At 32.4% G+C, this 274351-nt stretch overlaps 10 protein-coding genes across 22 annotated transcripts; 3 read left to right on the top strand and 7 right to left on the bottom strand.

The window, feature by feature from the left end:
• Window positions 1–4720: 4720 nt before the first annotated feature.
• On the top strand, window positions 4721–47237 carry LOC143080689 (uncharacterized). 4 transcript variants are annotated; one of them, XM_076256678.1, is made up of 13 exons: window positions 4721–4948; window positions 9018–10256; window positions 15854–17005; window positions 17779–18075; window positions 18286–18453; window positions 22239–22361; window positions 23277–23452; window positions 24335–24425; window positions 25949–26196; window positions 26939–27066; window positions 27853–27976; window positions 28687–28719; window positions 29030–30473. In XM_076256678.1, exons 2-13 carry the CDS (start codon window positions 9086–9088, stop codon window positions 29039–29041), a joined length of 3723 nt encoding a protein of 1240 aa, XP_076112793.1. In that variant the 5' UTR covers window positions 4721–4948; window positions 9018–9085; the 3' UTR covers window positions 29042–30473. The 4 variants fall into 4 exon arrangements, with proteins under 4 accessions (XP_076112793.1, XP_076112791.1, XP_076112792.1 ...); XM_076256676.1 differs by lacking the exons at window positions 28687–28719; window positions 29030–30473 and adding an exon at window positions 46885–47237; XM_076256677.1 differs by having other exon boundaries at window positions 25955–26196; window positions 28687–30473.
• Window positions 47238–47822: 585 nt separating this feature from the next.
• On the bottom strand, window positions 47823–51107 carry LOC143081070 (uncharacterized). The gene has a single exon (XM_076257304.1). It carries the CDS (start codon window positions 51105–51107, stop codon window positions 47823–47825), a length of 3285 nt encoding a protein of 1094 aa, XP_076113419.1.
• Window positions 51108–51837: 730 nt separating this feature from the next.
• LOC143081068 (uncharacterized) lies at window positions 51838–52290 on the bottom strand. The gene has a single exon (XM_076257303.1). The coding sequence runs from the start codon at window positions 52288–52290 to the stop codon at window positions 51838–51840; it is 453 nt and encodes a 150-aa protein (XP_076113418.1).
• A 10744-nt stretch (window positions 52291–63034) lies between these two features.
• Window positions 63035–121353, bottom strand: LOC143080687 (E3 SUMO-protein ligase RanBP2-like). 2 transcript variants are annotated; one of them, XM_076256670.1, is made up of 34 exons: window positions 121255–121353; window positions 115553–115620; window positions 114449–114562; window positions 114051–114094; window positions 113676–113725; window positions 112935–112994; window positions 112555–112614; window positions 111814–111975; window positions 94738–94868; window positions 94251–94380; window positions 93341–93515; window positions 92829–93053; window positions 92283–92372; window positions 90845–90933; window positions 90106–90405; window positions 89176–89291; window positions 88062–88263; window positions 86767–86898; window positions 86389–86464; window positions 85239–85480; window positions 84250–84393; window positions 81790–82126; window positions 80912–81319; window positions 79149–80243; window positions 74363–76300; window positions 73356–73652; window positions 72976–73143; window positions 70747–70869; window positions 69948–70123; window positions 68978–69068; window positions 67307–67554; window positions 66440–66567; window positions 65301–65424; window positions 63035–64505 (listed from the first exon to the last, which is right to left on the bottom strand). In XM_076256670.1, exons 1-34 carry the CDS (start codon window positions 121312–121314, stop codon window positions 64404–64406), a joined length of 7905 nt encoding a protein of 2634 aa, XP_076112785.1. In that variant the 5' UTR covers window positions 121315–121353; the 3' UTR covers window positions 63035–64403. The 2 variants fall into 2 exon arrangements, with proteins under 2 accessions (XP_076112785.1, XP_076112786.1); XM_076256671.1 differs by having other exon boundaries at window positions 73356–73646.
• A 9836-nt stretch (window positions 121354–131189) lies between these two features.
• Window positions 131190–175264, bottom strand: LOC143080685 (SID1 transmembrane family member 1-like). Its single transcript, XM_076256668.1, has 23 exons — window positions 174966–175264; window positions 172084–172110; window positions 170100–170224; window positions 169180–169338; window positions 165866–166010; window positions 163170–163253; window positions 162315–162459; window positions 161757–161850; window positions 158802–158845; window positions 157860–157931; window positions 156607–156746; window positions 151626–151699; window positions 150204–150270; window positions 148248–148396; window positions 145131–145179; window positions 143681–143798; window positions 142308–142444; window positions 141304–141480; window positions 137084–137130; window positions 135903–136008; window positions 133364–133474; window positions 133011–133124; window positions 131190–132364 (listed from the first exon to the last, which is right to left on the bottom strand). Exons 1-23 carry the CDS (start codon window positions 175179–175181, stop codon window positions 132302–132304), a joined length of 2463 nt encoding a protein of 820 aa, XP_076112783.1. The 5' UTR covers window positions 175182–175264; the 3' UTR covers window positions 131190–132301.
• Window positions 175265–181032: 5768 nt separating this feature from the next.
• On the top strand, window positions 181033–202538 carry LOC143080683 (uncharacterized). 7 transcript variants are annotated; one of them, XM_076256667.1, is made up of 9 exons: window positions 181059–181189; window positions 182629–182646; window positions 183488–183561; window positions 184622–187202; window positions 189962–189988; window positions 194268–194627; window positions 195501–195644; window positions 196207–196272; window positions 200933–202538. In XM_076256667.1, exons 3-9 carry the CDS (start codon window positions 183536–183538, stop codon window positions 201182–201184), a joined length of 3456 nt encoding a protein of 1151 aa, XP_076112782.1. In that variant the 5' UTR covers window positions 181059–181189; window positions 182629–182646; window positions 183488–183535; the 3' UTR covers window positions 201185–202538. The 7 variants fall into 7 exon arrangements, with proteins under 7 accessions (XP_076112781.1, XP_076112780.1, XP_076112776.1 ...); XM_076256666.1 differs by lacking the exon at window positions 182629–182646 and having other exon boundaries at window positions 181033–181189; XM_076256665.1 differs by lacking the exon at window positions 182629–182646 and having other exon boundaries at window positions 181033–181189; window positions 183488–183676.
• A 7894-nt stretch (window positions 202539–210432) lies between these two features.
• Window positions 210433–213439, bottom strand: LOC143080682 (uncharacterized). Of its 2 annotated transcripts, none has more exons than XM_076256659.1 (2): window positions 213288–213439; window positions 210433–212313 (listed from the first exon to the last, which is right to left on the bottom strand). In XM_076256659.1, the coding sequence occupies exon 2, from the start codon at window positions 212307–212309 to the stop codon at window positions 210606–210608; it is 1704 nt and encodes a 567-aa protein (XP_076112774.1). In that variant the 5' UTR covers window positions 212310–212313; window positions 213288–213439; the 3' UTR covers window positions 210433–210605. The 2 variants fall into 2 exon arrangements, with proteins under 2 accessions (XP_076112774.1, XP_076112775.1); XM_076256660.1 differs by lacking the exon at window positions 213288–213439 and adding an exon at window positions 213019–213269.
• Window positions 213440–215505: 2066 nt separating this feature from the next.
• LOC143080681 (NEDD8-activating enzyme E1 regulatory subunit-like) lies at window positions 215506–242962 on the bottom strand. 2 transcript variants are annotated; one of them, XM_076256656.1, is made up of 20 exons: window positions 242856–242962; window positions 240035–240138; window positions 239696–239756; window positions 238223–238253; window positions 237395–237466; window positions 235599–235678; window positions 234783–234892; window positions 233888–233997; window positions 230871–230933; window positions 230192–230255; window positions 229452–229543; window positions 228053–228112; window positions 227611–227671; window positions 227146–227294; window positions 226626–226667; window positions 221944–221980; window positions 220978–221064; window positions 218523–218665; window positions 217943–218016; window positions 215506–217311 (listed from the first exon to the last, which is right to left on the bottom strand). In XM_076256656.1, exons 1-20 carry the CDS (start codon window positions 242912–242914, stop codon window positions 217152–217154), a joined length of 1659 nt encoding a protein of 552 aa, XP_076112771.1. In that variant the 5' UTR covers window positions 242915–242962; the 3' UTR covers window positions 215506–217151. The 2 variants fall into 2 exon arrangements, with proteins under 2 accessions (XP_076112771.1, XP_076112772.1); XM_076256657.1 differs by lacking the exon at window positions 226626–226667.
• Window positions 242963–244304: 1342 nt separating this feature from the next.
• LOC143080680 (uncharacterized) lies at window positions 244305–252936 on the top strand. Its single transcript, XM_076256655.1, has 4 exons — window positions 244305–244412; window positions 247289–248048; window positions 250084–250810; window positions 251894–252936. The coding sequence occupies exons 2-4, from the start codon at window positions 247298–247300 to the stop codon at window positions 252588–252590; spliced, it is 2175 nt and encodes a 724-aa protein (XP_076112770.1). The 5' UTR covers window positions 244305–244412; window positions 247289–247297; the 3' UTR covers window positions 252591–252936.
• A 5032-nt stretch (window positions 252937–257968) lies between these two features.
• Window positions 257969–268880, bottom strand: LOC143080678 (uncharacterized). Its single transcript, XM_076256654.1, has 6 exons — window positions 268371–268880; window positions 266840–267001; window positions 262717–262861; window positions 261784–262086; window positions 260187–260402; window positions 257969–258351 (listed from the first exon to the last, which is right to left on the bottom strand). The coding sequence occupies exons 1-5, from the start codon at window positions 268829–268831 to the stop codon at window positions 260208–260210; spliced, it is 1266 nt and encodes a 421-aa protein (XP_076112769.1). The 5' UTR covers window positions 268832–268880; the 3' UTR covers window positions 257969–258351; window positions 260187–260207.
• Between the last annotated feature and the right edge of the window lie 5471 nt (window positions 268881–274351).

Raw genomic sequence — 274351 nt, 5'->3', positions numbered from 1 at the left:
CAACTATGTAATAACAATTTGCGTACCATTTTCCAGTCTCGTTAGTTGAAGGATTTATAGTCATTCGTTGCTATATCAAAATACAAACATGGAAATTTTTCATACTGACTCTTATTTATATAGAGTCTTCATTATGGATGCAGACCGTCTAATTTTGTTTTTTTTACCAAAAGACATTAAACCTTGAACAAAAGGCACGTCTTTTTTTTTTAATTGTACCCTAAAATGTCCATAAAAATAATAAATTAAACCGAAAACCTTTATAAAATCTGCAATGAGTTAACAAACAGTGCCACAAATAACAAAAATATAAATATATGGCAATTACTGACGAATGAGGTTAAGGTTCATGTGGACCCTTTGGCTAAAATGGCCGTATTCACCATATCAAGGGAAACTCAAGTGTTTGTTATCTTCTGCAGGGACGACAAAAAGTGCATGGTAACATCCATTTAAGTTATGAATTTTCTAAATCATACAATGCAATTGAATTCTATTTATCTAGGGCATGCTATGCTCTAAACAATTTCCAGATGCACAGGTTTGTCTGTACTGAGAGTAAATTTTGAGGTGAATACGGCCAATTTAGCTAAAGAGTCCACATGAACCTCAACATGGCAAGAACATAATTTTGTGTTTTTGTCGAGCCTTCGACTTTAGTCGAAAAAGCGAGACTAAGCGATCCTACATTCCGTCGGCGTCGGTGTCGTCGGCGGCGTCCACAAATATTCACTCTGTGGTTAAAGTTTTTGAAATTTTAATAACTTTCTTAAACCATACTGGATTTCTACCAAACTTGGACAGAAGCTTGTTTATGATCATAAGATAGTATCCAGAAGTAAATTTTGTGAAAATAAAATTCAATTTTTTCCGTATTTTACTTATAAATGGACTTAGTTTTTCTGCGGGAAAACATTACATACACTCTGTGGTTAAAGTTTTTAAAATTTGAGACTATTTGGTAATTCAAAAATTTCATTTCAAAATAAATCATTGTTTTTTTCTTCCTTTCTAAAAAGTAACATAAAATATATCAAAGACATATGGAACGAAGAAACCAAAACATTTTACAGTTGTTGTTCTATATTTGAAAAACATGTAGATAAAAGAAACTGTATATCGGAATTTTCAAGAGTTAAAAGTTCAATACCAATTGACTTCTTACAAATTTTAAAAATTGATAATGAAATTAATGAAAAAACAAACATAGAATTGAAACTTTCTAATGAAATGGTTATATTAGACAGATATGGGGAAAAAAATCAAACCTAAAGAATTAAAACTCAAATATATTCGAGACATGTATCCAAAATGTCAACTAAAATGGCAAGAATTTTATGGCCACGAAATTAATTGGAAAATAGTATGGGGCAATTTGAAAAAAGTTAATGTCACTAATAAAATGAAAGAATTTCAATGGAAATGCATACACAATATCATATATACGGAAAGTAGACTTAAAAAAATGCAATTGTCAAACGGAAAATGTCATATTTGCCAAACTGCTAATAATACTGAAAATCTGCAACATTTATTTTTCGATTGCAATACAACAAAATTAATCATTAGTAAAATCAAAGATATGTTTACATTATGGAATGTTCAATTAGATGATGAAAATTTAAAACATTTTATGCTTTTGGGAGAAAGTAGTGGTCAATCGAACCAAACTTTACATGTAAATCTCTTTTTTATTTTGACAAAATAGTCCTTGTGGAAAATAAGAAACAAAATCAAATATGATGGGATAAAAATGTCCTCTTCATATATTTTGAATCTTTGGAAATCATACATGATAACACATCTGAAATCTGTACCCTGTTACTTATCGAATAATACATTAGACAAAGAGAAAATAAACACATTAATTAATTTTATACTATAAGTACATACCTCGCAGGAGATAACAGTCACGATGTTATGTGGTCTGTTTTTTTATATCTCTTTAATTTATATTGATTACGGTAATCCATGGTTTAAAGATGCACTCGATTATGTTATAATGTTATGTGAATCTGGTTTATAGGTGCACTCCTTTATGTTATAATGTTATATTATTTATAACTAGTATAACATTCTAGAAAGATATTTCTTTTTTCACTCATTGTCATATAAAAGAATATAAGTATTATTACATGTATACTATTTTTTTCTGATAATACAGTGCACTTTTTCAGCCTTCTGCTTCCCGGACAGTTGGTTTAAATGTAAACGGGAATCCACAGTTTGCATCCTGGGCAACTGAGGAAATTGTAAACAGGAAATATTTGGAATAAACAAGTATCAATTTAAAAAAAAAGAAATAAGTTTTTAAAATTTTAATAACTTTCTTAAACTATCCTAGATTTCTACCAAATTTGGACAGAAGCTTATTTATGATCATAAGATAGTATCCAGAAGTAAATTTTGTGAAAATAAAATTCCATTTTTTCCGTATTTTACTTATAAATGCACTTAGTTTTTCTGCGGGAAAACATTACATCATTCTGTGGTTGTATTTTTTTTTATTTTAATAACTTTCTTAAACTATCCTTGGTTTGTACCAAACTTGGACAGAAGCTTGTTTATGATCATAAGATAGTATCCAGAAGTAAATTTTGTAAAATGACAAATCCATTTTTTCCACATTTTACTTTAAATGGACTTTTTTTCTGCCAGGAAACAACACATTTACTCTGTGGTTAAATTTAAAAAAAAATGATAACTTTCTTATACTAATTTTTATTTGTACCAAACTAAGACAGAAGCTTGTTTATGATCTAAAGCTAGTATCTAGAAGGAAATTTTGTTAATATTTTGTACCTGTGTATCTGTATTTTACTTATAAATGGACTTAGTTTTTCTTCCAGTTAACATTACATCCTGTCTGCAGTTAAAGTTTTTAAAACATTTATTTGATTCATAAACTATCCAGGATTTTTTTACCAAACTTGGACAGAAGCTTCCTACAATCCAAGCCTGGTATCAAGCGGAATATGTTTATTGATTTTTCCCTCATTTTTGTTGATCCTGCAATTTACAGCAAAAGTAGACGAGACACTGGGTTCCGTGGAACCCTTACAAATTTTTAATTTCAACCCTTATGCTATAAAAATCAGTACAATGTCTATTGAATCTTATTAAAATTTGCACGAGAAAAATATCTTCACAATTAGTTAATAAAAATATCAAGGTTATAAAAACAACATCGGCTACTATCAATAGTTGGCTTAGTTATAATGAGTTTGTGTTAAATTAGAGGTAGGTTAACTTTGTTAGCTTATAGAATTGACATATAAAACTTTTCCAAGTCTTATTAAAATTTGAATTTTAGGAGTAAAACATTTACAAACAGTTTCGCATATTTCCATAAATCCAAAATGATTTTCACATCTTGATGTATGTATCTTTCGAACATGTAAAATTTTCATCGAAGACATGCATTATTAAAATGAATCAATAAGTGTTCTAAAAAAATACAAAATTTCTAACTTAATTTTGATTTTACATAATGATGTCAAACTCATACATCGAAAATAAACTGACAATGCCATGGCTAAAAATAAAAAGACAAACAGACAAATAATAGTACAGCCTGAAAACACAACATAGAACACTAAATACTAAGCAACACGAAACCCACCAAAAATTGTGGTTGATCTTGGGTGCTCCGAGAGGGTAATCAGATCCTGCTCCACATGTGGCACCCGTCGTGTTGCTTCTGTTATCACAAATCCGGTAGATTGTCTAATCTGGTAGGTCACATTCGTGAAAAGAGAATGGTATTGTAGTTTCGACTTAAGGAACATATCCGATATCATTTGTTAAACGGTTATTCCATGACGGTCAACCAACTCGTGATGGCGTCCGTAAAATTTACCAAGGGATGATTTCAACTTCACCATTTGGATCTTTTTGTGTAATTACATCCTTGTGAGGAGCAGTCATCTATCAAGGAAATCATGATAGGAAATGCAAGCCCGGGAATACTGTATCAATTGGGAGAAATATGCTCCGTATATATGCAGGTGCTGCTGAAATTTTGCTATTTAGAAATGGAAAGTTCACAATTTGGAAGTTGAAGTCTTCTCTTTTGACGTAAAGTTTTGCTTTCAACCGACCCTAACTGTCAATTTCTAGATGTAAGGCAAGATATGAGGCAGACTTAAACTGTATCTGTAGTATCCTTTATTTCTAATTCCACGGGATAGATTCATTCAACGTAGTCACCAAATTTTGTATTATTTAGTCTGAGAACATCATTTATATATATATATATAGCGGAACGTAAAGTTAAAGGATATTGCTAAATTCTTGACTTTCATCCTCAAATTGCTCAACAAAATGAAAATGTTCTATCATTCAGGACATAAATACTCAGTCGGTGTCTTTGTGGTGTTCAGCATCAGCTTTCTACTCAATTTTTGTTAAAGCATGTTCATTTACAATTTTATAGTCAGTAGAATTTGAAGGTATCATAACAAGCCGTCCATATTCATGATATTTTTTTTATTTATAAATATTTCAAGATTATGCTTCAAAGACGATATTAGCTGCTTTGTTAGAGCAAATTTTAAAATTGTAACGATCAAGGTAATTATCAGAATGCAGATGTTGTACTACTTTTAAACCGAATTGTAAAATAAAACATCAGATACTTTGCGGACAAAAATATTTCTCGACACGATACAAGAAAGACAACTCGAGTATAAATATAATTTGGCAAACCTACATGTAATGTCGACTACCGAAATCAGCTTCTGACAGTTTTTACGTATTTGTTATTGTTTATAGTTCTATTCATCTTAGGATATCAAAACTTGATTAACAAACCTACGCTGCTTTTTCGTTTGGATAATACTACAAAAACAATCAGCGATAGCATAGTATCACTTTCATCAAGTGCAAACTATTTAAAAGTGAAAGTGAAAGTGAAAGAGTCATTTTCCATAAAGACATTAGTTAAAATGTAAGTTAGCATGGTAATGATTTCATGTTTTTATTATTTTCTGAAGGTTTATGTAGTCAAAGTTATATTTCCTTTTAAACTACAGTGTCTATATTTAAACATTTAAGGTCAGAGAATGTGATATGTGGTTCTATTCATGTCGTTCCGACCCTAAATCAATCCGGCCTAAATTACCTAAGTGTAATCACGTGATTTTAAAGTCATGTGAAACCTCAAATTAAAAAAAAATATATATGCATAAGTTTTTTTTTATACCTAAATGGATAGTTTTCATTATATTACTTATGTGCATATACTTTTTTCCGAAGAAAATTCTTTAATTTGTCCACATTTAGAAGGAGTTTACTTTTATCAATTGCTTGCTTCCAGGAATCAATTCGCCGTATTTTCCGTATGCATAGTGAGCTTAGCGTGACCCTCCTCGTAAAAATCCGGTAATCGCAATACGCATAGATCATTAAAATAAACAATTATCTGATTGTACATGTTAAACACGTGCTCAAGACATATTTGTTAAAACTTAACAGACAGAGAGAGAAAAAATGACGATTAAACGATATATTTGCGTAAAAAATGATAAATCGTGCACAGGAGACTAATTTTATTATATATACATGCAATGGTACAAGAATTGGATAAACATTATTTTTCACCAGTCACTCGTTTCATATGACTTTAAAGGGACCCTAGCTACCAAATTCATGGTCACTGATTTGACTAAAATTCTCTTATTTTATTTATAACAATGTAAAATATTTTTCAAAACTATCAAAAGTATAAAATAAACAATTTACAGGACTTGGTCTCAATAAGATGATGCTTCGTTTCGTATATTTTTTAGCCAAGACACCATCTAACTAACTATTGAGTTGACCTTATATGACCATAGAAGCGATGTAAACATAAACATGGATATAAATAAATTAAGCAAACCGTGCAATTGGATTTTTATGGGTCTGTTAAATTTTGTATTATAGATTAAAAATTTATGTTTATCGTCGTTTTTACGAGAATGGTTTTGTGTGGATCGAATCAGTTAATCAAATAATTTACCTTTGTTTCACTTTCAATGTTGACATTCTTTTCCTTTAAATACCAGTACACCGAAAATGCATGCGTTATTCTTTCTCTTATTACGGGGTTAGATTGGAGTTCACATGAATACGGATTTAATGAGGTCGAATTATTGACTTGCAAGTGTATAATTCATTATCAATGTTTATGAGCTTAATTTGACAAAATTGAACCATTTTAGCTGATAAAAGCAAATTATTATTTCACTATTTCTCTTTCATTAATGATTGAACAAAAAAAATCATACTTTTGATTTTTTTATATATCTCGTAGCTGGTGCCCCTTTAATATATCATAGATTTAAGTGAATCTTTCTTACAACTTTTTACGTTGAACTATAAAGGTCTTTGTCTCCAACAATATTTCGCCTGCTAGTGAAATTTATCGTAAATATATTATAGATATAATAATAGCAAAATATCATCAATTAAGATCAATTTAAATCAATTTCTAATAACATGATGGCCCTGTCACTTTTCATTATACGTTAGCAGTTTTTTACCTTAAATATTTTTAGCAGGGACTCTGTTTGACATATTTTTTGAAACAAATTAAGGGTTACCATACGTTGAATTTCATACCATAGACTTGGACTTCCAATCCCCTCATAGACTAGGGGAAAAACGGATTACAGGAATAATATTGATTTTAACAATCAGAAAGACGTTTTGAAAATAAACCATGAACAATAAGTAGTTCTTTGTTCATCTGTGACATCTGTAGTGAAGGAAAAAACTATTTACACATTAACACTGGGTTAGAAACAGTCGCTCTCGTCGAATAGAAAGTAAAAGGATCATAGAATCATCTTTGTATTACTAGAAACTACAAAATCAAAGTGAACAAAAGTGAAGTTGTCTGATCTTTGTTTACATTTTTTCGACACAAAAAAAAAATTTAAAAGAAAATAGATATTCATCAACATATCAATGAGACAACTATACGACAAAGTTCAAATGAAGTGGATATATAAAATCATATACGGCCTTCAACAAACAGAAAAACGCATACCAAATAATCGGTTAAAAATGGCCCAGATATGATTCAACTGAGAAAACTAACTGTCTAACTTATAAGATACATTTGACAAAAAAATATATATATAAAAGACATTAACAAATGGCAACCACTAAACTTTATTTTTTGATAGCCTGTTTTGTGCTAAAGCGGCGTAAAGCAATGTAACCAATCAATCAATCAATGGACAAAATGATTCAATTGATGTGTTTGAGCTTTTGATTTTGCCATTTAATTAGGGACTTTCCGTATTGAATTTTTATCGAAGTTCATCGTTTTTTATTTTTATTTTACTTTATACAAATTATGAACTAAACTAAATTCCAAAATGAAAACTGAAAATAAAACAATGCATTTTTATTTAGTTTGTTTAAAATTTCAATCAGAGTGAAGTTTACGTCATACAGGTTATAATTCGAATATTTATATACTTGAGTTCGGAGAGTTTTTGTCATAATACTCATCACTTTTGTTTTAATGACGACATTGTCTGCCTGTTACTTTTCTTTCATCTTTGGTTCTATGTTTTCATTTCCATCATCTCTTCTGGATACACCAGGTCAAGAATAGAATATATGGAAGGTACTATATAATCTCACAATTAGATCCGTGTTGATAAACATACATAACCACAGTGTCTTTGATCTTTGGTGAACATAGTTTTAAATTTAATTCTTATTTTTCTTCTTCATTGACCAAACTTAGAAGGGTTGATCCAATGCAGTCTTTCTACCAATAAACATCATTTGGTCCTAGGACAAAAATTGTGTAAAAGACGGGACTCTGCATTCGATCGCCTGGAAAATTTGACCACCACAAAAAGAATAATTTAATAATTCTGATCGGCAAACACTTCTAGGCATAGTGGTAAACACTCGAGGGGAATAGTAGTTTGAGGATTCTTTACAAACAAATACTCCCTAAACGCGGATCAAGTGGCAAACAAAACAGTCTTGTATGCACATAAACAGTCCATTGAAACACTTTAGAAAGACAATTTTTTATCATCGTGTATAGAACTTTTTGACAATATTGATAACTGAAGTTCCTCTGTGAATTTTCTGTTTTTTCTTCCAATGGGGTGAATTTAGTAAAAACCTATGATCACGATATGTCAGTTTTTGACAGGGTTGAAAGAGGGACAAAAAGGATGGGCAGGGAAAAGAAGATAACTATTTTTTAGAAAAAAAACTTTTAACCCTGAATCCAGAAACTTCACAAATAAATGTGTTAGATGAGGACACTTAAAAATTACAAGATAATTTTGAGTACATACAATCTATATATATTTCCTCTTGTGATAGTATAACAACATTTTGACTTTTTTTACCTGTACACGTGTATAATACACCAATTCAAACTAACAGACAAATTGAAAGAATAAGTTTTAAAAAAAAGTGACTAAAAAGAAACTAATACTCTGTTTTTAGAAAAACGATAATCATAAAAGCCCTCTCTGCTACCAAAACAAAATCTCTGAAACTGATTATCAAGATGTTTGATTTCTAGATTTCTTAGTTGACAACAAGATTATGTGTTACGTTAGGATGACTTGTTTTAGCACACAATCGTCAATCTCATGGGAACCATATGTGCTTCACTTCTGGCCGACTTATTATTTTTTTCTATGAGGACAACTTAATACAGGAGCTTCTCATGAAGAAGAAGCTGTCATTGAATGCCTGAAATTTACGTTCCCCTGTATACATGATTTCATTTAACCTAATGATACAAATGTGACAATGTTGAATAGATCTATCCTTCCAATTTAAAACAAATGGTTAAACAGATGCTGTTAAGGCAGCCTCATATTGTGTATACATTTAGAAATTGATAATGGGGTCGGGTGAGAACAAAACTTCACATTTCCACATGTGAACTTATTTTAATATGACCTTATATTAAATTGTCAATTAATTTGTAAAAAATTCAAAAACAATCTATAAATGAATGGCAATGCTAGTACTTTCTTTTTCAGATTCTTTCATCAATAAAAATCAAATACATTAACTATCATAGCTGAAGGCAAAATTAGAATTTTACAAGATGGCAGAATGTGCTGAGTCGCAAACAACAAAAGATATTATGAATTGTCCAATTTGTCTAGAAAGATACACAAAACCAAAATATCTTCCATGCTTACATACTTTCTGTGAGGATTGTATTTTGACGTACGTTACTTCAATACTGGAAAAATTGGACGGGAAGGATCATCTTAACTGTCCAGTCTGCCGAACAACAGTTCAGCTACCAAAAAAAGAGTGCACACCAAAGGAATTTGTAGATGAGATACCTGCAAATTTCCTTATAATCGGTTTATTAGAAAAAGAAAAGATCTCAAGACAGGAAAAGCCATGCATGTCATGTGAGAGACTCGATATCACATCAAATGCCTCAGTTATCTGCATTGACTGCTCGGATACTCTTTGTGATACCTGCCAAAAATATCATAGAGCAAATAAAGCTACATATGATCATCACATCATACCAGTATCACAACTACCAGATGACAACATTCTACCCAAGGCATTCAAAAATATTTGCACAAAACATTCAAAAAAATTTAAACTATTCTGCAGTACCCATAGTGTTCCATGTTGCTTACTGTGTCTTATAAATGATCACAGAACGTGTGCCGGGAATAACATTATTCCAGTGGAGGAGGCCGCTAAAATTTATTGCTCTTCAGTAAAATTTGATTGCCTTCAAATTGATCTGAAAAATGTTTCAGATGATATTGATACACTATCACATCACTTTTCACAATGTTTTAAAGATATAGAAACTCAATATAAATGTAAGCTTAAGTCTATAGAGAATACGTGTAGCAGTCTTATTGCAAAAGTAAAAGACTTAGAAATCACAAGGAAAACTCAACTCGCAAAAATATTTGACGAAAGAAAGGATACCGTCGAAACACAGATGATTGCATGTGAAAATCATAGAAAATCCATTGACAATCAAAAACAAGTCATTGATACCAGTATTGGAAAAGCAACAAACGTACAAGTGATGATTGAAGCAGAAAAGATTATTTCTCAAGTCGAGCATCACAAAAGATTTTTAGCAGATAGTTCATCTAAACATAATTTTAAATATACTATAACTGTAGATGATGGAAATGATTTAGCGAAATCTGTGGAACAGTTTGTTGACAGTATGTGTTCACTTTCTTGTGATTGTGTGAAAGTGCCTCTTAACTTAGTTACTAACTTGAGTAAGTATACAGCAATTATAGATAAAAAGTAAAATCACAAAAATACTGAACTTATAGGAAAATCAATTCGGAAAGTCCATAATCACATGGCAAAATCAATTCGGAAAGTCCATAATCACATGGCAAAATCAAATAACAAAACGCATCAAAAACGAATGGACAAGAACTGTCATATTCCTGACTTGGTACAGGCATTTTCAAATGTAGAAAATGGTGGATTAAACCTGTAGTTTGTATACAAACCTTTAGAAAGAATGATAGTCATATTTATTTCTGGTTCTTTCTTTTTTCATTCCTTTTCCTTTCCCCAACTTCATTATAATGACTTTATCGGTTGAATAGTGCCTTGTTAGTTGGTTATCGTATCTATCGGATTATAGAACTTTTTTTGTTAATATAAATAGCTGTTTCCCTGTATGGTAGAGATGACCAGTTGGGTAGATTTGCATAATGATTTCATGGAGTGATATTCACTGAATTCTGATCAAATACAAAACACGGTTCAGCTAAAAGCAATCTTTGAATTGTTTTATTTTTTCTTCTTGACTCAAATATGATCAGACCAAAAACAGATGATTCTCATTATTCACTTAAGGAAAAATCTCAAACTACAAGGGAAATAAAAAATATATATATATATATATATATATTATATATATATATATATATATATATTATATATATTATATACTATTTAGTATGTAAATATAAGAATGTTTAAAATATTTACAAAATGATGAAAATAAACGCAATATTTCGCTAGACCAACTAGCTTTATCAAGCGTGCATCTATCCAGGTGAAATCGGATGTAGATGATAAGAAACTTTTGCAGCTCAACGTCTGTGTTGCACTGAACTGCCTTCAAAATAAGAAAATTTTGCAGCTCAATGTATATGACCTCTTGCATTTAGCTGCTTTGAAAATAAGAAAATTTTGCAGCTCAATGTACATGTTGCACTTGGATTTAGCTACCTTAAAAATACATAATTGGTAGTTGAAGTTAGCAACGTCCATTGGCCAATATTACGGGATAAAAAGGACGATGCTTTGTTTTAAATTATTCTTTATCTTTCCTGTATCTTTTTTCGTCTTTTTCGTTAAGACCATCAGGTTCTAAAGTGTGGAGTTGGTGGATCCAAAAGTTTTCTCTTCTCCTTCTCGCCGTGGTGTCCCATTCGGTGTTGACTTCTATAATTTGGAAAGAGAAATTATCAAAAGGATGTTTCGTTGAACGAAGATGTCTTGTGAGAGGACAGTTTTTGTTGGTTTTGTACGATGAACGATGGTTATTGAGCCGAATATTAAATTTGTCCATTGTTTCTCCCACATACTGAATGCCACAAGTGTCACATGTTAATATATAAATTGAGTTCTCCGTTTTACAGTTGGAATTAGAGTAGATGGTATAATTTTGTTTAGTAACGGAGCTGATGAAAGAACTGCTTGTATTGGCAGCTTTACAACACAAACAATTCCTTCGACCACATTGTTTGTAGCAACCGGGCGATGGATTAGGCTGCTTGGTTAATACAGATGTCACTAATTTGTCACGGATGTTTTTAGGTCTTCTGAAGGCCATGACTGGTGGTGAAGAAAATACTTTTTTTAGATTTAAATCATTTTCTATAATTTTCCAATGCTTCTGAACAATGAATGACACATTTTTAAAATCAGGATGGTAAGTGAGTACAAGGGGTGTTCTGTTAGCTGCTTTATTCTTATCTTTGTACTCAAGAAGTTCTTGGCGACTAGTTTTAGAAGAGAAAACTTTTGGATCCACCAACTCCACACTTTAGAACCTGATGGTCTTAACGAAAAAGACGAAAAAAGATACAGGAAAGATAAAGAATAATTTAAAACAAAGCATCGTCCTTTTTATCCCGTAATATTGGCCAATGGACGTTGCTAACTTCAACTACCAATTATGTATTTTTAAGGTAGCTAAATCCAAGTGCAACATGTACATTGAGCTGCAAAATTTTCTTATTTTCAAAGCAGCTAAATGCAAGAGGTCATATACATTGAGCTGCAAAATTTTCTTATTTTGAAGGCAGTTCAGTGCAACACAGACGTTGAGCTGCAAAAGTTTCTTATCATCTACATCCGATTTCACCTGGATAGATGCACGCTTGATAAAGCTAGTTGGTCTAGCGAAATATTGCGTTTATTTTCATCATTTTGTAAATATTTTAAACATTCTTATATTTACATACTAAATAGTGTGTTAAAATTACATTGTTAGGCAATCTATAATTTTATTTGTGTAATTGAATTAATCTCTGTACTGATTAATCCACACTCCCATAGATTTATATGTCATGTGCTGCTATTTATAGGCACTTATATATATTATATATATATATATATATTTATATAGAAAGCAAACCCATGCAATTAGATTTTTTTTAGGTGTGTTAAATTTCATATTATAGATTAAACATAATAGATATTAATAATGGCTTTTTTAAGACTGATTTTTTTTGGTGGATCGAATCAGTCAATCATATTACATCCCAGCTCTTTTGTTCTAACAGGGGTGATCTGAGCCGGATCACCCCTACCAGATCACCCCAATTTGAGTTTCTTTGTTATGCATGCTTTCCTTTGTTATGTAACATTTTGGATTGTCATTTTTGGAATGTCAATTCCACTATAAAACTTATAATTAATTATACGGAAAAGACTATCTATCAAAATTCACGTAGAAAAAATCCAGTGTATATGCTGGGATTCGAACTCGAGACCTTTAGAATATCAAGCCATGACACATACCACTACACCAGGACGACTAAATACGAATTAATAGTAATTTGACATACATAAAGGAAGCAAGATCTTTTTATAAGTGGGGCAAGTTGTCAAACCTTTATTCAGTGGGGTTTAAACCTTTTCCGTTAATAACACGAATAAGTGAGTTTTCAGACTGATTGTTCAATTTGATTTTACACTTTTTCAAAAGTGGGGCGAGTCGGTAAACAAGAGTGGGTTGATTTTTTTATAAAGTGGCGATATAGTGTGGGCCGATTGGAAAGTGGGGCGAGTTGACATCATTTGATATCTACTCATCGTGTTTGAGGGTCATTAAGGGTATACATAAAATAGTAATATATAAAGTATATTATAATGGTTGTGTGGCATTCTAAACTAGATTTTATGAATTGTAAATGTTTTTCCGTCTAATCTAAAACAGCTGGGTTGAAAAATAGTTATCCCTTTCGGACTTGGTGTGTCAGTGTAAGATTACCCTCTGGCCTCCGGCCATCGGGGTGATCTTACACTGACACACCGCGTCCTTGTGGGATAACTATGTGTCGGTTATTGTATAGAAAGGTATATACTATGAAAATTAGAGCGAGGGGCTTGCCCCAAGCTCTTATTTTCATAGTATATACCTTTCTATACAATATCCAATTTAGCACATATTTACAACTTGAGTAATCCTGTAATTAGTCTATTGAAATGTTTTGCCTGACTATGTGTCGCTCATTTACATAGTTTTGTAAATCTACTCACTATCATCATTGTAAGATATTGACCCCAGAATGAAAAGATTGTAGTCGTGGTCAAAATGGTGGTGTAAGTATGTTTTATGGGTATAAAGCTGTGTTTACTATACATGATAATTTTTAAAACATATATATAGTTTGCAGTGGCAGATCCAAAAAGAGGGTGATGGAAAACGCTTATTTCTTTGGGATGATCAATGCTTTGAATAAGAACATACAGTTGGACCTCCTCCCCTTTTATTTTAGGTTGGAACCCCTTTTAAAAATGAATAGACCTGCCCCTGGTATGTACCCCGTACCCATAGGTAGTCTAGTGGATAGTTTACATGCATGAAATATCTGTCACTGGACATTAAGCAATCAATAATCAATCAATTCATGACGAAATAGATCAAATTGCTTTAATTTCCCTTCACAAGGTTTCATGGTTCACTCTATTTTTGGGTACAAAGTAATTACATGGAAGATAAATGATTACAATTTTAGATGGCATTGTACTCTAATCAAGTTATAAATAACTATATATGTGTTACTTTTTATTTAATTGAAGGCAACTTTTATTGTCAAAAACATTGTTAGATCCAAAGATTAAACAGTGGGGTGTTTAAAAATTAATTTGAAAACTAATTACAAACTATTTAGTTTAATTTGGAACACAACATTTTTTCAAAGTAGCCAGTAGCAATTTTTATTTCAATATCTTGATTACGATACAATGAAATCTTACCCTTGTGGTCATTCATGCGCAGTTACTTAGTACACGAAAAAATTATGTACTATGAAAGTTAGAAGGCTAATTCAAGCAATTTTTAATTGGACGAAAAGTTGTAAGTATGTGCTAATAATGATTTACGTTTATTTCACTCTCAATGTTGACATTCTTTACCTTTGAATAACCTTATACACACAATTCATGTGTTATCCATCTCTAGCTTAGTTCACATGAATACGAATTCAAGGAAGTCGAATTATTCACTTGCACGTGATTAATTCACCATCAGTGTTTCTTAGCTTATTTTGACAAAATTGAACAATACTGGCTGCTAAAAGCGAATTATTATTTCGCTCATTTATTTTCATTAATCATTGAAATAAAAATCATACTTAACATGTTTTATATATGACTTGGCAATCGTCCCGTTAAGTACCAACACAAAAATAAGAAGATAGTACAATTAGTTCAGCACAAAACATAAATCATGAATGCTAGAAATTCAATTAGTTATGCAGAAAATATAATTATATAGTACAAATAGTCTTCCAGTAAACATAAACATTTAGTACAATAAGTTTTGCAGGAAATTTATTAAATATAGTACCATTTGCATTGCAGATTTAATATAAATATAATACCATAAGCATAAGTAAAGCAGAAAACATAGTCGCTTAAGACAATTTCTGTAAAATCTCCATCAACAGATCTTACAGCTCAATATTGAGATTACCCATAATTTTTTGGAGTAAAATGACAATTTCCTAGACAGATCATTTCAGTTAGAAATCGAAAAGTTTATGATGACAACCGCATAGAGGGTTATATTCGAGGGTATAAAATTAGGCGATTTTCATTCAATAAGGTAAACGAAATATTTTGGCAGTTATTATCTTGGCGGATTTATCAATACTTTTGCATGTCCACTCTTTAATTGGCGGAATTGGCGGGATGTTTTTTTGGCGATTTTTTTCTAACCGCGAAAATAAGCGGACAGTTACATCCAGCGAAACTAACCCACTATATGGTAATTACTTAAAATAATTCGGTGAACAAAATTCATCCAGTTCCTTATTGATTGATCATTGATATTTAAACTGCAAGTGTTTTGGCCATCGGTTAATCCATTTATACATAATTGCCTTACACTATTACTCAGTTTCTGTATTATGCAATGATTGATATTTCGTCTTGCACTAGTGCTGTGGAAATGTACTGTTTAGGTGTTGTTTTTTTTTTTTAATATTTCAGACAGTACTTTCATGTTTAAACACTTTAACCACACTTACAATAACTGTTAAACCCGATGAGCATAAAACATTTTGTCCATGTGTACTTACGAAAAAATCCTTTCTTGGTGATTTTTTTAAACCTAAAGAGGGTGCCTGGAAATGTGATGGATGCCTTGTTTCAAATAATGGTGATGTTCTCAAATGTCCTGCCTGTGGTACATTGAAGCCAGGGGTTAAAAAAGAAAACTTACCAAAAGAAACAGAAAAGTCTTCAGCTTTTGGGAGTACAGGGGGTGGATTTAGTTTTGGTGGAAAAGGAGGCTTCAATTTTGGAACAGCTGGCAAATCTGATACAAAAGCTGCTTCTGGATTCACATTCCCTACGCCTGATTCAACAAAGGAAAAATCTGAATCCAAACCAGCTGGTTTTACCTTCACGCCAACAAAATCTGACGCAGAGAAAAATAAACCAGATGTTGCAGCCAAAGGTTTCAATTTTACATTACAACCATCTGCTACACCAGAAAAGGGCAGCAGTGGATTCAATTTTACATTGTCACCATCAAAAGATGCGGGTCCAAAGTCACCACCCACCGATGCTGAGGGTATGTACATGAATAAAGACGGCGATGATGATCATATTCATTTTGAACCGATTATTGAACTGCCGAGTGTCGTTGATGTTGTCACTGGAGAAGAAGATGAAGAAGTATTATTTCAGCATCGGTCTAAACTGTTTTCTAGATTTGTTGATGGTGAATGGAAAGAACGTGGACTTGGTGACATTAAAATCTCCAAACATAAAGAAAGTGGAAAAGTTAGACTTCTGATGCGCAGAGCACAAATTCATAAAATATGTTTGAATCAATATCTAACCCAGGAATTAGAGTTAAAACCTATGCCAAAAACTGATGGGAAAGCATGGATCTGGTTTGCCTTGGATTTCTCTGATGGCGAACCTGCAATGCAACAATTAGCTGTAAAATTCAAAAAACAAGAAATAGCAAAGGGTTTCAAAAAGGCATTTGACGATGCCAAGGCAAAACTTGACTCCTCTGTCGCTACCCAGGAATCACCAGTAAGGAGAGTTGATGATTCTGATATTAGAACTGATGGTGTTGAATTTGTAAAAGAAGAGAAGGCAAAAAAAGAACAAATAACAATGGCAAGAAAATTCTTCTTACCCGACCACTTCTATTTGTATGAGAATAAACCATCCTGTCCAGGCTGTATTGGTTGTGAGGATTATGAACCTGGAAAAAAAATCTCACCTGCAAAATCTAAAATTCCAGTTAAAGGTATGTTGAACTTTTATTATTGAAGATATTATGTGTATTCACTTTTTATGCCCCATTTATGGGCATTATGTTTTCTGGTCTGTGCGTCCATCCGTTCGTTCGTTTGTCCATTTGTTTGTGCGTCCCGCTTCATGTTAAAGATTTTGGTCGAGGTAGTTTTTGATGAAGTTGAAGTCCAATCAACTTGAAACTTATCACACATGTTCCCTATGATATGATCTTTCTAGTTTTAATGCCAAATTAGAGATTTCCCCCATTTTCACAGTCCACTAAACATAGAAAATGATAGTGCGGATGGGGAATCCATGTACTGGGGACACATTCTTGTTTTTGTATAATGGAATATGGGATATACTTTGTGTGATAAGGAGTTCAGTGCCATCAATCAGCAGATAATTGCAGAAAGCATTAGAATATAGTATCATTATTTCAATTCTAAGGAAAAAATAAGAGTATGGTACAATTATTAAGAAATACAGTATGATTAGTTCGACTGAAAACATAAAAATATTGTACAATTTGGTCAGCAGAAAACATAAGAATGTGGCACAATTAGTATTTATGAACACTAACTATTTACTCAGAAAATATAATACCATCAGTTTAGCTAAAAACATAAAATATAATACAGCTCATTCAGAATAGCAGAAAACATAAGAATTAAAAACCATTACCAGAGTAGTTTCATGGGCAGTATGAAAACATTAACATTTTAATAACATACAGCTATAATGTTTTAACAACATGTTTATAATTGGATTTAATTATTTCAGTTGTAGCGGATACAAACTCATCAAATGCAAAAACAAATGTATTTGGACAAAGCAGAACATCTGAATTACCTAAACCTAAATCTGAATCCAGTGTAATTGGATCAACAACGGTCAGTTCTTCTTCAGACACGAAAGGAGGAATGTTTGGTGCAGGAGCTACAGAATTCTCTTTTTCATCAATAGTTAAAGAATCTGAGACATCCTCAAGAGGGGTATTTGGTGGAGGAGGGGCTTTCTCCTTTTCTGACCTGGCAAAGCAAGCAGATAGTTCAACCTCACCAGGATTTAAAGTTCAAGGTAAGATTTCTATATCAAATCTCAGACAACCTCAGGTAGGTATTCGATGGAGGAGGTGCAAGCAGATAGCAAGTTTTTGTGATAGATTTCTGTGATTCTTGTTAAACAAAAATCAGACTTTCAATATAAACTAAATCATGACCTGTGAAGTAGATGAGACATTGCACCTTTTGAAATCTCGTTTTAGCTACTTCTATGTTTTTATTCTAGATCACACTAAACCGTTCAGCTGGACAGGAACAGGACAGCAGTTATTTTCTACTAGTGCAGGTGATGGCAATGAAGAATGGACAGAAGAGGCAGGTGATAGTGGCTACACCTATGATCCTCAATATGAACCAATTATAGATCTACCTGATCTGGTTGATACTAAAACAGGTACAAATTTTAATACAACAAACTACTTGGGTTATTACTGGGACACAATTTTCTTATCATTTCATTAATATGCCTTGATGTCGCTACTTGTATTGTAATAAACGAATAAAACTCGATACTTTGCGTTGTGTTACTTTTTATGCTCAAACTCTATATCGAAGGCGCCCATACAAAGGTACAAAAGTAACGTCATAAACATACGACGTAAATACGGGAAACATAACGTTAACATTTGCATTATATTCTCAACATACTGGGGGGCCGCAAAAGTATATCTTTGTATAAAATTCAACGAAAAAATATGATTTAAAATATGATTGGCAGTTACTGTCACTATGATAAAATTAAAAATTAACAGTCTCTATAACGATTTGAAAATCGGACACACAATTAATGTCTTCTAAGAATTTGTCCAAGATTTAATGTTCTCCTTTGCACGCATAGCTGCCTTTCGCAGAGGCACAGTTCTTCTGGTATCAACTTCATTCGTCTAATCTGCTGTATTTGGTAGTTCCTCTTCGTTGATCTCTAGCGGATAAAGTTTGTCGATCCGGGAAAATTGCTTTTTTCCATCGAGTTCGTGGTTTTTCTTCACGAACTTGCCCAATAACTCCGAAACGGATGTTGATTGTGTTGTCTCTACCCTTTTTATGTAACTCTCTAACGTTATCAGTTCTCTGTTTTGTAATTACTTTTGTTGGTAAGGTATCGTGATCATGTTTCCAGGGCAACTTTGGTACGTATCTATTTTCATGAAATTCTACTGAAGTGTTTTGGTACATATTTTCTTCATCATGTTGTGTATCGACTTCTCCTAGTGACTCTACTTTAAACTCTTTCGGTTTCTGATTTGCCAAAATGCTGGCCATTCCTACTGCTCCCGATTTACGATTCACATCTGGTGATGTCGGACCAGACAATAGGTAACCAAGTTTAGATTTAACAGCTGTCGGACCTTTTCCTCTAATAACGGTATCTTCTATAAAATCCCAGTAAAAATCAGCACCTATCAGTAAAGATATACTACTAAAATTGTTGTCGTTCGTGATCGGGTGTGCTAATCTTAATCCTTCTAGATGTTTGCAATCTGTTTTATTTGCACTATAATTTGTGATCGGACTTGCTATAGTAGGAACTACTAAAACTTCAATGGGTATTTTCTCTCCTTCTATTGGTTCAACATATATAATTGCTTTCGGTAAGTGTTGAACTTTAGTGCTTGTATTTCCAAATGTCGAAAGATTAATTACTTCGGTACCTTCTGTCTTAATATCTAGTGTTGAAGCTAATTCCTCGGTAACGAAAGAACGCTGTGCTCCTTCATCGAACAATATATTCATATTCATTCCTTAATGTTCACTCCAAACGGGTGCTATGGCGGTTTTCAGTAATACGCTAGAACGGGATTGCATCGTGGACGAATAAAAACTTGTGGCAGTGGCAACAATTTCATTGTTGACTACGGCGTTAACTGACGTATCATATCTACTTACATTAGCGGTTTTATCAAAGTACGATCTGCCGGTATTTTGGGTACATATACTAGTATGGTGATTCTTGTTACAGAATCTGCAACGAAATTGAGATCTACATTCACATGCGCGGTGCGATCCCAAGCAATTAAAGCATAAGTGCTTGTGTTTAATAATTGTTATCCGGTGTTCATAATCTGGAAGTTTTAAGCATTTTGCGGGGTCGTGCATATCGTTGCAATAAATACAAGGTTTCTGACGAATGTTTGTGCTTTGGCAGTAATCTAATCTATCTTGTGTTCGCGGGTGATCTCTCGTATCGGCGCATGTCAATAATGACGCTATAGACGGTAAATGTTCATTTACTTCATCGGTTTCAAATCAAACTTGTATTTGCGTGTAGTCTCTATTATTGGCGATAGTCAAAAATGACGCTGTAGACGGTAAGGTGTCAATAAATACATCGGTGCGTTTCTCTCCGGCTTCTAAAATTGTGATTTCTTTCAATATTCCATATCTTAATCCTTTTACTTCCCAATTATCGGTTCCGTTTTCTCTAGCTAAGTTTTGTCTTACAGCTGACGGTAGCTTATTCAAGATGATTGGGATGAGCAGTGCCCCATATGAATCTCCCGATCTGCCTAACGATTCTAGTCCTCTTATATATGCTTCTTGTTTGTCGTAATAATTACGGAGGCTGATAAGGTTGTTTTGCGGTGCGGGAATGTCTAACAGGGCTTGCATGTAGGCATTTGTGATTTTGTGTGGCTGACCAAAACGTTCTCTTAACAATTTTATAGCTTCCGTATACTTATTATTTGTGAGCGGTAGTCCATCAATACATCGAGCGGCTTCAAATGTGTGAATTTCTGTATGTCGGTAAGTGTGGGATTATAGTGTACAGATGATTCGAACGAGTCCCAAAAAGTTTGCCACATGAGTGTTTCTCCTGTAAATGTAGGTAAGGTGAGTTTCGGAAGTTGTTGATTTTGCGTAACGTTGGGCGGAACATGGTACATTTGTTGTTGAACAGAGCTATATGTGTTTTCTACTGAACTATGCTGATTCGTGTTTTCCGTTGATTGATTGGGCCAGTTGGTAATATTCGAAGTTGGTGAATTTGAGTATTTTTTACGTATGTGTCTAATTTTAGTATTCAGAAAGAATTTATACTCATCTGTCTGTAGAATTTCATCCTCAACATCCTCATCCTTTGTTAAATTAAGAATTTCTTCATTCAAAGCACTAATAATCTTCTGTTTTTGCGAAAGTGTTTCTAATAATTCTGTACTTTCTTTTATCTCCAAATCCTGCTCTTCTTCCGTTTTTCTCAAAAGTCTTGTTACAGCACTTTTATGGCCTGCTCTCACCGCTTTCAGTTTACTTTCCATGGCGTCACGGCACCAAAATGTATTGTAATAAACGAATAAAACTCGATACTTTGCGTTGTGTTACTTTTTATGCTCAAACTCTATATCGACGACGCCCATACAAAGGTACAAAAGTAACGTCATAAACATACGACGTAAATACGGGAAACATAACGTTAACATTTGCATTATATTCTCAACACTACTAGTGTCCCAATCTCCGTACAGCGCTCGTTTCCTTTCCGTATACTTAGTACACTACAATACATATTTAGTGTAGTGATACGAAGTAAGAACGGAACGGATGTGAGCTCTGCGCCGGAGATTGCTAGTGTCCCAGCAGTAGAAATTGACAGTGGGCAAGATGTTGTCTCTGATTGTTGTTTCTGTTTCATACATATTCCTCTGCCAGCTGGTGAATGCTAACCATTGTTCTGAATCAGATCCTGCGGCTTTTAGGTCAATTTAGGTGTGTCAAACTGTAACATGTGCAATACTGGTTGAGCCAGACTTGGATGGAAGGTTCTGTCATGAATCTGAAGAGCTTTGGTTAGGTCTGCTTCAAATGGTTTAAGGTAGTTTTCTGTCGCATCAAAGTGAAACTTTATACACATTTTTATTATGAATTGAACTGTTTAATAAATACATGTATGGCATATTTAGTTTTTTATCCAGTTTTCATGGTTTGCTTAACATGGAAATGAAGTAGGTTTAACATGCCTGGAGCATTGCTGATGAGTCATTTATAGTTGAGATGCACTTCTAGTGCACAATAATTGGAACTTTAATTTTATTAGTTATTGTTTCAGTTGATTTGTTGTGACATCAACTTAAAACCTGGTACCCATATTTAATGCCAAGTGAACTATTAAATATATATTCCAAATTAGTGTTTTCAACTTTATAATGAATTAACTCAACATTTCATGATTTTTCTCAACAGGGGAAGAAGACTTTGAAGAGATGTTCCGTCAAAGAGCTAAGCTGTTCAGATTTGATAAAGAGGCCAATCAATGGAAGGAAAAGGGACTTGGAAAAATGAAAATCTTAAGACATCTGGTCAACAGTGAGTATTTTAATTTGTATTGTAATCTTTCTATTAACAAACAATAATTTTGGTTTTGTTAAGACTAGTACTTAATACTAGTCTAAACAAAACCAAAATTATTGTTTGCATTTATTATTGGGATGTTTAAAGAATGAGCAAAAATGTGTGATTAATTAATGCAATATCAGTAAAATCTGCATACAGGTATATGAAGCAGATATCAGAATGAAAGTTCTTATTAATGCAATATTCACCCAGTATATATTTACATGAATAAAAACTTCTCACTAATTTCTGAATTACAGTAAAATTTGTTCAAAATATAATCTGAAAATATTTTTAATTTGGCTTGTATACTGTGGATTCATTTTTTTTTTCATTGTTATACATTTTTGTGGATTGCTGCATCCTCATTGATATTTGATTTCCTGGTTTTGCCAATCTCTGTGTACACAGATCTACATAGCCTACTGAAAATATATTATTCTTTGAACATTGGACTTTGTGGTTCAACTGTACCCACTAAACCCACGAAAATTTGTATCCAACAAATAATAACAAATCCACAGTAATTGTTTTAACATGAGGTTTATGTTTCAGACATACAATCATTACATACTACTATTGTTTGTTTCAGACGTACAATCATTACATACTACTATTGTTTGTTTCAGACGTACAATCATTACATACTACTATTGTTTGTTTCAGACGTACAATCATTACATACTACTATTGTTTGTTTCAGACGTACAATCATTACATACTACTATTGTTTGTTTCAGACGTACAATCATTACATACTACTATTGTTTGTTTCAGACGTACAATCATTACATACTACTATTGTTTGTTTCAGACGTACAATCATTACATACTTCTATTGTTTGTTTCAGATATACAATCATTACATACTACTATTATTTGTTAAAGGTCGATACAGACTTATACTTAGAAGAGAACAAGTTTTAAAGTTAGCATGTAACCAATGGTTGACAGCAGAGATATCATTCAAACCTTTACCAACATCAGAAACATCATGGTGCTGGGTTGGACAAGATTTTAGTGACAATGAACTAGTCATTGAACAATTAGCAATTAAATTTAAGGTTAGAAATCATTGTAAATTTAATATGTTTTTTTCTGTATACTATTAAAGTGGTACAAAGACATTACATACAAAATATAGAAAGGAATAGCTTGACATATCAATTCAGATAACACACATGCAACTGTCGAAACTGATAAGCAAATTTGTATATTGTGCATTCACTGCTTTCCATTGCTATTCTAGATTATAAGCCGACTCTGTGGGACCCTCATCGGTAAACAAGGTTGTTTAAAAAAACTCTCTTGTTGTCCTTAATATGTTTCTAGATTTCATTTAATTTTATAAAATGATTTGAATATAATTTTACAATTATCATAAGGATGATGCAATATTTATTGATTCATGTTAGTTGCTTAACATCCAGTGGCATATATTTAATGCATGTTCAGGACGAGAACAAATTCACAATAAATACAAAAGGAAGGTCCTTGAATAGAAGCCCTTTGGGATATAGGTCAGAGAAATTTTAGACTGCCACTGGAAAATGAGGGTATATTGGATAGGGACAGAAATTTCACCTTGCAAAAGGCCACCTACCAACCCCTCAAAGAGTTGTTGTAAGGGTTCTTTACATGCAAAGAGCATACAACTCACTATAAATAAGGCATTGGATTTAATGTCCATTTCTAACGTGTCTGCAACTTATACATCCAGGACAGCCAAATTGACCTCCCTTTTTGGCAAGAGTTTTGCTGTCAGTCAGAAGACCTAATTGATCATATTCATATTCCCTAATCATCCTTGGGGAGATTAATTCATCCTTAAACCTTGGATGGATTTAAGGAACAAAAGGATGTAATTTTAGAGCAAATACTAAAATAATTATTGGGAAATATTTAAAAGTAAACAGTATATTAGTCATTTGTTAATGATTTTTCAGACAATAGAGCTGGCTCAACAGTTTAAACAAGTCATTGATACTTGTCAGAACGAAATCAGAAAGCAGAATTCAACAGCTACAGAGAAGGGAGGTAAATATTGAAATAAAGTATCAAAACTCATGGACAAATCTATTTTTAGTTATACCATTAGAATAACCACTAATTCAGACAAATGTTGAAATGTTTTCCCTGAATGATTGTTTAAATGACGAGACAAACAAATCATGTACAAGTTAGAAAGGGATTTGTATTGCGGATAAACACTGTGTATCAGTGTATAGCGGATATAGGTACTAACCAAGCGGAAGTGAGCGATTTTGATCTTACACGGTAACGAAAATCTTTGTTTTGTTCACAAAAATCAATGTGTACTTCAATATTAACATAATTGCTGTTTTCAGAAATGATTTGGTCGTAGGTTGATGATTAGAGATGTCTCCTCATTTTCCCAAAACAAGAACGATAACTAAAAACATGTGCAAATACTTGTCAAAGAAGTTGGGCCTCGTCTCATCCGATATAATTCTATATTCATTGCAACTCTTTTTCTGATAGAAGGCCACTGTGTGTGTGTAATAAGTATAGCTGTTTCAATAATTGGCATTGCAATCTTTCATACATATGTTATTTTTCGATATTTTATCCCGAAAGAAGCGTTGTATACAGTGTTTAGCTGACCACATAAATCCTTATGTACGGTGCATAGTTAAGCTGTTGTGCACCGTACACAAAAACTTTATTTTCATACTCGTTTATTACCCAAAAAGTTTCAAGTAATGAGTAATCACAGGTAGGTTTATGATTGGTAACTATTACTTTTGCCCTGTACTAGCTTTCTTTCAGATAAAACATGTAAATGTTTTAACAACTTTATCAAAATTGAAAGTTGGTGTTGACATTCACAACTATTTGCGCATGTACAATTTATTTGTTCTTATTAGAATATCAAAGTTGTTTTATGAATAGGAAGAAAGTCAATGCGAAAATTATTTGGGAGCAGGAATTTCAAATTTTGAGAAATGTACATTAAATATTGATAAAGCAAAACAAAGATTTTCGTTACCATGTAAGGTCAAAATCTATCATGCCCGCTTGGTTAGTACCTATATCCAGTGTACTGATGATACACGGTGATAAAGAGCTGTACAGTTCATAGTTTGTAGATGGAAGGTTGTTTATGCCACACCGTCTGTAGTAGTGCTGCATATTGTTTTTGTATCTCTCTGTTTTTCCTTCCCATATTAGATTAAAGATGATCATTAGGTAGTTTTGCATGAGGTAGTGGCTACATTAACCTTAGAGTTAGTACACATGCATATTATGATTTGAAGTAAGAATCAATGCCTAGCTAGGGTTTTGATTAAAAAAAAATATTCGCTAAACATTATTTAAGCTGGTCGTGGTGGGCTGTGATATTTACAAATATTCTTGTCTTTTATAAATCAGGTTTATGTCTGACCTTTTCCGTAATGAATTCAGAAATCATGTGAACCCTCAAAAAGAAGTATATACAATCTCAACATGATTTGATGTATTCCTTATGAATCACTTTACCTGAGACTTCATTTCCATGGTTCAGTGATTCTTATAACTTATATTTATTACATGTACAGATGCAGATATAAAAACCCCAACAGTGGTGGCACGGCCAGAAGAGTCGAGAACTGTAGTAGCACAACCGGAAGAGTCCAGAAACGTGGTTACACAGCCAGAAGATGCAATGAAGAATGTTATTGAAGAACAAGCTAAAGTAGAAGAAGATGAAGAAGAAGACGATGATGATTATACAACGGATGAAGACGAAGAAGAAATACTTTTTGACAAAAGAATAAAATTCTTCAGCAAAGAAGAAGATTGGAAGGTAAATTACAGTGATAATATCTCGGAATTATTTTCCATAAACTCATTAAAATTAAAGGGAACTGTGAATTACTTTGGTGTCCATGTTTTTGTAGGTGTCCACAACTGTTTCTAAGGTACTGAATGACCTATATCAGGGTTATTTTGTCTGCAAGTTGACCTTGGAAGAAGCTGGCCAGACCCACATTTTGCAGTTCATTGGCTTCTTATTTTTGAGTCGATCAGTTTGATATAAAAAGAGATTTTCAATAATGTTTGGGTTTAAAGATGAATCTAACAACTTACCATTACAGATATTTAGTCTTCCTGCTCACTGTTTCTCTTGGTTTCTATTTATATCACTTTAACATGTTTTATTCCTGAAATGCATATACGATTTTTGAATGGCTTTCATCAGTCAATCCATCCTTGATAGAAACTGTTGATATGGGAATTTTAAGGGGGTAGACCTTGGTTCAGGGAGATATCTCTTTAAATCAGTTATGAATTTGAAAAAGTCGGGTTTCATCAATGTATTTTAAGCATTTACATGCAAGATTGAAAATAATCTATGTATTCTAGAAGTTTATAGAATATATTTATGAAAACAGTTGACACAAACATACTGGTGATCTTAAGAGTTATTTTCCTTTACCTATAGTAGGTCTACCTCCTTAAAACTTTGTAGTTAGCTGTATTATTGTCTTCATTATTTTGTTCTACTATAAATGTTGTAAGATGATTTTCATTTTATATATTTGTAGGCTGTCGGACTAGGAACAATAAAGGTTATTTATGATGAAGATGTCAATGGTAACAGGATAATGGTAGAATTAGACAACAAAAACGTCGTTTGTAATCATTTAGTAAGCAAGGAACTAAATATGTCTATGTAAGTACGCTTCTGTAACTTGAATAGTTTGAATGAAGGCAATTTTTCACATATCATGCAATAACTTCAGTATTAAATTGAGAATGGAAATGGTGAATGTGTCAAAGAGACAACAACCTGGCCAAAGAGCAGAAACAGACGATTCCCTTTAAGCTTCATTTTATTGTTCGGATTGTTTTCTTTCAATGTATTAGTTTTCTCTTTCACTATTTCAGAGACTTAAATTGTCAGAATTATAATATAAGTGGTTCACATTTATACCATAATTTAAGTTAGTTGAGATTAACTGACAACTTTACATAATTGCTGGAATTGGTGATCGTAACACTACTTTTTATTTATTTTTTCCTTTTGATATGCCATTAAAGAGTTATATAACTTTTTCTTTCATTTAAAGAAAAGGCCTTTTTAATGTTTGAACTAGCTAAATAGAAATAAGAAAATGTGGTATGAGTACCAATGAGACAACTCTCCAGTTTGTATAAAGTAAACCATTATAGGTAAAGTATGGCCTTCATCACAGAACCTTCTTGGCTCACACCTAAGAGCAAGCTTTAAAGTATGTTTTGTTCAAATTACTACAAAGTTAACCCTTTTCTAAGGATTTGTGAATTAAGATTCCTGATTTCCATAATCCTGGTTTGTCATTCCATACTTAACACTGTTGTTAGATGTGTGAATTCAGACTCCTGATTTTAAAAATTCTGTTTTGTCATTTCAGAATTGTAGGACTTTTAAAAGTCACTATTGACCTATGCCTAAGTTTATGTTTGTTTTTCATTACAGAGATAAAAAGGACTGTTATTGGTCTCCAATAGATTTCTCCACAGATGAACCTGTAAGAAGACACTTCAGATCTCAGTTTAGTTCAGAGCAGGCTGCTCAAGAATTCCAAAAAGTATTTGAGGAGGTCAGTTACTTCATTTCTTCATCACATTTTTCTCTGGTTCAAGTAAACAGAGCACCATCTTATTTAGTCAGCAGTTTGACAGTTATGAGATGTAAATTTTGCACATTTTGTGGATCTGTCAAACACCTTCTTTCTGTTTGCCAATATTTTGATTTTAAAAAATGGGAACGAAACAAATGCTTTTGTTAGGAACTTTAGAACAGAATAATTGAATTACTTCAAATTTGGCCAAGAGATGGATAGTGTAACTTATGAGTGCTTTCCAGATATGTCAGACAAATACTTCCTGCTTTTTGATACTTTGAATTACAACATGTACAAATGTAGGCTTAGAATGACAACATGTGCAATGTTGCTTATACATATATAGAGCTTGTACTTAATTAAATTTAATGAAAATCTCAATTTGAAGGCAAAACACATTTCTGCTGTTCTACTCTCTAGGTTAAAATAGCAGAACTAGGATTAAATAGAATTGTGTGTATCTGAATGTCGATTTGTAAAATGTTATTGAAGTGAGAAATCATGAACCCATACCATTAACCTCCCATATAAAAAAAATGACAATAAAAAAAAACAAAGAAAAACAACATATAAGGTCACACAAGGATCACACAATTTTTGTATATATTTATTTGTGTCAATCATTTTGATATCCTTGTCTTTTCAATTTGTATTATTTGTATCATTTATATTTTATTTTTTCCCAGGGACGCCAGTTAGCACAGGAATCAGAAATTTCAGAAAGAGATATAGCGACTTTCCCACATGAGATAAAGTTTTCACATGCTCATGGTGGCTCTAGTCAATGAAGATTACAATAGACAATAACTTTCTCACATCAGATAACATTTCCACATGCTCATGGTGGCTCCAGTCAATGAGGATTACAATAGACAATAACTTTCCCACATGAGATAAAATTTCCACATGCTCACGGTGGCTCTAGTCAATGAAGATTACAATAGACAATAACTTTCTCACATCAGATAACATTTCCACATGCTCATGGTGGCTCCAGTCAATGAGGATTACAATAGACAATAACTTTCCCACATGAGATAACATTTCCACATGCTCATGGTGGCTCCAGTCAATGAGGATTACAATAGACAATAACTTTCCCACATGAGATAACATTTCCACATGCTCATGGTGGCTCCAGTCAATGAGGATTACAATAGACAATAACTTTCCCACATGAGATAACATTTCCACATGCTCATGGTGGCTCTAGTCAATGAGGATTACAATAGACAATGACTTTGTTATGGATAAATGTAGCTTTCTGTAATTCTGATATTAAATGTGAAATGCTAGTTCTGTTTAATGTATTGATTAATTAATGTAATGATAATTCTGTTAAGAATGACAGGCATATAAATGTAATGATGATTATCTAAAAATGTCAGGAATTTGTGTAACTGTTAAATTATGTTATTGTTTCAAAATTTAAATTATGATATGATTTCTTCTTACCTAATGGTATAAGGGTAATGTTTATGAATTCAAACTGCATGTAGTGTAGAGTATTTATCAAGTCAATGTTAAGTCTTCAATATCATTAGTTTTACTTTGATCACAAGGACAACAGCAAATTATATAAGGATTTTTATTAACATTTGTCTAATGTTCAAAATAGTATTGGTTCTTTTTGCTGTAAATGTTTGTTTGTCAAAAGAATAGCATCAATAGAAATACAAATATTATGGTCCTACTTTACAATCTTATTAGAAAAACCCTTTAATTTCCCTTTAATACGCCCCTACCTTTCAGTCCTCTTCATTCAAAAATATTCAAAGGAAAACACTATTGAGATGGTTTATTTACAGGGAACCTGAGACAGATAGTCATTTATATGTGTTGTCTATATTTAAAGTGCTGTATTCATTAAGATTTTAACACATTTGAATTACAAAAGTTGTAGCTTCATTCCCAATATTAAATTCTATATTGTCCAAAAGTTTTTTACTTGGGGCCCATTTAATCTATAAAAAAAATCAATCAACAGTTTAGACAATGGTACTATTTGTATTTACAGAACTTAATGAGAACAATATTGTAAACACTTAATCTAGTTTTGTAGTTATTTACATGTTAATGTTGTCAAACACAATTATTACAGATGACATTGTCAGTGTCAGATGTCTGAAAAAGAGAGGCTTAAAATGATGCATAATGACAACCTTTATAACGTTGAAAATAAAACTGCAGTTATTTAAATTCTTGGTTAAAAAATATAAAAGGCTAAAAACAAGACACATGAAAATGTTAAATTTTTGTTTTTTAAACAAAAGTTTGAAGTTAATATCTTCTTTCATTTCAATTTCTCTTTTCTTTCTAATATCTTTATCATCATGATCATATTGTATACTTTTGCTATTTCTTTAATATCAGGAACTTGAGGAAATCTTAACTGCTCATGGAGAGAAGTAATCATGGATTGTTAAACTTAATCTATAAACAATTAGTGCTGTATTAAATTATTTCACAGTGATGGTGTTATATTTTATTGAGTTGTAATGCCACTACTTTAGCTGAATGATGTTTACACTGTAATAATCTAAAAAGAGAGCATGACTTGCTGATGTTCTGTTAATCAAATTTTAGCTAAACTGTACCAAAATGTCCTTGCGAACATTTCTCAATTTTTGGCAACCATTTTGTTCCTGAAAATCCTTGTATGTATTTTTTTGCCTTAATTGACGATTTTAAAACTTATTTTCTAGTTTTCCCGTATCATCTCAAAACCTTCAATACTTAAATTCATCGCTATTTTAGATATCTTCCTTTGATCTTACGGACTGATATTCCTTTCTCAGCACAGTAGAATGATTTGGAAAATTATCACTGGAAACTAAAGGGCGCTCTTGCCGTTGTCAATTGTCATAGGTAAAATAGCAATAAATTATCATTGGTCATCTCAACTCAATTGCTGTTTTCAATTTTGCCAGACAGACTTAAGCGAGAAAATGGATCTTGTTAAGATGACCAACAATAATCTATAATTACTGTGATTTTAGGAAAAGATACATACAGATATATATTAATCAGAAATCTGAATTTGAGGTCTTATTGGGATACTTACAAAGTACAGTAGATATGGTTTTGACAGGTGAACAAGTCAAACTCTTCAAAGTCTCTTGTTGTTTCACTGATCAGGGAATTTTCAGTAACATAATGTAGTTGTGAATGATTTTGATACTTCAACCAGGTACAAAGTTATGTTGAGCTTTGCATTAATATTTGTCAGGGAATTATTTTAGATCAGTCCTGATGCAGTGCATATTTGGAAATAATTTGGACTTACCCAGTACCTACTAAGTTAGAAACTTTTCTGTTGCGTAATTTTCATTTTTTTGTCTTAATATAAAGGCATTGAAAACAGAATGATTTTATATTTAACATGGCCTCAATCTTTACCATCTCCTTTCACTCACTGAATAACAATTGTCTCCGCAGTTGACAGATTTCTTAAATATGCTCATGGTATTCTAGTTTTAAGATGGTAAAATAATTTCTTCAAATGATAGGCAAGATTTTGTTTTATCACTAAACAATTATTGTCTCGCTTGACGGAGTCAAAAAGCATGAAAGAGTTATGCTGTTCCCTGCGGCGTCAACAATGTAAAAGTTTGTCATTAGGTCTAATGTATGGTGAACATCAAGTTGCAGGTCAATGATATTTGGTATGCAGTTGTATTAGCCTTGGCACATCTCATTGCCATGGAGATACTTTGGCCCTGCTCCCTCAGTCATGGTCTATTGACTTTGAAGCTATGGTCTATTTTACATGTATCAGTTTGTGATTAGGTCAGTTTATGGGGAACCATTAGTGGTAGGTGAATGATATTTGTGTGAGCAAGTCACTTATGATTCCGGAATTTATTCATGTGTAACCGGTAATTTTCTATTTTTATTGTAACCGGAACCACCGTTTTGATGACGTATTAATATGCACTTATGATAACGCTGGAATGAATGAAAGAAACATCTTAAAATAAGCCTTTTTATACCATCTACAGGTAAATTATTATTGTATTAATTATTTCCTGGCCTTTATATTATTATAAATTGCTTTTATTGTTTGTGTAAAGTCTTCAACACATATATAAACATGATAAACACATCAAAACAAACAATATTCATACGGCAAACCATTGCCGACGTATTTCCATATTTTTGTATCATTATCGGTGTATACAGCAGCACTATGAATTAATAATACTGACAAACATATCATATTATATCTTCTGTAATTATGTGACACATAATTTATGTCACTTAGAATACTATAATTTAGGTTAGTTGTTTTTGTTGCATAAACATTGTATTTTTCATTGTTAAATAATTGTTTTGGTATATTAATCACATGCATCTATAATGATGGAACAATAACCATCCGTGTTCACTTCTGTAAAGTTTAATTAACATTTATTTTGTACACAAACGAGAGCTATTTGCTATAAAAACTATGGAAAGCCTGTTTAACATTAATGTGTCTTGTTATGGAACGCAGGTTTAACAATATTTTGTAATTCTATTTAAATGAGTGTTTTGATTAAGTAAACTTCATTTTGAATATGAAAGAGAGTTAATGAAATGATTTAAGTACTATTTACTGCATATAAACCATACTTTGTCATATTAAATGTATACAAGAGTTATTGGTATTAATACTGAGTAATATTGGCTAAGGCAAGCAAATTATTGTACCTATGTATTTTGCTGATATCATTTACATTATAGTGTACATTATAACTGAAGTTGTGTTCTACATGTAGACAATTGTATTATAAAAACCTTCTTTTTGTGTATTTGCAGGACTACCTGCCACCTTTGTTAACTAGTAAAACAATAAAGATCTTATCATCAAATATGTCACTTTCTATCAGCCTCACTATACACCTGGCTACATTTGGTATGCAGCTGTATTAGCATTGGCATATCTCATTTCCATGGAGATTATTTTGCTCTGCACCCTTAGTCATGGTCTTAACTTTGAAACTTTTGCTTAGTTAACATGTATTAGTTTGTGATTAGGTTGATACTTCAACCAGGTACCAAGTTATGTTGAGCTTTGCATTAATATTTGTCAGGGAATTATTTTAGATCAATCCTGATGCACTGCATATTTAGAAATAATTTGGACTTACCCAGTATCTACTAAGTTTGAAACTTTTCTGTTGCGTAATTTTCATTTTGTTTTTGTCTTAATATAAAGGCATTGAAAACAGAATAACTTTATAATTAACCTTGACTCAATCTTTACCATCTCCTATCACTCACTGAATAACAATTGTCTTCCTAATTGACAGATTTCTTGAATATTCTCATGGTATTCTAGTTTTAAGATGGTAAAATAATTTCTTCAAATAATAGGCAAGATTTTGTTTTATCACTAAACACCTAATTATTGTCTCGCTTGACGGAGTCAAAAAGCGTGACAGAGGTATGCTGCGTCAACAATGTAAAAGTTTGTCCTTAGGTCTAGTGTATGGTGAACATCAAGTTGTAGGTCAATCATATTTGGTATGCAGTTGTATTAGCCTTGGCTCATGTCATTGCCATGTAGATTTTTTGACCCTGCTCCCTCAGTCATGGTCTATTGACTTTGAAACTTTTGTCTATTTTACATGTATCAGTTTGTGATTAGGTCAGTTTATGGGGAACCATTAGTGGTAGGTGAATGATATTTGGTATGCAGCTGTATTAGCATTGGCATATCTCATTTCCATGGAGATTATTTTGCTCTGCACCCTTAGTCATGGTCTTAACTTTGAAACTTTTGCTTAGTTAACATGTATTAGTCTGTGATTAGGTCACTTCAAGGGAAACCATTAGTGGTAGGCAAATGTTAATTGGTATTCAGTTGTACAAGCATTAGTACATTTTAATTACCATGGAGATTATTTGGCCCCATCCCCTCAGTTATGGTCTCGCAACTTTGAAACTTTTGCTTAGTTAACATGTATTAGTCTGTGATTAGGTCACTTCAAGGGAAACCATTAGTGGTAGACAAATGTTAATTGGTATTCAGTTGTACAAGCATTAGTACATTTTTATTACCATGGAGATTATTTGGCCCCATCCCCTCAGTTATGGTCTCGCAACTTTGAAACTTTTGCTTAGTTTACATGTTTTAGTTTGTGATTAGATCAGTTTAAGATGAACTGCTAATTTTTAAGCAAATTTATTGGCATTTGTAGGTATCGTTTCCATTTAGATTATATAGCTCCACTCCTCGTCATGGTTCATTGATTTTGAAACTTTTACATAATTTAAAAATTAATGTTTGTGTTTAGGTGTTTTTAAAGGGGAAAGTCTTATAATAAGTCAATGATATTTGGTATGCAGGTTTATTAGCATTGGCACATCTCATGGAGATTGTTAAGCCATGTTATGGCTCATTGACTGAATATTTGCCTAACTTATGTAACATGTTAAGTATGCTATTTTAATGTCAACATTTAGATAATCAAAATTACAAAAAAGCGAGACATATCTCCATGATAACAGATTATTTCATTTGCCAACAAGAAGTGGAAGTTAATATATGAAGAGAAGTTTAACACAAGTTTTGTTATGATTGGCTCACTCTTGACCATATTACAGCTTTGTGGCCTATTAAACATTATAATTACTATTTTTAAGCTATTTTTGTCCCATGTCAGTAGTTGTATTTAGTCGAATGAAATTTGGGGTTGATGTCACATTTGTAGTTGTCTCAATTGAATTTGTTTCTACTTGGCGACTTTTAACACTTGTCATATATTTATAAGACTTGTTTTGATGTGAAAGATAGCACAATGACCTGTAGTTTATATTTTAGGTTTACTTCTGTTTTTTAGGCTAGTCTCCCTTTGACATTATAAATCTTGTATTGCATTCACAGTGACACTTCATTTTGTGTTTGAGATGCAATAGATACGACTAAGTATATTAAAAAATATGTTGCATGTATGTCCAGGGAATTATACCTTATAGTTACACCACTAAATTGGGCCCAGTCAGAAAGTAGTACAAGAGAGGCGAACGATATCAAAGGGGTATTCAAACATGTAGTAGAAACATAAACTGACAACGCCATGGATAAAAACACAAAAATACAAACAACTGTAGATATCAGTTATCGCAGGTGCTCAGGAAGCGTAAACAGATTCTGCTTCACATGTTGACTCATCGTGTTGCTCCTGTAAGTACTAAATCAGTAATAAGTCTAATTTGTTGGGTCACTTTCAGGAAAAAGGGGACAATATAACAGTCTGCCATTTGGCACATATCCATTGTCATCTGTAAATGAAGGCAGCAGTAGTATACCGCTGTTCGAAAGTCATAAATCGATAGAGAGAAAACAAATCCGAGTTACTAACTGAACATGAGGAAAACACATCAAATATAAGAGGAAAAGAACGAAACAACAAACATTAGAGTGCAACAAAAAAAACAAAAGACGATTCAACACACATGGAAACGAACTATAAGATAACAATTGCCATTTTCCGGACTTTTTAAGAAAAAAAATGGTGGATTGAACCTGGTTTTGTGGCTAACCAAACCTGCCGCTTTTATGGTAATGTTGAATATGATAAATGATAACATTACATGACAGGACTACAATTCAAATAAATGGAAGAACATTCAGAGAGTACACACATAAACCACGGCCGACACTCGGCTAACCGAGAGATTGGTCGGTTAATCGAGTCGAGTATGCGGCTATATCGGCGGTTGGTCTGTTAATCGGGTTGGTTATACGTCTGTTAAGAGTAAAACGCACAATTTAATGTTAAACTCTATTAAATATAAAGATTTTTGGCATATTATAAGAACCAAATCAAAAAAAGAAAACTGTCTGACAAAATGATATCTATCATAGAACATTTTCCACTTGTAAAAACATTTCACAGTCTACGCAGTTTTCAGTAAAATCAAAAGGCGTCGCGCAAGTATGTAGTATTTATGCTTATACGCATAGCATTTTTTTAAATAAAAGTCGGAACAAACAATTTTAGATATCATTTAAAGGACACAAAATAGTACTTTGGTTCTAAAACATAAATTTACATTGGTAAATATTTCATAATTGTAATAAAAAGTGAATATTACCACGTTTTAGTGAAAATTAGTGGAATAAATTCTGTTAATGGGTTGGACAATTGAAATGGTGTCAGTTAAGAGTAATTTAGCCACAGTTATTTTTGCTACCTTTATATTTTCCTATAGAAAAAGTTAAGAATGAGATGTTCCTGAGTAAAAAAAAAATGATAATACGGTGCAACAGTATCCTACGGAAGCGAATTAGCGCAACACATTTTTAAAAAAATTTGTCGTCCTATATTTGCGTTACAACGCAACCCTTTTGCGTTATAATGCAAACCTTTGCGATAAAACGCAGACCTTTGCGTTGTACATAACGCAATGCAAACCTTTGCGTTATAACGCAAACCTTTGCGAAATAACGCAAACCTCAAATATCGTGATTTCAGTTGTTCATTAAGTTTTGTAAAGAATGTCCGTCTGTCATTCATTTCGGTTGTGATTTACTAGTAAGAGCATTTTTATTTTGACTTTCTTTGCATTTCATTGAAGGGTGTGTCACGTCAATATAGTGTGATATGAATTGGCCGCTGGAATACGCATGAATTTATTATTAACGTTTTCAATCAGCCTCAATTTTTGTGTCTGTTCAAAGTAGCACGTTCTCAAATCCGACTGAAAGTGTCTTTCTAATACAACAGGGTACATATAACGTGTTGTCATTCTCATATGCACATGATATTTGTCACTGGACGTTTAACCCTAATTCGTAAGCATCGTCCAATTGGTTCTTTATTTCTATTACTTAATCATATGTTGTTTACAAATCATTCTCAAGTAGTAAATGGAAATGAGCGAATGCAGCTACATTTGGTCATCTTGAGTTTTAATACATTTTATTCCGTTTAGTTCCTTTCTTCATAAGTGTAGAGGAGAACGGCAGTTGTCCGCATGTAAACTTCTAGCATTTGTCACCAATTAGAGTACATCGAAATCTGTTACTGTTTCAACACCCAGGGATGTTTCTTAAACAATTATTATTTTTTCTCTCTTTTTTAGCAATGCATCACTTTCTACTGTCCTTATTTATTATTCTATATTCTGCTACTCCATCCAGATTATCGTGTATACCATGAGGGTTCGGATTTTTTTTTTGGGGGGGGGAGGGGGGGGTTATTTCTGTATTCTTTAAATTGTTATGTCACGTTTCCTCCGTGACTTTTTTTCCTTTTACCTTTTATTTATCTTACTCATTATTCTTTCTCTATTCTTTATATTTTAGCATCCCAATATATTTTACTTACTGATGTTTAGTTACATTACGATGTTTATCTCTGATCTATATACTGGTTACCAATGTAGATGACAAATTGGTGTCGTTCATGACAATTAAACAAAATCCACATGACATATGCGACCATTCTTGGATGAAATTAACATTACTTTAATATTACACTTTTTGAAACCGTTTTTATCAATTTTCAATTTCCATTGTTTAAATTGTTCATTGTTCATATGTTGTTTCCGTATATTTTATGTTTCATTGCTCATGTGTTGTTTCCGTATATTTTAGCCGCTCGTCTTGAGCCTACCCGATTGATCCGATAACACCCCATATAGCAATAAAATTATACTTTTATTGCCATTCATAACTCTTAACAGACCAATTAACAGACTGGGTTTTATACATCCGACCCATTAACAGACCAGGTTTTAAATAAAGATTGATTTATGTCACCAAAATACAGATTTTCGTGAAGAATTTTCACACAATGATTTCATTATGTCTTTTCTCGATGTTCAAAATATTGCATGCACGTAAATTCAACCAACGTGTTATTTTGTGTACAGTTTGTGTGTGTAAAATGTGTATAAATTTATTGATGAGTAACCCGCCTTTTCATTTTATAGATCGTACATTGAAGCTAGAAAAATAATAATTACACCACTGGATTCAGTACATTGAATTGTTTTGTTAGACATGAATATTTTTTATGATAAAAATATATTTAAAAAGTTATACAATGAAACATGCTGAACTTTCAATGATTTTCTCGATAACACCTGATTAACAGACTTTAGCCAACCCGATTAACAGACCAACCGCCGATATAGCCGCATACTCAATATAGATTAACCGACCAATCTCTCGGTTAGCCGAGTGTCGGCCGTGTAAACAATACAATAGAATATTACGACATGCTAATAGTTATTAAAGATACCAGGCTTATAACTTACTACACCAGACGTGTTTCGTCTACACAAGACTCACCAGCGACGCTCAGGTAAAAAAAAGTAGAGAAAGCCAAATAAATATAAAGAGCATTGATGACCGAAAATTCCTAAAAGTTGTTCCAAATACGCTAAGGTTATCTGCCTGGGATAAGAAAATTCCTTAGTATTTAGAATAATTCCTACTTTTGTAAACAGTAAATTTATAAAAATGACCATATAATTGATAAACATGTCCAACACCGAAGTGGTGACTAACTACAGAATAAAAACGAATACGTATAACAACCTAGGTCAGCACAGCCGAACCACGCATTGTTTGTCACCCTAGATCGACTGGTTGGACAATCATGAGAGCACTGCGCTTGATACGTTGTCAAAACTACGATACGAATTGACAGTCGTTCCCGTTAAGCCCTGGTCACAACGAACCCACGACACATCTATGCAGCGCCACGACATGAAAATTGGTCAAATTGTGGGTCAATTGTGATTATCGTACGACAGTCGCACGATATTTTGAGCATCGTGGCGCTGTCGTGTGTCGTGGGACGAAAATTAAACATGCACTTTTTTTGCTCTACGATATTTTATCGTGTCACTGTCTTGTGGCTGTCGTGATAGTGTCTTACCACTGTCGTGCGATAAACACATTGTCGTGGGTACCAACATAAACCATTTTAATCAAGAAAAATCGTACAACTGTTGCAAGACTGTCGTACGACAATCATACGACTGTCGCAAGGCACTCGTGATACAGTCACCCCACAGTCTCACGAATACCAAATTTCGTACGATGCTCGCACAACATTGATTGTCTGTCGAACGACAGTGGTACGTTCGTCGTGCATCATATTTTTGTTTTATTCAGAAGAATACAATTCGGCGGGAATGAATGTTTTGAAAAACATACCGTCTGTCGTTTAAAGGGGGTGACTGTTCCACTAGAACGATTACGCTCGGTCCTGCTGAATAGACGCTTTGCCGGACTCCAACAAGAGCAAAAATATGGTCCTGTTAGCGTTAATTCGAGCCCGTGAACAGTATAGGAACCAGCAAAACGCCCGACGTTGGTGGGTTAGGCCATTGATCGAACGGCGCCTTATGATTGGGCAGAATAGTATACACTGATGCAAGAGTTGGAGCGGGAATCTACCGGTGATTTCGTTAGATTCATGAGGATGGAGCCTGTGATGTTTCAAGACAGTGACATGACAGTCGTACGACAGTGGTACGACAATAACACGCGCATCCCATGACATGAAAACAAACCTGAAAAATAGCCCCAAACAACTCACGACTGTCGTACGACTATCGCACGACCGACTTGCGACTTACCTACGACAGTACACTTACAATTCTTTTTTATCTGTCGTGTACCCATCGTGGAGATGTCGTAGCTGATGTGACCACTGGAAATGTTTTTTGGACATTTTTCACAACAGTGCCACGACAACCCTTTTTTATAGATCTTCCACGACAAAAAATCGTATGATATGTTGTGACCGGGGCTTTAATGATAGTGAGATCATACTTCATGATAATAGACCCATTGTTCCAAAGGATTTGCAGAAGCATGTTATCGACTTTGCATACGAAGGGCACCAGGGGAAAGTCCGTTAAAACAAGTTGTTCGTGAAAAAGTATACTTCCCTGGAGTAGACAAACGTGCCTGTCACTAGAATCCGTTATACCGCTACTAGATAAAACTTTCAACGGACCGCCATTTTTTCACAAGAACTTCCGAAATTTCGTGGATAACACGGGTTTCAAGCACCAAAAAATCACATCGTTCTATCCCGCGATAACGCTTACTTTACTGTTTAATATTGTTGATAAAAATTCAAGAATGCATTAAGAAAAAGAATTTTTAAATGTTTGATTCATCTTCGTAGACATATAGACACATGTGTCTATATGTGTCTGGTACTTGTTATTCTCAATGTGTGGAAGAGTTGAAGAGCTAACGTTCGTATACGTAGTAACACTGATAGACAGTTCAACTCTCGTTTTTTGCCTGTCTTTTTTTATGATTTTTATTTTTGCACACAGAATGGGTCAATAGTTGTATTTATTTGAATTTACTTAAAAATATAAAGCATTAAGAACCCAGGTTTTCAAATTCCTCAGTCAAAGTCAAAGATGGATTTAACTACTATTTTTCTTTTGCCTTTTAAGGTTATATGTAGCTCTTCAAATCTTTACGTTCTCTACATCCTTGGCTTTATATATATTCTACCTTCGGCGTTCCTCGCGAAGGTAAAATCAGAGAAGCCCTTCAGACTCATACAATTTATGAAGTGTTATTTTCAGGTTTATTTTTGAATATGTCGTGTTTAAAAAAGAGAAGAAACTAGAACATCAATAATTTGATGTTTATGGCATAATCAATAATCAATAATTTGATGTTTATGTCATTTTCGTCTTTTTCAGAACATAAATTTACGTATTTGTAAAATATGACTGCAAATCGACAAATATTGCGGTCATTTAAAGAAAACCTGTAATATTCAAATTAAATATTAAAAAAAAGCCAATCGTACCAATTTTTTCAATTTGATTCACAAATTTGAGATTTTATCCTGGTTTTATGTTTTCAAACATATTTTTCTTCACAAAAGCAATATGTCAATAACAGGTTTCGCCGAGCACAGACTGATAAGACCACAGATGTCGAACCCTGAACAGTTGGGGCAAGTTTGGACAAAATATGAAAGCTGAATACTGTTTGAATTTAGATTGTGTTCAAATTTTTGACATAATATAGGTTTCTAACACAAAATTCAGGTGGTTTAAGATCTTAAAAATTAGAAATGGGCCATTTGATTCACCTAGTATGGTCTATAATCCAAAAATTCAGGTTTAAAAATTTGTTATAATTTTCTTGCTATTGCACAATACTCAGTTAATCTTATGTGTAGGATAATTTACTCACCCTGTTAGGTGTGAATCTCCTATCAGTATATGAGGCTTTTAAATATAAATCAGAAATAATCAATAATCAAATATATCCCTAGAATTTTTTTTTTGAAAAAACCCAACCCCCTTAAAAACGAATTTTAATTAACTGTAATTTTGAAGTCTATTTTCTTTTCAGGGAAAGTGTAATTTACAGAGATTTCCTTAAACTGTAACACACGTTATTGTCTGGAAACTAGAAAATGCTTGTTTTGGCCCCTAATTCTTGAACGTTTAGCAAATACTGTACATCCAACCAATCCCAACCGTCCCTTGTGATATGGAACAATTTTAAATAGATCCCTACATTTATACACAAGTTATTGTCTGGAAACTACATTTTTTCCCTATTTCCCTAACTGTTGATACCATATGATACATGTAACCTCCAAAATCATTCCAAACCTTCATTTTTGGGGTCTTAAACCTTCTGGTAAAATTTCATAGAGATCCATTCGCAACTTAAGTTATTGTCCGCAAACCAAGTGTATCTTCGAACGACGACGACTACAACTTCTTTTATGATAAAATTATATGAACGCAAATTGTTTGTGGTTGTATTACAACCATCTTAAGCTACATGTGAACTATGGATATTTATTTCCCAAGGCTGAATATCTATTTTCTAGACTAATTTACCAATTTAAATTACAACATGAAGTTGTATTTGTACTGGTACAGGTGTTACAAAACATAAAACTATTGTTATTTCCTTCACTTCGTTTTTTCTTTTGAAAATTAGTTTGAATACAAATACAAATATTTTATTGACACAAACACAATTACAATAATTGGCAAAGGCCCATATTTCAGTGCATTACAACAATAAATACAGTATACTTGTAGTTAAATATGTTATAATTAAGAAGCTTAAATCTCGTTTCCATACACCAGACATTTATATATATACGAACTAGTCACTTTCAGGACTTTTGAAGCATTACTATTAATGCAACTATTAATATTTAGCTGATTTTCACTACAACATGTAGGAAATAAACTCATCATAGATACCAGGACTAAATTTAGTATATACGCCAGACGCGCGTTTTGTCTACAAAAGACTCGTCAGTGACGCTCGAATCCAAACAAGTTGAAGTATATTTAATATAATATTTTTAAATTCACATTTCAGTAAAAAGTGATTTTCATCTTCTACCTCACCTAATTTACATACATTACAAACTCGTTCATCGGTGGATAAACCTAAATATTGCCCTTTTTCAATAGCAAGATTGTGTACACTCAATCTTATTTTACACAGAGATGACCTTTCTAATTTATTACTTAGAACATCAACATAAGGACTACGCTGATTTGGATTATGAAATTGTTGGTAAAATTTTAATTTTGATGAATCATGAATTTTTGATGATTGATTCTGTGTGCACTGATCAATCACTCGTTGTTTAATACTAGGTAGATATTGTTTAACAGAAAGTCCCCCCCCCCCCTCCCCCAGCTAGGTTTGAAAATCGAGATTGTTTAAAATAAAATAAAGTTTCTTTGTCCAGGGGTTCTTTTTTTCAGTTGCCAGAAAAACTTTGGATACAAGTGAGTTTTCAGACCTTCAAATATGATAAAAAAAACTTAATACAAAAATGATATTTTTGACCACAACGGTAGCCTGCAAAGTTCAGCTCTACAAGCAGCATTAACTGCTTTACTTTGAATGTGTTATATTTTGTCAGTAACCTATTATTTATACAGGTAGTTCAATCGATATTGTATTAATTTTGTATACAAATTAAATTCATCAACCTGACTGTATTTTTCTAATGAATAGTATTCAAGAGATTTAAATGGCAATGTAAGCTCGCTTATAAAGAAGGCACACCATTATTTCTTATCATCATTGTTTTTTATGCTAAATTCCTCAATTGGAAGCATTCATAGCTCTTCTGTCTTAAGCTTAAGTAAAGGGACAGCCATTTCATATCAAACAACTTCATGCACCTGATTTGGGATTTACAAAACAGGAAGTGTAGATCTGAGAAACAGGCAAAAAGTAAAATAACCAAAATACCGAACTCCGAGGAAAATTAAAAACTGGAGGTGCCTAATCAAATGGAAAATTTCAAAGCCTCAAACACATGAAAAGAATAGATAAAACTGTCATATTCCTAACTTGGTACAGGTATTTTATTATGTAGATAATAGTGGATTAAACCTGGTTTTATAGAAAAATTTACCCTTTTTAAATTTCGTGCATGTTTGTTTTAATAAAAATCAATTTTTTAGTAAAAAAGTGGTTTTAATACAAACAAACAAAAACAACCCAAATTATTTCACAAATTTTTGAAAGCTGGACTCATGAGAAGAAGCAATTGATTTGTTTTTAATATGTATACGCACAAGGAAGCTATATAACCTAATGATGATATTACCCTTCTTAAATTGCGAATAATTGACCGTCATGGAATATCTGTTGTAAAAATGACAATGGATATGTGTAATCCGTCCTCTATTTCCCGAAAGTGACTTATCGGATTAGACTTATCACCGGGTTTGTACTTAAATAAGGAACACGACGGGTGACACAGATGGAGCAAACTATCATCTATCATTGTCAAATAACATATATATGTCGAGTATGTAAACCTAAACTCGTTTATCATCTGAAAACTTTTATTTACCATCCAAAAAAAACCACAAGATCTAAGAAATCTGTAAATTAGGGAGATTATCGCTATTCAGTGAGCAAATGAGACGGTAAAGTTAGGACCCAGGTCAAATTAAAAATATATTCGGTACGATGCCTTTACAATTAGGCAATAATTGAAAATAATGCAATAGAAAAATTCTAAACTTAGTAGGTATAACAAAACCCAACTTATTTTCAAACAGGCAGTGACACCCTACTGATACAAAATAAATCTTTGTTAAGGCATAGCTCAAAATAAATTATTACCTGTTCAAATTATAGAATAATTCACAACTGCCATGGTCAGTGGGAACAACAAAAAGCTTCTTAGTGCTTGAATTAATCAACTGTTTCGAAACATGTCTACTTTAAGGTCAGAAATTATTGAGGGTTTAACGCAAATCATGCACCTGGATAAGAATGGTAATACGAACTCAAATTCTGATTCTGATTGAAATATATCTGTATGCAACTTTTTTCATACAATTATTTTCAGGTACACAATGGAAGACAGTTGCCAAATAATGAGAAAATAAGGGCGAGAGATGCCAAAGAGACAGTCAAACTCATAGATCGGAAATAAACTGACAACGCAATGGCTATAAAAAAGACAAACAGACAAAAATAGTACGCAAGACACCACATAGAAAACTAAAGTTCATTTAGGCAATTTGGTACAATTCGACTTCAGTTTGATTCACAGAACAAAACCAAGTCATTCTCTTTCCTCAGATCATTTCCGTATTTACATTACTCGGCTAATGTATTGGGATTACAATTCAATAAAACCATCACTGTAAAGCATTTTAACACAGCACCAATAGTTTATAAATATTGTTTTCCAAGTCCGGAAAATGGTCATTGTTATATTATAATACTGTAATTATAGCTTGCTGTTAGGTGTGAGCAAAGGCGCCTTGTTTAAGGACATACTTTACATATAATGGTTTACTTTATACAAATTGTTACTCGGATGGAGAGTTATCTTAATGGCACTCATACCACATCTTTTTATATCTTTTTATATCTACTAAGCTAATTTAAATCAAACACACCAAACGAATGGATAACAGCTGTCATATTCATGACTTGGTACAAGCATTTTCTTCTGAGAAACATTCATCCAAATTATAAAACGTCTAAATAAACAATTTACTAGGCATGGGATCGATAATATGTAGCTTCGTTTCGTGTGTCTCTAAGTCTAGACGCCATTTAATTAACTATCGAGTTAACCATCGAGCACCTCCAATTGCAATATAAGCGATATAAACATAGATAAAGATATAATATATATATCACCTTTATGCAATTGGATTTTTCAAGGTCTGTTTAATTTCATACTATAAATTTAAAATATATGTTAATTATCGTTTTTGCCAGTATAAGAATGATTTGCTTTTGTTTTATTCTCCATGTTGACATTCTTTTCCTTTAAATAATTGAACACACACAATGCATTCGGTATCCATCACTAGCTAAGGAGTGAAACTGAAGGTCACATGATTACGAATTCAATGAGGTTGAATTACTCACTTGCAATTGAATAATTCACAATCGTTGTTTTTAAGCTTATTTTGACAAAATTGAACCATACTGGCTGCTTGATATTAAGGTGATATAGTATTTCACTATTTCACTTTCATTAATGATTGAAGAAAAAAATCATATTTCATATTCATATTTATTTTATATAGTGTAGATAGATAGTGCTTAAAGAAAATTTAATGAAAATTCATTGCATATGATTTTTGTCATTTATCATTTTAATTCAACATTTTAAGTAGAATCCATGCATTAAAAGATATCGATCTTGATATTTAAACTTGTGTACAAAAAGATGATATTGCATATATTTAACCCGCCAATATTTATCGACAGAGTTATCGGTCCTGAAAAGGACTGATATCGTTGGGTATGCTGGCCACAGACCACAATCATTTTTCATAATCTTTCTCTCATTAGAAAAAAGCACCTATTGTCAAATCTTTTGTGAGTGTAAAGTACAGAACTAGTAAAAAAAAAAATATTAAAAAAATCAGATATATTGTACTCCAGCAACTTAGAAATCTAACCAAACACATCCATACCCCTATTGACGAGTGAAGAGATGTTCCAAATACTGTAAATATTATCTTTTTACATCTTGCCAAATCACTCTTTCGATATCAAAATCATTTATAATAGAACATCCAAAATTTATTTCACCTCTCTTCTTTCATTTCCACCCCATTAAAAATAAGATATAAATGAGTAAAGGAAAGAAAAGAGAAAAGGGAAAAAATCACTTTGAATAAGAGAAACTATATTGGACAACGAAAGCGGGGCCTGGAGCCTGCTGATTCTTATTAACAAAATTCCATCATATTTAGTCAGCAGTTTGACAGTGTTCAGATGTAAATATTGCTCACTTTGTGAATCTGTAAGATACCTTCTTCCTGTTTATCAATATTTGGAATTTGTTTTTAAATGTGAATGAAAACAAATACTTTTGGTTTTTTTTAGGAAAGAATTACTTTATATTTGGCCAAGAAATGGATAGTGTAACTTATGAGCGCTTTTCAGATCTGTCGCACCTCTTTTTGTTTTTCCTTCTTTGAATTACCAATAGAACGCCAACATGTGCATTATGTTTAATTCATTTATTCTGATCAAACATAATGGTTTCTATTGATAGAAAAACACATTTCTGATGTTCTACTCTCTAGGTTAAAATAGCAGAACTAGAAAGAAATAGAATTATATGCATCTGAATTGCTCATTTGTTAGAAAAATTGTTATTTTCAAAAGTGACAAATACATATCACATCAATACACACCATAACCCCAACCCCCCCCACCCCCCACCCCACCACACCACACCCTCACTTTTCCTCCATCCAATCTCATTAGAAAAAAAACACTTTTAAAACAACAAAATATTAGGTCACCCCAAAGGTTACACAATTTCTGTCTACAAATTTGTGTCAATTTTTTTGATATCGTTAGTGTCTTTTTCATTTTTGAATTTTTATTAATATTCTTTTTTTTTCAGGGACGCCAGTTAGCACAGGAATCAGAAATTTCAGAAAGAGACATAGCGACTTACCGACATGAGATAACATTTCCACATGGTCATGATGGCTCCAGTTAATGAGGATTACAATAAAACAATAACTTTGTTATGGATTAATCGAGCTTCCTGTAATTCTGAAATCAAATGTGACATACAAGTTCAGTTTAATCTAATGATTAATTAATGTAATTTAAGTTATAGAGGCTTTCATTATACATCCTTCAAGCCTCTCCTTATCAGACGTCTAAATGATTTTGGTTTACTACTTTATGCAAATTACTAGAAAATAAAGTGTTCAAATAATAGCTCTAATAAAACTCTATAAACACAAATATATAGTACTATACTACCAATGTCTAAACTGTTGGGATTTTAAAGAAACAAAGTAAGAATTATTAGACAAAATAGAATTCAATACTGTGAATGAAGCTACAATTTTGGTTTTTAACCCGTGTTAAAATCTTATGAATATAGCACTTTTAAAGTTTCAAGTCATGATCAACATAAATGCATGGAGACCGTGCCTAAACCTTCTAGAGATAACTCTGAATCATGAGTTGTATAAATAAAGGCAACAGTAGTATACCGCTGTTCGAAATTCATAAATCGACAGAGAAAAAAGAAACACGACATTAAAATGTAACACACACAGAAACAAACTATTACCTTGTAAACATCAAAGGAATGGTGATCCAATTCCATCATCAGGTGGAGTCCTCCTTCCTTGGCTGTTTCGGCGCTATTCCACAACAACCTCCAGAGGTGCGCCGGCTCAGGTGATCAATCTGAACCTGGAACTGGATGGCCTACACGGCTCCGATGTCTCAGCTGATGTCATTGCTGTTCTTCTGTAACTGAATGTTGTTCTGTATATCTATATCTGTCCATTATTTACACAATAACTGTTCATTGTTCTATCACTTTGCACTTTTCCACACTTCGTCTCTTTTCCTCCAAATCCACTGTGATGCCACTTCTGCTTCTCTACACACTTCTGTAATCAGTTTCATCCTCTCTGCTCCTACCACTCCCAAGGTCCTAAGTGCCCGCCACATTGACTGTCCTGCAAAGCCCCTGCATCCGACTTCTATTGCCATACACCACGTCCTCCATCCCCGCTGTTTGCAATCCTCTATTAGCTGCTGGTATTTTGCCATCTTTCTTTCATAAGCTTCCTCTATTCTGTCTTCCCATGGGACTGTTAGTTCCAGCAATACCACCTGCCTAGTTCCCTGTGACCAAATGACTATATCTTGTCTTAGCGATGTTGCTGCTATTTCTGCTGGGAAACTCATGCGTTGATGTATGTCTGCTGTCATCTGCCAGTCTGATGCTGTTCCAAGTATCCCTAAACCTTCTGCCTGGTTGTCTTTCTTTTCTCCAGCCCTCACAAAATTTACAAATGTGATGTTCTTCTGCATCTTTCTCTTTTTTCTCCTGGTGGTATCCAACTTTGCTGCTATTGTTTTCAATACACTGTCATGCCTCCATGTATATCTTTCATCTTTCAGTGCGACTGGACATGCTGACAACACATGCTGTAGAGATGCTGGTTTGTCTTTACATAAGGTGCATGTTGGGTCTTCTATCAACCCCCAGGTATAGAGGTTTGATGGGCTTGGTAAAACATCATACACTGATCTTAGGAGAAAACTCAATCTGTATCCCTCCATACTCCAAATCTCGCTCCAGGTCAAAGCCCTGCTTCTAGCTCCTTGCCAATTCAACCAACTACCCTGCTGTTTCATTCCTACTGCCTTAACATTCCTACTCTCTTCTTCCATTTGTCGTATTTGCTGTTGCACCAGTTCCCTCCGTCCCTTCTCATTTGCTGTATCCCACCTTGGTTTTGTTGTCATACCAAATCCCTGTCTACCAACTGCTGTTACACCAACGATGCCACTGTGCTTTAGTCTGGTCTCAGCTTCCTTAACTGCTTCCTCTGCTTTCCGTTTTCTTCCTGTCCTGATCTTTACTTTGGCTCCTCTCACTTTAGCATCTTTGCTGTCTCTCAACGTCATAACCTGTCTTGTCTTTGTAACTTTATACTCTTCTGTCAATGCCTTCATTGGTAATTGTAGCTTTGTTCCTGTGCTGTACAATCCAATGCTGCTGAAACTTCTTGGCACACCCAACCATCTTCTTAGGCATGCACTGATCTTTCTCTCTAAGGCCTCCACTTTGGACAATGGGAACTCGTAAACTAGTAATGGCCACAGTATCCTTGGTAAGACCCCATGTTGATATATCCAGGCCTTATATCTTCCTGGGAGCCCACTTTTGTCTATCTTCGTCAGCCATTCTACCAATTGCACTTGAACTTCATCCATGTTTACCATATCTGCTAGTGTTGCATCAAACTTTTTACCTAGGCATTTCACTGGTTTCTCTCCAACTGTTGGTATCTTTTCACCTGCTAACTCAAATGTATCATCTTGCACTTTGCCTTTCCTCACTATCAAACTTCTAGATTTACTTGGTTTGAACTTCATTCTGGCCCACTTAATCATCCTTTCCAATTCCTCTAAAGTCCATCTTCCCTCTATGACTGTTTTTGCTGTCACTGTCATATCATCCATAAAAGCTCTTACTGGTGGTTGCCTGACCCCTGATGACAATAATGGTCCTCTACTTGGTTTTTCTACCGATTTTACAATTAAGTTCATTGCTGCTGCAAACAGGACTACTGATATTGTACACCCCGTTAATATTCCAACTTCAAGTCTCTGCCAAGCTGTGGTGAAGTCTCCAGCTGTGAACCTCATTTCAATCTTGTCAAAATACTCTCGCAGCATAGTTCTGATAGTTGGTGGAACATGATACCTCTCCAATGTCAGGTCTACTAGTTTGTGAGGTATGGACCCATAAGCATTAGCCAGATCTAGCCAAAACACTGCTAAGTCACTTTTCTTCTCCTTTGCTTCTCTTAAAATCTGTGTAATAACGCTGGTGTGTTCGATGCAACCAGATACTTCAGGCATGCCTCCTTTCTGGACTGCGATGTCTATATATTCGTTGCCAAGCAGGTACCTCGTCGTTCTCCTTGCTAAATCTGCCAGGAATATCTTCCCCTCAATGTTCAATAGGGAGATGGTTCTAAACTGTTCAACTTTCCAGGAGTTCTCTTCTTTTGGTATAAAACATCCTTCTGCCTTGTACCATAACTCTGTCATCTTTCTCCTTCTCCAAATTACTTTTAATAGCTTCCACAACCTTCTGATCAGTCTGGGACAGTTCTTATATACCCTATATGAAATACCATTTGGTCCTGGTGCTGACCCTGCTCTTGCCTTTCTCACTACGTCCTGCACTTCTTGGAACTTCAGGTCTGACTCATCAAACTGTTCTTTCGGCTCCTCTGGTGTTAACAATTTCTCACATTCTTCCAGGTCTTCTCCGCGTCTCTCATCACTGTGGGTCTTACTGAGATGTTCTTCCACTTCTTCCCTCGAGTTTTCCAGTTTACCAGATCCTCTCGCTCCAAATAATAGCTTCATATACTGAAATGGGTTTGCTGTAAATGTTGCTCTCTCATTTGCCTTTTTCTTTCTATCTCTTCTTTGAGTTTCTGCTCTTGTAAGTGTCTTAAGTTTCTCCCTAGTTTCCTTTCTTAACTGCTGTAATGGTAACCTTTCCTTCTCATTGGCGACTTTGTACCTCTTCTTTAACCTTCTCAAGTCTCCTCTCAATTCCTTGATCTTCTTCTGTCTCTTGTTACTATGGCCTTGTTTTGTTGGTTGTTTCCCTTGTGGTACCACTCCAAATCTGTCCTTTCCTATGCTGTAAATAATGGACGTCATTGCTGTTATCTTTCTGTCTACACTGCCTGCTAATGTTGCCTCTAAGATGTTTTCCAAATCTTCGTCAAGAGCTTTCCAAGCTGCTTTGTCTGCATTCGTTGGCCATTTGATCTTCTCTTTGCGTGGCTCATTCTCTTCTCTACGGGTTGTTGGTTCTATCCTGTCTTCTCTACGGACTGTTGTTTCTATCCCGTCTTCTCTATGGACTGTTGGTTCTATCCTCTCTATCTCTTCTGCCTCGTCAAGTTGTTCTACCTCTGTAGGCTGTTCCTCGTGCTCATCCTCATCCTGGGTCACAGGGAGGCTATCATCACTGTGGTTTGCTTCCTGGATGGTCTCCTCCTCCGTCTGACCAGATCTCTCTGTGCGTTGATTGCCAGAATGGGGTTGCACACATTTCATTCTGCTTTGATGGATCTTCAAACCTCTAGAATTCTTACAGACTTTACCACAAAAACATTTACATCCGTTGTTCTGGTTCGTTGTCCTTGTCGGTTCCATAGTCGTTTCCTGATCCTGTCCTATGGGCTGTTCATCCTCCCTCGCTCTCGCACAGCCCCGAGGGTGTCTTAGTATATATCGTTCCATAGCGTGTAAAATGGGTTCCCCTTCACAGGAGATGCACTTTGACTTGCCAAGCCTAATGCCCCGGTTACCAGTCTCTCCTGGCTGCCTCCTGTCTCTCCAGGTTGACACTGTTCTCTTCACAGTCGTCAACCAGACTTTCCTGGTGGTCACTGGGTTTCCAGAAGTTGATTACCTTGTAAACATCAAAGGAATGCTGATCCAATTCCATCATCAGGTGGAGTCCTCCTTCCTTGGCTGTTTCGGCGCTATTCCACAACAACCTCCAGAGGTGCGCCGGCTCAGGTGATCAATCTGAACCTGGAACTGGATGGCCTACACGGCTCCGATGTCTCAGCTGATGTCATTGCTGTTCTTCTGTAACTGAATGCTGTTCTGTATATCTATATCTGTCCATTATTTACACAATAACTGTTCATTGTTCTATCACTTTGCACGTTTCCACACTTCGTCTCTTTTCCTCCAAATCCACTGTGATGCCACTTCTGCTTCTCTACACACTTCTGTAATCAGTTTCTTCCTCTCTGCTCCTACCACTCCCAAGGTCCTAAGTGCCCGCCACATTGACTGTCCTGCAAAGCCCCTGCATCCGACTTCTATTGCCATACACCACGTCCTCCATCCCGCGCTGTTTGCAATCCTCTATTAGCTGCTGGTATTTTGCCATCTTTCTTTCATAAGCTTCCTCTATTCTGTCTTCCCATGGGACTGTTAGTTCCAGCGATACCGCCTGCCTAGTTCCCTGTGACCAAATGACTATATCTGGTCTTGGCGATGTTGCTGCTATTTCTGCTGGGAAACTCATGCGTTGATGTATGTCTGCTGTCATCTGCCAGTCTGATGATGTTCCAAGTATCCCTAAACCTTCTGCCTGGTTGTCTTTCTTTTCTCCAGCCCTCACAAAATTTACAAATGTGATGTTCTTCTGCATCTTTCTCTTTTTTCTCCTGGTGGTATTCAACTTTGCTGCTATTGTTTTCAATACACTGTCATGCCTCATGGTATATCTTCCATCTTTCAGTGCGACTGGACATGCTGACAACACATGCTGTAGAGATGCTGTATAATATAACAATGACCATTTTCCTGACTTGGAAAACTTAATCTATAAACTATTGGTGATGTGTTAAATTGTTTTACAGTGATGGTTTTATTGAATTGTAATCCCAATACATTAGCCGAGTAATGTAAATACGGAAATGATCTGAGAAAAGAGAATGACTTGGTTTTGTTCTGTGAATCAAACTGAAGTCGAATTGTACCAAATTGCCTAAATGAACTTTAGTTTTCTATGTGGTGTCTTGTGTGCTATTTTTGTCTGTTTGTCTTTTTTATAGCCATTGCGTTGTCAGTTTATTTCCGATCTATGAGTTTTACTTTCTCTTTGGTATCTCTCGCCCTTCTTTTCTCATTATTTGGCAACTGTCTTCATTGTGTACCTGAAAATCATTGTATGAAAAAAGTTGCATACAGATATATTTTAATCAGAATCAGAATTTGAGTTCGTAATACAATACTTATCCAGGTGCATGATTTGCGTTAAACCCTCAATAATTTCTGACCTTAAAGTAGACATGTTTCGAAACAGTTGATCAATTCAAGCACTAAGAAGCTTTTTGTTGTTCCCACTGACCATGGCAGTTGTGAATTATTCTATAATTTGAACAGGTAATAATTTATTTTGAGCTATGCCTTAACAAAGATTTATTTTCTATCAGCAGGGTGTCACTGCCTGTTTGAAAATAAGTTGGTTTTGTTATACCTACTAAGTTTAGCATTTTTCTATTGCATTATTTTCAATTATTGCCTAATTGTAAAGGCCGTACCGAATATATTTTTAATTTGACCTTGGCCCTAACTTTACCGTCTCATTTGCTCACTGAATAGCGATAATCTCCCTAATTTACAGATTTCTTAGATCTTGTGGTTTTTTTTGGATGGTAAATAAAAGTTTTCAGATGATGAACGAGTTTAGGTTTACATACTCGACATATATATGTTATTTGACAATGATAGATGATAGTTTGCTCCATCTGTGTCACCCGTCGTGTTCCTTATTTAAGTACAAACCCGGTGATAAGTCTAATCCGATAAGTCACTTTCGGGAAATAGAGGACGGATTACACATATCCATTGTCATTTTTACAACAGATATTCCATGACGGTCAATTATTCGCAATTTAAGAAGGGTAATATCATCACTAGGTTATATAGCTTCCTTGTGCGTATACACATTAAAAACAAATCAATTGCTTCTTCTCATGAGTACAGCTTTCATAATTTGTGAAATAATTTGGGTTGTTTTTGTTTGTTTGTATTAAAACCACTTTTTTACTAAAAATTTGATTTGTATTAAAACAAACATACACGAAATTTAAAAAGGGTAAATTTTTCTATAAAACCAGGTTTAATCCACTATTATCTACATAATAAAATACCTGTACCAAGTTAGGAATATGACAGGTTTATCTATTCTTTTCATGTGTTTGAGGCTTTGAAATTTTCCATTTGATTAGGCACCTCCAGTTTTTAATTTTCCTCGGAGTTCGGTATTTTGGTTATTTTACTTTTTGCCTGTTTCTCAGATCTACACTTCCTGTTTTGTAAATCCCAAATCAGGTGCATGAAGTTGTTTGATATGAAATGGCTGTCCCTTTACTTAAACTTAAGACAGAAGAGCTATGAATGCTTCCAATTGAAGAATTTAGCATAGAAAACAATGATGATAAGAAATAATGGTGTGCCTTCTTTATAAGCGAGCTTACATTGCCATATAAATCTCTTGAATACTATTCATTAGAAAAATACAGTCAGGTTGATGAATTTAATTTGTATACAAAAATAATACAATATCGAATGAACTACCTGTATAAATAATAGCTTACTGACAAAATATAACACATGCAAAGTAAAGCAGTTAATGCTGCTTGTAGAGCTGAACTTTACAGGCTACCGTTGTGGTCAAAAATATCATTTTTATCATATTTGAAGGTCTGAAAACTCACTTGTATATCAAAAGTTTTTCTAGCAACTGAAAAAAAGAACCCCTGGACAAAGAAACTTTATTCTATTTTAAACAATCTAGGATTTTCAAACCTAGCTGGGGGAACTTTCTGTTAAACAATATCTACCTAGTATTAAACAACGAGTGATTGATCAGTGCACACAGAATCAATCATCAAAAATTCATGATTCATCAAAACTAAAATTTGACCAACAATTTCATAATCCAAATCAGCGTAGTCCTTATGTTGATGTTCTAAGTAATAGATTAGAAAGGTCATCTCGTTGTAAAATAAGATTGAGTGCACACAATCTTGCTATGAAAAAAGGGCGATATTTAGGTTTACCCACCTATGAACGAGTTTGTAATGTATGTAAATCAGGTGAGGTAGAAGATGAAAATCACTTTTTACTGAAATGTGAATTTAAAAATATTATATTAAGGTAGCACAATACAAAGATTTTTCATCCCCAATCAGACATCCTTAAACTGATGTAATTCCACTCATCTTTCTTTAAATTTTATAAATGAGGTACCAAAAGAAAGAAGAAGGATTAATCTTTCAAATTGTGATAATTTCATAATGACATAATTATTACATCATTAATTGTTATGTAATTAGTTGCCATTCTGTGATGTCCACACTTGAATGAATTTAGCTCCTTTGTTCTTCATAGCATCCCAAAATTTTTTATAGATTCTTGTACAACACAGTTTGACCTCTGTGTCTCAGATTTTTCCTACTGTATTTCATTCTCTCATAAATCTTCAATGAAGTTTGCAACATCAATTCATTAGAGACCACGTAATTCAATTGGGTATAAAATTTGTTTTATTAATGTTTTTTGAAATCTGAGACACAGTTTTGGAGGTCAAGCTGTGTTGTACAAGAATCTATAAAATATTTTGGGATGCTATGAAGAACAAAGACGCTAAATTCATTCAAGTGTGGACATCACAATATAGCAACTAATAACATAATAATTAGTTATGTAATAATTATGCAATAATGAAATTATCAATATTTGAAAGATTAATCTTTCTTCTTTCTTTTGGTACCTCATTTATAAAATATAAAGAAGGATGAAATGAATTACATCAGTTTAAAGTTGTCTGATTGGGAGTGAAAAAATCTTTGTATTGTGCTACCTTAAATATACTTCAACTTGTTTGGATTCGAGCGTCACTGATGAGTCTTTTGTAGACGAAACGCGCGTCTGGCGTATATACTAAATTTAGTCCTGGTATCTATGATGAGTTTATTTCCTACATGTTGTAGTGAAAATCAGCTAAATATTAATAGTTGCATTAATAGTAATGCTTCAAAAGTCCTGAAAGTGGCTAGTTCTTATATATATAAATGTATGGTGTATGGAAATGAGATTTAAGCTTCTTAATTATAACATATTTAACTACAAGTATGCTGTATTTATTGTTGTAATGCACTGAAATATGGGTCTTTGCCAATTATTGTAATTGTGTTTGTGCCAATAAAATATTTGTATTTGTATTCTAATATACAAACTAATTTTCAAAAGAAAAAACGAAGTGAAGGAAATAAAAATAGTTTTATGTTTTGTAACACCTGTACCAGTACAAATACAACTTCATGTTGTAATTTAAATTGGTAAATTAGTCTAGAAAATAGATATTCAGCCTTGGGAAATAAATATCCATAGTTCACATGTAGCTTAAGATGGTTGTAATACAAACACAAACAATTTGCGTTCATATAATTCTATCATAAAAGAAGTTGTAGTCGTCGTTGTTCGAAGATACACTTGGTTTGCGGACAATAACTTAAGTTGCGAATGGATCTCTATGAAATTTTACCAGAAGGTTTAAGACCCCAAAAATGAAAGTTTGGAATGATTTTGGAGGTTACATGTATCATATGGTATCAACAGTTAGGGAAATAGGGAAAAAATGTAGTTTCCAGACAATAACTTGTGTATAAATGTAGGGATCTCTTTAAAACTGTTCCATATCACAAAGGGACGGTTGGGATTGGTTGGATGTACAGTATTTGCTAAACGTTCAAGAATTAGGGGCCAAAACAAGCATTTTCTAGTTTCCAGACAATAACGTGTGTTACAGTTTAAGGAAATCTCTGTAAATTACACTTTCCCTGAAAGAAAATAGACTTCAAAATTACAGTTAATTAAAATTCGTTTTTAAGGGGGTTGGGTTTTTTCAAAAAAAAATTCTAGGGATATATTTGATTATTGATTATTTCTGATTTATATTTAAAAGCCTCATATACTGATAGGAGATTCACACCTAACAGGGTGGGTAAATTATCCTACATATAAGATTAACTGAGTATTGTGCAATAGCAAGAAAATTATAACAAATTTTTAAACCTGAATTTTTGGATTATAGACCATACTAGGTGAATCAAATGGCCCATTTCTAATTTTTAAGATCTTAAACCACCTTAATTTTGTGTTCGAAACCTATATTATGTCAAAAATTTGAACACAATCTAAATTCAAACAGTATTCAGCTTTCATATTTTGTCCAAACTTGCCCCAACTGTTCAGGGTTCGACATCTGTGGTCTTATCAGGCTGCGCTCGGCGAAACCTGTTATTGACATATTGCTTTTGTGAAGAAAAATATGTTTGAAAACATAAAACCAGGATAAAATCTAAAATTTGTGAAATAAAATGGAAAAATTGGTACGATTGTTTTTTTTTTTTTAATATTTAATTTGAATATTACAGGTTTTCTTTAAATGACCGAAATATTTGTCGATTTGCAGTCATATTTTACAAATACGTAAATATGTTCTGAAAAAGACGAAAATGACATAAACATCAAATTATTGATTATTGATTATGCCATAAACATCAAATTATTGATGTTCTAGTTTCTTCTCTTTTTTAAACACGACATATGCAAAAATAAAACTGAAAATAACACTTCATAAATTGTATGAGTCTGAAGGGCTTCTCTGAATTTACCTTCGCGAGGAACGCCGAAGGTAGAATATATATAAAGCCAAGGATGTAGAGAACCTAAAGATTTGAAGAGCTACAGGTGTAATACCACCAAATCATGGTACGTCACATCCGGTTGCATACGAAAGTAGGCCTAAAAAAATATTCCCTTGAATTTGACAGTTGTAGAAAATTAACCCTGCATTTCAATGCACTTAAATTTTTCTACGTCGTAAATATGTATATTGGATGTCTGAAAGCATCATTCTTTTTTATTTGATGGTCTTATAAAATATTTTGGAACGTTAAGGTTAAATAGTTACCAAAACAGGTAACCAGTAAATAACAGTGTAAAAATTGGGTTGTTTACTTCCGGCGGTGGTTACTTTCTTATATGCAATGAAATGTAGTGTGAAATTTTCACTGTTACAGTATCACTGGAAAGGATTGAACTTTACACATGCAAAGTATTTTTTTGGTTGAAATAAAGGTAAATACTGTACAATTTTTTTAAAAGTGCCAATTTAACAAAGACTAATAGGGAAAAATCAATGGTGGTATTACACCTACATATAACCTTAAAAGGCAAAAGAAAAATAGTAGTTAAATCCATCTTTGACTTTGACTGAGGAAATTGAAAACCTGGGTTCTTAATGCTTTATATTTTTAAGTAAATTCAAATAAATACAACTATTGACCCATTCTGTGTGCAAAAATAAAAATCATAAAAAAAGACAGGCAAAAAACGAGAGTTGAACTGTCTATCAGTGTTACTACGTATACGAACGTTAGCTCTTCAACTCGTCCACACCTTGAGAATAACAAATACCAGACACATATAGACACATGTGTCTATATGTCTACGAAGATGAATCAAACATTTAAAAATTCTTTTTCTTAATGCATTTTTGAATTTCTATCAACAATATTAAACAGTAAAGTAAGCGTTAGCGCGGGATAGAACGATGTGATGTGATTTTCCGGTGCTTGAAACCCGTGTTATCCCCGAAATTTCGGAAGTTCTTGTGAAAAAATGGCGGTCCGTTTAAAGTTTTATCTAGTAGCGGTATAACATATTCTGCTGTCAGGCACGTTTGTCTACTCCAGGGAAGTATACTTTTTCACGAACAACTTGTTTTAACGGACTTTCCCCTGGTGCCCTTCGTATGCAAAGTCAATAACATGCTTCTAAAATCCTTTGGAACAATGGGTCTATTATCATGAAGTATGATCTCACTATCATTAAAACCCGGTCACAACATATCATACGATTTTTTGTCGTGGAAGATCTATAAAAAAGAGTTGTCGTGGCACTGTCGTGAAAAATGTCCCAAAAACATTTCCAGTGGTCACATCAGCTACGACATCTCCACGATGGGTACACAACAGATAAAAAAGAATTGTAAGTGTACTGTCGTAGGTAAGTCGCAAGTCGGTCGTGAGTTGTTTAGGGCTATTTTTCAGGTTGGTTTTCATGTCATGGGATGCGCGTGTTATTGTCGTGCCACTGTCGTACGACTGTCATGTCACTGTCTTGAAACATGCCAGGCTCCATCCTCATGAATCTAACGAAATCACCGGTAGATTCCCGCTCCAACTCTTGCATCAGTGAATACTATTCTGCCCAATCATAAGGCGCCGTTCGATCCATGGCCTAACCCACCAACGTCGGCCGTTTTGCTGGTTCCTATACTGTTCACGGGCTTTTTGCTCTTGTTGGAGTCCGGCAAAGCGTCTACTTAGCAGGACCGAGCGTAATCATTTTGGTGGAACAGTCACCCCCTTTAAACGACAGACGGTATGTTTTTCCAAACATTCATTCCCGCTGAATTGTGTTCTTCTGAATAAAACAAAAATATGATGCACGACGAACGTACCACTGTCGTTCGACAGACAATCAATGTTGTGCGAGCATCGTACGAAATTTGGTATTCTTGAGACAGTCGGTTGACTGTATCACGAGTGCCTTGCGACAGTCGTAGGATTGTCGTACGACAGTCTTGCAACAGTTGTACGATTTTTCTTGATTAAAATGGTTTAGTTTAGTTTAGTTTAGTTTAAACATATTTATTTATAGTGGATTGGGAAACAAGTTTTGCAACTTATATTAATTCCTTTCCACTTTGCGGGTGCGAGTGCTGCCTTGTAGCGGCATTAGCCTACTCTTTTTCGAAATCTACAAGGGTGTCTTTAACGTGCAAGAGATATGGCTCTCTCTTAACACGGGTCAGCCATTTATTGTCCCCTTCCGACGGACTATCATCGTTTCCTCAAGACCATACTCGCAGATGGTGTCAAGGGAGGGCCGAAAATTGAGTTCCTGAAATTTTCATCCCAAACGGGAATCGAACCAGGAACCTTTGTGTTAGTAGTCCATTAAAATGGTTTATGTTGGTACCCACGACAATGTGTTTATCGCACGACAGTGATAAGACACTATCACGACAGCCACAAGACAGTGATACGATAAAATATTGTAGAGCAAAAAAAGTGCATGTTTAATTTTCGTCCCACGACACACGACAGCGCCACGATGCTCAAAATATTGTGCGACTGTCGTACGATGATCACAATTGACCCACAATTTGACCAATTTTCATGTCGTGGGTTCGTTGTGACCAGGGCCTAACGGGAACGACTGTCAATTCGTATCGTAGTTTTGACAACGTATCAAGCGCAGTGCTCTCATGATTGTCCCACCAGTCGATCTAGTCAGGTGACAAACAATGAGTGGTTCGGCTGTGCTGACCTAGGTTGTTATAAGTATTCGTTTTTATTCTGTAGTTAGTCACCACTTCGGTGTTGACATGTTTATCAATTATATGGTCATTTTTATAAATTTACTGTTTACAAAAGTAGGAACTATTCTAAATACTTAGGAATTTTCTTATCCCAGGCAGATAACCTTAGTGTATTTGGAACAACTTTTAGGAATTTTCGGTCATCAATGCTCTTTATATTTATTTGGCTTTCTCTACTTTTTTTTACCTGAGCGTCACTGGTGAGTCTTGTGTAGACGAAACACGTCTGGTGTAGTAAGTTATAAGCCTGGTATCTTTAATAACTATTAGCATGTCGTAATATTCTATTGTATTGTTTATGTGTGTACTCTCTGAATGTTCTTCCATTTATTTGAATTGTAGTCCTGTCATGTAATGTTATCATTTATCATATTCAACATTACCATAAAAGCGGCAGGTTTGGCTAGCCAAAAAACCAGGTTCAATCCACCATTTTTTTTTCTTAAAAAGTCCGGAAAATGGCAATTGTTATCTTATAGTTCGTTTCCATGTGTGTTGAATTGTCTTTTGTTTTTTGTTGCACTTTAATGTTTGATGTTTCGTTGTTTTCCTCTTATATTTGATGTGTTTTCCTCATGTTCAGTTAGTAACTCGGATTTGTTTTCTCTCTATCGATTTATGACTTTCGAACAGCGGTATACTACTGCTGCCTTCATTTACAGATGACAATGGATATGTGCCAAATGGCAGACTGTTATATTGTCCCTTTTTTCCTAAAAATGACCCAACAAATTAGACTTATTACTGATTTAGTACTTATAGGAGCAACACGACGAGTCAACATATGAAGCAGAATCTGTTTACCCTTCCTGAGCACCTGCGATAACTGATATCTACAGTTGTTTGTATTTTTGTGTTTTTATCCATGGCGTTGTCAGTTTATGTTTCTACTACATGTTTGAATACCCCTTTGATATCTTTCGCCTCTCTTGTACTACTTTCTGACTGGGTCCAATTTAGTGGTGTAACTATAATAAGGTATAATTCCCTGGACATACATGCAACATATTTTTTAATATACTTAGTCGTATCTATTGCATCTCAAACACAAAATGAAGTGTCACTGTGAATGCAATACAAGATTTTAAATGTAAAAGGGAGACTAGCCTAAAAAACAGACGTAAACCTAAAATATAAACTATCATTGTGCTATCTTTCACATCAAAACAAGTCTTATAAATATGACAAGTGTTAAAGTCGCCAAGTAGAAACAAATTCAATTGAGACTACAAATGTGACATCAACCCCAAATTTCATTCGACTAAATACAACTACTGACATGGGACAATAGCTTAAAAACAGTAATTATAATGTTTAATAGGCCACAAAGCTGTAATATGGTCAAGAGTAAGCCAATCATAACAAAACTTGCGTTAATCTTCTCTTCATATATTAAATTCCACTGCTTTTTGGCAAATGAAATAATCTGTTATCATGGAGGTATGTCTTGCTTTTTTTTGGAATTTTGATTATCTAAATGTTGACATTAAAATAGCATACTTAACATGTCACATAAGTTAGGCAAATATTCAAAGTCAATGAACTATGACTGAGTTACATGGCTTAACAATCTCCATGAGATGTGCCAATGCATACCAAATATCATGGACTTATTATAAGACTTTCCCCTTTAAACACACCTAAAACTTAAACTGATCTAATCACAAACTAATACATGTAAACTAAGCAAAAGTTTCAAAATTGAAAGACCATAACTGAGGGGATGGGGCCAAATAATCTCCATGGTAATAAAAATGTGCTAATGCTTGTTCAACTGAATACCAATTAACAGTTGACTACCACTAATGGTTTCCCTTGAACTGACCTTATCACAAACTAATGCATGTTAACTAAGCAAAAGTTTCAAAGTTAAGACCATGACTAAGGGTGCAGAGCCAAATAATCTCCATGGAAATGAGATATGCCAATGCTAATACAACTGCATACCAACTATCATTCACCTACCACAAATGGTTCCCCATAAACTAACCTAATCACAAACTGATACATGTAAAATAGACAAAAGCTTCAAAGTCAATAGACCATGAATGAGGGAGCAGGGCCAAAGTATCTCCATGGCAATGAGATGTGCCAAGGCTAATACAACTGCATACCAAATATGATTGACCTACAACTTGATGTTCACCATACACTAGACCTAATGACAAACTTTTACATTGTTGACGCCGCCGGCAACAGCATAACTCTGTCACACTTTTTGACTCCGTCAAGTGAGACAATAATTAGGTGTTTAGTGATAAAACAAAATCTTGCCTATTATTTGAAAAAATTATTTTACTATCTTAAAACTAATACCATGACAATATTTAAGAAATCTGTCAATTGGGAAGACAATTGTTATTCAGTGAGTGAAAGGAGATGGTAAAGATTGAGGTCATGTTGAATATAAAATTATTCTGTTTTCAATGCCTTTATATTCAGACAAAAAAATGAAAATTACACAACAGAAAAGTTTCAAACTTAAGTCCAAATTATTTCCAAATATTCAGTGCATCAGGACTGATCTAAAATAATTCCCTGACAAATATTAATGCAAAGCTCAACTTGGTACCTGTATAGCAAATTTGAAAACAGAGAAATTGAGTTGAGATGACCAATGATAATTTATTGCTATTTTACCTATGACAATTGACAACGGCAAGAGCGCCCTTAGATTCCAGTGATAATTTTCCAAATCATTCTAATGTGCTGAGAAAGGAAATTATCAGTCTGTAAGATCAAAGGAAAATATCGTAAAATAGCGATGAATTTAAGTATTAAAGGTTTTGAGATGATACGGGAAAACTAGAAAAATAAGTTTTAAAATCGTCAATTAAGGCGAAAAAATACATACAAACGTTCGCAAGGACATTTTGGTAGTTAAGCTAAAATTTGATTAACAGAACATCAGCAAGTCATGCTCTCTTTTTAGATTATTACAGTGTAAACATCATTCAGCTAAAGTAGTGGCATTACAACTCAATAAAATATAACACCATCAATGTGAAATAATTTAATACAGCACTAATTGTTTATAGATTAAGTTTAACAATCCATGATTACTTCTCTCCATGAGCAGTTAAGATTTCCTCAAGTTCCTGATATTAAAGAAATAGCAAAAAGTATACAATATGTTAAAGATATTAGAAAGAAAAGAGAAATTGAAATGAAAGAAGATATTACTGTCAAACTTTTGTTTAAAAAACAAAAATTAACATTTTCATGTGTCTTGTTTTTAGCATATATATAATTTTTTTAAACCAAAAATTTAAATAATTGAAGTTTTATTTTCAGTGTTATAAAGGTTGTCATTATGCATCATTTTAAGCCTCTCTTTTTCATACATCTAACACTGACAATGTCATCTGTAATAATTGTGTTTGACTACATCAACATGTAAATAACTACAAAACTAGATTAAGTGTTTACAATATTGTTCTCATTAAGTTCTGTAAATACAAATAGTACCATTGTCTAAACTGTTGATTGATTTTTTATATAGATTAACTAGGCCCCAAGTAAAAAACTATTGGACAAAATAGAATTAATACTGGGAATGAAGCTACAACTTTTGTAATTCAAATGTGTTAAAATCTTAATGAATACAGCACTTTAAATATAGACAATACTTATGAATGACTATCTGTCTCAGGTTCCCTGAAAATTAACCATCTCAATAGTGTTTTCCTTTGAATATTTTTGAATGACGAGGGATTGACTGAAAGGATGGAGTTCATAAAGTTTGAATGATAGGGGCTTATAAAAGGGAATTTTAAGATTATGCATTAGCGCACAACAATGCATAAACCCTTATGGAAAACTCTGAATCATGAGTAGTAAAAAAGATACCAATAATCTAATTAGTCAATTTCACAAAACAAACAAGATTGTAAAGTACTACCATGATACTTGTATTTCTATTGAAGCTATTCTTTTAAGAAACAAGCATGTACAGCAAATAGAAATAGAACCATTATGAACATCAGATAAAGGTTAATAAAGGCCCTCAAATAATTTGCTGTAATCCTTGTGATCAACATATAATTACTGATGTTGAAGACTTAACATTTTTTTTGATAAATCTTTTTTCATGCAGTTTGAATTCTTTAACATTACCCTAATACCATTAGGTTAGCATAAAACATATCATAACTTAAGTTTTGAAACAATAACATAATTCAACAGTTACACAAATTCCTGACATTTTTAGATAATCATCATTACTTTAATATTCCTATGTCATTCTTAACAGAATCATCATTACATTAATTAATCATTACATTAAACAGAACTAGCATTTCACATTTAATATCAGAATTACAGAAAGCTACATTAATCCATAACAAAGTCATTGTCTATTGTAATCTTCATTGACTGGAGCCACCATGAGCATGTGGAAATGTGATCTCATGTGGGAAAGTCGCTATGTCTCTTTCGGAAATTTCTGATTCCTGTGCTAACTGGCGTCCCTGTGAAAAAATAAAATATAAATGATACAGAAAAGACAATAAAGATAATAAAAAAATTGACATAAAAAAATACACAATTCTATTCAATCCTTGTTCTGCTATTTTAAACTAGAGAATCGAACATCAGAAATGTGTTTTGCCTTCAAATTGAGCTTTCCATTAAATCTTATGGAGTACAAAATATAGGAATAAACAACAATACACATGTTGCCGTTCTAAGCCTACATTTGTAATTCAATGTATCAAAAAGTAGGAAGTAGTTGTCCGACAGACCTGGAAAGCATTCATAAGTTGCACAAACAATCTGCTGACTAAATATAAAGTTACTCTGTTCTCAAGTTCCTTACAACAAGAATGTGTCCATAGTACACAGATGCCCCAATTGCACCATCATTGTCTATGTTCAGTGGACTGTGAAACTGGGGTCAAAACTCTAATTTGGCATTAAAATTAGAAAGATCACATCATAGGGAACATGTGTACTAAGTTTCAAGTTTATTGGACTTCAACTTCATCAAAAACTACCTTGACAAAATTTTTTAACCTGAAGTGGGACAGACGGACGGACGAAAAGACCAGAAAACCTAATGCCCATAAATCGAGCATAAAAGTATTTGTATTCATTCAGAATTTTAAAAACAATATCATATATTGGAAGGCAGGAAGGTGGTGTTTGACAAATCCCCAAAGTGAGCAAAATTAAGATCTCAACACTGTCAAACTGCAGACATAATATGATGGCATTCTGTTAAGTAAAACCAGAGAAAAATGTGATTAAAATATGTAGTAACTCACCTCCTCAAATACTTTTTGGAATTCTTGAGCAGCCTGCTCTGAACTAAACTGAGATCTAAAGTGTCTTCTTACAGGTTCATCTGTGGAGAAATCTATTGGAGACCAATAACAGTCTTTTTTATCTCTGTAAATAAAAACATAGCCTTAGGCATAGGTCAATTATGACTATTAAAAGTCCCACAACTCTGAAATGACAAAACAGAATTTTCTAAATTAAGGTTCTAAATTCACAAAATCTAACAAGTGTGCAGTTTTGAATGACAAACCAGAATTTTTTAAATCAGGAATCTGAATTCACCAATCCTTTGATAAGTGTTAATTTTGTAGTAATTTGAACAATACATACTTTATAGCTTGCTGTTAGGTGTGAGTCAAGGTTCCTTGTTAAAGGCCATACTTTACCTATAATGGTTTACTTTATACAAATTGTAACTTTGGTGGAGAGTTGTCTCATTGGCACTCATACCACATTTTCTTATATCTACTTATGTAATTCAAGACATTTAAAAAATACCTTTTATTAAAATGACCGACAAAGTCCTATAATTCTGTAATGGCATATTAAAAGAAAAAAAAAAAAAAAAGTTGTGTTGTGTTCACCAATTCCAGCAATTATGTAAAGTTGTCAGTTAATCTAAACGAACTCAAATTATGGTACAAATGTGAACAATTTATATTATAATTCTGACAATTGAAGTTTCTGAAATAGTGAAACAGAAAACTAAAATACATTGAAAGAAAACATTCCCAACAATAACATGAAGCTTAAAGGGAATCGTTCTTTCTGCTCTTTGGTCGGGTTGTTGTTGTTGTTGTTGTGATATACTTATATAAAAAAAAAAAGTATATTTAGAAACATGTAACAAGACATGTGCAAGTTAAATGCTACCAATGTAAGGACATCTCCTACGATTGATGTAGCAAATAAAGAAGGATTATAGTTGTAGTTTTTCCTTTTCCATAACGGCAAGTTGTGTCAATTTCTTCTGGTTGTTGTCTCTTTGACACGTTCCCCCTTTCAATTTCTCAATTTAATACTGGAGTTATTGCATGATATGTGAAAAATTGCCTTCATTCAAACTGTTCAAGTACTGTAACTCTGGAACCACAAAGCAAAATATTTACAAAAGCCTACTTACATAGACATATTCAGTTCCTTAGTTACTAAATGATTACAAACAACGTTTTTGTTGTCTAATTCTACCATTATCCTGTTACCATTGACATCTTCATCATAAATAACCTTTATTGTTCCTAGTCCGACAGCCTACAAATATATAAAATGAAAATCATCTCACAACATTTATAGTAGAACAGAATAATGAAGACAATAATACAGCTAACTACAAAGTTTTAAGGAGGTAGACCTACTATAGGTAAAGGAAAATAACTCTTAAGATCATCAGTATGTTTGTGTCAACTGTTTTCATAAATATATTCTATAAACTTCTAGGTAACAGATTATTTTCAATCTTGCATGTAAATGCTTAAAATACATTTATGAAACCTGACTTTTTCAAAATCATAACTGATTTAAAGAGATATCTCCCTGAACAAAGGTCTACCCCCTTAAAATTCCCATATCAACAGTTTCTATCAAGGATGGATTGACTGATGAAAGCCATTCAAAAATCTTATATGCATTTCAGGAATAAAACATGTTAAAGTGATATAAATAGAAACCAAGAGAAACAGTGAGCAGGAAGACTGAATATCTGTAATGGTAAGTTGTTAGATTCATCTTTAAACCCAAACATTATTGCAAATCTCTTTTTATATCAAACTGATCGACTCAAAAATAAGAAGCCAATGAACTGCAAAATGTGGGTCTGGGCAGCTTCTTCAAGGTCAACTTGCAGACAAAATAACCCTGCTATAGGTCATTCAGTACCTTAGAAACAGTTGTGGACACCTACAAAAACATGGACACCAAGGTAATTCACAGCTCCCTTTAATTTTAATGAGTTTATGGAAAATAATTTAGAGATATTATCACTGTAATTTACCTTCCAATCTTCTTCTTTGCTGAAGAATTTTATTCTTTTGTCAAAAAGTATTTCTTCTTCGTCTTCATCCGTTGTATAATCATCATCGTCTTCTTCTTCATCTTCTTCTACTTTAGCTTGTTCTTCAATAACATTCTTCATTGCATCTTCTGGCTGTGTAACCACGGTTCTGGACTCTTCCGGTTGTGCTACTACAGTTCTCGACTCTTCTGGCTGTGCTACCACTGTTGTGGGTTTTATATCTGCATCTGTAATAAATTTAAATTATAAGAATTACTGAACCCTGGAAAAGAAGTCTCAGGTAATGTGATTTATAAGGAATACATCAAATCATGTTGAGATTGTATATACTTCTTTTGAGGGTTCACATGATTTCTGACTTCATTACGGAACAGGTCAGACATAAACCTGATTTATAAAAGACAAGAATATTTGTAAATATCACAGCACACCATGGCCAGCTTAAATAATCACAATTGCATGTTTAGTGAATAAAAAATCTTAATCAAAACCCTAGCTAGGCATTGATTCTTACTTCAAATCATAATATGCATGTGTACTAACTCTAAGGTTAATGTAGCCACTACCTCATGCAAAACTACCTAATGATCATCTTTAATCTAATATGGGAAGGAAAAACAGACAGATACAAAAACAATATGCAGTACTACTACAGATGGTGTGGCATAAACAACCTTCCATCTACAAACTATGAACTGTACAGCTCTTTATCACCGTGTATCATCAGTACAGTGGATATAGGTACTAACCAAGTGGGCATGATCAATTTTGACCTTACACGGTAACAAAAATCTTTGTTTTGCTTTATCAATATTCAATGTACATTTCTCAACATGTGAAATTCCTGCTCCCAAATAATTTTCGCATTGACTTTTTTCCTATTCATCAAACAACTTTGATATTCTAATAAGAACAAATAAATTGTACATGCGCAAATAGTTGTGAATGTCAACACCAACTTTCAATTTCAATAAAGTTGTTGAGACATTTACATGTTTTATCTGAAAGAAAGCTAACACAGGGCAAAAGAAATAGTTACCAATCATAAATCTACCTGTGATTACTCATTCCTTGAAACTTTTTGGGTAATAAACGAGTATGAAAATAAAGTTTTTGTGTACGGTGCACAACAGCTTAACTATGCACCGTACATAAGGATTTATGTGGTCAGCTAAACACTTATTACACACACACAGTGGCCTTCTATCAGAAAAAGAGTTGCAATGAATATAGAATTATATCGGATGAGACGAGGGTATTGCACATGTTTTTAGTTATCGTTCTTGTTTTGGGAAAATAAGGAGACTTCTCTAATCATCAAGCTACCACCAAATCATTTCTTAAAACAGCAATTATGTTAATATTGAAGTACACATTGATTTTTGTGAACAAAACAAAGATTTTCGTTACCGTGTAAGATCAAAATCGCTCACTCCCGCTTGGTTAGTACCTATATCCGCTGTACGATGATACACAGTGTTTATCCTCAATACAAATCCCTTTCTAACTTATACATGATTTGCTTGTCTCGTCATTAAAACAATCATTCAGGGAAAACATTTCAACATTTGTCTGAATTGGTGGTTATTCTAATGGTATAACTAAAAATAGATTTGTCCATGAGTTTTGATACTTTATTTTAATATTTACCTCCCTTCTCTGTAGCTGTTGAATTCTGCTTTCTGATTTCGTTCTGACAAGTATCAATGACTTGTTTAAACTGTTGAGCCAGCTCTATTGTCTGAAAAATCATTAACAAATGACTAATATACGGTTTACTTTTAAATATTCCCCAATAATTATTTTAGTATTTGCTCTAAAATTACATCCTTTTGTTCCTTAAGTCCATCCAAGGTTTAAGGATCAATTAGTCTCCCCCAAGGATGATTAGGGAATATGAATATGATCAATTAGGTCTTCTGACTGACAGCAAAACTCTTGCCAAAAAGGGAGGTCAATTTGGCTGTCCTGGATGTATAAGTTGCAGACACTTTAGAAAAGGGACATTAAATCCAATGCCTTATTTATAGTGAGTTGTATGCTCTTTGCATGTAAAGAACCCTTACAACAACTCTTTGAGGGGTTGGTAGGTGGCCTTTTGCAAGGTGAAATTTCTGTCCCTATCCAATATACCCTCATTTTCCAGTGGCAGTCTAAAATTTCTCTGACCTATATCCCAAAGGGCTTCTATTCAAGGACCTTCCTTTTGTATTTATTGTTAATTTGTTCTCGTCCTGAACATGCATTAAATATATGCCACTGGACGTTAAGTAACCAAAATGAATCAATAAATATTGCATCATGTTTATGATAATTGTAAAATTATATTCAAATCATTTTATAAAATTAAATGAAATCTAGAAACATATTGAGGACAACAAGAGAGGTTTTTTAAACAACCTTGTTTACCCATGAGGGTCCCACAGAGTTGGCTTATAATCTAGAATAGCAATGGAAAGCAGTGAATGCACAATATACAAATTTGCTTATCAGTTTCGACAGTTGCATGTGTGTTATCTGAATTGATATGTCAAGCTATTCCTTTCTATAGTTTGTATGTAATGTCTTTGTACCACTTTAATACAGAAAAAAACATATTAAATTTACAATGATTTCTAACCTTAAATTTAATTGCTAATTGTTCAATGACTGGTTCATTGTCGCTAAAATCTTGTCCAACCCAGCACCATGATGTTTCTGATGTTGGTAAAGGTTTAAATGATATCTCTGCTGTCAACCATTGGTTACATGCCAACTTTAAAACTTGTTCTCTTCTAAGTATAAGTCTGTATCGACCTTTAACAAACAATAGTAGTATGTAATGATTGTATGTCTGAAACATAAACCAAATGTAAAAACAATTACTGTGGATTTGTTATTATTTGTTGGATACAAATTTTCGTGGGTTCAGTGGGTACAGTTGAACTACAAATTCCAATGTTCAAAGAATAATATATTTTCAGTAGGCTATGTAGATCTATGTACACAGAGATTGGCAAAACCAGGAAATCAAATATCAATGAGGATGCAGCAATCCACAAAAATGTAACAATGAAAAAAAAAAATGAATCCACAGTATACAAGCCAAATTAAAAATATTTTCAGATTATATTTTAAACAAATTTTACTTTAATTCAGAAATTAGTGAGAGGTTTTTATTCATGTAAATATATGTAATACTGGGTGATTATTGCATTAATAAGAACTTTCATTCTGATATCTGCTTCATATACCTGTATGCAGATTTTACTGATATTGCATTAATTAATCACACATTTTTGCTCATTCTTTAAACATCCCAATAATAAATGCAAACAATAATTTTGGTTTTGTTTAGACTAGTATTAAGTACTAGTCTTAACAAAACCAAAATTATTGTTTGTTAATAGAAAGATTACAATACAAATTAAAATACTCACTGTTGACCAGATGTCTTAAGATTTTCATTTCTCCAAGTCCCTTTTCCTTCCATTGATTGGCCTCTTTATCAAATCTGAACAGCTTAGCTCTTTGACGGAACATCTCTTCAAAGTCTTCTTCCCCTGTTGAGAAAAAATCATGAAATGTTGAGTAAATTCATTATAAAGTTGAAAACACTAATTTGGAATATATATTTAATAGTTCACTTGGCAATAAATATGGGTTCCAGGTTTTAAGTTGATGTCACAACAAATCAACTGAAACAATAACTAATAAAATTAAAGTTCCAATTATTCTGCACTAGAAGTGCATCTCAACTATAAATGACTCATCAGCAATGCTCCAGGCACGTTAAACCTACTTCATTTCCATGTTCAGCAAACCATGAAAACTGGATAAAAACCTAAATATGCCATACTATTAGTTACACAGTGTGCAATTGTCCTAATACGAGAATTTATCGGGTGAGGCGAAGCCAAACCCGATATGAATTTTATTGACCCGATAAATTCCGTATTAGGACAATTGAACACTGTATAACGAATTTATCCTGATTTTGTTATATTACATATTATTATATTCAAATTCAATGTTAGGACAATATCAATAAATATATTTTAGATATTAAATAAAAAAATGTGAAAAATAAAAAATATTATGACTACAAAGCAACTCAATTGTTTTTTGTTTTTTTTGTTAGGTCAATGGTATAAGGGAGATAATTCCAATTGACGTAATAAATAAGAGAGATAATTCCAATTGAGGTGATAAAAAATTGTACTGAAATTTATTAGGACAATATCAGCCAATCAAATTACTCTAAATCAGGATAAATGTATTTATTAAACAGTTCAATTCATAATAGAAATGTGTATTAAGTTTCAATTTGATGCGACAGAAAACTATTTTAAACCATTTGCAGCAGACCTAACCAAAAGTCTTCATTCATGACAGAACCTTCCATCCAAGTCTGGCTCAACCAGTAGTGCACATGTTACAGTTTGACACACCTAAATTGACCTAAAAGCCGCAGGATCTGATTCAGAACAATGGTTAGCATTGACCAGCTGGCAGAGGAATATGTATGAAACAGAAATGTATAAAACAGAAACAACAAGCAGAGACAACATCTTGCCCACTGCCAATTTCTATTGCTTGGACACTAGTAGAGACATCAAGCATACCTGTCAACCTGTGACGATGAAAATGCAGGTCATGACCTGCATTGAAGAATCAAATCTCAGGTCATAACGCGTACGGACATTTTCGAGCTGAATTTCAGTATTTATGGTACATTTTCTTATAATGTATATCAAAGATACCAAAACATCAATGCATGTTCACTTGGTTAAGTCATTTTAAATCTTATTTATTATTATTTCATTAAACTTTTAAAGATTTTTATAAACTTGTGTATCACAGCCTTTACTTTCTGTCATCATCTAAAATTTATTTTTCAAATGTAATTTTATAATGAGACTACTAGCCTTTAAACATACCATGTTTTTTTTTTTTTTTATCTTTAAACATACCATGTAGAAGTATTATTTCTCGATAGTGAAGGAAATTAGACTATAATAAAATATAGTAATACAGTTAAAGGAAGTATAAATGTAAAAAATAATTTTCAACTTTTTTTTAAAAATTGTATAAAGGTATAAAAATAATGAAAAGTTATTTTTCAATATGTATTTGAATTTTATATTATTATGATTTAATCTTTTTCACCCATAAAACGTAAATATAAGGAATAATTTTGAATGGTGACAAATAAGGGGAAGTAACTCTTAGTTGAAATATCTTTGTAAAACAACAGGGCAATTTATTTACGACCTACAGCTAAGGTAATTGGTGTTAATCAACAGTGTGTATGCCACCAAAGCTGTCAAGTGAAGCCATGCACTTAATGGGTCACTTAATTTGACAGTTTACATAGCTGCATGTTCATGGAAGAATTACGAATTTGCCGGTATTTCAAAGGAATATTACTTATGAAAATCAATCTCAAGGCTAAGAAATACGGGTGAAATCGGGTCATTTTCGGAATTTCCGGGTCATTTCAATGACCCGGCGGGTGATCCAGGTGATCCCTCAGAATTGTGAAAATCTCGGGTCACACCCGCAGAATCCGGGTCAGTTGACAGGTATGATCAAGGCATATTAATGAAATGATAAGAAAATTGTGACCCAGTAATAACCCAAGTAGTTTGTTGTATCAAAATTTGTACCTGTTTTAGTATCAACCAGATCAGGTAGATCTATAATTGGTTCATATTGAGGATCATAGGTGTAGCCACTATCATCTGCCTCTTCTGTCCCTTCTTCATTTCCATCACCTGCACCAGTAGAAAATAACTGCTGTCCTGTTCCTGTCCAGCTGAACTGTTTAGTGTGATCTAGAATAAAAACATGGAAGTAGCTAAAACAAGATTTCAAAAGGTGCAATGTCTCATCTACTTCACATGTCATGATTTAGTTTATGTTGAAAAAGTCTAAAAATTTTTTAACAAGAATCACAGAAATCTATCACAAAAACTTGCTATCTGCTTGCACCTCCTCCATCGAATACCTACCTGAGGTTGTCCGAGATTTGATATAGAAATCCTACCTTGAACTTTAAATCCTGGTGAGGTTGAACTATCTGCTTGCTTTGCCAGGTCAGAAAAAGAGAAAGCCCCTCCTCCACCAAATACCCCTCCCGAGGATGTCTCAGATTCTTTAACTATTGATGAGAAAGAGAATTCTGTAGCTCCTGCACCAAACATTCCTCCTTTCGTGTCTGAAGAAGAACTGACTGTTGTTGATCCAATTACACTGGATTCAGATTTAGGTTTAGGTAAATCAGATGTTCTGCTTTGTCCAAATAAATTTGTTTTGGCATTTGACGAGTTTGTATCCGCTACAACTAAAATAATCAAATCCAAATATAAACATGTTGTTAAAACATAATAGTTGTATGTTATTAAAATGTTAATGTTTTCATACTGCCCATGAAACTACTCTGGTAATGGTTTTTAATTCTTATGTTTTCTGCTGTTCTGAATTAGCTGTATTATATTTTTTATGTTCTTAGCTAAACTGATGGTATTATATTTTCTGAGTAACTAGTTAGTGTTCATAACTAATCCTACTGTATTTGCATTATAATTGTACCATACTCTTATTTTTTCCTTAGAATTGAAATAATGATACTATATTCTAATGCTTTCTGCAAACAACTGGAACTTTAATGTCATGTTATCTGCTGATTGATGGCACTGAACTCCTTATACAAAGTATATCCCATATTCCATTATACAAAAAAAACATGGATGCCCCATCCGCACTATCATTTTCTATGTTCAGTGGACTGTGAAAATGGGGGGAAATCTCTAATTTGGCATTAAAATTAGAAAGCTCATATCATAGAGAAACATGTGTAATAAGTTTCAAGTTGATTGGACTTCAACTTCATCAAAAACTACCTCGACCAAAATCTTTAACATGAAGCGGGATGCACAGATGAACGGACAAATGAACGAACGGATGGAGGCACAGACCAGAAAACATAATGCCCATAAATGGGGCATAAAAATGAATAAACACAATATCTTCAATAATAAAAGTTCAACATACCTTTAACTGGAATTCTTGATTTTGCAGGTGAGATTTTTTTCCCAGTTTCGTAATCCTCACAACCAATACAGCCGGGACAGGATGGTTTATTCTCATACAAATAGAAGTGGTCGGGTAAGAAGAATTTTCTTGCCATTGTTATTTGTTCTTTTGTTGCCTTCTCTTCTTTTACAAATTCAACACCATCAGTTCTAATATCAGAATCATCAACTCTCCTTACTGGTGATTCCTGGGTAGCGACAGAGGAGTCAAGTTTTGCTTTGGCATCGTCAAATGCCTTTTTGAAACCATTTGCTATTTCTTGATTTTTGAATTTTACAGCTAATTGTTGCATTGCAGGTTCACCATCAGAGAAATCCAAGGCAAACCAGATCCATGCTTTCCCATCAGTTTTTGGCATAGGTTTTAACTCTAATTCCTGGGTTAGATAATGATTCAAACATATTTTATGAATTTGTGCTCTGCGCATCAGAAGTCTAACTTTTCCACTTTCTTTATGTTTGGAGATTTTTATGTCACCCACTCCACGTTCTTTCCATTCACCATCAACAAATCTAAACAGTTTAGACCGATGCTGAAATAATACTTCTTCATCTTCTTCTCCAGTGACAACATCAACAACACTCGGCAGTTCAATAATCGGTTCAAAATGAATATGATCATCATCTCCGTCTTTATTCATGTACATACCCTCAGCATCGGTGGGTGGTGACTTTGGACCCGCATCTTTTGATGGTGACAATGTAAAATTGAATCCACTGCTGCCCTTTTCTGGTGTAGCAGATGGTTGTAATGTAAAATTGAAACCTTTGGCTGCAACATCTGGTTTATTTTTCTCTGCGTCAGATTTTGTTGGCGTGAAGGTAAAACCAGCTGGTTTGGATTCAGATTTTTCCTTTGTTGAATCAGGCGTAGGGAATGTAAATCCAGAAGCAGCTTTTGTATCAGATTTGCCAGCTGTTCCAAAATTGAAGCCTCCTTTTCCACCAAAACTAAATCCACCCCCTGTACTTCCAAAAGCTGAAGACTTTTCTGTTTCTTTTGGTAAGTCTTCTTTTTTAACCCCTGGCTTCAATGTACCACAGGCAGGACATTTGAGAACATCACCATTATTTGAAACAAGGCATCCATCACATTTCCAGGCACCCTCTTTAGGTTTAAACAAATCACCAAATCCTTTCTTCCCCTCCTTCTTTTCAGGCTGAACAGAGGCTTTAGCCTCCTCCTTGGTAACTCCAGGTTTAATTGTTTGACAGGCAGGACATTTTAGGGCATCACTATTATTAGACATTAGACATCCATTACATTTCCAACTTCCTTCTTTTGGTTTAAACTGATTCCCAAATCCTTTCTTTTCATCTTTCTTAGCAGGCTCAGGCTTAGGGATAACTGTTGAAGTGCCTAATGGAGTGCTTGGCTTAAATGAAACTGGTTTGTTCTTTATTTCTGTAACAGTTGCAGAAGGTGAAGGACTAGCCATTGGTGCACTGGGCTTAAAGGAAAATGTTGCAGCTGGTTTGGCAGTGTCAGACTTGGTCTCTCCACCAAAACTGAAACCAGATGGTTTAGGTGATTGGAATGTGAAGCCACCTATAGTAGACTTGGTGGGTTCAGTTGTAGAAGTGGAAGAAACCGACTGTCCAAAACTTACTGCTCCAGGTGTGGCCTTAGTTTTGTCAGACTCTGGTAATTGTCCAAATTTAAATCCACCACTGAGTGGAGGTTTGCCAGTATCTGCTTCAGATGTTGTGGTTTTTACTGTAGAAACAGTTTGTCCCCCAAACTTGAATCCACTTCCTGTGGCTGGAGTTGTGCTGTCTGCTGCTTTTGTTGTCTGACCAAATTTGATGTCTGCAGCAGATGTTGGTTTAGTCCCTGATTGAAATGAAAAGCCTGAAGATTTTTGTTCCGAGCTTGTATTTCCAAACTTGACACCACCTGAAAAAAAAATCAGTCAAAATTGTAATTCAAATAAATATGAAACATAGAACATTGCAAAGTATCAACTCATTGTTATAAATAGACTGACAAAAAATCTCATGCTAAGTGGGTATGACAAAGATTCAAAGCATGGTCAACAGGAAGTGACTGCCTGAAACATGTGAAAACCCCTAGACAGTAAAATGCAAAGTTCAAAAGTTCAAGACCAAATATCAGTCATTACTTAATACAGAAGCTGTGTAATAGGAAACACACTGCTGATATATGTACAGACAAACAGATTGACAAGGTGAATCATTTTTTCCCCTACGATACGGGGTAAATATTTCGCTCCATATCACCTATTTTTCTTTTCCTATAAGACTTCAATAGCTCATAGAAGGTCATCTACCAAAATTTAAGCAGATTCTCGATTCCTTTCTTTCAATTTAAGACCCAAATAATATCAATGCAAATGTAAGGTAAAAGTCTGAGTAAGCCTTTCTGAGTCATTTTTTTATATAATAAATATCTCAAAAAAGAGCTCTATTACCTATAGATATTTTTTCATCTTATTCTATTCCATAACAAATGCTCTTTAGATTTATATTAATTTTTAACCAGGTGCTCCGCAGGGCGCAGCTTTATACGACCGCAGAGGTCGAACCCTGAACAGTTGGGGCAAGTATGGACAAAACATTCAAGCATGATACAGCTCTGAATTTGGATTGTGATCAAATTTTTGACATTACATGGTTTTTTTTTACACAAAACAAATGCCAAGATTTTACAAATCAATTAAAGATTTCTTCTTCAAACTTTTTAAATCTAAAATTAAATAGTTGACACAGCATAGGTTTCTGACACAGAATGAATGTGGTCTAATGAACTTAAAAGGTTTTTTTTGCCTTTGAGCAAATCACTATGCTGTTGAATATTAATCCTCTCAAAAAAATGTTTGAAGAAATTTTCTTTTTATTTATGAAATCTGAAATGAGAAAAATTTAACCCCCCCCCCCTTTTTTTTCACATCCCCGTTTCCCTTTTTCAAAACTGATATCAATTCAAATTTCTAATGGAGTTTGCAACAATAACTACTCATTTAAATACATCATAAAATATTAAGATGTAAAAAAACTGCTTGTTATCACTGAATGGTAAAGATTATTTAAATTTATCAGTTGGTAGTAAAAAGTGTATATACATTGTATATTGTATATAACAAAGATTTAAGTTGATTCTGGACAAAGAAAGATAACTCCAATTAAAAAAAATTCTTGCTATTGCACGTGCAATAGGATATTTCTTGCTTACTATTCTGGACAAAGAAAGATAACTCTAATTAAAAAAAAATTTGCTATTTCACAATATTGTGCAATTAGATATTTCTTGCCATTGCACAATACTGTGCAATTGAAAAGACTTGCTATTGCACAATACTTAATATAATAATTTTAGATCCTGATTTGGACCAACTTGAAAACTGGGCCCATAATCAAAAATCTAAGTACATGTTTAGATTCAGCATATCAAAGAGGCCCAAGAATTCAATTTTCGTTAAAATCAAACTTAGTTTAATTTTGGACCCTTTGGACTTTAATGTAGAATTTGAAATTTGAAAACAGGACCAAAAATGAAGAATCTACATACACAGTTAGATTTGGCATATCAAAGAACCCCAAGGATTCAATTTTTGATGAAATCAAACAAAGTTTAATTTTGGACCCTTTGGACCTTAATGTAGACCAATTTGAAAACTGGACCAAAAAACTTCAATAATCAAGAATCTAAGTACATTTTTAGATTCAACATATCAAAGAACCCAACCGATTCATTTTTTGTCAAAATCAAACTAAGTTTAATTTTGGACCCTTTGGACCTTAATGTAGACCAATTTGAAAACGGGACCAAAAGTTGAGAATCTACATATACAGTTAGATTTGGCATATCAAAGAACCCCAATTATTCAATTTTGATGAAATCAAACAAAGTTTAATTTTGGACCCTTTGGGCCCCTTTTTCCTAAACTGTTGGGACCAAAACTCCCAAAATCAATACCAACCTTCCTTTTATGGTCATAAGCCTTGTGTTTAAATTTCATAGATTTGTATTTACTTATACTAACATTATAGTGCGAAAACCAAGAAAAATGCTTATTTGGGTCCCTTTTTGGCCCCTAATTCCTAAACTGTTGGGTCCTTAACTCCCAAAATCAATACCAACCTTCCTTTTGTGGTCATAAACATTGTGTTTAAATTTCATAGATTTCTATTTACTTAACCTAAGGTTATTGTGTAAAAACCAAGAAAAATGCTTATTTGGGCCCTTTATTGGCCCCTTATTCCTAAACTATTGAAACCAAAACTCCCAAAATCAATCCCAATCTTTCTTTTGTGGTCATAAACCTTGTGTCAAAATTTCATAGATTTCTATTAACTTAAACTAAAGTTATGGTGCGAAAACCAAGAAAATGCTTATTTGGGCCCTTTTTGGCCCCTTATTCCTAAAATGTTGGGACCAAAACTCCCAAAATCAATACCAACCTTCCTTTTATGGTCATAAACCTTGTGTTAAAATTTCATAGATTTCTATTCACTTTTACTAAAGTTAGAGTGCGAAAACTAAAAGTATTCGGACGCCGGACGACGACGACGACGACGACGACGACGACGACGCCGACGCCGACGCCAACGTGATAGCAATATACGACGAAAATTTTTTCAAAATTTGCGGTCGTATAAAAATCAGATTTTTAAATTTCACCAAAGTACATCCTTTAATTATAGCCTGTATGTAGAATGCCTAAATTCCTTCTCTTTCACTAAAGGTATATTGTAATTAATAGAAAGAGTGAATAAATTCTTACTTGATGTAGAACCAAATAAATTTGCAGATTTTGATTCTGTCTTTATAACATCCTCTGGCTTCAGACCTGGCTTCAGTGTTTGACAAGCAGCACACTTCTGAACATCAGATTTATTTGATACCAAGCAAGCAGGACAGGACCAGGCTCCCTCCTCTTTCTTGAATATTGAACCAAGTGATGGTTTATCTGAGGTCACTGTTTTAGCTGGCTCTTTTTTCACTGGCTTTGATTGCACCTGATCAAGTTCAGACTGTAGTTTTTCAAAAGTTGTCTTGAATCTCAAAGCAAGGTCCTCATCTTTAAAACGAACTGCTAATTTTTCAATTGTAATTTCTCCCTCAGAGAAATCTTGAGCATTCCAACACCATGCCTTTTTTGAAGATTGCATTGGAGAAAGTTTCATTTCTTTAGTAAGGAAATGATTGGCACATACTTTCAAAACTTGATCTCGTCTCATCAATAATCGAACACGTTTTGTTTGTTTATGAAGTAAGAGTTTCAATTCACCAGTTCCTCTTTCCTTCCACTGTCCGTCGTCAAATCTAAATAATTTTGCCCGTTCACAGAAAAGAGACTCTTCTTCTTCTTCTCCAGTTTTTGTTTCAACGAGATCAGGTAAATCTATGACAGGTTTGAAATCAACATTAGGTTCATATTCATCTGTATGATCTTTTGATGGAGATTTGACAGGACTCGTCTCCCTTGATGATTTTCCAGCAAAAATATTTTCCTTTTGAGGAGATGGAAATATATACCCAGCAGCACCAGGAGAGCTTGTAGACGCCTTTTGAGGTGAGGTGAACAAATTCTGACCACCCCCTGGAGTAGTTGATGACACTTGTCCAAAACTGAATGGTGACTGGGTACCTGTTGTCAAAGGTTGTTGTCCAAAACTAAAAGTTCCTTTTGGTGCTGAGGAACCAGAGGCAACTGAAGTAACCATAGAGACAGGATTAGCCAATGGTTTGTCAGGAGATGTTGAAGCAGCTAGGAGACTGCCTAGCAGTGGTAAAGTTGTTGGAGTAGAACTTGATGAACTGACATTTCCTACATTCTGTGCTCCTTGTGAAGTACCATACATTGGTCGTTGTGGCTCTGAAAATGAGATAATCTAAAATTAAATTCATGAACAGATTCTCCAAACTGTTACATCCAATGTTTATTCATTCACCATACAGTTCTTTTGAATTTCATGGATACAGAAAATCATAAAATAAAATAAAATTGTTTAAGATGACGTTACAACATGTCTCTGTGGAGCTTTTCCAAGTGTCAAATACATCAAATGAAAGACAATATGCAGATATGAAGTTTTCTTCCAGGGCACATTTATTTGTATTTTATACATCTTTTTCAATATAAAGAATAAAAATTTGGAAACTGTGTTGTTTTCATATATAGATGCACACATTGGTGCTTTCACAGTGCTGGAAATATTTTTTGGAGACATAATGACTACTTAAAAACTTCTTGATGGTGTTTATTTGTTGAAAATAACTTTGCAGTAACAAAATGTAATAGGAAATCTGAGAAAATCTGCCTAAAGTGGAAGGGGACTTCATTGAGGTGTATAACCTGTTAACAATGAGCTTTTTAAAGTATGATGTTGCTGTTCTATTTATAAAGCTAACCTATTAAAGACATATTTTACTCTAAGATTATGTATAGTGATTTGGTTTATCATCATTATCATGCTTTTAGCAGGTTGGAGCCAATTATCTGAATGTGATGAAATAACCTGATCTACATTTAATTCTACTAACCAGGTGGCTTAGGAATCTCAGTCCTAGTCATTCTTGGCTGGCAGGTATTGGTACTTAATAATTCTGCAAGCTGTCCTTGGACTTGTCCAGCCATCTGGGATGGAACCTGACCATGTGACTGTCCTGGCATCATGCCAGGAACCTGACCATGAGACTGTCCTGGTATCATGCCAGGAACCATACCTGTAGACTGTTGCTGGGCACCAGGGTGAGGGTACATGCCTGAATTGACTGATTGTGTTGAAGACATGGAGACTAATCCAGAACTCATCATAGGTGGCCCTTGTCTCCCAACTTGTCCTGTCATTATCTGGCCTTGTTGGAATTGAAGAGCTTGGCCTCTTAATGCTTGGGCAAAAAATCCTGCAGGAGGCATCTGCTGAGATGGATGACCAAGATTACTCATGCCTAAAAAATAGATCAATAGTCAGTGAATGGAATGCAGTGTATAGTTATACATTCCTTTCTATATCTATGTTTCAAGGTTCAAGCTGAAACACTGAATCAAAGCTTTTCAATAGTGAACCCCCAAAACATGCAAATAAAAAAGTTGTGAGTCATTATACAAAATTTCTTTTTAAAGATTTATATGTGAATTTATTGAAATTTGTTTATATCCTTTGCAGAAGTTGAGGATGCAAAATGCAAGTGCAGTTTTGTAAATATGGTTAAATGTAAAGTGGATCATGTTTATCCTGTACCTGTCTATAAATCAATATTTGATAACTATCATTCTATACAGAGTTACACTCTGCTGGGTAATTTCTAATCTCTAGGTCATTCCTTTATGACTTCAAACATACGTAAACAAAAATACCCAACTCTACATCTATTTGGACCCCCTTATTTGTACCATTATCTACAAATGAATACTGTACCTTCCATTCCAGGTTTATGATTAACTGTCCAACCACTTGTGTCCTGACCAGGCATTCCCTGTCCTGAACCGTTGTCTTCATAAAAGTCCCCATCGTAAAACTCATCTTCTATGTCTGGTTGTGGTATATACTGACTAGTCCTACCAACACGGCTAGGTATTGGTCGCCCTCCTGGTCCAGGTGACATGGGCATTTGATAGCCATATCCTGGCTGAGGCATCATGGGAGGTGGTGGTGGAGGTTGATACTGAGGTCTGTACATTGATCCAGCGTAGGGGGAGGGGTACATCTGTGGGGGAGGCGGGGGCGGTGCTTGTCTCTGGCTTAATAGCAAATCCTACAAAGATTATATATTGTTATAAATTATGTACTTATTATTAAAGATTTACATACAATGTCAATAATTTTCTTAGAACTTATACTACCTCTACAAAAAGGATAGGACTTACCGTTGGAACAATGATGAATTGAAAGTGCCAGTGGTACAACTATCTAACTGATACTTGATTATGTATTGAAACATTATATTTACCTTAAATACTATGAATTTATTTATTTAGTGAGAAACCATTTTTTATAGATTAGTAAAAACCTGCCTTTTTCTTGGATATCTAACATGTTAGATATCCAAGAATATGCAGGTTTTTGTATGTCTAATTTCTTTGTTATGCAAAATTTTGCATACATTCTTAAGAACTTTTGCTTTTTGTTTAACATTTAAATTCAGGGTATCCCTGTATCCACGAAATCCATGAACATTGGCATCCAATAATAAATGATGAATCCACAGTACACTAATGAAAATTACATGAAAATCATGAATTATTTAGAATGACAGGCAATAAATAATCATGGCATGTAAGTATGAAATAGATATTCTACCCAGACCAATGAATTGAACATTTAAGTACTTAAGGTAGATAGGGTGTCTTCCTCCATCTTGGATTTGGAAATACCAGAAAACAAGGTCTAGATCTTTAATAGAATGTGCAAATTTTTAGAGAAGTAGATAATTCATGTGTAAGAAATTCCACTTCTACATAGAAAATGACATGTTTTATCATATTTATGATTGTATTTTACAAAAAACAGAAATGTTTTGTTTGAACAATTTTTTTCCAACTTTGCCACATAAGGGGAGGCAACTCAAATGCAAGGGCAGATAATTCAGATTAAGGTATTTTTACAATAGAATGTGTTAGGAATTTCTCTATTTTATTATGTAACAAGAAAACAGGTCCGGTGACCCCATTTTTTCTTTTTCTTAACTGAAAGCATACTATCAAAGCTATCTTCTCATATGTTATCTCAAAATTCTATGGTGTAGTTTACGCTTTATTGCAGAAAATTGGGGTTTCCATGCATAATCTATACAAAATTTGACAATTTTGAACACCGTGTAGCATGAAAAAAAGCCCGGTGACCCATTCTTTTTATTACTTTTTTTTAAAAAGCATAATATAAACTTCATTTTGGCAAATTATTAAAAAATTCTATGGATTATAATTTAGACACCCCATCTACCTTAAAGTGTCAGTGTTTCATTCTTTGTTTGCAAATCAATCATCCAATAAAATTGAGAATGAGATAGTCCATTTATGTAAGAAAAGACCAGGTAAAACTGCTATAGCTACACCATCAAACATTGGCATATCAAGTAAATGACCAGTTATATTCTTTTTTTTTTGTGTTTTGTATGTGTACTAATGAAGATAGACAGAACCTGCAGTTAATTCAATTTTGGATATCTACTTCTGAAATACTGTAAAATTGATGATAACAAGTGAAACTGCGAGCTACTGCTCACTGATGATACCCCCGCCGCAAGTGGATAATATTAATAGTGTAAAAATATGCAAGTGTTCGGTAAACAGGAAGTTGTCGAGTGATGATTCTGAAAACGCATCACACGGTATAGCTGACTTATATAAATCCTGAAACCAAATTTCAGAAATCCTTGTATTGTAGTTCCTGAGAAAAATGTGAGTAAAATTTTCAACTTGGCTATCATGTGTAAAATCATACAAGTGTTCGGTAAACAGGAAGTTGTCAAGTGATCAATCTGAAAACCCATCACACGGTATAGCTGACTTATATAAATCATGAAACCAAATTTCAGAAATCCTTGTATTGTAGTTTCCTGAGAAAAATGTGACGAAAATTTTCAACTTGGCTATCATGTGTAAAATCATACAAGTGTTTGGTAAACAGGAAGTTGTCAAGTGATCAATCTGAAAACGCATCACACGGTATAGCTGACTTAGATAAACCCTGAAACAAAATTTCAGAAATCCTTGTATTGTAGTTCCTGAGAAAAATGCGACGAAAAATATTCATTGGACGGACGGACTGACTGACGGACTGACGGAAGGACAGACAGAGGTAAAACAGTATACCCCCCTTTTTTAAAGCGGGGGTATAAATACAATTTTAAGTATGCTCATTAAGTATGAGACCTACCTTCAACCCCTTTATGGTAGATTCTAGTTCTGTGTGCCTGTTTCTCATGTCTTGAACCAGATCTATTACTGTTTCTTGTTTCTTTTCTATTGCCCATATTCTGGCTTCTAATCTCTCTGGACTAGGACGTGCATGCTGCCTGGTCTGAAATGATAAAAGTTTTAATTACATTAACAGGAAAATTGACCACTGATTCATTAAAATAAACCTGTTTCTTCCTATTTTGAGATACAACCATCAAAACAAAACCTCATGTATGTATCTTTTAAAGATAAATAAAATACTGAAAAAGAAAATGAAAGTACATTTATTTTTTTCATTTATATATAACCCTAATTAGGAATGACTTCCTTAATTAGTCCTAGGAAAAATAATCTGCTACCTAAGAAAAATCCCTTTTCTAAAAAAAATGAAACAAGAATGTGTCCAAAGTACACGGATGCCCCACTCGCACTCTCATTTTCCAAGTTCAATGGACCGTGAAAATTGGTAAAAATATAATAAGGCATTAAAATTAGAAAGATCATATCATAGGGAACATGTGTACTAAGTTTCAAGTTGATTGGACTTCAGCTTCATCAAAAACTACCTTGACCAAAAACTTTAACCTGAAACTCGCACTTTCATTTTCTATGTTCAGTGGACCGTGAAATTGGGGTCAAAAGTTTAATTTGGCTTTAAAATTAGAAAGATCATATCATAAGTAACATGTGTACTAAGTTTAAAGTTGATTGGACTTCAGCTTCATCAAAAACTACCTTGACCAAAAACTTTAACCTGAAGCGGGACAGACGGACGGACGAACGAACAGACGAACGGACGCACAGACCAGAAAACATAATGACCCTCTACTATCGTAGGTGGGGCATAAAAATGACTAATGCCCTCAAAATTCTAGCTTAAACCCTGTATACTCTAAATATATGTGTGATCAATTATCAACAAGGACACTGTAAACCATACAAGAATGTAATTTCAATCAACCATACCTCCATACTGAACTGTAATTGTTTAGCTCCAGGAGATTTTCCTGGTGTTCTTGTCTTGATTGCTGGAGTACTAGCCACAAAACCAGGTGATATTACTGATGGCTGAAGGTCAACGTGTTGCTCTTTTCCGTTTGGCGTACTAAAACTGGTATATTCTCCATCAGAGTCATTTTCCTCATCCCCTTCCAAGTCAGGTGGTTGACCCATACTATTCATACCATTACATATACTGTCTACAAGGGCTAAACAGAAAAATGTTCAATAAGAACAATATCATTGAAATTTTTGATTTCACAAATCACTCTTTAAATAAAAGCACTGAAAAAGTTCATAAATCTGTCTTTCATATAAAAGCACTGAAATATTTGATTCCACAATTCAGTATCTAAAATAAAGGCACTGAAATGTTTGATTCCACAATTCAGTGTCTAAAATAAAGGCACTGAAATGTTTGATTCCACAATTCAGTGTCTAAAATAAAGGCACTGAAATGTTTGATTCCACAATTCAGTGTCTAAAATAAAAGCACTGAAATGTTTGATTCCACAATTCAGTATCTAAAATAAAGGAACTGAAATGTTTCACACTTAACATACTTTTGCCATTTCAAAGTTTTTTTTTACATCGAAAACTGTTACACCACTGTCCAAGGTTAGGGGAGGTTGGGATCCCACTAACATGTTTAACCCTGCCATATTCTGTATGTATGTGCCTGTCCCAAGTCAGCAGCCTGTAATTTGTTGCTGTGTTACATTTTTGTTTTTTGTTCATTTTTTTTTTTGGTACATTTATTAGGCTGTTAGTTTTCTTCTTTGAATTGTTTTTACATTTGTGATTCTGGGGCCTCTTATAGCTGACTATGCAATATGGGTTTTACTCATTGTTGAAGGCCGTATGGTGACCTATAGCTTTTCATTTCTGTGTCATTTAGTCTCTTGTGGAGAGTTGTCTCGTAGGCAATCATACCACATCTTCTTTCATAAAATCAGTTTAATTCATAATATATTTAAATATAAAGATTTACGGTCTAGTTTTTTTTCTACTTTTTCAGCAATTCAAGGAATCAAATTTGTTGCTTTTTTCATAAACTGTAACCCTCACTTAAACATTTAAGTTTAAAATAAATAAGAAATATTCTATGTGTACTAACCCAGGCCAGGCATCCTTAGGCCCTCTATTTCATTAACAACTTCATCTATTTCTTTAGGAACAATACTTTCCAACTCCTGACAGATATATAGATAAATAAAAGTTAGTAAAGGATTTTTTTAAAAGGTGTGTGCATCGTTGTAACAACAGTTTCTCACAAATATATTAAATTGATGTAAATTTTTCGATAATTTCTCCAAATTTCCCCAAAAAGACAAAATTTTAGCTTTTGACTATCGACAATTTATCATCTATCTCTGGGCTTTTGTGACAATGAAAATTTCTGCTCACCTTTAACACCTTGTTTTATTCATAAACAGGATCTAAATTAAAAGTTAAAACCTTTGAGACATTTAACTATTGTTTCTATAATACTTACATGATTTTTGTGTGTCTTTAGTCTATCTAATGTCTGGTACAGAGTATCCAATGCTCTCTCCATTAATGATAACTTGTCACCAGCAAATCCTATGTCATCAGAATTTATCTCCCTAGACATGTCACGATAAATCTAAAATATTGACAATAAAAATATTTATAATATGGTTGCAATGAATAGACCACTTTCGAGTTCATCCGTCAACGGAAAATACTCTTCAATAATGCGCGCCTTTATGACGTCATTTACCCGATAGAGGGGATCGCCTGTATCCCTGCACTATCAACGTTTATCAAGCGTCTTAGTGATCGTCATTGTGCAGGATAAACTAGAAATAATATTTGTTTCATAAGTACTCAATCACAATTTCCTAATGACAACAGTGCTGATTGTCAATTATGAGAATTTAATTTGCCGAATAATTCGTGCAATATATTTTTTATTGTTTTCCAACCACTCGCTCGATATGGGAGCGGAAGTAACGATGCCCCTAAACGCACGAATGATGTTCACTAAAACCAGAGTTTTTGACGGAAATGCACTGAACTCGAAAGTTGTCTATTACATTGATTTCCCAGTTAAATAAAACCTGATAAATTCACATGTGAATTAAACTTGGTTATTCCACTCTCTGACGTCATACAACAATAGGTGTTGTCAAGATCTCGATAACGGTGAATCAAAACAAATTGTGAATGCATAGATATAGTTCCTTACATGTTTTACATTAATTTCTTTAAAAAAGCCATTTGCCAACGTAATAAAAAGAATAACTAATTAAAGAATTCAAATATTGAAAAATATTCAACTCGTAACCCAACAACACTAATAATTAACACATGCTCTACGTGCATTCGTAGCACATTCATGAATTAATGTGTTGTTCACTCGTTGAATATTTTTCTCTATTTGAATTCTTTGATTAGTTATTCTATAAATATTATAGTCATATTAAACAACATTCATAGGTCAACATAATTTCCTGCAATAGGTTATTTCAATTAGAATTTGATGAAGACAGTTCTGTACTGATATATCAACATACTCAAGAGAGGTGAATACTTTATCCATTTCTGTATGCAATAAACAAAGTAATGATAATTAGGAACAATCAGAGTTTAAATTGTTTAAATTGGCTAAGTGGTTTCAAAGAAGATTTTTTTTTAAAGCTTGCATGATTGTCAAGTAAGTATTCCACATTGAATCTTTGATACAGAAGAGTTAATTAAATCCTCTCTCTGACAATACCTTAGCCAGATAGTATGAAGCCCATGGTGTTCTGATAGATTCAATACCTTAGCCAGATAGTAAGAAGCCCATGGTGTTCTGATAGATTCAAGCTTTTCTTTTGCCTCCTCCAAACTTCCTCTCCTCATGGCAACAATGGCCAATGAAAACTGAGCCTGGTCTTTGATATCTTGTATCTGGTTAAAATCTAATTGTCCACTGTCACCGTCATCAAACATTCTTTCTTTGGGCCTTCTTTGGGCTAATTTCCTATGTAAATAAATAAAGTTACCAATACAGCGTTAGATCTCCCTTCTTTACCAAATGAACTATTTTCTTTTTGCTTTTGTCATGGTCCAAATTTCATGCAAGGAAACTCCATGAAAGTGTTGTTCATGATTTTAACTATAGAATTGACAAGACACTACATCAACAGAACTATTTGATGACATTGAGCACTAATAATTATGTTGTTATAACTCCACAGTTTTTACTGAGAGCCGTGAGGTGTAGTGCTTAGTGCATCTGACTACTAACACAAAGGTTCCTAGTCCAATTCCCATCTGGGAAGAAAATGTCAGGGACTGAATTTTAGGCTCTCCCTTGGCACCATTTGCGAGTATGGTCTTGAGGAAACGATGATAGTCAGTCAGAAGGGGACGATAAATGGCTGACCCGTGTTAAGAGAGAGCCATATCTATTGCACGTTAAAGACACCCTTGTAGATTTCGAAAAAGAGCAGGCTAATGCCGCTACAAGGCAGCACTCGCACCCGCAAAGTGGAAAGGGATTAATATAAGTTGCAATTTGTTTCCCAATCCACTATAAATAAATATGTTTAAACTAACTCTACAGTTTTTTATTTGCCTGTTCACAGCCGAAAGCTTTCTCTTTTGAATTGTTGCACATAGGTTCTACTATTGCTAAATTTATGGTAATGGTTTTACTATTGGATAAATGCTGCAACCTAAAGTTTGGTCTTTGGTGGTATCACAGGCAATCAACTCACCGTATCATTATTTTTACATAATAAATGTAATACCAGGTGTTGTCAGAAATAGTCAAGATCTCCTAATTATTGAACATAATAACAGGAAAGGTCAGCATATCAGTAGAAGCTTCACTGTAAATCAGTTTTAATTCCCAAATTATTCAATTATATACAAATATATCTACACCTACCCTTGTAATCTTTCCACCATACCAAGAACTTCCTTCCAATACAGTGCTGCTCTACCATTATAACCAGCCAGTCTTTCTTGTCCTTCCACAGATCGGTCAGTCTCTAATTCCTTGACCTTTAGTATAAGAGGTTTTATCTTAATAACAAAGTCTAATATGTGCACTCTAATTAAGTTTAAATTGCTACATAAATAAACATGTTTAATTGCACTTGTCAACCTCTTCTAAGGTAAAAAATAACTTATATGGAATTTTTATTTCCTGTAAATTTTACCTTCACTGATTCCAATGATTTTGCAGATCTGTTTTTCTCAATGTAATTTCTAAAAACTAAAAGGGAAACAGACTAAGGGACAACATCAAAAGATCGATGTAGGATAAAAAACTTAAATGGAATAGTTTGGGGGTGGGGGGTCAACATTGCTGCAAGTTTTGTTAATCTAAAATCGATTTTACTTATATCCATATAGGTAAATCAATTTTTCCCAAATTAACTTAAGAAGGGGGGTAGGGGGGGTCAGCGAAAAAACTATGTGAATTAAGTTTTTTATCCTACATTGAACTTTTGATGTAGTCCCTAAATCTCCTTTAGATTTTGAAATTTCAGTTGTTCGTCCATTAACTTTACCAAATTTGATGAGCTTATAATTAAAATTGGTAATTATTAAATAATAATGAAGATTAAAATCATTTTTATCGATATTATGAATATTACACAAAACTACTGTCGCAATGAACACTTATGACTTACAAATCACACTTTTAAACATATATAATTTATGAAACCATTTAAAAAGCAAAGTGAAGTTAAAAATAATTTTATATCAAGTAAAAATTATTTCCAATCTATAAAGTACTTTTAAAGAAAAATGATTCTATAAGTACAATAATCAAATGTTTGCTTCAAAAGAAGGTAAATGAGATACTTACTTTTTGATCAAAACTCTTTGCAATGTTTGTAATAGATACTACAGACATTCCATGAGGTCCCTTTAATCTGATCACTTCTAATCCACGTTGTATTGTAGCTCTCAATTTAGGGAAATTCTCCTTTGCTTTTCCTGTACAAAACTTGTACATAGCTGTCCACCAATCGACTTGCTGACTTGTACACAAACTTGAACATAAACAAGCTGGGAGAATGTAAGGCCTAAATTGATCTCTTCTATTGATTCGACGCTGCTCCTCATAATCTATACTTGCACATCTCAATGCTGCCAGGAAAAATGCCTGTAATTAAACAGAATTCGAACCACTTTAAAATGGTCAAAACCAGGACAAGTCTTCCCATCACTACTGAAAATCATGTAAAAGTTAAGTTAATAGTAATGAAGGCAAATTTTAAATATCTGATTGATTGTTTGATGATAGATTATAGGATATGTCACATTAGGTCTGTTGCTAAAAGTCATAGATTCTTCACCATTTTAATAACAAAGATTTGATGAAAAGCGTGTAAAACATTAAGATAATTCTGTGAACCAAAGATTTAAGAGTAATTAATTTTAAAGACGACCATGTCTATTGATTTAGTTGGACTCAACATCTTGTTTCTTCCTCCTCAGATAAAACCTAACTTAACATCAATACATAACACTTTTCAGGAGACAATATATAGTTTCATCATTATTGCAACCTCCTCCAACATGTTAAGTGAATTCAAACTAACCTGAATATCTAGTTGACAGAGAGATTCCAAAGAAGCACTGTCAATATCATCTGTACTAAAGGGTAACTTGTTGAATACAGCCAACCCATCTGCAATGAAAAACAACCAAATGTGTATCATATATGTTGCTTAAGGATGTTTGCTTGTCATGTTTTGGAACTTTTGTCAGATTTTCAAAATCCTCTGATTTTATCCATTTGAATGCCTTAAAAAAGGGTTGCCCATGAACCCCCATTTTTCTTTATATTAATCTTTTACATGTATAATTATAAGACATTTGTAAAAGTCTTATAAAATCTTATTTATTTTTTAATAGTTTTTGAGAACTTTAACTGGTCAATGATAAAGCTATGAAAAATCAAGAGAGAACATTTTCCCCGTCAAAATTCCAATGGCTAATATCTCGAAAAACAAGCACATTAACCCCTACATTTTTTTTTGCTTTTTTTATTCCTCAATTAATCCCCTATAAATAAATACTAGTTTTATGGAAAGTTATTTATTTTGAAACTTAGCAGCAAACATCCTTAAATATGCTAGAAAAGTTCTTATTTTCTTATATGGGGACGAAGTCCCCTATTACAGTAGAAAATTCAATAAAAAAAAAAAAAAAAAAAAATCGGGAAAATTTCCCGAATTTTTCATTGTACTAATGAACCCAAAATCGTTCAATTTTTTTTTGTCGCGTTTTTTAATTTCCGGATCTGGGCAGAACACATAAGTCTACTTCCTTCTTCCGGTCTTGTTGTCGTGAGACTTTTATTAGTCTAGTAAAATATAGGAACTCAAAGAACACTATACCAATATTTCATTTTTAATCATTCTTTGTCTTTGGTATGAATAAACGTTACCTGATGCATTGCGTTTCTTTGTTTACATTGAACATGACGTCATAACTTAAATAACGTCACAAGTAAAATCCCTAACAACAGAACCAAAATCGGAAACGTTACGGTATTTCCGTTTCTTTTTTTAACAAATAGTTTAATTGAAACAAACTTCGTCCCCATTCACAGGTAATGCCTGCCTCATATTAATTACTAATAATGACATAAAACTACATTTATATAACAATGTGTACACTACACAGTCAATTAAAAATTCAAAGATAAAATGCATTATAACAAAAGTATACCACTCAACCTGAAGCTGGCAGCAACACATTCCCATGTTCATACTGTGTGTACTTAAATGGATGCACTTGGGAGTTAACAAAAACAATACCAAGGTAGGAGTTCTTGTTAGTTTACTGAATCCATATCAAGGTACCAGTTACTGTCAGCTTAGAGACCCATATGTGAACATATTCCTTGTGATTCTATATCCTGGGGGTTACCTTGAATATCTAAAATACCTTAAGTTACAAAAGCAAAAGAGATATATATCAAACCAGATGGTAAAATCAGTCATGTTGGCTCAAACATCTGTTCACACTTACTATAAGTTAGAACCTGATCTTTCACAGAATATTTCTGTAATGCCATCCACACTAACTGATCTAGGTCATCAGCAAACAGTTCCTCTACACCTACAACAAAATACAGAATTTTTTAAAGTGCATTTGTAAATAAACACAAAAAATGTCCGTCTTGCTTGAAAGTTTATATGCAAATGCAAATTAAAACTGCTGTCTGTATCACATCTAACCAATTTGATAGTTTTCTTGAACATCAGGGAATTTGTTCTATTAGTATTATATTGATTGTTCGTGTGTTAACGCAACTTTTAACCACCACTTTTTGGCAATTTCGTGGCAGCCAGTTTTTATTGGTGGAGGAAGCTGGAGTGCCCAGAGAAAATCACTGACCTTTGATAGGAAAACTGACAATCTTAGTCAATTAAGAATAAGATTGGAGTGGAGTGCACCTGCACAAGCGGAGTTCGAACTCACAACCTCAGTGTTGACTGGCTAGTGATTACAGTAGTAGAACTACTTAGACCACTTGGCCACCGAGGTCCCATCATTAGTATTAAAGCTACTTACCTTTATCATTCTCCGATACTAATTTTTTAGATGGTACCACGACCTGGGCTGTACAGAAATGATCCGACTGAATCAGATAGGATCTATCCTTCTTTTCCCTCATCTCTCTCATGGTGAACATCACATCATAAAGTTTATCTCTGGCCTGTGGAGTACGTAATTGTTGTCGCTGGGTGTTTAGCTGAGTAGAAGCTTCACCATGCAATAGTGATGAAGCAATGTAACCTGCAATTGAAATAAACATTATAATGTGCTTTGTAATGATTGATTGCTTTCTGGCAAGTCAGAAATCATGCACATTTCTTATTTTTTTTCAAATATTTCAATACTCTCTAAAGAGCATTCTTGCATATTTCATATGGCCTTGAACCAAATAATTCTAAGACTCTAAAGTCTGATCAAACTTAAAGACCACCTGAATTGATGTTATTAGTTTGTATGATAATTTGTGATATGAAAAAAAGTGAGTATTATTTCCAAAGTCTTTATATTTATGTTATAGATATACATACCTGCTTGACTAAGTCTGTAGCAACCAAAGAGATAAACTCTGTCATAAAACTTCTGAAGCTGTACAGATTTGGATTGCACATACCAGGCTGATGTTCTGTTTATAACTGGGAAATTATAACTCAGAAGGAAACAAACAACAGAAAATGAACTGGCATCTTTCCAAACTAACTGTCCCTACAATTAATAAATTTGTTTATAGTAAAGAAAAGTATTTCACATATATGACATTATGGATCTATGGATGATAAGTGATGAAGGTTCAATGGTAAATATAACATGTATATCAGGACTAGAGTATGTTGATTTTGTTTGCTTTGTATTAAACTAACATTATGAGAGATTTTTTATGTGCTAGTTCGTAAATTTGGCAGTCACCCTACCAGAACACAGTTTCTACTGGGTATATGAGCTTACCAGTCTTCTGATTTATAGAAAATGATATTGCAAAAGGATTTAAATAAAACTGCTGAGTATCTTTGTCCAATGTCATTAAATCAGCATGACATTGATGATGAATTGTCATTAAATCAGCATGAGATGACATTTTGTTACAAAAGGTCCCAAACAACCAGATTGAGTTTTGGAAATAAGGCCTTATAGTTTAAGAATTTGAGAAATCATATACAGAACAAATAAAATCAATAACTGCCTTGTTTTCATTTTTATTAGACAGAAATAAGGAATTGAAATGTACCATCAGAAATAATCCCTAATAGGATTGTTCTGGAAAGGTGCACTGAGTAGTCATAGTGTTTGCTGGAAACTTATATGCAGACATTTTTTATAATAATACAGACATTAATTAAACTCAGCCTTGGTTACTTGTGTTGTTTGGATTGCTATCACAGTATTATATACTCCAAATCTTTTATTCATATCTTCAAAACTAATTTTATCCAATCAAATTACCTTGTTTGCTCTTTTCAACAATAGTAAACCACACAGAAAGTAATACATCCCCTGTACTTCACACAAAACAGACATCCACTCAGGCTTCTGGGATTTTACCATCATAGCTTCTTGTAAACTCTGGTCAAGCCTAAAATCAATTTACATGAACAGAATGATTTAATAAATCCAATGCCATACAAACAAGATAGAATTTTCTGTTTTAATTTGTATTTAAAACAAATGATTTCATTTTAAAGTATCTTGAAACTTGGCTACAAAATATTTGCATCATTTTTATTTGGTCATCAATAACAATGTATTCAAACAACTTTAAAAAGCATATATTAAACAGCTTTCAAGTTATTCATTGAAAAAATCTGGCGCCACCAACCATCCTACTAATGAATGATCACAAACTCCTCTATTGTTTTTTTTTTATTATCCATGGAATAGATTTTCATTTGACTGCTGCAACAAGAAACAGAAACTATTGTACACAACTTACATGTATAATGATTGTGCACAGGTAACAATTTCTCTCTCTTTGATCTGTAGGTAGACTAGATTACACAAAACAATTAAGCGATGCATGTGGAATGATGTATCAGCTTGACATCTTTCTTTCTTCTGGTAAGTCTGGAATAAAAGATAGATAAGTATTGTAAGATAAGCCGGTCTAAAATAATACAAATAAAGCACAGAAGTAAATAGATTTTTCTTGCAATCAGCATTATTAAAGCAAATGATGAAACTTGTATGCTTTCTGTTATTATCTACCTTAAAAAAATACTACACATTTTAACTAAGAACATTTAGATATGGCTTTTTATGTACCATCTTTAGTGTCCTTAGTAAATGACTGATTATCCTATATGCTTTTTCTATTTAATGTTTTACTTAAAGTTCATATGGTCTAGATATGAACAAGAGGAGATTAGTGTGCATGTAAAAGTGGTTTATTCCTAGAAGCTTTAGATTTGTGTCTGTTTGCTGCTGTTCTTTGTATTGGAGGGGCTAGTTATTGGTAGTTGGGACGATCTGTTGTATTGCTCAATAACTTTGATAAATAGAAATAACAAGTGAAACTGCGAGCTACTGCTCACTGATGATACCCCCGCCACAAGTGGATAATTTTAATAGTGTAAAAATATGCAAGTGTTCGGTAAACAGGAAGTTGATGAGTGATGAATCTGAAAACGCATTACACGGTATAGCTGACTTGTATAAATCTTGAAACCAAATTTCAGAAATCCTTGTATAGTAATTCCTGAGAAAAATGTGACGAAAATTTTCAATTTGGCTATCATATGTAAAATCATACAAGTGTTCGGTAAACAGGAAGTTGTCGAGTGATGAATCTGAAAACGCATCACACAGTATTGCAGACTTATATAAACCCTGAAACCAAATTTCAGAAATCCTTGTATTGTAGTTCCTGAGAAAAATGTGACAAAAATTTTCAACTTGGTTATCATGTGTAAAATAATACAAGTGTTCGGTAAACAGGAAGTTGTCAAATGATGAATCTGAAAACGCACCACACTGTATAGCTGACTTATATCAAGTCTGAAACCAAATATCAGAAATCCTGGTAGTGTAGTTCCTGAGAAAAATGTGACGAAAAATATTCATGGGACAGACGGAGGTAAGTGTTCGGTAAACAGGAAGTTGTCGAGTGATGAATCTAAAAACGCATCACACGGTATAGCTGACTTATATCAAGTCTGAAACCAAATATCAGAAATCCTGGTAGTGCAGTTCATACATGTGATGGACTGTGAAACTCAGATCAGGAGATTTGGAAATTTTGGTCAGGAGATTAGGACTCAGATCAGGAGGTTTTTTATCGACATAAATTTTTGTTGTAAATGTAACCGTATGATGTAGAATTTATTTTTTTCTTCAAATTTCCATCAAATTGTAATATGTTTATAGTACCCTTATTGCCTTTCTATTTGAATGAAATAAAATATTAAGAAGAATCTGTTTCTTGTTTCGTTTATTTTGTGATAAATGATTGTTCACTGCTTGCAAATAAATCATTATATTTATTTTTATCTTATCTGTATAGATTTGTATTCATGTCTCCATCTCTTTATCATTGGTAACTGTATAGACAAATAAGAAAGAAATTTGCTCTACATGTATATTTGCAACATCAAAAATTTGTTAAAAAAATAACAAACACTAATAATAGTACTGCATGGCTTTTACGCATTATGAAAGTCATATTTCTAGAAAACTTAAAAAGACTTAAACAGTGTAAAATGTTTTGCTATCTCTAGCTAAATTAATAAAATCTTATATATACTGACATCTACAATTATAAATCCTAAGGTTTTATTAGGAATTGAACTAACTAGGATTTTTCATCAGTGTTTTTTTATCTTTTTTTATTTTTTTTTTTTTATTATTTTTCATCAGTGTAAATGACATATTGTATATTCCAATCACACTTTGTAGAGACAGATTATATATATGGAAGTTTTTTAATGACCTTGACTGGCTATACAGCCCTAGCATGGGTGGGGAAGAGACAGATTTATCATATAAACTTCAATTTAATCCTTGAAAGGAAGTCTAGATTGCTAAAATAATTTATAAATTTATATTTTTTTATTTGTCCCAAAACATTTAAATTCATTTAATTACCATCCTTCTATGATTATTTGATTAAAATATAAATAATTTATAGTCTTTTTACAATTTACATTTTTAAAAGCAAAATAACTGAAAACAGGATAAAACAAAGGGAAGTAACAAAAATGTATTTCAATTATTTCCAATACTCAAAGTTTTTATTAAACAACGGCAGTTAGCCAGAGGTAAACATCATTGATTACCAGTATGTTTGACACCCAAGCTGTCAAGTGAAGCCATATAATTATACATCTTCTTTGATTTACAGAGGTAAAATTTAACACAGGTGTCAATTACACCGGTACAGTAATAAGAAATGATCAAATATGGCGTCCGAAAATTTTCATTCATGAAATATTTCATACACGGGAGTTTTTTCTCCTAAACGGGAGGACGGGAGGAGACCCCTGAAAACGGGATTATTGTACTCCCGTCGGGAGGTTCACATGTATGGCAGTTCCTGAGAAAAATGTGACGAAAAATTTTCAACTTGGCTATCAAGTGTAAAAATGTAAAATGGTAAGTGTTCGGTAAACAGGAAGTTGTCGAGTGATGAATCTGAAAACGCATCACACAGTATAGCTGACTTATATCAAGTCTGAAACCAAATATCAGAAATCCTGGTAGTGCAGTTCCTGAGAAAAATGTGACGAAAAATTTTCAACTTGGCTATCAGGTGTACAAGAGTGCACACGCTGAAATGTCTCGCCTTCTATACTAATCATTGATATTATGTTGATAGTCTTAAGTATAAATCTAAGCTTTATTACAACTGTCACATAAACTTTACATTAACCAAGATAACTAAACAAAGACCAATGAACCTTGAAAAAGAGGTCCAGGTCAGATGAACCATGCCAGGCAGACAGGTACAGCTAACAATGCTTCTATACAACATATATAGTTGACACATTACTTATAGTTTAAGAAAAATTTGTAAGGGTTCCACGGAACCCAGTGTCTCGCCTACTTTTGCTGTTAATCGCAGACTCAACAAAAATGAGGAAAAACATCAATAAAAATTTCCCTCTCGATACTGCCTTTTGATTGAAAGAAGCTTCCAAGTTTGGTAAAAAAATCCAGGATAGTTTATGAATCTAATAAATGTTTTATAAACTTTAACTGCAGACTGTATGTAATGTTAACTGGAAGAAAAACTAAGTCCATTTATAAGTAAAATACGGAAAAAGTGAATTTTTTTTTACAAAATTTACTCTGAATAACATCTTATGATCAGAAACAAGCTTTTGTCTAAGTTTGGTAGAAATCCAGGATAGTTTAAGAACATTATAAAAATTTTAAAAACTTAAACCACAGAGTGAATGTTTTGTTTCTGGCAAAAAAACTAAGTCCATTTATAAGTAAAATACGGAAAAGTGGAAATTTATTTTTACAAAATTTTCTTCTTGATACTATCTTATGATCATAAACAAGCTTCTGTCCAAGTTTAGTACAAATCAAGGATAGTTTATGAAAGTTATTAAAATTTTAAAAACTTTAACCACAGAGTGAATGTAATGTTTCCTCGCAGAAAAACAAAGTCCATTTATAAGTAAAATACGGAAAAGTGGAAATTTATTTTTACAAAATTTTCTTCTTGATACTATCTTATGATCATAAACAAGCTTCTGTCCAAGTTTGGAACAAATCAAGGATAGTTTATGAAAGTTATTAAAATTTTAAAAACTTTAACCACAGAGTGAATGTAATGTTTCCTCGCAGAAAAACTAAGTCCATTTATAAGTAAAATACGGAAAAAATGGAATTTTATTTTTACAAAATTTACTTTTGGATACTTTCTTATGATCATAAACAAGCTTCTGTCCAAGTTTGGTAGAAATTCAGTATAGTTTAAGAAAGTTATTAAAATTTCAAAAACTTTAACCACAGAGTGAATATTTGTGGACGCCGCCGCCGACGGAATGTAGGATCGCTTAGTCTCGCTTTTTCGACTAAAGTCGAAGGCTCGACAAAAATAGACCAAAACACAAAAACTTAACACTGTGCAATGAACCGTGAAAATGAAGTCACGGTTAAATAAAACCTGCTCGACTGACATAAAGATCATAAAATATTTCCATACACCAAATATAGTTGACCTATGGCATATAGCATTAGATAACAAGAATGTGTCCAAAGTACACGGATGCCCCACTCAATCATTTTCCATGTTCCATGGACCGTGAAATAGGGTAAAAATCTAATTTGGCATTAAAATTAGAAAGATCATATCATAGGGCACATGTATACTAAGTTTCAAGTTGATTGGACTTCAACTTCATCAAAAACTACCTTGACCAAAAACTTTAACCTGAAGCCAAAAACTTTAACCTGAAATTTGCACTATCATTTTCTATGTTCAGTGAACCGTAAAATTGGGGTCAAAACTCTAATTTGGCATTTAAATTAGAAAGATCATATCATAGGGCACATGTATACTAAGTTTCAAGTTGATTGGACTTCAACTTCATCAAAAACTACCTTGACCAAAAACTTTAACCTGAAGCCAAAAACTTTAACCTGAAATTTGCACTATCATTTTCTATGTTCAGTGAACCGTAAAATTGGGGTCAAAACTCTAATTTGGCATTTAAATTAGAAAGATCATATCATAGGGCACATGTATACTAAGTTTCAAGTTGATTGGACTTCAACTTCATCAAAAACTACCTTGACCAAAAACTTTAACCTGAAGCCAAAAACTTTAACCTGAAATTTGCACTATCATTTTCTATGTTCAGTGAACCGTAAAATTGGGGTCAAAACTCTAATTTGGCATTTAAATTAGAAAGATCATATCATAGGGCACATGTATACTAAGTTTCAAGTTGATTGGACTTCAACTTCATCAAAAACTACCTTGACCAAAAACTTTAACCTGAAGCGGGACAGACGGACGAACGAACGAACGAACGAACAGACGGACGGACGAACGGACGCACAGACCAGAAAACATAATGCCCCTCTACTATCGTAGGTGGGGCATAAAAAGACCAAAACTCAAAAACTTAACTTTGACCACTGAACCATGAAAATGAGGTCAAGGTCACATGACATCTGCCCGCTAGACATGTACACTTAACAATCATTCCATACAACAAATATAGTAGACCTATTGCATATGGTATGAGAAAAACAGACCAAAACACAAAAATTTAACTATAACCACTGAACCATGAAAATGAGGTCAAGGTCAGATGACACCTGCCAGTTGGACATGTACACCTTACAGTCCTTCCATACACCGAATATACTAGCCCTATTGCTTATAGTATCTGAGATATGGACTTGACCACCAAAACTTAACCTTGTTCACTGATCCATGAAATGAGGTCGAGGTCAAGTGAAAACTGTCTGACGGGCATGAGGACCTTGCAAGGTACGCACACATCAAATATAGTTATCCTATTACTTATAATAAGAGAGAATTCAACATTACAAAAAATTTGAACTTTTTTTTCAAGTGGTCACTGAACCATGAAAATGAGGTCAAGGACATTGGACATGTGACTGACGGAAACTTCGTAACATGAAGCATCTATATACAAAGTATGAAGCATCCAGGTCTTCCACCTTCTAAAATATAAAGCTTTTAAGAAGTGAGCTAACGCCGCCGCCGCCGCCGGATCACTATCCCTATGTCGAGCTTTCTGCAACAAAAGTTGCAGGCTCGACAAAAAATGATACAAGTGTTCGGTAAACAGGAAGTTGTCGAGTGATGAATCTGAAAACGCATCACACAGTATAGCTGACTTATATCAAGCCTGAAATCAAATTTCAGAAATCCTGGTAGTGTAGTTCCTGAGAAAAATGTGACGAAAAATATTCATGGGACGGACGGACGGATGGACTGACAGAAGGACAGACAGAGGTAAAACAGTATACCCTCCTTTTTTTCAAAGGGGGTGTATAACAAGAGTGCACACACTTAAATATCAAGCATGCTTCAGTGTTCTAGGATTTTTTTGGCACCTTGACTTTTTTTGACTCAATAAAAAAATTACTTACCCACATCTAAAAGTTAAATCCGCCAACCAATGCGGCGAGCTAAAGCTCGCCGCCCTTATGGCCGGGGGTCTGGGGGTCGCTCAAGGCCCCCAGAAGCTCTGGGGTAAATGATGCAAAAGTGTATTGAAAAGTATTTGAAATATATGGCTTAATTGTAACTATATACCTATACCACCAGAAAAGTACATTGAACTATAACAGTACTTCACTGACTTTCATACCAATAATCCACTGTAAAAAAAATAAGGGACTTACATGCAACTCTTTTTAAAAATCCGACATGCTCTTTATAAAATACTGAATATTTTTCAGGCTGATTCACTGAACATTAATGATTAAGGATAAGTCATTTGTTGCACATAGATTTTAAATTTAAAAACTTTTATGACATGCTTTAAATTATATGTTGTGAAGTTTGTCTGAACAAAGCTGGATTTGGATACGATTGAATTTTGTACAAAATTAAAAAAAAAACGATTTCTTACTAAATTTGACAAATATGTTATAGTTATTACTATGTCATTTATTAAGAGCTATAATAAATGCAACTGTAAGTTTATTTTCCTCCGATGACAAGAAAAAAAATCGTTTATGTCCCGATTTAAGCACCAGTTATCAATCCGGATTTTCCGATTTTACCAACACCGTGACCGACTTTTAGAATGATAGAAGAATGTGGTCTCTTTTGCGCTTGATTACACCTTAGTAAACGAGTGCTTGAATAAAAGCGCCGATAGACATCGACAAAATCTTCGATCTTTAATCAAAGTTTTTTCTCGTGATTTAATAAAAATAAAAAGCAGATATGGGAAAATTGAAGAGGACCGGGAAATTTCAAGTTTTTCGGCTTCCCCGAACTTGAAAATCGACTTACCACCGGGTGACAAAGGCTAAAAAATGACTTACCCGTTGTCCTAATCCACTTACCCCGGGTAACGGGTAATGGGAATCCTAGAACACTGTGCTTTACTGATTATTTTTTTTGTGTATTGAAAGTCTTTAAGATAAATATTTTTTCCAAGCATTACACAAACTTTACATATATTCAAAGATCCATGAAAATGAGGTCAAGGTCAGATAAATCCTGCAAAAGAAACAGGTACACCTTACAAGTATTCCATACATCAAATATAGTGGAATATTGCTTATGGTAATTGAAAAACAGACCAAAACACAAAAACTTAACATTGACCAATGAAATTGAGGTGAAGGTCAGATGTATTACAGGGACTAAACTTAACGGTCGCCCAGTTGCCCAATTTTCGGCTGGGCGAATATATTTTTCATCTAGATCCCCCATCTGGCGACATATCATATTTTGCATTGAATCCCATGTCTATCCTAACCATATATTCCCCCACAATAGAAACGAAAAACATATCAAAACTGTTCCCAAATGGAAACCTGATTGTCTAATTAAGGCGGGAACATAAAACAGAGGATTTCCAGTAACCAGTAAGGTCATTTTAATAACCAAAACCCAGTCGGACAACTTCTTTTTTTATGTGAAATTACAATTTGATCTCTAAATACATTTTCTTATAGATCTCGTTTTTAAAGCTTCTATGATTCAGTGTTTTCTTTACACTTCTGAAACTGAATTGCTTCAAAGATACATCCCAGTTGTTTAGGGAGTTATTAAAAATACTTGTAAATACAACTTGTTCTTCAATGAAAAAACGAAACACAAAATCTCATAAATATACATCTTTATATCTAGTATGATAACCAATCAAAATTAATTGAAAAATATTTTTTATCAACACCTATAAGAGGATGGCTTGGATTTAAAAGAACATTTAATGATTTACGATAACAGCCCTGTTGTCAACAGGAAGTTCTAATTGAAGGGAGACAATTTTGGTGGGAAATCTTCTAAAATCAATACTGTCAAATCTTATGATATATTTAAATTTCTGATGGCAATAATTCAATTATTATGCAGTTATCACATATAATCTTTTCCAGACTCAAATTAACACAGGATTACATAAAAAGGCTTTATTAGTATATGAAAAATAAGTTTTATTGTTTTAGTATAGAAATTAGTTAGGCTCCAAAAATTTCAAGTGGGCCCCTAAAAAAATATTTTACGGGCCCAGCTGGCCCCTGGAGAAAAAGAGTTACATTGTAAGTTTAGACCCTGTGTAACAAGCCAGACAGACATGTACCCCTTTGCAATCATTTCATATATCACATATAGTTGACCTACTGCATATAGTATCAGAGAAACTGATCTAATCCCCTAACTAACATTAATTACTGATTAATAACAAGTGTAACTGAGCTACTGCTCACTGATTATACCCCTGCCGCAAGTGGATAATGTCAATACTGTAAAAATATGCAAGTGTTCGGTAAACAGGAAGTCTTAAAGGGAAACTTCGCAAAAAAAATGAAAATTTTATATTATGTTTATTTGATATAAATAATCATATATTCATTAAAATTATTGTTCGATTCTTCTAGATAAGTGATTAAAATAAAAATTAAAATCCCACTATCACTTCTCGACTTATCGCCATTTTGACGGCATCTCCGATACAAATTGTCACGTGATGAGTATATTTGAATAAAATATCTGAATACCACAAAGCCAAAAAACAAGCATGGCATATCGTATATTCAGTATCAAAATGACTTGTCAAGCGTACGGATGTTCAACTCGAAGTTCACATGGCATAAGCTTACACACTTTCCAAGATCCTGCAAAAAAGAAAGAGTTGTACCAGACGTGGATGATTGACCTTAACATAACACCAACCAACTCACAACAAGTTCAAGAAAGTGTGTGCAGACCATTTTGAAGCATCTTGTTTCGATGGAAATTTGATAGTAATTATGATTTTTTTCTCATGAATGTTTTTATTGCTATTTCGTTCCAAGCCTGGTTGAAAGGAAATTGTCAGATTAATATAGTTCAGTAATTGTGCATTCATGCATTAGTAACAGATTTTGTTGTTTACAAGTAGAAGTTTAGTACACGGATAAAAAGTCACAGACAAAAAAAATGTTGAATATATACAGGAAAAACATCTTCAAATATTATATTATTTATTACATTTATTACATTTTAAGTTTATGAACTTGTTTACAAGCCTTAAAAATAAAAAGATATTTGATTTCAATCATGCAAAGGATATATATTTCTAGGGACAATGAAGCCATTTAAGGTACCTAGCCACTTTGGCATTTTGATTTTATAACAATTATTTGATGTCATTGATATTTATTTAATAAATTCTGTTTAAAACTTGCTTTAAAAATAATATTTCAAGAACAAACCAAAAGAGAATTAATTAATTTACGTTTTCTCGTTTAAAGAAAAATAAACTCGAAACTGAATTATGACGTTTTGTTCTGTGTATTTCTGTTGTAAATTCACAAGTTCAATGAAGTACATATTTTTTAGGTGCAAAAAACTTATGTATACATAAAAAATTACGTAAAACATTTAAAGGGTCATTTGTTTAATATAATAATGGTTTAAAAATAAGACTTTATTTATTTACATGTAGTATGATTACAGATGCTGTTTAACACCTCCTCCGCCCCCCCCCCCCCCCCCCCTCCTTTTCCATATTGTGCCATATAAAAGGTTGAAGAGGTGATAGGTAGATGGGAGCATATGTCTTCCCCGATTCGTGTGGAAACTTAATAGATCTTACCGCACCCTTGTTATGCTTTATAGCTGTCTACTAGGTCAACGCAGTTGCGTAGTCCTACAAGTTAAGGCTGAGCAGTTTCGGGATATAAAATGTCGACAGATAGGCTAGCGAAGTTTGTAATGAGTTATGGTCAATCGTAGTAGGAGTATTTCTTCCTTCTTAATTTATGATAACAAGATAATGGATAGGAATACATCTAGTGGGGCGGACACTAATTTGGAAGTTGTAAAAGCATAAATATATTCTTAATGAAATAAAAAGGTATCTGTAGCGGCTTTAGACTTTTCGAAATGCTTGCCAAAAAAAACCTTTTATATGTAATAGATTTTATTCATTTCGGGTTCTTCTAATATGAAAACCGACGATCTTTTGAATTATTGCCAGAGGTCATGTAATAGTGTCACATTCAGGTATTCTAGTGACTTCCCGCGGGCTAATAAACTGGTGACATTACGCAATTCAGGTACATGAATCGCTTCCCAGCTGTTTGACCCAGGTGTGCACAGGTAAAAGTGCCATCGAAAATGCTGTCAGGTGTATTATAGATCATTATACATCCTGTTAACAATGTATGTCCCTAACCTGATTGAAATACACAAAGCCGTCCAAACATGAAATAAAGAGTTTAAAATTTATATCTACAGGCTGATTAATTCTGACATGTGCAAAGACAGAAATAATAAGACCGTAAATTATTAATTTTGACTTCTGTTTCAAAATTCATGTGTAGAAGATTATCTGGTACTGTACCATGTAAAATGATTTTTTTTTTTTCAAATTTCAATTTTACTTTTCCGGGGCGGATCCAGCCATATTAAAAAAGGGGGGTTCCAACTATATGTCCCACTTCAAATGCATTGATCGGCAAAAATAAAACGGGGTTCCAACACCCGGAACCACTCCCCCTGGATCCGCCAATGCTTTTGTACACAATAGTTTACATAATGTTTTGTCAGCTTCTTTTATTTGCTTAGCAAATGTTTAATTTACGTTATGCGGTCTAGAGTTGTGATGAATAATTTAAGAAAGAAAAAACATACTGCATCATTTTACAACATTGTTTGGAGTAAATCCTAGAGAATTTAACCGAGAGATTACGGATGACTATCTTTCATACTTTCTTGTCCTATTTCCGATATGAGCGGGCGCATTTACGAAATATTTTGCCTATTAGAAAATTTGCGTTTACTTGTATGTGAAGAGACAAGCATGCGCAATTATGACACGAAGATGATACTTAGTTCGTGGCATGTCTCTAGAACGTGCGGTAATCGTTTGTCTTCCTGTACATGTACATTCAATTATTTAAAGGAGTGTCATTTTTATCAATATAAGATTTTGAGAACACTAAAACACTCCCACGAAATCGCTGGCATTTCAAGCTTTTAAGCTGTTGTAGGATGATTTATTGTAAAAGATTTTATGTCTGGAGAAAAGGTATCAAAAGCCCTCTACATTTTTGCCAAAGTCCGTTATTTGTTTCCTTTTCTGTTAAATTCCATTATTTTCGAGTATCTGACACTAGACCACAATTACTCTACCCCTTTGCTACAATGCATTTCTTGGTAAAAGTCAAATTAAATTTTAAAAAATGCACCGCTTCAAACATGAAATAAATGTAACTACTTATAGACCATTATTATTCTCATAAAATATGCTTCTAGGACAATCCATCAGTGCTTTTTCTTTTGTAGTAGCATGAAACATTTCCAATATTCAGTTTCATGGTCTTGTTTGTAAAAAGGCAGAAGGTACCAATACGGATAGTCATATTTAGTATTAAAAAAACACACTGACAACGTCATAGCAAAAAATAACCAATAAACGATCGAAAGACAAACAAAGAGATAAAAAACACATCATAGAAAACTGGTTTAGGTCGCACAACAAGAACCCCAACAACATCTCGGGAGGATCTCGGGTCAAATCATATCAACGCTCCGTGGTACTGTGGTAGACCAAACCTTCATGTTAATACAACATGCAATCTATAAAATTAGACCTCAAAGTGAAATAATTCATAAATAGGTTTATTAATACACAAATAATGAAATGAATCTGAAACATTCGGTGAAAAATTGTATTGGTAAATCGTTTAAATGATTTTAGAACTATTCAGTCTGAAGTGTCACTTTCACATTCTTTGAATCATTCGTATACCCCATCCAACGATGGAAATTCTTTTCTAATTATGTTTACTACACAAGCCGGTAGGATTATTCTGTGTTTCTTGCCAAGTGGTTGACCTTTCCTGACCCAGCACACAAACTGACGATAAGCCATACACGTCTGGAGCTCTCCCTCCCTTCCAGTAAGACAAAGTTGACCTTTAAATTTTCTGTCAACATTTTTGATATTTTCGTTCAAATAGCTGAAGAATTAGTACGTGGTGAGAATGAAATTATTTTGATAAGGACATTACTTCCTGAATATTTAAAAAAAAAAAAAAAAGAAGATCGCTTTCAACGACCCACTTATATAACTGCAATTGGTAATTACTATCTATTTCAAAAATTCAAGGTCACCGATTCTTATTTAGAATTTTTAATTCATTTACTCGTGTTTATAAGGACTTCATTATTCATAAATTTATTCAATTAAATTAATTCAGTATTTCTTTTTTTTTTAACAAAAAATATTCAGCGTCAATAATATATTTAATTAAACTAAGCTCATGGAAAATATTAAGTTTCCCCGTTTATCATTCATACGAAATGTTGCTCACACCTAGAAAAGTGAACCGTGACGGCTTAAATTCACTGAGTAAAGATCAAGAGATACAAAATGCTAATCTTTTAATTAACTTGAATTTAACCACGCATTCAACAGGTGGTCACTATGTGTCAAAGTACAATACACATTGTATTTGCGGGGCCGTATTTGCACACTACAAATGTACTAGCAGCATATATTTACTAGCCTGACGTAAAAGGTAAAAAGTACAAACATGCATTTTTAAAACACTACCAGTTATACATGTTAGTTCAAAATATCCGTCGGAAAAAAAATCATAAAAAAATATTTTATATGATTTACTTGTATCACTATAATCATTTCAGAAAATATTAAAATATAACTCGTACATTCTACTTTCAAGCTGAGCGCTGTTCCATCTTAATTATTAGTTGGTTAATAGCTACACCAAACGTCGTCTATGCGCTTTAAATAGCGTTATAAGATGATTAACGATTAAGATTTAAAATGAGATTATTTCCACTCCCGGCATGCTTAAAGACTTAAACTACGTCACATAAGTCAGGAAGTTCGAAGAAATAAAATTATTAATTCTTAATTTTCTCCTTTATTGCTGTTCATATCCAGATAAAACTTGGTGAATATGTTTTTTATGGTATTATGGACATAATTAGCTGATAAGTAAAAATTCGCGAATTATCCCTTTAAAGTCATGAATCTGAAAACGCATCACACTGTATAGCTGACTTATATAAACCCTGAAACCAAATTTCAGAAATCCTGGCATTGTAGTTCCTGAGAAAAATGCGACGAAACTTTTCAACTTGGCAATCATGTGTAAAATGATACAAGTGTTTGGCAAACAGGAAGTTGTCAAGTGATGAATCTGAAAACACATCACACGGTATACAGTACGGGTAGGGACTTATTTTTATGGATGTCTTAATCCGTCTAGTCGGATATGAATAATCCGACATTTTTATGGTAGGTAGTATGGTCATTAATCAACAGATCCAGGTGTGAATGGTCCTTTCATCTTAATCCGTGTTGCTAGAATTACCGTTCACTGATTTCAGAATCAGGTTACCTGTAATTTTAACCTCTCAGTCACTTTATTGATTATATTAGTTCTACATCGTATTTGACATAAAATATTTTTACAGGTGAAGTACTGGAGAAAACTTTGTTTTAATAAAAATAGCCTATTTTTGTTAATTATGGTTTTATATTTCAACTGCTATTTATTTTCTTTGTTCCTAAAAATTATTTTTATTTTATGTTCCTTTTCGGTTTTTTTTTGTTTTTTTTTTTATCTTTTTCTTATTTGTTTGCATAAATTTTTTAAACATATATATTTTTACATGTATTCTATTTCTTGAAGCTTACGGTTATTTTTGTTTTACTAATTTATTTTCCACGTAAATCCATTGATTAGCAGAATGCTGTCTCAAGTGCTGCTGCATATTTTAGTTTGACGCGGTCACATGCAAAATATTTCTATAATTTGTATTTAATATTCAGTCTGTGTTGGGTCAGTTCCAAGATAAAAATAATTACAGTGAGCAATACTTGTATATTATTAGTAGCTTGATGATTCTTTGTAGTTTTTACTTTTTACTGTAAACAAATATTGTCCGAAAGTTGGAGATGTATAACTAAAATAGAACGCAAATAATTACACTAGAAGAAAATATTGATTCTTCCCGGGCATAAGTTTATTTTAAGATTTCCGTGTTTGCTCATTATGCTAAATTAATATAATTAATCTGCATTTGGGGGTAGGGGGTAAAAGGGGTCCGGATCTCGAAATCCCGGGCTTAAAAACACGAAGTCCCAAGGTCCCGAATTTAAATAAATTTAAATCCCGACATCGCGAAAAAAGAATTCTCAGATCCCGAAAGGGTTAGTCCCGAAATCCCGAACTTAATTGCATAATATTAATTTACGCACGATCCATGTAAAAAAGGAAACTTGTATGTTATATTTTTTATAGCAATCTAAAAGAAAAAATTGCCGTAAAAAGACAATTCCATAATACACATATCAGTGATCAACAGCGTGTGCACGTGGTTGAACTTTAACTTGACTCCACTCACTATAATACTGAATGCTAATAAAAGATATTAAAGATCGATTTTGTCCACTGCACAAGATTTTTATATGGCGTAACAGTAAACACGGGTGACCTTACTGAACAACCGTGGGAAAATCCATTCATGATTAAATTTGATGTGGAATGATTGACAGTATTGTGCTTTAGTTTTGAGGCTCTTGATCGATTTACCAGAATAGAAATTTAATCGATTTACATACATGTATAATCAAAACACGATTTAGTCTTCTTTAACTATTTTTTGTTTTATTTTTATCAGTCATTTCCCGGATTCCCATTTAAATAATCTATTTCAAGACCTCCTTTAAACTTCGGAAATAATACAACATCGATTTAAAAAATCATACTGACTGCACGAGTTTAGAATGACTAGAAGTACGACGAAAAAGTAAAGACAGCTGATCACGACTAGTACGACTAGCCTTCAACCCAATTGGGGTATAAATGTGCATTTATGCAATAAACTATATAAGGGCTGTTCCAGAAAATACTATGTCCCCCCCAGGGACGGCACTTTTTTTTGACCCCCACCACCCACAGAAATAAAATTTAATTAGAACAGCACTCCCTTTGCATTTTGGTATTTCAAATACAACCACCCACATAATATTTAAAAAAATTGCCTTCCCTGGGGGGGACATAGTATTTTCTGGAACAGCCCTAAGGTTTAACTTTGATTTTCATGTATCGATTTGATACAATTTGTAAAATATATTTATAACACCGGCGATTTTCATAAAAAAATTTCAGACATGAAAATAGAAAGGCATTATACATGTTATATCTCGAGTGTCAACAATTTAAAAAAAAAAAAAAAAATAGGAATCGAAATATGATCTTGGCGTTATAATTATTGTATTAAAAGAAACCAATTGTTTGACTTTCAAAGAGATTAACAGGAAATATGTCAAAATAGAAAGCACGAGTGATCTGTCTGACCAAAATGTTTCACTTGCGAGAAATGATTGACAGGTGTGAATAGATGTAGAGGCTCCGACGGGGAAAGTTGTATCAAAAGGAAAATAACTTAATTCACAATGCCTATACATATTTTATAAATACGATATGTTGGCCTTATACATTGTACTTAAAATTGAGTTTCTAATAATAATATATAAAGGAACAGGACGTTAAAAGGGGAAATAATATAACCATCAACGAAAACTCGTATAATTTACGGGATTGAAGTCTCAACAATATGATTTAAACTTCTATTGGTTGTTATTAGGCTTATTATTTTGAATTAGATGACATATTTACGGTTTACAAATACAAAATAGTTTATTGGCACAAAACTATTGAAATAATTGGCAACACAATATATTGTTAAAAATCGTCTTTATTTCATTTTCAAATTATAAAAAAAAAAAATTATATTTAATTTTAATTCTTATATTAAATTTAATTTTATTTCTTATATTTAATTTTAACTTTAATTCTTTCTCTTTGAATACAAAACAATATTTTACATTTATCTATCCTCCATAAATACTAATATATCTGTACAGGTAAAATTTAATTCTAATCAAGCTGGTACAGATTGATTTACGACCTTCCACTTGGATATTGCACAGCAGGTGTTTATTACACTGGAACAACTGTCCGACCAATCTGACATCTAGACGGATTAAGACATCCATAAAAATAAGTCCCTACCCGTACTGTAGCTGACATTATATAAACCCTGAAACCAAATTTCAGAAATCCTGGCATTGTGGTTCCTGAGAAAAATGCAACGAAAATTTAACTTGGCCATCATGTGTAAAATGATACAAGTGTTCGGTAAACAGGAAGTTGTCGAGTGATGAATCTGAAAATGCATCACACGGTATAGCTGACTTATATAAATCCTTAAACCAAATTTCAGAAATCCTGGCATTGTAGTTCCTGAAAAAAATGCGACGAAAATATTCATGGGAAGGACGGATGGACAGACAGAGGTAAAACAGTATATATGGCATTGTAGTTCCTGAAAAAAATGCGACGAAAATATTCATGGGACGGACTGACGGACGGACAGATAGAGGTAAAACAGTATACCCCCCTTTTTCAAAGCAGGGGTGTAATTAATGAAATGAGGTCAAGGTCAAGTGAACCCTGTCTTATTTACATGTATCCCCCAAAAAGAAACCCATATACCAAATATAGTTATCCTATTTATACTCGTAATAAGTGATAAATTCAATTAACCATGAAATTGAGGTAAACTAGAATGGACATGTGACAGGCAGAAACTTTGTCACATAAGGCATCTGCATGCAAGGTTTGAAGCATCCAGCTCAACAACCTTCTGAAATACAAAACTTTATATAAATAGTTTACGTCTCAACCGAAAAGTAATCCATTCAAGCATGTCAACAGTCGCAAGCAGTTAAGAGAGACAAAATCAGTTTGTTTTCCTAAAATGTATTAACTATATATTTATTAAGCTTTTACCAGTTTGATATTTTATACATACTTGAAATACTCGAGAGATGTTTTCATACCACACAATGTTGTCAACAAATGCAAGGGTTTTCTCTACATCAACTGTGTGTCTATAGGCATTGCCTACTTTGTCTTCTGATAGATACAGGTCTATCAACTTGGTATGTAAATTGACTTCTGTGTAGTTTTTTGCCTACAATAAAAAACATTTGCATCAGTCAAAGTTATTTAGCACATCATTTAAATTATGTTCTTGTCACTTTAAAGTTTAGTTACTACATGCAATGCATCCATCCCATCTATCTTGAAATTAAATCTTCCACAAATAGTCAAATAGTGTAGGTAGAAATAATTCAAATGTTATAGAACATATGAGTTACATATATGATCCAGTTGCTGTAGGCAAAATCTTGTCCTTTAACTCTAGATTGTGACATACATATGTAACTAAACAAGACATGCATCTGATTGTGTACTTGCATGAGCAAAACATAGTGCTAAAAGTGCTGTCTTGGACAATCTGATACCAAGATAAAATTTCTTTCTGATCAAAATGGGGACCTCTACGCCCATTTTTTCTTCAAAAAAAGTTACTGTTTATTGAGTTAACAAACTTGGATCTGAGTTGTCACAACAGAGTCAATCTATCTGAATAAACTGTCAAGATCTAACAACAAGTTAATCAATCTGAATCATAGAATCTAATAATAAACTAAAATATGTGCTAGTGTTTTCTGTTCTTAGTACATATTTCTAACATAAATCAACATACTAATTGTTTTGCATAAAAATCTTCTAGATCTTCAAAGTTTGCTCCAGACATTACTCTTTCCTGAAAAAAAATAATTATTTTATAAGTTTACATTAAAACAAAAGCTCCAACAATCAATTCATATGTAGGCATAACAGCAGGTGTCTTTTAAGTTTTTGGTTTCCCAAATTCATTTTTGTATAATAAAGAATGTGACAAAGTGTTAATGATCTTTAATAACAAATTTGTAAATTTTCAATCATTTTAAAAAGGAAATGCATGTTTGGTTAACCAGATCTGACATTCAATGGAACTTAATTCTATATAGAGTACAAAATAAAATTAATGGAAGTCATATTTTACAAGATGTAAACAAAATCACAAAGTTTTACCCAACTTACCTTCAATCTGAATAGCACAGAACTGTTTGGATGAAATCTCTCAGCTTGTTCTACCCAATACTGCTCAAGAGAACAAAAAAAAAAATCTTCATAAAAACTGCTAAAAAATTAAATGTTAACTTCAGATCTTCAAATTTCAGTTAATCAAAAAAGCTCATACATTCACGTTCTTATATTTTTGCATTGCATAAGATCATGTTTTTCTCTGTGTTTAAGGTTAGTTGATATTTTAGTCTAGGTTAAATGATTTTTGTACGAGTTGTTGTTGGTTCTGTACTAGCTTTCAGTATCTTTGGACGACCCTCAGGTCTTGATTTTTATAGTTGGTTCTCATGTTGTGCTGTTACACCATGGCCACTGTCCATGGATTGAGAGTCCATTAACATGTTAAAGACCACCACAATCTATATGTGCCTGTCCTAAGTGAGGAGCCTGTTGTTGAATGGTAATTGTTTGTATATGTTTATTATATTTGTTTTGTACAGTTTATTTTTCTCTTGTGCTGTTGCACAACTGTTCCTGATTAAGGAGAGGGTTTGGAGCCCACAAACAAGTTTAACCCAGCCTCTCTTTGTGAGTCCCAAGTCAAGAGCCTATAATTTAGTAGGCGTCTTTGTTGCTGTTTATCATTTTTGTTTTCTGTTTATTGTTTTGTACATCAACCAGGCGGTAAGTTTTCTTGTTTTACATTAGTCAATTGTTGTTTAGATTTTTTTAAAACAGTAATGTAATTTGACTTACCATAGCTCTTTCAGGTTCAATCTTCTTCAGACTTCCATACAATTCACAAACTGCAATGTAATATAAATATCTTACATGTTTTTATGCATTTATAAAGTTATATAACACAAATCTGAGATCCACTTCTTACATCCAACAGGTATTTATTCAGGATTGTGGTAGACAACATGAGACCACCCATATAGATTTTACCATAAACTGAGATAAAGTTACTGTGTTCAAACAAAAATGAAATTTATTTTAAATAGTTTATTGATCTTTTTCCAACAAATTGATGAAGTTTAGAAAACTGAAAAAAAGTTCTGACAAAATCTTTCCCTTTATCATCACAAACCATGAAATGTCATTACTTATTTAATAACATTTTTTACTTACTTTTCAGAAGTAAATCTTTTTGCTTACTATCGAGTTGGAATGACCTGAAGAAGAAAATATAAACTTTGATAATGTGAATGTTGACAAATTTCTACAGCTTAATGTTACAGTGAATCTTTTGTAGTTTGCAATGGTCCTCTTATTCTTTGGTAAAAAAAAAAACATGTTGGTAAAAATTCCCTTCATTCCACTTGACAAATATTAATCTGATCCAAACTTTATCTATCACCAGTTTTTAGATTTTGCATGTAAACTAAATTATTTAGCGTTTTATCAGCTGGATTTTCTACTGGTTTATAAATTTGCTTCTGTATGTAAAACATATGTATATAATGTCACTAGATTATAAACAAATTTGTATTTTGATAACATATATACATGTATGTCTATAAACTTACCTCTTGTAACTTTCAATGGCATCTTCTTTGTTTTTGCTGGATTCTAAAATCTGTCCCATCAACTTATGAGCCTGGGGTACATTCTCTCTGGTACTGATGTAAGATGCTAGGTATCTAAAAATCCAAAATCAATGCAATTAAAAGACAATCTTTATATTGTACAGATAACCAAGTCAAAAATAAAATAATACAATGTATTCAAAATTTACAAATAAAGCTTTTCAGATAAATCTATTATTCATCTTTATGAAAATGAGAAAGAAAGGATTCAAAATTCTTTTCACAAACAAAAAAATTGCTTACGACTCCAGCCATCATGACAAATAAAGTGATGAGCTCAGGAAATAATTTGACTGAGTTTACAAAAGTATTTTTCAGATTTCAAAGGAAAAGAACATTTGAAAAATGACTTGCTTCAAGTGTGTTTTACCAAGTTTACATACTTAAATGTTGACTTGATAACTTATAAATGTTCCACAAATATTGCTCATTTGTCATTTTTCATTATAAAGTTCATCAATATCATGAATATGCAGCTTTGTTTTTTAAAGCAAAAATGTCAAACTTCATATTTTCATTTTAAATGTAGCCTCATTTCAGATTAGCTTCTCTTATCCAAAATGAATTATTCAACATATTTAAGCCTCCTCACTCCATGCACTCCTGAGATCTAAATATTTTCCTAAATTATATATTGACATAAATTTCTGTGACACAGGGTAATTGTTAATTTTATCTATAGGATTACCTATACACAGAATCAAAACATGTTTCATTACAGCTAATTTCATTGAGTGTGAAGGCAAAGGTAATATCTTTTGTTAGCTTGCTTGCTAGGTGAACCGTGAAGTCATTATTAGGTAAGGTATACTACCCTCCTGTCAAAATAGCCTTGTCCTACAGACAGATAGATTTGTTATCTGTCTGACTAGTCTACTCTGAAAGGAGGGGAGTTTACCTTACCTAATAATGACTTCACTGTTCATAACCAAATATACTACCTTTGCCTACACACTCGATTGAATCGGCTGTAAAACATTAAAAAAAAAGTAGATATACATGTACATTGTACATGTCATCATGGTCATGATGTGAAGTCAATACCTTTTAGCAGTTTCATAGTCACCAGCTTCATTGTATAACACAGATATCTGGTATCCTCTGGAAGTTTTCTGAAAGAAAATGAATGGTACATTGTATACAAATCTGTCAATATAAATTAAATGTTATATCAATTATAATACAGTAAAAACAGTCTGATCTGATATTCGGTCATTAGTGTTACCCCTCTTAAAGTCCAACTGAAAATATGAGTTGGGCGTTAAGACGTTGATGTACGGTGTCAAAGAAAAGAAATATAATAGCCTTTCAGAATTATTTGGACTATTATTTACATAGCATTCAGAATATTTTAAGTTAACCCGTTTGGTCAACTGGTTCGAACCTGACTTGGCCACAATAAAAAATATTTTGGTTTGCCCAAACCCTACCCAAAGGTTGAGACAGTGGGTAGGTAGGTAGGCATTTTCTTTTTTTTTTATTGAAAAAGAGAAATTGAAGTATCGGGTGTCTATAATTTAATTAGTCTTAATGCCTATCTGATAAAAAAAAACTTCTTCAAATCAGGACAAAAAAAGAATTTGAGTAGGCAGCTTTTTTCTGGGTAGGTAGCGTTTGGGCAAACATACCTATTCTTTTTTATGGCCTTTAACGGTAATATCAACACCAACGGGGTGTTTTCTTGCCATTGTGACGGGATTGCTTCCCTTAGAAAAGTTAGTAGATACTTAGTCAGCCGTAAGCGGTTGAGCTAAGGAAGTACTTCTTTCGGTCGGTTAACGCACTGCCTTGAAACACAGAAGTGCCGGGTTCGAGTCCCTGTGGAGACAAGCAATTTTGTAATGAAATTCATGCTCTCTGGTTACACCGTTATAAATAATGGATAATTGACTTCAACATAACATTAACACAACTCATTATTTCAATCTGTTTTTATTAACTTCTTCCTTGGTATCATTACAGCTTTTACATTAATGCTAGCAAGACAAATCTTTGTTTGGCTTGCTTGATTTGTTTGTATCAATGTTTGCTCAAGCATGGTAATTAAGATAGGCGGGGCTTCAGCTTGTATACATCATACTTAAATTTTATTGGACGTTATGTTGGAGGTTAAGGACACTAAATTTTAAAACATCACATGATACATATTCTCACATGTTTCCTTACCTGTAAATATACAATACAGACAGGATTCTACTTCGTCGAAATTATCTTCCTATTACGCCAGTTCATTTTCACAATCGTAGAAACGGAAGAAATTTTTTTTCAGAGATCCAACTTAAAGACTGTCGTCAAGCACTTTTAGTAAAAAGCTATTCAAACACACCTACTCTGATTTTGTGATCCACTGGATAGGTATTTCACTTGACCCCTATATTTCATCTTTTAGTACTGTGATTTTTTTTATGTTATAAAGTCAACCTGTAGCTTTGCTATTTAAAATGAAAGAGTCGGAAGCGAGATGATGTATCAAATACTCTTGTTTTGTACATTTTCAAGACAAAATATTCATCTCAAACACACCCTAACATAAAAAAAGGTGCACTCGATTTTCTCTTTTCGATACAATTGTTTCCCATTTTTTGGAATATTTTCTTGAGTTGCATAATCGAAGGACAGACATAGAAATAACTGACTGGACTAATAGATTGATATGTTATAAAAACAATATTAGGTCAATTAATGTTGAAGGCCAGTTTCTCAGCCTCATACAAGAAAAAAGTTTATATTTTTCTTTCATTGACAAATTATTGTATTTTTATAGTGCGGTGACAGAAGTGTAAAAAGTCGTCTAGATCGCGAGTTTAATCTCCCCAAATAACACACGGCTAAAAATGGTCTTAACTTAGTTTTTGCCCTGTCGTCAGAATTTCGTACGGTCACTTTTTTCTAAAAAGTCGTTTTAATGACTGGTAGTATATTGGAGAGTTTCAACCCCCCTTTTTCAAAATGAAAAAAATGGGTATGTTTGCTTACATTTAATTGAAATAGTTTTTCCTGAAGCTATTTTTAAATGTCAAAATATGCTATTCAGTATTTTATTTTCTTCTAATCTATAAAATTTGTGAAGTTCAGACTATCTAAAATCGAGGTAATTTTAATTGCAAATTCAGACTCAAACTTTAGTTTCTTCTTCATAGTAGTAATAAAAATTATCCCATAATATTTTAAGCAGATAGTATTTAATAAAACTAATAAGTGATAAAAATTTCGGAACCAAAATATGAAAAAAAACTTACGAAATCAATGGAAAAAGAATGGAGTAAAAATCTTCAATTTCAACACGGAACTCAATCACTTGCCTTCCGTCACATTTTGTGTATTAGTCAATAATTTGCCCTCAAATGATATATGAAATTACTACCTTTTTCGCTATTATATACACATATTTTCAATTAAAGTGCACTGATATATGCCATATACTTTGTTTGTATATGTTTATATTCTATGTTTTTTCGTTATAAAACATCAAATATACTTTGTCAGAAAAGTCTTATTGTAAAATCAAAATAATGACGGATAGTTTAAGTAAATATTCCGTGATATGTTAAGTCCTTTGCAACTTGCTCGATTAAGTCCAAAGAACAGACAAAAGTCGTTAAATTTTATGCAGTGAATAAAAAATATGCTAAAAAACCTCGATTGAAATTTTAAGTCAGTTTACCAGTTTAGGGAAGTCGACTTTTGTATCTGCATTGCATAAAAGATTGAATGAGGGGAACATCAAGATGTTTCATGCGATAGCTGTTAATTTGAAGAACTCCGTGCAGGAAGTTTGACGACATACAATTATCTGACTGTTGTCCCTCAGTTTCGGGTATTCAGCAGTGGCGGATCCGGGGGGGGGGGGGTTCCGGGGGTGCGCACCCCCCCTTTATTTTTGCCGATCAATGCATTTGTATCGGGACATATGTTTTGCACCCCCCTTTGCCCTGGGTTCCCTGGGTTAGCACCCCACCTTTCGAAAATTCCTGCATCCGCCCCTGTTCAGTGTACACGTTCTAAAATGCAGTCGTTCATCTGGAGCGCTTGTATATTTTGTTGCAACAAAACATTTTAAAAAGTTAAAGAATTACTCAAGTTTGAATCAGATGAGCGTATTAAAAATGTTTTATCCGTGTCAGATAAAGTTAAAATTGAAATAGTTTCCCGTTCATCTTTTAAACTTCAAGCACTCTGTCATTTTGGTTGCATTACAAAATATTTGCTAAAAACGAAAAAAAATAAATCCAAACCCGTGGAAGCAGATATTTCAGAACACGATACTGCTTTTACTAATTCTATTTTGGCTATTGACAACGATTTAATGGTCATTCCTCATGGCACCGTTACTTGATAAATATAGATCATTTCTTCAGGCTGATTCTAATTTAAAATATTCTACATGAAAAATGCAGTCTAAACTCATTTATTTCTATAGATATTCAGTTGTCAAACAACTTCAACAAGTTCAAGGTAAATATAACATATTATTTAGTAGCAAATTAACTATTTTAGATGCCATATAAGCTTCTAGTCAATTGAAAACAGACCTCAAAATCTCAATGTCAAACTGTAATAGACACAAATAACGAACAGATATTTAATTCCGCTGCAAGTTTACTTAGAAAGACATCGAAACTCCAAAGAAGACTACCCAACTTTGGATGAATTGTTTCTTCCTTCTTAATTCAGTCAATGCATTCGTATTTATTGCAATTCACTCTATGGTTACTCTATGAAAATGCATACAGCCAAGACTATTCTCAGGAAATGGCACCAGAGAAATTGTGGAAATGCTAAGCAATTGTTGAGGCAATCTTTTTTATTTTACTCCTTTTCATTTAGGATTGGTTTTACAAATGTACCGTGAGTTTGGTTCAAAACACCTTGTTGAAACATTGAATGCCAATGGATTTTATGCTTCTTAAAAAAAAGTGCGACGCTATCTAATGTGTTGCCAACCATGAAATTGAGCGAATTCAAGATAGTGTGTACTTCTCGTATGATGTTTCCCCAGCATCTTTGCAGACAAGCATATGGATGTCATCACACCTTCCTAAACCCCCTTATAGATCTCTGTTAAATCTTGGATGAATTGATAGGGATGGCTTGAAGCTGGTAATTTTTAGGAACAAATGTCTTCGGACTTCCTACAATACCTTGTCTGTACTTGTAAAGAAAAACTCAAAATAACGTGTTTGCTTTGAGCAGAACCTTTCATGTGCAGACCTGTGGCCATGTCAAAATGTTAGAAATTATTATAAATTAAGGAATGTATCTCCCTAATGCAAAGCTCTGATTCATTTCACTGATTTGGCTATACTTTTTGGAACTTTTGGATTATAGCTCTTCATCTTTAATATAAGCTTTGGATTTCACATATTTTGGCCACGAGCATCACTGAAGAGATATGTATTGTCGAAATGCGCATCTGGTGCAGAAAAAAATGGTACCGTTATTGTTATTGTGACAGTTGATGAAAATGAACATGATGGAGATAAGGGTTGATTTGGTATAAAGCTTGTTGCACTGGTACACACGAATCCAGTCCCGAGGTTAGGGGATTTTGCAGTATGACTTTTACTCATTGTTGAAACCCGTACGGGACCTATAATTGTTTTATGTCTCATTTGGTCTCATTTGGAGAGTTGTCTCATTTGCAATCATATCACATCTTCTTTTTCTATATGGAATACTTTTGAAGTCTGTGGTACGTTGCAAGGGAAAAAAGAGGGGATATAGTTACAAAACCTATAATGTAATAGATAGTAACCAGAGTTAATTACACAACAAAAGATAATACTATGGTAGCAGTAATAATTGTGAAAAAAACCCAAAAAGCAACGAGTAGTCTATAAAAAACCTGAAGTATCCGCAAATTCAATTTGAGGTCATATTTGACTGTAGTGTTCTAAGGCTTTGGTTTGATACCTCACCCAATATGATAGTTTAAAAAATAATTTTAAAGTATTGTCCTGCATGACACTTGATTTTTACCTGAAATTGATATTTTTCTAAGGTTTAGGTGCTCTTAACATTTTATAGGTTGAAAACTTGATTTTTGAAGTTTTGTTTATATAACGTCGTTTTAGGACTTTTTTTGATAAAAAAAATCTCAATGATTAAGGTTTATGTATAATAACAAACATTACTAAAGCCAAAACAGTATCATTTGTATTTAGGTAGAGTTTAGAAATAGAAAAAAATGTCAAAATTGAAACCCACCCAAATTTTCACAAATTTTTACATATGACCTTTGACCTCAATTTAAAAAAAATGTGACCATATCAAGTCCCGACGCCAGGCATATTCTTATAGTACATGATTTCCTCTTTCTAATGATATATTATGTAGGTGTGTGTTCGGTGGGGAGATTAAATTCCAAAATATCTACCTTCAGTCACCTCACTACTACAGGTGAGAAAACATGTGAGAATATTTGTCATGTGATGTTTTAAAATTAAGTGTCCTTAACCTCCGACATAACGTCCAATACAATCTAAGTACTAGTATGATGTATACAAGCTGAAGCCCCGCCTATCTTAATTACCATGCTTGAGCAAACACTGATACAAACAAAGCAAGCAAGCCAAACAAAGATTTGTCTTGCTAGCAGTAATGTAAAAGCTGTAATGACTATTGTAAAGAACACATTGTCCTATTTCTCCCCCTTTTTTTCTCAGAAGCCACTTTCACTTTTAAATATTACTTTAAAACTTCGTCCAGAGAAATTATTTTTGTGATTGAACATTCTGAAGTATTACCTCTTTTTCAGGAATATGAGATACATATCTATCGACGTCTTTTCTTTTGCGTCTTGACATTTTTCATTCATTAACTTTCGTTCATGCCGGCGGATTACAAAAAACTTTAAAATATGAACCAATAAGATTACATTTTACAACTACCACCTCAATCAGACCAATCAAATTCGGTGTAATATTTTTAAGTTTGCCGCTTACTTCGTATAGCATCGGATATTTTGTTCATCAAGTCCCATAAACCCAAATACACTCGATAAAATTCCCGCGGTTTTTAAACTCTACAATGATTATTTTTCTATTTTGGCACTGTAGTTATTTTGACGGCAATTTTGGCGACTCTGATTAAAATATATTTATTCAAGACGGCAAAATAGCCTTTTTCTATAGAAATATAGAAAACGGTATTAATCTTATTTAAAAAAATATTATTTTTCAAACTTCTGGAATGTTTTTTCACCAAAATGCACCGAGATAATTTTTTCACTATAACATTTACCCTTCTGCAGCAGCGGCCATCTTCCAGCCTGGACAACAAGTGGCCTGATCGGTGTTATTTGTGTATTTTAAGTCCTCCATGATGTCAATTTGGTGTTATTCTTGGATTAAGTCCACCATGATGTCAGTTTAGTTTGGTGTTATTCGTGGATTTAGTCCACCATGATGTCAGTTTGGTGGTATTCGTGGATTTAGCCCATAATGATGTTTGTTTGGTGTTATTCGTGGATTTCGTCCCCCATGATGTCAGTTTGGTGTTATTCGTGAATTAAGTCAACCATGATGTCAGTTTGGTGCTATTCGTGGATTTAGTCCACCATGATTTCAGTTTGGTGTTATTCGTGAATTAAGTCCACAATGATTTCAGTTTGGTGTTATTAATTCGTGGATTAGTCCACAATGATGTTTGTTTGGTGTTATTCGTGGATTAAGTCCTCCATGATGTCAGTTTGGTGTTATTCGTGGATTAAGTCCACCATGATTTCAATTCATGGATTTAGTCCATAATGATCTTAATTCGGTATTATTCGTGGATTTAGTCCACAATGATGTCAGTTTTGTGTTATTGGAGTATTTAGTCCTTAATAATGTCATATGGTGTTATTGAAGGATTTAGTTATGTCAGTTTGGTGTTATTTTCTTGATTTAGTCGACAATGATTTCAGTTTGGTGTAATTCATGGTTTTAGTCCATATTGATGTCAGTTTGTTGTTATTCATGGATTTAGTCCATAATGAAGTCAGTTTGGTGTAATTCATGGTTTTAGTCCATAATGATGTCAGTTTGTTGTTATTCATGGATTTAGTCCATAATGAAGTCAGTTTGGTTTTATTTCTTGATTTAGTCGATCGACAATGATTTCAGTTTGGTCTAATTCATGGTTTTAGTCCATATTCATGTCAGTTTGTTGTTATTCATGGATTTAGTCCATAATGAAGTCAGTTAAGTGTTATTCGTGGATTTAGTCCTCCATGATGTCAGTTTGGTGTTATTCGTGGATTAAGTCCACCATGATTTTAATTCATGGATTTAGTCCATTATGATGTCAGTTTGGTGTTATTCGTGGATTTAGTCCACAATGATGTCAGTTTTGTGTTATCGGATTATTTAGTCCTGAATAATGTCATTTTGTGTTATTGAAGGATTTAGTCGACAATGATTTTAGTTTGGTGTAAGTCATGGTTTTAGTCCATATTGATGTCAGTTTGTTGTTATTCATGGATTTAGTCCATAATGAAGTCAGTTTGGTGTTATTCATGTTTAGTCGACAATGATTTCAGTTTGGTGTTATGCATGGATTTAGTCCATATTGATGCCAGTTTGTTGTTATTCGTGGATTTAGTCCACAATGATGTCAGTTTTGTGTTATTGGAGTATTTAGTCCATAATAATGTCATTTGGTGTTATTTAAGGATTTAGTTCTGTCAGTTTGGTGTTATTTGTGAATTTAGTCCATAATGATGTCCCTTTGGTGTTATTCGTGGATTTAGTCCACAATGATGTTTGTTTGGCGTTATTCGTGGATTTAGTCCATAATGATGCCAGCTTGTTGTTATTCATGGATATAGTCCATAAACTTAAAAGATGGAAAGAACACTTTCAAGAAGTCTTGAATAGACCTGAACCAGAAATAGCACTTAACATCAATTTAGACTATACAATTGAGGAAAGAGAGATAGATACTGGTCCAATCAGAAAAGAGGAAATTACAAAAGCCTTGAAAAGATTAAAAAATGGGAAGTCATGAGGCATAGATGGCATAACAGCGGAAATACTAAAAGCAGATACAATAACAACCACTAAGTATTTGCTAAAGCTCTACAATATGATATGGGTTGGAAACGAAATACCAAAGGAGTGGAGTAAAGGTCTAATTGTTAAAATTGTAAAGAAAGGAGGCCGGACATGTTGCGACAATTACAGAGGCATAACACTACTCTCCGAGCCAAGTGAGGTATTCACTAAGATAATCATCCAAAGAATACAAGAAGGAATAGATGAAGAGCTAAGACAAGAGCAAGCTGGCTTCAGAAGGGGGAAAAGCACTACTGAACAACTATTTGCTTTAAGAAACATCATAGAACAATGTTCTGAATGGAATGCTCCTTTATACATCAACTTTATAGACTTTGAAAAGGCGTTTGATTCCATACACAGGGAAAGCTTATGGTCCATCTTAAAAGCTTATCGCATCCCAGACAAACTCATCACAGTAATAAAACTCTTTTACGATTCATTTGAGTGTGCAGTCATAGCTGAAGGTATACAATCAGAATGGTTCAAAGTAAAAACAGGAGTAAAACAAGGATGCATGATGTCTGGCTTATTATTTCTGTTAGCCATTGACTATGTCATGAAGCAAACAATAAAAGACCATGAAACAGGAATTAGATGGAAATTAACCACCAAACTAGAGGACCTTGATTTTGCGGATGACCTAGCATTACTATCTTCCAAATTCCAACATATACAGTTAAAAACAAGTAAACTTCAAGAAAATGCCAGCAAAATAGGATTAAAGATAAACGCATCCAAAACAAAAGTAATGCGGATGAACACCACGAATAACAACCCAGTGAAGTTAAATAAGAAAGACCTAGAGGATGTCGATACCTTCACTTACCTAGGATGAATAGTTACAACAAAAGGTGGCTGTGACAATGATATGGACAACAGGTTCAAGAAAGCTAAAGGCTAATTCAGCAGGTTAAGAAAAATATGGAGATCATCGGTACTGTCATTTAAAACAAAGGCCAGATTATTTAATAGCTTAGTCATATCAGTCCTACTGTATGGATGTGAAACCTGGAAAACAACTGAACAAGACAAGAAGAAATTAAACACCTTTCAAAATAGATGTCTGAGACAGATATTGAAAATAAGATGGACCAATACAATTTCAAATGAAAACCTCCACATAAGAGCTGGAACAAAGAAGCTAAGCGATGATGTAATAGAACGGCGTTGGAGATGAATTGGCCATGTACTTAGGATGGATACCAACAGTATATGTTCAGTTGCACTGACATGGAAACCAGAGGGAAAAGGGAAAGTTGGACGTCCCAAAACCACCTGGAGACAGACTGTAGAGACAGAACGAACATCACTTGGATGGAACAGCTGGACTTCAGCAAGAACAGTAGCTAAAGACCGTGTGAGATTGAAACAATGTATCAGGGCCTTAAATGCCGACCGGCATGAAGAGGACAGGTGAGGTGAGGTGAGATAGTCCATAATAAAGTCAGTTTGGTGTTATTCGTGGATTTTGTCCTTCATGATGTCAGTTTGGTGTTATTCGTGGACGAAGTCCACCATGATTTCAATTCATGGATTTAGTCCATTATGATGTTAGTTCGGTGTTATTCGTGGATTTAGTCCATAATGAAGTCAGTTTGGTGTCATTCGTGGATTTAGTCCAAAATGATGTCAGTTTGGTGTCATTCGTGAATTTAGTCCACCATGATTTCAGTTTGGTGTTATTCGTGGATTTAGTCCACAACGATGTTTGTTTGGTGTTATTCGTAGATTAAGTCCTCCTTGATGTCAGTTTTGTGCTATTCGTAAATTAAGTCCACCACGATTTCAGTTTGGTGTTATGCATGGATTTAGTCCATAATGATGCCAGTTCGGTGTTATTCGTGGATTTAGTCCACAATGATGTCAGTTTTTTGTTATTTGTGAATTTAGTCCATAATAATGTCACTTTGGTGTTATTCGTGGATTTAGTCCGCAATGATGTTTGTTTGGTGTTATTGGTGGATTTAGTCCATAATGATGTTTGTTTGGTGTTTTTCGTGGATTTAGTCCACCATGATTTCAGTTTGGTGTTATTCGCGGATTTAGTCCATAATGATGCCAGTTTGGTGTCATTCGTGGATTTAGTCCATAATGATGTCAGTTTGATGTTAGGCACTGGCTACGGTTACATGGAAATGTAACAATAATAAAAATATTATTGTTACATTGGGGACTAAATGCCGGAATGCATGGTTGGATAAGGAACCGATTAATTACGAATGTAACAATAATTATTGAGGCTACGGTTACATTGCGTTATTGTTACATGAAAAACAGCAATGTTCGATGGGACTAGTAATATGTACTAAATAATAAAAGTTGAAGACATTATCTTATATTTACAATACATACAAGTATAACATACAAGTTTTTTTTTATTTTTTTATAGTACGTCCTCCATGGATTCTGAAATCGGACTCGGACATCTTTTAAACTGAGTTTTACTATGCGTAGTGTTGCGTGTTGTTTTTTTCTACATTGGCTAGAGGTATAGGGGAGGGTTGAGATCTCATAAACATGTTTAACCCCGCCGCAATTTTGCGCCTTTCTCAAGTCAGGAGCCTTTGCATGGCCTTTGTTAGTCTTGTATGATTTTTTAATGTTAGTTTCTTGTGTATAATTCGGAGTTTAGTATGACGTCCATTATCACTGAACTAGTATACATATTTGTTTAGGGGCCAGCTGAAGGACGCCTCCGACGGGTGCGGGAGTTTCTCGCTACATTGAAGACCCATTGGTGACCTTCGGCTGTTGTCTGCTCTATGTTCGGGTTGTTGTCGCTTTGACACATTCCCCATTTCCATTCTCAATTGTATACATATATACAGAAGTTCACAGTGTTAGTTCACAGTTAGTAAACTTTGATTTTGATGTATCAATTTTTGGTAAGTGCGTTTGTATGAAATTTGTGTCTTGATATTGTTTCAGTTTCGTTTCAAACGCATCCCATGCAAGTTTTAAATTTTTCACCCAAACAAAATTGGTAATAGGAATCTCTTCATCTTTTGTTCAAAGTATAATGACAGTAATACGAGTAGGTGTGCAGTTAAATACTTAAAAGTGAACAGTTTTCTCAGCCCGAGTTTTCAACAACAAACCATTGAACTCTATTTTTCGCCTTTGGCACTACAAATTTGAAGTAGTATCTTTGAGAACATCAAATCCATTAATACCTAAAACTATTTAAACACCATTTGTTAAATAATAATATAACAAGTATTATTTAGTAGACATGAATGAATTAAGCAACAAAACTATATAGAAGACTTAAGTTTAATAAATCTAGCGTACATTGCTGTTTTTCATGTAACAATAACGCAATGTAACTGTAGCCTCAATAATTATTGTTACATTCGTAATTAATCGGTTCCTTACCCAACTTTGCATTCCGGCATTTAGTCTCAAATGTAACAATAATATTTTTATTATTGTTACATTTCCATGTAACCGTAGCCAGTGCCTTGATGTTATTCCCGGATTTAGTCCATAATGATGTCAGTTTGTTGTTATTCATGGATTTAGTCCATTATGATGTCAGTTTGGTGCTATTCATGGATTTAGTCCATTATGATGTCAGTTTGGTGTTATTCATGAATTTAGTCCATAATGATGTCAGTTTGTTATTATTCATGGATTTAGTCCATAATGATGCCAGTTTGTTATTATTCGTGGATTTAGTCCATAATGAACTTAGTTTGGTGTTATTGAACAGTTGAAGGATTTAGTCCATAATGATGTCATGCAGTTTAGTGTTAACTATTGATTTTGTCCATAATGATGTCAGTTTAATGTTATTCATGGATTAAATCCAAAATGATGTCAGTTTGGTGTTATTCGTGGATTTAGTCCATTATGATGTCAGTTTGGTGCTATTCATGGATTTAGTCCATTATGATGTCAGTTTGGTGATAATCATGAATTTAGTCCATAATGATGTCAGTTTGTTATTATTCGTGGATTTAGTCCATAATGAAGTCAGTTTGGTGTTATTGAACAGTTGAAGGATTTAGTCCATAATGATGTCATGCAGTTTAGTGTTAAGTATTGATTTTGTCCATAATGATGTCAGTTTAATGTTATTCATGGACAAGGCCGTAACAAGGCATCTTATTTTAGTGAGGCAAAATAATTGAGCCGAGCGAAGCGAGGCGAAAATTTTTTCTGGAGGGTATGAAATGAATGGTGCAAAATCCTGCATTCTAGGCATTTTTAGAGAGTTTGATAATGTTTTGAATTTGGACACTTTTTATATAAATTTTTCATATTTTAAGACTTTTAATTACTAACAGCTAATTTTTAACAACTTTATTTAAATTTATATGTAAGATAATCATCCAAATATCACTGACTTGAGTCTGCTGCTAGAACATAGAACAAACATCGATTCAGTAGAGTTTGCCAAATTTTTCTATGGCCGGTTCAGTCAAATCGTTTCAGAATCATAATTTGGTCTACTGATATCCTTATCGCGATGAACATGGAGCATGGCAAGACCGCACAATCTCTCGCCACTCATGCATGCTCTTTTCCAAGTTTTCAGTCGTTTCAGGGCAGTCTGTGTTTCTAAAGGTAGCACATTATCATCAACACAATGATCAATGTCTTCTTCCAATTCCTTCTCCATCAGCAATTCGGTAGCAGCATCGGTAGTAACAGTTCTGTTTGCAAAAGGGAATTAAGCTTTCCTGTAAGCACCATCATACAGTCGCAGTTACAAAATATTAAACTCGCTTTTATGCTGACAAAGAGTAGACAAACTAGGAATAGAATGAGATAAGATACATGCATATGATTCTATCTATAGAGTAAGTATATATGATATAGGTACAGGGGAATTGGAATGGAGTTTTTGACGTTTACATGTAGTTCCGTAATTTCAAATTATTTCTGGAAATAGTTGGTGGTATTTTAGTTCCAGAATCTATAAATTTAGGGGTTAGAGGTTGGGGTGTCTGATTCCAAAACCCCGAATATAAAGAAACGAAATTCCGTAGTCTCGAATAAGTAAAGACAAAATCCTGTGTTAAAGGTTCTACCATTCCTCAATAATATCAAATTGGAATATGGAATATTCTTTCAATTTTTAAGGTTAAAGAAACATCATCATGGATAAAAGCTAATCCATGCATTCATGTTTCATATTATTTATATTTCATTTATCTATAAAGAGAGAGATTAAAGTTCGTGAAATGAATACGCAGACAGGATTGCCCCCTTCCGAAGACCAGTACTTGATTTGTCAGTCTACTTATCCTAATGAAGTTATATGCAATACTCAGACTCTGTTCACAAAAAACTAGTTTACTAGAATTATTCCTTCTTTACCTTCAGTGTCGCTTTTCCTTTTTCTGCAAGAGCCTATTTTTAACTAGAGATCCAGGATGATTATCGTTACTAGGTTAATGTAATCGAGAAACATCACCCGTTGAGATGCTGAGTTATATCCAGGAAGAATAGTTTAAAAGGAAGGATGACAAGTTATAGAAATTAAGGTTGAGACAGAACAACTAATGACTATTATATTTATATATATATGTATAAAAAAAAATCAGTGTCGAAATTTTAGTGAGGCAATTGCCTCACTTGCCTCAAGGGTAGTTACGGCCTTGATGGATTAAATCCAAAATGATGTCAGTTTGGTGTTATTCGTGGATTTAGTCCACAATGATGTCAGTTTATTGTCATTCATGCATTTAGTCCATAATGATGTCAGTTTGTTGTTATTCATGGATTTAGTCCATAATTATGTCAGTTTGACGTTATTTCTTGATTTAGTCGACAATGATTTCAGTTTGGTGTAATTCATGAATTTAGTCCATACTGATGTCAGTTTGTTGTTATTCATGGATTCAGTCCACAATGATGTTTGTTTGATGTTATTCATGGATTTAGTCCATAATGATGTCAGTTTGATGTAATTTATTGATTTTTGTTGTGTAATTGATAGTCCCTGTATGAAATTAAAATGGTCAAATTACTAGTGGAAAGATTTGGAAGAGTTGTTTGCCAATAATTCCATATCATGTTTTAGTTTTCTATAGTAGAATGATGGTTGGAAAAACATATATCTCCTTTTTTATATTTAGCATATCACATAGTTGCTTAGGATATAACCTTGTATGGTGGCTTTAAAAGGGTCGATGTTGTTATTCTTTTTAGGGTGCCACTTGTTGATAGTTTTTTTATGTGGGTCTTGCCTTATACCTGGTATAGTGTCATAAGTTACTAATGTTTAGACCAATTGATTGATGAGAGAGAGTTTCAAATTTAAACTGCATATTTTTCTTGATATGTTGATCATGACAGATGTCAATCTTAATTGGTTAACTAGGTTACTTGCACAGATGTAGATTTTGGGTACCTCTGGTCACCTTAGACATGGATATTTTGACTTTGGATATTGTAAGGTACAAATGTATCTATTCACACACTTAATAACAATGACTAGACTAGCAAACTAATGACATGCATACTACTATAACAGCTATTATGATATAACTTAAATATTTCAGTTCATTTGTGTATAGTTAAATTAACATGGAACCTAAATTTTAATGGACATAAATTTAGTGACCAACATGCCTACATTCTAATTTGTTAGGTGAGGCCATAAAAAATAATTGGAACAATTTCCAGTTGTACGAAAATAGAAATTGTGACTCGTTAAAGGCCATGTTTCATATCATACAGTTTGCAATAACTCTAAAAAAAAAATCAACTTTTTTTAATGGTCAGCAAATCCATGTTCTTGAAAACTGGTGCAACATTATCATGTTTTTAGCAAAGTGATGCATGTTTTGAGGTAAGTGGTTTCAGTTTGTTTCGAGCATTTTTTTTTTTTTTTTTTTTAAAGTTGGATGATTGATGCTACCTTTCATTTTGTATGATTTCACAAACCTGATCCATTGGTAAAATATTTTATTTAACAGCTACAAGCAAACAAGAAGTCTATAGAACACTTATATAAGAATTGCACTACTGTACACAAACTCTCTACAGGATATTGATAACTTGTTCCTTTCTGGTGGAATAAGTCTCTCATATTTTTACCCAAGGCGGTCATGTTTTTAGTTGAAACAAAAAATAAAACACAAACTTTATTCTAGATACTCTAAGGATCATTCAGCTTAAGTTTGGTTGGAATTGGTTCAGTAGTTCCAGAGGAGAAGATATTTGAAATTGTTTACACCCATGGACGACGACAGAATGGTGAGCTAACAAGATACAGGGTTTAATCTTAGTAGATACTGTGGATTCATTTATTTTCGTGGGTATCAATTTTCGTGGATTGATGAAAACTTGCATATTCGTGGATATTTGATTTCGTGGTTTTGCCAATCTCTGTATACAAAGCCTATTGAGAATATGTTATTCGTTAAACATTTGAATTCGTGGTTCACCTGTACCCACGAAACCCACGAAAATTGATATCCAACGAACAATAATGAATCCACAGTAGATTGACAAATACATTGAATGAGTTTGGATGGATTTTTTTAATTTTTCTATGGTATTCGGTTTGTTGTCACAATGGTGTATATCATACATCTCTTTTTTCAATTATACTTCTCCTGATATTTTCCCATATTCTTAAAAAGGATGACAGTTACCTGTTAAAATTATAAAATAGAATTAAAACATCATAAAATAGGACGTTTTTAATATTTAATGATATTATCACAATATAAACAAAGTATAATATATTAAAGAATTAAAGATATGAAAATAATTTCAACAATTTAAATACATTTAATGCTGAAAAATGAAAGACAAATATATAAAACATATTGGCATAACAACAATATAATCCCCAAAACTTATACTCTCAACATATTTAATATAAAGGCTTTAGAATGATCTATTTCTAAACAGATACAACTCATAGAAACAGCATGTATTGAATATAAATAAATACTGTGATACAGAAAATACAATCAGACTGAAATAATAAATTCATAGAGAACTAAAAAAATATTATGCTGTCATTTTATGATAAGTAAATGAAGACACACAACGGCACTGCTGTGAGGTTTATATCACTTTATATTTTTACATGTTGTTTCTAAAGGAAGTAAAGGCTCTACTACCCTGAATGAATCACCTGAAAACTTGAATTCAATCTATACAAGTCTTTATACAAAAAAAAAAACAGCAGCAAAAAGGTAAAAATTTCCTGAGCCACTATTCCCTTTTGGAAAAGAGTACAATCAATTGTAATTGTAAGTATTAAAGCTAATGTGTGTAACAATATGACATTATATTGACTGATAGGTATCAGATTCATGTAGTTTTGTAGGGAAATATGGAATGTTTAGTCTTTTTACAAGTATACAATGATTAGTATTTAGTATTACAACTGAAAGCATTACAAATTATTAAAACTGAATTAACAATTTAAATTGAAACTATCTTATGTATTTGGTTATCTTGAAACTATCTTGAAACTGTCTTGTTCATTCTGATTTTCAGAAAAATCATGGTTTATAGAATGAATTAAACTGGTATCACTATCAATGCAAAGCACAGATACTTCAAGGAGCCCATGCTACTACAAGAATATATAAATGCACTCTAAATGTCACAATACTATGCTAAACAAGCTAGCTTAAGTCAGCAACTGCCTTCATGTTTACACCTATTCACTTCTTTCTTCAGTTGTGTATGCCATGTGCTTATTTAAGGAATGTCACCATAGATATCTTTGGTCCCTATGGCATGTTTCAGAATGTCATCTTGGACTTCTTTTTTTAGCTAATCAGAAGACTGGAATCTTGTCTCTTCTGGTTGAAAATAGATCATCATCTAATGTCAAAAGTATCTGTAACAATATGCAAAGAAATTCAGTTAAAAAAATTATAAGAACTAAATTTTCTTCCTTAAATTTAATATGCAAGATTACTTTACGCTGATGATGTTTATGTATGTACAGTTAAAAATAATATGATAGAGTCTTATTGTTCAGCCTAAAATGAGTGTGTGTAGTATTTCTTTTCTAAATATTCACAAACCTTTTAGATGACAAGTATAAATACACAAATAAACATATGTCAGTTGTATATTAAATATGGAGAGGGGTAAAGTTAACTCTGCAAACTTTATGACAGTTCAGTCTAATTCTCTTTAGCCTATATATAGGAATGAAAATAATAAATGTTCTAAATTTCAAGGTACATTAAAAACAAGAATATGTAACCATAAGACACCATGACTTACTTGCACTATCAGGTCAAAACAGGACGGACTGAATAAATATTCAACAGACACACAGGCCTTAAAATAATAATGCTCCCCTTTATATCGTACTTTTGTAGGCAGTGCATAAAAGGTGTAAGTTGAACCTGGTAAAAATAATTTCTATAAAATGTTTATTTTCCTCCCTGAAAGTTGTTTCTATAAAACAAGTCGGTAAAGAACAGGATATACTCTAATGCCGAAATGCAAAATATAATAGTACGAGTACTTACAAGAAAAGAAAAGAACATACTGATGGCTGACAGGAAATGCCATATGTCATGAGAATCATAAAACTCAAACAACATACAGTTCTGATTCCCTTCCCTAGATTGTGATGGATTTAACTGAAAAAGTTAAAGCAGAGCATACAATTAATCAGCTGATAGTATGCAATATATATTATGTTATGTTGATAAAATTTTGTCTTTTATGACTTCTTTATTGACATGATAAAAAATTCATTAATTGCAATTATACTGATACTTTTTAATTCTTAGACAAATTAGTCAAACAATTGACATTGTTTCCAATATTTATACAGAATAGAGAATCAAGTCAATAATACCATTAGAATAGAACCTACCTGCCAGGATGTCAGATGAGCAAAGAAGAAATATAGAGCTGGAATCCAGCAAAGTATGGCACAGGCAACAAAGAAAATCAGTAAAGGATGTAGACGCTCTTTGTGCCTCAGCTGCAAAATACAGAAAATACATATTTTGTAATAAAAATAAAACCAACAACATTTGGTAAATAGTGTTAAGAGCCTGTCCATGAGAAAACCATGCAAAATAGTCAGGAAATAGAATCAAATACTTTCACTTTTGATGGTATACACAGAGTCCCCACATGTTATCCTTCCAGATACATGTCATATATCACAATAATTTCCAAACTTGACGATTTTTGGCATATTGCATGGTTTTCTCATAGACAGGCTCTTTAAAGATTAAGATAAGCTTTTGAACTTTTTTAATATTATGTTTTTCGGATTATTGTCTCAAATTAACTCACATATCTTCTTTTCTTGTCAACAATACTTGTTAAATATCTTGTTGTGAATGTTTTGTCTGTGTTGCAAATATAGAATTAAGTGCTTTTTGGAATGGTTATGTGGGTGCAATGTTCTTTGTAATATTTATTCTTCTACTGACCTATATAATTTAGACAGGAGTGAAGTAACTATTTTAAATGAGGTTTTGTTGTTTTGATGGGTTGTTTGCTGATTGTGTTTGCTGAAACATTTCCAATTTATTCATATGCATACCTTTATTGACCAAGACAAACTTTGCTAGATATAGGAAGATGTGGTGTGAGTGCCAATGAGACAGTGCTATCTATTTTTAACAGCTGTTTCATTTCTTGTTACTATAGTAATAGCAGTAAAACAAATTCATACTCATGAAGAAATATAGAGCTGGAATCCAGCAAAGTATGGCAAGTAACAAAGTAAAAATAAAACCAACAACATTTGGTAAATAGTGTTAAGAGCCTGTCCATGAGAAAACCATGCAAAATAGTCAGGAAATAGAATCAAATACTTTCACTTTTGATGGTATACACAAAGTCCCCACATGTTATCCTTCCAGATGCATGTCATATATCACAATATATCAGCTGATAATCTGACGATATACGATTCCGTATATCGTCAGATTATCGGAATTCCAATGGGGACTAACTGTGCACCACTTATTGCGGACCTGTTTTTGTATTGTTATGAGTTACAAATTATGACAAAAATAAGCAAAGACCCATCGAAACAACATCTGATAAACAAATTTAATAATCCTTTTAGATATTTGGATGATATTTTGGCTCTCAATAATGACGACTTCAGTATGTATATTAATGAAATTTATCCTGTTGAACTTACTTTAAATAAAGCTAATACTAACAATGACCACTGCCCTTTTCTCGATCTTGATATCTATATCACTAATGGAAAGCTGAATACTAAAATTTATGATAAAAGGGATGATTTTTCATTTCCTATCGTTAATTATCCGTTTTTAGATGGTGACGTTCCCTTGTCACCATCTTACGGTGTTTATATATCTCAACTTGTACGATTCGCTCGTGTATGTAACAATGTTTTAGATTTTAACGAGAGAAATTTATGTATTACTGAAAAATTATTACACCAGGGTTTTCGATATCACAAACTAGTCAAAACATTTACTAAATTTTATCATCGGTATAAAGACATCATTCGTAAATATAGCTCAACATGCAGACTTCTAATACGTTCAGGTATTTCACATCCAATTTTTTATGGTAATATTCTTTATAAAGCACAAAGGTGTCAGTATTCACCTCAGAAACTTACAAAACCTTTGAATAGACTTATTAAGAAGGGATATAATTACGATACTGTTGTCAAGTCATTAAAGATTGCATATTTTGGCGTTAATATTGAGTCACTGATAAGGTCTTTGCATCGGAACTAAACACATTTATTCTAAAAACAGTTGTTGGCATGACACGGGTTATGTTCTTCTCATATATGTTATGATGGTATGATACTAAACCCCTAACGGGAAGGATTGTGCCTGATGTTCATATGATGAAATCATAATCTTTCATTCAGTTTAGTTGAAGTATGGAGCTGGCATGTCAGTTAACTGCTAGTAGTCTGTTGTTATTTATGTATTATTGTCATTTTGTTTATTTTCTTTGGTTACATCTTCTGACATCAGACTCGGATTTCTCTTGAACTGAATTTTAATGTGCGTATTGTTATGCGTTTACTTTACTACATTGGTTAGAGGTATAGGGGGAGGGTTGAGATCTCACAAACATGTTTAACCCCGCCGCATTTTTGCGCCTGTCCCAAGTCAGGAGCCTCTGGCCTTTGTTAGTCTTGTATTATTTTAATTTTAGTTTCTTGTGTACAATTTGGAAATTAGTATGGCGTTCATTATCACTGGACTAGTATATATTTGTTTAGGGGCCAGCTGAAGGACGCCTCCGGGTGCGGGAATTTCTCGCTACATTGAAGACCTGTTGGTGACCCTCTGCTGTTGTTTTTTATTTGGGCGGGTTGTTGTCTCTTTGACACATTCCCCATTTCCATTCTCAATTTTATCATAAATACTTTTTTATACTTATAAAATGGTTACCTTCATTATGGTGTAATAAACAGTATAGAACATTAGGTTTCCTATAAATATGGCTAATAAATAACTAGCAAAATCTCTTGGACGTGTTACTACACCAAATATAGCACTGGAAAAAAAGAACAAATATATTTGATAATGCAGGTATTATGGATAAACTATTTGGTAAATATTCATTATCTGAGACTGATATGCAGTAAAAATATTAGGTAAAACAAATATTCAGCTATAACATGGAGGAGAAACTTTTTAGCACTGTTAATTATGTGTATTGGTATATATACTATATTTTTATGAGAAACTTTTAACTGGTTACATAAATAGACCACATATCTTCAACTTAACCACATAAATAAACAATGAGAAAGTTTGTGTGAAGTAATTTTAATATACCCAGTCAGCATATGGTCAGTAACATTTTCTTGAAGATAATAAATGTTTTTTGCATATTTTGTATGTTTTCTCTAATAATACAGCAAGACAACAATTGGTTTAAATCGTCATTTTCTATCAAAGTGATATTGAGAATCCTAATAGTTTCACAAACCTGTAAAGTTATTAAAAATCTTTTACAGTTAAATCCTCTTTTTTATTTACATCATTCTAATTAAAAATAAAATTTCAACCTCTTAATATATACAATCTTTTTTGGTCATTATTATACGCTGAAGTATCAAAACAAATTAGAAATACCAGATCTGATGCATTTGGCATTATAATACACAAAAATCTTTTTCAGGAGAATTTGTAGGTCCAAGATATATTTTTCTGTCAAAAGTCAGTCAGCAAGAATAAAATCCAAATCTGAGTAGTAAAAATCAAATCAATTTCTGCAGGGATAATGGAAAAAATGTCAAGACAGCTGTTGGATTTCAGATTGACATCTAAGAAAAACACTTTAGGCCCAGAACACTTAGTAGAATAATTCAGGACAAGGCCACTTAGTATAACAATTTAGGGCAAGGCCTCCTTGTATAACACTTTAAGACAATGACTCATACTGATAGTATAAATAGGCCACTTAGTCTAACAATAGTAGAACCATTTAGGTTAAGGACACTTTGTGTAACAAATAAGGCCCAGGTCACTTAGTATAACTATTTAGACCCAGGCCACTCTATGTAACAATTTAGGTCCAGGTAACTAAGTAACACAATCTTAAACAATTTATATATTATACTTACATACTCCAGTTAATACTGTTACCTAACACAAGGAATATAAATCTGTCCTGAAAAAAAAAAGCATTAAATGTACAGCATATCAACCAATCTATATAAATATAAATACATTTTTAAATAGTTACAATGAATTCAGAGTATAAAATAAAAGATAAAGATTTGATGTGTTATGTTAAAACAACTTTTCTATACTAATCTTCATTAAGAGAACTCAAAATCCGAAAGTGTCAAAGATGAATACATACATGTCTGGGACTTTTGAAGCTGACTATACAGTATGGTATTTTCTCATTGTTGAAGGCTGGACGGTTGCCTATATTTGCTTACATCCACTTTATTTGAACTTTGGTGGATAGTCGTCTCATTGGCAATCATACCACATCTCATGATTTTTATAAGGAATGCACAACATTTGCATATTGGACTAACATGACTGTTTAAGAATTATATCATGTTTATACTCAAGTTAATAAAACAGTTTACTAAAAAATGAAAACCATCAAAGTTATCATGACTTTGTAAAACATTCTTACCCTATAAATATGGAATAAAGTAAAAAGAAAGGTTTTAGCTGCATTCCATGCATATTTTAAGATTCACCCAGAGATATACACATATATGTAACCAAAGAATCTGAATACAAAAGTATAACATCTCAGTTCAAATTTGTCTGAGGGAGTTGTGATCAGACCTTTAGGAATTACCAATCCCTAGCAGGAAATCCTGTGGATTCAATAATTTTCTAAGCTAACAATATCGTGCATGAGCAAAAATCATTGTAATTTGTGGTTATGCATTTCTGCATACAAGACAATAATTAGTTTTTTTTTAATGCCTTATTTACTTAACCCATACTTATTGGTACCACACAATCAACAATATAAAACAAACCTTGTACATTGGACGAGGACACATAAAACAATATAAAACAAACCTTATACATTGGACGAGGACACATAAAACAATATAAAACAAACCTTGTACATTGGACGAGGACACATAAAACAATATAAAACAAACCTTGTACATTGGACGAGGTCAAATAAAACAAACCTTGTACATTGGACGAGGACACATAAAACAATATAAAACATACTTTGTACATTGGACGAGTACACATAAAACAATATAAAACATACCTTGTACATTGGACGAGGACACATAAAACAAACCTTGTAAATTGGACGAGGACACATAATCAACAATATAAAACAAACCTTGTACATTGGACGAGGACACATAAAACAATATAAAACATACCTTGTACATTGGACGAGGACACATAAAACAAACCTTGTACCTTGGACGAGGACACATAATCAACAATATAAAACATACCTTGTACATTGGACAAGGACACATAAAACAATATAAAACATACCTTGTACATTGGACGAGGACACATAAAACAAACCTTGTACCTTGGACGAGGACACATAATCAACAATATAAAACATACCTTGTACATTGGACGGGGACACATAAAACAATATAAAACAAACCTTGTACATTGGACGAGGACACATAAAACAATATAGAACAAACCTTGTACATTGGACGAGGACACCTAAAACAATATAGAACAAACCTTGTACATTGGACGAGGACACATAAAACAATATAGAGCAAACCTTGTACATTGGACGAGGACACATAAAACAAACCTTGTACATTGGAAGAGGACACCTAAAACAATATAGAACAAACCTTGTACATTGGAAGAGGACACATAAAACAATATAAAACAAACCTTATACATTGGACGAGGACACATAAAACAATATAAAACAAACCTTGTACATTGGACGAGGACACCTAAAACAATATAAAACAAACCTTGTACATTGGAAGAGGACACCTAAAACAATATAGAACAAACCTTGTACATTGGACGAGGACACATAAAACAATATAAAACAAACCTTGTATATTGGACGAGGACACATAAAACAATATAAAACAAACCTTGTACATTGGACGAGGACACCTAAAACAATATAGAACAAACCTTGTACATTGGACGAGGACACCTAAAACAATATAGAACAAACCTTGTACATTGGACGAGGACACATAAAACAATATAGAGCAAACCTTGTACATTGGACGAGGACACATAAAACAAACCTTGTACATTGGACGAGGACACATAAAACAATATAAAACAAACCTTGTACATTGGACGAGGACACCTAAAACTAGAGGCTCTCAAGAGCCTGTGTCGCTCACCTGTTACTGTATTTACTGATGTTGGCCATCTTGGTTGGTAGGCGGGGTCATTAGACACTTTTTTAAAATAGATACCCTAGTAATGATTGTGGCCAAGTTTGGTAAAATTTGGCCCATAGTTTTAGAAAAGAAGATTTTTGTACAAGTTACAAAAATGACGAAAAGTTGTTCAATATTGACTAGAAAGGACAATAACTCCTTAAGGGGTTCTCTTACAATTTTGGTTATGTTGACTTACCAACAACGGGTTGTAGGATACATCAGAAACTGTGTGAGGGGATAGATCTTATTCTGATCGACATTTAAATCTTGAAAGATTTGCACTAAATGTCTTAGTTTCAAAGATATAAAGCAAAAACTGCATTTTACCACTATGTTCTAATTTGAGCCATGTCGGCCATTTTGTTTGGCAAGTGAGGTCATAGGACAAATTTTTTAAACTATATACCATAATCATGATTGTGGCCAAGTTAGTTTAAATTTGGCCCAGTAGTTTCAGAGAAGAAGATTTTTGTACAAGTTACAAAAAATGACGAAAAAGTTGTTAAAATTGACTATAAAGGGCAATAACTCCTTAAGGGGTTGACTGACAATTTTGGTCATGTTGACTTATTTGTAGGTCTTATTTTGCTGAACATTATTGCTGTTTACAGTTTATCTCTATCTATAATAGTATTCAAGATAATAACCAAAAACTGCAAAATTTCCTTAAAATTACAAATTCAGGGGCAGCAACCCGACAACAGGTTGTCTGATTCGTCTGAAAATTTCAGGGCAGATAGATCTTGACCTGATCAACAATTTTACCTCATGTCAGATTTGCTCTAAATGCTTTAGTTTTTGAATTATAAGCCAAAACTGCATTTTACCCCTATGTTCTATTTCTAGCCATAGCGGCCATCTTGGTTGGATGGCCGAGTCAACGGACACATTTTTAAAACTAGATACCCCAAGGATGATTGTGGCCAAGTTTGGTTAAATTTGGCACAGTAGTTTCAGAGGAGAAGATTTTTGTAAAAGTTTACGGACGACGGACACAGGACACAGGACGAGGGACGAGGGACGCCAATTGATGAGAAAAGCTCACTTGACCTTTCAGGTCAGGTGAGCTAACAATATAGAACAAACCTTGTACATTGGACGAGGACACCTAAAACAATATAGAACAAACCTTGTACATTGAACGAGGACACATAAAACAAACCTTAAACATTGGACGAGGACACATAAAACAATATAAAACAAACCTTGTACATTGGACGAGGACATATAAAACAATATAAAACAAACCTTGTACATTGGACGAGGACACCAAAAACAATATAGAACAAACCTTGTACATTGGACGAGGACACATAAAACAAACCTTGTACATTGGACGAGGACACATAAAACAAACCTTGTACATTGGACGAGGACACATAAAACAAACCTTGTACATTGGACGAGGACACATAAAACAATATAAAACAAACCTTGTACATTGGACGAGGACACCTAAAACAATATAAAACATACCATGTACATTGGACGAGGACACATAAAACAAACCTTGTACATTGGACGAGGACACATAAAACAATATAAAACAAACCTTGTACATTGGACGAGGACATATAAAACAAACCTTGTGCATTGGACGAGGACACCTAAAACAATATAAAACAAACCTTGTACATTGGACGAGGACACATAAAACAATATAAAACAAACCTTGTACATTGGACGAGGACACATAAAACAAACCTTGTACCTTGGACGAGGACACATAAAACAATATAGAACAAACCTTGTACATTGGACGAGGACACATAAAACAATATAAAACAAACCATGTACATTGGACGAGGACACATAAAACAATATAAAACAAACCTTGTACATTGGACAGGGACACATAAAACAAACCTTGTACATTGGACGAGGACACTTAAAACAATATAAAACAAACCTTGTACATTGGACGAGGACACATAAAACAATATAAAACAAACCTTGTACATTGGACGAGGACACATGAAACAATTCTGTCTAATCTGTACCCATGTATGTATAAATATTTCTCTATTTAGCTTCCATCTTCCCATGTAGTATATGTACACACTCATTATAAGTGTTCCCACCATATAGATTGTACTAAACACTATCCAAAATGACTCGGTGCCATGTAACTGCAAGTAATTAATACAATGAGAAGGAGTGAGATATTGTGACATGCATATATCAAGTATACAGAAAAATAAATATCTTGCATTTTAGAATTGTTTTTTACCTAAATAAGAAAATTAAGATTAAATTAATGGAGAATGTGTTCATGGGACACAGATGATGCTTGCAAAGTCATAAATGGACATAACTGAAAAACAGTAAAATTGAAGCCACACAAATTCTAATGTGATCTGTATTTTGTGGTAATAAGCATTGTGTATAAGTTTCATAATATTTTGATGGTACAAACTTCAGTAAGAGAATGGAAATTAATTTTGGGGCATACAAACAGACAGACACTCAATTTCAATGCCAATGCAAGAGTGGGCATAAAAAATAGCTTGCTACTAATATAAACATTGCAAATATTTATGTGCCTTTCCCAAACTAGTTATCATATCTTGATATCTTGTAATTAGAGAAAAAATTGTTGATAGAAGATTTTGATTGTTTCTGTTTCTTGATTTTTTTACAAACCTTTAATGGTTCGAAGTTTCGACACCTGTCTTTTGTCCAACACCGTACTGCCCTTTCATTGTCTAATGGTGATTTTGTATGTTAGGTCACTGTCTCAAAGCTGTATACCCCACATCTCCTTTTATTCATAGCGAAACTTAACTATTCACATGTTTCTATCTTTTAAACCTTAAAAGTTTGAGATTTTGGAATATGTTCTGCCTGTTATATGAAGTTGAACTATTTACAAAATATTTTATCTCCTTTTTTTCAGCTTTATTATGTTGTTGGATTGCTGTTTCAACTCAACATCTATAATCTATTGTATACTGACCACTCCTATCACAGCAATAAATATAACACAGGCCATAAACATATAAGAAGTATGAGCTTTGGCACTGATATCTGGGTGTCTGGATTGGTAAATCTTCAACATACATAGACAGGCAATAATATACATAAACGATGTATCTGTAAAGAAAAGACATAAAAACATAACAATTACGGGTAATACAAAACAAAAATATCTTAAAAAATTTTACTCAACAAAATTGTTTATAGACGAACTAAAAATAATAACTCCATTTTGAACATTAGTAAACTGCAACAAATTCTTATTTTAACCCTTAATCTTATAAGGAACAATAAGAACAAGAGCAATAAAAGCATTTATCCAGCATTTTAAGGATTTTGTATATGCAATTTGATTTTTCCAAATGGCTGGAAAATTTGATGATTTAACACTTAAATGGGACACTGGCAATTTTGATCAGTTGACTATTTATAAAGTTAAACCTCATATTGCTAAACTATATATTCTCCTACAGCATTGTTCATGAGCAAGACACATATCATACAGGCAGCATAAATCAATATTATAGATTTCAAGATTTAAAGAATTACATACATTTTACACTAATGTTCTGTATGTACTAAATACCACCATTTTTGACAGAAATAAATTATACAAACTTTATAATAGATACCCTTAGAATTATTCAGATTAAATTTGGTTGTATTTAGTCTAGTGGTTCCTATTAAGGAGAAGATTTGAACAAAATAACAACTATGGACACCAAGTGATGGCAATATCTACCATGTTAGAAAACTATAGTTTGATGCATAGGCTGATGGTTCAAATATAGACACAAAATTACGTCTGTATAATTTGCCTTTATGGAAAGAAAAAATTACCTCTATCATGCTAGATAACCTCTTTCTTGTTAAATTTTGATTATAAAAAGAAACAAATTTGCTGATGTGTTTGCTCTTCTGACCAATTTTCATTCCCAAGTCAGTACCGTATTTTGTAGTGTATAGTTCACCTTATATACGTAGTTGGTACAAGGGTTGGGGATTATACACTTCTGTTAGGTGGAACAAATATACGTTGACAACACAACTATAGATGGTTTTTTGATTAAAAAGAAGAAAAAAGTAACATTTTTTTTTTTTAAATATTGTTTTTTCTTCATTTATGTTTATTCAAGACATTTACTTTATTGCATTTGAGCTTTTCTGGTTTCTCCCAAGTTTCAAAACTTCTGTATAAAATGTATGACAAGTATAACTTTTTTCTGTTCCTTAAAAGATAAATTTAAGAACTTAAGTTCATACAGGAGATGTATACAAACTTGAAAGAAACAAGAAAACCGAGGCACCTTTTATTGTCTTTTATATATCTTTTTTTAATTAAATGAAAATTACCAAATTGAAAATTGGAGTAATTTGGACAAACATGATAGCAAGCACTCATCAATCCTTCCATAACTAAAGCTAATCCCATGGCATAAAACAATCCAAAGTGTTGTGGTATACCCAACTCCTGCAAAACATTAATGTTTATACTAGTTTATTAAATGTACACAAAAGATTTCCATTGTTTATAAGATTGAAAACAATAAAAACAAAATAAAAGTCAGAAAAATATTCTCTCTCTCTCTTTACATAAATATATATATATACAACTATTTTACATAATATTTCTAATTTTAATGCAACATTAATATTGTTATTGTTATTCATTTTAATTAAATAAAATCACCAATTTTCATAGCATATATATTCACAGTTGTTGCTATACAAAAGTACATGCAAGCACAGATGACACATGACAGGTTTTAAATGTCTGATTTGATGCTTTTTTCTGTCAGTTTCCTTTGTATGGAGATAATAATTTTGTATTTAAAGCTCTTACAGCACAATTTGGTAAACTTATTTTGCGACCATCAAATCACCAATTAATGTCGTCAAAGCTTGAAATACAAAACAGTTATCTTCCCAATTTTTTTTTCTGTCTCATTGACACATTTCTCAATTCTCTTTCAATTCATTTTATTAAAAGTCCCAATCTGAAAAGTAACCGCCATCAATATTCATTGACTTCAAACATATGACAGTTGACAGTAATTTTCTCTCAAAGGTCTTATACCTATAATGGTTTACTTTTACAAATTGTGACTTGGATGGAGAGTTGTCTCAATGGGCACTCATACCACATCTACTTATATATATCTAGTCATAGGAGTTCGATATCTGTAATTTCATGTATTAAAGTGGTCCCCTTAAGTGCAAAGGAAACAGATTTTCATGTTTTTTTTATCACATTAACCTGTTCTTGTCACAATATGGATGTAATTTGCTATGGACTATTTTCATATTATATCAATTTTTGTCTCCGGAGTTTATATTTATTTGACCGGTTACCTTCCCCCTTCACCCAAACTGTACTGATTTGGATTCTCCACTTAAGTTCACATTATCAAAGCATTATGAATGCACTTTGTAATTTCATCTTTCTATCTTTCAAGATATTCCCAGATTTATTTGCAGTCATTTAGCATTTTTTTTTAAAAACAAACAATCAGGAAATACATTCAAAATCAAACAAAACAAAGGTCCAATAATGTATATTTTTGTTCAAATTCTATCTTGTAAAACAATCTTTACTTACAAGCTGATCACCTATCATTCTTACAGTTTTACATACCTTGCCTATTTGATCCCCTATCATTCCTACAGTTTTCCATACCTTGCCTATTTGATCACCTATCATTCTTACAGTTTTCCATACCTTGCCTATTTGATCACCTATCATTCATACAGTTTTCCATACCTTGCCTATTTGATCACCTATCATTTTTACAGTTTTACATACCTTGCCTATTTTTCTATCATTCTGGACAGCCTTTTTATAAATAACATCTCTGTAATTATAACATTGTCATAATTGTAAAGTCTAGAAGTACATTAGTTTAAGAATTTATGTTTATGATATATTACAATTTTGAAGATAAACATTCTTCTACACTAAACACTGCAATGTTTTATGAAACTAGAGGCTCTCAAGAGCCTGTATCGCTCACCTGATTCTACTTGGGTTTTTGAAATCATATAAAAAAAGATAAAATTTGGCCATAAAGTAACAACAATTGGCCAGCACCTCATTAAGAAAGGAACATTTATGCTATGTTTGCTTTCATTCCATTCAGTGGTTCTCTAAAAGAAGACATTTAATGTATATATTTCCCATAGGGTCCTATGTTAAACCAAGTCCCCTGCTGGAAGCCATCTTGGATGATGGATTGGATAAAGTAACAACACTTGGTCAGCATGTTATAAGGAACATTCATGCTATGTTTGGTTACATTCCATTCAGTGGTTCTCTAAAAGAAGTTATTTGTATGCATTTCCCATAGAGTCCTATGTTAAAAAAAGTACCCCGCTGGTGGCCATCTTGGATGATGGATTGGCTACAAAGTAACAACACTTGGTCAGCATGTCATAAGGAACATTAATGCTATGTTTGGTTTCATTCCATTCAGTGGTTCTCTAAAAGAAGTTATTTGTATGCATTTCCCATAGGGTCCTATGTTAAACAAAGTACCCCGCTGGCGTCCATCTTGGATGATGGATTAGCTACAAAGTAACAACACTTGATCAGCACCTCAAAGGAACATGCATGCCATGTTTGGTTTCATTCCATTCAGTGGTTCTCTAAAAGAAGTCATTTGTATGCATTTCCCATAGGGACCTATGTTAAAATAGGTCCCCCGCTGGTGGCCATCTTGGATGATGGATCAGCTACAAAGTAACAACACTTGGTCAGCACCTCATAAGGAACATTCATGCCATGTTTGGTTTCATTCCATTTAGTGGTTCTCTAAAAGAAGTCATTTGTATGCATTTCCCATAGGGTCCCATTTTTACTAAGTCCCCTGCTGGGGCCATCTTGGATGATGGATCGGCTACAAAGTAACAACACTTGGTCAGCACCTCATAAGTAAAATTAATGCCATGTTTGGTTTCATTCCATTCAGTGGTTCTCTAGAAGAAGTTCAAAATGTAAAAAGTTAACGACGATGCCAGACGACAAGTGATGAGAAAAGCTCACTTGGCCCTTCAGGCCAGGTGAGCTACAAAGGGTTTTATTTTAATCCATGACAGATTACTTTTAATGTATAGTTATATTATTAAGTTTTCATTACTGATATAAATGTAAATAAGGTAAAAAAAAAGCAAGAAACTTTTTATTTTTGTTTTGATGCAATGTCAATGAAATCATCTAGAAAATATCTATTGTAGAATGATGGAAGCAGTGAAATCTACAGGATTTCTTTCAGTTAGACCACACCAAATTAATGTATTATAAAAAAGAACATGTGGTATGATTGCCAATAGGACAACTGTCCACAAGAGACCAAAATGACACAGACATTAACAACTATAGGTCACCGTACAGCCTTCAACAATGAGCAAAGCCAATACTGCATAGTCAGCTATAAAAGGCCCCCATAAGACAATGTAAAACAATTCAAATGAGACAATGTAAAACAATTCAAACGAGAAAACCAACAGCCTTATTTATATAAAAAAAATTAACGAAAAACAAATATGTAACACATAAACAAATGACAACCACTGAATTACAGGCTCTTTGTTTTTTTGATTCTCCAATCAATTTTTTCCTGATTTTTTTTTTGCCCAGTAATGGTCAGGTGTTGTTGGTAAGATTTAGGGTCAGGTATGGGTACAGGTTGAGTTTATGTTAAGGGCTTATTATAATTTGCCTTGAAATAAATGAGACACCTAAATAAATCTGGGCATCAGATTAAAACAAAAATTGAAAAAAAATTTGCTGAACATTTATCTGAAAAATTAAAAAAAAAAAAAAATATTTTTTTTGGTATGGTCTAATCAGTTTTCATTTCACTTTAAAATCCTGGCTTTTCATTGCAATCAATGTAATAATTATAGTATAACTAATCGCCGTATTTGAATATCAAAAAATAAGACAACGCGTGACCGAACGACGCATGGATTAAACGAGTGCGCAGCACGAGTTTAATCCATAGCGGCGTTCGGTCACAAGTTGTCTTATTTTTGATATTCAAATACGACGATTAGTTATTCTTTTTATTACATTGGCAAATGGCTTTTTTTTCATGAAATTAATGTAGAAAATGTAAGGAACTATATCTTTTTCCTACGCATTGACAATTTGTTTTGATCCGACGTTATCGACGTCTTGACAACGCCTATTGTTGTATGACATCAGAGAGTGAAATAACCACGTTTATTTCACATGTGAAATTATCGGTTTTTATTTAATTGGGAAATCAATGTAATTCATTGCAACCAATGTAATAATATTATTTAATATACTTCATGTTAAAATGCCATATTTTGATTAGCTAATATGAGGGTGTTAATTTACTCTATCACATGGCTGAGCGTGTGACAATTTTTTTGAATGTTACCCTCTCGTCCAGACCAATAAAAAATCGATAATTTAAAGGACAATAAATTAAATTTACATCAAGTAATTAAAATAAGGCTTAAGCTCTAGGTTTTGGTTCAGATTTTATTATTTGACTTTCAAAATAAAAAAAAACTTCTTGCTTAACTTTTGTTGTTTTTATAACACCATAACACCTGTAACGTTGTTATGTACATGACATCCCTAAACTAAAAGTAATCTGTAAAAGACAATAATGACTGGACATTCAGTATAATAAATTAAATAACACATAGCTGAGAGGGTAATAGAGCAGATTGGTACCCCTTGAAAAAGCATTGTCAACCTTGGCTTCTCCGCAGTTGACAATGTTTTCTCGGGGTAGCAATCTGCTCTATCACCCTCTCAGCTATGTGTTATTTAATTTATTATACTGAATGTCCAGTCATTATTGTCTTTTACAGATTACTTTTAGTTTAGGGATGTCATGTACATAACAACGTTACAGGTGTTGTTATTTATATATCATCATCTTACCTTCTGGCCACCAAAATTAAGAATAGAATTCCAAGTAGTATGTATCCTACGTTACTGAATACATTGTTGAAGGATGTGAGTGCACCTAATGGATGGGCACAGTCAAAGTTATAGTAACAGATGTCCTGGTTCCCTGTTACATTCAGTACCTACAGAGAAACCAGAGGAAACATTCAATTATCAATATTACATATAATACGGGAGGAATAATGCACATTGTATGTACATTTAATTTATGTATTACTGTATAGCAGGTTATTTTCGTGGGTGTAAAATTTCGCGATTTTCATTGAAAAAGGTATATGAAATATTTTGGTGGTTATTATTTTGGCGAATTCAAAACTTTAATCAATACCTTTGCATGTACACTTTTAAATTGGCGGAATTTATTTTGGTGATTATGTTATAACCGCGAAAACAAGGGAAAATTTTCACTTTTCAGGTGTTAAAAACCAATCATTACACATATTTTTTTATACATTTTGTTAGTCAAATAATATAAGCAGAAAAGTTGAAAGTTAAAATCAACTCTCTGTTCACAAAGATGACATTCTCAACATAACAATAAAAGCTAAATTTCCATAATATAATAAGCATTTGAAATTCTGTTACTAAGACAAAGTATAAAGATAACAGAAGCACAATGGGTGCATAAGCAGAGTTACAATCAATATTGATTTGTACTTAGACGAAACAGATTTATGTGTTCACTACAATGAAGATGGTAAAGTCTGTCATGTTACATAAGTCAGGAGGAAAAAATTCCCAAAACTTCAGTCTATTAATTGCTGATGTGACTTTTACCTTATGATTACCGGTAATTAGCATATTTTTCCCACCAAGGCAATTATCCACCAAAGGTAGGTATAGATATGATTACTGGACGATTTGATGCTGGGCATGCATTTATTATATATTATAGTTATAGTATGGTATACTTATGTGATGTGTCATATATTATAGTTATAGTATGGTATACTTATGTGATGTGTCATATATCATAGTTATAGTATGGTATACTTATGTGATGTGTCATATATTATAGTTATAGTATGGTATACTTATGTGATGTGTCATATATCACAGTTATAGTATGGTATACTTATGTGATGTGTCATATATTATAGTTATAGTATGGTATACTTATGTGATGTGTCATATATCACAGTTATAGTATGGTATACTTATGTGATGTGTCATATATTATAGTTATAGTATGGTATACTTATGTGATGTGTCATATATCATAGTTATAGTATGGTATACTTATGTGATGTGTCATTAATCATAGTTATAGTATGGTATACTTATGTGATGTGTCATATATCATAGTTATAGTATGGTATACTTATGTGATGTGTCATATATCATAGTTATAGTATGGTATACTTATGTGATGTGTCATTAATCATAGTTATAGTATGGTATACTTATGTGATGTGTCATATATTATAGTTATAGTACGGTATACTTATGTGATGTGTCATATATCACAGTTATAGTATGGTATACTTATGTGATGTGCCATATATCACAGTTATAGTACGGTATACTTATGTGAGGTGCCATATATCACAGTTATAGTATGGTATACTTATGTGATGTGCCATATATCACAGTTATAGTACGGTATACTTATGTGAGGTGCCATATATCACAGTTATAGTATGGTATACTTATGTGATGTGTCATATATCATAGTTATAGTACGGTATACTTATGTGATGTGTCATATATCATAGTTATAGTATGATATACTTATGTGATGTGTCATATATCATAGTTATAGTATGGTATACTTATGTGATGTGTTATATATATCAGTTATTATATTGTATACTTATGTAATGTGTCATATATCATAGTTATAGTATGATATACTTATGTGATGTACAAAAAATGTATGATAAAATAAGGCTAGTGTGTGGAGATGACCATAGTCCATGCATTGTATACCTTTTGATATGTTAACACCAACTGCAGTACTGCAAGGCCATAGAAAATGGAAATAGCTGCTAAATTTCTGCAAGCAAAGATATTACAGCATTTTGAAACATTTTTCTTTGAATTTGTGTTGCCTTTTCATTACTTCAGCTTTCAAGATAGATAGAAGCATATGAATTCAATTATGAGCAATATTAATCTGGTCAGATTTGTTCTTGCAGAAACTATATTATAATACTTTTTTGACTTATTCTAAAAACTAAGGAAATGTACAAATAATGAATAATATTTAACTAATTTTTGTCTTTTAATTAAAGCATTAAAAAGCTATCGTGGATTCATTCTTATTTTTGTAGGATAAAATTTTCATGGTTTGTGAGTGAACATAAATAACTAATTCAAATGGTCAATATAATTGAAAGGTTTGTACGCAGACTTTAGAAAAACCAAACTAGAGGCTCTTAAGAGCCTGTGTCGCTCACCTTGGTCTATGTGCATACATGTATTAAACAAAGGACACAGATGGATTCATGACAAAATTGTGTTTTGATGATGGTGATGTGTTTGTAGATCTTACTTTACTGAACATTCTTGCTACTTACAATTTTCTCTATCTATAATAAACTTGGCCCTTTAGTTACACAGACGAAAATATTTTGTAAAAATTTACAAAAATTAATGAAAATTTACTATAAAGGGCAATAACTCTTTGAGGGGTCAACTGACCATTTAGGTCATGTTGACTTATTCGTTAATCTTACTTTGCTGAACATTATTGCTGTTGATAGTTTATCTCTATCTATACTAATATTCAAGATAAAAACCAAAAACAGCAAAATTTCTTTAAAAATTACCAATTGTGGGGCAGCAACCCAACAACCCATTGTCCAATTAATCTGAAAATTTCAGGGCAGATAAATATTGACTATATAAAGAATTTAATCCCTTTCAGATTTGCTCTAAATGCTATAAGCTATAAGTTATAAGTTATAAGCCAAAATCTACATTTTACCCCTATATTCTATTTTTAGCCATGGTGGCCATCTTGATTGGTTGGCCAGGTCACTGGACACATTTTTTAAACTAGATACTCCAATGATGATTGTGGCTAAGTTTGGTAAAATTTGGCCAAGTAAATTCAGAGGAGAAGATTTTTGTAAAAGTTAACAGAAGACGCTGGACGACGACGACGACAACGACGACGACGGACGACGGACGCAAAGTGATGAGAAAAATCAAATATGAAAAAAAAATATAATTTTGCCTAAATCTATAAACATAAATAATATAAAAATAAATAAATGCTAAGTGTTTCAATCTAGAGTTCTTTCAAAAGCAGTCAGTCTTAACTTAACCAATAGAAGAAACATAACCGTCAATTTCTATACACCAAAGCAAGTTAAGGTTATAAAATAAGTATATTATATATTTTACCTGCAAAATAAACTGTAACTCTTTGCTACCTTTTTCCTACTTTTTCTTGCAAGGTCAACAACAAACAAAATAGTCTGTCAAAATAAGATTATCATATAAATTATTTTTCAATAATTATGTTTTGTGCGAAAAAAAAAAGATTGGTCTTCCGATTTTTAATTTCATAGTTTTTGACCTGTATCTAACCAAATCACTGTGTTACATGTACAGTATTTACCCAATACAAATAACTTCAGTGGTAACTAACCAAATCACTATGTTACATGTACAGTACTTACCCAATACAAATAACTTCAGTGGCAACTAACCAAATCACTGTGTTACATGTACAGTATTTACCCAATACAAATAACTTCAGTGGTAACTAACCAAATCACTATGTTACATGTACAGTACTTACCCAATACAAATAACTTCAGTGGCAACTAACCAAATCACTGTGTTACATGTACAGTACTTACCCAATACAAATAACTTCAGTGGCAACTAACCAAATCACTGTGTTACATGTACAGTATTTACCCAATACACATAACTTCAGTGGCAACTAACAAAATCACTGTGTTACATGTACAGTATTTACCCAATACAAATAACTTCAGTGGCAACTAACCAAATCACTATGTTACATGTACAGTATTTACCCAATACAAATAACTTCAGTGGTAACTAACCAAATCACTGTGTTACATGTACAGTACTTACCCAATACAAATAACTTCAGTGGCAACTAACCAAATCACTGTGTTACATGTACAGTACTTACCCAATACAAATTACCTTCAGTGGCAACTAACCAAATCACTGTGTTACATGTACAGTACTTATCCAATACACATAACTTCAGTGGCAACTAACCAAATCACTGTGTTACATGTACAGTACTTACCCAATACAAATAACTTCAGTGGCAACTAACCAAATCACTGTGTTACATGTACAGTATTTACCCAATACAAATAACTTCAGTGGCAACTAACCAAATCACTGTGTTACATGTACAGTACTTACCCAATACAAATAACTTCAGTGGCAACTAACCAAATCACTGTGTTACATGTACAGTATTTACCCAATACAAATAACTTCAGTGGCAACTAACCAAATCACTGTGTTACATGTACAGTACTTACCCAATACAAATAACTTCAGTGGCAACTAACCAAATCACTGTGTTACATGTACAGTACTTACCCAATACAAATAACTTCAGTGGCAACTAACCAAATCACTATGTTAAATGTACAGTACTTACCCAATACAAATAACTTCAGTGACAACTAACCAAATCACTATGTTACATGTACAGTACTTACCCAATACAAATAACTTCAGTGGCAACTAACCAAATCACTGTGTTACATGTACAGTACTTACCCAATACAAATAACTTCAGTGGCAACTAACCAAATCACTATGTTACATGTACAGTACTTACCCAATACAAATAACTTCAGTGGCAACTAACCAAATCACTGTGTTACATGTACAGTACTTACCCAATACAAATAACTTCAGTGGCAACTAACCAAATCACTGTGTTACATGTACAGTACTTACCCAATACAAATAACTTCAGTGGCAACTAACCAAATCACTGTGTTACATGTACAGTACTTACCCAATACAAATAACTTCAGTGGCAACTAACCAAATCAATGTGTTACATGTACAGTATTTACCCAATACAAATAACTTCAGTGGCAACTAACCAAATCACTGTGTTACATGTACAGTATTTACCCAATACAAATAACTTCAGTGGCAACTAACCAAATCACTGTGTTACATGTACAGTATTTACCCAATACAAATAACTTCAGTGGCAACTAACCAAATCACTGTGTTACATGTACAGTACTTACCCAATACAAATAACTTCAGTGGCAACTAACCAAATCACTATGTTACATGTACAGTACTTACCCAATACAAATAACTTCAGTGGCAACTAACCAAATCACTATGTTACATGTACAGTACTTACCCAATATAAATAACTTCAGTGGCAACTAACCAAATCACTATGTTACATGTACAGTACTTACCCAATACAAATAACTTCAGTGGCAACTAACCAAATCACTGTGTTACATGTACAGTACTTACCCAATACAAATAACTTCAGTGGCAACTAACCAAATCACTGTGTTACATGTACAGTACTTACCCAATACAAATAACTTCAGTGGCAACTAACCAAATCACTGTGTTACATGTACAGTACTTACCCAATACAAATAACTTCAGTGGCAACTAACCAAATCACTGTGTTACATGTACAGTACTTACCCAATACAAATAACCTCAGTGGCAACTAACCAAATCACTGTGTTACATGTACAGTATTTACCCAATACACATAACTTCAGTGGCAACTAACCAAATCACTGTGTTACATGTACAGTACTTACCCAATACAAATAACTTCAGTGGCAACTAACCAAATCACTGTGTTACATGTACAGTATTTACCCAATACAAATAACTTCAGTGGCAACTAACCAAATCACTGTGTTACATGTACAGTATTTACCCAATACACATAACTTCAGTGGCAACTAACCAAATCACTGTGTTACATGTACAGTTCTTACCCAATACACATAACTTCAGTGGCAACTAACCAAATCACTGTGTTACATGTACAGTATTTACCCAATACACATAACTTCAGTGGCAACTAACCAAATCACTGTGTTACATGTACAGTATTTACCCAATACACATAACTTCAGTGGCAACTAACCAAATCACTGTGTTACATGTACAGTATTTACCCAATACACATAACTTCAGTGGCAACTAACCAAATCACTGTGTTACATGTACAGTACTTACCCAATACAAATAACTTCAGTGGCAACTAACCAAATCACTGTGTTACATGTACAGTACTTACCCAATACAAATAACTTCAGTGGCAACTAACCAAATCACTGTGTTACATGTACAGTATTTACCCAATACAAATAACTTCAGTGGCAACTAACCAAATCACTGTGTTACATGTACAGTACTTACCCAATACCAATAACTTCAGTGGCAAATATTGCAATAGACTATTGCAATAAACTTTTGAAATATCTTTTTCACAATATCTAAAATATCTCTGTTGTGAAATAGATGCTTTGTTGTAGATTTTCATTTCAAATACATTAATTTATACACATGCACATCAATTAGAATAATTTCAATTCTTCTGTACATTCACAAATGTAGTATTTAATTGTTGTTGTTTCTGGCTTTTTTTTAAAGGGGAATGGTTAGTTAGGGTTAATTGCGCAGTTCTTAAAAGTTTCTGACCTAGTCAACTTTACACTAAGTTCTGAGGTTTCAGGTCTATAATTACTATTATTTGTGTAGAAAGACAAATATATGAGATTCTTACGAAAAACTTATTATAAATCATGAAAAATATAGCATATGACTGTCATACCAAGATACATTTTTCTTTTATCAAAAGTGTTTACAAAGAAATTGAGGTCCCTAAAAGGATCATATCATAACAGAAACAAAAATCACTTCATTTTCCCCCTTTTGTGACTTTTTCAAAACCCCAACACATAACTCATAGACATGTTTCATTCTTAAAACAATAAAAAAATAAAATAAATGGAGAATGTGTCCATGGGACACAGATGATGCCTCAACTTACAGATCATATAAAGTTAAAAAGGGACATAACTGAAAATCGGTAAAAGTGAGGCTACCCAAATTTGTTTATAGTTATAAGTATTGTGTATCAGTTTCATAACATTTGGTTGAGGCAAACTTAAAATCGAAAAAGGAAACTAAAAATTCAGCAATTTTTCCGTTTATAAAGAGACATAACTCTACAACAATTTAAGTGATGCTACCAAAATTCAAAATTGATCTGTGTTTTGTTGTAATAAGCATTGTGTATTAGTTTCATAACATTTGGTAGTGGGAAACTAAAGTTAGAGAACAGAAACCAAATTTGGGAAGTACGGACAGAAAGACAAGGGTAAAACTTTATGTCCCCTCCTGTACGCTGGGTGCATTAAAATCAGATGGAAAAATTAGTATGATAATCACTAACCTTAGTCCTGAAGACATCCTTCTCCTTGTCAGCATCAGGCAGGAAATCAATGCTAGAATCTACAGAATCTGTGTCTACAGTAGTATTGCTGGGTGTCCTTACCTTAGTCCTGAAGACATCCTTCTCCTTGTCAGCATCAGGCAGGAAATCAATGCTAGAATCTACCGAATCTGTGTCTACAGTAGTATTGCTGGGTGTCCTTACCTTAGTCCTGAAAACATCCTTCTCCTTGTCAGCATCAGGCAGGAAATCAATGCTAGAATCTACAGAATCTGTGTCTACAGTAGTATTGCTGGGTGTCCTTACCTTAGTCCTGAAAACATTCTTCTCCTTGTCAGCGTCAGGCAGGAAATCAATGCTAGAATCTACAGAATCTGAATCTACAGTAGTATTGCTGGGTGTCCTTACCTTAGTCCTGAAAACATCCTTCTCCTTGTCAGCATCAGGCAGGAAATCAATGCTAGAATCTACAGAATCTGTGTCTACAGTAGTATTGCTGGGTGTCCTTACCTTAGTCCTGAAAACATTCTTCTCCTTGTCAGAATCAGGCAGGAAATCAATGCTAGAATCTACAGAATCTGAATCTACAGTAGTATTGCTGGGTGTCCTTACCTTAGTCCTGAAGACATCCTTCTCCTTGTCAGAATCAGGCAGGAAATCAATGCAAGAATCTACAGAATCTGTGTCTACTGTAGTATTACTCGGTGTCCTTACCTTAGTCCTGAAGACATCCTTCTCCTTGTCAGCATCAGGCAGGAAATGAATGCTAGAATCTACAGAATCTGTGTCTACTGTAGTATTACTCGGTGTCCTTACCTTAGTCCTGAAGACATCCTTCTCCTTGTCAGCATCAGGCAGGAAATCAATGCTAGAATCTACAGAATCTGTGTCTACTGTAGTATTACTCGGTGTCCTTACCTTAGTCCTGAAGACATCCTTCTCCTTGTCAGCATCAGGCAGGAAATCAATGCTAGAATCTACAGAATCTGTGTCTACTGTAATATTGCTGGGTGTCTGTATCTCATGTAAAGATCTATCCATCACATCACTCTCATTACCTGTTATGACAAAGTAATTTTAGTAAAACAAAGCTAGACTTCAACATTTTCAAAACAGCAATAAGTTGTGCCTGCATTAACGTGATACCAAACAGCATTTTAAAAAATTGTGTTGTAATGAATATCTACCATAGAAAGGCTTGTATAGTTCGCACTGGAACATAGTTCACAGTCCCTTCTCCCCACAAAATTTTAGGTAAAAAAACTTTTTGAAACTGTTAGAAAAGTTCTAATGAAACTCCGGTAATTTCAAATCCTGTGCGATCGTTAGCAGTATTTTCTTGGGAAAACCATCATCAAACAGAAGCTGAAACTGCTTGTAAATGATTCTAGAAAGCTTCATGATTGTTAAAATAAGTTTAATTCAATTAAAAAACAATTTAGAAACTTGTGTATGTTTAAACAGGAAGTTTAAAAAGCATGTGTAAAAGAAGAAATTAACTGGTGAGAGTTGAAATCCGTACATGACAGATACCACAATTATACGACTTTGAAAGTAAAACAGTTCCATCCTTTTGTAAAACAGTCTTTAATATATCTATCATATTAATGTTTGAAGGGTCTTAAGCTAATACAAACCATATTAGTCAGTATGAAACACCAAAACAGAATGAACAATAACCGATAATGTTTCGTAGTTTACAAATTCTAAGCTGGTTTACAGTTGTCTTTTTTACTATGTTTGTATTGTTTTAATCAAGCAGATACCAGTTTATTTCAACCAATGCATTGAAAAGAAAAGAGAAATTTGTAATCAAAGGTTTAGTTTTTATATTTATCAGTATTAATTTGATATTGAATAGAAATAACTTATTAATATGGATGAGTTAAAATTATTAGTTTGAAAAATGATGTGAGCGTCCTCTACAATAATAAATAACAAAGATGGCTGAACGTAAACAAATCACCTCGCCCGCGAAATTAAACTTGTTCTCTTATTTCTTGCTTATAGTACTCTATAGTCCGCACCCCCTCTGGAAGGTCCAATTTTGGAGAATAAAACCACGGACTATACAAGCCTTTCTACGGTATGTACCAATGCTACTTCTAGATCTCCCAAAGAATTACTTAATCACAAAACTTAACAATGAAGCTAAATATAAAGTTTCCTACCTGTAGTTGCCCCATATGATCCTGGTAACCTGTTACTTCTGTTAAGTAAATCTTCTGTCTCTTCTTCAGCTTCTAGAAAATTTAAATTCACTTGTTTTTTTTATTTATTTACCAATTAATATTCACATTATTTGTTCTTGGAAATCAAATCAAGGTGAATAAAAAATTAAAATTGTTGTTAAAACACCAACAATCAATCAATCATTTCTGGCCACAATCTCATTAAATGATGATAGCCCTGATGAGAAACAGCCAAAAAACTTCCTCAAGTTGAGATACCAAAAATACCGAGTAGAGCTACTCACCAAAGAGTTAGGAAGTAATGGTGATTATCTACAAATCAGTAGGTCACCTTAGAACACTATATCAATGTATAATAAGCAGAATTAATAAAGATAAGTTCATTTCGATTCTTTTGAGAATATGTCTACATTTGCTTCACCAATATTCAATACATGTCTGTAAAGAGTTTTAGCATTGTTATGCATTTACTTTTCTACATTGGCTAGATGTATAGGGGGAGGGTTGAGATCTCATAAACATGTTTAACCCTGCCGCAATTTTGCGCCTGTCCCAAGTCAGGAGCCTCTGGCCTTTGTTAGTCTTGTATGATTTTTAATTTTAGTTTCTTGTGTATAATTCGGAGTTTAGTATAACATCCATTTTCACTGAACTAGTATACATATTTTTTAAAGGGCCAGCTGAAGGACCCCTCGGGGTGCGGGAGCTTCTCGCTACATTGAAGACCCATAGGTAGACTTCGGCTGTTGTCTGCTCTATGGTCGGGTTGTTGTCGCTGTGACACATTCCCCATTTCCTTTCTCAATTTTATTTTATTAAAATCCAAATAACCTGTAAAATTATATCATGTTCTTATGTCAACCAAATTCTATAAATTTAAGATAGAATTAAGAAAATCATCGCAAACTAAAAAAAAAATACCTGATTTCTCTTCTTCAATTATCCAAACCCCTCTATTCTTTTGACTGCAAACACAAAATATGCAAAATTCACTTCAATAGAAAAAAGGTGTAGTATTTTATGATATCAATACAAGGAAATAATAAAACAATAGTGCACATGCTGAAATGTCTCGCCTTCTTTAATTAGGTCTTTCTACCTTTCCGTGGAAAGACCTATTGGATTTCTTCTGATTATTATTATTATTATTATTTTTTTTCTTCCGCCATATTTTTTTTCCTTCGCAGTTTTTTTTATTTTGCAAGATGTCGCTTAGACATATAGTATATGATATCGAACAGTTATTACGCTTTTGTAACTGACACCGCGTAACCAAAATCTTTTCAATGTAAGAGTTATCTCCCCGATCACTGTTTTTCTTGTGATCGCTTAATATTCGCAACCGTATAAGAAACCGACAAATTTATTTTACCAAATTGCTCGTTATATCCTCAGGATGATTTGATTTATTTTGACCGAAGCTATCCGGAGACTCCATATGAGAGTTATTTCCCCTTTTATATTTGATATAAGTGATATGCATTTTTAACTGGAAAACCATAAGTGTTAGAGTCTTTTGATTTGAGGTCCTTGGTCCAAAAAAATGAAAATAAGGTCAAGGTCAAAGGTCAAGGTCATGATTAAATTTTTGATTTTGGCTTGTTATCTCTTATTTTCAGAAATCTTATAAGATATCGACAAAATATTTTCACATAATTGTCAGTCAGGGGCGTTACTTAAACAAGTAACTTTTTTAAATTACTTATATAGGTAATTTTTGTTTTTAAAAAATATAAAATTACTCAAAAGAGTTATTTTAAATTTCAATAGAAGCAGGGACTAAATGTAGTTTTCATGAATTTTTACATCATTTTATATCATAAATTTAAGAATTTGTAAGATTTGAAAGGAGAATAGACATAAAAGGTTACTTTAAAAATAATGACAAAAATGTTACTTGAATAAGTTATTTTGTACATCTTTGAAAGAATTAGTAATAACACTTATTTAAGGAATACATGTAATTGTTTTGGGTTACAAATTATAAATAACTTCCAAGTCTTAATTAATTCATAAGTTTCTATCTATTTATATCTGTCTACCTTTAAGATTTTGAAGGAAAACGATATTTTAATAGTCCCAAAAGACCAATCTTTGACCAAGACGCGTCGATATCAAAGATAAGTGCGTCGGAAAAGCAATTAGTGTTTCAGAAGGATTAGATTTTATATTTCATGGGAAAAATAACCAGATGACTGTAAAAATTTGTTAAAACTAGTAAAATTTGTATAATTGGTCACCTATAAAAATAATATTTAGAAAAGTTACTTATATAAGTAATTTTTAAAATAGCCTCGTTTTCAACATTACTTATATAGGTAATTTTAAAAGTTACTTGTTTAAGTAATGCCCCTGACTGATTGTTAGTCGCGACATGTAGTTACACATAAATTTTAGTCAAAAGGGTACGTAAACATTTGCTGCGAGTTTTCCCCCCTTTTATATCTAATATCAGTTGTATGGTAATATAACTCATTAACAATATAAAGTAAAGACCTAGAGTCTTTTGATTTGAGGTCCTTGGTCCAAAAAAATGACAATAAGGTCAAGGTCAAGGTCATGATTAAATTTTTGATTTTGGCTTGTTATCTCTTATTTTCAGAAATCTTATAAGATATCGACAAAATATTTTCACATAATTGTTAGTTGCGACATGTAGTTACACATAAATTTTAGTCGAAAGGGTACGTAAACATCTGCTGCGAGTTTTTCCCCCTTTTTTATCTAATATCAGTCGTATTTTTGGAATCAGCGTACATTAAGTTGTCATTTGACGCTGAAATTGACACTTAAACCATATTTTAATATTTTCATATAAAAAAAATCATTACTGGTGGAAAGACCATCAATGGTTCTCTGAACAATTGGTTTTTAATTATCATTGATATTATGTTGATAGTCCTAAATATAAAGCTTTATTACAACTGTCACACAAATTTAACATTAACCAAGAAAACTAAACATTGACCAGAGGTTAAGGTCAGATGACACCTGCCAGTTGGACATGTACACCTTACAGTCCCTTCATACACAGAATATACTAGACCTATTGCTTATAGTATCTGAGATATGGACTTGACCACCAAAACTTAACCTTGTTCACTGATCCATGAAATGAGGTCGAGGTCAAGTGAAAACTGTCTGACGGTTATAAGGACCTTGTAAGGTATGCACATACAAAATATAGTTAGCCTATGACTTATATTAAGAGACAATTTAACATTATAAAAAACTTTTTTTTTCAAGTAGTCACTAAACAATGAAAATGAGGTCAAGGACATTGGACATGTGACTGACTTAAACTTTGTAACATGAGGCATCCATATACAAAGTATGAAGCATCCAGGTCTTCCACCTTCTAAATTATAAAGCTTTTTAAAAGAAGTTAGCTTACGCCGCCGCCCAATCACTATCCCTATGTCAAGCTTTCTGTGACAAAAGTTGCAGACTCGATGATAAAGTATGAATGAGGTATTTCTTTAAAATTACTTTTAGGTCTAAAATAACAAAATATATATCAAAATCCATTCCTGTATATATTTTATTGCAGGAAAATTAGAATCTAGTGATTCATTTAAGTGGCATAATGCAGTTTACTTAAGTATTTTAAAGATTAAGGGCTTCTCAGTGTCTAGGTCAATCTTAAAAAAAAAAATCTAGTTACAAAGGGTCTACTTATCAGGGCATCAAATTCAGTAATAAAAATCTAATATTTCATCTTAAGCAACCATTTGAATTCTTTTGAATGAGCAGGAAATTGTAGTTTTTTCTTACTTTCTTTACGATTTTTAAATATCAAGTATAAAGAACATGGCAAATTTATTATTAGATTTGTAGGGGGTAAGTGATCTCAATATTATTTTTCACCCAACTTACCATCCATGATAACAGCATCCAATCATAAAGGCTATCAGGTAGAATCCACCAAATATAGCCAATGCTCCAACTATACCAATATAATACTTAGAACCTGAAAAATATGTACATAAGACCTTGATATTTGCATTTTTAAAAATCTTCCTTCCAACATTTACCAGAAACAAAACCTCTTTCCTTTTATTTCCTTTTCTTGTTGGGATAGTAACATTGGCTTCTTCTAAAACTAGTCTTCATTTTTAGTTCAATATGGCATAATGTGCATAAGTGACTGGCAAACCAGTTTCAATGAAAATTTGAGTTGATGTATAGAACAATCCATTACATTCTTATGCATGGCAGATAGTCTGTATATAATAAAAGAAGATGTGGTATGATTGCCAATGAGACAAAATGAAACAGAAATTAAAAGCTATAGGTCACTGTACAGGCTTCAACAATGAATAATGAGCCTGTCTCTTGCAAAGTGTTTACATTTGGAATAGATTTAACTACTTTATATATATATATCACTTATATATATATATCATGTATAACTTTCTCATTCACCAAACTTACTACTAATGGTGCCATATACTCTAAGTGTCAAATGTTTAGTCCTTTCTTCACCAGGTAGCTGGATTTCATCTATACCATTACATTCATAATCTTTTGGTTTCAACACCAAAACAATGTAGAAAGATTCCTCCATGTACTTCTTTTTCTAAAATATGATAAACAACAGATTCATATAATATTCTGTAAATTCAGAAATTATTGTGTGCATTTATTATTGCAATTTTGTCATTTTAGACTAAAATGAGATTTTAATTTTTGCGATATTCAGAAAAATCCTGATTGATTCATATACAAAATTTCAACATAATTATTGCTATTAGAACCCTGTATCATTTTTCGCAATAATGAAAACATCGTATTAATTTCTAAATTTACAGTATTGTTTTGCTCTGAGAGGGTACTAAGCTTATATATTAAACTGAACTAATTTATTCACACTTGTTGATCCACTGTGACAAAAACCTGAAGGAATACCATTTTTTTTAGGTGTTCTTCATTTCAAAGTCTCAGGGAGTCCTTCAACATAAAGTATAAAACCCACACCTCTCACTGAAAGTCTGTCAATTATATAGAAAATGGACAATGAAAAGAGCAAATATGTCCCTTTTGCCTTACATGAGATTTCAAAGTTTATCTGAGTTTTTACATAGATTTTCATTGTATGGCATAACAATCATACTGAGCATTAATAATTATAACTATTATATCACTTGTTGCTTGTTTCTGAATCCTATTTGTAAATGTGTATATAAAATGTACTTGTATAATTGATAATAAAATATTTTTTATCATATAAACTAGAATAAAAGACTCAGTAATTTAACATTGACTGGTAGAAAACAATTGTTTACAAACCTCTACTGTTATAGCTCCTTGTTTTGTAACAGTCTGGTACGTTCCGGAGAATTCTACATCCTTATCCAAATCAAATACCGGACACTGTAATATAAAGGTCAATATTACTTTTAGTTTATACTTTTTTTATATACAATTCAATTTTCAAAAAAAAAATCAATATTCTGTTGATATGGGCTGTTTAGATAGTATTTTTCAGCTAGTTTATTTTCCATATCAAAAATAATTGCTTTTTATACACTTTATCCCCATCTACAATTGATTTTCATTCTAAATAAACACATCTGAGCTCACAAATGAGCAAAATATTAGGCCCTGTGTTTCTGACATGTTTGTGGGAAATCCAAGAGTCTGGCTTCATCAGTGGTTGACTCAATAAGTAGTATATTGGTGTTACAGAACAGACAACACTAACCTGTACATCTTAAACAGACAACACTTACCTGTATATCTTGAACTGACAACACTAACCTGTATATCTTGAACAGACAACACTAACCTGTATATCTTGAACTGACAACACTTACCTGTATATCTTGAACAGACAATACTAACCTGTATATCTTGAACTGACAACACTTACCTGTATATCTTGAACAGACAATACCAACCTGTATATTTTGAACAGACAACACTGACCTGTCTATCTTGAACAGACAACACTTACCTGTCACTTAACTGTATATCTTAAACAGACAACACTTATCTGAATATCTTGAACTGACAACACTTACCTGTATATCTTGAACTGACAACACTAACCTGTATATCTTGAACAGACAACACATACCTGTATATCTTAAACAGACAACACTAACCTGTATATCTTGAACAGACAACACTGACCTGTACATCTTGAACAGACAACACTGACCTATATATCTTGAACAAACAACACTTTCCTGTATATCTTGAACAGACAAAACTTATCTGAATATCTTGAACAGACAATACCAACCTGTATATTTTGAACAGACAACACTGACCTGTCTATCTTGAACTGACAACACTAACCTGTATATCTTGAACAGACAACACATACCTGTATATCTTGAACAGACAACACTTACCTGTATATCTTGAACAGACAACACTTACCTGTACATCTTGAACAGACAACACTGACCTGTATATCTTGAACAAACAACACTTACCTGTATATCTTGAACAGACAACACTTACCTGTACATCTTGAACAGACAACACTGACCTGTATATCTTGAACAAACAACACTTACCTGTATATCTTGAACAGACAATGCTTACCTGAATATCTTGAACAGACAACACTTACCTGTATATCTTGAACAGACAACACTTACCTGTACAACTTGAACAGACAACACTGACCTGTATATCTTGAACAGACAACACTTACCTCTGTATATCTTGAACAGACAACGTTTATCTGAATATCTTCAACAGACAACACTTACCTGTATATTTTAAACAGACAACACTTACCTGTATATTTTAAACAGACAACACTTACCTGTATATCTTGAACAGACAACACTTACCTGTATATCTTGAACAGACAACACTTATTTGAATATCTTGAACAGACAATACCAACCTGTATATCTTAAACAGACAACACTGACCTGTATATCTTGAACAGACAACACTTACCTGTATATCTTGAACAGACAACACTTATTTGAATATCTTGAACAGACAATACCAACCTGTATATCTTAAACAGACAACACTGACCTGTATATCTTGAACAGACAACACTGACCTGTATATCTTGAACAGACAACACTGACCTGTATATCTTGAACAGACAACACTTACCTGTATATCTTGAACAGACAACGCTTATCTGAATATCTTCAACAGACAACACTTACCTGTATATTTTAAACAGACAACACTTACCTGTATATCTTGAACAGACAACACTTACCTGTATATCTTGAACAGACAACACTTATCTGAATATCTTGAACAGACAATACCAACCTGTATATTTTGAACAGACAACACTGACCTGTATATCTTGAACAGACAACACTGACCTGTATATCTTGAACAGACAACACTTACCTCTATATCTTGAACAGACAACACTTATCGGAATATCTTGAACAGACAATACCAACATGTATATTTTGAACAGACAACACTGACCTGTATATCTTGAACAGACAACACTGACCTGTATATCTTGAACAGACAACACTTACCTGTATATCTTGAACAGACAACACTTACCTGTATATCTTGAACAGACAACACTTACCTGAATATCTTCAACAGACAACACTTACCTGTATATCTTAAACAGACAACACTTACCTGAATATCTTCAACAGACAACACTTACCTGTATATCTTAAACAGACAACACTAGACTGTATATCTTGAACAGACAACACAAACCTGTATATCTTGAACAGACAACACTTAACTGTATATCTTGAACTGACAACACTTACCTGTACATCTTGAACAGACAACACTTACTTGTATATATTGAACAGACAACACTTACCTGTATATCTTGAACAGACAACACTTACCTGAATATCTTCAACAGACAACACTTACCTGTATATCTTGAACAGACAACACTAACCTGTACATCTTGAACAGACAAAACTTATCTGAATATCTTAAACAGACAACACTTACCTGTATATTTTGAACAGACAACACTGACCTGTATATCTTGAACAGACAACACTTACCTGTATATCTTGAACAGACAACACCATACATTTCCTGTCTCCAGACTCAACCTTGACAATAACAGAATCTATATTCCTTGGAAATGTGTACATGTAATATTGTGGCTCTGATGGTGTAAGTGATAAATTCTTCACCTCTCCTGGCCTACAAAAGGTTAAATTTTGTCTGGTTAAAACTTCTATTTCATTATGAACAAATGAGATGTTGTATGACATATAAATAAGAAAATTCTAGGAGAATTTTTAGCCAGCTAGATTGTCTGGAAACTAGAAAACTGCTTGTTTTGGGCTATTTTTTGGTTCCTTATTTCTAAATGTTTTGGGTAGTTAACCCCAAACTCATTCCTAGCCTTCCCTTTGTGATATGGAACCTTACGGTACAATGTCAGAGAGATCCATACACTTACACACAAGATATTGTCTGGAAACTAGAACAAGAGTGCACATGCTGAAATGTCTCCCCTTCTTTAATTATCATTGATATTATGTTGATATTCCTAAATATAAAGCTTTCTTACAACTGTCACCTTAACTTAATATTAACCAAGAAAAATAAACATTGACCAATGAACCATGAAAATGAGGTCAAGGTCAGATGAACCATGCCAGGAAGACATGTACAGCTAACAATTCTTCCGTACAACAAATAAAGTTGACCTATTGCTTATAGTTTAAGAAAAACACACCAAAACAGAAAAACTCAGCAATGAACCGTGAAAATGAGGTCAAGCCAAGGTCAAATAAAACCTGAGCTACTGACATATATATCATAAAATATTTCCATACACCAAATATAGTTGACCTATTGTATATAGTATTAGAAATAAAGACAAAACTCAAAAACTTAACTTTGACCACTGAACCATGAAAATGAGGTCAAGTTCAGATGACACCTGCTAGCTAGACATGTACACCTTGCAATCATTCCATACACCAAATATAGAAGTCTTATTGCATACAGTAACAGACCAAAACACAAAAACTTAACTATAACCAATGAACCATGAAAGTAAGGTCAAGGTCAGTAGACATCCACCAGTTGGACATGCACACCTTACAGTCCTTCCATACACCAAATATACTAGACCTATTGCTTATAGTATCTGAGATATGGACTTGACCACCAAAACTTAACCTTGTTCACTGATCCATAAAATGAGGTTGAGGTCAAGTGAAAACTGTCTGACTCGCATGAGGACTTTGCAAGGTGCACATATACCAAATATAGTTATCCTATTACTTTTAAGAGAGAATTTAACATTACAAAAAATGTTGACTTTTTTTTCAAGTAGTCACTGAACCATGAAAATGAGGTCAAGGACATTGGACATGTGACTAACGGAAACTTCCTAACATGAGGCATCTATATACAAAGTATGAAGCATCCAGGTCTTCCACCTTTTAAAATATAAAGCTTTTAAGAAGTTATCTAACGCTGCTGTAGCAGCCGCCAACACCGCCGACTGATCACTATCCCTATCAGTGTTCCAGCTAGGATTTGAAAATAGAGAGGTGCGTTTTTAAAAAAGGGCACTTTAGCGCGTTCTCACTGAAAAAAAATCAAATACTTAATATTACCACATAATGACATATTTTTAGCAAGCATGTAGCTAAGTTAAATACTCTATACTATTATATACAAGTTTAAAAATCATTTGTTTAGAACATATAAGTTAAAATCAAACTGAGAGCACTAATAGTCATTACTATATTCATTTCTCTTTCAGAACTACAGATTTTGTCAAAGAAGAGTTCAAATGCAAATAAATATTAAACAACTTTGACAAGTCTTCTGTTTTTCTTTTTGAAGAAGGTTGTCACACATTGATCTGTGTTTTCAAGTTTGCCCTGTCTTTATCAATTTGACCTGAGTAGTTGTATTATTGCAACACTGAATAGTTTTGCAACAAGAGGGTACATGGATAATAGGTTTTTTTCCTTATGACAAGGTGAATGAAATAGCTCTAGCAGACTAGGTAAGGAACGATCTGTAAGTTCTGCTGATGACACAAGAGCTATAAAGTCCTGCCATTGAATAAGAAGAGTTTCAGTTCAACAAGCATCTCCGTATATTTCATGTTGAGCGTATCTAATAATATCAACATTAAAGTTAGTCAAAACGAATTTCAATTTAAGAAAAAAGATATAAAAATCGGACTTTTGAGTGCTCCCTAATCGGCGGAATTTACAATAGAAGAACAATTGCGATATTTGATAGAAACCTTTCTTCTTCTCGATTTTTCATAAAGGTAAAGAATTTATTATTTTTTTACTTTTGATGGTCATTATTCTTGAAAAAAGATGTAGTAGACTGGCATTTATTTTATTTTATAAATAACAAATACAATAGAAATGAACATTGTTCACATTTATTTTATAAATTTTATAAATTCTATTTTGCATTGTCAGGTGTTAAAAATCAATTCATTTAACTTGGATGTGTGGTGCTTCAGGGCAAAGGGATTAGACAGGGTCCTAAAATTTTACCTGATTAAGTAATTGACTCTAATCAAATAGGTGATTATATACAGGTAACAAGTGTCAACAATTTTTATCTGTTGTCTTACTGAAGTGTGTGTATAAAGAACTCAACAAAATGGCGACGATATGAGGAAAAAAGATTGTTTTTTAAACTTTTTTCAAAAGGGCACAAAGGGGCGGGGCGCGGCGCCCCTCCATTTCATGCTAGCTGGAACACTGCCTATGTCAAGCTTTCTGTGACAAAAATGCTTGTTTTTGTCCCCTTAATTCCTAAACTGTTGGCCCAATAACCCCTAAAATGAATCCTAACCTTCTACTTGTGGTATTAAACATTGTGGTACAATTTCAGAGCAATAGAAATACTTAGAAATAAGTTATTATCCTGAAACAAGAAAAAGTGCTTGTTTTTGGCCCCTTTTTGGTATTTGTGGTATAGAACCTTCTTAAAAAATTTCATAGAGATCCATTCACTTAAATTAAAGTTATTGTTTGGAAACCAATGTTTCTTCGGACAACAACATCATACCATTATACGATCAAAAAAAAATTTATGTGGTCATATTAAAAATCAGTTTGATAGCCTATATATTCCTCTTGGTTCAAACTTTTGGACTGAGATTTTCCTAAAATTTAAATCTGACAATACTTGCAATACAATTCATGTCTGGTTGGTGCTTAACATCCAGTTGCAAATATTACAGATTTTTTTCAAGAAAACTTAGACACCTGTAAACACTGTATTAGGACTAATAGAATATTCAAAATAAAATGGATTGCTTTATGTCCAGTTTTTAGTATGCAGAAATGTCAAAATCAAGATTTTTTATACTTACTTCAATTCAAAATCACTGATTTTACTGGCTTTTAGTGAGAAATTTAAATTTTTAACACTCATAGATGATATTTCAGCATACATAACTTGTTTCATATCAGCCTTTCTATGCTGCTGGTCTAACGGACATAATGTTCTACTGGCATACTCATATTCATAGCTAGAAAAATAAATAAATATTCAAATTTTATAGTTTTAACTGAATAATCAGTGCTTCTAAAGATGTTATTGCAATTTAAACTAAACCAGTAACTACAGGGAATCAAGTGGTGATAACATTGATAAGATGTTTTCTCTAATTCTTACATGATTTATCCTTTTCCTGACCTGTTGATTATTTTTATTTAATATGTCAAATTTCTTGCTTTCCTCTGAATTTCCTATTGTGACATCATGGAAAAAGGCGACCTTGTCTGATGGCGTCACATAGAAAGAACACATCTCTTTGCAGATCATTCGAAAAGAAATATTGAGTTTGTCTGCATATCCTTTAAAAATCATTAGAGAAAGAGATTCCAGAGTAAAAACAAATTATAACTAAAAATTATAACATACTTTAAAAAAGTTTATTTGATGATCACAGTTCCTATTGGATATTATTAATCCAGGATACAATTACATGTATAATCAGGAACTACTTCATTTCCTTATTTCTTTAAGTTCTACTTACAGATAAATTCATATTTTTCCATATTTTTTAAATCAGTTTAAAATGTTGCAAAAAGTATAACAAATAAAATACAATTTTAATGTTCATTGTATATTTTAAAATGTTTTTAAAAATCTTAAATTTGGATTGTCAAAATTGCATATAAAAGGGTATTTTGTGGATCTAAATTCTTCTTCATTCATATTTCCATCCTCTTAAAAAAATACAAGACAATGTAAGAATTCTTTCTCATGTGTTTATTCAAGACTTACATATTTTCTAAAGGTAGTGGAAGCTGCCATGATATTACTCCTCTCTGTTGCCTGGCAACAAAAAGTAAAGGAAAGTCTTCGTCTGCTGTATTAAGAAGTTTAATGCTGATTCTGACTGCTGTCGTCTGAACTCGACAAAGAAATAGAATAAAAAAGGTATATATGTTATTCTGAAAGTCATTTGGACCAAGCAGAGGTCAATTAAAAAAAATGTCCATTCCTTCCGTTTATGTTCATCTATTGAAAGAGTTTTCAAAGGTGGAGAGTTGAAATTTAAAAAAAAATATGTTCACCTCTCATAATTCTCATGGGCCTAACATCATTTGTAGAAGTATATGTGTGTCATATATTAATGTTCTTTGCTATCTGGAGAATTAGGCAGATCCCTGATTGTTTTTGTTGAATTCATGTCACAACTTGTGTAAACCAGGAACAATCTATTGTTTGAGATTGTATGTTGCCCTTTAAATGTGTTTTAATTATTTTGGTTTTATGGTTGTGTCTCATTATACCACACTAACACCTTTATTCAATTGTCTAATAAACTAGATACAGGGCTACCAAGTCTCACCCAATTAGCATGACACTCACTCATTTTCATGCTAATTTGGTCTCATTTTCCTTTTATCTATTGTTTTTCTCTTTTACTATTTGCAACATGAAAATTTGGCAGTACTGTTGTGTGAAGAAAGCTTATTGTAAAGTCAGTTTTAAACTAAAGTGAATAACAAACTTGATCTGCAAATAGTTAATCAAATACAATAAATATGCTATTGATCTGCAGGTCAAGTACACTATTCATCAAGTTTTGTAAGTGCAAGTTCTGTTATTCCCCCTAAAAATCAGCCTCCCAGAATGAAACACCAACTTAATCTGCAGGTCATCATTTTACAATTTATTATGTACCAAAAATCAGCATCAGATCTGCAGACATTATAAGCTTTTAAATCCATGCAACTATCTCATTTGTTTTTCCTATGAAAAACATTTAGTTTTGATGTTGTTTTCTGCTGCTTTTAAGCACTTTTTAAAAGTCTGACATTTAACAAGTCCAAAATAATGGTCTGACCTGTGCGACTGCATGCAATATTGATTGAGGTAACAACAAATTTGCTTGTACAATGAGTATTATATAATTGTATGACTTAAAAGGAAGATTTATTTATTGACAACTGGTGATGACTTCTGAGTGATTCCTAACCCATCAAACCAATCAAGGTACAGCTGTGTCTACCTACATGTATTCAGAAAATAACAAAGCGGACTAAGAGTTAGTTTTCTTGTGATGTTGTAAAAAGACATGCACTCACAGATAAAACATTAAAAGCAAAGGAGATGTTATTGCAGTGTTCATCTCGATAAAATAGTTGATACTTTCTGTTGGAAAACTAAGGTAGCATGCTGAAGACAAAACCAAAATAAATAAGTCAAAAACTTCAGGCTTTCTGAAGGGTTTCAAATTTCAGTTAGTTACATAATCTCTGTATATTATTTAACTCATTGCATGATCTGATCATCATCTGAATTTATGTCAATTATGGTATCATTAGGATTCTTCTTTCTGAGTACAAAGTTTTTGAGAATTATGCATGTTATCATGGTTATGTATTGAAAACAGTTTTACCAATAATTGAATATGTCATTACAGAGTCCCAACAGGCCAGACACTTATTGGGATGTATAAAGGAAATCCAATACCACTGTTTTTTAACAAATATTATATAGGGAAGCGACTCCCACAAAATAAATATTCACATAGCATGCAATACATATATATTAAGTAGCAAATTTAGAATGAAGTAAAGCATGTTTTAACTATTTAAAAGTTTGAAAACTTAGATTAAAAATATGGTACAAGCAACTATTTTTAAAATAAATAGATTACTTTTATAAAAATCTAACACAAAGTTAGGAACTATAGTATTATAAGCTTTGAGATCTAGAAATTTCAAAGAACAAAATGTTTTCAACATGCATTCATTACCCAATTTCTGGAAAAATGTGGCATAAACTAAAATTTAAATTAGTAAAATTTTGTGACGAAATACAGGAATACTTGTCTAAAGCAACAAAAAGCAACATAAATAAATAAAATAAACGGCTCAAGAGTTACATGTATCTGCAAGCAGAACAGCAACATTTGAAACTGTTCCAGGACTGAATGAGACTTTTAAAATGAGAAAACTATTTTCAGTCCTGAAATAGTTTGGAATTAGCATGATTAGCTGTTCAATAAAGTTGTGGCGGCAACTTTGAAAGATTTTTTACCCTAATGGGTCAACTTAACCTGTGACATATCCAGAATATTTACATATATCATATAAACATAAAACTTTAACGGATAATCAATTTCAATATAATTAGAATTAAATCTCCTCACTCGCTCATTTTATGTGCTTAGTCGCTAATTTTAATTAGATTGAATCAATTTCAATGCCTAGTACTTTAACTGTTTTTTTTCAAATGCAAGATTCAAATTTTTAATACTCATAGAATTATTTTTTTGAAAGGTCTTTTTGTCAACAGCCAAAACTTGAAACTTGTTGGAATTTGCTTTAAATTTATTTTCCCCTCCACTAAATAGAGGGATACACCATTTCACTGATAGTTTATCAAGCAAGATAAATTAAAATGGTAAGCAAATGAGCATGATGAGAAATTTTGGACCATATTTCACAAAATTAATGTTGCTAAATATATCTAACAATAAATCATAAAATAATGTAATTCATAGGAACAGACAAATTGACTTGTTCAGCTTAAATATGCAAAAGGGATGAGACACAAGTTACATTTGTAATCAAACCTCAAAACTCAAGTAACTTGTTATATAGACTTCTCCCAGTTGACTTGTTTCTTAATCTGTCCTACACTGTGACTGTTGCTATAACCTCTAAATTACAACTTTTGATATAAAATATAAACTAGTTCACTTTCTTCCAGCTATGGAACAGTAGCTCTAGGGTCCTTTTAATATTTTTTGACAATTCAGTGACCATTTCTTTGGTCAGCAAACATCAAAAAATTTAATAAGGACCATAAGAGTTATGGTTCTGCAGCTAACTTTCTTCATGAACTAATTGTTATAGCTTCTATGATTCTATACTACTAAAGGAATAGATTGATTTTTTTGAGCCAAGACTTCTCTGAAACCATTCAAAGTCTGAAATAATTGTGATATGACTTATAAATGTAGTGTTTTGTACTTCCTAAATTTGTACGTCTTTGAAACAATCTTTTTTCCACAGAAAACGCCAATTCTAAAGAAAATAACCCAATTCTGACACTGTTCTTGATCTGTGTCATATAGGCTTTCATGCATCATCATGCTCAGTCAATGTACTGCTGTGAAATCTATAATACTAAAACAAAGAGGTCATGAACTTCGTACAGGGATTTATCATTTTACTACTAAATTCAATCTTTATCACATGAATTTTCCGGTTGTGGTAAGAAAACCAGGATCGATGGTTCAAACAGAAAGATTTTGATAGCAGAGAAAACTATGCATCTTATAATATGATAATCAGCACGACTTTATCAGATTTCTGATGACAATACAAATACTGAAAGAGGGTTTGAATGGGGTTAAATGATTAAAGAATAATGCCCTTAAAAAATGAAGATTAGAGAATAACGGGCAAAAAAAATGAAGATTAGAGAAAAAAGGGGTTAATTTCTTGAAGATTAGAGAATAAGGGGTTATTTTTTTAAAGATAAGAGAAAAAAGGGGTGAAAATTAAATGTTTACAGAATAACAGACCCCCCATCCAGACCCTCCTGAAAGTCTAGGCTTAAAATAAGGTATGTACTTTGACTTCTACTGCTTAGTGACCACTATCGTCATGTTGACTATTCTGTCACTTTAATTAAGTAACAGATCGTCAATGTTGGATCTGCGTAACTGTGGAACCGTAGCTCTTAGGTCCTTGTGTCATTTTTTCACTATTTGAGGTCTGCAAATAGTAAAAAAAAATAACATAAGGATTAAGGTTCCACTAAAGTCAAAATATAGGACACTTCATAAACATATAAACTTTGCCTGTATTTTTCAACCTATAATGAATAAAGTCCTAAACTATGAGAACATATATGTTCATTTAAACATACTTAACATATACACACTGTGAAAATTGTAAATAAGCTTGAAGCTTTTATGTTGTGGCCAAACCGGTTTTGGGGGTGAACACTAAATTTTCCAAAAAATCTGGAGGCTTGCGAAATAACTTAATTTGTTTAAAATTGGTATGAATGAATACTGTAACATATAATGCAGTACAAGCTAATGTTGATTTTTAAGAAAATGTATTGATTTACGAGTTTCAGTTAAATTCATGTATTTAAGTGAACGCATATCAAAGGTACAATACAGAAATTGGACAAAAATGTCATTGACCTATATTTATTTGACAAATAAACACTAGCTTGTACTGCATTACACGTAACAGTATTCGTCTATACCAATTTTTAACACATTAAGTCATCTCATAGGCCTTCAGATTTTTTGGAAAATTTAGTGTTCACCCCCAAAACCGGTTTAACCGCAACATAAAAATTTCAAGTTTATAAACTATTTTCACAGTGTGTATATGTAGAGTATGTTTAAATGAACATATGTTCCCATAGTTTAGGACTTTATTCAATATAGGTTGAACAATACAGGCAAAGTTAAGATATTTCTATAGTGTCCTATATTTTGACTTTAGTGGAACCTTAAGAGCTACGGTTCCGCAGGTAGGATTCGCGATGTTGCAGGTGTTTTCTAGAATATTAGCGGCTCTGTAAACATGGTAAACAAATAAGCCTGATTTAATCTTAAATTCTATGACAATACTTATAGCTTATATGTGACCGTAACAAACGTACCTTATTCTCTATTTCTTTGTATTCGAATTTGTATATGATTGTTGAATTCTCATTTGTTTGATTTGTGTAGGAGTTTCCGAAATGACCATCAATGACCGATAGTTTTTGTGAATAAAGTCTGGATAATATTGAAGCGCTCGATGTCTGAAAACTTGAACGAGTTTGCAACAAAGTCAAAAAGGAAAATACACATATACTAGGAATAAAAGTCAACATTTCCAGTTTTCTTCTGCTGTTGTCGTCTGTATCATGTGTAATCTGTGTCACATGCAAACTCACAAATCGAAAGTACGCACTGGTTCCTCCCTCAATTTCAAACATAAAAAGAACCAGGATACATTATGTTCTATCTATTTACCAAACGATTCTTCTTCAAAAATCGCAACGGACAATAACGGCCAAATAAAACAAATTCTGCCTCAAAAGTTAAACGATTCTTAAAAGTTTGCTACTTTTCTCTTGAAAGATGGGAGGCATTGGAATTTGTATACAAAATTTGGGAAATTCATAGTTTCACTTGATTCATATGTTATATCTATCTTTTGTGTTATAATTCAGTTTGGCTTCAATCTCCATTTAAATTGTAGTACAGCTTGAATTGATTATTTATTCAAATACATAGTATTTGTATATATTTATTCATGCATTGACTTATTAATTGACTCTGACAGAGTATACTGTATGACATAACTTTGATTTTCTACTCACTAAGGTATTTACATCCAGGGTTTTCTATTTCTTAATTCCGCATGATTGGTTACTCTGTGAACTTCTTTAATATATGGGCACTGCATAAACAAGTATATGCAAATACTGTTTATTAAAATAAGTAATCAATTCAAACTGTACTATAATATTATATCTTGAAATCGAATTACTGGGATTTTGAAATATTTCAGGAGCTTCTCAATAACTAATAGATATCATAAAGTCAGATATTGAGGTATTATTTTGTTGCGGGGGTGGTGGTGGCGAAGAGGGTATTTCCCACAACTGCGACCAAAAATGAATTAATTTGTAGTACTTTTTTTCATCAAAGTGTCTCATTTTGATAGTCACAAAACATCTATAACAGTCATAAAAATCTGACTTATGATACACTTTATAGAATAAAACATTTTACAATAACTATCAAAGTTAAAACAACTGAACATTGCCCTTAAAAGTGTTTCTGATATCTGTAAAAAAAAATGTTGATATATGAAATTTATAGCTTCCCATTAAAGGGACACTATTAAACTACGAAATATGTTAAATCTAAAGTATGATATATATATTTTTTAATCATTGATGAAATAGTGAAATAATACTTCGGCATGGTTAAATATTGTCAAATTAATATAAGAACCATCGATGATGAATTACTCACTTGCAAGTGAATAATTCGACCTAATTTAATCCGTATTCCTATGAACTTCAATTTAACCTCTTAGCTAGAGATGGATACCGCATGCAATGTGTGTGTTCGGTTATTTAAAGGAAAAAAATGTCAACATTGAAAGTGAAACAAAGGTAAACCATTTGAATGATCGATTCTATCCACACTATATTGGTAAAAAAGATGATTAACATATATTTCTAATCTACAATATGAAAATAAACAGACCTAGAAAAATCAATCCAAGTACACGAGTCCCCTTTCTCTTTCCATCTATATTTATGTTTATATCACTTATATGACCATCGGAGGTCTTCGGAGGTCAACTGCTCGATAGTTAATTAGATGGAGTCAAGACGAAAATACAAACGAAACGAAACTAAATAGTATCGAGCCCATGCCCTGTTAATTGTTTATTCTAGACTTTTTCAGTTTATGATTTGGATTTACTAGGTTATAATCAAATATGAGAATTTGAGTGAAATTGTTGAAAGTTAATTTGACAGCTAGTGCACCTTTAAAGATATTCTATAGTGTTCAGTGTTAATATAAGCTTTATTTAAACTAAGCAGTTCGACCGGCGGTACAAATCTCATTAGTGTACATACTGTAGTCGAAAATCATCCAAATATCTAAAACTGTTATTCAATTTTCTATCAGATGTTGTTTACATCGGTCTTTGTTGATTTTAGACAAAAAATGGGATTCGTACAATACAGATACAGGTCTGCATTAAGTGGTGCACAATTAGTCCCCATTTGAATTCCGACAACTTGACACTATACCGAATCTCCATAGCTATAGCTTATTTGATGACAAAACAATTAAAACTGATCTATTAAATCCAGGGATAGTTTTAATTTATTTTCAAACAATTACCATATTAGACCGGAATTTTCCACTTAAATGGCGTAAAAACAATCATAAAAATTGAATAGGGCCATAAACGAACTTAAGTTGTTCACAACAATTATATTCATACAATTGAAATAAAGGGATTGGATAAAGGCTCAGCCTATATAAATCATTTCCCATGCATATAAAAAGAAGGATGTATAATAATGGGGTTTTATTATATTACGTTATAGTTTCACATTGAGTGAGGGGAGGGAACCCTCTCTCATCTAACATTGTCTAGATTATTCTTCAATAGCAAATAGTCATATAGTATCTAGGGTTTGTTGGCCCCTCAGTCAGTACACTAGTAAATAGAATCATGCTCTCAGAGAGGTCATATCTATGTTTGTATAATAATGTTTCTCTATTAAAGAGAAATGTATACAAGTGACTTTTTCATGATATTGTCAGACTCGTTGTGCCAAAATGGATCTATCATTATAACTTATGTACATGTTCATACAATATCAATTTATTTCAGTACAGCTATTTGATGTATAGCACTTACATCCATGCCATTTATTTTGATCAGAGACATATATACAATTATATATTATTTGTAAATGATGTGATCTCAGAGCTATGTATTCTGAGATCTCTACAGACACACTTTATGAAATTCTTGATATTTGTTTTTTTTGTCGTCTACCCTGGAGGGAATCCCAAGTTTATCTAATGTTTTTTTCGAGGTTTATCTATCTGAGACCAGTAATTAGTCGCGTATAATTACTGGTCTTTTCAAGTTGAACTGACTAAATAAGATCAGATTCTTCCTGGCTACAGTTATTCCAAGTAAAGTTTCCATTTTCCAAAAATGGGTCTAATAAAGTTAATATCCTATGAAGCTCTGTCAATCTTATTTTTTAAAGATATGTCATGCGTTTTCAGGCTTAGGTAAAAAAAAAAACAGTCCTCTAATATGGTCAGACCACTTGGCATTCAGAGGTGAAAAAGTAAGGCCGGGTAGGAACAGTGCCAACGTGTGCTTTATTAGTATTTTATATGTCTCTGGTTCTTCCAATTTTAGTGGTGATAGCAGAAGGCCTATGAAGATCCGTCAACAGTAACATACCTCCCCTCCCATCAGTTTTCAGTATTTAACAAAACCAAAAAAAAAAAATGAAAAAAAAAATATATGGGAACAGAATACAGGTATATCTTATGACAATAAATTATTATGCTCGTTATCCTATTTACAGCTAGTTCAAAGCCACTAACAAATATAATAAAAAAATGCCTCTAAAACTAAATTATCAATCAGTACACATCAACATCCAATTGATTTAGTGTAAAAGACGTCATAAACAGTCAGAGAAAAACATGACCTTGTGCAATGCCAAGGTACATGCAGGTATCGGCAGTTTGTAGATCCATGAATGTGTATATATGTATATTACAAAAATATTTACTTAGTACTTATATATAATTAGTGTCTTTTTGTTCGGTTACCCGGCCACTTCCACTCTGTGTTTTTGTTAGATGCATTTCTATTTGTATCCATTTGATGAGTTAATTTTTTAAGCCTTTTTCAACTGATTTTTATAGTTCGTTCTTATGTTGTACTATTACACCAATGTCCAAGGTAAGGTTAGGGTTGGGATCCCGCTTACATGTTTTACCCGGCCGCCACATTATGTATGTATGTGCCTGTCCCAAGTCAAGAGTCTATATAGATCAGTGGTTGTCGTTTTCAGTCTCGTTTGAATTTTTTTTACATTTGTCATTTCGGGGCCTTTTATAGCTTGTAATGGTATTTGCTCATTGTTGAAGGTCGTACAGTGAGCTATAGTTTTTAATTTCTGTGTCATTTGGGCTCTTGTGGAGAGTTATCTTATTGGCAATCATACCACATCTTCTTTTTTATATTTGTTGCCGAAACGTACATAAAGTATTATCAAGGAGATAATCTCATCACACCTCCAGGAAATATATCTAGCATATTTACCTTTCTCATTAGAGAAGAAGACTTTAAATGAATGCAAACTATATTTGCATTCAGATTTACCAAACGACCCGTCATTCAATTTTTAAAACAGGCAAACTTCCGTTTGATAAGATTGAGTGGAAGTGTAGTATAAAGAGTAGAAAAGTCAAAACTGTCAACAGAATCTAACTGCATGTATGCTATATATATATGCTCTCCTGGGGCCCTACCTTGGCGAATAAAAATAATATATTCTATTCTGATCTATTCTATTCTATTCTCTATGATATGATCTGATATGTCTATCTACTAGTAGGATCTAGTAGATGTAGTGGTATAAATACCCAATATCTCACTGAGAGATAAATATGCACTTCTTTTAATCTATTTTGATGATTTACCTGATTTTTTTTTATTTAAAGCTATACTAGGCAGTAATGTATCAGAATAGTCTCAGATTTTAATCATAAAACAACTTGTAAATGGGAAATAACCTTGTAAGCCTCAGACGTGCGTATTAGTTTAGTTTAAACATATTTATTTATAGTGGATTGGGAAACAAGAGCAGGAGGATTTTGAAAATAGATAACTCAGCCATGATAATCACAAAAATAAATGGTTTGTTCTGTAGTAGTTTGAAAATAAATTACCTGACTGGCAATGTATTGAAAATAAATAACTCAGCAGGTCTAATCGAAAGTATGAGATGGCACCAGATTCTTCGTAAATTCATCTTTTCCCCAAAAAAAATCGCGAAACACTTCTCAAATTTTTTTAATAATAAAAGTATAAATATTATTTAAATATACTTGATATGTCTGAAAATTGGTTTTATTTAACTTGAGGTATCTTGTCTCAGGAAACCTTGCCTCACTTTTATTTTAACATATTTTAAATGCTTCATGTAGGAAATTTCAAAACTAAACGCTTATCTCCATATCAAATTGTGTTCACAGCGAGTGCCTTGCAAGAAGCAAATTCTGTTTTCCCGCAGACGTAGCCCTGATTTTTCGGGATCAATATTTCTTTTGTCTATTGTCTTTTGTTCATTGATTGCCCTTCTGTATTCTGTTAGTGTTGCATTCCTTTTGTAATGTAGTAATTTTGTTATGAACTTGATCATGAGTTTAAAAAAAAAAAAAAAAAAACAGCAGCCACAGACTTAACTATGTGAATTCCATTTTTACTTTATCATGCACATTGGGCTTTTGATGTTGTCCCTAGAAACTTCAGTCTTAACTGAATTTATACATTTTGCTTTGAGACCAAAATATTGTCAAAAAATTATTAATACAAAACTTGCATTTTCAGATTATGAAAGGGTCTTCGGAACACTCAGAAAGCATGATTTTGCATCATTTGTTCTATAGCTTCTTGGGCTTTCAGTGACTCTAAAACCCTTTAAAAAAAAATTTGCCTCGCTCCGCTCGGCGAAATATGTTTGCCAATACTTTTAAAAGAGGTGTTACAACCAAACGTTAATACTATGTATGTATGCAATACATGTATATATGCAGTTGGGAATATAAAAGATTCATTTCTGCAGAAGATGATGATTAATTCTGATTAAAATGGTACATAATGACTTGACTATACATGTATTATTTATAATAAACAAATCATTTAAAAATTGTATGTTTTCGAATATCATAAATATAGTTGTGAAAATGAATAATCAGCCCCTTGCTTTAATGAAAATGAAAAATCTTGCTTCAATAGTGCATAAAATGAATAATCTGTCCTCTTAGTTTACAAAAAATAAATAACCGATCAAAAACAAATCCTTAAAATTAATATTTCAGATAAACCATGAAAAAGTGACACTTCGAGCACTTGCTCTTCGAGGGTTATCGTTCGTGGAAACTATGGTGACATGTAAATAATATGGATGCATTGTGGGACATTTCTAATCTGGCCGTGACACCACACGCATTGGAATATGAGAACTGATCAAGTCAACCGTTGATTTACAAGGATTGTTTTTGTTTGTTTGTTTGTGTGTGTGTTATTTTTGCAAAGATAAAGGTATGATATAAAGCTTCAAGTCTCAGCTTTTTATATTCAGCTGCTCTGACACATTTAAAATAGACCAGTTCATTTTGTGTTTTGTTGACATGGTTTAGTTACCGCAATAATGCCAATATTCTAGTTAATGTATACTTCAAAAATGTTTGCATTTGATTTATATCTCTTGTCTGAAATTTGTGTATTATATATATATTAAGCATTGTTTCTAATAGTAGCTGCTGTGTAGATAAATCTCCCCAATATACGATTTATTGACCAAACCATTCAAGATAAATGCTAAGATCCTATTGATGTTCAAAACTTCCTAATAGAGGTAAAATGATCATATGAGAGGGTTTTAATGTCCTTTACCATCAAGTGTCAAATGGTCTTTTCCGTGTAACAGTTTCCGTGATTCTTCAAAATATCCTTATTGTGATTTGTATGATGTCTGAAAATAATCAGTTGATATTTATATATTTTTATTATCAAAAAGAAAATGTACATTTATTGTCATACACTAAAAATTACTGTTGGGCTTGCGCCATTTGGCAAACATTTTATCGTTATACATTATGAAAGTACCCTTTTTCGATAGGTGCCGATTTGACTTGTACCCCCCCTCCTTTCACATTGTGTAGTTTAATACCTTTTGTCGAATTTTGAATGAGGGAATTTCAATTCTGAAGATATTAATCTAACAATCTCTGTTTTATAACAGATTTTAACCATTCTTTATTAATTATTAAATTTTTGTGTTTCCCATATATACAAATGTATGTGCGGTATCTATATGGTGCAAATTCCATACCAGGAAAGTCCCAAAACATCAATATAATGATAATAATAATAATGAGAAACCACAATCTTAAAATATTTTTTGTACAAACAAAATCCATTTTATCTTCTTATTATGGTGATCATCCATATGATGAGAAAGTTGATATAGTATGAAGGAAAACTTTGCTTGTTTATTGGTTATCAAATTTCCCAAGAATAGTCATGATAGTACTTATATTCAAACTTTAATATCTCAGGTACTGTAAACATGGTAAAGATACAAAATGTATATAAAATAAATTTTAAACAATTTTTGTCTTTGCTAAAATAACTTTTTCATTGTCTATATAACATGAAGTAGTTCATGTTTTTGTTTTAGTTTAGTGCACAGAAGGATTTATGGTATTGTTGCATTATGAACTTATATTATTTGTACATAATGTGTTCTCCGTACGCATTTTATAAAGCATCCTGGTTAACACAGCATTTAAAAAAAACAATCTTGTTTCTAGAACTTATAGCATCACATCCATTATGAACACAATGTATAGAATAATAACTTCAGATAAAACAATGTATTGTATGACATTGCCATTATGCTAAAATGCTCTTAGGAAAACACTGCTTACATGTACATAGTTCAGAAATGCATTAATTATTGTAAATGACTTTAATAGATTGGAAAAAGAAGCAAAGTTTGTAACTATAGATTTTTCCTTTGTTTTCTTTATGCATTACAAAATGTATATTGTTTCGATGTTTTTTATTGTCTCCCCTGCATTGAAAGTCTCAGTATGAGACATACTTTTTAAAGACGTATTCTATAATTTCGTAGACCTATATTTCTCCTATTTCTATTTGTTTTATCTTTGGAATTATAAATTGCAACATGCATAAGTTTTTTGATATTCAGATGCAGTGAAGTAAATATAAGTTCTTATTCATTAGAATCAAAATACTTTGTAAATCATTTATAGCGGCATGACTATCTTATGTTTTAAATTAAAACAGTTATACTTCTTCTCATCTTAACTGTAACAAGTCTGGCAATTTTTTTTTTAAATGTCTTCAAATCATATCTTTAGCTTTTCTAGTTTTTCAACAATAACAAATTAAATGAATAGCTTTTCTAGTTTTTCAACAATAACAAATTAAATGAAAATATAATTCACATAAATATACTGTTTCACAATCATGACAATGGAGAAACTCCTTGCAGTGGAGGCTATGTTTACATGCAAGCATTTAAAAAGAAGGATTTAAACTTTACTGATATCCCAAATAGAATCAATGAAATTGAATGGAATAAAACTAATTACAGGATATTTTATGCTGGAATTGATTAAATTACAACTCCAAGTACAAACAGTGCAATAGAAATTATGATAAATAACAAATAACATTCTATCAATTTTAACATGTGATTAATTACCAAAAATTACCCTAGCTAGATCCTATGTAAATATGTTGTTTTCTGCTCTTGACACATTACCCATTTCCATTCTTAATTTTATGATTTTATTTTTTATTTTTCAGAATTGTTTGCCCAATTTATAATTGTTAATGCACAATTAGGAATGGCCTATGGTCAAAATGGAGTTTGCCGAAAGGTAATATGAGTGGAACTTCTAGAGTATCTGCACGTTCAACTGCTTCGGGGAGGAGAAAAACAGAAAATCCTGCTTTAGTCAAACTTTTGACAAGTGATTCACTAACTGACACAAGGTTCGTAGCCGCTGAGCACACATCACCTGTACATACGCCACACGCTTCTACTAATGTAAAATCAAATAGCACTGCAACCCCAGAAAATAGTGTCAAAAATAGACCAAACTCACGTTTTTCTGAAAAAGGAGATAAAGAAAATAGACCTGATTCAAGATATTCAGAGAAAAATAATTCAGAACAAGCAAAAACTGACAATAGGCCAGATTCACGTTATTCTTTGAAAAATAGTCCTCTGAAATTGGACATTGATAATAGAGCTGACTCTAGATTTTCACAGACAAGCAATTCAGAAAAGCAGCCTGATTCAAGATATTCTGCAAAAAGTGATAAGGCTGAAAAACAAAAAGAAAATTCTAACAACAGTTCTTGGGGCAATGTTGAAGAATCTCTGACTTTCGATGTAGATAATATTAAAAGCCCAGACTTTGATCAAACATTGCCAAAAACTAATTCACCAACAAAAAAAGAAGTGGAAAATATTCTGAATACTGACAGTGATAATAATCTTGAGATTCAAAATACAGATAGATTGCCAAGTTCTGAATCTATAAAGCCACAAGAAAATATTTCGGGTAAAAATACCCCATCCAAAATTGATTATTTAAAGATTGATAGAGTTGAAAGTCCTTTATTTGAAAAATCTCCATCAAGAGAGCAAAATAAAACACCTAGTGGTGTGAGTTACAGCTCTAGTAGACTTAAAAATATAAGCACTTCTTCTTCTCAACAGCACCCATTTTTGGAAGCTCGGTCTGTTAGTGAGTTGCCATTTGCACAAGGTGGTGAAGGGATTGAAGCTGATAGTCTTGACGTTGATTCTGGACTAGTGCCAGATACCACTAGCTATTTACAATCTGCACCTGACTCTGGTAGACAAACATATAGAGTGCCTTCACCTGTTACTAAACATGTACCTGTAATAACATCTGCTGAATCTTCTAGGTTTAGAGCCAACTCCAGAAATAGTCAGCGAACAGTGTCTGCAACTAGTGCTACAGGTGTCCCAGCACCACAGTTTGATAGGAACGAATCTGTAGTAAGTGACAACGGTATACCTCCTCCATCTAATATTAATTACGATTTGGCAAGTAATGATATAGAGGATGTGAATCAAGATAACCTTTCTGAAACAAAAAAATTTGACCAGCGGAAAAGTGCTGTATCATTTAAAGAGCCTGTTATAAGTGATTATCATAGTCATACTGAAGGTCGTGGAACTGAAGACTGGGACACACCACGTGAACGAGTCCCAACACCACATCCTGCAACTCCACAAAAATTTCAAGATTCTTTAGATTTTAACTCTGGAAGGACATCAAACTTATCACCTGACCATACACATCAGTTTGAATCAGATATTCCATCTGTATCATTATCACAAACAATAAGATCTGGGTCTGCCCGTGCAGATCAAAACAACAGTGCAAAAAGTGGTTCTGGAAGAGCTGTTAAAAAGATATATATTGATTCTCCTACGTTTACAAGAGAAGAAGAGGACGAATTTCGTTTTGTTGAAAGTCGTATTGATGATATGAATGAAGATTTAGAGGACCAAGTTCGTAGAATTGAAGAGCAAGGAAATAGATATAAACAAGAAAGAGAGGCAATGAATGAAGAAGCAGCTCGATTAAGAGCAGAAATACAAGCAACTGAAGGATATTCTAATTCTTATAATAGTAGAAATACAAGTGATAGATACAGACAAAGTGATCAGATGGATTCAAGGAGTTACGGAAGATCCCAGGATCAGGATAGTGGTTATAGACAAGAGAGAAATCAAAATGGCTACTCAAATAATTCTAATGGTTACAGTAATGTGCGTGACTCTCGTGACGTTTATAATGCTCGTAATGATAATCGTTATGAAGATCGTAATGTTGATGATCAAGAAGGTTATTCTAGGAATCCAGGAGGTTACTCTCAAGAACCAGAAGGATACTCTAGAAATCAAGGTGGATATGCTCAGAATCAAACAGGATATGCACGAAATCAAGGAGGTCAAGGAAGAGAATCTGAAGGTTATTCCCAAAATCAAGGTGGATATGCTCGTGATCAAGATAGACATTCTAGAGAACAAGATGGATATTCACAGGAACAAGAAAGAAATTCACGCAGGCAAAACGATCAATATTCACGGAGACAAGATGATCAGTATGATAGACAGCAAGGTGATCAGTATTCACGAAGACAGGATGATCAATATTCACGAAGACCCAATGATCAAGAGTCGCAAAGACCTGATGATCAATATTCAAGAAGACAGGATGATCAGTATTATGATAGGAGGGGAGCTTCTCCGTCTCGATACAGGAATGGAGATGAAAGAGGTGATGATGACCTACAACGTGAAACAGAATATCAAGAAGATTTACGGCACAGATTGGAAAACAATCAAATACATGACTCTGAAGTTGTTATACCTCGCATTCCATTAGATGAACAATATAGAGATTCATTAGATGAAAATGGATATAATGATCAGTCTAATTTTGCTAGAGACTCATTAGACCAAGAAGGATATGGGAACTGGGGAAATCCCCCTCCAAATCCTTTTGGTCAAGGTCGTGGTGAAAACGAAAAGTATTTAAGTCAAAGGGAGGAAAAACCTGAATATGAAGAAGATATGGATACCGCTAGGATGGAACTACTTCATCCAAAAGAGCCAAGAGTTGATTATGTAGAAGAAAACAAATTTACATATGGACTTCCTCCAAGTAAAAGTTATAAAACATTAAAAGAGAAAGAAAAGGAAGCAGAAAGTAAACTTAGTGACATATTTATTCATCCCAAGAAACAAGGCAAAAAACATAAACGAACAATTCCATTGCCAAATGAGGAAAAACGACCACCTCTGACAGAGTTACGTGGCAATGCAGATCAAGGGGCTGAGGGAGTATGGGCCAAAAGGTCAGCACAGTTGGCTAAACACAAGGGTGGTAAAACTACTGCATCTGGTTCTGTTAAAAAATCTAGAGGTCTTCAAAAGTATCCAAGTGATGGTCACCTTCAGACTACAAGTCAAGGTCAGATTCAACAAGGTCAAGGTAGAATGTATGGCACCCCAACACGTAATCAGTATCTAGAACCTTTAGGTTACAAGCCACAAGTTTCAAGGGAGGAGCCAACACAGTCCCCAGTATATAGAGACACAGATTCATATAAAAAACCAATCGAATTAAAGCCGATTAAAACTGAAATTATGACAGATGATGGACAAAAAATAAGTGTTGACATTAACTTAAAAGTATTAAGTCCGACGTTTCAACGAAGAGTGAAATCTCATCCTGATGATGCCCCAGGATCAGAGCCTCCATTTAATGTTCAAGCTGAAGTCAGACAGAAACAAACGGGTGACAGACGTCCAGTTGGTGTCCAGTATCAACCTTCAAATCGTGGAGGGGGAGGAGATCAAACAGAAAGCCGGTATCAGAGCCCACCGAGTGACAACCATTCTCATCAGTCACCGATAAGTCAAGGAAGTCGGCAGTATCCAGCAGATAACCAATACAATAGGCAATATCAGGTTAGTTCAATAGAATTTTAGTTAAAACATGCATATTAAAAGTTAATAAAAAAAATACAAATTTTGAAAAAAAACTCAATCGTAATGTTACATTGTACACACATGTACATTTGTATGTTGATATGTAAGGAAATGACTGGTCAATATAAAAGATTTTAGATGAGAATTAAATCTTAATTTAAAGCAAAAACTTTAAAAAAAAGTATATAAAACATAAAAAGTAGGCTAAGTTAAAAAACATGAAAAGTAATTTAACAGAAGATATAGTATAAAGTATTAGATAGATATTTCTTATACAGTTTATGTAAGATGATGTAAGCATTGGTGTGGCATCTTTTCCTCTTTCATTTTCAATGTCAGAAGCAGCAATGAAGCAATGCTGATGTGTTATGTGTTAAGAACTTTTTTCATGAATTCTAAAAAAAAATACTCAAAAAAAAAAGAAAGAAAGAAAAACTGTTATTACTAATTACTTGCATGACAGGTTAGCTGTTATAAACTGATGTTTTGATTTTTTGGAAGTGTATTAGATCACATTGTATTGATATTTCTTTAAAAAAGTATACCTTATTATATAGGTTAATATTGATACCATTTCATAGTTACTATAATGTAATTAAATTTAATTGATTACCTATAAAATATCTGTTAAGATATTAAAATGTTTAAAAACCTCAGATCTGTTTTTGGATGTTTTCATACCAAACAGTCTTCCATAGTGAATTTAACACTAACAAAATATTTGAAGTGAAGATAACTAGGCTCTTTGTTGTTAGGTATTAAAGTGATCCACTTATATAGGTGTTGACATTAAACACAAGAAAAAAGTTATGAATAGATGTATATTGTAGTTTATTAAGTTATATGCTTTCTTTTTTGTTTGGTCTTTGATTGTATCAACAAATTTATTGCAAGGAAATCTTATCATAATTTGACAAGTTCATTTGGTGTTTTCTGAGTTGTCATGGTGGATGTATTAGGTGCCTCGCCTTGCTCAAATTGTACTATTCAATCTGAAAATCAAAGAAATAGTTTCATTACTTTTTCATAGATATAATTATCCAATAAATTTTCTCCATTCACCTACTTGACGGCATAATTTCGAAATTCTTAATTTCATTATTTTGATTGTTCAAGTCTTTAACAATTTTATAATTTTGGCCTATGACCAAAGTTTAGAAGCACCATAAGCATGTAGAAGCAAAGGTCAGGGACGTATTGGATTAAATTTGTATTAAATATCTGAGTTAATCTTCTAAATCTTGTTATTATTGTTTAATGCTTGATTTAATTTTATACTATTATAAGGACTCATTAATTTAATGGAATCCTTCTGTTTATAGTGCACCTTTCCTCCATAATGACGCCTTTCGACGCCTGTGTAGTACCTCAGTTGAAATTCTTTGACTACAAAGTGTCTGCAGTTGACTTAATAAAATTTGTATCCAATATGAAAAGGAATACCATAGGAATATCCGACTTAAATTTATTTGATGAAATAGTTGTTTTTCGCAATGCCTTAATACTTTAAAGCATATGTTCAGCATTTTATTAAAAAAATCCTATGCGAATCAAGTATGCAAAAAAAAAATTTCAATGGAGGAAAGGGTTAAGTCACATTACATTTCAATAACAAGAGAAGTTAAGAAATTAGTCTAAGGCAGAACTTCTCCAATGAATTAAGTGCAAAAGAAAAATAGTAATTTATTAAAACACACTTCTCTGGAGGCTGAAACTATTGCAGGGCAGTAAAATAACAATTTATAGAAAGTTTGTTTTTTTTATTACAAAATTATTGTTTGTAGTGCATTAAAAAGAAAAATTGACGTTGAGAATATCGAACAAAAAGTGTTTGTTCAATAAAAAAATCTTGTTATTAAATTTTATTGTTCTCAGTATGTTAGATTTTGCAAAACATATTTCATTTTTGAAAATTCTCATGCTTATCATCTAATCTGTTAAAATTTTTGTTTTCAAATAAATCTCTTTTCCAAAGTAATTTTCCTGCTTCAATATACCAGTCTTGTTCATAGTGAAAGGAAAACTAATTGCAAGGGACAGCAGCTCCATAAACTGAATGATAATCGATATAAATGGTACTTATTATGACAAAGAAGTAGGAGAGTTGAAATATACCATGCAACTGTCATTATTTTTATGATATATCATTCAGTTTATACAATGCTCAGTTTGGTTTTATTCCTTTAATGTATACTACATGTATTATGAACATTTTATTCTATCTAAAAGACAAGCTAAAGACAGTTGCTAACATCTGCGTCATCTAGTCTCTAGTGGATAGTTGTCTCAATGGCAATCATACCACATCTCTTTATTTATATAGCTATTGGTATAATTTAAGAAGAAAGCAAGTGAAGGAAGTAAATAAGTCTTGATTGTGTGAATGATGAAATGGCTATCACTCTTTTTATTCATATAATGGCAAAGTAAAAATATTAATTGAGTTTTATATTGAAATAAAATCTCTGTATTCATGGTATTCAGTCCAAAGAACTATGTAATAATATTATAGTTGTAAATTTCTTTATAAATTACTAAATAAGTTTATGATAGACAACTATCAAATAATCTTCATTTGGGATTATTTATAAAAGTCTATTGCTAGTTGTAGAATTGTTATCAAAAACATTTACAATATATTATAAAACTCTTGAAATATTGAAGGTTATATATACTAAGCAGATTTAATTTTTCTTTATACATTCTATGAGTGTCATTTATATATTTCTATTCTTTAGTTCAGTACAGGTTATATGGGATACTGGGTAGGTTGTCTTTTCAGTTATAAACAAGACTAATGGCTTCCAGGAGCTTAGCATGTTGTAGTAAAAAAACCTACTTAGCAACCATTTATTAAAAAGAGATTTTTTTCTAATATGCTTTGTTGAGATTGCTGTAGCTTGAATTATTTAATTGGGTTTTCATTTAAGTGTTCCTAAACAAATACTTAATCAATAAAGTCATTAAAGTTTGATAGTATGTTTTGTCACGTCTTTTATGTTGTTGTGTAAAATCTATGATGATTGCTATCAATTAATGTCTTATCCTGCAATTAAACTTCTTTCAGTCTCTTGGGAAGGTTCCGTTGTTGTGGCTGTTAAAAGCAATGGACCGTTTCCAAACAATATAACAATTCACAGAACAAATATATGATTTTTTTTTGCTCAAATCAATAAATTATTGCAAAGTATACACAGACCTTTTAATATCCTACATTACCATTAAAAAAAGCAGGTCTATAATATTTTAGAATAGTTGTTTTTAGTCCCTAAATATAGTTTAATAAGTTATGATACATAGCTGCCAAGAATTAAAGCCAAAGACAGAAAATTCCATAGCTTATACATGAAATTGCTTTTCTCTTTTCTAAATTTTTGACTTCAAAAGTTTTATCGCTAGGAAGATAAGTGCTTGCTTCTCTCTTTTGAAATTTTCTTACTTAATATGTATCAGAAAGCTTCAAAGCTTATTATAGAAACTCTTGAGTTATATTAAAACACAAGCAAGAAGGAAATGCAATGAAACAGGAACTTCAAAACACAAGTTAACAAACAAAAGACATTTAGGGTTAATAAACAAACAAAAAAAGGTCTGCTACATCTTCTGATGTTTCCATTAGGCATCTGGGCAGAAAAAAATGGGTAGGCAACTTTAAGTCTTAAGATTTTAATTTCTAAAATAATTTTAGTAGACAATATAAGAAAGTGTTCTGAGCTTGACATTGCTTAACCTAAAATCTCTGGATAAAAAATCTCTGGATAAAAAATGTCTGCATAAGAAATGTCAATATTGTGTTAGGTTATAGACATGAAAATTAATAGAACAATATTTTTGGGGACTTAATACAAGCTTTAAAACTGGGCAGGTGACAAAGAGATGTGGAAAACATTTGAAAACACTAATTGCAGTGTACTTGGAAATTGGCAGATATCTTTTGATGACATTTTCTTTTTGGTGAAAAGACACTTTTAGCAATTAAAATTTCTGGCTGAATAAGTTATAATGTCAGTCCTAGTTTGTATACATATTAAGCTTGGTATGTCATTGCATGATTATCCATCTGCATGGTGTTATTGTAATAGTACTGCATGAAATAAAATAATGGGATGAAATCTAAATATTAAGTTAGTATAGTGCATTTTTTAAATAAACATATACAATTATTACCCGTAGGCATATATATAGTTTTAAAATTAATATGCTGTAAATTAATGTCTGTATAGATAAATTTATTATTAATCAAGAGTTTTTTTAAAACAATTTTATATAATGTTTTACTTCCTAAGTGACCATACTTTCTATGAATACAAAACTTTGGTATACAGTTATTTTCAAATTGTAGGAGATCTTTATTGACGCACCATATCCTTTCATTTTCAATCTTGTACATATTGATATAATGTTTTATGTGTTCGTGTTGAAAATAATGTTAAAAATTAATGTCACCATACCATTTATACATTACTATATGTAAATCACATCAAGCGCTTAAGTTTTTCATCTTTTGTTATTTGAACTCTTTTTATAGCTTTTCTTGACTACAAATTTGGCACCAAAATTTGCCTGATTTTGGTTATACCAAATAATAGCATATTGATGCAGAAGTCTTATTAGATATCTATTAATAAATCTATTCAAAACTTAAATTGATACAAGCATCTGAACTGTGCGTCTCATTCTTAAGGTTGGTCATTTTGGAAGTACATGTATAATACAAGGATATATGAGTGTTTATAAGATGTGCCTAACCAGTGTGAGAATTTGAAACAATTTCGTTTCTATTAGTACTAAGTTCATAAAATTCCAACCAGAAGTTATAGAACTAACCAAAAAATTGGTTTTAAGATATAGTTCTACATGAAATATATCACAAGAAGTGGTACACTGGACCTAATAACATTAATTAGTCTTGCAACATATCTAGAAAGCCACCAATCCCATCTGTGCAAAACAAATTTGTATTCACAAAGAAACCTAACAAACAAGACATCAAGTTCTTGTTTCAATTTGAATTGATACTATTTCAATAGACACATTTAAACTTTTTAATTTAAATCTTTATTCATTTAAACATTTGGAGTTGAATTGAAAGTAAATACAAAAGCTATTAATGTTCATTGTAAAAAAGGACCTTATGTTTTTTTATTCAAGACCCATTTTGTATAATTATAACCTATTTTAAAAAACTACAAATATGAAATTCTAGTTGTGTTTTTGATATGATTCAATGAAGCCCAGACAACAAGAAAACATTTAAGCCTTCAGGAATTTAAAAGAATATCTTTTAAACCAATACAAGTTTAAACGTAAGGATATGTTTTCTCTTATGATATTTAGTTACTATTTCAGTGAAGTGTTTGCCAATATTATTTATGTAAATCAATACTTGAACAATGGTTCAAATACCTTTCTTCATTAATACTAGTTAATCTCTACTGAAATTTATTTGAACAAATTAAAGATATAAGACAGGACTAGTTTGAATAAGTTTACTATGTGTTTATTGATAGAAATTTGATGATCTAGATTGCTGTACTTCCTGATAATAGGTGTTATAATTGTCAGTCTCAGTTGCCAGAGCCCCAGAGTACGGAGATTTTTAAAGGGATTGGGGTCCTAAGCAAATGATAAGACAAATTCATTTTGCATCTAAATAGCATTATTTTAACATGAATTTTATACCTTAAATTTTTTCAGAAGATATTAAGAACTGCAGTCTTTACCATGCCAGTGATCAATTAATTATCATTTTAGACTGCATTGCAAACACACTATTTTCTTGTGGTCCACTTATGAAGGACATGTACTCCCACCAAATAAAATCCTTCTTCAACTTGCAAAATTCAATGTTTTCAAAGTTACTAATGTTAGCTGTGTATTGGCTTTGATTTTGAACAATGACAAAGCAGACATATTCAGAAAACCATATTCTGCTGGGCTGAAAGTCATGACATCAAAGAAACCTTAAATCGGTAGAAAATAATTAATAGACTCATACTCAACTAAAAAATCTTTGATATTAAACATGAAAATAATTTGACCAAGAACACCTGGGGTGCTTTTCATATGTATTTTGGCCTTGTGTTTAAAATATGATAAGACAAGTATATATTTGTATCATATTAAACAAGATAGAATTAAGTTTTAAAGGTTCTGAAATTATTCATTGTCATTTCAATAATCTTGAGACAATCTTGATCTTTATCCAAATTGTTCTTTTATTGAAATCTATAAATATTAAGGTTATCCCTGTAATATTAGACGATCAATTATTTTACCTAATTAGTGGATAATTGTAAAAGGTGAAGGAACTTTTTGTATTGTACATAATATTAGTATTGTTTGAAAGTCTTCTATTGAGGTGTATAAAATAGACATTCAATTTATCTACCGAGAATGAACCAGCTGTTTTATCATACCAAAGTTTGGTGGTCCTCTCTGAGTTCTCCTATTTCTCACCATGCTGACAGTGGTGCTACACACCAACATTTAATCAAACCATCTGACAAACAAATCAATATCAGTCTGCACCGTTAGCCACTAGTCCGATGCCCCAGACTAGTAAATATTGATTTGGACTAGTGAAAATTTTGAAAATTTTCTATAGTCATATAGGGACAAGTTTTGATATTTAGTGTCAGGACTAGTAGATGAAAAAGTTTTTGGTGCAGACTGCAATATTAAGATAACAATTAAACCAAATTAACAACACTAAAAGATAAAAAAAGATTTGAAAAAATTACAATTAAAATTGAGAATATGTGGTCTCCTTTACAATTACTTCTTGAAAAGTTATTAGCATTTCTTTTTAAATGATGTTTATATATAACATACTTTATTGTGTTAGACTACAAATGTTATTATAGATTTATTGGAAGTTGATATTGAAATAGTTTATAGTTTATATTTGAAAATACCTACTTACAAATTCATAGTCTAGTGTAAAAATAGAATTTTTATACATTTTAAAGCATTCAAATAATTTATATTTATTGAAGAATTTGAAGTTATAAATTTATAAATATATATACATACATATTTAAGGATCAGCCACCTCCCCAGCAACCACTACAGACAGAAGCTTACAGAGGGAATGATTATGACGGCATCGATGAAGAGGCACTACTTAAGCAAGAGGAGGCATTAATGGCAGAATTAAATCTGTCACCAAATCCTTATGCTAAAATTCCACCAATACCGATTCGTGATGAGCTAACTGTTCCTGTTATTGTTGAAAAAGGAGGGTATGCTTCTATGTACCAGGAAAATAAGCAGAAAGATCAAAACCAGGAACCATGGTACCAAGTTTATACAGTTAGAGACTTTAAAAAGATGCAGAAGGAGGTTCGACTAAATAGAGGAACCCTTGGACCTGACCTGGATAATGAAACATACAAGGATAAGGTATGAAATATTGGTGTTTTATTATATTATAAAAAAACTTATTCAGTGGATTCATTTATTTTCGTGGGTATCAATTATCGTGGATTGCTGAAAACTTACATTTTCATGGATATTTGATTTCGTGGTTTTGCCAAAATCTGTATACAAAACTAGCCTATTGAAAATATGTTATTCATTGAATATTAAATTTCGTGGTTCACCTGTACCCACAAAACCAACGAAAATTGGTATCCAACGAATAATAATGAATCCACAGTACATGTATATGTGTACTTGTATGAGGTTGATTTTTATCAAACGCAGCTCAAATATAAATTGTGTTAAAAGATTAACATACTTAAGACTTTTTTACATAAAACCAGAAGACGATAATAATTGATTCTAAGTTATACTGTTATGTTTATGACTCATAGGATTTGTTTTTGTGAAATGAGTTGCTGATTATCTATAAAAAGTAACAGAAATGCTTTTAATATTTTAAATATTTTTAACTTTTTTATACAGTTCGACCGAGTTGTTTAAAAGATTTGAACACTGAATACTTTTACAAAGTGTTTTAAATCTTACCGAATTACATAGGACTTGTCAGGTGGAAAAACCTTTGACACTTCATAAAAAATTTAAACATTTTTAGTTATTCTTTGGTGCAGATCTACTGTTAATTCTTCCATTTTTCAAAGTGAATTTTAAATGTTTTACATTTTTCTTAATTCGTATTTAATGAATAGGAACTTCAGACATTATTAGTTATTAATATTAAAATCTTAATTTTAATTAGCTATCTGCCTATTGTAATTGTATTTAATTGTATTGACAACTATCCTTTAGACTATAATGTTTCTCATATGAAAACTCTTTGTTGATAATTTTCAGCTTGAGAAGAGGCATAAACAGTTTGAGTATGCAAGAATGGTAATGGAAAAAAATAAACATGACTTACATGATAAGAAACCAACCAACAAATATACACGTAAAGACCCTCAGGTAGAGGAATCAGAAAAAAGTAAACGAAAGGCAGTAAGTAAATTTCTTAATAAATATTTAATGTGTGACTAGATAATCGTATCACAACTCCTGTTGCAGTCTATCTGAAATTTTTGTGTTTTTTTCTATTTGCACAGTAAACTTTCAGTGAGTGATACAAGGTTTAAGACTCTTTTGGTCTGTACATGTAATCCACCAACAATGTTTAATCTGGAAGAGTGAGAAAAATATGAATCATAGCATTATACTTATTGGAATCATCATTTCATACTTTTCACCAATTTTCTGATTTGGCAAAACTAAACTATATGAGCTAATATAACAATGCATGTAACGGTATGTGGGAATTAAAAATTAAGAACTTAATACAGATTTTCATTCCTACAAATCTTATTTTTTATTTAGCGCAAAACATCATACATTTAGGAAAGGAAAATGGTTTAGGGAAAATATAAATATTAATTGTTTTAACTGAGTGAAAATTCGTTGATGTTTTCTTCATTCAGGAATTAAAAAAATATCATATAAAAGTTATACCTCTGAAATTTTTCTTTTCTATTTTCAAAAATAATATGTGAGCACTTATTTTGTGTAGGAAAAAATCCCTGCAGACAAATTAAAAGATCCGTACTTTATTACGAGTAAAAATCTAAAAAAAGCAGTGAGTATGATGGGAGAGAAATACTAACATGCTTGTTGGAAGTGCTTCATGTAAATGAACTCAATATTGGCTGAAATGTTATAGATTTGGAATGTGAATGTATCAATATTCGAATGTAGTTCTATTAATATGGAATGTCATGTTTGCTTTGATATGTAATACTATTTGTAAAGTTTGATTATGTGTGGAAGTAAAATTAACTATTCATTAATCAAATAAGTTTTGAATCAAATTGACTGGTCAAATATTTAAATAAAATTCAGTCAATTGGTCTGTTTTCACAGATTATAGAATTAAATAGTTGCTATTGTTTTTATGCATTTTACTTTTAAAATTAAAAACAATTTCATTTATAAAATTTGCACAACAAACTATATTATGTTGGATTATGCTGTAATTTTCTTAAATTTTTTTTTTGAATGGAAATTTTCATTAAATTCATCAAGGCAATGTGAAAGAGGTTAGGTTAAAGCGTTTTTAATTTCTTGATATTTAACAGAAAAGATATATGCAGAGTGATTGATTTATAGATGCAATTATCTCAAATTATCTCCCTTCTGCTTAAATTCAAGAAACATGAATTAACCGAAAAATAACTACCGGTATATCTTGAATAACGGCCTGTATAAAAGATTAATTTTTACTTTAATATTTTCCTTCAAATTACATTTTCATGTTTCTGTCTGGTAATGTAAATAAATGGAAGATGTCAGTTCTCGTCAATGTTGATAATTACAAATATTGCAGGAGTGTAGAGTAAATGCATAACCCTCCTCGGTGTTTGTCTTTATTTGATTATGTCATTAGTCTTAATTATGAAAAACAAGATGTAATTATATTGTCATTACATACTTGAATTTAAATAGGTATGACTTGTATATTGTGATTTAAGTAAGGATTGCGTAACAATAGGACTGTAATTTGATCCCCCAAGTAATTAGGCAAATTGTTACAGTTATACTGCTTACCATTTATTATGTTGAAAATTTGGTTTCTTAAACAATTAAATATTTGTACAAGGCTTAAAAAGTATTATTTTTGTGTTAGGCCCAAAAGAGATTATTTTCATGCAATTTATTTTACATTTTCTCTTTCTTACATAGGGCTTGAAATGCATGGTACATGTTAATATTAACACTACATGTGCTTATCACTAATCAGTGTAAACAATTGTCTGTGCAAACACCATTCTTACCAATCTCTTTCTACTGAGAGGATATTTGGAAATCTTAAGAGTTCCATAGTTACGTTGTCATTAGTCAGAGATTACTCTGAGGTCTAATGACTGTTTTGCCAGACAAGTTGGACATCAGAGTATTCTTGACTATGTTGTCATACATACCACTGTTAGTTTATTCATTTAGTGTACTGAAAAGTATCGGCAACTTAAAAATTAATTTTGTTTATGCATTAGGAAAAACAAAATGGTTCGTGAACATAAACCTCAAATTTAAGACAAATTTGCATATGGTCCTGCCACGTTTTCTGCAGGACCATTCTATTGACTTCTGGTTTAAAACATTCTTCAAAATTCCATTTTATTCTTGCAACATTACAATATGCATAAGATGGGCATATAATTGACACATTCCCTGTTTCCATTCTCAATTTTATATCTGAGATTCATTAAATGGACATCACTCACAATGATTGGTTAGCAAAAATTAAAAACAATAGTTTTCAAACTAAGAAGTAAAAAAAAGTAAAAAACGACCATGAACAATGAAAATCCTGAATTTTATTGAAAATCTGTACAATAAAATTTAAAAAATCCTTAGTAATATTTCTAATGTGGATATAGCATGTTGAATTGAGTAACATAGGGGTTGAATTTAGTAACATATAGCATGTGTATGAAGTGTCTGCATGTTGTTTTTGTTTATGTTTTAAAGCAAGAAAATAATACAAGAAAGGTATGTATTAGACACTTCACCCTGTGTTTATAGCTTCACTTTATGGTCAGCTTTGTTTTATATGTATATAGTATAGAATATTCATTTACTCCAGATTTTACTTTGTTACACCCAGTGATGCAATTTTTATCACAAAATGACAAATGTCTGTTTACAGGTAGTCTTTAGTACCACATCATGAAATATTATAAGGGGAGATAAAAACCCTTGAATTAAATTTCAGACAAGGATCACAATTTGACAAGAGTATATTTTTTTCATATTTTCTTGGACAATTAGTTAAGTAATATCAATTCTGGAAAACTTATATGCCAAGAAGAATGCAAGAATCATTGGCTATGAACTAGCATACAGTTTTTTTACTATAGTTAAGATCTACAGCGATCATTTTGAAATCAAATCATTTGTAAAGGTCCACAGTCAGTAGGCTTTGTCAGTAAAAACCGGAACAGGCACAGATCCATTGATATAATGATATTAGTTCCTTGTTGGGAATAGCTTGTACATCTGACCCATATTTTCCCCGTAATTCACTATAATATTCTGAAAGAATTGACACATACGTTTAATAGCAGGTGCTGGTTATTCAACGGTAAATTTAGGTCCAGTGTAGTTGTGTTTTTTTATATTTTATGGTAATAACTAACCCTTTCATTTATTTTTTAGAGGCGAAAAGGGTAAGCTTATGGTTCAAACCCTCCCTCTCCCTTCTAAGAAAAAAAAAAGACCTTTCTTAATAAATTTTTGGCATAGCATATATGCATTACTTTGTCCTTTTATCAAAATCATTTTTTATTAGCAGTAATTTGTTTATTCCAACCAGTTTCAAGTTGTTTCATTATCTACTTTATGCCTAAAATAATTGTCATCTGAATAGTAAAATTGTTCCCTTTTCTGTCCTTAACCAACTTTTAATTCCTTTAAAGTTATTATAAATGGTTATTAAAAAAAATCACAATAATTATGATTGATCATAAATCTTTCTGACCAACCTGTATAGAAAACTCTGATCAAATAATCTTAGATTATGCTCGCTCACGAGTTAAAAAATAATAAGCCAACAATATAAAGGAAAAGGAATTGTTTTGATATTGTCACCAGCTTATTTGAATTCACATGGTTTTATATATATATATATAAATTTGGACACACTTTAGAGTAGCTTCACTTATTCATTGGTTACTAAGAGGCTTTATTGACAAGAAATGTTTTATGATGATACAGTAAAAATTGTCAATGATTGGTGTGACCAAGCAGTGTGTCAAATTCAAACACAAAAGGTCACAAGTTCTCTTAAAATGAGACATCAGGTCACCTACCAAACCTTGCAAGGTTGCATGCCAGATTTGACCATGTTGCAGCTACATATATATAAGAAATTCAAGGAGAGGTTTTGTGTTATTTGTTGTTGTTGAGAAAATATGACAAAACAGGGACATGGTCCACAAAAATGCCTCATAGACTCTACCCCGAGAAAATTGACAAATACGCTTGTCAATAAACATATACCCTATTTCTTTAAATATTTATACAGCCCTGATGTTAACAGTTTATATAGGAACCCATCATATTTTTACTATACCAACCTATAACACATTAAACACCAGTTTGGTCCTTACATTCATTCAATAAGTACATTGTTAGGGAATATAAAAAGACAAATTGCATGATGTGTCCTTGATCATTTTCATTTTACCACCCCTGGTTTTTTTCTTTTTTGTTTGCAGAACATGAAAAATTGCATATTTATTTGAAAACAAGCTTAACAACGGAATGAAAGTGAATTTAATGCTTTGATTTCCTTTAAAACCCATGCCTGATTTCTGATAAATATGGCTCCCACCAGCTTTTTTCTACCAACTACATGTATTTTTTTGAGCAGTATAAACCTTTTAAGTTTTTTACATGCCTTGAATTAACCTATTTCCTCAGGGACCTTGAATACTTATTTGCTTTGGAGCAATGTTTACATACTATTGAAATGTGTACATAAACTCTGTTAAATAACGTTTATATATTACATACTCTATAAAGGAATATACAATAAACTTTCAACCTTATATACATACCAGAATTTGTTAAATGCAATTTATAGTACATATTGTCCCCATATTAAGTAGTTGAAGCATGTACGTAGCTTTGATAAAAAAATTACAGGATAAGTGTCAAAATTAGTGTTCACTATATACATGTCAAATTGGTACGATATATATTATAAATTCTGGATAAAAAATGAAAGAATTTTATTTGTTTGCCTTCAGATAGTCTGTATTTGATATAATACACATAGAATTGAAGTAAAAAATATCAATACTGATAGATTAAATAAATAATAATCACATAAAGATTTATTGATACTTTTCATTGAACATTTAATGGATTTGGGTGCCACTGTAAATAAAAATATTCAATCAGAATTTATTTTAGTTGAAAATTTTACATTTATACATTAACAAATATGCCTCACAAAATAAAAAAATCATTAGTCCACAAATACTTTCTATTTTTAAGCAAATACAGTCTTCACGCTGAACTACAGGCCCGCAGCTCAATTTTTGAAATTTTTTAGTTAGATTCTGTTGGCTTGTAGGTCTGATTTTTACAGGCCCGAGAGCAATTTTACCAGCCTGGGCTGCCTGGGCTGCCACTCGTCGTGAAGACTGCAAATAGGAAATTAACCCCTCATGAACTTAAAATATATGCCAGAAATTTCATTATTATAATCTATAATTGATTTCTATTTGTAGGCCCTTGATTATGCAAAGAATGTTCCAAAGCCAGCAGTGAAAGCTCGTCCAACACAATACAATTCTTATGAAGTTGCTTCACAGTTATCTCCCATTGTTAAGGCAGGATCTACTGGGTCAAAGTCACCAACACATAGTACACAAAATGTTGATGTTGTAGATCTAAAGAAACTTCAACAAAGACATGAACAGGAAAAGAAAAATATAGCCATGATGAGATCTAACATGGAATCAGTCCCTCAGAAGGCTTAATAATATACTGTTTTACTTGTTCATAGTTTATAAAAAAATCTATATTAAATATTTGTTCTATATTTTATTTTATAAAAAGCAAAGGAGAGCAATATAAAATTATGCATAACTTTGTATTTGTCAAACCATCTGATGTACAACATGATGTATGGTTTACCAATGAATAGACCTACTAGATTTAAGTGCAGACAGACAAAAATAATTCCTGTTTGGTATGAACTTTTTTCTTGAAATTTTCGTACAAGAAAATTAAAATAGTTATTTATAAAATTTTAAATTTTAAAATTTTTTTATGTAGTGAAACTGAATAGGGATAAATATTTTCAACATTCACAAATTTTGCAAGGTACATAAAAAAAGTGAAGAGATAAAAAAATAAATCTGTTCCAATATTCAATGACAGTAAATTGTTCTACATTAGAGCAGAAAATCTTGCAAGAATATATTTAAATATTTATTAATGTATATTTATATATATATATATATATGTACAATATATAGACAGTAGAGATCTATTTATAGTTATAGTATTGTCTGGGTGGAGAAATTATCTTTTATGTAACCTTTTTCAAAGTTTTATAATTTAAGTTTTTTGTTATCAGCCTAGTTATAGACTGAAAACTGATTTATTCCGAAGTGCCACAATAAGAAATCTATATACTTATATATTAACTAAGGTTTTAATCACAAACTGGAAGTTTTAATAGGTAGTTTTCACATGAAAAAGTTATTAACGAACAGACAGTAGGTTCTAGCACTAACAGTAATTTAACATCATTTACGAAGATATTGAAAAATCAGGGGATAATATTTTCTGATTTAAACTTTTTTTTACAGCAGTCACAGAATAATTTTAAAATAACCCAAGATAAATTCTTAAGGTCTAGAGACCATTGTGTTTCAATCTCATACCTCCAACGCGGCATTTATTATATTTTAACATTTAGCACAGTCCCATAAAACTGACAATTGTTGCCTAACAGAATAGGACCTCATATCTATTCTTTATATCCGTCCTCTTTTATTACATTATTGAGTAGATCCATAAGTCGTATCCATCCAATAGAACATTTGCCATCCATTTAGTGCTGAACATTATATACCCCATATTGAAGCATACTGTGATATATTTTAATATTGTACAAATTATAATTAGAATTACATTTTATTTAAGTGTCAAATTTTCATTATTATATTTGTATATTTGAAAAAAATGTCTTTATTGCCATTATTTTTATTCCAAGTTTATTCATATTGTATAAAACTGTCTTTATGAAGTCTTGAAGCATTAAGGTTGGAGTATTGATTTGTTTTCTTTAGTGTTATGTGATACGTTTGTTCTTTTTTGTCATAGTTTTTATACGACCGCAAATTTTGAAAAAATTTTCGTCGTATATTGCTATCACGTTGGCGTCTGCGTCGTCGTCGTCGTCGTCGTCGTCGTCCGTCGTCCGAATACTTTTAGTTTTCGCACTCTAACTTTAGTAAAAGTGAATAGAAATCTATGAAATTTTAACACAAGGTTTATGACCATAAAAGGAAGGTTGGTATTGATTTTGGGAGTTTTGGTCCCAACATTTTAGGAATAAGGGGCCAAAAAGGGCCCAAATAAGCATTTTCTTGGTTTTTGCACCATAACTTTAGTTTAAGTTAATAGAAATCTATGAAATTTTGACACAAGGTTTATGACCACAAAAGAAAGATTGGGATTGATTTTGGGAGTTTTGGTTTCAATAGTTTAGGAATAAGGGGCCATAAAGGGCCCAAATAAGCATTTTTCTTGGTTTTTGCACAATAACCTTAGGTTAAGTAAATGGAAATCTATGAAATTTAAACACAATGTTTATGACCACAAAAGGAAGGTTGGTATTTATTTTGGGAGTTTAGGACCCAACAGATTAGGAATTAGGGGCCAAAAAGGGACCCAAATAAGCATTTTTCTTGGTTTTCGCACTATAATGTTAGTATAAGTAAATACAAATCTATGAAATTTAAACACAAGGCTTATGACCATAAAAGGAAGGTTGGTATTGATTTTGGGAGTTTTGGTCCCAACAGTTTAGGAAAAAGGGGCCCAAAGGGTCCAAAATTAAACTTTTGTTTGATTTCATCAAAATTGAATAATTGGGGTTCTTTGATATGCCGAATCTAACTGTATATGTAGATTCTCAACTTTTGGTCCCGTTTTCAAATTGGTCTACATTAAGGTCCAAAGGGTCCAAAATTAAACTTAGTTTGATTTTGACAAAAAATGAATCGGTTGGGTTCTTTGATATGTTGAATCTAAAAATGTACTTAGATTCTTGATTATTGAAGTTTTTTTGGTCCAGTTTTCAAATTGGTCTACATTAAGGTTCAAAGGGTCCAAAATTAAACTTTGTTTGATTTCATCAAAAATTGAATCCTTGGGGTTCTTTGATATGCCAAATCTAACTGTGTATGTAGATTCTTCATTTTTGGTCCTGTTTTCAAATTTCAAATTCTACATTAAAGTCCAAAGGGTCCAAAATTAAACTAAGTTTGATTTTAACAAAAATTGAATTCTTGGGCCTCTTTGATATGCTGAATCTAAACATGTACTTAGATTTTTGATTATGGGCCCAGTTTTCAAGTTGGTCCAAATCAGGATCTAAAATTATTATATTAAGTATTGTGCAATAGCAAGTCTTTTCAATTGCACAGTATTGTGCAATGGCAAGAAATATCTAATTGCACAATATTGTGAAATAGCAATTTTTTTTTTAATTAGAGTTATCTTTCTTTGTCCAGAATAGTAAGCAAGAAATATCCTATTTGTGCAATAGCAAGATTTTTTTTTAATTGGAGTTATCTTTCTTTGTCCAGAATCAACTTAAATCTTTGTTATATACAATATACAATGTATATACACTTTTTACTACCAACTGATAAATTTAAATAATCTATACCATTCAGTGATAACAAGCAGTTTTTTTACATCTTAATATTTTATGATGTATTTAAATGAGTAGTTATTGTTGCAAACTCCATTAGAAATTTGAATTGATATCAGTTTTGAAAAAGGGAAACGGGGATGTGAAAAAAAAGGGGGGGGGGGGTTAAATTTTTCTCATTTCAGATTTCATAAATAAAAAGAAAATTTCTTCAAACATTTTTTTGAGAGGATTAATATTCAACAGCATAGTGATTTGCTCAAAGGCAAAAAAAACCTTTTAAGTTCATTAGACCACATTCATTCTGTGTCAGAAACCTATGCTGTGTCAACTATTTAATTTTAGATTTAAAAAGTTTGAAGAAGAAATCTTTAATTGATTTGTAAAATCTTGGCATTTGTTTTGTGTAAAAAAAAACCATGTAATGTCAAAAATTTGATCACAATCCAAATTCAGAGCTGTATCATGCTTGAATGTTTTGTCCATACTTGCCCCAACTGTTCAGGGTTCGACCTCTGCGGTCGTATAAAGCTGCGCCCTGCGGAGCACCTGGTTCAATAATATTCCTTCATTTTAATGTTACATTCGACTAATCAAAATTAAAGCGACATAAGTTTTTATTTTACACACATTCTTCATTGCATTTTGTATATAATACCTACAATGAATATGCATTTCACAAAAACATGAATATAACTTAATGTAATCATATTTGTTCAAGTGCTGTCTGTACTTATACTAACAGAATAGTTCATCAGTAACAGTTGATTTGTTTTATGAATTATTTTTTTTATGTTATATAATTGATATGATAAGTCATCCTTTATTATTTATTTCATAAAAAATACACAAAATATTATTTATTGAAGCACACATAAATTAATCTGATCAAAAGAGTTTTCACCCTTTGCACTTCTAATTTGCTCAAAGCCCTATGATGAGTGATTTGAAATGTCGGGAGAAATGTCATCTCTGTATTTTATACATTTGTATTTCATTTATTATATGTATAAAATTATTACACCTTTTATAGTTATGCCAGGAGTTAGTCGATATGTAGAAGATCTCTTAATATATCTTTCTGTTTTTTTGGGTGGTGGCAGATCTATAAATAACAAAATTGTTCTACTTTAGTTGTTTGTTCAACACATAATTTAAGGAATATGCAAATTGATTGTCTAGTCTTTTGGTTTTTTTTTTTAATACATCTTTATACATCCTTGGCAATTTGCCACTGGATATTATAATCAACCAACAATCAATCAAATTTCAGAAATTACATGAAACTTGTCACTGCAGTTATTATTTTTAAAGATTTTTTGAGAAAAAAACATCTCTATTTGGTTTTAAATTCTTTCTTAGGTGTAACTTTTATATGTAAACCAGGTTTACAAAGACACATTAAAATTTACTTTTAAAAACAAGAGAAGCACTAACATATTATGTTACCATCAGTATTTATATTCACACCTTTTGTGTAGCCCATTTGATGTATGATTAGAACTGTAGCTTTGAAGATGGATGTTTGGTCAACAGAGATATGTATTCAGAAAGAAAATTAAACTGTTACATATTATATTGTCTTGTTATTAATCAACAAACGTGGGGGAATGCATGTTACTGTATGACTTTCACTTCAATGAACAAATTGAAATAAAAGCAAGCTTAGGATTAACCTACTCTCAAAGATTGAATTATCTCCCTTTAGATATAAGAAACAGTTTGAGGGGGTCAACTGTAGTATTAATTGTTTGTATTGGGATTTATCCATGCACAAGATAGCCATGAAGACTGTTCTTCTTGACATGTTACTGTGTTTGTATATCACTTTACTTTACCTCAGCCATTACCAACAGTGTACTTATGAAACTTATGATACTTGAGCCAACACGATGGAGTGATTCAGAGCTGCTCTGAAAAAGTAAAAGAAAGTAAGCAGCACAGCCTGCTTATAGTTTTAATTGTAAATTGGTGAATGTTTTAAATTTTAATAACTTTGAGAAGACTTGCTGTATTGCCCAAAACTGTACATAGTTTTTCAGGCTCCATACACAGTCAATATTAATTTGGTTCCTTACTTAAGTAGAAGGAGAAACCATATTCAATTATCCATGTTATCTTTCCATTACACCAAATACAGTGGACCTATTACTTTTAGTATCTGAGAAATATAGACTTAACTATGCTAACCACAAGAACTTAACATTGACCAAAGAACCATGTTGTGTTCCTTGTTGAAATTATTACACACCACTGCATTTGACCAGTTCTCAAATTGACACAGTACATTTCCTTGATCAGTTTGTTTTCATGTGTAAATGTTGTTTTTCAATAAGGTCAATACTCTTTGAGACTGCTAATGTTGTCTTCACACTAAATCTATTGGTATACAACTATACACTTAAATTTTATTCTGGGAATCATGGTTTATTAATTGTTCAAAATGGACTTTGAACTAGCTTTCAGTACTTGCAAGATTGGCCTGTTGTGGCTTTGTCAATTTGTTATTTTATTATATTTAGTGTCCATAGTATGAGTCAAAACCTTTTCAACATATGTAAGTGTTAATTTTACTGTTTTCCTGTTACACCATTGTCCATTGTTCTAGGTAAGTGAATCACCAACAGTTTTAATGCTGCAACTTTTTATCGCCTGTCACACGCCTGGTACCATAATTCCAATGAATTATGGTTATTATGAAAAAGAAGATGTGGTATGATTGCCAATGAGACAACCGTCCACAAGAGACCAAAATGACACAGAAATTAACAACTATAGGTCACCATACGACCTTCAACAATGAGCAAAGCCTGTACCGCATAGTCAGCTATAAAAGGCCTTATTTATATAAAAAAATGAACGAAAAACAAATATGTAACACATAAACAAACGGCAGCCAGATGTCCTTTTTTGAAATATACCACACACCAGTATAGTAGTATATCACTTTTAAAGACCAAATAGTGACCTGTGAAATTGTACTTGTTCACATTCTCATTTGTTGGTCTATGGTAGATAGCTTCAGTCATTTGTCTGATTTGCGGTCATATCTTATTATTTTCGTATACTGTTTATGACATGGAACATAAGTTCACACACTGAAATGTAACAGTGACTTAACTGATAATGATTGATTTGATGTTGAGATAAATGACATTAATCAATAATGTTAAATTCTGTCAGACAGACATGTACATCTTACAATCATTAATCCATAAAACCTAACAACACACACTTAAGAAAGACCACTGAACCATGAAAATAATGTAAAGTCAGATCATACAGGTAAGACTGACATGTTCACCTTACAATACACCAAATATAGGACTTGGAGGCAGAATGGTCTTAGTAGTTACTACTGTAATCCCTTGCCAGTCAACACTGAGGTCGTGAGTTCAAATCCCCTTGGCAGGTGCACTTGACTGCAATCTTAATTGACTAGGATTGTCAGTTTTCCTATTGAAGGTTCAAGTTTTCTCCAGGCACCCAGGCTACATCCACCAATAAAAACTGGCCACCACAAAATAGCATAAAAGAGGAGCTTAAAAGTGGCGTTAAACACAGAAAATCTAATCAATCAATACCTGGTACACCAAATATAGTTTACCACTGCTAATTCATTGTACATGTACATCTAATATCTGTAGAACAGAACTACCCAGGAAAACAAAATGAACCATGAAAAGAGTACAAGGTCAGATGAACCCTGGAAGACAGACATGTAAAATGTACATCTTACAATCATTGAATTTCTATACACCATATATAGTTGATCTGTACATTGCTTAAAGTATCTGGGAAACACACCAAAACATGAACATTGACTAACAAGAGTGCACACACAGAAATGTCTCGCCTTCTTTACTAATCATTGATATTATGTTGATACTCCTAAATCTAAAGCTTTATTACGACTGTCACATAGACTTAACATGAATCATGAAAATGAGGTCAAGGTCAGTTAAACCATATGCCAGGCAGACATGTACAGCTAACAATGCTTCCATACAACAAATATAGTTGACCTATTGCTTATAGTTTAAGAAAATAGACCAAAACACAAAAACTTAACACTGAGCAATGAACCTTGAAAACCAGGTCAAGGTCAAATAAAACCTGCACGACTGACATATAGATCATAAAATATTTCCATACACAAAATATAGTTGACCTATGACATATAGTATTAGATGAAAAGACCAAAACTCAAAAACTTAACTTTTGACCACTGGACCATGAAAATGAGGTCAAGGTCAGATGACATCTGCCCGCTAGACATGTACACCTTACAATCATTCCATACAACAAATATAGTAAACCTATTGCATAAAGTATGAGAAAAACAGACCAAAACACAAAAACTTAACTATAACAACTGAACCATGAAAATGAGGTCAAGGTCAGATGACATCTGTCCGCTAGACATGTACATCTTACAATCATTCCATACAACAAATATAGTAGACCTATTGCATAAAGTATGAGAGAAACAGACCAAAACACAAAAACTTAACTATAACCACTGAACCATGAAAATGAGGTCAAGATCAGATGACACCTGCCAGTTGGACATGTACACCTTACAGTCCTTCCATACACCGAATATACTAGACCTATTGCTTATAGTATCTGAGATATGGACTTGACCACCAAAACTTAACCTTGTTCACTGATCCATGAAATGAGGTTGAGGTCAAGTGAAAACTGTCTGACGGGCATGAGGACCTTGCAAGGTACGCACATACTAAATATAGTTATCCTATTACTTACAGTAAGAGAGAATTTAACATTGCAAAAAATCTGAACTTTTTTTTCAAGTGGTCACTGAACCATGAAAATGAGGTCAAGGACAATGGACATGTGACTGACGGAAACTTAGTAACATGAGGCATCTATATACAAAAAATTCTTAAGGGTTCCACGGAACCCAGTGTCTCGCCTACTTTAATATGCTGTTAATCGCAGGCTCAACAAAAGAGGAATAAAATCAATGAAAATATTCCTCTTGATACTATCTTATGATTCTAAGAAGCTTCTGTCCAAGTTTGGTAAAAATACAGTATGTTTTAAAAACTTTAACTGCAGACTGTCTGTTATGTAAACTGGAAGATTTATAACCATTTATAAGTAAAATACAGATACACAGGTAAAATTTTCTTATAGATACTAGCTTTTGATCCTAAACAAGCTTCTGTCCAAGTTTGGTACAGGTCCAAAATAGTATAAGAAAGTTATTAGAATTTTAAAAACTTTAACCACAGAGTGAATGCGTTGTTTCCTGGCAGAAAATCTAAGTCCATATAAAAGTAAAATGCACAAAAAAATGGATTTTTTTGTTAACAAAATTTACTTCTGGATACTATGTTTTGATCATAAACAAGCTATTGTCTAAGTTTGGTACAAACCCAGGATAATTTAAGAAAGTTATTAAAATTTCAAAAACTTTAACCACAGAGTGAATGTTATGTTTCCTGGCAGAAAAACTAAGTCCATTTATAAGTAAAATACGGAAAAAATGGAATTTTATTTTTCCAAAATTTCCTTCTGGATACTATCTTATGATCATAAACAAGCTTCTGTATAAGTTTGGTACAAATACAGTATAGTTTAAGAAAGTTATTAAAATTTCAAAAACTTTAACCACAGAGTGAATGTTATGTTTCCTGGCAGAAAAACTAAGTCCATTTATAAGTAAAATACGGAAAAAATGGAATTTTATTTTTACAAAATTTACTTCTGCATACTATCTTATGAACATAAACAAGCTTCTGTCCAAGTTTGGTAGAAATCCAGTTTAGTTTAAGAAAGTTATTAAAATTTCAAAAACTTTAACCACAGAGTGAATATTTGTTGACGCCGCCGACGACGCCGACGCCGACGGAATGTAGGATCGCTATGTCTCGCTTTTTCGACTAAAGTCGAAGGCTCGACAAATATGAAGCATCCAGGTCTTCCACCTTCTAAAATATATAGCTTTTAAGAAGTGAGCTAACACCGCCGCCGCCGCCGTCGTAGCCGCCGCCGCCGGATCACTATCCCTATGTCGAGCTTTCTGCAACAATAGTTGCAGGCTCGACAATAAACCATGAAATGAGGTTAAGGTCAGATGCAATCATTAATCGTTGAAGCCCCATTGGTGGCCTTTGGCTGTTCAAGTTGTCTGCTCTTTGGTTAGGTTGTCTCTTTGACATATTCCCCCATTTCCATTCTCAATTTTATTCTACAAATAATTCACAAAACTGCTGCCAGATTAACATCACAATATGTATGTGTATGTCTCACATCTCACAATCAGTGCACATGTCACTGGCAAGACAAATAAAACATAACCTCAGATTAAAATACAAATATTTTTCTATGTTTAATTTGTATAACAGATATAATAGATACATGATCACTTTAATGCTTGAATTACAAATGTATATTTAAAAACCTGAAAGACTAAAACGGCAAGTCAGTGCACAAACACATTATAATATATACAATTCATTGTAAAAGATCATGTATATCTATACTATTAATAAATCCTCTTCCGATTCTGTTGTCAAATCCACATGACCTTTGGCCCCTGACAACTGAGGTGGCATCAGTGCACAGTTACACTTGCCCACTAGGGGAGCTATTCTATCATAATGATTCCCGTTAGTGTGACATAAAGTTATGTAACATTGGTCAAAACAATCAACATCACTTTGTTTAAATCTGGGTGAAAAAAGCAACCAGCGATAAAATTTTCCTGAATGATCTGGTGATAACATATATACGTCACGTTGCAGTAATGTTGCAGCACCATATATTTCTGCTTGTGTTGCCCATGTCCCATCTCTCCTCATTGAAATTATATGTGAATGTATAGACTTCCCATCAATGAATTGTTCAAAATCTTTTGGATACTTTTCCATTAAGTCTACAACTGTTTGGCGAAGTTCTTCATGACAAGTTTCTGTGTTGTATATCACTTTACTTAAAGCTCGGAAGAAACAGTTGCCATCACCACGAATATAATCAACTTGTCTCTGTTCAGGTTCGATTACGTCTCGGATCATATTGTAGGCTGGATAACTTGGTGTAGCCATAATTTTTCCATCAGAATCAGTATTTGACCTTAATGAACTTTGTTTTTTGTCATCAATATAGATGGCTCTTTCACTTAAGCCTGCATTTTTTTCACCTGAAATTTTGCCACTGTGGAAATCTTCATCTCCAATGATATAAGATTTCTCAGTAGATCTATGCTTTGATGATGAAGGCAAGTTTCTATTCTGGTTTGTGATATCAACATCATAAATTTCAGAAAGATCATTTTCGTACTGACTTGAAGAGGGTAAAGCTGACATTATTCTATCTTTTCGTTTACTGCTTCTGTCATTTTCATCATCAGATAAACAAATTATACCTGGATGTGACGACCTTGGCTGTCCTGGTCTTGATGAATACCTTCGAATATCATCTGAAGCAGGTATTATACGAGAAGGGTGAGTATTTGGTGGTGAATCTAACCTGCAGTCTGTCTCCACATTTGGAGATTTGTTTCTAGTATTGATGGAATATGGTTGGGTACGAGGGTTAGAAGTTGATCGACCTCGTCTAGTCTTTACATCTGTTCCACTATTGTTTATATTTCTGTTTACAAAAGGAGCTATATCACAGTCTGAATCATCAGAAAGACTTTCACTGTAAATGTCATCACTTTCATCGGATAAATCAACATAATTATCGCAATATTTCACATATCTCCTCCTTGTAGTGGGTAGCGTTTTATATTCTGGAATCCGTGAGTTTGGAAGAGTTTTATTTTCTTTTTTTCTTGAGTTTGATAGACTACAATAATGCTGAATTGGTATTTGAACTAATCGATCATGCGCCTCATGCTGAACTCGTCTGGTAGGAAAAGGTTTAGAAAGTTTCCCATTATTTGCTTTATTATAAAGTCTGTGCCCATCTGATTCCCAATCTGATGTACATGTGGAATAAGGAGAGAAGTGTTCATCCCTTATGTACTTATCTCTTCCACTATCAAACCCAAGCCTAGAAAATTCTCTTGGTAATGATGGTCTCGCCAAATTTTCTGTAACTGGATTCCACATGTTGGTACCAGTTTGGCATGGTGGGTAATCATAGCATCGCAACGAGGGTCTTGAACTGTCTGAACTCCAACTTTCACTTGGCAATAGATGACTAGTGCCTCTAAAGTTATCTTTATAAGTTCTCATTTTTCTGAAAATATAAAAAAGATTCTCATGATTATATAAGTATATGGAAAATACTAACACATTGTTTTTGTATATCAGTCTACATATTGAACAATCTTTAAAAAATCTGTCATACTCAAGCAAGTCCCTGACATGACCAAAGTGTTTCCATAACCATGATAACACTCTTAGTTTATCAAGCACTTCAGAATCATCATACTAATTAGTGTAATTATATTTTAAATAATAAAACAATACTAGGATATATATAATACTGTTAAACAGTGTTATAGTATAATACTTATATATCTTCGTTTTCTTCTTCTATATAATTGTCCCCTACATGTATATATAGAGGGGGGGATAGGACCTTTATCGGGACTCTGGGATCAGGTGTTTTAAAGCTCAGGATTTCGGGACTGACCCTTTCGGGATGCAAGAATTATTTTTTCGAAATTCAGGATGTCAGGATTTAAATATATTTAAATTCGGGACCTTGGGATTTCGTGTTTTTAAGCCCAGGATTACGGGATCAGTACCCCTTCTACCGCCTCTCTATATACAAGTATTGTGGTCGCCAAGTTCAGTTGATCCAATAGTCATGTCATGTACAATACTAAATCAAATATATTTTTCATCAGACTAAGGATTGATCCCAAAAAAGTTGTTGCCTTATTTCTTATACATAATTTTATCTGTTTTTGTTTGTTTTTTATTTAATTTTACTTACGGAATTCTTGTCTGTACATTCCTTTAACTTTTTCAATTATTTGCCTAATCCTTTTTTTAAATTTCAGTATATAGTCTGATGTTGCACAGGTATTAATAAACTTGCATTGATCTTGTGGTCACTACTAACATATAAATATTATAGTATGTATCCAGATATATCTATAGACTATAGATATATAGACTAGTATGGATAGTTGATACTGATAAAGACTAAGACTAAGAGAGGTATTGACAATGAATATATTTCTATAATTAAAAACAACTTACCGACTGTGTTCTCATGTGAAAGGTATTTCAATGTTCTGTCACGATCAGCAGCTTTATCTTGTATGAATCAGCCTAGTGAAGGGTGTAATTTTGGCGATTCGTGAATCATCCAGAACAACTGTAAACAAATTGTCACGTGGTTATTATGGCCATATAAACCCAAATAAAGTGCTTGAGATAGTTACCAAAAAGGCTACGGTTTGAAACGCTTTAGTGACGCTGACAAATAACAATGGTTGAAGCGTCTTAAAACCACAAGATGAATTCAATTGTACAAAGCACAAAGAAGAACGCAAATATAACTTATGAATCCTTATCCTGATCTTAAGGTCAATATTATTTGACTTTCTTCTTCTGATATACAGTTTCAGCTTAATTCATATGAAAGATTATGAAATGTACACAACTCGGGTCTCTTTGTGCTAGCTTTTTTCATATTAGTACTATAATTTCTATTTAGGCTCAGGATCAGGTTTTTTCAGGGGCGAGTGAATCTAGAAATCACCCAGAACTCTTTATCTATTCTCTAATTATATCTGCTGTTCCTTTTTATGTCTTTTTCCTTGCTGTTGCTAAGAGGGTCCAACATTAGATCTATTTGGATGTTTTGATTCTCCAGCCGATTTTTTCATTTTCTTCTCTTGGGCAGCAACCATTTGATTTTCGTGGGGGGTCTATGGTTTTTTTTTCTGTACAAACTTTTTTTTTCGCCTGTGGCGAAAAACAATCTATTTTTTTCGCGACAAGTTGAAAACAATTTTTTTCTTTCAAATTTAGCATTACATATAGTGGTAGCTGAGGGTGAAACAAACATTTTTTTTTTCTCAGAATCAAAAACAAATTATTTTTTTCTCCAAAAACTGGAAACAAACTTTTTTTTCCAAAAAAAACCATAGCCCCACCCCCCCCCCCCCCCAGAAAATCAAATGGTTGCTGCCTTACCTGGTGGTATCTCAAACAATTAAGTAAAAGTGTTCTGTGTTATCTTCCTCACAACATTCACAGTATGGTATGAGTAATTGGCCTCTCTGATGGTGGTATCTATTTAGTCTATTGTAGCCTGTTATAAATATTCCAAAATGATTCTCCCTATATAAACTGGAATCAGATAATTTGCAAGTGGATGGGTCTTACCTACATTAGGAATAAATGCATAAAGACGCTCCTAGTGTAACTTCTAGTCCACATATTTGGCGGCGAATTTTGGCCATTTAAGTTTATGAGTAGATATATAGGCAAGACATTTTTTTTAGCCTCCCCCTTTTTCCATAAGTTTGTTATTTTTTTCCCTTTATTTTCTATCAATTTGCATATTTTTTTTTTGTTATAATATATTGCAATTAATATACCAGAAATAATATGTATTTTACACTATGTAATATCAAAGATATAATCAACAAACTTAAGCAGAAAAGTTAACATTTAAAATTGCTAATTGATTTTGTCACTGGACCAAGGGTTCAGACAGCAGAAAACTTGAGCATGTTGAGTCTGCAACTTAAATAAAATTAAAATGAAAAGGACAATGTATTTTTTTGAAAAACTTCATATCCCTTTATTAACTAAACCAGAACCAAAATAAAGACGATAACTATGGAACATATCCTTTTGCAGTTAGATATAATGAATTGTATCTACTGCATTAAAAATATACATGTATAACTAAGGAGGTTGTTGCAAATCTAGTGACTAGTCTAACCATTGCAGAAGATGAATAACTGCATCTTAAAATGTCTTTTGAACATTTAGAAATTCATTTTTGACAACAGATCTTGGTAATATATGCTGGATTAATTCAAAACTATGAATTAGTCATAGAGCTTTGTAAAAGTCAAATAAACAGTGGTCTATCAGTGAAGTTTGCATTGTGACATTCTTGTTTAATATTGTATTATTGTGTTTCTGTCTCATCAATGTTTACCAAATATTTTTATTTGTATATTTATCATCTCTGATGTTAAATTTTTAATAACTTAATTTTGCACCTGTTTAGCACATAGAACCACTTTTGTTCTAAAAACTGTTGCTGTTTAATTTTTTTATTTGCTGAAGGATGCAACCAATTGGTTCTGCTGTAGATGCACAATGCAACATTTTATAACCAAAATGTTTTTGTTGAGGTAATTCCTATAGCAAATTGTTTAAAATTAATGCAAGTGTCATAAAAGTGTTTTTCATTGAGGAGATGTAAGTATATGATAAAAGAAAACAAATAACATTTATATTTAGTGTTGTACAAAAATCTTTTATTTCAGTTTCTCTCTTCATTATACAAAAGACATTGGACTTGCTTAGTACATACAACACTCTAGTAAACTGTTACATTACTTTTTGATTAAAGTGAATTAAAATATGAAAGCAGTTTTCCCCTTAAAATGTGAATTTAAAAAAGAAGGTAAGATTTGGGCCCATTTTAGCCCTGATATAAATAGATACTTAAACTTTTAAGAATCAAAGTTTTATCTTGTACATTTGACCTATATTAAACAAAATAAAAACTTTTATAATAATATATAAATACTTCCATTTTTTTCTTTATGAAAGCATGAGCATCTGATTATTGATTACATGTATATCATTTTACTAATGAATTGGCACAGTAATTTCTTCACATCTGTTAACCTTGAACTCAAAATGAACATAACATAAACATTCAGCAACAAACACTTGGAAGATAATATATAGCTTCTATACATTTTATGACTTTATCGAGATATAACAATAAAAGTACTAGAAATGCTTAATAAATTTCACAATATTAAGTTAGATAAAATTTTAATTTTAATACAAAACTTAACAATAAAGTTTTTACAAATTCCTCAAATGATTCTTCACACTTCTTGTACAAATTCAATGGCCATTTGACATTGAAACATTGTTTACATCATTCTTAAAGTTGCCATTCAAATTTTTTTCAGTCTATTTCCAGCCTTTTTTTGTCTTGACCACTTCAGGTATTTTTAAATTTCTTCCTGTGTTTGACATATTACAGAAATAAGAATTTTACCAGTAGAACTAACAATGATGAGAATTTGATATATTTCATTAACTTTGTTATACCTTAGTAGTCAAATGTAAACATTATTTAATTAAGTTGAGGGGAGACAATCCACCAAGAAATTAGCAGAATGATTTAAATGAACCCCATGAATGTTCAGTTTCAGACAGCCAAAGGAATTCAGCCAGGTTCAATGCAGTCAAATCTAAATTGAAATTATACATATATATGTATTGAAAATTACGTTTTTTTTATAATTTCTATTAAAAATGTAATACTGATTGGACTTTTAAGGCACCTTTTTAAGAGTCCACATAGAAATCATTCTAAAAAAACCTTTGGATGTCCTAAAGCTATTAAAGGGTTAATTTTTCATTGGAATATAAATCAAGAAAAAATTCTTTGATAGTTCTAGTTTGATTAAAAGTTGAGGCTTGCAACATTTTCAGAAAAAAAATGTTGTCTCATCACGTAAAAAAAGCAAATTTGAATTCTGAAGACTTTTATCTTCACAAAAGTCCTTAATTAATTAGTCTCACCTCAGGCGAGACAACTCCTCTCACATAGAAAATTTCATTTCATGATACATGTAGAATATTTTATAATTCAATCTCTCACCAGAGCTCACTACTGTTACACGGTCATTTCTATTGCAGACCTCAGTAGAAAGTTTCAGTTCTTATAATAAAAGTTTTTGATAGATTACAAGCTTTTAAGATTCCTCTAATGTTTAGCAAGATATAATTACATCCACCTAACTTTACTCACAGAAAAAAATGTTCAAGCTTCTTTTCAAGCAGATTATTTTTGTTCTAATCAATTTGTGAACTGTTTCTAAAGTGAAAACCTATACATATATAAATATATTATAGCTGTACAGTTAATGATGACTGTTTCATAGCATTATAAATATATGTATTATTAAATGGAACAAATTGTTTTGTGATGACTTTAATAGCTTCTTGTGCTGCAGCCCCTCCTATGAAAGATGATATTGTGTGTAGTTCTGCTGCTCCGTACCGACATCTGAAACAAATATATATATACAGAACAATTATATTGCATCTTTCTTTATTTTGTTCATTTGCTATCTGACAATCCTTATTTTTCTCTTCACCTATAAATGTATGATATAAACCTAAATGCATTGTGGTCAGTTTTTGTTTTGGCTCTTAATTATAATCTATGGATGACCAGGAAAAAAACATTGTTCATTGTTGAAGGCCATACAGTGACCCATATTTGCTTATATTCACATTAATTGTATTGCTGTCTCATTGGCAATTATACATCTTCCTATTTTTATATTTGGCAAACTGTCATAAAATTAAAATATTTTAACAATTTACTGCTTTTTTGTTATGATGGACCATCCTCGAGATATAGTACTGCAGGAAACTGAACAAACATATTGTATAATTAATGTATAACTAATGATATTAACAATTAAATCTGCTCAAATAGGTATTCAAATCAGTAATAATTACAAGTTTCAAAAATCCCTAGTTAGCAGTAAGTTTTATTTGTTGATGAGATAAGCTTTTTTCATATCAAACAATTTTTAAAGTGTACATATTATAACGAGTAAACTAAAGTCACACAGACAATTCAAATGAGAAAATACCCACATTTACACAATCAAACAACATTTACTTACATCTCATGTATATAATCATCCTTAATTGATGTAGGATTTAATCCCCAGTCATGTAATATCTTCTGTACTGATGTCTGAAATTGTAAAAAAAAATGTTTTTATAAATCAAAGGATATGTTGGGAAAATGAAGTCGCAACCAAATTAAGCAACAATCAATGTAATAATGAAAAGAAAGATGAACTTCTAACAAGTAAAACATTATATAACTTTTTGTCATGTTGAAGTTCAATTTAATATTTCATTGCTTAAAGATATATTTCTCTATAAATGGTTATAAATGTGTTTGCATCAACTGTATATTTAAGCAGGTTTGGATCATTTACCCATGGGGAAAAGGTATACATTTTAAAATGTATATATAAAGTTTTTCCAAAAATTATATTAAAATAACTTGCCTAGTAAATTTATATCTTGTATGAGATAAAATATCCAAAATGGGTTATTATATTTCATTTTAGAAATTGGTTTCAACTTGCACTGATCATAAATAAACTGTGAGTGCTTCATGGTTTTAAATCAAGTTCCCTGGTAACCATTAAGATCATATCTGAACTACAATTACATCCTAAGAGTAACTACCTTTAACATAAGGACATCAGCTTCTATTTGGTCTTCATATACACCAGGATATCTATTATATTCCTCATAAAACTTATCTACGCCCCTCAATAAAACATAGAATACAAAGTCGTCATCATTGTCTTCATCTCCTAAATGTTGAGCTGAAAAAAAATAATATTTGCTAAAGTGAAAGGGCTCAGATACTATAATCCAAAAGGAAATAAAATATTCAAATATTAAAACATCAATGTAACCAGATGCTCTGCAGGGCCCAGCTTTGTACAACCGCAGAAGTTGAACCCTGAACAGTTGGGGTAAGTTAATGGACACAACATTCAAGCTTGATACAGCTCTGAATTTGGATTGTGATTAAATAGTTGACACAACATAGGTTTCTGACACAGAATGAATGTGGTCTAAGAACTTTAACTTAAAAACTTTTTTAAATTGGACATTTACCTATTATGGTCCCATATCCAAAATCAAAATACATGGTTAGATTCAGCATATCAAAAACCCCAAGAATTCAATTTTTGAAGAAATCTAATAAAGTTCAATTTTGAATCCTTTAGACCTCAATACTGACCAATTTAATAACTGGGCCTAAATATCAAAAATCTAGATACATATGGTTAGATTCAGCATACCAAAGAACCCCATATATTCAATTTTTGTTGAAATCCAACAAAGTTTAATTTTTTACCTGAATTTGGACTAACTTGAAAACTGTGCTCATAATCAAAAATCTAAGTACATGTTAAGATTCAGCATATCAAAGAACCCCAAGAATTCAATTTTTGTTAAAATCAAACTAAATTCGATTTTGGACCCATTGGACCTTAATGTAGACCAATTTGAAAACGGGACCAAATATTAAGATTCAAAATACACTGTTAGATTTGGCATATCAATTGCAAGGAACCCCAATATTTCAAATTTTTATGAAATCAAACAATAAAACTTTAATTTTGGACCCTGTTTTGGCCCTAACTCATAAACTATTGGGACCAAAACTCCCATAATCAATCCCAACCTCCCTATTGTGGTCATAAACCTTGTGTTAAAATTTCATAGATTTCTATTAACATATACTCAAGTTATTGAGTGAAAACCAAGAAAAATGCTGATTTGGGCCCTTTTAGGGACACTTATTCCTTAATTGTTAAGACCAAAACTCCAAAAATCAATCCTAACTTTGCTATTGTGGTCATTAACCTTGTGTTTAAATTTCATAGATTTCAATTTATTTATACTTATAGTTATTGTGCGAAAACCAAGAAAAATGCTTATTTGGGCCCTTTTCTGGCCCCTCATTCCTAAACTATTGGGACAACAACCCCCGAAATCAATCTCAACCTTTAGTGGTATTGAACCTTCTGTTAAAAATCTATAGAGATCCATTCCCTAAAACTAAAGTTATTGTCCGGAATCTAAATGTGTCTTAGGACGAGGACGACACAGACGAAGACAACATCATAAATTTTTTTTGCGGTCGTATAAAAATGATACTCATTTTAAAGGTGCTGTGTTATATAAATTACGAAAAGTCTACATATGTCAGCAATAAACTGTCACTTAGCAAAGAGTATAAAAAGTTGATTTTAGCATTGTTCCTATTGAAATTAGTGTTTGTTAAGTTAAGGAATACATTTAAGGAAGCTATAATTAAAATGTCATCATTTTCCAGTTTTTATTTGTCAAACACACCAAAATAATTATTTCATTATCTGAAATCTACTTCTAGTTTGAATCAGTGTTTTCATAGATATTGATATTAAATAATCAAGACATAACATGTAGTTTTGTGAGTTGATCATGTGTACTAAGTTTCAAGTTGATTGGACTTAGACTTCATCAAAAACTACCTTGACCAAAAAGGTTAACCTGAAGTGGGACAGATGGACCAATGAAGGAACAGACGGACACAGAGACAGAAAAATATAATGCCCCTAAGTGGGGTATAAAAAAATTCAGGCATATCATTTCAAAGGTCATTGTGAATAAAAAAACACAGAGAACAGTAGCTGTTGTATTTATTCAATGGGACATAAGAACTGACAGAAGTTTAAATACCTTTACCAAGAGGAGATCATTCTGTACAAAAGTTTCATTTGGTTTGCAATAAGATTAATTTACAATTAGATGAAAGAATTCAAGATTCCATTTATAAATACAAGCCCATAAAATTCCTGCACAATTGGTAACTCAAATTATTTTAGTATTTCATTTTATCAAAAAGAAGGGGCATTACAATACACTCAATTTTACTTTCACATATCAATGACATAAATTTGTAGAAATTTTAATGTGTGGCAAAGAACAATCTTTTCAATAATAGCTTGGCAGTGTAAAACAAATGTTTGATCTGTAAAATATGAACATTTTCCTCCATCCACATTACCACTATATAGGACCATAACTAGGAAAACATGGAACTCTCTTTGAATAGCTATATTTACTAGTTATCCAATACCTATTTCTTGTAGATTTGCTGTTTTGTTGTTGTATTCCTCTGCTAAACTTCTGGATCTAAATATTCTTAAAAATGCAGCATTTTTACCTGAAACAAATAGATAAGTTGTGTAGAATTAAGAAAGAAAGACAAAATAAAGATCACATAATGCATAAAATTATAAATAATCAGGAATAACAAGTTCAACTCATAACGTTTTTCAAGTATTTTTTTTTTCTCCAAGAAATAAGAGAAATTGCAATGAAATTTTCCATAAATTTATATATATTCAAGGGGCATATATCACATATAACTGAGTGGTTTCAGTAAGCATTGACGTTTACACAATAGATACAGATGGATCATACCACAAATCCTGAAAATAGAAAGACAAAACATAGGATATGTTAAGGTAACAATTTCAAAGTTCTTATTTAATCAACTAGTTGGTGTTCATGGGTATGTTTCTAGTGCAAATGTTGAAATGTTAAAGTATATTAACAGTTTCTGCTTCCCTATATTTGTAAACGCTAGACGCAGTTGTTTTTACATCACCACACTGAAAAGTGATGCCATTTGTCAAGAATGATGAAGTCGGAGTGGGAGTGACTTTTATCTACCAGTAGATGGCACAGCATTGTAATCACAAATGATGGCTGAATTTGCCAAGGGTGATGAGAGAGTATATTAAGTTTTTAAATTTGAATATTTTATAAAATGAAATCCTGAAGTCTATCTATTATTGTTACATGGTTAGAAGTTCTTGATGTTTTGGTGAAATAAATTCTGTATTTCAATTGCTTGTATTGGCAACTACTGACTTCATCAACTTTGTTCCAAGTTGGGCCACAGTATACTGTATTGTAAAAATAGGAAATAGACTATGGGGGTTGTGCTGGAACATACAAACAGACTCCATCCATACAATTTAATAAAACTTGAGGGTAAAACTGACAAACTGCATATAAATTATTCAGTTATACTTACAAAATAGTTTGATATCATGGTCTGATATGCAGTTATCCTGTAAAAGATATCATTTTCAAAGTCAGTATAATCAACAAAGGAATCACAATCTGTTTTCTTGAGAATTTAATGAAATGAAAAAAATCTAATATTCATGAGAAAAATGTATATTTATTTACTTCCATCATATTTGGAAGTGAAAGTTACAATAGTTAAGGTGGTACCCAACACTTTCACTAAAATTAATTTGGCTCGTTTAAATTTCATAAAATTTTGACAAAGTATATACTTTGTCCCTTTGACAAAAATATAAAAAATTCAAATAATTTGAACCAATCGTTTTTTCAGAAAAATTACACTGGTTATATAGCAGTTTGACAAATACTATTTTTGATCATTTAGAAGCTTAATATTCCCTTAACAACATAACGTAATTAAAACGTTTAGCTGATTTTACAGAGTTATCTCCCTGTAGTGTTAGGTACCACCTTAATGGCATATTTCAATGACTACAAATAAACTGTGTGTACCTAGGGGTTTCAGAGATTAACAACTAAACACAATGAAGGAAATATAAATCACATCTAAATAGATTGGTATACTGTTTATAGTAATTCATGCATTTAAAAATGTTTATAAAATTTTCATATTTTGAAACAATTTTTGAACAAGGATGACATAATTTCATCTATTAAAGACTTTTATACCAATAATTAGAGAAACAGCAATGGTTGAAGCATGAATGCCGAATTCCACTACATTATATAGAAATTCACAAAAACAAAACAATTTACTGTACATTCAGAAATTAGTGTATGCATTTATCATTTCAATTTTTGAAGGATGGACAAAAATGAGATATTAAATATTGCAATTCCAGGAAAATCTGCATACGGATATATGTATAATGCAAATCCTTACTTTTGCAATACTCACTCAGTCGGATTATTTGCATTTAGAAAAACCTCACAATAATCTCTGAATTTACAGTATATTTTCATATTTATATAATTAAATATCTATCTTTATATTACATATCTCCTAAAGCTTACTCAAGTCACTTCTTAAAAAGTCATACCCAATAGTGTAAATTTGACTCTTAAAAGTTTATTATACTGCAATCAGCTATTTTACTGTACAGATAAAGCTATACGTATAAACGTTAGCTTTATACGTCAATGACCCCAATTGACCTATAAGCCCCGCCTCCTTATTGTATTTCATCAACAACATCACGTCACGACCATGACAACGTAAAGTAACAATGGTCAAACTTTTTTGAATTTAAACTTTTATGTCTTCAAATTGGTTATTTATATATCATGTTTATCAAATGCTATTAATTAAGTTCATTTTCCCTTTCTAATTCCTTAATACGCCAATGTCTTACCACCTGGACTACGCTCATAGGGAAATACCCCAATATGGTACCCCAAGAGGGAAATTCCAAACACTTTTTTTAACAATTTTTGTTACGTGTTTTTTTTCATTTTTCATTTTTTTTTTCGATTTCAGTATAAAGACAATATACGTATAGTGTCTTGAAATATGAAATTTATTTGTATTCGGCACGAAACGGGAAAATGCTCGGTAGAACCTCGCATTTTCCCGTTTCTAAGCCTCATACAAATAAATTTCATATTTCAAGACACTATACGTATATTGTCTAATTATTTGACCTGATTTATTGAGCCTTGAATATATATATACTTTCTACCACTAAATAAATATACAATATTTTATATCTCAAACCTTTTTTTTTTTTGAGTGATTAATTTTTACAACTTTCTAGAGAGAAAACATAACACAAATGTAAATTGTCATGAATATGAGTATTTCAGAACATAAATTGATCAGAAAAATTGGAAAATGACAACAACAAAAAAATCATCCTCTATAAGATAAAAAGTGCAAAACGTCAAATAAGTTAACAACAAGAGTAATTTAGTTTATAGTTATATGATCAATTTGTATTGGAAAGTATAAATAAATAGCACTTCCTCAAAAGAAACATTTATAATGTATCACATTTCAATTTTAAGAGTCTAACTACTGCTATTGAAAATGACCTTAGTGAAAGGACTTATCATTTTATTTTACAAATGTGCAGATATGCAGATCAAAACAGTTATAAATTCTTGTCAAGTAGTATACAATCAGGCTGGAACTGCATGGTAAGCTAATGGGGTTTTGTTGAATACCAATGATAGATGAAACATCATGACTCGTACAAATACTTAAAGCAATATCAGTGCAATGAATTGTTCAGTAAGTGATGACTGATACAATATATAAGCTTTCAGGACAAAGCTTCCATGCCTCTGCTCTAACAGTCCTCATATTCAAATGATTTCTAGAAATTTTCTTTATAAACTTTAGAGTTAACAAATAATTTTAACAAATACAATCTTTTTTAATATGTTTATCATTTAAACAGAATTATCTGCTGTTCATGCTCAAGCTTAAAAAAAGCTGCACATCTAACCACAATTATAGCCCCCTCCTCTTTTCAGCTTGGCTTAAAGTATATGTTCAATATTTAATCAGTACTTAGCACTTGATTTTCAAAAGAAAAAGACTTTGAAAGTTGTAAAATCTACAGTATTTCTATCAAAAGATGGAAAATAGTATAAAGAAAAGTATATGCCATCATAACTGTTAGCTATTTCATTCTACAAATAAGCAAACATTATGAGTTTTTCTGTAATACTTTCCATGATAAAGTTTGAAAATATTTAGTATGACAGTTATCTATGAAAGAATCAAACATTAAGAAGATACAGAACTTATTTAAAGGTAAACATACACCTGCTTGCACAAGACAAAGTATAAATACTGTTTCTAAACATCTAATTTAATTTACTGTAAATTATCAATAAAGATGTAGCTACTTTAATAAGTAGAGTTCAATGTTGTGTCATTTACACAAATATTATTTCATGTAGATACTGTAAATACAGATCTTTTTGTAATATTTTATTATTGCAAAATTGTGAAAGTGGAGGTTTTCAAAATATGCATTCCAAATTTTGATAGCATTATTCGTATGCAGCATTTCACATTGACTTCCTCCTTGGAATCACAATAATAAATGTATGCACATATTTCTGAATTTACAGGACTGTAAATATCACGTTCAAACACAATAAAAATATCCCTCCTATGTACTCTTATATATCTTGTGCTTAGTACTTAAGATATGCAGCTTTTTATTCATAGCAACTATAAAAATATCATTCATACTGTATAACAAAGTGCAACTGGACCATTCGGAAAAACAGAAATAGGAAAATGTTATGCAAAAATGTATTTTTCTTTCAGCTCTGAAAAAATTTTGATTGGCAGATCCAAAAAAGTAACAGTGTGTGACACAAATAACTTTTAGACACAAAATTGTATTTGAAATAAAATGAATACTTTGAGAAAAAAAACACTGAGATAATTTACATATTGTTTTTTATAATAAACAGTACAATTACTTTTAAATATACCAAATAATATGGTATATTTCTGTAGAATTAAGACTGTCTCTTAAAACCTACACATATGAGGAGACAGCTATCTGCAAAGTTTTTAAGATAAAAAAAAACTCACTTTCTTCCTATAAAGTTAACTGTATTGTCCCCTCCCGGTGTATCATTGTTATTTTTAGGTACTGCAAATTCAGAAATTTTTGTGTGCATATTTTATTGTGATTTTAGCAGAATGAAAAAAAATTTGAGATAAGTTATTGCGTTTTCGTGAAAAACTGCATACAGATAAATCAATAAGATATTAGAATGTCTGTTCTTATTGTTGCATTACTCAACCAGTTGCATTATTCACATTAATAAAAACTTCTCAATATTTCTGAATTTGCAGCATAAGAACCAGGTAGCATACATTTCTTCTTCTTGATATTAACACCCTATCAATTAATAATTTATATGATCAATTACATGTAGTATAAACATCTGTCCTATAAAAATAATAAAAATCATTTCACAGTTTTATTTCAAACACTGAAAACATTAAAAAAAATCTGTAAATAAAAATAACACTTATTTCCAGAAACATAATTTAATACAAGGTATATTTTTGTTCATGCATTTTGTTCCATTCTATTTCTGATTTACAAATGGTCCATTTTGAAGGAGTTTGTCAATGTGGCTTTGAATTGTTGGTCAGAAGATTATCTGTAAATTTCTGATTCAATATTGACACTTAATTCAGCAATTTTCATAAATATAAATATTTTTTTCAAATTAATTTTAGTGTGCATTTTGCCAGTTTTTTTTTCCTGTCTTCAAATTCATTTTTTAGTTGAATTTAACTAATCTACACAAACAAATGTAGCCTTTATATGAATCTAATATATATATGAATATTCCCATTAGGGCACATCTTCTGCAAAATGTTTAATCCATAATTTTTTTCACTCTGTAAAAGTCTAATTTTAAATTTTATTATTGATAGTAGTGAAATGTTTCTATGTATTTAAGTTATCTCTAAATATTGAAAAAAAAAAAAAAATCACTTCAAAATACAAAAAAACATTGGTTATTCCAAAAAAAATAAACAACCGTAGAATGAAAACAAAAGTTATTCTCTAGCTAAATGACATTCATGATATAATGGTAAAATGCACCAGATGGCCAAATTCATTGACAATTCCTATGTCCAATACAGGAATAATAAAGGGTAACAGAATAAAAACATCATACATAATTTGGTGGTGGCATATTTAATGTGTCGACAGGTTCCTCCTACAACAGACCAAAACCACATCTTAGAAAGTTTACTGTTTGGCATTAAAATTATAAAAATCATATCATAGGGAACATGTGTACTAAGTTCCAAGTTGACTGGACTTCAACTTCATCAAATAAAATTGAGAATGACCAAAAATTTTAACCTGAAGCAGGACAGATAGATGGACAAACGAACAGACAGACAAAAAAGACCAGTAAACATAATACCTCTCTACTATCATAGGAGGGGCATCAAAATGTTAGCTCTAAAATTCTACCATTCCTGATATTTAGTTGAATAATATTATGTTACATGTAAATACATCACGTCTTTGTTTTTATTATTTAACTCACAACTATTTTCTAGCAATAACACATTATTTGAAACATTTCTTTACATTGGACCAAAAATATATAAAAGTTCCTGCAGAAAATAATACAATTTAATTTTGTTCAGTTTTTAAAAGACAATTTGAATAGACATGAATCTAACCTTTGCAATGCTCTGTTCTATTTTACGAACTTTCTCTGTCACTACGGCAACATCATCATCTGCCTGGCCATGATATACGTGCTGTAACTGAATATATCTAGTGGAATCAGCTGTCATATCAGGGATGGTTCCACGCAGAGGTAATAAATCTACAACAATCAATGTCTTGTCTTTGTTTACCTAATATAACTAATTTGTATCATATATTTTTACCAAATAGCAGCTTTTATTAGTTTTAGATTAGTTTTGCATTGGTGCACAATTTTTAACTAGCTTTACAGACTGTTAACTGCATAAAAAATATCAACAAGTTTTTCACAAAACTTTTTAAAAACCTACATAGGACTTCCCTAATTCAGAGAAGTTTGATATAATAGTAAGACCTATGCACTTTTCATTGTTACCATGGAACTTGCTTCTTCAGATGTTGGTTGTGTTTAAAAAAAAACGTGTAGTTGTACTAACCTTTTCCTTCATTATCTACAAATTCTTTGACTGCTCTGACTAGAATCCAGAAAGATGAACTCTGCAAAATAAATTTAACATTATAATTGAAATCAGCTGTCAGTCAGAAATAATGATTTGTGTAACAAAGTTATTTAATTTAAACAATTAAATATTTTAGAACTATCACTATTTAGAAAGCTTTTATCTATTCTATTTTTTTTTTGCAATTATTCTCTATTCACTAAACGATTTTACCCCACCCAGACCGCCTTATATCAACACTACAACTTATTGATTCTCAAGGTATTTATTCCAATATGTAAAAGGGTATTGTAATTTCTTGCAAATCAAGCGTTTCAAATACTGAATGAAATGAATAATTTTCTTTTACAGAAATATATCTTGTATATCATTTTCAATATTTTTTTTACAGGTCAAGGACAGATCTGATTTATCATACCTCAGCATCTAAATTACTACAACATGGATCTTCAAACAGCTTTCTTATTTCACTTGGCATCTACAATAGAAATAGAATATTGATAAGCAAAATAGTAAAAGATTAAACTGAAAGTCAGACTGAATAAAAAATTGTTGAAGATGTAGCAATGGTATCAGTAGTGGATCCAGGGGAGGGTTCCGGGAGTTTAAAACCCCCTTTTTGAAAATGGTTGGATCCACCTAATTTTCGGCTCTCCCTTGACACTATTTGTGAGTATGGTCTCGAGGAAACAATGATAGTCCATCGGAAGGGGACGATAAATGGCTGACCCGTGTTAAGAGAGAGCCATATCACTTGCACGTTAAAGACACCCTTGTAGATTTCGAAAAAGAGCAGGCTGATGCTGCTACAAGGCAGCACTCGCACCCGCAAAGTGGAAAGGGATTAATATAAGTTGCAAAACTTGTTTCCCAATCCACTATAAATAAATATGTTTAAACTAAACCCCTAGGTATTTATAACACTTTTGATTCTTGGTTATAAACTTCCAATATATGGATGAAATAAAAGCAATTGTTGAAAGTTCTTTAGTCAACAAATCATAAAATTACAAAATGCTACAGTAGATATCATTTTAAATATAAAAAGTTTTAAAATTGATTAAATGAACTACTTGAAATAAATTAGATGTGTCAGGAGGACATGCACATACCCACCTGTTAAATGTCAGTAGGTAAGCCATGTGGAAGGAAATACAAAATCAATCTGTAACTCACATTTTTACACAATGAACCAAATACCAGTTCGATATTTTAACTTTTACAAAAAGCCAAAACATGTACAATTTTCATAAATTTTTAACCAAAATCAGTTCAATATCTATAGGTATTACCATAAAGGTCAGAAAATTACAGGTACAATTTTCATGAAATTTATGGTCCAAGGATCATATAATTTTTCAATAGCAGGTCTTAATTCAAAACAAGAAGTAGATTGTAGATCATAATATATGCTTCAACTAAAGCTTATTTAAATGTCTACAAATTGATTTTTTTCTTTCTGAAAACAGTTTTATTTTGGGAATGAAGGATGAAATGATTTATTTTGGGAATGAAGGATGAAATTACGGACAAGGATATCACTTTACACCCTAGCCACAGGCCATAATCATTATTTACTTTTTATTTTGACGAGGATCATTCACAATATCAAAGCTGACAAGAGGTGCAGATACAATACCAAATGTATGGAATGATATCAAACACTGAATAACATGACAATAGGGGTCAAAGCTTCAATCTTTTCTCCCAACAGAAAGGAGAAAAGATAAATTAGATATAAAAGATTTCCCTCTAATGACATCTGTTAACCATTGAAACTAAAAGATTTTTTCATGCAACAATACTATACAACATACACTGCTGGGTACCAAAGCTGTGTTGACACTCTTTACTGCTTCATCAAAATTCTCTTCATCCAATGGAAACCCTTCTTTATTTGACCTTATACCTACAAAAAAGCTTACGTGATGGAACACAGATCATGCAATCTTTAGAAACAAGTAAGAGAAGAAATTTATTGTTAACTGTTCAAACTTTTATTATTACTGCCGAACTCATTGTAGATCCCTTGTTATTCATATTATCCCTTATTGATCAGATATATTTATATCTTTACATGAATTTAATGATAGCTGCATTTATATTTAAAACATGACACAATTTAATTAAGCTATATTGAAGTTTTAAAATTGTAACGCGCAAATGATTTTGCATTTTTGACCACTATATCTATACATTCGTACTTGAAACTCACTGATGCATACCCAAATCTTCTTTTATTCTATAATCAGAAAAAATTCTTTCCTGTGATGGCGTATGGAAAGTGTTCCTATTAATTACCTTAAAATGTTCGAGATTTTAAATCTTTTGAACCACATTACCATTGATAAAAACATATATCCGATCCAGAAAGGACACTCTAAAATCCTTATGGGTGTATGTTTAGACTTTTTTGTATGACGAAAATGTAAGAGAAATTTTAAAATTGACGCCATGGGTGGTCAACCACTTTAGAAGTGCCTTCGCTTGGTGCCTTGAATGTATTAATAGCCTTTACTGGAAAAAAGATGTAAACAATCACAAAATATCGTTTTACCTTGTTTAATAAATTCTTTAAACAGCAATTTTTCTTTATAATTCTTTGGTGCGTTCCCATCATGCTGTAACAGAAATAAAGCCTCACTTTGTTCTATTCATGTGTATTATTTATGTTTACATGCATATGTTCTATTCATGTGTATTGTTTATGTTTACATACATATAAATCCAATACAAATGTAGTAAATTTGAAATTAATGTGTATATCTATTCATGTTTTCTTCAATATAAATTTTGACCATATATGTATATATTTATACTGTTTAATTTATCATTAGTTTTATTTATTGCCTATCTTTACAAAACAAGAATGTGTCCAAAGTACACGGATGCCCCACTCCCACTATCATTTTCCATGTTCAATGGACCGTGAAATTGGATATAAAATATAATTAGGCATTAAAATTAGAAAGATCATATCATAAGGAACATGTGTACTAAGTTTTAAGTTGATTGGACTTCAACTTCATCAAAAACTACCTTGACCAAAAACTTTAACCTGAAGCGGGACAGACGGACGAACGAACGAACGGACGAACGAACAGACGGACGGACGAACGAACGAACAGACGCACAGACCAGAAAACATAATGCCCCTCTACTATCGTAGGTGGGGCATAAAAACAGTAAAATATTTTTTTTAGATAAGGAAAGAAGATTTGAAATAAAATACATACTGATTCTTTCCATTTCTGTAAATATTTATAAACTATTACTATCCATGGTGTGTGTGAATGCTCCTGCAATTTAAAAAAAAATATAACATTAGCGAAATTAGTCAAAACTTTGTTTAGACACATAAGAAAAATTGTCAGTATATATGGACTTTGGACTAGTAGATTTTGGCGCAGACTGATTAAATTATCATAGGCAATCATACCACAGGAATCTTACAATGTATAACTGACCATATATGAAACAAAAAATAAGACTGAAATGTCAGTACAAAGGTTTATCATAATTCATAATTTAATATGGATACCTTAAATGTTATGTAAATTTCCTTAACATAAATAATATTTTTCAATTTTCCAAGTTCTATCAGTCTATCTCAAACAAAACATACACCCTGGTTTATTGTTTAACTTGATCTTGTAAATGGCAGTTAAACTGACCAACTGGACTTTAAGCATACACTAATCAATGATTTTAAGGGTATCATGTTGACATTTATCCATTAAATGAAATTATTCTAGTGCATTCAGTATATAATAAAAAAATCTAATTTCTATATTAGTTGAAATCTTTCTATAGAAAGTAACATCTTCATTAGCATATAATTTATGCTAATGAAGCTGTTACTTTCTAGAGAATTTTATCATTATAACACAAGGAACTATGTCCAGTGCACGATGTTTTGTCGATATTGTCAACATCGCAATGTCAACTTTATAGTGTCGTTATTGTGTTTACATTGTATCCTATCAATATGTTCTATACCTTCACATCGTATACATTGGGATGTTGACAATATCGTGTCGACATCGTGTTTATATTGTATATATATATAGAGTCTATAGCTTTATGTTTACATCGTTCACATCGTATGCATCGCGATGTTGACAATAACGTGTGTCAACATCGTGTTTATATTGTACATATAGATATAAAGTCTATACTTTTCTGTTTACATCGTTCACATCGTATACATCGCGATGTTGACAATATTGTGTCAACATCGTATTTATATTGTATATATAGAGTCTATACCTTTCTGTTTACATCGTTCACATCGTATACATCGCGATGTTGACAATATTGTATCAAAATTGTGTATATGTAGAGTCTATACCTTTCTGTTGACATCGTTCACATCGTATACATCGCGATGTTGACAATATCGTGTCAACATCGTGTTTATATTGTATATATACCTATATATATATATAAAGTCTATACCTTTCTGTTTACATCGTTCACATCGTATACATCGCGATGTTGACAATATTGTGTCAACATCGTGTTTATATTGTATATATATATGTTAAGTCTATACCTTTCTGTTTACATCGTTCACATCGTATACATCGCGATGTTGACAATATTGTGTCAACATCGTGTTTATATTGTATATATAGAGTTTATACCTTTCTGTTTACATCGTTCACATAGTATACATCGCGATGTTGACAATATCGTGACAACATCGTGTTTATATTGTATTTATATATATAAAGTCTATACCTTTCTGTTTACATCGTTCACATCGTATACATAACGATGTTGACAATATCGTGTCAACATCGTCTTTATATTATATTTATATATATAAAGTCTATACCTTTCTGTTTACATCGTTCACATCGTATACATCGTAATGTTAACAATATAGTGTCAACATCTTGTTGTTGTTGTATATACATTTTTTTTCGTTCTTTTTTTTTAAATAAGTTAACATGGTTAAGCAGTTAGTTATATAGTTTTTAAAAAAATCCATTTTTCATGTCGGCGTCTTCTATTGTTAACTATGCCATATAAACTTTGCTCAATGTTAAAGGCCAGACGGTTATCTATAGATGTGCCAGTTAGTATGTATGTACTGGAAATTTTACTTATTTGCAATCATACCACTTCTTTTTATATATACCTTTCTGTTTAAATTGTTCACATAACAATGCTAACAATATTGTGTCAAAATCGTGTTTATATTTTATATTGAGTCTATGGTACGTATAAAAACGTTAAACTAACTGCATTTGTTTGCACCTGTCCTTAGTCAGGAATCTGTCGTTCAGTAGTTGTCGTTTGTTGAATTGTTCATACGTGTTTCTGGTTTCATGTTTTTTACATTAGACCTTTATTTTTCCTGTTCAAATAGTTTTACACTAGTGTTTTTTTGTGCCTATCATAGCTTGCTACTCGATAAAAACCAAAACTCTGTATTAATGACAAACCTATAGGGGTTTACTTATAAAAGATGTAACTTAAATAAAAAGTTGTCTCATTTGAACTTATACCGCATCTTCTTATATGTATACATCGCTATGTTAACGATGTCAACGATGTAAACAATATATAAGAGTTCAAACAATGTTAACGAAGTTGACTAGATATTGGTTTAATATTGTGTACATCGCGATGTTAATGATGTCAACGATGTAAACAATATATAAGAGTTCAAACAATGTCAACGATGTTCATACGACATCGTGTTAACCTTGTAAACATCACGATGTTAACGATGTCAACGATGTAAACAATATATAAAAGTTCAAACAATGTCAACAATGTTGACAAGACATCGTGTTTACATTGTATACATCGCAATGTTAACGATGTCAACGATGTAAACAATATATAAGGGATCAAACAATGTAAACGATGTTGACACGACATCGTGTTAACATTGTAAACATCGCGATGTTAACGATGTCAACGATGTAAACAATATATAAAAGTTCAAACAATGTCAACAATGTTGACAAGACATCGTGTTTACATTGTATACATTGCAATGTTAACGATGTCAACGATGTAAACAATATATAAGGGTTCAAACAATGTAAACGATGTTGACACAACATCGTTTTAACATTGTATACATCGCGATGTCAACAATGTATACATTATATAAGGGTTCAAACAATGTAAACAATGTTGACACTATATCGTGTTAACATTGTAGATATTGCGATGTCGACAATATTGAATAAACATCCTTCACTGGACATGAATGAACACAAGCAGTATTTACCTTTTGATCCATGGATTCCAGATCTAAAGAATTACAATACTCTACAAGTCTTGGAAACGGATGATCTAACCTCAAATCTTCATGAGCACTGTCTGGGTGTGATTCTATCACTGAAATAAAAACACAGATTATAATTAATCTATACTCTATGGGTAAGATGAAGATATATGCACTTACAATGATGTTTTACTTTTCTGTGTTTAGCCAGGAAGTTGTGGTACAGTGGTTGTTGTTTTTGAACATTTTTATTTTTGGTGTTCCAGATAAAAACAAAGCCAGAAAAGCCCTTGGATGCACAACACTTATGAAGTGTTGTTTTCGCCTTCAAGTTAAGGGAGAGATTCGCACTTACAATGATGTTTTACCCTGACATATTATGTTCAAGTTAAGGGAGAGATTAGCACTTACAATGATGTTTTACCCTGACATATTATGTTCAAGTTAAGGGAGAGATTAGCACTTACAATGATGTTTTACCCTGACATATTATGTTCCTGTGTTTTCAAAGTTAGTCATTAACTTTTTGTATTACATCAATGATTGTATTCAAGGCAAAAAAGGCAGTGATTAGAGACAATCAAGATGATTATCTTATTTTCTTTATAAAGGTAATACTCTTGAACTATTAAAGTTAATGATCTGGAGAAAATCAATTTGCACCATTTTTTAGGGTGTATCTTCTGAACCATACATTCTCCAATGAATGCATGAGAACTGAGCTCTGTTAAAATGCATATCCCGATCCATGTTTGGATATTGGATTAAGCAAACAATTAGTTTTCTTGAAACCATCAGTGCCTAACAAACAATTCAAACAGCGAATATTTACTCCAAAATACTATTACTTATTTGATTACCAAATTTTACAATTGTCCACTAAAAACATCTGACTAACCCGTGTGCTCTTTGATGACGATTCTCATATAACCAATAAATCCATAACTTCTACATACTAACAGGGGGATGTTCCTCTTAGATAACAAGGAGTCTAACTCTAATAACTCTCTGTAAACATGGAAATATAACAATATTCTATAGGGTTACAATTCATATGAAATGTTTACACAATAATGGCAACAGCTATTAATGAAGACTTAAAAATGTGGAAGAATTCAAACAACAACTCTCTTAGGGAGTTCAAAGGTTACCTTTTGTTAATTTCTGACCCTATCCACTTTGTCTTTTTTCTGAGGGGCAGAACAATTGATTATTTCTTATGTATTAAGTCCATCTACTTTACATTCTATGAAATGCTATATTGAATTTCAACCATCTTTTTGTTGTTCTGAGTATTCACAAATATTTTAAACTGGAATCTTATTAACAAACAGTCAACCATTTATTTAAAATCTTCATTATAAAACCTTTAGACTAGTAATTCTTTTCACAAAAGAATCTTTATAAAAAAGTGAAAATTTTGGAGTCATGACAAATTACGTATAACTTCAAATTTTTATCACAAGTTTTTTGTGAGGAACAATATTTACCCATGTTTTTTATGGGGTTTGTGTTTTTCAATCTTAAGTTTTTTGTGTAGCGCTTTTCTAGACTTTTTTTGGTCTTTTTTCTCTTACTGCATATTGTTGTCAGTTTTATTCAACTTTTTGTTTTGAATTCTCTATTCTGTAGAAACATAAAATGATACTTTAATTTTTGAGCCTCACTATCTGAACATTCAATATAATTATGTGTGAACATAATAAATGCTTACCTTTCACATAAATTTGTTGCTATCACCAATGTGAATCTTGAGAAAAAATCTGGATTTGCTCTGATCAGTTTTTCGGCACTCTATGTGAAATAAAATAAATTTACCATTATTTAAATAAAAAAGAAAAAGAAGATGTTTGTCTATGTATAACAGAAGGCATGTATATGTAGCATATGTACCCGGAATGTAAATTTAAGTTTTCACACTTCAAAATAACAGAAGTGTCTTTTCATGTTTTTGTTTATTAGTTTTGGATGATTTCTTTTTTCCTTACTAGGTAGTAAAGTTTTTCTTACTGGACATGATATTTTTATTGCAAATGTCATATTAAGATGTATACAAAGGAAACATTTTCATAAATTAACTCATAATCAAAGAGCAGATTGCTCTGAGGGATACGATTGCCATTGTTTTCATTGATACATGTATTAGTATTATTTTCAAAAATAATTCAACTGCACATGTAAAATGTAATTTACGTAATCTGAATAGTTATTCACATTAAAAATAGCTAATCATCGATACAAGTGTATGAATAATGTAATTATTGTGTTTTATTTTTGTATTATCAATTCCAAGTTTACTTTTCAAAGCAGTCACTGAGAGTGAGAGAAGGTATTTCACTTTGTACCTTATCACCTATTTTCCTATGTGAATTCTAGGAGGAATCCCATTTCTAACTCTTTAAATATTTAATTTCCTTTAGGTCATTGGGTATACTTTCCGTACACATTCCTCTGTTTAAATTGCAATCGATTTCAATATATTATAACTTACTATGACAGAACGAGCTAATCTTTCTCGACGTATCGTCATATTTGATTCAGAATTGACGGAAGTATAAAGGAGACAACTCAAAGTGATAATATGGAAGACTCCATTTTGGCTGAAGGGGTGTTCTAGTTACACCTTTAAGTTGTGGACTACATTTATTTTAATTTAAATGATGCATATGATTTTAAATTATGCAACAACAATAACCCTCAATATCAGACAGACATAGAAAGGATCTCATGAGTTTCAAATTAATCAATGAAGTTGGGAATCCAGAGCAATCATTCAATCTGATACCCATTCAAGTCAAGAAAATTATACGCATGCGCATAATTACCTAAACCCTAGATTTGTGATTTGTAGCAAGGATGTATATTCAATTTTAATTAAATGACCTACATGTAGATGATTCTCCATTTCTTTATGGAAGTACAATATCAAATATCAGTTTCATAACAGTGGTACATGTATATAAGAAAAAGTCCACTTCAGTTCTTATATTACAGAAAAAGATTTATCGGAATTCAGAGAACTCTCGCATTTTATCAAAACTGGGGAATTCCCTCTGACGTGTTTCTAAATTTATAAAAACACTAAATATAAATATTGCTTAATTCTGATTTTCCGTGTTGTTAAAAATATGCATATAAGTTGAGGTAATTATTGAAACATGAAGTTTATGAGAAGACCATTATAGGACAGTTGTTTAAATTCACTCCTTTTGTTTGTTTTTACCTTTCAAAGGAAGACAATCTTGAAAATCTTGAGATTTTCCTTAATGTTTAGATTAAAACGATTGATGTGAGGGCATGGCCCTGAGTCAATTGTAAAAGTCTACAGATTGCTTGAAAGCAATCGTATCCCAAAAACAGTTTAGTTATTTTGTATTGATACAAAGGAAGAAATTTTCATAAAACTATCATAAGGAAAGTTTAAAGTAACTTTACTGGGTTATCTCAAACATCACTAACAACTTAGATATGATTATACAGGAGCCAATCTTCTACTTGCTTATTTCTTACCTCTTCAACGAAATCTCCACTGACATCATCATTCAGTTCACTCAGTAACTCTGTAGCTGCTTTGGCTCTAGACTGGAAACATATATACAGTAGAACAATCTGACTGAATTGCAGATCTTTGCTTTAAACATTTTGAAAAATTGTATTTCTTCTTTCTTAATATTTCCATAATTATTCATGATCATGACTATTAAACAACTTACATATTAGAAATTGTTACTTTGTATTACTCTGAGCAATTAATTGTTGCACCTGGCTGAATCCCCTTTAATCTACATTGTACTTTCTATTTATAATTTTACCTTAGAAAAATTCAGATATCTTAATATCATCATTTCTTCTGAAAATTGAAAGGTTCAATTTCATTGGATTATTAATAATGGAAAAACCTGTCGAAACAATCACAATAGAAATAATTCAGTGAGAATTATTTCATTTTGACAATTTCACTGCACAATATTTGCTATAAACAATAACAGGGCTCATTTTGATTAATGCTTGAGACTATTAAACAACTTTTGAACTAAAAAGTCTTGTCTCATGATTATGGTGTTAAAAACAAATTTTTGAAATCCCCAAATCTAGATTTAATGATCTAATGTCATTTAAACTACAATAGTCCCCTCTAACATAAACCAACTTTCATTAACATTTTTAATATACATTTATTTCCTTAATTCTTCCCCATAAGTTCACACTGTTAAGAAAACTTATTTGTTTCACTGCTTTCGCACAAATTGACAGTCTGTAAAGAAGAAATCTACTGACAATGACTGATTATAATGCAATCTTGATCCTCTATAGATAACTTGCTAACGTTCTACATACCTCCCCAATATTGTCTTTTGTCAGGAAAAAACTGAAACATGTACAATGAATTTTCATTACTTAATACTACGGTTTTATTAAACAAAGTGCATAAATTGTAACATGACTTTTAAAACTAAATTGTTTGATTGATTATTGGAGTTTAACACAACTATCACCATTATTGGTTATAAATATCATGGCAGAGGAAGCTGGAATTCTATGGGGAAACTTCAGCAGGAAAATTTGGAAACATAATCCAAATCAATTAAGATTGGAATAACACTTGTCAGGGGAGGAGTTCAGTCTTACAACCTCAGTCAGTGATAACAGTAGATGTACTACTTTTAAGACTAAAACAAAATTGAATCTAGATGACTTCCAATGAAAAGTTTTCAAACAAAAGTGACATTGTTGCTAAAGGTGAATTATTTCCCGACAATGCTCAAACAAAAAATCTTTCTCTTCAAATAAATTTGTTAAAAATATCTTTGAATAATTATTGCTTTAAATCAAGGATTCAACATGTTTGAAAGAGGCCTTAATATTTGTAAGTTTAACAGAATACAAAGTTTTATTGTGTTGCTCTTTCAAGTCCCATCACTCAGGATCATTTCAAAAAGAGCCTATTAACAGTTTAATAATACAGGATTCTTTACTTTTTTAAATCATAATGCAAACTATCCCATTCTACAGGACATCATCTTCTATAGTCCCCATTAAAAAAAAAAATCTAAATCAACTGAAAACTCTAAGCAGTCTAGGGCACCTGACTTAGGGGTTACTTAAGAAATAATTGATGGGGGCTTGAATATATTGTGATTTTACCACGGTTTGTCTCTTTATGACAAATATTTTACCCTGAGCAATAGCGAGGGGTAAAATATAAGGATAAAGGGACAACCGTGGTAAATCACGATATATTCAAGCCCCCATGAATTATTTCGATTCTAACAGGACAAATACGGCAATTGTTTTGGATCGAAGTGCTCTAGGTGAAGGTTTAAACGCACTATTAAATTGACGTTAAAAACCTGAGCAAACTGAATAAGAAGCAGCTAAATCTATTTACAAAAACATATTTAGATGGGTGTGGAGGAATTTAAATGATAAATGTATTTATATGTCTTATATGTTTACAAAACATGGCTTATATAAGACATTTTAGCATCATTTGTTTGGGTTTCCTTGTTGTGATGATTTTCGGTTTCACAAGCATGTATTTTCCCGTAAAATGCTTATATTCTGACTTTATCGTTCTATGACGCCCAGGTCGGGTATCTCATTCATAAAAAAAACATATGACGCGGGAGTACGATCGGAACAGCCCAACAATATATTCAAATTTTACCACGGGTGTGTACTCAAAGCGTTTGAAGGACTTGATGTTAGAATACATGTACTTAACTATTAGACATTTAGAGATATCACAAATGATAGAAAAAGAAAACAAAAATCCTAAATTTACACTTTTATGTAGAAATTAGAACATACTTATTCCCTACATCCTCTCCGCTAACTTTGTTTCCATCTACAATCGTGAATGAACCAACACCTAAAAAACAATAAACATTAACTATTACTTTTCTGCCTTTAACACATAATGATGAACATAGCAGGAGTAAATGTTACAAATAGTACAAATAAAGAGTAAAATTTACGGTAAAGACTAACAAAGAGAAAATTTTGTATACATGTTCGTTCAACAGATTTGCTTGAGTTCCTACAAATCAACTTTCGTTTTAATGCCTCTTGGAAGGAGTTTAAGTATACAGCAGTGCCATTTTAATCTCACCTGGTCACTCATTAGAAAGAAGTTATTGATTACTTTACCTGGTAATATCATATTTTTAAGAATTTCTGTTCCTACAGCTGATACATTGACCAAACAGACACATGCTGACTCTAAGGCAGACTGTCCATGGTCTCCCCATAATCTACGAATAAAAAATATATATTAATTGGGAAAAGGAAAAGTTTATGAATGTTTACTAGAGATCTTATTCAAACCACGGTAACACACACAAATTGACATTACAAATTAGAATTTTAAAATTTATGCAGTCTCCACAATCTGAAATTTACTTCCAGAAATGTTTTTGAAGAACAACCATTTAACTTCAACGGGGATGGGAGGACGGGGGTATGTTTTTTTTCTTTCAAAAAAATATTCTTATCCCCAATTTGATGGAAAAAAAATATTCTGTTTAAGCAGATGGCTAAATAAAATATGCTGAATGTAGAATATTGAACAAAATAATCTGGTTGAACTTGATAGCATTGTAAAACTAAATAAAATTGATCCCCCTTTGCACAATAAACAATTCTGACTAAGAATAAAAACCCAGTGATCGGGAAGGATGTGCACCATGCGCAAATTGTGCTTATCGACCAGAAATGGCACATAACAACAACAACAACAATACTTTATTTTAAGAGGGTTACACAGTTAGCTATATAACTAATCTTCCCTGAGGCCCTCATCATGAGAAATCAAACAAAATGCAAACATATACATTGCATACATTAGAATAAAAAGTCAAGTATGATAATAATGTTTAATACAACTTGATAAAATGTGATGAACAAAAATAAACATGATGACATGATCAGTTTTTAATATTATTGATACACCTAGGTTGATTTCAATAAATGATCTGTTATTTTGTATTTGAAAGAATTAACATTTGTAATATTTCTTAACGGTATTGGCAAATTATTCCACAAGAATGATCCAGAATACATAAAAGATTTTTTGAACAATTCTGTTTTTGGTGTAGGGAGTATGAGGTTTCCTTGAACAGCATTTCTCAAGGGGTATGGATTTCTGTCTGAAACTTGTTAGTAAGATATGATGGGGCATCATTTTTAATGCACTTAAATGTCATCACTAACTTATGATATTTTATTCTCTGTTCAACTGTCATCCAGTTTAAATGTTTGAATAAGGGTGCAGAAGGAGCGAATGGGTCCGTTTCTAGTATTAACATAGAGTGACAAACAATAGCGCCCACATGGCGCACAATATTTTTCTCTTCGTTTTGAAACAGTTTAAACAACATGGCCCATTAATTCTAAAAATGGCCCTTTGTATTTATTTTTGGGGGGCCCTGGGCCCATAGAGAAAAATCCTTCCAGATCACTGAAACCATAACACCCCAGGTCTTTGAAGTTAAGTGGTTGCTCCCATGTGATACAATGTTAACATTTTAACAAATGTTTAAAGTATACACATGAATGTAGCTTGCTAAATACAAAATTTAGAAGTTAATGTTTGGAGTTCCTGGTAACTGTACTCTGTAGAATCAAAAAGACCGTAAGATCTAAAAGTACATGTAAGGCCAAACAGCTTGGGTATGAGGTTAATATCAAAGAAACAAAAGTTACATTCTCAGCTTAAACATGTTAAAATACAAAAGCAAAGAGTTGTAAACATGGTAAAGGTAAAGTTTAATTAGATACATTCTACAAGTGGATTTCCACAATACTGGTATAAAATTTTTGTACCAGTACTGTATTCCAGTATTGTACCAGTATTGTGTTTTTCAAATAAACAATACATCATGTACATAGAGGTAATTAATCTTTTATCGAAGGCATCACATACTGTACATGTACACCATAATGATATTTCACTATGATCAGTGTATCCCAAACTCTGTCTGACCGAAGAAATGTCAGACAAAAAATCATTCGGTCAGACAGAAATTAAATTTTTTTTCTGTTGAACATATAGCAGAAAATGTCAAATTTCTTTTTCGGTCAGACAAACCATAATACAGTTTGGCAAAGACTGTATGATAAGACAATTTTATAAGGAATGGTTGTATGTTTAACTGATGATGATACCAAATATTGATGTTACACTGCGAATGTCATCAAAGAAAGTTATAAATCTTCTGAAGTTTTTTTCGTACTGTCTGAGTGTCTCAGCATTTTTATAACAAACTTTACTTTATATATAAAAAAGAAGATGTGGTATGATTGCCAATGAGACAACTATCCACAAAAGACCAAAATGACACAGACATAAACAACTATAGGTCACCGTACGGCCTTCAACAATGAGCAAAGCCCATACCGCATAGTCAGCTATAATAGGCCCCAATAAGACAATGTAAATCAATTCAAACGAGAAAACTAACGGCCTTATTTATGTAAAAAAATGAATGAAAAACAAATATGTAACACATAAACAAACGACAACCACTGAATTGCAGGCTCCTGACTTGGGACAGGCACATACATAAATAATGTGGCGGGGTTAAACATGCTAGCGGGATCCCAACCCTCCCCTAACCTGGGACAGTGGTATAACAGTACAACATAAGTTAACTGTCATAAGAACGAACTATAAAAATTTATATGTTTTCTTTCAGCCCTCTCTTTCCAAGACTCATAGTATATTTTATTTAATTTTTATAGACATTGCTATTGCATTTGAGATACTGGCCTTCTGAAAGCTAGACATGATCATGATCATTTCCTTCCATAAACATTAGTAACAGAGTAAGAAACTAAGATGAATAAAATATTCATGTCCGTTTGTATCATTCTGACATGAATTAATCAAATGTCAGAAAACTATACAGTTAAAACTTAAAGGATATTATTCGTACAACCATTCTTCTTAAGTTATATTTAACATATTAACCTCAACTGCCTATCATATTTATTTTTCTTGTCGATAACAACTTTTTTGGTGTCTGCCATTTTCTGGTTTCTCCTGAGATCAATTACCGGCAGGGGACAGGAACGTAATAAAACCGGGATGCAGTATTAAAACTAAAAATTAAACATTAACGGAACAATAATGCAGACATTCCGGATATGAATTATCCTAAAGTTGCACTGGCTGACAAATTCATGTTTATCGAAACATTAACAATTACATAAATAGATTCCGACCTCATACAATTTGATTTTTATAGGTCTGTTTGATTTCATGTTATAAGAGAAACAAATATGTTATTTAACGTTTTTACTCGAAAAAAAATATGATTTTGTGTGGATCGAATCAGTCAACGAAATGGTTCACCTTTGTTTCACTTTCAATGTTGACATTCTTTTCCTTTAAATGAATGAACATAACTTGTGCATTTGTAACAAATCTCTAGCCAAGGGGTTAAATTGAAGGTCACATGCATACGAATTTAAAAAGGTAGATTTACTCACTTGCAAGTGAATAATTCATCAGCGATATTTCTTTGTGTAATTTAACAAAATAGAACCAAATTAGCTGCTAAAACGAATTATAATTTTGTTATTTTACTTTTATTAATGATTCAACCAAACGAAATCATATTCTATTTTTTCTTCATACACTACATATACTACATGTATATACATAAATCCTTGATCACACGCAATGAATTTGACTCATAGAACTTTGTAAGACTATACAAATCGGCCTTGTCCCACTATGCTTAAGTTATTCTCATAGTTGTTGTAGGCAGAATGTTCTTTCCTTTATTGAATACATAAAAAAAAAAAGTTCTTCAAGACCAGGCTCCATGTACATTTGTATTACGAGACGGAGTCCATGCAGCCACACTCCCACCAAACATTAAATTGGGCCGTTCCATTTAAAAAAAATGAATGCAAAGAAAATAAATCCAAATTGCTTATCATTTAAGCAGAGACATATATGTGTACATATGTGCACTGATATAACTCGCAGACAACTAAACTGTTACTTGATTTCATTTTCTGCGATTTAGTAGGCGCATTGTAATAAAAGATAATGTTCGATTTGTTTGGCTCTGAAAAGGAGATACATTGATTTTTTTTCTTTAACGCTTAATGTTTATTGTACTTCAAAGCCTTTTAAAAAAAATGGAAACGAAGGACCATGAGGACTATCTTAACCAAAACTAAAATTCTTTTGGTTGTTAAGTTTTAAATTTAACAATTTATAAAACATAATTTTTACATGATTTGAGTGAAACAAATACATCGAAAATTGCAATTGGCTGTTGAATAATTCCTCTGTAATAACATCGAAGATTATTGTTATTAATTGACACAGCAAGAAAGATAAGCAAACAAATATCATGTTAACCCGCTGGTGTCGTACTGTTTCCAGATGTGCGCAACGGGGTAACCCCAGATCATTTTACTCTCCATAATTAGCATTACATTATTGGCAGCGGAAAGAGGCACACGCCATCTTATTCATTTTACAACCGGTGTAATATTTCCTGCGAAGATAGTAAGTTTATTTTCTTAATCAATTTATTTCATAAATGATATTTATATTTCAGCTTTAAAATTTATTCGATATTTGGTGTCTGATTCTATATCATGTTGCAAACTATCAAATTAAGATATCGTACATTATTTCATTGTAATACCCCCTTTTCTTCGGGGAAACTAAAATAAAAAAGGTAAGAATGTAAAAGTCAGTCTGGAATTATATCCTCTTTCACGTTGAATACCTTACCATGTTTACCCTATGCTATTAACCCATAACTTTATTAAAAACGATGTTAATGATGTTCATGTAGAAGGATAGGCATATATTTATTTTTGGCACACAGTTTGAGTTATTTGCACACGCGTATTCTATTTATAATTACGAGTATGAAATTGGATCATGTGCACTAAAATATACGTGCTCCAAGAATCTAAGACATTTTGTTTTCTTTTATATAGTTTCAGGTCTGATTAGATCATTTTATGATAATAATATCAGCAGGTTATGACATTATGAAAAACTATATCTGTACATAAAAAATATCAACAAATTGATAACATGTTTTATATGTTTACCATTGTCTGTATTCATTCGTATACGTCCCAAAATTGGTTTCTGTTCTCAAAACCCCTTACAACCGGAAACAGTGCTAAAGGAGTAGACCCGGTAAGACACCTTTTTGCCCCAAGCGTTTTTACAAAATTGTTAAATTGTAAAATATGACTTATTTATTGCAAAGTAAAATACTTTTGTTACATAAATATGGGCTGTTTTTTTTTTTTATAATAATGTACATACGGTAGGTACTAGCGTCATTATTCCATGCAAACATCTTCATAATTTACACATTTGTGTTTATTTTAAGACTATTTTTGTGGTCGCACTTGTGTTCAGTCTTAATATTTAAATATATGTTGTATAATATTGAATGCTAATACACAACATATATAAATGTTGAGGGATAACACGAATGAACTTCCATTTTAAACAAAAATCGTCTGAAAGTGAGGTTAAATGGCATATTTGATGGAGTTTTCTTATTTTAGCTTAAATTTGAGCATATTATGACCAAGTCTGTCCAAATCTTTTACAATAACCAATTGAATCGAATTTAGTAGATACTTAAAAGTGTTTGAAAAATGTAAAACAATCTTTCATCAGACCTACTTCGAATTTTTGTCCTTACCGGACTTTTTCCTTTTTCATTTCCGTTCAACAACTTTAAAAGTTTTCCTCGACTAAATGTTATAAATCTTATAGACAATACTTGTTACCACAAAACAGTTAAATTTAGATAAAGTTGTGCCCCTTTTTGATTGGAAAAATGCTGAATATTTTCTCTCCCTTTTATACGACCGCAAATAATTTTTGCGGTCGTATATAAAAAAAAATTTGCGGTCGTATATTGGAATGACATTGACGTCGTAGTCGTCGTCGTCGTCGTCCGAAGACACATTGGTTTTCGCACTATAACTTTAGTTTAAGTAAATAGAAATCTATGACATTTAAACACAAGGTTTATGACCATAAAAGGAAGTCTGGGATTGATTAAGGGAGTTTTGGTCCCAACAGTTTAGGAATTAGGGGTCCAAAGGGTCCAAAATTAAACTTTGTTTGATTTCATAAAGAAATTGAATAATTGGGGTTCTTTGATATGCCGAATCCAACTCTGTATGTAGATTCTTAATTTTTGGTCCCGTTTTTAGATTGGTCTACATTAAGGTCCAAAGGGTCCAAAATTAAACTTTAGTTTAATTTTAACAAAAAATGAATTCTTGGGGTTCTTTGATATGCTGAATCTAAACATATTCTTAGATTTTTTATTATGGGCCCAGTTTTCAAGTTGGTCCAAATCGGGGTCCAAAACTGAACTTTGTTTGATTTCAACAAAAATTTAACTCTTGGGGTTCTTTGATATGCTGAATCTAAACATGTATTAAGATTTTTGCTTATGGGACCAGTTTTCAAATTGGTCCAAATCGTGGTCCAAAATTAAACTTTGTATGATATCAACAAAAATTGAATACTTGGGGTTCTTTGATATGCTGAATCTAAACATGTATTTAGATTTTTGATTATAGGCCCAGTTTTCAAATTGGTCCAAATTGAGGTTTAAAGGGTCCAAAATTGATCTTTATTTGATTTCAATAAAAATTGAATGCTTGGGGTTCTTTGATATGCTAAATTTAAACATGTATTAAGATTTTTGCTTATGGGACCAGTTTTCAAGTTGGTCCAAATCGTGGTCCAAAATTAAACTTTGTTTGATATCAACAAAAATTGAATATATGGGGTTCTTTGATATATGCTGAATCTAACCATGTATTTAGATTTTTGATATTTGGGCCCGATTATAAAATTGGTCCACATTGAGGTCTAAAGGGTCCAAAATTGAACTTTATTTGATTTCATCAAAAATTGAATTCTTGGGGTTCTTTGATATGCTAAATCTAACCATGTATTTAGATTTTGGATATGGGACCATAATAGGTAAATGTCCAATTTAAATTTTTTAAGTTTTTAAGTTTAAGTTCTTAGACCACATTCATTCTGTGTCAGAAACCTATGTTGTGTCAACTATTTAATCACAATCCAAATTCAAAGCTGTATCAAGCTTGAATGTTATGTCCATACTTGCCCCAACTCTTCAGGGTTCGAAATCTGCGGTCGTATAAAGCTGCGCCCTGCGGAGCATCTGGTTTAAGTTTGCCTCCACCAAATTTTTGAAACTTGTATGCAAAGATAGAAAAACAAAGAAATAATAATATTAAATAACGATAAAAAATTATTTCTTTCAGAGTAACTGTAAGGCGTTTTCATAATTTAATTTGTTTGTGACTATGGCATATCCCTGTCATAACATTGAAATGATATGCTTATGCTTCTTTCAGACACACAACATGACAGAAACGAGTATGGATACCACAAAGAGCAAAGAAACCGATAAAGTCATAAAGCAGCTTTCAGCCAAAATAAATAAAGAACCAAAGAATGCAGGACATTTTTTCAAAAGAGCCCAGCAATATTCCAAGAAAGAGGACTATGAAAAATGTTTTAATGACGCTAAACATGCTTTAGATCTAGACGAATCTTTGGTTGATGCAGCTGTTCTTGGTGGTGAAGCAGCTACAAAATGTGGGAAGTTCCAGGGAGCACATAGCATCTTTTCTATCGGCTTGAAACAAAACAAAAAAGACGAAAACTTAATACAAGGATTGAAAAAATTACAAAGAGCAATCGTCAACTCTTACGATACAGAGGACACAACAGAACAGGGATACAATGCCGTGGACCTCTGCACACAGAGTCCGTATCCTGGTGACGACCAATTATTGAATTTAGAGAAAGAGATTCTGGATAGAAGACATGACATTAGGGAAGTTTCTAGATTACCGAAGAAAGAAATAGATCCAGATCTTAGACAAAGGGCAGCACAAGCCGCCATGGCTGGTCACAAAAGTATGATCGCAGGAAAATTTACCGATGCTCTGGAAAGTTTTACATATGCAGTGGACATTGAGACAGACAATATCATACTAAGACGTCTCCGAGCTGAGGTATTCTTTATTAATCAGGACCCAGTCAGTGCTATGAAAGATTTAATGCATATACAGAAACCAGAGCGAACAGCTGATGCTTGGAAGTTAGGAGGTAATATTATATAAGAGTGCACGTGTATATCTGCAGAGATGGGTCCGATTACTTGCAATGTAATTGATTAAATTACAATTACTTTGTCATTTGTACGATTAAATTAAATTAATGATTACATCATTTCTGAAAGTATCTGATTAAATTAATGATTACATTGCCAAAGTAATCATGATTACATCTGATTACAATGAATTTAAAAACAAAACATTTTGAATGATGTGAAGGAATAAACGTTCAATATATATCTATAGCATTTTTGAGAAAGTATTTTATTTGATACATTATAAAATGATAACTTCAAACTTCATCTATTTAATAAACACCAAATTTCCCTACCTATACATACACGAACATTGTGTCACTGGTTATTATACATTACACTTTATCACCAATTTTCTCGGAATTATTTTGAATTAAATTTAATAAAGATTTATAAAGAGTTTTTTGTTTGTCTTCTGACCTCTTTCATACTTTATATGTATTCCAAGGTGCAGTTTATGGAAGTTAAAATATGGATGAAATAAAGTTACCAGTTAAAAACTATGTTAAATTTTAATAGAAATGTTAAATCAAATTTTAAACAATACATAAGTACAAAAAATCATTGCATTTATATGTGCAGTCCAAATACATTTTTTTTAAATTTCAAACAACACATTTGTCCAACTTTTAATTTAGTTTGTGCTAATTAGATAAATTTTCATGTCTTATTTATCTTTTATCATATATATTTCCCTACAGCTATACTCACTTGGTAATTGCAATAAAAACAAACCTTAATTAGTCCCCTACCTGTCAATTCAAAGTTGACAAAAATCACAAAAAATAACAAAAGATTATAATTCAGTGTTAAAGAAAAGTATTACTTGAATACAAAACAGTTATTATCAAATATTAATATGAAGTTCATTAAATGATGAATATAATATGTACAATATCTTTTACTAAGACAAAAGGTATATAATTGTATTATATGTCTCTGTTTAGGCTAATGATGACTTTTCAATACTGTTTACAGTTTATTTTTTTATTGAAGAAGACATTGCTTAAAGTAAACCAAACCATTTTAGCATGTTAGATATTTATCAAATATGAATAACAAAGAGGTTCATTTAATGACCAAAAACACAATTTTAGATTTTTTTTCATTGTAATCAGAATGTAATCAAAAAGTAATCAGGATTACAGGGTATTTTGAAAAGTAATTGATTAAATTAAATTACATGTAATCAGATTTTTGGCTGATTAATGATTACAGTGATTACTTGAAAAATTGTAATCAATTACAGCTGATTAACGATTACAATTACAATTACCCCAAGTCTGTATATCTGTCGCTATAGTTATGGCATACTAGTTGTTTATTTACTAAGTTGCATTTTTACGTTTATTTTTTCAATTCATCTCGAGTTATACCGTACTTTGACTGTACCTGCTATAATGGTTTGCTCTTACAAATTGTGACTTGGGTGGAGAGTCAGAGTTGTCTCATTGACACTCATACCACATCTTCTTTATCTATATACGTGTAAAGTAATGTTTCTTTAATAAAAGAACCTATTACACATTCTCGAAATAGATCTTATGCAGCTGTACTTTGCAAATACCTAGAGCGAATGTATTAAATTCGGGTTTGTCGGTGGTTTCAACTTTGATCCTTCCTGGTGCTCCAGCTTTCCCAACGTTAGCAATAAGGAACAAAATAGCATGAGTAAATAGGGGTGTAATCAAAACGTAGTTGCAACAACACGAAGCAATACACCAGACAGGTAAAACAATCGGTATCTTTTACTGTCATTAAACATAATTATGGACATACCGCCAGTGATATTGGATAGTTTATTATCAGCCCAGTTGTCAATATTTCGGCAAATCTAAAATTTAAAATTGAACGTTTTCGTTTTGACAATTGTTTTCCGACAACTTGTACATTCCTATATGTATTATGCATTCCGAACTAATGATATTCCTGATAAACATGATAAAGGCAAATCAAGTTAATTGCAAGTGTAAATATTCTTTTGTGTTACAGGAAAACTACTAATGGAGTTCAAACTTCCTGTGTTGGCTGAATTTTGGTTAAGAAAAGCATCTGAGCTGGCGAAAGGTAAAGACGAAGAGACCGCTATTTGTTTTCAGAAAGTGCGAGCTCATCGTTTGTATGACCCTTTGACAAAAGATATGCCAGTCACTGTGGATTTCACAATGTATGGAAAAGCAGTATTTGCTGTCAAAGATATTAAAGCAGGTGACATTGTATTTTCTGACGCTCCAATTGTAACGACGCCATACATAGCAGACGACAAAAAACAGGTCGTCAAAGGTTGCAACCACTGTGGTACATCCCTAATGACTGCACGTGACTATTTCCAAGAAAAACTGGACAATATGGATGCAACAGCAAAAGAAGTCGTTGAAAATAATTGGCCCGTAACAAAACCAGTCGTCTGTTCAGAATGTAAGCTTGTTACATATTGCAGCAATATTTGTAAAAATACAGCTTGGGAAAGGCATCACGAACTGCTTTGCCCATCAAGATCGAAAGCAACGAAGAAGTTATATGACATCGACCAAAACAAGGGATGGGGAACTGATGTGGATGGGACATGGAAAGAATTGTGGTCTGGGCACTTTTCCGCGTACATATTGGCCAAGATATGGGCAAACATTGCAGCAGACGTCAAATTGTGGATGAAACAGGATGGAAAGGATGTACCAGAAATGATGCACTGGGCTAAAGCTAAAGCTCCCTTCAGAAAGTAAGTAAATAGTATAGTATGTACAATGACAGCCAAATCACTGTGCTTTATAATTGAAAATATATCCCGGAAAGCAATCAAAAATGCATTTACAACAATCTGTCTTTCAAACATATTAATATTTATATTTATATTGTTAATATAAAAATCATATCAATGTGGAAGCGCTTTGATTGGTTCCCTGAATAAACGAAATGTATTAATTTCTAAATCATTATCATTATGGTATTAAACCGGCGTAGAGCTGTTTATAAAACCTACCATTGTAATCTTACGCTATTTGATTTTCAGTATCCATGATACATTAATAACACCGTATCGAACAGAAGTAATAGCGGCAATACATTCGAAATACAGTTGCCTTCAGTTCTCATGATGGGAAATTGTGAAAGATGACGGAAATTTCACAATATCAGAGCGTGGCATTGTTTCTAGAATTATGTAGAACTGTTGCCTGTTATGCGTTACATCGGCTCATAACAGCAATATTTTAAAACGACAATCTCGAGAACGACAACAAAAGAAACAAAACATTACATTTGCCTACACACTCAATGAAATCGGCTGTAAACATCTTCGGTTAGCTTGCTTGCTAGCTGAACCGTGAAGTCATTATTAGGTTAGGTAAACTACCCTCCTTTTTAGAGTAGACTAGTCCGACAGATAACCAATCTATCTGTCTGTAGGACTAGGCTACTACGAAAATTACATACAAAGTGACAGGGTCGACCATGGTTAGGAGCACTCAACCATCACCTGACCTGGACAGCGGTGTAACAGCACAGCATAAGCACCAACTAAAAATCAGTTGAAAAGGGCTTAACTCATCATATTGACACAAATCTTAAAAAGCAGGAAACTAACAAGGAGGGCAGTATACCTTACCTAATAATGACTTCAAGCAAGCTTAAGCTAACCAAATATATTACCTTTGTCTACACACTCAATGAAATCGGCTGTAAATGCATTACAGTTTTTGCCTACCGATACATAATCCTTATAAACCATTCAGTTAGCCTAAAACGAATCATACGTCTACATACACTATGTAGCATTGTTATATTTATATTCATATTTTTCCAGGTTCATTGCATTTGGAGTTGGTTCAGCTGCCAAGGATATGCCTTACGTATTAAAGATAATGAACGATATATTTCGTGACTGTGGAGACGGAATAAAGATGGACATAACAGAACAAGAATTAAATGGCAGGTATTACCAAGCTGCCTGCAATCTTCAGATCTATTCAGATCCCGTCACACCGTATCACAAATTCTATGACAATCTGTCTAATTTTAATCCTGAAGATCCGAAGGCGTTGTCGATTTTGAAATATCTGGACGACAAAATTCCGAGTGCGTCGTTCTCGGGAATGTTTCCACTGCACGCATGCCTTAATCACTCATGCATGAACAATGTGGAAGTAAGCGATGGGGAAGTAAACGGAGTTCCAGGTGTTTCTGTCAGAGCTAAAACTGATATCAAAGAAGGCGAGGAACTGACAACAACGTACATTGATACTACCATGCCAAGAAGACTAAGACGTGCTTGGATGTACAAATCTTTCAATTTCTGGTGTCAATGTCCACGTTGTCAGTTCGAGGGTGACGATGCGTATTCCTGTACAAACTGTAAGAAGAGAGCAGGCGAGACACCATTTAAAGGGTGTGGGAAATGTCACCGTGCATGGTACTGTTGCTCAGAATGTCAGAAGATAAATTGGAAGGAAGGACACAAATTAGTTTGTGGGGTAGCTCATTCCAAAGCAGATTACAGTTGATCCCCATTATATCACTCGTCACATTCATGAAACGTATGACTAGAAATATAACTGTCTTTTACTTGACGTTGTAAGCTGTTTCAAGAAAAGGTTAATCTTGTTTATTGTAAAGAAGAAGGTATAATTACATTTTGTGGAAAAGGAAGTATCATATATATACCAAGGCGTGCATGTATCATTTCAAGAATGAAAGTTTTATAACGAGGGAACATATATAAGTTATTTCTGTATATATTAGTATTATTTATTGCTGATTTGGTGTTTTATTTATAAGGACATACTGAATATGTTCGAATTTCTGTTTGTTTTGAGTTTACCATTAAACATATATTTATTAAACTGAAAATGTTTTGGCTGTTTTGTCGGGTTTTTACACCACCGCAAATTTTTTTTCCGGATCGTATAATGGTATGATGTCGTCATCGTCTGCGTCGTCAGAAGACACATTGGTTTCCGGACAATAACTTTAGCACAAGTGAATGGATCTCTATGAAGTTTAAAAAAAAAGTTCAATACCACAAAAGGGAGGTTGGGATAGATTTTGGTGATGATGGGTCCAACCGTTTAGGAATTAGGGGCCTAAAAGGGGCCCACAACAAGCATTTATTTTTCATGTAGTTTCAGGATAATTACTTGTGGATAAGTATTTCGATTGCTCTGAAATTGTACACAATATTTAATACCACAAGCAGAAGGTTGGGATTAATTTTAAGGGTTATGAGGCCAATATTTTAGGAATTTAGGGCTTAAAAGGGGCAAAAAAAAAAACCCAAGCATTTTTCTAGTTTTCAGACAATAACTTGTGTTTAAGTGTATGGATATCTCTGAAATTGTACAAGATTCCATACTACAAAGGAAAGGCAGGAATTGAGTTTTGGGGTTATTGCTCCAAAGGATTTTCAAATAGGTGGGGAGGGGGTTCCAATTTTTGTAAAGGATTCATTTTTTTTTCTCAAAATTTTTCAAATCTCGAATTTTTGAAAACTTTTCAAGAAGAAATCTTCAATTGCACAGTATTGCACAATAGATTTGTAAAATCTTTGACCACATTTATTTTGTGTCAGAAACCTATATTATGTCAAAAATTTCTGAAATTCCCAGACATAAAATCTTTTACAAAAATTCTCCCTACAACAGTTTACATACTTTCAACCAAGCTCGCGGCTGTGTTCTAGTACTATATTAAAACGACGAGTACTTTTTCATTACAGGAAACTTCAATCTGATAAAAAAAGCAGTTTATTTATTTTGAAGTGAAAGTGTCATATATGATAACGTTTAGCTTGCATTAATATATTAATTCAAGGTCAAACACACAAGTTAAAGTCCTGTGAAAATAAGTTTAAACTTATATAATACTTTAAATTAATGACTAAACATATACTTTGTGGATATAGCCCTTTACGTGAAATGTATATTCTAGTATTAAGAAGATGATATTGAGGAATGACACGTTTGACGTTGTGAGAGATACATACCAAGTTTTTAGTGTTACATTGAAATATAATATATATATGATTGACAGCCTCGAAAAACTTTATAAAAAAAAACCCAAAACAAAACATTTGCGCTAAAAAAAATTCTGACTCGGACAAAAAACCATTACCACCCTCCCCCCTTTTTTTGAAGTTAAGGAAAGAACATAAAGTAGCTAACATACACCCAGAGCAAATCGCCAATTTTCATTCATTGAGAACAAATAATACAACAGAGACCACTCCATGTCAGACACTTTTCGTGCACCAATTATAAGAAAGGATTAAAGAGTAAAATATATATGATTGAAACGGATAACTTACTATGTTTCACCGAGTACTCAGCGGCTGAGCCGTTAATAAAAAGTTGAATAAAGACAAGAGAACGCCATGACCAAAAGAATTAAAAAGATACGGCCATCGACAGGCTACATCATACTACACAGACAACTAATTAGTGAACAACTTGAACCCAATTGAGTGATAACCCGAAAGAGAAATCTGACGCTTCACAAGGAAAGACAGTTTACTGGTCTTTCAGAGTGTATACAATGATCTAAATATAAAACTTGAAAACTTTGATAATAATTCATTATTATGTATATTTCCATAGTTGGTATCTGTTATATAGGTCAAATTTAATTAAAGTTGTGACCAGTTTACGGTATTGAAATCTGATGGAACAGCATTATATAAAAAGTTACATGCATGCCTACTTAATGATAGACAACCACTCAATCGAAAGTATGTTATAGTATGAATGGATTGTGTTTAACGCCCAATGGCAAATATTACATGTACATTAGGATGAAATCATTTGAACTTGATATAAAAATGAAACCGGATTTTAAATATGCTAGTTCATAAGGTAACAGTCCAGAAGAAGTTATGTTACCTTCCTAGACACATTATTCTGGCTCACTGTCTGCCAGTCGTGAGGCCCCTCATGGGGGGGTCCTAGTAATCACATAATCACCATTTTTTTGCCAATATAATCAAATAATCATTAAATATTTGCTTATCTTTAGTAATCAAATAATCATAAACTAAAAATACAGTCCTAGGTAATCAAATAATCATGAAATATTTGGCTTAATAATCAAATAATCATTAAAAAAACGGCCAAGTAATCACATAATCAAAAACCCCATGAGGGCCCTCAGTCGTAGATCTTACTTCTAAATGCCAAAACTTTAGCAGAAAAGCAACAACAAACCTGCCGCATATAAATAAATCATGAAAAATATTTATTTAGAATAATTTTCTGTGGTGCGAAAAGTAAACAATTTCCCTTGAGGACATTCAATAAAATTGAGAAAGGAAATGGCGAATATGTCAAAGAGACAACAACCCGACCATAGAGCACACAACACCGAAGGCCACCAATGGGTCTTCAATGCAGTGAGAAACTCCCGCACCCGGAGGAGTCCTTCAGCTAGTCCCTAAACAAATATGTTACTAGATCAGTGATAATAGTCCAGCAGCTAAGTCCAATATTTTGGGACAATTGATCACTTTGTGGTAAAAGCATGAAACTTTGCACAGTGTTAGTTATGATGCTTATAAATATTTTTGGATATGGAGCCATAAAAAAAAAATCCACAATGGCCGCCAATTTCAAAATGGCCGCCAGTAGTCATGAAGCAGACTGTGAAAGAGAAACTGATTGAGTCACTGTGCTTTATTTTGATTTTCCTGCATTTTGATCATATTGTCATTATAATTTTAATCTATGTTTATGTCAAATAGCTACTTGGGAGTTTTTTTTATTTCTTACCTCATTTCTAAAAAATAAATTCTCTTTGTAGAATTAAATACTGCATATGTTGATTTTTTTTCATTTCAGGAAAATTGTTAAATTTTCTAAGGTTATTACCTGTAACTGTGGAAAAAAAACTCGTCAAAGACGCCATTTTGAGTTGAATCGACCATTTTTATTTCATAGCTAATGTCACTTGTTACATTACATAATAATATGTTTGTATATATACGTGCTTGTATTGAAAAAATGATTCATTATTTTTTAATCATTTTTATACCATATTTAAAAGAAACGTAAAATTTTGACATGTTAAACGACGCCATTTTGAATATTGCCGCCAATATGGAAATATAATCTATGCACCTATGTATTGTTGATACACTGTAGGCCTTTATTTATATCAAATGATCAGTTTCATGGATTTGGTAACTTTCTATCACACAATGATGGTGTACACATACGAATACTGTCAAACTTAGACATTTTGACGCGCCATTTTGAATTTGGACGCCATTTTGATGATTTCTTTATTATAACGCCATTTTGAATTTGGACGCCATTTTGATGATTTCTTTATTATAACGCCATTTTGAATTTGGACGCCATTTTGATGATTTCTTTATTATAACGCCATTTTGAATTTGGACGCCATTTTGATGATTTCTTTATTATTAAGGTTTACAAATAAATTAACTGACATATCTTATTTGTATGTCATTAAGTTTGTGACATCTTCTGAACTCATTAAATTGGAAGTCTTCATCAAATGAATGATGTTATACTTATGTCGGCCATCTTGAATTTGGCGGCCATATTGGATTTTTTTTTCGTGGCTCCATATCTGAATTTTGTCTATACCCCTTAATCTTTCACTATGCCAAGTTTCATGCTTTTACCCTAAAGTGATCAATTATTCTGGACTATAATGGACGTCATACTAAACTCCGAATTATACACAAGAAACTAAAATTTACCAGATGCTCCGCAGGGCGCAGCTTTATACGACCGCAGAGGTCGAACCCTCAACAGTTGGGGCAAGTATGGACACAACATTCAAGCTTGATACAGCTCTGAATTTGGATTTTGCTTTTGAGCAATACACTATATATGCTGTTGAATATAAATCCCCTCAAAAAAAAATATTTGAAGAAAAATTCTTTTTAATTTCTCAAATCTGAAATGAGAAAAATTTTACCCCCACCCCTCCCCATTTTTTTTCACCTCCCCCAATCCCTTATTCCAAAAATAATCTCAATTTAAATTTCTAATTAGATGGCAACAATAACTCCTCATTTAAATACATCATAAAGTATTAAAATATAAAATAACTTAGTCATGGTTAAAATTAATATTAATTAACAGTAACCTCTAAAAATAAATTTACAGCTACACAATTCAAGACAATTATCACTTCCTGTACAGATTCCTGTAATTCAGACGTCATAATAACAAATTGATAAAATTGAGAATGGAAATGGGGAATGCGTCAAAGAGACAACAACCCGACCAAAGATACATGGTTATGATGATTGTATCTAATGCATACAGGTATACAATGGTTCAGGTATACCGTAGTTCAAAAATATCATGATAACAATTTGATATTTAATGAATATGGGTATAAAATGGTTCCAGTGTAGTTGAAAAGGCAATTATTTTCAAAGTGTTTTCATATGTTGTAATGTTACACCATTGTCTCAGGTTATGGAAGGGTTGGCACTTTCAAACGAGTTTAACCTTCCACATTCTGTTTGTGCATCTTCCAAGTCAGGAGCCTGTAATTGGTTTGTTGTTGAATGTTGCTGTATAACATATTTGTTTTTGGTTCATTATTTTGTGAGTTTTCTTAATTGAATTGTTTTACATTTGTCATTTCCGACCTTAGCCGACTATGCAATATGGGCTTGTTCATTGTTGAAGGCTGTACAGTGACCAATAGTTAGTAATTTCTGGGTTATTTGGTCTCTTGTGGAAAGCTATCTCATTAGCAATCATACATCTTCTTTTTATATGATAACAATTTGATATCCAATGCATTTAGGAATAAGTAGGTCTCAGGGTAGTTTTAAAACTCATAATAACAATTTGATATCGAATGTTAAAGTCTTTAAAACATAATTATAGACTGGAAAATAGGAAAATTATAGATATTTTATCTTTATTGTCAGCACATGTTATGATGGAATAATTTAGAACAAAAATAGAACAAAGTCTCATTTTGAAAAGATTATGTCTTTACCCCTACAAAATCTACACATGTGAAAAATGAATATACATTTTCTCTCTTACAAAGTCATCCATAAAATCTTGTTAGTTTTATTTGCTCATTATTCATTGTAAGACAACTCTGATACCACAAACAGCAGACCAAAACACCAATCTTAAACTCTCATTTAGCACAATGTCCGATTTTGAAGGAAAGCATTGTTTCCATAACTCCAGTGTCAATTTTCTATTTACCTTGAAGGAAGTGTAAATGAAAATCACCAAAATGTTTTCACTGGTAATTGTAAACTTGATAAAGCTGCAAAAAACAAAAAAAGTTACAAATTGCTTCTACTTAAAAAAAATATATTTTCATATAGTTTGATCTTGTTTTGTGCTGTTACACAACTTTTTATCAGGTTAGATGAATGGTTATTTTGTTTCAAACATGTTTAACCATGCCACATTCTTTATGAATAGGTTATAAGTCAAGAGCCTGTATTTCAGTGATAGGTGAAGTTCAATTTTTTTCTCTTTTGAATGATTTCAAACTTTGTTATTCTTGGATCTTAATAACTTACAATATGGTATGGGTTTTGCTCATTGATGAAGGTTGTGTGGTGACCTGTAGTTGTTTACATCTTTTCTGTTGGGATCTGATGGATAGTTATCTCATTGGCAATCCTTGTGCTACTACATCTCCTTAATTACATATATTTATATTATAACTGTCCCAAATAAGATATATTATTGGATGATTTAGACATAATTTCATTGGTTATAAAAAAAGATTAAAAAATCTGCCAAACAATACATCCATGTAATTATCAAACCAATATATAGATATCTAGAGATCTACACATGGTTTAAACAGAAGACAATTTCTAAACATTATTGATTGATTGATTCTGTTTAACTCCACTTCTAGCTTGGCTTTGTCATTTAAGAGTTAGTTTTTCATAGACACGGAAATGAAGGGTTGAAAGTCACAACCTTAATGTTGATAGCCTCATGATTGCTGTAGATGGTCTAGAAAAGATATCTACCAATAATGAAACTATGATGAAAGATGAACATCAGGGTTTAGGCTGACGGTCGCCATTTTCGCTTTTAGCGAAAAATAATAATTGTGCCGATTAAAATTCACCATTTGCAAAAGAATTTGGCGAAAGAAATATATATAACAATTTTGTTTCATCAATTTAAAACAAAAAAAATGTCTTTCTAGTTTCTCTCTAGTCACCTTGATGACAGAAAATCAATAATCAGCTGATTGCATTTTATAGCTGTAGACAACCTAGGACTAATTAATAAAGCTGATTATTGTATTGTTTGACAAAAATTTGAAATGATATGGTTAAATGGTGTCCATCACATATCTGATAAAGGATTTATAAACAACTTGACACACATGTTTGATTCAAACTTTTGAATTCTCCTTTCCTTTTTTTAACAATGGTCCGGAAGGGAAAACTGACGAAAAATGTTCTAAAGCAAAAAAAACTTTTCCTACTTAAAACTTTATCCTTCAACTTTGATATCGATAATCGACCTGCAAGTCGTTTTAATGATGCACCTGTTTCAAGCAAAGTTTTTTTTATTGATGATGGTCTAGAAAAGAAAACTGTCGTTATGAAGAAATATATTCGACAGGTTTGGAATAATCCCTCAATACCTTTCTACAACAGCAAAATTACCCCTTTTATGAGGGGCAGTCCCTCATTTAAGGTTATCCCACATTTGAGGGGTTGTTCTAAACTTGTTCAAAAGTAAGGAAAATCTCTGTCTGTAGTCTTTATCCTTCAGCACGAAGGGAAATATATATCCGATTAACTATAAATTGAAGAATAAGCTTGTGCTCCCAGAAGTCAAAATGATGATTTTCATATTGCTATTTTTACAGTATCTTTTAATAAAGTAAAAGGTTTAGTTTTTATTCACTACAACGTAAACTAAAACATAAGTTTAAGAGACTCATTTTATTGTTCTTTTTTGTTATGAGGGGGGATAGAAAGCAGGAAAAATTTAAAGGAAAAATATATTAATGTTACTAGGCAAAAAATATATTGTTTTGGAGAAAGAGGTGGCGAAAAAAATAATTACCGTAGCCCAGGGGAAACCCTGATGAACATAATATCTCTGAAGCTGTTATACCTGATAGCTTTATATCTATCTTCAGTCCTTGCTATGAAACTGGAAGTTATTAAGTCTCATGAAGTTTTCTATCAACAGTATTCTATCTTCTTCAACTAAAATGTCTAAAGGCCTTGAATAATAAATGGTGGCAACATCCTTCTCTTTGTCTAGTTCCTTTCTTTGATACAGTTTAATCATATGATGGCTTGTGATGTCCAACAAGGTGAAATATACCTATTAATGAAAATGTCCTTTAGTATACAGTATAACTAACACATGTTTACCATGCTGAGAAACATCACCATTGATCCCAAGAAAAAGTTAAGTTGGTGGCAGCAAACCCCTGTATGCAGGCAAACTTTTAGTGAAAGGCTAGCAGCAATCTTTCAATAAGAATATTAAAATGATTTCATAGATATACACATGTAAATGAGAATATTACTACAATAACTTTACCTGAACAACTATGGGGATGTATGTCACATTATTTCTGCCAAGCCTATATATGTCACATGATTTCTGCCAAGCCTATATAACATCATGCTTGATGGTATATAATGTTTGAACATTTAAACCAACATATACATTCCATTTCCTCTTCATGTTTTAATTTGTGTTCTCAATTAAGTAATAAAGGAGTAGGTCTGGTAAGGACCAATTTTGGCCTCAAATTTCAGGTTCATCTGACGAAAGATTTTGACCACTTTTTAAACACTTAAGTGTCTATTTCATTTGAATCAATTAGTTTATGTGAAAGATTTTAACTAATTTAGTCAGTAAAAACAATCCGATTCAAGCTCAAATATGACAAATCTACCAAATATGCCAAAAAATGTCCCTTTTCAGATGGTTTTTGTCAAAAATGAAAGTGGCCGCATCCGTGTTCATCCTCAACCTTTATATATGTTATGTATTATCATCAAATACAACTTACATTTCAATATAAAGGATGAACACAAATGGCCACTTTAAAAAGTTTAAACTAAAAATTTAACTAAAATGCTAGAATTGTGAAGATTTCAGTAATTTAGCATGACTTAATTGTGCTAGTACCCGATATATGTGCATTGTATTGTCAAAAACAGCCCATATTTATGTAGCAGAATTATTCTACTGTCTAAAAAATAACTAAAAGTTTACATTTTAGCAATTTTGTAAAACTGCTATATTTTGGGGCCAAAAAGGAGTCTTACTGGACCTACTCCTTTGACAAACAAATTGTTATCAGAAATTACTGCTAGCCTTGCACTGAAAGTTGGTTACTAGTACCTTGACTTACATTTCATGCATACGGTACATGATTTTGATACTTTTTATAATGCTAATGGATCCATGTACAGTAATAAAGTTATTGCCAGTTTGTTATTCATGTTATTTGAGACCATGTTCAAGAATTAAAAAAAAAAAAAAATGGCAACTAGCCTAATACTGAAAGTTTGTTACCTACTTTTCACATATCAATGATTTTCAGACTATATTCAGGTACTTTTGTAAGAAAGATAAAAAAAAAATGACTACAAGCCTATCACTGAAAGTTTGTCACCTACATTTTCACACATCAGCGATTTTCAGACTATGTTCAAGTACTTTGTGTAAAATGATCAGTTAAGTTTACCTTGGTTCCATTCACTATGATACCAGGCATTTTGTCATTACCCATGGCATATTTCCTGACATCCAATAAAAGTTCACCAGCATGTCGTCCTAGAACATTACGATCCAAATCTTCTTCTATTTCTGGTGTGAATATCTCACACTCAACTACTGAAGAACTGTCACTGCTACCCAATGAACATCGTCTTTGTCTTTTGTGTACTGGTTCTTCATCTGAACTGTCTTCTGTTGAAGAGCTAACACTACTACTACAGCTACTCTCTATGTATCTTTTCTGCGACTTGTTTTTAACTGCTTGCTTTTTCTAGTAATAATATAAATTGATGGACAGTATTGTTATTTAATGAATATCCTTAAATTGATAATAAGGATTATGATATCTATGTGTTTATTTATGATTTTTTTCTAAGCCTGTAAACACTGATGTCAAACCCTGCATGTGACAGATGTTAATTGGCTAAATTTATCAGTCTTCCCGCTGAAGGTCAGTGTGGCTATCCGGCTTTCTCAATCAGTGAATACTAACCAGCACTTCAAAGTGCTGAGCAATGGCATTAAACACAAACAATCAATCTGTCAATCATGATGGCTTTTTTTTTATCAAGAAAGTTTGCAAAGTGCAGATGAAACTTTTATTTCCAATTTTTACTGGTACTTTTAATTTTTGCAACCAGGGGGGGTTCCCGATTTCAACATTACTTATCAATATGTATGGGGAGGGGGGAGGCAAAACTATTAAAAAAGAGTGAAAATGAAACAGTCCACTAACAGGAGTTAAGACTACATGTATAGGTATATGTATTAGATTATAGAAAAGTTTTTCAGCTTGTCACTTTCAGAAGTCCCCCACGCTCCATTTTTCAATATACTTATGTCATTGAATATGTGTGTCTTAAGAATACTTTGCTCTTCAAAAATATATATTATCACATACCTTAACAAAGGTTACAGTACAAATGTTGTTTTCTTCTTCTTTCTCTCTATATGACATACTTTTGGTACATAATCGGAAATCTGGATTTGAGGTCACATCAACACCCAGTAAACCTTGCCAAAAACTTGGAGCTGTACCACCAAACCTAAAGAAAATGGAATAAACACTTACAGGCCTCAGACACCCATCTTACTACATACATGACATATGTATTATTAAACTGAACTATTCACTTTATGTAATAACATTTGCATGAACTGTTGTTTGCTTTTGGTTTTTGTGGAAATGGTATATGTAAATGCATAAAAAAAATAATCAAGGCAACATGTTATGCTATATATGTACAATGTATATAGTAAGCTAGAATTACCAATCTTCTGACTGCAATGAATTACTTTTTTTACATGCGATAGTTTTGGAGATTGGAGAATATTTTGGCAAATCTAAAATTTAAAATAGATTTAATAAGTATTTTCACACACATCATGTATTTTATTAAACAAAGCAATGGTATTACAAAGTCAATGCAACACTTTATCATTATTGGATTCAAAGTTCTTTATAAAACATTGTATAAATAGAAGATGAAATGGTTGATTTACCTGGTTACATAAACTGTAAATGAATAAAGGAGATATTTATAGCTAAGCTCCAGTATATTTTGATATATATATCAAAATCATCAGGGCCGTAACTACCTATGCGGCAGGGGAGGCAGTTGCCTCCCCTGAATTTTCTACACCAATTTTTTTTTTTTTTTTGAAGTAATAAAATGAAATATTGACAATATGTACACAAAGAACTTGAATTTATATTATAAACAACACAAGTTTAAAGTTTTAACAGTGTTATCATGATACGTGATATATCTGTCATTTTTCAGATTTTTTATCCAAAGTAAACCGTTTCAGTATATTTTTTTTCGTGTGGCCGTCCGTCTGTTATTCAGTATTCGTACGATAACACATATGAAACTTGGCTTTCGACAATTTTGAATAAAATTTAACTATTCACATTTATTTAGGGGGTCCATTAAGCAGAGGAAGTTCCCTTTGTATTGTGAATCTTTTATGATATCGGAAATTTGTTACCAACTGAATCAGCGGTTGGGTCATTTTTTTAACGTCTCCTGGCCGATCGTACGAGAACATTATGGTGAATGCCTTAGTAGTTAAACACTCCCATTCGTTGAAGCAGACACTTTTTAAACTAAGTGTATACTAGTTTAGAAAGTCCCTGGTTGTGGTAGCAATACACAGTTAGGAAAAAAAACTTAAAATTGACACTCATAATTTTTAAACACCCTCTTTCCCCTCCTGTCTAACAAAGAAGGCTTTATATGCATGTATATACTTGTAGAAAGAAAATCTTCCATAGATTTGATTTCTAATGGTCATAAGGGTGAAATATAATCCCTTTTGGGTGTAACCATGGCAACATTCTGCATTTCTTAGATACAAAATATAGCAAAAAAGGGGGGTGAACATGTCACAAAAGTCTCCAAAATTTGGTCTAAAGGAAAATTTCAATGAATTACAGTGGTACCTTTCCTGAATCCATAGGTTTATATCTATCAAGTGGTCCAAAAAAAATCATATGCTTTCCTGCTCGTTTTTCCATAAAATTGAATTGAAAAGATCGAGCGCAAAATCTTTGTTGATAAACACTACAATAATTTATGGACCTATGAACGGTACGGATAGGAAAATACGGACTGTCAATCATAGAAATGGCCTATAAAACATGTTAAAATCAATCTAAATGTTCATATAAACCCACTAAGAAGGCTATATTATTCTTCAATTATCTAAAAATCAATTTTATTGTACAAAAACTTTCATATTTAAAAAATTCACAGGGGCCATAATGTGAAACTAAACTTCTAACTGTGTATTGCTACCTTAAGGATTAACATTTTTTCCCCCAATTCCACTTTAAATGGATTTCTGTTTTCTACTAGTTAAAACGAGCATTTTCGCCTGCTTGTTTTGAAAATCGGTTCAGAAATAAATATTTTATGAAGGTTAGCAGTTGACACTGAAATGCAACAAAAAAGTGATTTTATGAAACATGCCATGTCAAAGTGCATTTTCTCCTTTTTTAGTCAATTTTCTAAAACTATACCTTCTAACCCTGTCTTTTCTTGTTTAAAAACTTAAATTAACCTTAAGAGTAGACAACTTTTACAAGTTAAAGCTATTTTAAAGCTCTAGAATGTCAATTTTGTTGTGTATTACCATACCAAAGCCTTGGTTAAAATTTAGTAAATACTGAATTTATCTATAACAGCGGGAAAAAATTTAGGCTTAATTCATGCTAAATTGTGACTTTATACTTGCTAAAATAATAAATTTTATTTAGTCACATGAAAAAATATAAAGCGTTCCCTTCTAAGGTTTCTACATAACGCGCAATCTTCTTTTCCAAGGGGTAGCCAATAAAGTATCAATTTATAACGGAACCAAGTCTTTGTGTCAAAATGTCTATATTGGTTGCTAAGGACAATAAACAACAAAACTAACATATATTGTCATACTAAAGGTTGTTTCACCCTTAGAATTGTATCTATAACATAAATATCAATAGTTTCGTGGTATGTTTGTCTAAAAAAACAGCAATTATTTGCTTTGTCAAATGCCATAAGGTAGCAATACACAGTTAGGAAAAAAACTTAAAATTGACACTCATAATTTTTAAACACCCTCTTTCCCCTCCTGTCTAACAAAGAAGGCTTTATATGTGTGTTATGCATGTATATACTTGTAGAAAGAAAATCTTCCATAGATTTGATTTCTAATGGTCATAAGGGTGAAATATAATCCCTTTTGGGTGTAACCATGGCAACATTCTGCATTTCTTAGATACAAAATATAGCAAAAAAGGGGGGGGGGGTGAACATGTCACAAAAGTCTCCAAAATTTGGTCTAAAGGAAAATTTCAATGAATTACAGTGGTACCTTTCCTGAATCCATAGGTTTATATCTATCAAGTGGTCCAAAAAAAATCGTATGCTTTCCTGCTCGTTTTTCCATAAAATTGAATTGAAAAGATCGAGCGCAAAATCTTTGTTGATAAACACTACAATAATTTATGGACCTATGAACGGTACGGATAGGAAAATACGGACTGTCAATCATAGAAATGGCCTATAAAACATGTTAAAATCAATCTAAATGTTCATATAAACCCACTAAGAAGGCTATATTATTCTTCAATTATCTAAAAATCAATTTTATTGTACAAAAACTTTCATATTTAAAAAATTCACAGGGGCCATAATGCGAAACTAAACTTCTAACTGTGTATTGCTACCTGTAGTTATATACATGTCTGTTCAGCTTTCAACAATACTGAAATTCAAGGTCCTCGACAAAAAAAAATATCTTGCTTTCTATGATCTTGCTTTATATGTATTTTTTAACTTACCAGTTTGATTTCTAACAAAAATATCTTTAAATACAGATAATAATTGTTTGCATAAAAATTGCTTCCAGGATCCAGCAATACTGATGTTTCTTAAAGTAAGGAAATCGAAGGAAAACGGGTCATTTTTAGCCATTTTACTGAGAAAAAAATCGGCGGGGGGGGGGGGGGGCATCGATTGGGGGCCCTAAACCCCTGCCTCCCCTGAATTCGAACCCTAGTTACGGCCCTGATCATATCTGTCAAGTACATGAGGCAGGTAATCATGCCCTTAAAATTTACAAGTGTACTTTAGCTATTTAAACAAGTACCACCACTATCCATTTTTAACATTCATTGTACTTCTGCTATTTATTCAACTAAAGGAAGAGATTGACTTCAATGAGACGCAACTCCTCTGCAACCATACGAAGTGGGAAATATTTGTGATATGAATTATAAATGTATTGTTTTGTACTTCCAATATTTGTCTTTATCCACAAAAACACCAATTTTTTATTAATTTTCCAAATTCTGTGACCATAGTGACTGACTGTTATGGATCAGTATATTAAATGCTTTCATGCATGCTGAGTTCATATACTGCCTGCGGAATTTTGTTGTTACAAAACTTGCACAATTGGACCGTGATTTAGCAGGCATCTTCTGCAATGGGTTTTGAAGAGATGACAATGTACATTATTTTAATATATTTACTCACCGTGGTCTTAAATGACACATGGTAGCGAATGCATAGAAAAGTTGTGTATATATTCCATCAGCCACTTCACATGCACCATCTATATACTGTTGTTCACTGATCAGAAGATACTCTGAAAGCTCTGAGAGAAAGTCATAAACATGAACTTTTGCCATCACATCTCTACAATAAAATAGAAGTCAATTGTATGAATATCTCATTTGTAGTGGTTAGACATAAACTTGGACTTTTTTTTTACTTTGTTAAAAAGCTTTCAGATGCATCAGCAGCAAATAATATGCCTACAGAAAATAACAAATAATCAAATTTCCTTATTATGCATATTTTACAGAATGGTCATTCATACATGTATGCTTCTAAAGATGAATGACAATGTACCAAAAAAGTCAAGGGTAACAGAACCAAATGCAAACTGAGTAATGTAAGCTCTGTAAAGGTTGAAGAGGCACTTGTCAGAAGAACAGATACATTTGTATCAATATATAATTAAACAATTTACATGTTCTTATTAAGAAAGTTTGTGCATAATTCATTTAGTTTAAAAATCTTTAGTGTTCAAAGCAGGGATTTTTCAGCAATTGTTGAAACATGCTTTTTTATCATAAAAATATATAAAATCAAAACTGCACACAGAAACACTGAGGCTGTCAAGTCTAACACAATTAGTATGAGACTCAGGCATTTTCATGCTTAATATTTTGCTGCATTTTCTGATAATCTTTGTTTTATTGCTTTGATCTTTACAATTTTGGCCAAGTGCCACAAATTTGTTTCATGTGTGACAAGATTGTTTCCCTAAGTCATGTTAGTAATTGCAGTAGATAGCTGTAAGCGGTTGAGCTAAGGAAGTACGTCTTTAGCAGATAACACAAGACCTTGTGCCACAGAGGTCCCTGTGGGTACAAGTCAAATCGGCACCTGGTCAAATCGGCACCCATAGAAAAAGTCAAATCGGCACCAGGTTAAATCGACATCTAGTAAAATCGGCACCTATTTAAAGTCAATTAGGCATCCAATAATATATATAAATAATTCAACCCTTAAAAATGTGAATAAACATGATAAAATTAGGTTAATATTTCTTGCCAACCCCTTACTTATCTACCTCTTCTTGGGTAAATACTGTAAAATTTCTGGACAACCCATTCCTTATTTTTACTGTTTTTGATTAAAATACTGTAAAAAAATTATATTTAACAAATCTAACATGGGCAATGATGGGTGCTGAATTGACTATATCAAGTGCGATTTAACCAGGTGCCAGTTTGACCAGATGCCGATTTTACTATACCAGCCCAGGTGCCGAATTGACCAGGTGCCGATTTAACCAAGTGCCGATTTGACTAGAATTCGTCCCCGTTTCGAGTTCCATTGGAATAAAAATTGTTATAAAATTCATGCTCTCCTGTTACACATGAAAACTTCGCAATACTAGCTGCTGCATACATATTGTGATATTGTTTTAAAAACACTATATAGTATTTTTAAAACAATAACATATTATGTGTTTGAGAAACTGTTTGTTACATACATGTACGAGTCATTGCTGTTCTCTTCATCTGATGGTTTTATCTTTTTCCTTATACTGTCCAAAGTTGGTTTCATGTGTTTACTGTAAAATTCATGAGTAGCAAATTGACATGGATTATTCTCCAGAGTTGCATCAAAATGAAGATGTGAATTCAATGTACTCATATACTGTTCCTGTTCAATCGTAAACTCAGTTAGATTTCCTTTCTTTATTACAACGTCTGACACAGTAGTATAATAACTTTCATTGTAATAGATGTTTACTTTCTCGGCATGTTTTCTTTTCCACTCAGAAACACAGTTTGGTATGACACTTGTTTTGGGCTTGTGTCTTCGGCGTTTAACATTTGATACGAGTAAGGTGTGTGCTTGATTTTGGACATCTTTAACACATAAATTATCTTCTTCTGTAGATGTAGCAGATTCCTCTACATCAGATGATGATAAAGAAGCTGTTTCCATAATATTCGAACTTCGGAGCTGCGGCAGGGTATGGGAACAATCTGGAAAGGGGAAGGTAGTGACTTATTTTGTGTCATTAGCATAATAAGGTTATGTCCGTCCTTTGTTAGGAGCACCTTAGCATTGAGACTAATAACCTAAAAAAAAAAAGAAAATCTAAATAAAGACAGTGGCTTTTCTTTTTGAATATAACTGGTTGTAAATAAATAGGGCACGCATGCGTCAGTCATCTTTATGCAGATGGAAGATTTGAAAACTTAAAGGAGAAAAAACAAACCACCACTCTATAACACTCTATGAGATGCTCTCTGAAAGAGTCGACTGTCTGTGAATATTAACAACTGTAGTTGGTAGATAATTAAAGGCAACAGTAGTTTGCTGATGTTCAAGAGTCATTAATCGACTGAGAGAAGACAAATCCGGGTTCGAAACGAAAACCGAGGGAAACACATCAAATATAAGACGAAAACAAAAGGAACAACAGGAACATTGAAGTGCAACAAAGATAAACGACAACATACATAGAAACGAACTTATAACAACTGCCATAGTTCCTGACTTAGTACTGGACATTTTAAGAAAACAATTGTGGCTTAAACCGGCTTATTTTATCATCGGGCTAGCCCCCGCTTATATGGCTGTGTTGAAAGATATCGTTACAATGACAACACAATGTGCCTCAAATACAGCACAAACACATGCAAGAACAATCATCACAAAGAAACTCACAAACAAATAATATAAAAGTTGACACGACATGCAAACTGCTCATCTTCCATCAACGACAGACAGCACAGGACATAACAAACAGTGACGCACTTATGTAACGAATACTTGAACTTCATACAATTATTTTCACAATGAAAGTCCAATAAATTATCATGACAAGGATGGTATTGGAAGGCTATTTTATAAGTATTGGGACTACAAACGATAAGACACAATGCATTATCCAACCGAAACCACAAGAAACATTAAAAATAAATACATAAATGTTGGATAGATGTAGAAAGATGTGGTGTGAGTGCCAATGAGACAACTCTCCATCCAAATAACAATTTATAAAAGTAAACCATTATAGCATGTATAGGTCAATGTACGGCCTTCAACACGGAGCCTTGGCTCACACTAAGCAACAAGCTATAAAAGGCCCCAAAATTACTAGTGATGTACAAAATACCGAGACACGTCGTATGGCAATGCACATAGAAGATTCCAATGCGTTATTGTGTATGGGGAAAATGAAAATCTCTGTTTGGATGTATAAACGTGTCTGAAGATGTGTGAATGGAGTTTTCTGGCTCTTTAGTCTGATGGAATGAGAATTGTGCTCAATGGAACATCAACAAATTGATGATCGGCTCCGACAAAATAACGATTTATATAGAGTTTTTATGGACGTCAAGTTGTTACCACCAGAGACATGAATATGGCAAGCCGTTCTCGTCAAAACTATGTTTAAACCATTTTTCGAAAAATTTACACACTGAGAATTACAACAAAGCACACTGAGATTTAAAAACTTCAAAACGCACACTGAGAATTGAAAATTACACACTGAGAATTAAAAATTTACACATTGAGATTTCATAAAGACGCACTGAGATTACAAAAATGAAAAACGCACACTGAGAATTGAAAATTACACACTGAGAATTGAAAATTACACACTGAGATTTCAAAAAGACACACTGAGAATAAATAAACTGAAAACACACACTGAGAATTTGAAATTACACACTGAGAATTTAAAATTACACACTGAGAATTTAAAATTACACACTGAGATTTGTGCGCACTTTTTATGCGCACATATCTAATTAGCATACTTAATCTGAATCTATTACAAGCTAAAAACAATAAGGGGACATAACTCGTTAGTCCTTCGATTTGGTTCCAAATTATTTATAAAAAAAACTTTAGAAATACAAGAACAAGAAAAATACCCACTTACTCTTATTACAAAATATAACCAAATGGTGAAAAACTTTATTAAAATTATAAGAAAACATTGGAACAATCCGCAAAAGAATGCAGCCAAATTTTTACTCTCTCCTCTCGTCCAAGGAAAGTGTCTATTATAGCATATAAACGTAACAAAAATATAAAAGATTAACTAGCGAAATCAGGAAAACAGTTGGAAGACTTTTGAAAAGGGACCCATGTTTAATTACTGGTAGTAATGATCTGAATTATAGGCAACAAACTAACTTATGAATATAAGCGATGTTAAGTCTTGAAATTTATTACGAATGTTGGTTGAAGGAATCGCATTTCATTATAATGACAAGAGTTCTTGAGATCAAGATATTAATCTGTTGAATTATTCATCTCATGAATATTCATTAGTAATTTGCATATTAATCTCAGTGTGTATTTTTGAAATCTCAGTGTGTAATTAACAATTCTCAGTGTGTGTTTTTCAATTTATTTCATCTCAGTGTGTCTTTTTAAAATCTCAGTGTGTAATTTTGAATTCTCAGTGTGTGTTTTTTATTTTTTTAAATCTCAGTGTGTAATTTCGATTTCTCAGTGTGTTATTTTAGGTTTTTAAATCTCAGTGTGTATTTTTTTTCGAAAAAAGGGTTTAAACATAGTTTTGACGAGAACGGCTTGCCATACATGAACACAATTCAAAATCATTTTATTTCAAGGTGCAAAGTAAACCCTGCGTATTAAAAGCGAATAAGGAACGAATAAGTAACAGGGTATCAGTCGAGCTCTGAAGCTGCTACATACGCACCGATAGGGTTATATCACCTCTTAGAAACGAAATCTACCACTAGAAACAAGAAAACAATTTAAAATCCTTTTTTTTTTAAAGGTGCAACGTATACCTCGTGTATTAAAAGCGATTAAGGAACGAATTAGTAACAGGGTATAAACCGAGCGCTGGAACGGGTACATACGCGCTAATAGGGTTATTTTATCTCTAAGAACAAATAGTTACCACCAGAGACAAGAACACAATTGAAAATCATTTTCTAAAAGGTGCAACGTATAATACGCGTGTTATAAACAAGGTATTAGTCAAGCTCCGAAACGATGTACACCCCGCTAACATGTTGTATAGCTGACCATGCGGTATGGGCTTTGCTTATTGTTGAAGGCCGTATCGTGACCTGTAGTTGTTAATTTCTGTGTTATTTTGGTCTATTGTGGGGAGTTGTGTCATTGGCGATCATACCACATCTTCATTTTTATACAAGCGCTAAAAAATGATTTCACCTCTTCGAACCAAAACCAGATCTCCAAACATACGAATATAAAACATTTAAAAGGTAGAACGTATAAAAATCAAATAAGAAACAAATAAGTATCGAACATAAAGCAACAGGATCGGTTGAGCACAAACACATATAACAGGTCATAAAAAGGTCATTTTACCTCAACAAATATAGAACTATATATAAGAATACAAACAATTAAAAAGGGGGAAGGATATCAAAAATCGAATAAGTAACGAATTAGGAATAAGTTATAAGTAACGAATAGATAATAAGGGATAAGTAACGAATAGGTAACGGATAGGGAATAAGGAATAAGTAACGAATAGATAACGAATAAGGAAAAGGGAATAAGTAACGAATAAGTAATAGGGAATAAGTAACGAATAAGGAATAAGAAACCAACTTGACGTCCATAGAGTTTTTCTATTTTGGCGGTCTTCATTCAGATTTTCAGTATATCAATTAAGAATAGAAAATTACTAAAGAAACATAGTTTAATGAAAAAGTGTCTGAAAAATATGCCCTCTTTAAACATTTATACGTAACAAAGCATGCATATAAAAATTGATATTGTTTACTTATATATGAAGTCTCTAAAAATATGTCTTAAAAATATAATATATACATTAAAAGCAAAAGCATAAATATCAATATATCGACACATATATATATATAACTAAGAATTTCAATAAAAATATCCCCCAATTTTTTTTTTAATCAAAAGTAAATCCAACCACCTCAAAATGCTGTACAAGTGTAACAGCACCTTTCTTTTTGGTACTCTTTATACTCAAGGAAGATGTTGCCAATGCACACATGAACTGCGCATAACACTTTTATATTCACTATTTTGTCTGGACATGAACTTGAAACCATTTTATGGAGGCTTTCTAGGTGGTCCCTCTGTATCACAAGACGGCCACCAACCGCTGACTTTAGTTTCAATAAAGTTTTATTTCATATAGTCTGAAGGAAAGTCTGAAATAAGACCGAATAAATAGCAGGACTTTACTGATTGTTTGTTCGTTCTTATGTTGTACTGTTATACAACTGTCCCAGGTTAGGGGAAGGTTGGGATCCCGCTAACATGTTTAACCCCGCAACATTATTCATGTATGTGCCTGTCCAAAATCAGGAGCCTGTAATTCTGTGGTTGTTGTTTGTTTATGTGTTACATACTCATAAATAAGGCCGTTAGTTTTCTCGTTTGAATTGTTTTACATTGTCATTTCGTGGCCTTTTATAGCTGACTATGCGATATGGGCTTTGCTCATTGTTTAAGGCCGTACGGTGACCTATAGTTGTTAATTTCTGTGTCATTTGGTCTCTTGTGGAGAATTGTCTCATTGCCAATCATACCACATCTTCTTTTTTATATTTATTTTTTGCCGGAACCAACAAAATTGACATATAGTACTTCATGTTCTCCGCTGTTCTTTAACTCTTTGATGAATGTGCAGTACAGTAAAGCCATGTATTAAGTAATCATTATTATAACCAAACATATATATATATTTTTAGGGTAAATTCAAAAGGGAACGAAGTCACATCATAAAACTGTCCTAAGACTTTATCAATCATTGGAAGAAGTGGAGAACAACCGTCATATTTTTGATAATGATACAGATATTTTTCGGGAAAAAAAAGTTGTAAGTTGAAACAAATTTTATAGCTGGATAAACCTCCCACTTGTGTGATATGTGTTTATAGTTCCGTAATGAATCAAATTAGAAACCAAACAAATAAGATACAGTCACAGAAACTGACTCAGACGTACTTATAAATATAATTATTTTCTGTGACTGTATCTTACATTCATTTGTAGGATCCTTTACTATAGATAATTTAGCTGATCTGTAACAATAACATCTTCATGCCTTATATATCATGTACTGCAGTACGCCGCTAGATTAAAACTGACGTGGAAAGGTAACACACGGCCAGCGAAAGCTCTTTTTATGAGAGCCCAGGTGGTCGTGTGGTCTAGCGGGACGGCTGCAGTGCAGGCGATTTGGTGTCACGATATCACAGTAGCATGGGTTCGAATCCCGGCGAGGGAAGAACCAAAAATTTGCGAAAGCAAATTTACAGATCTAACATTGTTGGGTTGATGTTTAGACGAGTTGTATATATATATATATATATATATATATATATTATATTATATTTTAGCTTTTTCTAATACGAAAATATATTAGATTACTGAAATGTTCGCGTATTGACATCATTAAGCATCACCCGCTCGAAATAATGTGAAGCCTTTGAGCTCCTTGGTTGCGTCCAAAAGCTT

This window comes from Mytilus galloprovincialis, chromosome 6 (genome assembly GCF_965363235.1).
Source record: "Mytilus galloprovincialis chromosome 6, xbMytGall1.hap1.1, whole genome shotgun sequence".
Lineage (NCBI taxonomy): Eukaryota > Metazoa > Mollusca > Bivalvia > Mytilida > Mytilidae > Mytilus > Mytilus galloprovincialis.
The sequence above is the reverse complement of the archived record's forward strand: the minus strand, read 5'-3'. Positions and strand labels throughout refer to the sequence as shown.

Excerpts from the sequence above, each read along its gene's own strand:
- LOC143080689 (XM_076256675.1), top strand. The coding sequence starts at position 9,086 with ATGGCAGAATGTGCTGAGTCGCAAACAACAAAAGATATTATGAATTGT. Across the intron at positions 22,362-23,276 it reads CTTAAGACATCTGGTCAACA|GTCGATACAGACTTATACTT; the intron begins GTGAGTATTTTA and ends TATTTGTTAAAG. Across the intron at positions 24,426-25,948 it reads AACAGCTACAGAGAAGGGAG|ATGCAGATATAAAAACCCCA; the intron begins GTAAATATTGAA and ends TTACATGTACAG.
- LOC143081070 (XM_076257304.1), bottom strand. The coding sequence starts at position 51,107 with ATGAAATGTGTGCAACCCCATTCTGGCAATCAACGCACAGAGAGATCT.
- LOC143081068 (XM_076257303.1), bottom strand. The coding sequence starts at position 52,290 with ATGAGGCATGACAGTGTATTGAAAACAATAGCAGCAAAGTTGAATACC.
- LOC143080687 (XM_076256670.1), bottom strand. The coding sequence starts at position 121,314 with ATGTCAAGACGCAAAAGAAAAGACGTCGATAGATATGTATCTCATATT. Across the intron at positions 94,869-111,813 it reads ACATCTCTCGAGTATTTCAA|ACTTACCAGAAGAAAGAAAG; the intron begins GTATGTATAAAA and ends CTTTTATTCCAG. Across the intron at positions 90,406-90,844 it reads TCTGTCAACTAGATATTCAG|GCATTTTTCCTGGCAGCATT; the intron begins GTTAGTTTGAAT and ends GTTTAATTACAG.
- LOC143080685 (XM_076256668.1), bottom strand. The coding sequence starts at position 175,181 with ATGTTGACTTTTATTCCTAGTATATGTGTATTTTCCTTTTTGACTTTG. Across the intron at positions 163,254-165,865 it reads TGTCTGTTCAAGATATACAG|TGTCCGGTATTTGATTTGGA; the intron begins GTAAGTGTTGTC and ends TTTATATTACAG. Across the intron at positions 143,799-145,130 it reads ATGATAGAAAAATAGGCAAG|GAGTTGGGTATACCACAACA; the intron begins GTATGTAAAACT and ends AATGTTTTGCAG.
- LOC143080683 (XM_076256661.1), top strand. The coding sequence starts at position 183,567 with ATGAGTGGAACTTCTAGAGTATCTGCACGTTCAACTGCTTCGGGGAGG. Across the intron at positions 189,989-194,267 it reads CAGGTTATATGGGATACTGG|GATCAGCCACCTCCCCAGCA; the intron begins GTAGGTTGTCTT and ends TACATATTTAAG. Across the intron at positions 196,273-200,932 it reads GTAAAAATCTAAAAAAAGCA|GCCCTTGATTATGCAAAGAA; the intron begins GTGAGTATGATG and ends TTCTATTTGTAG.
- LOC143080682 (XM_076256659.1), bottom strand. The coding sequence starts at position 212,309 with ATGAGAACTTATAAAGATAACTTTAGAGGCACTAGTCATCTATTGCCA.
- LOC143080681 (XM_076256656.1), bottom strand. The coding sequence starts at position 242,914 with ATGGCAGACACCAAAAAAGTTGTTATCGACAAGAAAAATAAATATGAT. Across the intron at positions 240,139-242,855 it reads AAATATGATAGGCAGTTGAG|ATTATGGGGAGACCATGGAC; the intron begins GTTAATATGTTA and ends TTTTATTCGTAG. Across the intron at positions 234,893-235,598 it reads GCAACAAATTTATGTGAAAG|AGAGTTATTAGAGTTAGACT; the intron begins GTAAGCATTTAT and ends CCATGTTTACAG.
- LOC143080680 (XM_076256655.1), top strand. The coding sequence starts at position 247,298 with ATGACAGAAACGAGTATGGATACCACAAAGAGCAAAGAAACCGATAAA. Across the intron at positions 248,049-250,083 it reads TGATGCTTGGAAGTTAGGAG|GAAAACTACTAATGGAGTTC; the intron begins GTAATATTATAT and ends TTTGTGTTACAG. Across the intron at positions 250,811-251,893 it reads GCTAAAGCTCCCTTCAGAAA|GTTCATTGCATTTGGAGTTG; the intron begins GTAAGTAAATAG and ends ATATTTTTCCAG.
- LOC143080678 (XM_076256654.1), bottom strand. The coding sequence starts at position 268,831 with ATGGAAACAGCTTCTTTATCATCATCTGATGTAGAGGAATCTGCTACA. Across the intron at positions 262,862-266,839 it reads ATGTGTCATTTAAGACCACG|GTTTGGTGGTACAGCTCCAA; the intron begins GTGAGTAAATAT and ends CATTTTCTTTAG. Across the intron at positions 260,403-261,783 it reads TCATAGTGAATGGAACCAAG|GTATATTTCACCTTGTTGGA; the intron begins GTAAACTTAACT and ends TTTCATTAATAG.